This window comes from Macaca mulatta, chromosome 5 (genome assembly GCF_049350105.2).
Source record: "Macaca mulatta isolate MMU2019108-1 chromosome 5, T2T-MMU8v2.0, whole genome shotgun sequence".
Classification (NCBI taxonomy): Eukaryota; Metazoa; Chordata; class Mammalia; order Primates; family Cercopithecidae; genus Macaca; species Macaca mulatta.
In genome coordinates, this window is record NC_133410.1 from 21,676,763 (window position 1) to 21,965,120 (window position 288,358).

At 38.7% G+C, this 288,358-nt stretch overlaps 1 protein-coding gene, 1 long non-coding RNA gene and 1 other non-coding gene across 4 annotated transcripts; all 3 read left to right on the forward strand.

The window, feature by feature from the left end:
- Nucleotides 1–28,027: 28,027 nt before the first annotated feature.
- LOC106998278 (uncharacterized) lies at nt 28,028–34,208 on the forward strand. Its single transcript, XR_013417504.1, has 2 exons — nt 28,028–29,181; nt 29,485–34,208. It is a non-coding gene; the product is annotated as an uncharacterized LOC106998278 (long non-coding RNA).
- Nucleotides 34,209–36,447: 2,239 nt separating this feature from the next.
- Nucleotides 36,448–161,121, forward strand: GBA3 (glucosylceramidase beta 3). 2 transcript variants are annotated; one of them, XM_001105060.5, is made up of 5 exons: nt 36,448–36,760; nt 79,684–79,911; nt 91,170–91,966; nt 92,701–92,824; nt 160,268–161,121. In XM_001105060.5, exons 1-5 carry the CDS (start codon nt 36,703–36,705, stop codon nt 160,468–160,470), a joined length of 1,410 nt encoding a protein of 469 aa, XP_001105060.3. In that variant the 5' UTR covers nt 36,448–36,702; the 3' UTR covers nt 160,471–161,121. The 2 variants fall into 2 exon arrangements, with proteins under 2 accessions (XP_001105060.3, XP_077858727.1); XM_078002601.1 differs by lacking the exons at nt 91,170–91,966; nt 92,701–92,824.
- A 76,558-nt stretch (nt 161,122–237,679) lies between these two features.
- LOC114678572 (small nucleolar RNA SNORA5) lies at nt 237,680–237,787 on the forward strand. Its single transcript, XR_003730007.1, has one exon. It is a non-coding gene; the product is annotated as a small nucleolar RNA SNORA5 (small nucleolar RNA).
- The last annotated feature ends 50,571 nt before the right edge of the window (nt 237,788–288,358 follow it).

Here is a 288,358-nt window from a genome sequence, read left to right on the forward strand (position 1 = left end):
GGGGCCTCTTGTATAAGGTCGCTAATCTCAACCATGAGGGCTGCAGCCTCATGACCTCATCATTTCCCCAAAGTTCCTACCTTTTAGCACCATTACTTTGGGGGTTACAATTTCAACATATGAATTTGGGGGACAAAAGCATTAAGACCATGGCAATTATAGTATGTACTTCATAGGATTGTTGGGTGATAAGTGATTTAAAAGAGTAAAGAACCCCAAGTGTAGTGCCTAATGCATAATAAATGTTCAATAAGCATTAGCTATTATTATTGTTGATATCAAGGGTAAGACCTCTGGGGCATGAAAGCTCTCGAATTTAGGTGAGAGAAATGCTGGAAAGTGGGAGAGTTGGCAAGGAAAAAGTCTCTTGAATAATTTTGCATTGCCAAACACTATCAGTATGTGTGTTTTGAAGGGAGTTGTAAAGGGCAGAAAATAATTAGGATGACCTGAAATTTGGCAAAGGGAGGGGTAGAGTAAAGCAAGGGTCCCCAACTCCTGGGCCAGAGACTGGTACCAGTCTGTGGTCTGTTAGGAACCCAGCTGCACAGCAGAAGGTGAGCGGGAAGCTCACGAGCAAATCTTCAGCTATATTTACAGCCGCTTCCAATCAATTGCATTACTGCCTTAGCTCTGCTTCCTGTCAGATCAGTGGCAGCATTAGATTCTCATAGGAGCACGAACCCTATTGTGAACTGTGCATGCGAGGGATCTAGGTTGTGTGCTCCTTATGAGAATCTAATGCCTGATGATCTGTTGCTGTTTCCCATCACCCCCAGATGAGACTGTCTAGTTCTAGGAAAACAAGCTCAGGGTTCCCACTGATTCTACATAATGCTGAGTTGTATAATTACTTCATTATATATTACAATGTAATAATAACAGAAATAAAGTGCACAATAAATGTAATGCACTTGAATCATCGAGAAACTATCCCCCACTCCCTGGTCCATGGATAAACAGTCTTCCATGAAACCGGTCTCTGGTGCTAAAAAAATTATAAAACGCTGGAGTAAAGGAAGTAATTTATCTCACTTCTTTCGTGTCTGGTTCTTTGATCCCTAATCCCTTTTTGGAAGGTTTATTAGGCAAAGAGTCATAAATTAATAAGCAACAAGGATTGCTGACATTCCTTCCACTCCACCTTCCTGAGAACTCCCAACAGTCCGCTGTCCTTCCAGTGCGTATCCACCCTACCCCACTCCATTCTTACATGGGTACTATTGTGTGCAGGGTTCAGGTGTGTTAGATTGGGGCCAAGTAAACCCAGCTGAAACTCCTACTTACGCTGTCAGGAGACTGGCCTCACCCCGAAGGACAAAAAGCAGTCTTCATGCTTTTTTGCTTCTCTTTCTGCATCTTCTGTCAGTTCACACATGTGCATGTGGGGTATCTCACTCCTCTGTATCCCCAGCTTGCAGTTGTCAGAGCACGAGTGGCAGTGTGGGCCTTCTGCAACACGGAGCAGAATTTATAGAGAACTTCATCAGGAGGCTACGGGGAGAAAAGGTCTCCCATCACAGAAACCAGAAAAGCCAGAAGGAAACTTGCCTGGCAATGCGAACGGCATGTTGTTGCTCATCTAAACATCTTAGATATTTGGGAAAAATGAACACATGTGTGCAAGCTCCCACATGCATAAAAGGAATTCCATTCTTCATTAGCTATGTTTTCCAGCTTTTATCTCTCATTTCATTCCAGATGCTTTTATTCTCATAGCTGTGCTTTCCAGCAACCAATTAATGTTTTCTCTGATAGATGTTTCTTTTAAAGGGTAATCTGTCTTTGACGTTAAGCTCAACATTCTTCTAACTTCTAAGAGAATAGAAGATACATAAAAGTAAAGAGCTGGGGAGAAGAATATAATATGTTACCTTCCTGAGTTCTGAAATGTCAGCTCCAACCAGTTGGATTTAAATACTGTAATTTTTTCTGTCTTATTCATGACAGTACTCTCAGCTAGGATTTTATTGTATGTCCATATAGGGTAAAAAAAGAGAAGGGACAAAATTCCAAATCCACATTCATATGTGGTTTTACCTAGCGAATAATGAACTTTTAGTTATGCTCAGTGTTTGCCACGGAAATTTATATAACAAATATAAAAAGAGACCTGAGAGGACACAGCTCAAACTCTTGTGTTGTATTGATTAAAATTAGAGCAAGTTGCAGGAGAAAGAGTGACATATAATACATCTAGAATTCAAAATAACTTACTGTTTTGTTAATTTTTGGAGATTGGGCTTGGTATTATCATGTTTCCACTTCTAATTCTTAAAAGAATGATTAAAACAATTTCCTAAATAATTGTGAGATTTTCTCTTCTTTTCTTTATAAAAGTGCATTTATTGTTTTGCCTGGTTTCCTTTGCAAAGCATATACTGGTGGCTATCAGGCTGTATTTTTAAGGTGCATAATTTGGTTCTGTGTGACCAATTACGAGAACCTTATTGGGGTTTTGCCATTGGAAATGACAATGATTCTACCTAGTCCACCAGTTTGTACATTACAAAACAGAATGGCATTCCCGATGTCCCTTGATGATATGCTACAGAAATTATATAACTACTTCGTAAAAACCTATGTTCTTTCTTGCTTTTCATGAATATACTTCTGAAATCAAATTTTCAGTTTTCACGTACAAGTCTGACCTTAGAAATCCACAGAGTTAGACACATTTGCCAGCCTGTGGGACAATTTGAATATGTCAGATTTGGGCACAGAAGTGTTCAGTTCTTCAAGGACATATTTGATCATTCACATTCTGACTTCCAATACTTAATTACAGGTGTCATCGAAGAATTCCAGGATCAAATTCCTACAATATTGACTTGAATAAGGTGAGTCTTATGCATGATCTGGCAGCTGAGAGGCTATTCATACCCTTTTAAAATATTATCCAGGTGTTTACGTATTTACATATTTCCAAGCTAACAAGGAAAAAAAAAAAAAAAAAACCCTAGGTCTTCTTATCTTCCCTTTCATACTTTTGACTTTCAATTTTGTAGGCCCAAATTAAATTCTGCTTTTACATATTCAATGATATAAGCATCCAGGGCACCATGAAAAATAAAGGCCTTATTACTTCATAATATGTTTGAAATTGTGCATAATTACGTTTAGTTGATTAGTTGACTGTAGTAATTGCAAGACCATGGAGTGACTGAAATTAGAAATGGAAAAGACCCATTGGGTATCATTATCTTTCTTTCAGTCAAGACAAGATTGTTCTCTGAAGTGCAGTGTGTGTGTGTGTGTGTGTGTGTGTGTGTGTGTGTGTGTGTATGTCTTAGCATTCTCCCTCAGCTACATAAATAAGCAATTTGATACTCCTTTTTAGATAGAAATAATAGAATTCTGAGGAAAAGTGATCTAGTTTGGATGTTGCCCCACCAAAATCTCATGTTGAAATGTAAAATGTAATCCCCAGTGTTGGAGGTGGGACCTCATAGGAGGTGAGGCCTGGTAGGAGGTGACTGGCTCACAGGGATGGATTTCTCATGAATGGTTTAGCACTATCCACTTGGTGCTGTTCTCATGATAGTAAGTAAGTTCTCGAGAGATCTGGTTGCCTAAAAGTGTGCAGTATTTGGCCCCTCACTCTCCTTCTTGCTCCTGCTTTTGCCATATGATCTGCCTGCTCCTACTTTACCTTCTGCCATGAATAAAAGCTCCCTGGGGCCTCTCCAGAAGCAGACAGCCTACAGAACCGTGAGCCAGTTAAACCTCTTTTCTTGGAAATCACACAGTCAGCTCTTTGTAGCAATGCAAGAATGGCCTGTTACAAAAAGAGTGGACAGAAAACTCTAATCGCAATCATAAGAGTGGCAGTATTAGTATTAGTAGTAACAGTAATAGCAGTAGTAGTATTTACGGAACACTAACTATATGCCAAACACTATACTTACATATCTCCAATATAAGCCTTGTTCCAACGATATTCAATCAGGTATTACTATCCCCATTTTTATACACAAGGAAATGAATATTTATGAAACAAGGGTAAATGATTTGCACAAGATCCTACAGCTATAAGTAGTGGATCCCAGACTTAAACCCTGATCTTCCTACCACCAAGCCCCAAACATTTTCCTCACCATGAAGGTGAGAGGAATAGATTGCCCTTGGCTGCAATAGCTGTGGGGCAGTTTCACAACCTAATGCACAACAGAGCGGAAAAAGAGTGATGTCTACCTGAGAAAGACTTGTTCCTTGACCAAACTTGAGTCAAACTCCTCTGAGTCCTCTTTCTGACTAGGTTCAGAACCTGGGGGCTCTGCTTTTGGCCTGCTTACTCCAATTTCAGCAATAATCCTTTTTTTGGGTCAGACTATCAAGAATCCCCCTAGCCTTGATGTTTTCTCTTAGTCATTTTTCATCCACTGACTCCCCATCCTACTCCTTGGCTATAAGTCTCCATCTTTGTCTTTGACTACTTGTAGTCAAAGTTGAGCTCTATCCCTGTGTCAACTGCAAAATCCCCACTGCAATTGTCCCTCTTAACTAAAGTCTGTCTGCCTTTCCATCTTTAGCAAGTGTCTGATTAATTTTTTTTAACATACTTACAGTCCCACAGGGCTTGAGAACTGAAATCAAAATTGCACCCATCGGGCTAATGCTGTGGTTCTGGGAAGGAGGCATTGGCAAATCCAGTCTTGAGGGAGGGTCCATAAAGTTGTCCAGAAGGGCTAGGGCAGAGATTGGAAGACACTAACAACTCAGTTCTCCCCTCTCCCTACAGAGTCAAACGCGGGGCCTGAGGTAGAAAGGTAGTCCCTTTGTGCCGAGCAACAGCCCCAGGACTTGGTATGAATCACCCTTATTCTGCTCACAAATTGAGGCTGGGCCCAGCTCGCCCAGGCAGCAAAGGGGATTGTCGGTGAAGGAGTGCTGCTTAAGCTCAGAAACAATCATTGCTGGAAGGTTTTTCTAGGTCACAAGAAGAGACGATCCTGAGAACGACGACAAAAATGCAGGTGGATTCCAAAGCACTCTCAGGAGTTGTCTATAAAAAAAATTTTGTTTTGTAAAGCAGTCATTATACTAAAAAGATACTTGCAAACACACGTTTACAACAGCACAATTTGCAATTGCAAAAATGTGGAACCAATCAAAATGTGGAACCAACCAATCAACATGTGGATAAAGAAATGTGATATATATGATGGAGTACTACTGAGCCATAAAAAGGAATGAATTAATGGCATTCGCAGCAACCTGGATGAGATTGGAGACTATTACTCTAAATGAAGTAACTCAGAAACGGAAAACCAAACATCATATGTTCTCACTCATGAGTGGGAGCTAAGCTATGAGGATGCAAAGGCAAATAAATGACACAATGGACTTTGGAGATTCAGGGGAAAAGGGTGGAGGGGGGTAAGGGATAAAAGACTACAAACTGGGTGCAGTGTATACTGCTCAGACGATGGGTGCACCAAGATCTCACAAATCACCACTGAAGAACTTACTCATGTAACCAAACACCACCTGTTCCCCCAATAACCTGTGGAAATAAAAATTAAAAACAAATTGTTTATTTGTTTAAGTTAATCTAATATTACATCAATTTCCTATCCATCTGGTCTTAAAAGAAATTCAATCTCTTATCTCTCATATACTTAGGGAAAAGGAGCTCCTGCTCTGGGCCTTGAGCTGTAGAAAGCCTCACTCTGATCTCCTTCCGCTGTGTCTGAATATCTTATTGGCATGGGGAAGATAGAGGTGGCTACCAAGTGTCATGGGCTGAGATTCCCCCATCTGGATCCCAAGTTCTCCCTTTGTAGACAGGCTGCATACACAGAGGACCTCAGAGCTGCCAACTCTGGTTTGCTGGCTTGGCAGGTCTCTCCTCTGGATCAGTCTGCCTGATGGTAGGCTGTATACCCAGTGTACATTGTGGAATTAAACAAACACCAATCAAATGAGAAAAGCAAAAGCTCTTCTTCCAGAGCTTGCTATCACAAGGGAGTCAGCCACCATTACTTGCCTTTTGGCAGAGACTTAAAGGCAGGCACAGGTGTGGGAAAGCTTCATAGTGGCTAAAAGGGAAGGTTTCAGGTGTTCCCTAATGAAAGGCTATCGACCTGGGGAAGCTGAAGGCAGCTAAATAGAAGTGTGATCTTTTGTGATTGGTTAGGGGTGTGTATTTGGCTTTTTGTTTGTTGACCTTAAGTTGGAAGCAGGGACAAAAATGAAGGAAGCTGTCAGTTATTAACCAAATCCTGGACATTTTGGACTGAGTGTTAAAGCAATTATTATTTGGCTTCCTGGATTTTCACTAGAGATAGTGATTGGCTTCCTGCAAGTCTGACTTAGAGGACTCTGACTTCTTGGGTTGCTTTTTGTTGATAAGGAGGTCGATTTTCTGAAACGGCTGCTGTAAGTTGTGTGTCAAAGTTCTACTGTTATACATGACCTAGCCATTGTCTGTTTTATATCCAGTCTTCGTGTTTAGGTCTATGGGAAGGCAAAGGATGGCTGTTTGATGGTGTAGATATGATATGGTTTGGCTGTGTCACCACCCGAATCTCATCTTGAGTTGTAGCTTCCATAATTCCTACATTGTGGGAGGGAATTGGTGGAAGATAATTGAGTCATGGAAGCGGTTTCCTCCACACTGTTCTAGTGGTAGTGAACAAGTCTCATGAGATCTGATGGTTTTATAAGGGGAAACCCCTTTCACTTGGCTCTCGTTCTCTTTCTGCCCACCGCCATGTAAGATGTGCTTTTTGCCTCCTGCCATGATTGTGAGGCTCCCCAGCCACGTGGAACTGTGAGTCCATTAAACTTCTTTTTCTTTATAAATTACCCAGTCTCAGGTATGCCTTTATCAGCATTGCGAAAACAGACTAATACCAAATAGAGCTTGAATGTGTGGGCTCTGCTCTCTGCACATAGCATGAGGCCCATTTGGTATGGGATGAAGCAAGAGGTGGAGAGAAAATGGGTGTATAGCACAGCTGAGGCTTGGGGGTCAGGGGTGCCAATCCCCACAATTTCACATACTGAAACAGAATTCTAAGAAGTCTTAGACTTCTAAATTTGTGTCTGGCCTTCCAGTGGTAACATAGGAATAATTTTTTCAAGGTGAAAGAGCAGAACATATTTTATTTTATTTAAGAGTTTGTTAACATGACTTATACCTTCTGATATTCAGCCATATTGCATATGACTCTCCATTTTTGCTATTGTCCTGTACTCTACCAGTTTAGGAAGAAGGTCTGTGTATAAGTCCTAGGTCTTAGGTAAAAACCAAAATATTTGGACACCCTCTCTAATTATCAGTGTCTGACCTAACTTGTCATACCGAAGCGTCATTGTCTGAATCAAAATGCTCCCTTTGGGTTAAAGCCAACTACAGGTTTCTGGGATCTGGTGTAAAATGAAAATGTAAGATCCCTTTTGAAAAAGATGAAGAAAAGTATTCAAGATGCTTAAATTTAAAGTTATTTTCTTTCTTCTACAGACTCTTTCAAACTTCCGTGGTTCTTTATTTGCCATGTCATGTCATCATAACTTCAAAAAGTTAATTATTAGCATAGGCTTTATCATTTGTCTTTATATTGTGCAATGCCAATTTTAAATGCAACTATAAGAGCATTTAACTCACATGTGAAATCACCAAAATTATGTAATTTATATTTTTATATCTTATACATGTATATCAACAAAAGGAGTTGGACAATGAGAGGAAGAACATAGTTGATCCCATGAGATAATTTGGGCTGAGACCTCAGTTTATGAACCCAGTGAGACACTCACATGGACTTCTAGAATCAGCTATTGAAGAGTTTACAGGAAGCAGGAAATCCCACAGAAACAGATAGCTCTAAAATTAGGAAATTTGGACCATCTGTTAGTATATCGATTTTACCCATGGGATGATGAACATTAAGGTAATCTGGGATAAATATAAAACAAAAGATGAGGTGATAATCACTTCCTTTTACTTCTGTGTAGATTCACCACCAAAGTGTGCATGAGAGACACCAAAGTTCAATCTTGCTCACTTTTTAAATAAGCTTTGTATATCTCTCTATTTTTAAAATGACTTTATTGAGGTATAATTTACATATCATAAAATTCACCCATGATCACTGCACAGTCCAGTAACTTTTAGTAAATTTACAAAGTTGCGCAGCCAGCACCACAATCCAGTCTTGGAACCTTTCTGTCAACCTAAAGGGTTCCCTCGAAGGCAATTACCACCCCCAATCCCAGCCCCAGGCAAGCATTGATCTGCTTTCTGTCTGTATGATTTGTTTTTCTGAAAATTCCACATAAATAATCTAATATTTGCAATCATTTGTGTTGGGCTTCTTTCACTGAGCATAATATTTTTGAGGCCCACCCAAGTTGTAGTGTGTAAAAAGTAATTCATTTCTTTTGGTTACTACTATCTCACTACGTGGATAGATCACATTTTGTTTATCTTTTCACCAGTTGTTGGCTGTTTGAGTGACTTCCAGTTTTTTGGCTATTATAAATAATGCTGCCATGATCATTCACATCTTCGGTGGTCATTAGTTTTTATTCCTCTCAAGTAAATGCCTAGGACGGAATTGCTACGTTGTATGGTAAGTTTATGTTTACATTTTTAAGAAGTAGCCATATTGATTTCCAAAATTTCAAGGTGTTCTCCCACTAGCAAATCCCGGCCAATATTTGGTATTGTCATTCTTTTTGTTATAGCTTTTCTAGTCGCTGTTTAGTGGTATTTCATTGTGATTTTAGTTTGATTTTTCCTGATGATTACTCATGTTGAACATCTTTTCATGAACTTCTCAATCATGTTTGCATTTTTCTTAATGTCTATTCAAATCTTTTGCTGTTTGTTAAAAAAATGGTTTGCTTGGCTTCTTACTGAGTTATAAAAAGTCTTTTTTTTTAACCATGAGTACAAGTCTTTTCTTAGTTATATATGTTGCAAATATTTTATCCCAGTCAGTGTCTTGCCTTTTCATTATTAAACTATATATTTTGGAGATAAAAAGATTCTAATTTTGATAAAATTTATTAAAGATATCCAATTTATCATTTTTTCATTTAATGCATTTTGCTTTTGGTGTCATATCTGAGAAATATTTGCTTAATCCAAGGTCATGAGGATTATCTCCTATGTTTTTATCTAAATGTTTAATAGTTTTAGCTCCAATATCTAAGTCTATAATCCATTTTTGAGTTAATTTTTATAGATGGTGTGAGGTCTGAATTAAAGTTTATATTTTCAATGTATAAAAATCCAATTGTCTTGGCATTTGCCTTTCCTCAAAGATGACAAGCCATTGACATCTTTGACAAAAATCAATTGACTATAAATGTGAGGGTTAAGGTCTTTCCATGTTACATTTACCCTCCTTTTTCTGGTCTTAAGGATGCAGGGGATAATAGAATATCTCAAAATTACATGTATGCTCATCCCACATTATACACAGTAGTGTCAGAATTACAAGACTAATATTACCAGCACTGGCATAGTGGCTCATACCTTTAATCCTGGCACTTTGGGAGGCCGAAGTGGGAGGATCACCTGAGCCCAGGAGTTCTGCACCCACATGGGCAACATGTGAAACCCCATATCTACAAAAAATACAAAAATTAGATGGGCGTGGTGGCTAATTTTATGGTGTTCTTTTATGGTTCTCCCAGCTACTTGGGAGGCTAAGGTGGGAGGATCACTTGAGCCCAGGAAGCAGAGGCTGCAGTGATTTTAGATCACACCACTGCACTACAGCTTAGTGACAGAGTGAGATCCTATCTCAATAATAATAATAATAATAGTAATAATAATACCAGCACCAACATAACTTTCCATTGTAAAGAAGAAAAGGAATTCTCCTTTTCTCAACCATCACAAGATTCAAGACTGACATTCCTCTAACAAAAGACATATTAGCAAGAGAAAAGCATAACAAATTCATTTCATCAACATTTTACATGGCACAAGAGCCTTCAGAAAGGATCTAAAGATCCAGGGTAAACTGAGTATTGTTATGGATCTGTGCAGAAGTGTGATTGGAGGACAAAAGGGGGTATGATCTAATGGATATAAACTGGTGGGAACTTAGCAAGGCCTATTTGTTCAGATTCTTCTTTGCCTCCAGGTATAAGGCAGAACCCCTCTGGAATGAGGGTCATATCAGGTCATACCACATACTTTCAGGGGAAGTAAGTCAGAGAATTCTTTTTATGACCTCAGGAGAGAAAGGTAGGAGAAATCAGAGAAAGAGAAGATCACAAAGACCTTTCTGCTTCTGCAATATTCTCAATTTCCTTCAGCTTGAAATACTCAGTATTCCAAGGTGTCATATTTTGGGGGTAGCATTTCCTTCACCCCATCACCATTTATTTTTAAAAGTGATCCACTTTAATGCCGACTAGAAGCTCTGGGTAAGAGCCTCTCAGGTTGGGGCTCCACTCTGGTGTGATGTAGCTGGGCGGTCATTGAGGAACCCTCAAATGCCATTATCCCTTGAATTTTCTTCTGTTTTCAGTTCCCCCATAAAGAGAGTCTCTAATCTTCAGTCAGTAGACAGTTTTGGAAAGCAGGAAAAGAAAGAGGCTGCACCATAAATACATTTCCATGTAGTCACCCTTTTCATGCTGTAACTTCTTCTTAATTAAACCTTATGTCTCTGAGTCCTGTGTCTCTGACATTTCTTCAGAGAACAAGCAGCCATTCTTTGGTTGCAGAAAAAAAAGGATAATTCCTCTACTGTTTAATAGGGTCAAACAAGAGGTGTGGTGGAGCTGACTTGAGCCAGCTCTCTGGAAGACATGTGCTCATGTCTTCCCAGTTCTGTGTTGAGTAATATTATATTGGTAGCTTGAAATTGGCCATGATGGGAATATTTACATCATCAAAATTGGCAAACAGGGCTTTTTATTGGGAGTGGGGTGGAGTAGGGAGCTGGTTACCAGCACAGCATTGGATCTTATCTTGCTGCTTATAAGACACATTTTTGATAAACCCTTCATTGCCCAACCTTACCTACAATATCATTTTTAGATTTTGGAATTCCAAGGGCTAAGTCAGCTTGCCAACTTGCTTCTGCGCTGTCTCCTACTGGTAGCTTTGGTTTTGTTGTTCTCTGTTTTGCTAAATCTGTTAATACTTGTCCAATTGCTTTCCAATTTCTCACACTTTGTTATCTCTTCTAATTCTGTTTGACAATTTATCCTTACATTGTTATTTTAAGATTATTAGAAAGAAGGATTAAACACAAAGTAAAGGAGTATTCATTTAACCATATTTAATTTTAAGTAGGCTTTAACTTTAAAAGTTTTCTTGGATTTTATACACATGAAAATACATAAAGATGCTATGCTCCATCTTTCTGCTCCCTCAGCTCTACTCTGTAGATATTAAAAATGGGTTTAAAATAGTCATTTGCTGTCTTACAGAAGAACATTGTGAAGAATTATGTAATAAAAAGGGGTTCTCATGTTTAAAAGAACAACACATAACACTGTGACTGATAGGATGTACTTCACGATGTTAAATGTTAATTACCTCTGGGATTGTGATTCCTATTTTCTTATTTTTATTTCTCTAATCTTTTTAACACATCTACAATAATTCTTCATTATTTTAGAAACAAAAAAGTAAAAGTTATTTTAAATGGAATACAATTTACATACAAACAAACCCCAAAGTATTATGATAGAATTATTTCGCAATTCTTAGGAGTTTACTGAGTTGAGAAAAGGAGATGTAACATTAGAACATAACCTAATTCTAATGTCTAATTCCAAGGCATGTTGTGTTTTTTGGCATATCTCTGCATTCCTCAAACACATATACACTTTGGGGTTTCCAAAAGTAGAATATTATTACATAGATCTTGGTGGGAAGTGGAAAGTTGCAAACTGTTGTCACTTTCAGTTTCACATTTCTTCCTGTAAATTGAGAAAGACATCGTTCTGCCTCACCAACTGAGATATTCTATAAATGTTCAGCACACACATGTGTACAATAACACGAAAGCTTTCATTCGTCTTATAAAATCCTTGCGTGGCAATACCACTTTTTTTTTTTTAATCTATTGAGGTGTGGGCTTTTGGAATTTGAGACCTTCCTTCTTACCCTGAAGGAAAATTAGGAAGAGAAAAAAATTAAAAGGACCCTCTACTTTCCTGATAATTTCAATTTCTTATGCCTTGTCTTTCCCAAGGATTTCAAATATTTCAATTGTAGTAGACTTGTTGAGTCATTCCTTACCGGCTGCTGTTCTGCCAGTGGTCACCTTGACAGCTTTCTCCTTACTTAGCTAGTTTTAGGAGCACCAAGTGAGAGAATATTTGAACTGGCTAGAGAATGAGTGGCCAGAGCCCATTTTGAGTAAATCTGACAGCTCTCAAATTCTGCTGAAGATACAAAACCCAGACATAGAGACAGGTAGCATTTGTAAAGGTCAAGGAATACAGATGTCACCTGTTACCAGAGGACACATCTCTGAGATCTCCCTAGAAGACCAGTCTCTGACATCCTTTCTTGGCTACTCCTGAGGCCAAATGCCAGACCGTCAACTATAGGGTAGCACTGGCAGGAAGAGAAGTGTGTTTTGAATGATTTGACGGTCTGCTGAGGACTCCACAGGCAAGGAGCTTGATATATAGTGCTTCTTGGTTAAAAGTAATGATCTTTTAAGTAAGAGGTGGTTGAGGTAGTTATTTTGGCCTCAGGAAATCTCTAAGGCGAGAAAAAAAATCAATTCACTGGATCTCGAGGGGCGGGACTAGGCTAATTTCATGTGCTAAGATTAGGACCTAAGCCCTTAGTGGCCCAGCAGGAGAAGACAGGGAAGCTTGTATAATTAAACAGAGAAACTCTAGGTTTTGAAGTGAAACATGAAGCTTATTAGAATTGCAGCTAACATGGGTATGCTTGGCCTTGGACATGCTGAAAATTCATGCTTGTGATTGCTATTATAAAAGATGTCAATATAAAGGCTTTGTGCTGTGTCAATGAGCAGTTGTCTTCTGCCATTTTGATATCTGAGGGGGTCCTTTAATGGCTCCCAATCTCAATCTTTTTTTTTTTTTCTCTGAGCTTTTAATATTTTCTCAAAAGTAAATCTTAATCGAATTTCTTAATCAAGTTAGCTTCTCTTCTTTGAAATTACTTCCCTTTGACAATATCTTAATAGTAACTAAGGCATCCATGCAGAAAATTAGAAACGCATTGCCTATCCATCGCCCATTATTATCTCCTACACAGGAAGCTGGGAATGGTGAGTGGGTGCGGTGGGCTGGAGCTCAAAGTTTCGTGAAGCGGGTAGATATCTTTAAGAAAGAGAAAGCCTTCTTACAGTCATTATACCATTCTTGGAATACATCCTCTTTCTCCTTCCTTCCGTCCTCCTTCTTCCTTCCTCCTTCTTCCTTCTTCCTATTTCCTCCTTCTCCCTTCCTCCTTCCTTCCTTCTTCTTTTCTTCCTTCCTGCTTCCCTCCTTTCCTTCTTTCTTTCCTTCCTTCCTTCCTCCCTCCCTCCCCCAACTTTCACTTCCTTCCTTTCTTCCTCCCTCCCTCCCTCCCTCCCTCCCTCCCTCTCTTCCTTCCTTGCTCCTTCTTTCATTTCTTCTCCTCTTTTTCCTCCTCCTCCTTCTTCTCAAATATTTAGTAAGAAGTTACTATGCAAGAGGCTCTGTGCTGAGTGTTAGGAAGAGATATGCAAATTAGAGCAATACACTGCTTCTGTTCTAAAGGAATACTCAAACTGCCAGAGAAGCTGCTAAGACACATAAATGAAAGATTCAGGACTTGGGAGTCAGAAAAACTGAGTTCCAATCCTGTTCTTCTGTTTCCCGACTATAAGTCTTTGGGCAAATTATATGCCTTTACTTAACCTCTGTTTTCTTATCTGTAATATGGAGTTAATAATAATACCTTTCTCAGGTAGTTATTTTTGGAGGACTAAATGACATAGAACAGTGTATAATATATATTAAGCACTTAAAACTGTTGGTTGTTTTTAGGGGAGATAGGATAGACTTACAAATCATGTAAAATAGTTTATATTAAATTAGCATTGCGTCAGTAAAAATATTAAAAATGAAAGGGATACAAAGAATCACTTATTTAAGAAAATTTTAAGGAAGATACATAGCGGCATAAATTCTATGATATGGGTAATTCTTACAGCTCATAAACTTTAAAACTAAATGATCTTAAAAGCTCTTTCAATGAGAGTAAAAAGTATGCTTCATTTCTCTATTTTTGACACCAAAACCCACTGTCACCTTTACTGCTGACATATTTGAAGTGAGTGAACAGGCACATGTCAAAGATAAAGTGGATGCTGGGAAAGACATGAGAACTTGAAGAGAGTGAAACATCTCAGAAAGGTGATGCTGTTAGGCTGTCAGAAGCGTACACGAGATAAACAAGAAGCAGTCAAGAGATGACTCATGGAAATGCCTTTGCTGTAAAACTGGGTGTTTAAATTGTGTACAAGATATATTGCAGTGTATAGAATGATGGAGAATCAGAAGATTCAGGCCACACCAAAAATAGCCCAGAGTAAGAATATATTGTGTTTTCAGTTTTAAGCCAAGATAAATAGGCTTTTATTCTACTCAGTAGTTCTTCTTTCTTTCTTTAATTTAAAAATATTTGCTCTGCATGCTACATGTTTGTTGTAGGAAAGGAACATGCCTCGTACTTCATCATCTTTTCATGGAATGCAGCAAGATGCTGAGCACCTTAGACCTTAAAGGAATCTTAGAACTTTAGTGAACCCCAAAGTTCTTGTTTTACAAATGCCAAATATTAGACTCTTAACTAATGTCTGTATGTTGGTTGTACGGATTGAGAAGGGTATTTAGGAAAAATAATCTCTAGAAGATAAAAATTCAACATTCTTTATTTTGACCCACAGAAACCTGCTGAAGAATGCTTTGGTCTCCTAGGTAGATTATCTCATTGCACAAAAATAAACTTTAATCATTCTTGTAGAGATATTTTCCATCACATTTCAAAAAGAGATGAAATCTCTTTTATATGGATCCTGGAGTTAAATTTACAAAGACTTGGAGTATTAATGAAATCATATTGAACCATTATATAAATGATGAATATTTACATATGAAATAACATGTATATAATCACTCATGATGATTATATATCAGAAATAGTTCTAAATGTTTCCTGTAAATGAAATAAGTTAATCGTAATAACTCTCAAAAATATGTACTATCTCTGTTTTGTAGTTGAAGAAATTGAAACATAGTTTGACTTTAAGTACTTACAGCTAGTGAGTATCAGAGCCTGAATTTCAACTCATGGAATAGAGTACATGCTTGTAACCAGTACACCTTCCTGATTTTTGTTGTTATTGTTCAAGACAAGGGTGTTTGGGGGACTTCGTTATGTTAAAAGAAAAACTTCACAAAATAAATTTAACAGAGTTTATTTTCACATACAAAATTCATGAATTGGGCAGCACTCAAAACTGGAAGAGGTTCAGAGAGCTTCACTTTAGCAGCATGAGGAGCAGGCTTTTACAGGCTAACCATAGAAATAAACAAATTACCTTATTAGCTGGGAACTGGATCTTAGAGTTGAAATAATCACATCAAGTCAACAGTCAAAATAATTCTTAATATTTGCATAGTGCTTTACAGTCTTCTCATTACTGTATTCATTAGTCTATTCATTCATGAAATGTTTATTTAGCATCTTCTATGTCCTACAATTAGCTACTGTAATTACTAATATAATAAGTTATATTTTGAGAAGTTTCATTTTGCTAGATTTTTTTTTCCTGAGCTTATTTATACCTACCTGATTCTTACAACAACCCACCCAATTTTAGTATATGCATATTACAGGTAGTAAAATTGAGGCATAAAGAGAGGAAGTACCTTGCTTACTGTTCTCACAGTTGGTAAGCCACAGAGCTGATTCAAACCCAGGTATTTATCAAGCTCCAAAGTTCTATGCTTCTTAGGAGAGCTACCTTCCAGAGACCCATGGTCCAGAGAGAGCATCAATATAAAAGTAATTGTGATGTATTATGATAGGAAGGAACACAGAGTCATGTGGATATATTTGTGGCTTATTTATTTTCTCAATTTTTCATGTGTTTTATTGATGCATTCTCATGATTTTGTAAGCTATTGTAGTTTCTCTACTATGTCAAATTTTTTCTCTCTCTCCTACCTTAGTTTTTAATGGAGAGAATATGAGTTTAGAGTAGATTTAATCAAAATAATCAGATTGGTGAGTGATTGAGCTAGGATTGAAATACAGCATTGTCATGTGTTAAAAAAAATACAACTTCTTAGTTGAGTGTGGTGGTACGCACCTGTAGTCCTAGCTACAAGAAGCTGTGGCAAGAGGATCTCATGAAGTGAGGAGTTTGAGGCTGTGGTGTTCTCTAATTGCACCTGTGAATAGCTACTGCACTCCTACCTGGGCAACATAGCAAGACCCTATCTCTAAAAATAAAACACACACACGCACACACTCACACATACACAAAATAACTATACCTTCTTCTACTACTTCTTGAAGTCATTTCAGTGCTATGATATGGTGGGGAGAATTTACTTCACCTGCCTATAGGAGTCCTGGATGACAAGGTGGCACTTGGACTGAGGCTTGCAGGATAAGACGCCCACCAAGTGAATGAATAGATAGAGGGCATCATAGATTGTAGAGACAGAATATGCAAACACACCTGGGAGAGAAAAGCAGAGTCGATTTGGGGAAGAGAGAGTCATTTGCTATGGTTGCTGACATGAAGTGACATGTCAGATGAGCTTTGATTTCACATAATATAAATAAAACACTAGTTCAGAGAGTGAAAAAAATAATGTTGACTCTAGGGAAATTAGATAGAATCTCATAGGAATGATGTTTGAAACTTGAAGGATGAGTAAGAATTGGACAAATGGAGATGGAGAAGAAAAAGTATTCCACACGGCAGAAACAACATTACAAAAGGAATAAATAAATATTCAGTCTGTGAATATAAATCATGAATAGTCATTCACTTTGACCAGACTTAGGTATATAAGTCTGAGAAAAGATGCTCTGCCAAATCTAGGAAAACTTTGACTTCCAGGCTGAGGAGTTTTGTTTTACTTGGAGGATTCATTGACAGAACCATAATCAAAAGTGTGTTTTAAGAAGTTGGAAGTTGATATAGAATTAATTTATAACAGACTTTAATAAAAAGTATTGTTAGATTAATTTTTGTGAAAATCAACATTAAAACCAATAACCCAATTTTACCTTTGTATCATGTTTTTTTATTTTATAACAGGTTGTAGGATTCATATGATCCTTAAACAATAAAGGTGGCAGGCAGATGAGGAACCTTGAGAAATAAATCTTAGGAAATGTTCCCGGGCCTGCTTTGTTCCTAATGGTTATTCAGGTCTGACTCTGGGCTGGGAATTTTCTGAGTATCCTCATGGTTGGCCCTGGCATGTTTTGGGTTTTGGTCTGTTTTGTAGGAACAAAAGGCACTGAAGTAGTCTCGGCCTAATGGCCTCCCAATTAATTATTTTAACAGTTAATATAAAGGCAAAATAAGTGACATTTTTAAGATAACAGAATTATTTCTGGGCTTGACTGGATATCTATAACAATGCTTTGTAATAACAATCACAACGCAAATCTATACAGTGATTTATGTGAAAGTAATAATTCAAATTTACAGGCTTCCCAGTGGCTGTTAAGATGATCTTTGTAGCATTCTAATTCCTTTAGGAGCACACTCCAGCCAACCTAGCATTGCTCATGTCTTAAGCAAGTAGAAAGCAATTAATTCTGGGACTGATTCCCATGGATCTTATAATTGTCAACAGATGTCTTAAATTTCTCGTTTATAAACTAAGGCAAGTGGAAATACTCTCTAAGAAACTTTCTGATCTTAAATAAAAACAACCAACTTTTTACCTTTCTTTGCTTTGTCTTCATATAGTTGCAGCAAAAGGTACCTCCCCTTGCTGCTGTGATGCTTGCCATGGGTATCAGATGCAGCTGGTAGAACTGCTTTTTTTTTTTTTGGAGTGAGTTACAAATCATGAACAGGTTACAAATTGTGAACTCTTAGGAACTGTGCTTGTTCACCAACAGAAAATTAACTATTGCTGATGGAGTACATTTGAGCCACAAGTAAGTAATTGTCTATTTAATTTATGGGTTTTAAAGAGATTAAGGGAGGTTCTCAAGATGAGAAAGAACGATCAAGATGATTCATGGGAGATGGACATGTAAAGATGTGGCACAGCTGTAGAAACCTGGGTTTGAGTCCATTTCCCTTCCTCCCTCCCTTCCCTCCCTCCCTCCCCCCTTCCTTCCTTCCTCCCTCTCTTCTCTTTCTTTCTTTCTTTCTTTCTTTCTTTCTTTCTTTCTTTCTTTCTTTCTTTCTTTCTTTCTTTCTTTTCTTTCTTTCTTTCTTCTTTCTTTCCTTTCTTTCTTTTCTTTTCTTTCTTTCTTTCTTTCTTTCTTTCTTTCTTTCTTTCTTTCTTTCTTTCTTTCTTTCTCTCTCTCTCTTTCTTTCTTTCCTTCCTTCTCTCTCTCTCTTTCTTTCTTTCCTTCTTCTTTCTTTCCTTCCTCCTCCTGCTCCTCCTCCTCCTCCTCCTCCTCCTTCTTCTTCTTCTTCTTCTTCTTCTTCTTCTTCTTCTTCTTCTTCTGCTTCTGCTTCTGCTTCTGCTTCTCCTCCTCCTCCTCCTCCCCTTCCTTCCTTCCTTCCTTCCTTCCTTCCCTTTCTCTTTCTCTTTCTCTTTCTCTCTCTTTCTTTTTTTCAGCAAACCTTAAATCCTTCCTTCCCTCCCTGCTTCCCTTATTCAATGAGAATCCTGGGAGGGCAAGGACAGGTTATTTATAGATATCACAATAGTTAACATGGAGCCCAAGTACTCAAGGATCTTAAAGTATGCCTATGAAAAGAAACTGCAAGCCTCTTTTAGACAAAGGAAACAATCTGTTAGTATAACCTTTTAAATAAAGGTGGTAACAGTCTAGAAAGTCAGAAGTCAGAGCCCCAAACAAAGATGATTTATGCTTCCATGAGCATCCAAAAGAAAAGGATGGTACTTGGGTTTTAATCTCCAGTGATTCACACACAATAAAACCACAGTTCCCACAGGCCAAATAACTTTCCTTTCACCTATTGATATAAATACACAATCTTACTTCCATGGAAAGCCTCTTCCTTCTCAGCCACATTTTGTTAGGAAAAGTCTGGATTTTGCCTAAATGGAAAACGATGATTTTTTAAAAAATTTAGCCTCACGAAAAGGCAGAATGGTTGGGGCTGCAATGGTTGTCCTCTTGCAGAGTAAAGAGCCAACATCTTCACACCCTCTTCACACATTGGAGATTAGTTTTGAGTGTTTAGTGGTTTAAGGAAGAGTCATGATCTGTGCCAAAGCCAATAGATTTTACTGTCAAATAAATCCCTATTCCACTCCTTTCTAGTTTGAATTCATCAGATTGTTTAGTCTTGATAAACTCCCATTTCTAAATCTGTGAAAAGAAAATAAGACTTCAAGCCTTTAGGACTGTTGTGAAGAGGAACTAAGTCAGCTTTGCAAAGTGGGTAGAATAATGCCTGGTTACATTTGATTCCCTTCCGCCTCCCTCATGAACACCTGGTTTCACTATGAAGCATGAGAAAAACCTTAAGATAAACTGAAGTGGTCAAACCTGTCCCAGGTCTGGGCATTGTGAACCCAAGTCCCGTACATATTGTCAACAGATATTGAAAGAATGACATAGCTGCCTGCCAGTTTTTAGACCTCTCCTTCCTCCTCAAATCATCTGTAGTGTATCTATGAATTAGGTGTTAAAGAAGAAGAGATGTAAATGTTCAAGCCTTGGCTTGGAAAATCTACCCTACCTTTTATCCAAATCTGACCCTGTAGTGCAGGTCTCTAGACTCAAGCTGTGTTCTGGAATGTGACATTTAAGCTGAGGTGGAAAACTCAAATGCTGGAGCTGACTTGAGCTGGTGTAGAGGAGCATGACTTTTTTTCTGCCTGTTGTTGCATGACTGTTGTTGGGGCTCAGGAAGTGATACCCCAGAGTACAGCAGTTTGGTACACTGAGTACTTTGAACTAAAGTAGATGGGAAGGGTCTCAGAAGCAAAGTCTTTCTGTCTTTTTCCCATCCTCCCATCTCCTGTTTTCTTCTCCCTTAGAATTGATTCATAGAAAAGCAATATTCTCTTCCCCTAAGGTGGGTCATACAAACTCATCTTCCCCAAAGCAAGCCATAAAACCTAAATGAGTCACACTCCCTCTTTTCCTTTGAAGCAAATCATTTCAGATGGATCTTGTCCCATACCCAGGAGGAAGAAATGCTACATAGGGAGGCCAAGAAGTATCTGAATAGTCTGGCTTTGCTGGGTTTCCCACTATTACCATTAGATCATACCCTTTTGTCCAATCATATTTCTACATGGCTGTCCATTCTTCATTTAATCTAAGCATGAAAAAAAGTCAGTTTTTCCTGGGACACAGGAAACTGTGTCACATAAAAGTTTGATTAAATAAATTTGTTATACTGTTGTTAACCTCTCTTTTAAAATAAGCTTTTAAAATTGACACATAATATTTGTATGTATTTGAGGTACATAGTGATATTTTGATAGGTTTAATGTATAGCGATCAGATCAGGGTAATTAACATATATATTTATCTTTTTTTTTTGTTTTGGGAACATTCAATATCCTCCTTTTAGCTATCTGAGACTATATATTATTATTGTTAAGTATAGTCATCCTACAGTTCTATAGAATACTAGAACTAATTTATCCTATCTAGCTAGAAATTTTTATTCTTTTTCTTTCTTTTTTTTTTTTTTTTTTTGAGATAGAGTCTCACTCTGTCACCCAGGCTGGAGTGCAGTGGTGCCATCTCAGCTCACTGCAACCTATGCCTCCTGGGTTTAAGTGATTCTCCTGCCTCAGCCTCCCGAGTAGCTGAGACTACAGGTGTGTGCCACCATGCCTGGCTAATTTTTGTATTTTTCAGTAGGAGTGGGGGTCTCGCCATATTGGACAAGCTAGTCTTGAACTCCTGACCTTGTGATCCACCCGCCTCGGCCTCCCAAAATGCTGGGATTACAGGCGTAAGACACCGTGCCCGGATGAAATTTTTATTTTTTGACAGATCTATCTCAATCCCCCACCTCTTCTCCCTACTCTTCTAAACCTCTAGTATCCTCTGTTCCTTTTTTTTTTTTTTTAATTTATTTGTTATTATTATACTTTAAGTTCTAGGGTACATGTGCATAACGTGCAGGTTTGTTACATATGTATGCTTGTGCCATGTTGGTGTGCTGCACCCATCAACTCGTCAGCACCCATCAACTCGTCATTTACATCAGGTATAACTCCCAATGCAATCCCTCCCCCCTCCCCACTCCCCATGATAGGCCCTGGTGTGTGATGTTCCCCTTCCTGAGTCCAAGTATCCTCTGTTCTTACTTCTGTGAGGTCAACTTTTTTTAGCTTCCACATGTGAGTAAGAACACACAGTGTTTAACTTTCTGTTTCTGGTTTAATTCACTTAACATAATGCCTCTCCAGTTCCATCCATTTAATCTGTCTTTTCTTATAGGATTGTCAGTCATGACCCTTTGATGGGGTAGAAAAGGTGTCATACCATTCCACGCCTTGTCAAAGGCAAGCTATCTTCAAAAAGTATTATTCTAAGCTATGTAAATTAACCCAAGTAGATTATTTGTCTTCTTTTTATAAAATCATTTAAATAATGGGAAATTTTTTAAAAAGCATTTTGGTAGTGTTCTCTTCTTTAAGTATAGTGCTGATCCAACAAAATGGAGTGCCAGAATTCTGTTAGTATGTTGACCCTGGCAAGACATATTTGCCCAAAATATGCTGTTCACTTGAAATATCCCTCTTGATTTGGAAACCTGGTTTACTGTTTTCTAGTCAACGTGCTACCAATTATTTTTGAGTGAACTACAATATCATGGGTTTTCTTCACTGTGGTTATTAAATCCAGTGCCAAGCATATATCAACACATATTTCCAGAGTTGTTTCTCTCTTTGCTACTTTTACTTTTATACCAGAGAAAGAGAAAGAGTAGGGGCAGTAATTTCTCCTTTTCTTCTTCTTCTCCTTCTTCTTCTCCTCCTCCTCCTCTTCCTCCTCCTCCTCCTCCTCCTTCTTCTTCTTCTTCTTCTTCTTCTTCTTCTTCTTCTTCTTCTTCTTCTTCTTTCTTCTTCTTCTTCTTCCTCCTCTTCTTCTTCCTCCTCCTCCTCCTCTTCCTCCTCCTCCTCCTCCTCCTCCTCTTCTTCTTCTTCTTCTTCTTCTTCTTCTTCTTCTTCTTCTTCTTCTTCTTCTTCTTCTTCCTTCTTCCTTCTTCCTTCTTCCTTCTTCTTTTTCTTCCTTCTTCTTCTTCCTTCTTCTCCTCTTTCTTCTTGGAATGGAGTGGGCTGGCACAGTGACTCATGTCTGTAATCCCAGAACTTTGGGAGGCAACTGTGGGCAGAGGACCTGAGGTCAGGAGTTGGAGACCAGCCTGGGCAATATGGTGAAACCCCATCTCTATTAAAAGTACAAAAAAAATTAGCTGGGCGTGGTGGTACATGCCTATAGGTCAAGCTACTTGGGAGGCTGAGGCAGGAGAATCTCTTGAACCTGGGACGTGGATGTTGCAGTGAGCTGAGATCACGCCACTGCACTCTAGCCTGGGTGACAGAGTGAGACTCAGTCTCAAAAAAAAAAAAAAAAAAAAAAAAAAAAGGAATGGAGTGAATAGACTTTGGCCAGGAGTGGAATTTTTGTGCTCCTTTGGTTATTGTTGGAAATAGGCCTACTGGAAAGTGGAACTACCAAGTGAATGTGTCTATAAAAAGAAATATAGAATTCTCTGATGTCCCAGCATGCTAAAACATCAAAGTAAATTTGGACAAAGCTCTTCTGGTATATGAACTCTAAGGTAGAAATATGCTCTGCCTTCTAGAATAATAATAGACTCTGTCTTCGAATGGGGAATTAAAATGCTGGAAAGAAAGATAGGACTTGGAATGAAAAAAGTTGGAATTGAGTGCTGGCTTTGCTGACTTACTACAGAGCTCCTTCAGGCAGTTCTCTCGTTCTCTTCTTCCTTTATAAATGTTGTACCTTACTAAATTACCCTTAATATCATTTCCATCTCAAAAGACTCCATGACTCTAACTGAGGACTCGTCTCCAAATTCTATGAACAGAGCCTTTTTAGTGCTATGTTTTATGATTCTGAATGAAGGTCTTCCTTTCCTTTGACACTGCAGAAAAGGGGGAGAGAGTCCTGACAAGAGACTGTGGATAGTTAACCGCGATGTCATATGGCACAAAGAACAGCTGCACTGCAAACATTTCCTCTTCCAAAATATATATATATATATATATATATATACACACATACAAATAAATAAAACGATGTGCCAAAGTGCACAAAAAAAGAGTAACTAGTAGAAGGGCAAGAGCTTCTGGAATGTTAGCTTTATTTAGCCCAAAATGATTGGCAACCAGTTGTGACTTTGTTACTCAATGCATCTATGTTGCCATTCCAAACAGTTGTTGCAATTGCTCCAGAGAGAACAGTAAGCCTGTGTCGCTGTTTTTCTTCTCTCTTCTAGTTGGGTGAAGAGAAATGCACATATAACCTGCTTTGAAAAATATTAGTGGTTAGAATCAGGGTCTGTTGATGGTTCTGTAGAATTTATCTACTCTCATGTGGTCTTATTTCAAGAAAAATGTTTTCCCCTTACTGATATATAATGCCTACTTATTGTACAACATTTGTAAAAACACAAATGTAAACGAAAATAAATACTGTCATAACCTCAACACCAAGACATAACCACATTTTGGAAATATATCTTGTAAAAAGCCAAAAGGGAAAGGGTGGTAGGAAATGAATACACATGAAAATTGAGACCTGGAGAAGTAACCTTTGCTGCATCTACGGATTCTTTATACTACAGCGCACTTCCTCAGGGGCTCAGCTAAGCATTTCAGAAGACTGAAAGTGTTGTTGACATTTAAAAGCTACAGCATGGGCTTGGGATAAGGCAATTTTGTTCTCTATTTCTTAGAGAAGAAAAGAATCACAGTGCACACCAGGAAAATAATTTTGGAAACTCAGTTAATTGTGAAGGTAAGGCTGAACCAGCTTGTGGTTAAAGCTACAAAAGAAATATTGTTCACTTCCCATAAATGATTTCCCATATGTAAAGTGGGGCCGATCCTAGCAGGTGACTTCAGAGACATAGAAACATTTAACCACAGATGAATAAATCTTGCAAACACATTTTTTAAAAATGCAAAGAGTAACCTTTAAAATAAAATCTGTGGCTGTCACATTTGGAGACTGAAAGTTCAAAAAGCGGGGTTTGTTTATACCAACCACAGAGGCTAGGGATCTGTGGTTTTATTGGATTTCTCATCCCAAGAAAATATTTACACTTGGAGGAGAAGATGCATTTTTAACTATAAAAGCCATACATAGCATATTTGTGGACAATATTGCAAATAAAAATATCTTTTTTTCCCTCGCCTGACAAAACAGACAGTTCTGTTTAAGGCATCAAAAAATTAGGTAAAATAATCACAGTTCTTTTAAATATGTGAGGCTTTTTATTTTTAGTGGAGATGTATATGGGTGGTTGCCATGAAGGAGAAAGATCTTTGGTGAGTGTCCTGCTTTCTGCTACTACAAAATTCCAGTCGCTAGAGTTTTTGGAAGTCTAGATCTGTGTGCACGAGAAGAGAAAAGAATACCACAGAGAGAGCCAGAAAGATAAAATAGCATGGACGTAGCTCAATAGACCAGAGGCAAAATGAAATAACATTATTGTGGAAAAAAAGACAATTTGGGGAAGTGTAATAATGTTTGTCATTTATTTTATATATATACATATTTTTAATATTTATTTATTTATTTATTTTTGAGATGAAGTGTCCTACTGTCATCCAGGCTGGAGTGCAGTGGTGTGATTTCAGCTCACTGCAACCTCTGCCTCCTGAGTTCAAATGATTCTCCTGTCTCAGCCTCCCAAGTAGTTGGGATTAGAGCTGCGCATCACCATGCTCGGCTAATTTTTGTATTTTTAGTAGAGTCGAGTTTTCACCATGTTGGCCAGGCTGGTCTTGGTCTCCTGACCTCAAGGGACACACCAGCCTCAGCCTCCCAAAGTGCTGGGATTACAGGCATGAGCCACTGCGCTTGGCCAACAATGTTTGTCATTTAATGATTGACAATCAAATTATTTTAAAAAACATTGATTTAGGGGTCAATTGGTTTGAGGGGGAAAAAAGCCCTTCAAACTAAATATTAGCTTTATGCATGAGCATTTATGCCATAAAACAAAGTTTTCATTTTTAGTTGAAGCTTGGATATTTCTGAGCAACAGAGGTAGAAATTAAAAAAAACCTGGCTGGGCGCAGTAGCTCATGCCTGTAATCCCAGCATTTTGGGAGGCTGAGGTGGGCGGATCACAAGGTCAGGAGTTCGAGATCAGCCTGACCTATATGTTGAAATGCCATCTCTACTAAAAATACAACAATTGTCCGGACTCGGTGGCATGCGCCTGTCACCCCAGCTACTCAGGCGCTGAGGCAGGAGAATCGCTTGAACCCGGGAGGCAGAGGTTGCAGTGAGCCGAGATCACGCGACAGCACTCCAGCCTGGGCGACAGAGTGAGACTCTGTCTCAAAATAAATAAATAAATAAATAAATAAAATAAAACAAAAGCTGCCTTCAAGCTGGGGAAAGTGATCCAGAAGTAGTGTGGCAACACAGAATGGTCTTTTGTCTTTCCAAAAATAATACCTGAACGCATTAGAATAGAAAGGGTCAGACCTCCTCCTGAATATCCCCTATCTCCTCCCTCATTTTTGTAGCTCAGATCGCCTCACTGAAGGATATTAGGAAAACTCCATGACAAAGCCACATAAAGAACTTCTCAAACTGTACTGTAGGGCTGAAATTTCATTGCAGCAAGTGAAGTACGGGGAGACAGAAGTTTGCCTCTACTCCCTTAGGGTTCTGGCTGGGCCTGAGAATGAAATTGACATAAGATAGATTCACAGGAAGAAAACGTGCAGATATTTACATGTCCACAGGAGCCCCCATAAGGAAACGAAGACACAGAGATGTGGCAAAACCTGAGTGCTGATATACTAGGTTGAACAAAGAATAGCAATTGTGGAACAGTAGCTAAAATGTATAGGGAGGCTGAAGGAAGGTATGAGTTATAGCGAGATCTGTTTGTACACATTTTTCTCAGCCTTGACTGCCTGTCTCTTGTGACAAAAGTGTTTCTTCTCTCCCGGTATAAGGTAGGCAGCTTTCACATGGACGTTCTCTGCTGTCTCCGGTGAAAAGAATATTTCCTTTTTCTCAGTACAGAGAGGGCGGATTGTCCTTTTCGTTTCTGCTATTTGTTAAGTGCCTTTAGATCAAAATAATCCATATGCAAAAGTGGCATACTATGGGGTGGCACATTCTGTCACCCTTCAGGGCAAATATTGTTTGGAATACGAAAATGAGTGATGACAAGGGTTGGGTGTCTTTTGTTTGCTAGTTTGTTTTAGGTTATGATGGAATTTCAGGACAATATTATTTCAAAATATAACACCTTGACATTTGAGAAAGCAGGAGATACAGGAAAGTCACTCTCACCTTCCCCTCACCCTTCTCCCCTAAAGCAGGTCATAAAATCTAGGGAGGTCGCTCTCTGACCTTTTCCTGTACTTCTTCCCTGAAGTAGGTCATCAGGCCCTCATGTGAGGGGCACCCTTCCAACACCAAGAGAAAAAAAAAAAATCCTTGTCTCAGAAGACTCAGGAACACAATGAAAAATAGGAACAAACAGAATTTGCTAATCTTCCCCTAGTTTATTACCATCCTATCACACCCTGTTGTCAGCTGGCTTATTTTAGCTGTTGTATTCCTAGGAAAAGAATCCCTGTTTAAACCAGGTTATACTCTCTTAAGAATCATCTGAAAGCCAAGCTACTACTTTGGGTAAATAGCAAGATCCTACTTATGACTATTTTTGATAAGGTACCAACTGTGGGCCTGACATTATGCTCAGGGATTCGCATGTATCATCTCATTGAATCCCCACAACGATCTTGTGAATTAGGAGTGATGATCACTGTTTTACAGACATAAACACCTTGGTTTAGGATGGTCGAGGAATGCGCCCAAGCTTAAGTCATACCTAGAAACCAAGCAAACTGTGCCTTATGTCTGGCTTGTTAGTTGATACCCAAGTCTATGCCCCTACCCCTCATTATTCTAGAAAAGAAGTGTCACCTGTAATTTGAAAATACTAACTCAATATTCAAATCACTTTCCCAACTAAAAAGTGATCAATCTTTGTTTCATGGTTTGAAACTTATGCAGTTTCTACCCACTTTTGCACAATCTTCAGGTCCTTCGAAAAGTTGTTCTTGGTGTTACATTTTGAGTTTGTAATTGAAGCTGGCAACAGGGTAAATCTGCCATCATCAAGCTACTTTGCCATGATAAGAAACTAGAACTTTTTTTTTTATCCCGGTTACAATGTCTTTGTGTTTTCTCTTTTCGTTGGTGTGTGCAATGTCTGTCTTTTCAATGAACTGTTAATCACATGAGAGGCGTGCCATAAAACAAAGCTTTCAAGGTAATCCGTGCTTGTCACAAGCTCTCTCCCACTGACTTTGACTACCACTGCATATTTTATGACCCTCACCTTGATTTCGAGAAGAATACAAATATATGGCTTGTGCTGTGTGAATTTTGATTATTGTATGTGGGCATTACAATGCACAAAATCATTAGTGAGAATGCAAACACATACAACACACATGAGATGAGAATGTAATAATCTTTTATAATCACTCAAAATAAGCAGATTATATGGTAGCTCCAAATGTTATGGAAATGAAACATTAAGTTCAGGGCTGTTGTTGTGCCATGTACCACTGGGCAATTCAGAGTGAGTGTGAGTGAATGTGAGTTCAGTACAATGTTGTCTTACAGAAGATGGAGAGGAGAGACTTTCTGTTGGGTGCAGAGCCAGGGAGATGCCCCTCACCATCAGAATACCACACTGGATGGATGGAGCTTCACATCAGCTACACTAAGATTGCTTTCTTGTGATGAAGTCCTCTGAGGAGCATCCTTGTCTGCTCCCTGAGCCTAAATCCCGATTTCACTTCAGTCAGTGCTCTCGGAAGCTTCCTTTCCCCGTTAATGACCTCACGGACACAACAGAGCAAGGCAACATCCCATAGTTTTTGGTATATTCGTCCCTCTGCCTCTCCATTTCGTTTCTCTACTCTGAATCTATAAGGTATTGGGAGGAGGCATTACCTCTAGGAAAACGAGAGGTAACTGTCTACTTACTCTTAGATTCTTCCCCAAGTAACAAGGAGTAAAAATGGGATGCTATTAAAACAAAGCTGGGGAACTTCAATCAGTAGATTGCAAGAAGACTTAAATGTGGACCATATGTTCAGGGACTAACCGGGTTGGCTTGGTTCACCGTCATCTTCCTAGAGTTTAGTATGGTGCCTGGCTCATAGTACATTCTCCATACATTTTTGGTGAATTAATTGATGAGAAAAAAGACCCAATGAGCCTTTAACTCTTAGCTTGCCTAATTAAGGCAATCCCTACTCTCAGAGAAGTTATGAATTAATGAGGAAGACAAGCAACTAAACAAAGGTTTAAAACAAAAACATGAGTGTTATGCAAAGAGGCATAAAAGGGACAATGGAAACACAGTGCTAGGGGACCTGGCTTGTCCTGGGGAATGTGTTCTTAAAAAAGTAACTTTGAACCCGTCAATAGCCAAGAAAAGGGAGGGAAAAGTTCCAGACAAGGAAATGTGAAGAATCAGCCCCAAGAAAGAGCATGGATCATAGTAGATTTGAAAAGCTGAAAAATATTAAATACGTTTATGAGAGGAACATTGATGTTCATGTAAATAGAAAGAGACAGGAAACTGCTCATGCAGCTCTTGCTGATACCAAGAAGTTTGAACTTCAGGGCCAGAGGCAATCACTGAACAATTTGTGTTTTGGAAAGGACTCAGGCTGCAGGAGAGTATATTGGATGTGAACGAAACTGGAAGTTGGGAGCCTATTTAAACCTTTCCAGCCCTGAAGGGATTTCTTTTGACTCTGATAAGAGAAGAGGCCACAGAAATGAAGGTAAATTGACATACACAAGACATGTCAAGGAATCAGAGTCCACAGTGTTTGTAAGGGGGCGGCAGGTGGCAGGAAGCAGGAGGAGGATAAATGAAGGGTTCAGATGGCATCCAGGCGTGGCAGCAGTCTTTAATTATGGACCCAAGAGAGAAAGGTCTGGGCAGGTTCTCCCAGTTCTAAAGCTGTGCTGGCTTTCCAATCTAGTTGATCTAAAATAATTTTACTATCACCAAAATTGCTCTGTTTCACCCTGTTTTTATACTTTATTTGGCTTGATTTCATTCTTTTATGCTTCCTTTCCAGATCATGGGCTTCCAGTGCATTGCTTCATTTACCATGGGAGGAAAGTGCTTTTGAAGCTCCAAATCCAATCCCTGAAGCAAGATTAATAAACAAAGATCTTCTCCAGTGTGCAAATCCTCATGGGACTTAGGTGGATTAGCTACAGCCTAGACCCGAGGCATGTGGCACACCTGTGCATTGCCACATATAGTTCAGAAATAACACCAGTTCATGTCTACAACAAGGCCTTTGAACCTGAGTATTCTCTTTCTGGTGTTCAATGCTGGAGCTGCAGTGAGAGCCTGCCGTTCCCCAAATTTTGCCCCTGAGGCGCCTTACTTGTCTCACCATAATCTAGTTCATTTGAACACTTCTCCAAATACACTGTAGGAGTACAACGGAGTTAGCTTGTTTCAAGGGAGAGTTTTTTATTGGGAAGATGACCTAATTGGCTAAGTTCAAGTTTGTGGAAACAACATATCTGAGGAATCCGAATCAGATCGATGAAATAGACAGAGTTTCTAGCAACTGTACTGTGAATAACGTCCTGAAAGATGCTGCTGCTGGAACTCGATTCCACAGCTATGGGCGTTTGTTGGAAGGCACCCAAAAGGGATTCCAAGGGCCCTGCCTCTACTGACTGCCATTTATTCTTAAAGCACTAGGCTCAACAGTTGAGCTTTGTGTGGTATTGAGTGGGTTTTGTGATTACTTGTTTGCCATTGTTAGTGTCAGCCTGTCAACACCTTGAAGGGCAGAGCATTTTTTGTTTGTTTTGAAAATTACTCAATAGCAAATCCTTAATTATACAGCAGTATGGCTTTTTGAAAGGTTGAGTGATGCACTGCTGTTGTTTTAGATTTCTTTCAGGCTAAATCTTATGGGGTGTATAGCCTTCAATAACTAAATGCATATAATGCAGTTGAATCACCCTTGAGCCTGCCATTAATTATCTCACATATATCTTCATTTTCAGCCTAGTGATGTGGGCCAGCATTCAAGACAGCTAGAAAAGATATCCAGTAAAGGTTTTGAAGTTCCTTTGTATGGATGGATTTATGATAATAGACACATGTGAACCATACACACATACATGCATGTATGCACACATCTACTTTGACATCTACATCTGCTTAATACCACATTCACGGATAAACGTAACACATGCACACATAAATGTGTCACACACATCTTTACACATATATGCACACTCGCATGTTTATTGTATTTGAATTTTTTGGTTGCAAGTAACAAGAAACCAAACTCAAATACACCTAAACCATAAAAGGAATCCATAAGTTCGCAAAGGTTATTTCATTCCCTCTTTCCCCTATATCCCAAGGTTGATCCTCTTTATGTTTGTGAAATGGCTGCTAAAAACCTCCATATTGAAGTGTAGCAGGAAGAGTATGTCTTTTTGGATAGCTTCTTTGGAAAAGTGAGGAAGCTTTTTTCTCAGAAATCTTAACAGACCTTCTCTCATTTTTTATTGTTGGAATTGAGTTTCAAGCCCATCACTAATTTAATCCCTGTAACCAGTGAGATGAAATATGAAGATGGCCTTAAATGAATCCCTGGAGCTGATGGGTTATTACGTGGGACCCAGGGTCAGATTTTCCAGAAACATTTAGGCTGCATAGGGTAAAAGGCAGATACCCAATGGAAAATCAAACTCTGTTACCAAGAGGTAGGTTGCCCAAATCCTGGGTGGCTCATGTTCATAAATGTGCCTACCCCGGCTCCTGCACATGTGCACACACACAACATGGCTGTTAGAATTTCCACAACCAAAGATTCCCTTTGTTACTGAATTGCTTTCTGCACCTCGTGTTTTGACAGATTCTGTCTACTAAGAAACTGAGAGCAATATGATCACTAATTCATTTTCGCATTTTCATGCCTGAGAAGCTGGTATTACCACAATGAGTTTATGTAATTCCAGCCAATATTAAAGCAATACAATTGATGTTTTAGGTAGCCTGGGAGACCTTATAGGAAGTAAATGTACAGTTGTAATTAGAATTATTGAAATCTTAAAAATAGAAGATTATTTGCAGGAGTTGGGGGCCTTTTTGAGAAGCAATTTTGTAAAATGTGCCTTCTTAGGTCAAAATTTGGCTAGACCTTTCTTGGTAGATGCAGGAAACCATGATGACTAATCCATTGCACAAATCACTGCAAGTAGATGTGCCCTTTGCACCTGCCCCTCTTTCACGTTCCCTTCCACTTCCTTTCTTCTCCAATGACACGATATCACTGAAGAGGCTCTCCTCTGGAAGAAAATACTTTGAAGTCATTTAACTATGTTAAAAAAAAAAAAGCTTGAGGAAGCAGTTTGTTTTCAGAGAGTGTATTTATCAACAACTTTCCACTCTCAGTAGTTTAGAAAAATAAAAGTTTATTTCTTATTTACACCATAGTTTAAAGTGGGTTGTTCACAGGCTGTTATGGGGCTCTGCTCCATGCTGTGATACAGAGAACCAGGCTCCTTCCATCTAAGAGTTCCTAGGGCCTTGGAGTCTTCCAGTGGAGCCTGTTTATCCAGCTAGTGGATGAAAGAAGGCTGATGATACATGGCTGAAACATGAATGATTATGTAAGCAGATTGCAGTGTCCCTGCCTGGCAGTGGTACACATTACTTCTGCCTACATTCCACTGGCTAGGACACATAGTGATGTGACCACAACGATTTGCAAGGTTGCTGAAAAATGTAGTCAAAATGTGTGCCCAGATGGAAAGGGAAACAAGGGTGGCTAGAACACACAGGCATCTTTGCTACCGATAGACAAACGTTCATTTAGAATCTTACTTTTTCTCCTACACAGGTATGAAGGAACATTTTGAATGCCAGAGTTTTTGAATCTCAGCAATTCAAATTGGGTCAAGATCATGACTAATAGGGCTGAATTCTTATTAAAGAACAGCTTGTTTTACAGTTAACAAATAAAGTTTTCTGCAAGATTTTTTTTTTCCTTTTTACCTAGAGGTCACTGAATTTACAGTCTCTTCGTGATATGGTTTGGCTCTGTGTTCCTACCCAGATCTCATGTTGAATTATGATCTTCAGTGTTGGAGGAGGGATCTGGTGGAAGTTGATTAAATCATGGGGGTGGATTTCCGCCTTGCTGTTCTCATGATAGTGAGTGAGTTCTCATGAGATCTGGTTGTTTAAAAGTGTGTAGTCTCACACCTGTAATCCCAGCACTTTGAGAGGCTGAGGTGGGTGGATCACAAGGTCAAGAGTTCCAGACTAGCCTGACCAACATGGTGAAACCCCATCTCTACTAAAAATAAAAAAAAGTTAGTTGGGTGTGGTGGTGCATGCCTGTAATCCCAGCTACTCAGGAGGTTGAGGCGGGAGAATCACTTGAACCTGGGAGGCGGAGGTTGCAGTGAACTGGGATTGTGCCACTGCACTCCAGCCTGGGCAACAGAGCGAGACTCCATCTCAAAAAAAAAAAAAAAAAAGTGTGTAGTCCCCCTTCACTTGCTCTCTCCTGCTGTCACATGAAGACATACTTACTTCCCCTTCATCCTTCCGCCATGACTGAGGCCTCCCAGCCCTGTTTCCTGTATAGCCTGTGGAACTGTGAGTCAATTTAACCTCTTTCCTTCATACATTACCTAGTCTCAGGTAGTTCTTTAGAGCAGTGTGAGGATGGATTAATATACTTAGCAGTCCCAGGACTTCTAGAAAGAGCACACCTGTAGACAAAACTATAATGCAAGTAACTTATGTTTGCTTTTAGCTTGGGGAGTGGACAGAGGTTGGTAGCTCTCGTGAATAAAAAGGTTTGTTGTGCTGTTCTGAGGCAGTACCTTCAGAAGGTGGCAGGAAGTCAGAGGAACTACTGTGTGACTGTAATGAGCCGCAGTTGAACACAGAACCTCAGAGCTTCACCCCTGGAGAAGGTTTGAGCCCCGAGAATCAGTGGACTTGAAGAGACCATAGTAGACCTGGAGAGTAGGCATCTTGGCATTAACTGGTACAGACCAACACTGGGAGGTAGGGGAATAGAAACACCAGGCATTACAAAGAATTTTGGTCATTATAAGACCCAAATTTTCTTGTGTGGCCCTAAAATGAAGTGGAGGGAACTCAAATACAGTAATGACAAATTAAATTACCAGCCAATCTTCCTGGATGGGACCATGAAGTCAGACTACTTTTTGTATACAGAAAAATCTAAAATACAATAATTCTTTCTTACCTGAGATGATGGCTGCAAATTCATGCCTTAGAGCCATTTGGGCCCTAGTACAGGGCAGATGAGTGAAATGAGCTCTCAGAAACATGAGAAAGAGGGGTGCTGGGTTGCAATGGAGGGTCTTAGGAGAGGGGTGGAAAGTGAGTTCAAGGAGGGCTACGGTTATGAAAATGTGTTCTGTGGACTCCTTGAGGTCCTCAAGACCCATTTGGGTGTCCACCAGGTCAAAACTCTTTTTATAATGATGCTAAGATATGATCTGCCTTTTCCACTCTTCTCTGTTATTCTTCTATGAGTGTACAGTGGAGTTTTCTAGAGACAACAAATTGAATAAGAAGCAGATAGGAGCATTAGCTGTCTTCTATTAAACCAGGCATGCAAGAGATTTGTAAAAATGTAAAACAATGACACTCCTCTCACTAAATATTTTTTTTTGTTTGGGGTTATATGGTTATTTTTCAAAAAATATGTAACTTCTGTTAACATGCTCTTCACTGCTGTTTAAAATGAAGTCAACAATAAATGTTTTTTAAAAATCTCGGTTTTAATTTCTAATACAGTAAATGTTAATAAATATAACCCACATGAAAGAAAAAAGTTCTTTAGGAACCACAATTATTTTTAAGAGTGTAAAGAGATCCTGACACCAAAAAGCTTGAGAATGTTGGATTAGAACAACAACTCAATCAGTGTTGAGAGAAATTAATTCTGCCACTTGTGGACTAATAACTTCAGAGTATGTGAAGCACTGAGAAGATAGATTGTTTCTTCTGGAGAAGTATCTTTAGAAGAGCAGTAGTAATTAGCCAGGGGCAACTGGTGTAGACAGCCATTAGTGAAACAACTGAATTTTAATAGCACTGAATACTGCAACTTGCAAACCTAAAAAAATTGCAATACTGCCATCTAGCGTTCTACCGTGAAAACATTTTAATATTTATTTTTTTCCTCAATTTACAATTGCGTCAGAACTGAATGACAACATAAGCCAAATGTAGTAGTTTGCCATGCATTGTTCAGGCTATTTCACCAAACATGTACCTTTAAATATCTTCGATGTCTTTTCCCATTTCTTTCTGTATGTAATCTCTTCTTTCTTCTTAGAGTTAGGATAACTGGAGAAGGTAGGATTTCAACCTACTTATACCTTGTTTCAAACTTTATATTCCTGTCATTACACAATGTAGAATGATTTAGTGGGAATGCAGGGAAACCAAATAAGTAACCTTCCTCACTTTGGTTATACCTACCTCCTCTTTCCATGGTATTTTTTTTTTTCTGAGATGGAGTCTTATTCTGTTGCCCAGGCTGGAATGAACGGTGCAATCTCGACTCACTGAAACCTCCGCCTCCTGGATTCAAGCTATTCTCCTGCCTCAGCATCCCGAGTAGCTCGGATTATAGGTGCCCACCACCACGCCCGGCTAATTTTTGTATTTTTAGTAGATACAGGGTTTAACCACGTTGGCCAGGCTGGTCTCGAACTCCTGGCTTCAAGTGATCTGCCTACCTTGGTCTCCCAATCCATAGTCATTTTTTTTTTAAATAAACTGTTTATTTTGGATCAATTTTAGATTTACACAGAAGCTTCAAAGATAGTATGGAGAGTTCCCATGGCCTCTCATCCAGGTTTCCCTATGGTCAACATCTACATTTCTGTAGAAACCCATACCCACTGGGTGCCTGGCACAATGCACGGAAGTTCCACACCAATGAACATGACTGAAATTTCAGAAATAGAAACTTGGGGGTTAGCGAGGATGGGCTGGGGAAACAAAAAAGTTTACATATAAAAGAACAGGACTTGACTTGTCATCAAACTTCTCAGTAGCCACACCGGAAGCTAGAAAACCAGGAACCAGTGCCTTCAAAATTCTGAGTGAAAATTATTTTCATCATAAAATCCTGTACAAAACTGCATATTAAGAGCAATGTTAGACTACAGATAATTCTAGAACAACTACAGAGTTTTGAAATATTTATGTCCCATGCCCCCTTTATCAGACAGCTATTTGAGGATGTGCTTCTCTAAAGCGGGAAAAGAAACAAAGAGAGAAAGACCAGGGGAGAGGGGAAGGAGCCTGTCTGAACGATGTGAAGGAGATTGTGGGTCAAAGCTCCATGGTGTCCTAAAAAATAAACAGTGTAGAATGGAGCGGGAAGACAGAGTTGTTTGAACAACTCAGAGATGTATTCTTCTGTCAGAGTGTTTGGGGATGAATTAGTAATAGGTATAAAGAAAATGAAATAAACATAAAGATCAGGCAGTGGATTAACCCCAGAGAAAATTAAAAGTTGCATGGAAGCATGGTATGTATACTACATGGCTCAGCTTTGAGCCATACAGACTCATAGTAGTATAAATATTGAATTCATCTAAATGAAAAGGTAATTTTATCATGTTGGCTAGATGGGAGAAGGTGGAAGAGAAAGAGGGAGGGAGGATGAACAGAGAGGGAGAGAGAGAAAGAGTGAGAGAGAAAGCTAGATCCTCTGCCCTGTACCCAGAAGTCAATAATTATCTAAAATTGAAAAAAATAAGAAGCACCACCTATCATTTAAACAATACGGGATTAAATACCAGAAGAAATGGTTAAAAGTGGTTACCTCTACAGAGTACAGATCAGGAATTGGGATGATCCATGAACTAAGGGAAAATTCTAGTAGGATTATATGACTTGTTAAAACAATGTTAATGTTACTTTAAAAGGCAAAACATCAGGTAAATGGGTGCCCTGCCACATCAGGGACTTAGCACCCAGGGTTATCAACTCTGTTAAGAATCAGGGAGTGCAGGGGGAAGAAAGTATAATTGATGGCCTTGTACAAAGTGTCTTGGATTCTTATCAAGGCTGTGGCAGTCAAGTGTCCTTTGCCCCTGCTTCCTTCTTGTTTGCATAAATATTTGCATTCTGAGGCTCCAATCTGGGGTGAGAGCTCATTTTCTGTTTGCACAATTGCCTGGCTCCTCTGGCCAAAGGGTGCTCTGCTTCTGGCAGCTGAGGATCCCAGTAGACAGTTTCTTAAACCATGGCCTTCCCTGTGGGATTTGGATGGGCGGCAGCCACTGCGGCTTATCAAGTAGAAGGTAGGGGACACTCTCGCCTTCACTGGGGTGGGAATGCTTTATTCCTGGTGTGTTCTGTGTACCTGAGGAAGATGGTGGGGGTAAGGAGGTAAAAAGAAAAGAAGCAAAGAATTGAACAGTCCACAGTGTTGTCAATGAATTTGCTTCCCTTTTCAAACACGTCAGGGGTGGGGGCTCACATTCTCTTGTCTCTTTCTTTAGGCAAAAGGAAGGGTGGAGGGATGAAGACGTGAAAACTAAGCTGTGGCTGGATTTTCAGTCAGTCCAAACTCAGCTGAGACATCAGTTTACATTAGACCAGCTGCTTTTATAATTGATTTCTAGAACCCATTTGCCCCAACTCCTCTACAAAGGAGAATCATTTTTTCTACTAGCTGGAAAAATATTGGGTCGATTTTTTCGAAGAGCCCTTCATTAATTGGGAAAAGTTCCCTGTTCTATTCTTAGTGAGCGCCAAGCCAAGCCTAATCTTGTATGCCGCCCTATTTCCTGGGGCAGCTGAGAAGTGAATCGAAGCAAATGGCAAAGAGCACCCAGAGTGGCTGTGGAGCCCCAGTTCTAGTCCTCATCCTACCACACACAAGTGTGTGAATTATTTGTCCTCCTTGAGTCTCAGTTTCCTCATCTGTGAAACAGGAAGATTAGCTTTACTTTTCTAAAACACGTATGTCCGCCTTCCCCCCCCGCCCCCTGCAGGGAATTAGAGATTGTTAATAGCTACCATGGAGAAAATATTTATTTGGTCAAATAAGTATGTGAAACCCTACATTAAACAAAGCAAAGTGAGTTATTGTAGTAGCTTCCTAGGATTGCTGTAATAAAATATCATAAACTCTGGGGCTTAAACAACATAAATGTATCCTCTTACAGTTCTAGAAGCCAGAACTGGCCCCTGGAGGATGCAATTAGCCAAGTTAAGATGAGATCATATTGGAGTAGGGCAGATATGCAATCCAGTATGACTGGTGTCCTAAGAAGAAGGAAATTTGGACACTGAGAAATTTGGAAATTTGAAAGAAGAAAATTTGAACAAAGAGACAAGGAGAACACTATGTGTGTGAGAGATTGGAATGTTACAGTAAGCTAAGGAGCAATAGTCACCACCGAACTTAGAGGCAAGAGGGATTTTACCTAGAGTCTCGGCGGGGCATGAGCCTGCTGACACCTTGATTTTGGAACTCCAGCCTCTAGAACCGTGAGAGAATACATTTTTGTTGTTTAAGCCTTTCATTTTGTGACACTTAGTTACAGCACCCCTAGAAAACTTACACACCAAGAAAAACAAGTCAATCTATCAATGAAATAATGACTGCTATGGTCAGTGCTATGGTGATAATAGGATGTTGTGGGAAAGGGTCATGTGAAAACCAGTTCCTCAGGATGGGTCATCAAGGAGGATCTTTGTGAACTAGCATCATCCCGTCTAAACTTAAGATATGAGGAGGAGAGTGCCATTTGAATATGGGGAGATCTTTCTAGACAAAGAAACAGAACAAGTTGATCCTGGTACAACCCATGCTGCTTGGGATTCCCAGCTTCAGTTGCTATTTCTTCATCCTCTAGAATGGGAAGGAGGAATCTCTACTACACAGTTGTGATAACTGCCATGTAGAAGACATCTCCCACTGGGGGATTATGTATATTATTGCACATATATGATCTGTGATACCAGGCTCTTTTAAAAGAACGTCTGACAATGTCCTGGCTGGCTGAGATTCCATGCCACCTTTCCCGCTACATGGGATCTTTCATCTTCTTCCAGATAATTTCCACTTTGTCGTAGAGGGTGACTGAATAGGCTGACCCTCTAGGAATAAAAACAAAAACAATGACCTTGGTTAGTTTGCTTCTCAAAAGAGAGGTCAGAAAAACAGAGAAAGCATGATAGAGCACCAGCATGGTGTAAACAGAATCAGATGCTGGAAGCAACAAAGCATTGGTGATTATTAAGATGAGTTTTGGGGGAAGACTCTTTAGACTTGGATTCGATCTCTCTGTTTACTAGATTTGTGACTTTGGCCAAATGACTTATCTTCTCTGTGCCTCCTTACCTGTCAGACGGAGATTATTATGGTGTCTCCTGCGTAGCACAGCTACGAGGTTGAAATAAGGTAATGTGTGTTAAGTGCTTGGCATTTAGTAATTGCTCGATGCATGTTATTTGTATCTGGGAGGATCACAAAAGAATTACAAAGAATGATTCACTGTGGCACTCTACAGTTAACTTGACATAAACATGCAATTAGTTATACAAGACAATAGAGTGGGTTTCAACAACCAACTTTCAGTTCCTGCCCGCTTAGGACCTGGAAGTAACTTTAACGGGCCCATTCGGAGCTCCTGTCTTCACATGATCTCATGTGAAGAGATCATGATACTGTTGCATCTCTTCTGTCTACTTGGAGCCAGTTTATCCTATGTTCTTTTGACTTGGGCTTGCTTCTGCCATATTTTGAGGTCTTTATGTGTGGCCTCTAACCTGCTATTAACTTTCTACCTATAGTTTACAAGGTAGGGTACTTGATCCAGCATGCTCTGCCAAGAGCCATCAGTCTGCTCTCTTTGTCAACTCACAGAATAACTTTTGCATGTTTGCTTGTTTTCCACCCTAGGATCTCTTCCTGATCCTTTCATGCTGTGTCTGAATTTTAGCTCAAGCACTTACCAGCAGAGTGACTTTGGGCAAATAATGTGTTTAAGCCTCTGTTTCCTTATTTGTGAAATTTGAAACATAGTCATACTCACTCTGTAGATTTGTTCTAGGGACTAAAGAGGTGAGCATATGTAACTGTGGTAGAGGAGTGCCAGCATGTAGTGCTCACCAAATACTAATATTAATGCCAGTACTATTACTATTTTTCTTTCTCCTGGCTGTATTCTCTTGCACTCTGAGAGAAGGAGAGTTACACTGTTGACTCCATTTAGTGGGAATGGTCATTTCTTGTTTTGACTGCTAGTTAGAATATGTTCCTTCCTTGCTCATGCTTGACTAGTTCACCATCAGTTGCCAGGAGAGTTACTGTTTAACCATGTCTCCCACCATCGACTGAATTACAGTGCAGGAAGTTCACTGGTGGCTTTATCAAATCAGCAAGGCTTGGATTGAAAAGCCAAGAACAGCCTGTCTCTTTTTGATTCTGATAATCTTTGCAGTTTTGTGCTGCCCTGGCCTCTGAAGGTGTGCAGATCCTTTGGAAGTCAGGAGACACTCAGCAGAACTGAGGACTGAGCCTGAATTGTATTTGTAAAAAAAAATCTAACACTTTGAATACTTGTTATAAAACATTACCGTGTATCTCTTTCTACTGTCTCTCTTTCCACTGTATTCAAAATACAGTTATCTGTATTCGTATATTTGTTTTCAGATAGACTCTTGAAATCCCTGAAGAATAACTAGCATACCCTCCCTCACTCTCACTGCAAGAATGGAGATATTTTGTCTCCATATAGAAAATACTGTCAGGGTCTTTGCAGGTGGGGCCCACTGAGAGGGGCAGGGACTGGGCCTTATCACCAGGTCTCCTAACATATTGGCTACTTGGTTGCATATGTTGCTGGAATCACGCCTTTCCTTTGTCCTGCCCTTGTTCAGATCCTTTCTTCCTCTCCTCTGGCTATTTCACTGTTTATGGTCCTAAGGAAGAGTTTAATGTTTATTATATTAGAGTTGACTGCATGGTGCCTTGAGCCTTTTGGAGGAAAGCACAATATAAATCCAATAAATAAATAATAAATAAATGGTATAAGCAGGAGGAAAATTATGTGTTTTAGGTGAGTTGTAAAGAACCGTGTAAAACCTATAAAATGTATTTGTTAGACTAAGAGGCAGGGGAAAAAGTGCAAAAAATCATCGTACGTACAGAAGTGAGTCTCCCGCAATATTTTTAAGTAGAGAAAAATTCCCGTGATTTTTAACTCCTCATGAAGCTGACTCCGTCCTCTGTGTTTGGCTGGAGGGAATGTGAGGCGCAAAAACATCAGGTAGCTCCGTGGCATTTTGTTTACTTCAATAGTAGGCCACGGAGGAGCTATGCAAATGACACTGAGGACCCAGTTCTACAGTTCTTAAGAGTTTCTAACTCCTGGTGATTTCAGGGAAGGCTCTTAAGAAGTGAACATGCTTTGCAAAATCCCACAAATCCTAAGCATATTCTCAACTACTGTGTTAATGCTTCCTAGTGGGATCTGAGTTTGTGGTTTTTAAGGAGTCATAGGCCTCAGTTTTATGAATGCCATTGTGAATCCTTGATGTTAATCTAATACAACAGTTGATTTTAAGTTTGACTTTGGTTTTATGTCGTTAGAAATTAGGGGTTGCCTCAGACTTTGGCCATCTCTGTTTGCCGTGATACATTAAAGGTGGATTCTTGTAGTTAAGACATTTGTGTGTGTGTGTGTGTGTGTGTGCACTTAAAAATTGGAAAAAGAACATGACAGCTGTAATTTTTGGTTTTGAGTTTATGGTGTTTCTATATAGGCTGTTTTTTCTTTGATCCTTAAAAAAAAAAAAAAAACTCAACTGATTCATACAAACCTGAGCTGGAGACACACTTCATCTACTCGTTGTAAATGTCAGCACAAGCCCCATATTTCTCTAAGACTACTTCCTGATTGTTTTCTTCACTCAACAGATTTTTAACTGTGTGTCTTCGTCTCTATTTTCTCCTAAATCCCATGGATTAAGCATCTCAGTCTGAGACTTGATCTCTTGGCTGCCCTTGGTACTCTTCTAGAAGAGGAATATCCAGACAGATATGCTGCTTGTCTGGACCACCTAAGAAAGAGGGAAGGGAAGGAGACTTAAAGCATGGTCATTTATTTCTTGGTATATAAGGAAATAGGGAGCAGAGATGTGGGCATTTACTCACAAAATTTATCATAGCTTAAAAGTTGACATGACAGAAACCATTCTTATTTCTTTCCCTCAGTTTCAAATTTGAAATTCACAAAAATATCAAATATTGCCCTCCTTTTTCATTGTACTATGAAATTAATTATGTAGGCATCATTGGAAGAGTATATAGGCTTAGAGAGGGATGATATTCAAATATTAATCAACAAATATACTCCCATGCTCACCAATCAGATGCCAACTGTAAACAGTAGGCATAGACTAGACTGACGTTTGGATTGACTGGTCAGAGTGGACGTCAGCCATACACAACTACTGAGGCCACATTTAGATGTATTGATTGAATTTCAGCCTTAGGCTTAGGAGGGGGGACACATCTAAAATATATTGGACTCCGTTTATAGACTGCTAGAGAGTTTAATTATTTAACTTCTCTAAGTCTCCAATTTCTCACTTGCAAATTACTAATGCTGATCTCTCTCTCTCTTTTTAAAAAATTTCATTGGATGAATGTTGGAGACCTTTTTCTTACATTTTGTGCTTCTTTGGATCTAGGTTTATTTCTTCAACTTTTTCTTCCAAATGACAATACTTTAACTGTGTTTGGACTTTAGCTGAATTCATTCTATTTTTCAACTCCCCTATTGAATATTCATTTTTGGCAACCATATATCTAATTTTAGGAATGAATTATTTAATTGCTTCTGTTTCAGGAAGTCATGTTTTATTTTCTGTATGTTGTCACCTCTCAAATCTCTTTAATAATGCTCATTTAAAAAATTAAGTTCCTGATCCAGCAATCTCACATCTGGGTATTTACCCCAAAGATTTGAAATCAGTTTGTAAAAGAGATGTCTGTATTTCCATATTCATTTCAGCAACACAATATCTATATTGGAATCCATCTAAGCGTCTATAAACAGATGAATGGATAAAGAATATGTGGAATATATACACAATGAAAAACTATTCAGCCTTAAAATAAAAGAAATTCTGTCCTTTGAGACAATGTGGATGAGCCTGGAGGACATTATGCTAAGTGAAATAACACAGGCACAGAAAGACAAATACTGCATGTGCCCACTTACATGTAGAATCTAAAACAATCAAACTCATAGAAGCACAGAACAGAATAGTGGTTACATAGCTAGCGGGTGGGGGCAATCTTGGGGGATAATGATCAGAGGGTAAAACACCTCAGTCAGAGAGCAGAAAAAAAATTTTTTTGAGATCTATTGCATGGGGTAGTGAATATAGTTAATGATATAGTACATTTCAAGATTGTAAAGAAAGTAGATTTCAAATGATCCCACCATAAAAATGTTAAGTATTTGCGGTGATGAATATGTTAGCTAGCTTGATTTAATTTTTAAAATTGGTATTCATAAATAATAACACCACTTTGTACTGCGTAAATATACACAATTATAAATGACCAATTTACAATAAAAACTTTAAAAATTAATTTCTCTTTCTTTTTTGTGTGTATCAAATAAAGAATTTTGGTCCTTATCTTTTGGGTTACTTGTTTTTTGTCAAATGCCTTATGATGTTTATGAATGAATGATTATGTTGATTAATATCAGTAACTGATTTAGGCTTCCTTTGAAGTTAGATAGTTCTATGAACTGAGTCAGGGATGGCTCTTTAAGAAACAAAGTTCTGTATAAGTCAGTGGGATCGATTGACAGTCAGTCGTCTCACAAAAGATTATGGGCCTGAGTGGAGACAGCCAAAATTTAGACCTTGATAGCTGCCATGTAGCAAGGACTTTCAGGAAGAGTGTGCTTGATTTTAACTTTCGTGTTTCCTTTCTGCACAACCTTTCAAGTTCATATTTTAGCTCTAGAGTTTGTTCTACTTTTTTTCTATGGCCTCAGTACCCATGATGGGAGTTCTCCCCAGTCACACCTTTCACTTTTATGAAGCATTTCTTAGGACTTCAACATGGGGTAAAGGCAGAACAAATGACCCTGTTTATGGAGAAGAAAAACCCATCAAGCCAGCTGTAAGATAGATAATCCTTTAATTACCATAATGATTGCTCTGAGGCCTGGTCTTCTCTCCGAATTGGTTGGCCCAGAAAAGTACTTTAGTAAATGTTTGTTCTGTTGGGACTTTTTTGGTTGTTTATTTTCAACTCAGTTGTGGATTCCTTCTCTTATTTACTGTTATTTCAATGGGGTTATGAGAAGAAAAGGAATTACATATGTTCACTGTATTCCCCACCTTGAACTGGAAATCTTTATTAACACAAGTGGAGACTTTAATATAATATTAACTTATGTGGAAATCTTTATTAACATGCATTAATATTTGGAATTGCCACCGCTGGGTGCAGTGGTTCACGCCTGTAATCCTAGCACTTTGGGAGGCTGAGGCGGGTGGATCACGAGGTCAGGAGATGGAGACCATCCCGGCTAACATGGTGAAACTCCGTCTCTACTAAAAATACAAAAAGTTAGCTGGGTGTGGTGGCAGCCACCTGTAGTCCCAGCTACTTGGGAGGCTGAGGCAGGAGAATGGCGTGAATCCACGAGGCACAGCTTGCAGTGAGCCGAGATCACGCCACTGCACTCCAGCCTGGGTGACAGAGTGAGACTTCGTCTCAGGAAAAAAAAAAAAAAAAAGAAAATGCATCATAAATCATGAGGTGCTATTCAAAGTTAATGAATTTCCCCCCTTTTACCATTATCATCCTCCTTGTCATCACTAATATATCCAACTTCTAGAAATTTTCTAGTCCTGTGTTTTTTAATAAAGAAGATGAGTGCTATAGGCTAAATGTGTGTGTTCCCCTCAAATTCATAAGTTGAAACCATAATCCCCATATGTGATGGTATTTGGAGGTGGGGCCTTTGGAGGGTGATTAATCAGTGATATGGTTTGGTTGTGTCCCCACCCAAATCTTATCTTGAATTGGAGATCCCATAATTCCCACATGTTGTGTGAGGGACCTGATAGGAGATAACTGAATCATGGGGGAGTTTCCCCCATACTGTTCTTGTGGTAATGAATAAGTCTCACAAGATTGGTGGTTTGATAAGGAGTTTCCCTTTTCGCTTGGTTCTCATTCTCTCTTGCCACCATGTAAGACATGCCTTTCACCTTTTGTCATGATTGTTAGGCCTCCCCAGCCATGTAAAACTGTGAGTCCATTAAACTTCTTTTTCTTTATAAATTACCCAGTCTCGGATATGTCTTTATCAGCAACATGAAAGCAGACTAATACAGTCAGGAAGTCAGAGCCCTCACGAATGGGAATTCTGCCTCATATTAAATAAAAGAGATCCCAGCCATGTGGGAATGCAGAAAGAAGTCAGCCATCTACCAACCAGGAAGGCAGCTTCACCAGAACTTGACTGTAGTGGCACCTCGATCTTAGACTTCCAGCCTCCAGAACTGTGAGGAATAAATTTCTTTTCTTTTTTAAAAAATTTTACTTTAAGTTCTGGGATACATGTGCAGAACGTGCAGGTTTGTGACATAGGTATACATGTGCCATGGTGGTTTGCTGCAACTATCAACCTGTCATCTAGGTTTTAAGCCCTGCATGCATTAGGTATTTGTCCTAATGCTCTCCCTCCCCTTCCCTCACACCCCCCGACAGACCCTGGTGTGTGATATTCCCCTTTCTGAAGACAGCATGGTGATTCCTGAAAGGATCTAGAACCAGAAATACCATTTAACCCAGCAATCCCATTACTGGGTATGTACCCAAAGGATTATAAATCCTTCTACTGTAAAGACACATGCACATGTATGTTTCTTGCAGCACTATTTACAAAAGCAAAGTCTTGGAACCAACCCAAATGCCCACCAATGATAGACTGGATAAAGAAAATGTGGCACATACACACCATGGAATACTATGCAGCCACAACAAGGATGAGTTCATGTCCTTTTCAGGGACCTGGATGAAACTGGAAACCATCATCCTCAGCAAACTAACACAGGAGCAGAAAACCAAACACCGCATGTTCTCACTCATAAGTTGGAGTTGTAACATTTCTGTTCTTTATAAGCCAGTCAGCCTACAGCATTCTGTTACACCAGCCAGAATGGACTAAGAAAATGAGCTAATGTGGAATTGATGGAATTTCAGACAGTATACCAAGAGAAAGCAAAATATTCAGATACTGTGAGAAAAGTCATAGTAGGGGGAGGTGACTATGACCGAGAAAGAACACATGTCTCGGCATGTGCTTTTGAGGTCCGCTGATCCAATCCATTTGCATTTTTCATAATTTATTACCTCCCTCAATTTCCGAACACACATTCTGCATCTACCAAGTTTTCCAGGACCTCAGCTGGCTTCATGGGCAGTGCTGAAAGGTATCTGCTGCCCTCTCTATGTGTATATGTAAGTTGTTTATAAGAGTCGGTCTGCCTATTTGTAGATTCTTCTTGTTTTGAAAAGTTTATTTATTTATTTTGAGATGGAGTCTCACTCTGTCGCCGAGGCTGGAGTGAAGTGGCACAATCTGGGCTCACCACAACCTCTGCCTCCCGGGTTAAAGCGATTCTCCTGCCTCAGTCTCCTGCGTAGCTGAGATTAAGGCACCCGCCACGAGGTCTGGCTAATTTTTGTATTTTTAGTAGAGATGAAGTTTCCCCATGTTGGCCAGGCTGGTCTTGAACTCCTGACCCCAAGTGATCCACCTGCATTGGCCTCCTAAAGTGCTGGGATTACAGGCGTGAGCCACTGCGTCTGGCTGTATATTCTTTTGTATCAGCAAGGTTCTGAGTAGAGTGGATGTTAATCACATATGTTTAGAAATGTTTTTTGTATTATGAAAGGAATACAAGATAATTTTAGAACATTTAAAAGATACAAACAAGCCAAAAATAAAATAATCGGCCAATAGATATTTAAAATTTTAGAATATGTATTTTCAGTATTTTCCTATGTATTCACAGACTTACATGTACATATACACTTATTTCTCTGATAAGAGCATTCTGTAAATGGTTGTGGTTTTCTTAACACACTTAGAAATATCTTGATAAGCTATAACATTTCTCTGCCTCCTTTCTCCTCTTCCTGTTCCCTCTCTCCCTTATCTACCTTTCTACAGCGCACAAGGATGTTACACAGAAAGCTAAATGTGAGTCAATATATTTAACCTTGAGAAACCAGATAAAAATAACTGTATCTTAATTATTTGTTTGGTGTATGGGTTCTATCTATTGGACCACATAGTCATACATGAATTTTTTTGTTACTACGAAATTAGTCAGTTAAGAGAGGACGTTTGTTTACTTTAACAAATACATGCCAGCCTTGTACTGGAGGAAAAAAGGTGTTAGTTGTGCTGTTCCTTCCTCGGCTTGCCCATCTGGTAGGGATTGCTTGCTTCCTAGCTAAGTTCACTGGTGCACAAGGTTAAATGAATCTTTAAAAATTATTAGACCATCACACAAGTGCCCAACCAGGAATATGCTAGACTGTTCCTCTTACTCATTCCTTTATTTTACCAATTACTTTTTATTCTATCTCCTCTAAACCTCTTGATTATACCCATCTTCTTCATTACCACTACCTTTCCTTTACTTCTGGAACTTAGCATTTCTTAACTTCTTAAAGTCTGCTTCTCTCCTCTCCACTCTCCTCCAATTTCTCCTATGTATTACTTCTAGCATGGTCTTTTACAATTCTGACCACATTATTCCATTTTCTGAGAGAGAGGATGAGCTCTAAAATCAAACAGACTAGATTTATACCCTGACTCTACCACTTAACAATTAAATGATCTTGGAAGATACCTAAGCTTTGCAGGTCTCAGTTTCCTCATTTGTAAAATGAGAGTGGTGATAGTGCTTATCTTGGGATCATTGTAAATATAAATGTGTTCATAAGTATCAAATGCATAGAACAAAGGGGCGCAAATTTTAACTGTTCAATAAATCACAACAGTTATTTAAAAACTTGGAATGTCTTCTGACCTTCTACAGTGTAATTTCTGAACTTCTTGCATAGCAGAAAAAACCCTGCAATTTTCTCTCTGACTACAACTCCAGTTTCACTCTTGCTTCTTCTCTATTTGTATCCTACTTTTTGACCAAAATGAAGCATATGTTATTTGCTAAATGTGCCATGACCTTGGTGCCTCTGTACCTTTGCACATGCTGTTCCCTTTGCTTGAATATACATGACTATTGGCATCAACAGAGATCAAAAGGTGACAAAAATCCAGCCTTTCTCACTTCCAGGCTGGAGCTTGAGCTACTCCAGCACACTGTCTCTTTCATCTTTTATGCTGCTCTCCCAAGTGTGTTACTGTGAACTCGGCAGTGGTAGTAAAGGACTCGGTGACTGATGGGGCAAAGGGAACCCCTAAAAGAGGTTTTCAGTATATATGAACAAACATTCTATTAACAATTTGGAACAGCATGGATAATATGCCTTTTTACCTGGGGGCATTTGAGCATAACTGCATGTATCTAAAGAGGACTAACATCATGAGAAGTGCTGATATGACTATTGGAGCGGTGTGTTTGTATTTTGCATGTCCTGGGTGGTGCCGTCAGCAGTAGCTGGGGCCCTGTTGTTTACCTTCTGCTCCGCTATGTGGCCCTTTTCCTTGGGGCACCCTAAACCAGATGAACAGATCTGTATTGGCTTTGGATCTTTCTCAAGGTGCCTGCTCTTCCTTTCATTAGTGTGGCTAATCAGAATTTGATTGTAAAGTATGCCCAGGCCAAATACAAGGGCTTTTAAAATCGTCTGCTGTTTTAGATTATCCAGGCCACTGATCCCCCTTCCTTAGCGTGGATAATTGAGAGTGGACTGGGCTGAAGAATGTTAAGCAGAACCAATTCACAAAATAAATGAGATTTAAAAAATCCTTTACATTTTAATAATAGAAAAAAGTTGTTTTTTTTTTAAAAGAAATCTGAAAGAGCTTATTTTATATTTCAAAACTGTAAATTTATTTGGCTTTAAATTACTTCAAAATAGGAAAATATTTCCTATGATGCACCCATTTAAAACCCATTTAAAATGTATATTAATCACAATAGGCACTTAATGGAGTTAAAGGAAAAATGGAACATACAGACAAGAGGTTGGAAGTTTGGGATTCAATGTCAAATCTTCTCATAATCATGTTTGTATTTCATCAAGGTAACAAAGAGACGGTAGGAGCCACTTCCAAATTCTGAAAATCTCTCTCTTCATAGTGAAGGCTGCAGTTCTTTGCTCCTGGCGAACAACAATGATTTAGAGACAGGCATTTAAAAATGTATGCATAAGATGAACAGAATTCTGATTGCTGGGAATGTATGATCAAATTCAGCTCTCATTATTTCATATTTCTTCATGCCCCATGCCCCTCCAAATGCAGGTAGAATTGCGTTTGCATGCCACTTGACTGGGAACTGAGGGGACATTTTCCCAATGGAACAATGCTGTAAATGGGGGTAGGTGTCACTAAATACTCTTCAGGTGTGTAATGAGGATAAATAGATTTGGGGGTCGGTCTGGGAATTTGAAACATAATGTAAGACGCAATGGTGAGTTTCTGGGCAGGTGACTCATAAGCAAGGTTTTTGAAACATTACTCATTTTTACGTTGGGAATTGCCAAGCTCAGCCTTAACGTCTCCCACAACACCTATGAATAATCATTTAAATACAGGCTTTGAGACTTGAGGAAAAAAGCATATTATTTACTCTAAAGACAATAATCTTCCTTGGAGTCATTGTAGTCCATCATGCAGATGCATACTTGGGGATCTTTGGAAAAGCAACATTTTCTCTTGATGGTCCATTACTTCATTTATCTTCTAAGTTATTATCCAGGACTAGATTGCAGACCCAGGTTAGGGCTGCACGTCAGCCACTCTGTAACGGTGTGGGAGAGTAAGGCTCTTTCACAGGGTGAAATATTACAAAGGGGCTTTGCTCATTCCCTATTGTGTTTGTGTGAAGAGCAGGATACAGTGATGGAGGTAATGGGGACTCTAGTGCATCTTTTGGTTCCTTATAGTGCTGAGAACTTGGCAAATGTAGGCACACATAAATTCTTGTTCCCAAGTGGTTTGATGAAGGGAGAACTGAGAGGTTCTCAGCATAGACATTATACAGCTGAGGCCAAATATCCCCCTAGGGTCATCCTAGTACTCTTTCCATGACTGAAATAAAGACCAGATACAACCATACTAAAGCTATGATGTGGTTGGCTCGTTGCTGATAATGACTTTTGTCATGCTTGGAGAAAATTATGTAAGAAGATTCAGAAAAGTTCTACCCCGAAGATCTGCATCTGTAAAGACGATCAAGATTGCAATGTCTGGATTAAGTTCTCTGGAATTTAAAGTGCTGTCTCATGTTGTATTTGGAGACCCGGCTTCCCTAGCATAAAATGAATAATTAAATTACATCTTATTTTTTATATAGCTAATAGTTAATCCCAATTAGAAATTTATCTACTGCGGGTACTAGAGCCTGGGAGTATAAAGGTGAACAAAATGATCGCTTGAATTCAACATTCTGGGTGGGGAGAGAGGCAGGTACATGACTACAGCAGGATGTGACAGCCCCAACAGTAGAACAGACAAAACGGTGTTTTGCAGCAAAGGTGAGCAGGATGGGGAAATAAGAATAAAGTGTGTGAGGCCAGAGGAGGTGACTGACGCCTATAATCCCAGCACTTTGGGAGGCTGAGGCAGGCAAATCACGAGGTCAGGAGTTCGAGACCAGTCTGTTTAACATAGCGAAACCCCATCTCTATTAAAAATGCAGAAAAAAATTAGCCAGGTATGATGGTGTGCCCCTGTAATCCCAGCTACTTGGGGGGCTGAGGCAGGAGAATCAAGTGAACCTGGGAGGTGGAGGTTGCGGCGAGCCAAGATCATGCCATTGCACTCCAGCCTCCAGCCTGGTCAACAGAGAGAGACTCTATCTCAAAAAAAAAAAAAAAAAAAAAAAAAAAAAAAAAAGAATAAAGTATGCGAGATTACTTGTGGTATCTAAGTTGGGTTTTATGAAGACATGTTTTCTGTTTTATTTTGTTTTGTTTTCAGGAAAAGACACAAAAAAGGGCATATCAGCGGAAAAAATATTTTGACATGAGACATACAAGTATGAATATTTCTATTGTATTTTTGGAGTGATGTAGTCATGTACAGTTAAGTAGGTACATGGGTTAGAATTCTAATACTTTAGGATGTATTAGAACCACTTGGAGTTCTAGTTCTAGTTAAAATGTAGATTTGCGGGCCTCATATGAGACTACAGTAATAGTATTCACAGATGAGGGCCAGGAATTTATATTTTTTGTAAGTGCCTATATGATTGCTTTGTAGATTGCTCATGCTTTGATAAAGCCTACCATAGGCTGTGTTTTCTGATGACAGGGTTAATGGCAGAACCTGAAGCTTTATGTTGTGATGCACACAAAGTACTAGGCTAAGGAATTAGTGTTAGTATCATGTGCATTAGCTATCTGACAACCATAAAATATACTTAGTCAAAGGGTATCATACAGTCAGGTCTGCATATTTGAAAGAGTTTTGGTGGCAGCGTGGAGAATAAACCGAAAGAAGGAGATATGGAGCTTGCGAAAAGTTGTCAGGTTATTGCCATAGATGAGGCAGATGATGATGAAGACCTGAATTTGGGTGGCAGGAACAGAATGGAGAAAAAAGAGTAAAGAAACATTGAGGGAAAATCAAAAGGATATGTTCATGAATGCAATTTAGGGCATAAAAGAAATAGGAGGAAGACTTAGGTGACTTTTGTGATTATGGTTTAGGTAACTGGCTGACTGAGGATGCCATGAAGAGAAGTAAAACACACTAGAGAAGGAGCAGACTTGGAGGTTGTGTGGTAGAAATTGAACTACTTCAGTTTGGATTTCAGATTCCTTAAGGTATTTATAGACAATTGTCTGGGAGGCAACTGAAAATTTCTGTCTCCATTTCAGGTTGGATTTTCTGGTAGACAACCACAGCTGACGGTGAAAGTCATAATGAAAGATAATGCTTGAAAGAGGGTGTTAGAGGGAAACAAGAAGAGAAGCAAAGATGAGCAAGGTTGCAATGCCTGGATTAAGTTCTGTAGAAGGATTGAAAAGTCTCATGGGAAACCCATATAGAACTGACATTCTTACAGAACCTTCGAATGACTAGAAATAACTTTAGAATGTTTCTAGTCTGGTGGTTTTTAAATGTGTTTTGACATAGTAAGACCAGGTTTTCAAGCAAATCTAATTAGGTCTTCTTGATCATTGCTGATGGAACCCTTCTTTACGCCGCCAATAGACACATAGCAGCAAACATATGTAGCTACCTTTATCAGTGTTTAGCATGAAAATTTCAGAAAACTGCATTCAGGGAGCCATGTTGATACAGCAGAAGAAATCTGCCAGGACTAAAGACCGACCCAATAATTCCCGAGGTACCTTCAGGAAAGTCAATTTATTTTTGAGTCAAAGGAACCTCAAATTATCCTAAATGGCATTGCTGCCACCAGAGAGTTCTATTCTAATTTAATAAGCTGCTACAAGTTCCAAGCCAATGTTCCTTCTTAGAAATATGCTATGGGATGTAAATCTTTTTAAGTGCATTTCATTGTACCAATTGTTTCATTTTGAAAAAGCCCATTGGTTTATTATTAAGTGGTCTATTTAATAGTGTCAATAAATTCTAAAACTGGAGGCTAGGCATTGTTATTTTAGATGTTTTAATGATGTCAATTGTCTAAGTTGCTTGGCCTTGGCTTATTTGCTTGACCTTTGTCTGTTTTAATGGTCTGGAAAAATTCCTCCAAACTATACAGAGTTGATATAGTGGCTCTTGATATATGTGATACAAATCTGAAAATACTTTATTAGAATAAGTTTACTAATAGTATTTGAATGATTGCATTAGGTCTATATAATCAAAGTGAAGTTGATAACTGCAAATTTTAGAAGAACCAAAAGCTTCAAGTAAAAATTCAATTTCTGGGAGGTGGGGTGGGATAAGGGTTAAAAAATCACCTACTGGGTACAATCTTCAATATTTGGGTGATGGGTACACTAGAAGCTCAACTCCCACCATCATATATGTAATATCCATGTAACCAAGAAGCAAAGATTTGCCCCCAATCTAAGGAAAAAAACATTGACAAAACCCAAAATAAGATCACAGTTCAATTTCTTGCAAAATAGGCTTTACTTATTACTTCTGTCATTTTGAGTTAACTATAATTATAGAATAACTGTTGAGAAAAATGACCGGATGATTATACTGCAAAATACTAATACAGAGAGGTAATATAAAGTGGTGGTTTTTAGTACCAGTGATTCTACACTCTATTGAAAACCAAAATTTCAAACAAGAAAACCCAAATTTCAAATTTGACTGCTTATATTCAAAAGTAATGTGGTCTTGTTCTTGTTTAGGGCTTTTCTCAGGTGAATAACACCTATTGGAAGTTTATTGCAGTTAATTGGCAGTGCAGCATAAAATAATTTAGGCAATCTCTTAACACAGGGCTTGGCTTAAAAACAGGACTTCAACAAATCATTATAATTTTTATCACCACTATTACCACCACCGTTATTACCATCATCATCATCCTTCTCATCATCTTCATCATTATTGCCATCAGGTGGTATGTTAGTTTGGATCCTCTGAGAAATAGATACCAAGATGATATTGAACGTGCAAGACATTTATTCAGGAAAATGGCCATGAGAGAAAATGGGGAGGGAGCCAGGAAAGGCTATCATGCATGTCTGACAAGTGAAGGAGAGAGTAAAGGAAGAAAGGGAGTTGGGGTGAACCATTTAGACTACAGTGCAATTCAACGGGAAGTTCATCAAGATCTTTGGAGAGTCCTTGATCCAAAGTCACCTGTCAGAAGAGTCGCACCTCCTCCAGGAACAGGCCTACTTTCTTAGCTTTGCCACGCTCAGCATTGACTGAGATCAGCCTGGGGAACTGTGGTGTCAGTAGAAATGCTGTGACAAGTTTCAACGCTCAGTGGCTGGGGGCTCAGTCAGTTATGCTCCCTGAGCTTGGAGGTAGGTTTGTGTAGTGTGTTTCTATAGGTGTTACAGACAAAATTGTGGGTGATTTAAAAATATCCAATTTTTTGATATTTTATTAATTATCTATATTTAACCTGCATTATTTAATATTTGAGGGAAGAAGTAAAATAAATAATTAAAAATATTTCCTTTTGCTCGGGTAGCATTAACTCGTTGAGATTTGCCCAAATCTCACAGTAACTGTTCAGCTTTCTCATTTGCATGAACATTCTGGTACAGCTCTGCTCTTACGTCAACAGCACCTTTCCACGAAAAGTTTTATTTTCTTGTTCCAACTTTAATTTCTATTTAGAAACCCAATTTGATTAGAGTGTGAAAGTTTAAGTGTTTGAAACAGGATTCAATTAAACTAGGTCATTCTTGGGGCTCTGAAAATGGTAACTGGCCTTAGGCAAATGAGAACAAAAGTTATAAAATTCAGTTGGATGCATCACAACATTTAACATCTTTAAGGAAGACGTCTTGCCTAATAGAGTCAATTTAGAAATATTTAGTGTAGGTCATCAGCTTAAGCACCTAAAAAATGTGTTTATTTGTTTGTTTCTCTCTTTAGTTATAACTGGAATCGGGACACCTGGACTCTAATCTACTAAATAAACAATTTGTGCTAGGACCTTGAAGAAAGTCAATTAGTTTCCATGACTTTACCAGGAGGTTAAAAAGGAGATTGTAATATTAGTGAATAATGTGCTTAGAGATGTTTGCATAAAAGATGCTTTGTCATTGTAAAGTATTATTGAATATTTATCGTCTACCAGACTGAGCCAAATGGCCCAGAGGAAAAAACAGTCAGATTTATGTAAACCTTGTTCAGTGTCCCAGATACTTCAGGATAGGTGCTCTATATATGAATAAATAAATAAATGGTATAAATATTATTTTAAAATTTGAAGGTACATCAATATTATCTGGGGTGTTAGCCAATGCGCCTGACCTATGACATTGAAATGAAATGTCTGCCTCCAGGTAACTATTTCAACCTCATAAATATTTTTAAAGCCAGAGGCATTGATGGCAAGTAATGTTTTCTCAGAATTTTGTGTCTGCAAATAAAGGTAAATTATATCTTTACCTAAAATCTACAAGTAATGATTGTCTCTCATCCACAAAGTTGCTCTGAGAATTCCCAGTTCGAAATTGCATATGTTATACTTCTTCTTTCCCTTTCTTCTAAAAAAGTGTTTTACTTACTCTTGCACAGTAGTTTTCTATCACATTATTGTGAGAGATCAGAGCCTCAAAGGAGAAAAAAATTAGCCGTAAACACTGCCCAAGGACTTAATGAATCTTACTGAGCCACACCATGCAGATGTATTGGAACATAAATAGGTATAAGAGATAAGAGGCACAAAAGCAATTTGTTTGCATTGGGTCACTGCTTAATCCAAATGGGTTCAGCAAAAGAATTCATGAAACGTGACAGTGGGCCAAGAGGAACTTGCTGTGACATTTCAGATTCCCCTACCTCTTCTAATTAACCATTTCAAGTATAACAAAACTTATAGCACATACAAATCTGGTGCAACCCGTCTGTATCAAGCGCAGACCTGTCGGTGGAGAATGAATGGCTCTGTTCTCAAGCAATGGACTATGACACAATAATGCCTCAAGTTGGGCTTTTAATTTCTATGATACATTGATTCTGAACAGCATTCTTCTAAAAGACAAAAACTATACCAGAATTGCCTTGTGACATAGCCTGTCATTAAATGCATTTGGATCTATCACATGGATCGAAATATACTGCAAGTTTAATGAGATATTTGAAAACATAAAAATCGCATGTAGAAAAAGCCCGCCATCATGGTAATGATGAGAATAATAATAACAACAATAGCTGCCCTTAATAAAAAGCAACTCTTACTTGCCAGTCACTATGCTGGACATTGCACACACGTCCTTACAAAAACCTTGCAAGGTGGAGATAATTATTCTCTTTTTATAGAGGAGGACACAGACTCAAAGAAGTAAAGTTGTCCAGGGTGAATTAGTAAGTGGAAGATGTAAAAATGTTTTTAGAATTACAGAAAAAACTCCACAAACCCACATTCCTGCTTAGGCAAGTCAGGAATTCTTGCCTCATTAGTTGATGGGTTTAGAATAATTTTTTCAGGTGCTAATATCAGGGTATAACCCATATCTCTTCATGTACAGTTTTTCCAATCTACCTGCTCCCAGCCCTTCTTTCTTCTCTTGAGAAATAGAAACTAGGATTTAAACCTCAGAATTATGCCTCAGTATCTGCAGCACTGTAGTGCTTCATAAAAATTAGTTGAAATGATAAAAGATACAATTGCTCCTAATGCCTGTGATATTCATTAGTCAAAAGAGGACAGAATTAGCCCATTTCCATGATTGTAAAATTTACATGTGTATTCTAGAAAACATATGTCAAAATGGAATTATTTTAAATAAGATGTTCATATCTAACTGACAAACAGAATCAATCTACCATGCCTAATTCGTAGAATAGATTCGGGGAGTCAATTTTTATGCTTAATTGTTTGTACAAAGAAAATCTTTGACTTGTGAATGATCAGAAAATAGTGAAAATTGAGTTAATGCTTATAAAATTCTGGAATTCTTGTGCTTTTGGAATCAAGCCAGGTGGATTCCTAGGAGTTGCGATTTCTTGGGGTATTTTATGTTTCAGATGACGTCACCAAGAAGTTACAGATCAATAGAACTTTGTAATGGTCATATAGCAGAGGGATGAAAGAGTTAAAGGATTTAAGTGTTGCAAAGGGTGCTTCTTCTGGGCAACAGAGGTTTGAATGTAGGGCACCTTTTGCATTTTAAACATTAATGTTTGAACTCTTGTCCTACAGTTATGTAATAAGACAATTTAATTTTTTTTTAAAAAAAGAGAAACAGAAAAAGACGTCTACTGAGAAAAATACTTGCTGCCCTTGGGGACAGATTTTGCAGTACATTTTTATACAGGAGCCATTCTCTCCTGTCCAAAAGCTCTGGAACAGGATGAATGTCCTTCTCAAGGTTCTTAGAGCTCAGAGCCATGACAGACTACACGCATCAGAAGAAACACAGAAACATATGGGCAAGATTCAGTGGGCACACCCACGGGTCTGAGAGATCACTGGGCTGGCGAGGCATTGCACCCAGGCCACCAGCTAGTCTAGCAAAAGAAAACAGGACTGCAGTCTTCAGTAGGCTAGAGAGATAAGGGTGGGTTCCCTCAAGGGCTAGTTACTCTGAGATCTATTCACAGGGGAGGAAGCCCATGAGCAAATATGGCCTAGTGTAGTACATATAAAAACTGTTAATTAACAATAACATTTCTATACTGCCTCCCAGTAAGTCAGTTTTAAATTCAATAAATTTTCTCAATAACTTTGCCAAACAGGAAGACCAGGTGTTATTCTCATTCTCGTTTTCCATATGAGGAGGCTGAGGCACAGAGAGGTTGAGTGAATTTCCTAAGGTCACAGAGATAGTAAGCTACAGAGGTAAATTAACGTATAGAAAATATTGATTGAAAGGCTGGAGAGCACAGACTTTGTTCAGTCACATCTGACTTACAATTTTAGTTCTGCCAACTGCTAGATCTATGACCTTCTCTAAATCCTTGAACTCAAGGAAACTTCAGATTCCTTATATTTAAATGGAAGGGAGGGAACATGAGTAGTTATGAAGCATGTAAAGTGCTTAGCAAAGTGCTTACCCCATTATAAGGGCTCAATAAATGATAGCTACTATTACTATCATGATGGTTTTTTCCCACTATACCATTCCATCCTTCCAAATGGAGCTCAGATTACCAGAGTGACAATCAGAAGCTGAAACCAACATAGAGCGAAGCAATGCTCTGATGGATGGAAAGAAGAGTCGAGGTTTTGTTGCAAAGACAGAGCACAGTGTCTTTCACTAGATAGCATGATTCAATGCATAAAAGACTGAATGCAAAGAGGCTTAATTGAAAGATAAAAGAATAATTGCTGTAGAATAGCAGAGGCAAAGGCAGCTGTGACAAAAGCCGCCTGTCTCAAACAGAACGAAAATAAATGAAGAGGGAGTTTGAGAAGTCTTTGTAGCAAAAGATCATAAAAAAATAAACACCAGTGCAAGGCTGGAGCCCAGAGAACAAGTCCCAGAACCAAGACAGATATATTCCTGTAAGAATTTATCACTTCTCTAAATTACCAGGTCAGTAGTCAAATTATAATCACATTCTGTTATGTATTATACTGGTTCAGTCAACAAATGAGACTTTTAGGAAACACTTATAAAAGGAACTATGTTTCTGTTTCCCAATATCCCTTTACACTTGCTTAGTGGGGATAACTCTTCCCTTCTGTTTAGAAGAAAATGGAGGTAGGTTCTATTTCTCTGGTCATGTTAAATTGTATTTTGTACTGGATATTTTCTATTTGCCTATCCATATCCATTCTCTACTTTTCCTTGCTCTGGGCTGACTCATGTGGGTTAGCATCAATGGATTCCATTGCCCTTTGTCTTCCATTTGGACTTCATCAATGGGAAACATTAGCAAGAGATAGGAAGGTAAATGGGAGGAGAAAGAAACCAAAGTCTTACCCTGCTGGTTTCCTTCCTGCTGGACTGCAGTGGGTTGACTGTGTCCCTCCAACTAAGGCCTCCTCTCCTGGTAGGCAGCCTTTGGCAAACTGCTACTCTCTGCAGGTTTTGGAAATCAATTCTACCCCAGCCCCTTCATGGGCAGCAATGACTTCCGCTGTTGCAAGCCCTGAGGTACTACACCATCCCTTGTTGTTTTCCTTGAACCCTGCTCACACCATTGTGAACAGTGTTTTTTTAAGCTTTCCTCAATGACCCAGTCTGAGTGCTGTCTGTTTCCTGCTGGGACCTTGGCTGATGCATATGGACACTTTAAGTTGCAAAATACCGTCTCATTTTGATGCTTATAATAGTCTGACTATGAAGTAGTTAAAATCCCAAATTGAATTTAGAATTAAGTCTTTCTTAGCTCTATTGGAAGAGGGAGCGAGGCCGTGGTTCTTTCTCTGCCCCCTCTTATTTCTGCCTGTTTACCATGGTTTCTGACCTAGTTGCCAGAGAGGTAACAAAATGGAAAGTTCTTAAGGTGGCATTACACGCTCTGATTTTGGTAGATATTTAGAGTTGATTCTTTTTCTTTTCTTTCTTTCTTTCTTTTTTTTTTTTGAGATGGAGTTTTGCTCTTTTTGCCCGGGCTGGAGTGCAATGGCGTGATCTTGGCTCACTGTAACCTCTGCCTCCTGGGTTCAAGCGATTCTACTGCCTCAGCCTCCCGAGTAACTGGGACTACAGGCATGTACCACCAGCCTGGCTAATTTTATATTTTTAGTAGAGACGGGGTTTCTCCATGTTGGCCAGGCTGGTCTTGAACTCCTGATCTCAAGTGATCTGTCCACCTCGGGCACCCAAAGTGCTGGGATTACAGGTGTGAGCCACCACGCGTGACTAGAGTTGGTTCTTTTTCTTACAGACATTTGTGTGGCCCACTGCTGAGAAGTACTCTAGTATCTTAGATGCAGGTAATGCTGTGTTCTTTAGTTCACTCACTTTCTCTGTCCTGTGGGCATCTAGCCATTTACCCTAGCTTCCATTTGTTGAGGTCTGTAGTGGTTTGAACAGCGACCCCCACAAGATATGTCTGTCTTAACCCTTGGTCTCCATGAACGTGTCCTTCTTTGGAAATAGGATTTTTGCAGATATAATTAAGATAAAGATCTCGAGATGAAATTACCCTAGATTTAGAAGGATCCCTAAATTCAATAAGCATCCCTTATGAGACAAAGAAAAAAAGAAGACACAGAGACACAAGGGGGAAGGACATCAGAAGACAACAGCAGAGAATGGAGTGACACATCAAGCAGCCAAGAAATGCCAAGAATTGCAGCAGCAGATGGAATAGAGGCATGGGATAAATTCTTACTTCAGTGACTGCAGAAGGATCCAACCCCGCCAACATCCTGATTTCAGACTTCTGGGCTCTACAACTGTGAAAGAATGCATTTGAATTGTCTGTAGTCACCAAGTGTGTAGTGATTTTTTACAGCAGCGTTAAGACATGAATATGAACTCTGTTTGCCTTTGCAGGCCTCCTTGGAGAGGTGCTAAGGCATCACTGTGCTTGCTCCCTCACCTGTGCTGTCTTGTCCGGGGAAACAAGCGCATACTTTTCTCAGTGTCTAGGACTGCAGGAGGATCCTCACCCAGCTTCAGTTTTCCTTTGCTTCTTCTTCCTTTCCTCTTTTTTGTTTCTTTCCTCTTGTTCTCTTCTTGGGTTCTTGATTCATTTAGTAGAAGTTAAGACTCCATTTCATCATATTCCTTTAACTGAAGGGAACACATACCATGACCTTTGAGTAGTTCATTTGAGTGCTGAATTAGTCTTCTAGGGCTGCTCTAGCAAAATACGACGGACTGGGAAGCTTAAGCAACCGAAATTTATTTTCTTACAGTTCTGGAGGCTGGAAGTCCAAGACCACGGTGCTAGCAGGCTTGTTTTCTCAGAAGGCCTGTCTCTGTGGCTGGCAGACGTCCACCTTCTCGCTGTTCTCACATGGCCTTTGTCCAATGCCTACATCTCTGCTGTCTCTTCCTCTTCTTATAAGTACACCACTCATATTTGATTAGGGCCCCATCCTAGTGGTCTCCTTTAAACTTAGTTCCCTCTCTAAAAGCCTTATCTCCAAATATAGTCATATTCTAAGGTATTGTAGGTTAGAAATTCAACATATGAATTTTGGGGGAACACTATTCGGTCCATAGCAAATGTCCTCTTTTAGGTTGAAGCGAAAGGAAAGTAATCATCCTCCCATTTTCTTTGAGGCATGAAACTCACATTACATGGACAGTTCTGTTCAAGGAAAATACCTCTGGAAAATCCTTATTAATCTCCACCCCTGATATGAGTGAGAGAGTCAGGTGTAGTGACCCCTGTTTGGGGAAAATGCATTTGTGTTTGCAGCTTAGACCAGCACCCCAAACACTAATTTTTATCTTGGTGCTGTAGTTGACATTCTATTTTGTCATCAGTTACATGTATGTTGTACTAGTTATATCTATGCCTCTAGTTTATGTATTTAGTATTCCTTAGTATTATTCATCTTAGAGTTGTTTTGATTTATCTCAACTCAGGTTTCAAAATCTCATTTCAGAGTCTCGCTTAAATGCTGTTAAGTATTTAAGTGAATAAAATGGAGGAAAGAAAGAGAGAGGAAGAGAGAGAGAGGAAAAGAGAGAGAAAGAGAGTAAAGTCATTCAATCATCTAGTCTATACTTCTTTTAATGTCAGGAAACCAGTTATTTAGATAATGCTTTAAATTAATAAATATTTATTTCAGTTTGGTCAGTTTTGGTGATCCTTTTTAAAAACAAACAGGTTGTAGCTATGTCTACAGAGGGAATATGATGTGTGTGTGTGTGTGTGTGTGTGTGTGTGTGTTAGTGAGGGTGGTGCGAGGGAATGTCCTGGTAGGCAGGACAGGCAAAGGCCAATCTTAAACGAATAGTTAGTCCATCAAGTCAATACTCAAAATATTTAAGATGAGTTTGGACACTTATATCTCATGAAGTAACTATGTAAGTTGTCTAATTTCACAGACAGTCACCCAGTCACCCATACTTTGAAGAAATAATTAAACTTAGTGACAAAACTGAATTCCAGCTCCTTCCATATGTTAAGTTCCACAGTGAGGTAAAAGCAAGTATGACTAAGCTTGAGTCTTTTATCCTGGGAATGTAATTTACTTCTCAAATCCTAGAGTTACTGGTCTTAGGAGGACGGGGGAGCTTTATTTCTTAGCAGAGAAATCTTGAGTCATTTCATTTGTCTAGGACCATTCCTGGTGTAAAGATTCTTGAAATGCTGAGTTGATTTTAGGGTTCACTGTGTCTTTGTGAATGAGATGACTGCTAAGGCACAATATGCCTAATCAAACTCTTATCTGTTTTCTAAGGTAGAAATTTCTGAAAATCTGGACAGTAAACTCTCCAATTTGGGAAAGTCCATTTTAAAGCATTTGGCTGCATTAAAGATGTTTCTTTTCTTAAAGTAACGTTAGTAACACATTTTTTTTCCTTAAAATTACTCTGCTTTTATTTCCTGCTTAATCTAAGATTTAGTTAGAATTTAAAAAAATTCCAAGCACATAGATTGGAGAAGGTGGTATGTTTATTTAGTTTTTATTTTTTTATTTTTTGGGACAGAATCTCGCTCTGTCGCCCACGCTGGAGTGCAGTGGTGTGATCTCGGCTCACTGCAAGCTCCACCTCCCGGGTTCACACCATTCTCCTGCCTCAGCCTCCTGAGTGGCTGGGACTACAGGCGCCCGCCACCACGCCCGGCTAATTTTTTTGCGTGTGTTTTTAGGAGAGACGGGTTTCACCGCGTTAGCCAGAATGGTCTCCATCTCCTGACCTCGTGATCTGCCCGCCTCGGCCTCCCAAAGTGCCGGGATTACGTAGACTTATTTCTTTGTTAATCTTTCTTCCTCTTTTCTCCTTTCCTCCCTCTCTCCCTTCTCTCCTTCTTCCTACTTTTCTTTTGTTTCTCCTTCCTTCGCTTCTTTTGTTCCCTCTTTTCTGATTGGTTGTCAGACAATGTGGTCTGTATGAATTATATATGGGTGCTTGAAAGTAATTTTATTGTTATTGTTGAGTATGAATTTCTGCCTGTCTCATTCTTTCATATGTATATATCATTTGTATGTGTGTATACACATACATACACATATAAACATACATAGACATATATACACATATGTGTGTACCATACAATTTTACAATTAATTTTGTTGTTGTTGAGTATGGATTTCTGTCTCTCTCATTCTTTCATATGTGTATGTGTCATTTGTATATGTGTGTATGCATATATACACATGTAAATATACATAGACATATATACACGTGTGTGTAGCCTGTATGAATTATATATAGGTGTTTGAAAATAATTTTATTGTTGTTGAGTATGAATTCCTCTCTCATTCTTTCATATGTGTGGGTATATATCATTTGTAAGTGTAAGTATACACATACATACACATATAAATATACATAGACACATATACATGTATGTGTATACCATAGAGAATAACTTTACAAACTATTTTAATCAAATTCTCTTTCTCCTTGTCAATTTCTGAGTCTCTCATTTTGTTAGTGGAGTTTTCAACATATTCCTGCATCTAGGGAGGTTTTGACCTGTAGATTTCAAAACTCAATTGTTAGATGCATAAAAGTTATTACTATACAGTTTTAGTACATTGTAACTTTTAATATGAAAATACTACTATTCATTCAATTCAATGCTTTCTAATTGTGTTAATTTAAAATATTATCAATATTGCTAAATGTACTTTAAAAAAATTTGCATGGTAAATATTTTTTTCTCTTAACCCTTACCTATGTTCAAAAAGGAATATTTAATGAATTGGTAATTTTTGTGCTTACCAATATATTTCAACTTCTTTTGGCCATATTATTATGGTATATTTTCTAATGCTATAGTTTCCTTTTGTATTTTCTTTCTCCTCTTCTGCCTTTCCCCCCATCATTATGTTTTGCTTTACTCTTTTTCCCATCTAGTGCAGTGTTTCCTAGGAGAGGTGCTATTGACATTCAACATGGCCATTTCTTGTTTGTGTTGGCTGCTCTCCACTTTATTATTGGCTGTGCCCCTAAATAACAGTAGCATCCCAGTCACTGGGACAACCAAACAACACTTGTTCCTTTCCACATGGCTCCAAGGGATGTCATACCACTCTGATCTGCAAATAGGTGCCCACTACTTTGGGATCTAAAAGTCTATGAGTCCTCTTCTCTTGTGGTTCTCTTTATTTTTCTAACTGAATGTTTAGTTTTGTCTCTGTAATATATGTGCATGGTTTAAAAACTGGAATAGAACATTGAGAGTCATACCATCCAATAGCAAAGAATAATCTTTTTTATCACTCTACTTCTTATGCTCTTGAATGCCAACACTTTTAATTGTATTTACGTCTATGTAAATACATGCATAGTTATTTGATTTTTCTAGTTGAAAACATGACATACTGACTTCCTATTATATACGATGATTTTTTTCTTTCTCTAGTCTGAATACAACATTATACAAAGTAAACTTTCCCTTCTCCAGTTTTCTAATTTGGTTACTTAACAAATTTTGTTTAAATGGTGACTCAGTTCTTACATCATTTTTAATGTAAATATTGTGCACAACTGAGCCACTAATGTCCTAAGACTAATTTTTTTCAGTAGAGTTTTTGTTTGGTCTGAGTTAATAATTGCCTTTGATTTTGTTGTTGTTTTTCTTTTATTTGATCCTTTTCTTAATTTTTTTGCCCACTGTCTGCCAGAAATGTAAATTGTGTGTTGATTTACTCAAACACCTCAGATACTTTCTCAGTTGCTTTTTCTTTCCTTGGAGGAATCCTTCTGGAAACTTCCATCCTCCTGTGATATAACAATAATAATAATAAAATGTGTTTCCGTGTGGTGTGGTGGTTTCCCTTGTGACTTCGGGGGCTCTTGTCCTGTCAGGATTAGTTTAGGGCACAGAGTACTGCTTCTAGATAAAGGCATCTTTGCTTACCACAGCCTCAAAGCTTTCCATACCGTACTTACGCATAATACACTTAATGAATGTTAATTGTAAAAATAAACAAAGGTTTCTTCTGAAAGAACACCAGCTCACAACTATACGCGCATTTACTTGAAATTGTAGTCACATTTTACCTTTCAAATAAAGAATTTTCAATTACTTACAAGCACGGTGAAGTTAACTTCTGCACATGTCTGTGAAGCAATGAGACAGTAAACACCAATATTCCTATTTTATGTGAAGCACACCATACAAAAAACATTTTACTGAGCATATTTTAATACATGATTCTTACTATTGGAGGGACACAGACAGGTCAGTAAAACTTGGACCCTACCTTGACAGAGCTCAAAGTAATGGAGGCCAAAGAAAAATGCTTTTAAAATGACTCGGCCAGGCGTGTTGGCTCACGCCTGTAATCCCAGAACTTTGGGAGGCCAAGGCAGGTGGATCACGAGGTCAGGAATTTGAGACCAGCCTGACCAACATGGTGAAACCCCATCTCTACCAAAAATACAAAAATTACCCGAGTGTGGTGGCGTGTGCCTGTAATCCCAGCTACTCAGGAGACTGAGGCAGGAGAATCGCTTGAACCTGGGAGGCAGAGGTTGCAGTGAACCGAGATCGTGCCACTGCGTTCCAGCCTGGGTGAAAGAGTGAGATTCCATCTTAAAAAAAAAAAAAAAAGACTCTAGCACTATGTGCTATTTGCAGAGTGGGTGTTCAGAGGAGGATGTGATGATGGTGGGGAGTCAGAAATGCTGCCAAAAGGAGGCCATGTGGTGATGATGTCATTTTGGGGTTTGGAAGGAAGAATAAACAGACAGATACACATACACATGTACCCCGTTCCCCTTAGTTATTTATTTCTTACTTGACATGATTTCCTTTGTGCAGGGGTCTGTTAGGTCTGTGACCTCCCAAAGGCATTGTCATGGCAATTGTTAAAGTGATACGATACCATTTGTAATGATGTTTTCTAAATCAGGAAGCTGAGGGCCCTACAAGTCAAGTTATGCAAGCTAAGACATTGACTCTTAACCACAGGCAAGTATGCAAATATTAACAGAGTGGTTTCTACGTGTGCATTCTGGCATCAGTAGGGATACCACAAAGAGAAGAAAAAAGCAAACAACAACTGGTCATTTGCATTGAGCCTAAGGGAGGAGAAAAGAACTAATACTTGTTGAGCACACATATTAAATATCAGTCATGTACACTACTAAGCATTTTTGCTTTGGCTACTAGAACTCTATGAAGTAGATTGTATCTTCCTATTTTACACACATAGAAGTCATGTAAATAGTAAGGGGTAGAGACAAGACATAAACTTACTTACACCTGCCTCCAGAGCCTATGCTCCTTTCATAATCCTTTGCAGCCTGGGAACTCTTTGATATTTGATAAAATATCAGTATTTTACATTTTTGTGGAAATCCCTTCTATGTTCTAATAGGATGAGAATTTCAAACACAATTTTATTTTCTTCCAAATTACTAAAAATAAAACACAGGATCTTATCATTTCTTGCCGAACATTTTGCAATATAGCTAACTGGTCTGGTTTGGGTCTCTGTGACTTCTTTCTCCAATCTCCCCAGCACAGCCACTGAATTATGCACTTGCTTTCCCCCTGATGAGAACTCTTACTCATCTTTGAACACCCTGGCTTAAAATGTTTTCTCTTTGGAAGGATACCCGACTCCCAACAACAGAATTAATTATTGAGTGCCTGTTCATTAATTTTCCCACGGTGTTTTTTTAAAACAGGTTTTAATACAACTCTCAATATAGTGTAAGAATGTCTTTGTAGAATATCAACTAGATTGTGAAACCCTTAATGAGACCTCACCTAAGTTGTAAGTATTAGTAATAGTCTTCAAGGAGGTTAAGCTGTTGGTGTTGATAAGGGGAAGACTCTAAGGGTATCACGTTTTGCTGTTCGGTTATCAGCTATGTGATCATGGGAAATCAAGTCAATATTTACATGCCTTGCTTTCCCTTTATACTTATTTGGAACAACCATAGTGCATTTTTGAAGGGTTAGAGTGAGGGAAACAATGGGATGGTTGAAGTAAGCTGTTGGTGTAGTGTTGACAGAAAACTAGTGCTCAATAAGTGGCCTTTACTTGAACAATGAAATTATAAAATTGATTTTGTTAGATACGCAATAGATAATATTTATGTCTGTATATAGTATTAAAAATGATATTCACATGCTCACCACATTTCCAGTACCTCCTCCAATATTGTCTCTCTAGCCCTCTGCCCAGTGGTATTCATGAAAGTGAATTTTGCATTTATCAATTTTTTGCTTATATGGTCTTGCTACATGAGAATGTATAGCTTGAGAATTTATTATTTAATTTTACATGCTTTGGGAGACTATGTAAATGGCAATGCATTATGTGTATTTTTTGCAACTCACTTTTTCCTTCTCAATATCATATTTGGGAGATGTATGCACATTGATCTGTATGAGAAGTAGTTCAGTCTTACTCCTGTACAGTATTTCGTTATAGAAATATGCTATAGTTTATTGATTTATCATCCCAACAAAGGAAATTTGGGTTGTTTTTGATGATTTTCTTTTTTTCTTCTTCTTCTTTTTTTCCCCTGACTGTTGCATTCATGGATATACATGTCTCCTGGTCCATTGTAGAAACAGGGTATACAATGGTATGTGAATTACTGGTTTTGGTATACGTGCTTCTTCAATTTTAGTAGATGTTTCCATACTGGTCTCCCACCAGCACCGTATACACATTCCTGCTGAGCAACAACCTCTCCTACGCTGAATACTGCCCAACTTTTAAATGTGTGCCAACTGTGTGGGTGTAGAATGGTATCTCATTGTGGCTTTCATTTGCATTTTCCAAATTTTTAACACTCTCTTACCTTTTTAAAGAAATGTTTACTAGCCATGTGTTTTCCCTTCTGTGAAGAAACTCTTCACGCCTTTTATCCATTTTTCTGTAGTCTCGTTGGCCTTTTTAACGGAAATGTTCAAATATAATTGCGGATTTCTTGCAGTTCTGTAAGTTTTTGATGCGTGTATGTTGAAACTCTGTTTTTTTGTGGATAAACATTTAGGATTGTTAGGGCACTACTCTTATGTGAGTTCTGAGTACTGCCACCTCTAATCCTTTTGGTGATTTTTCCATCAAACCCAGATGGTTTCTTCACACATGTGCCTGGATCAGTATTCTGCATGCTCAGGTGTGATCTTCTACGGTTTTTGTTCTCTCTCTTTGGAACTCTTTCCTCTTTGGTGCTCTGCCCTGAGAATTCTAGACATCTAGGTCTGCCTGGGTCCTCAGCTCTGCCTCCTCAGCTTAAGAAGTCTGTCAGACTCTGAGTTTCTCCTCTCTGCGCTGTGTCCTGGAAACTTCACAAGGTAACACGATGGAACCGTTGTAGGGCTCAATTGTTCCCTGGCTGTGGATAATCACCGTTCTTTGTTGTCTGAGGCCAAATGTCTTAAATTTCACTGTGTCCTATATTTTGTTTGGTTTTCAGTTGTTTTAGGTGAGAGAGTAAATCTAGACCCTGTTACTACATCTCGGCAGGGAGAAGACATTCACGTCTTTTATATTGATTTTTAGGAGTTCTTTATGTGTTCTAGATAAAAATTTATTATTAGTCATAAATGTAGCAAATATATCCTCTTACTTTGTGCCTTGCATTTTAATTTCCTTAATGATTTCTTTTTGTAAATACTATTTCTTAATGTAGTTGAATTTCTGAGTTCTCCCCCTTTAGGTCTAAGCTCTTTGAGTCTTTTAAAGATCTTATTCTCTAACCTGAGGTTACAAAAACATTCTATGTTGTCTTCTAAACATTTCAGAGTTTTCCTATTTAATCCACCGGTTTATTGTGCATACGTGTAGTGAGGTGGGCATCCATTTTCACTAAAAAATATATAAATCAATTTTCCCAGCACTATTTACTGAAAAGTGCCTCTTTACTGACTATGATGCCACCTCTTTTGTATATTGAGTTTGCATATATGCATGGTATTATTCTGGGGTCTCTATTAAGTCCATTGATCTATTTATGTAGGCCTATGCCAGTGCCACACTAAGCTACTTATTATACATTTTTGCTAAATCTTAGTATATTTTAAGATAAGTTTCATACAATAGTTTTTTCAGATATTTTAAATACTCTTGGCCCATTTATATTTCATACAAATTTTAAAATCAACTTACTAAGTTCCTTAGGAAAACTGTTAGGATGGGTTGGAATTGCATAGAATTTATAGATCACTCTTAGGAGATTCAGGATCTGGATGACATTGAATCTTTGTATTCATAAACATGGTATTCCTTCATGTATTTAGATATTCTTGAAAGAAAATTTTACTTCATTTCTTATCTTTCAATAAAATTTTATAATTTTCTAGACAACATGCTTATACTTTATTTATTATATATACATTTAGATATTTTTGCTGCTATTTATATAAATGTTGTATTTTAGAACTGTTACTGTGTATAGAGTGCATTGTCCTTTATTAATTTTTTATCAGGCAAGTTTACTGAGCTAAACTTTATAAATTTTATTCTATTTTAATTTATTTTATTTTAAGTTATGGGGTACATGGGCAGGATGTGCAGGTTTGCTACCTAGGTAAACATGTGCCATGGTGGTTTGCTGCACCTATCAATCCGTCATCTAGGTATTAAGCCCCACATGCATTAGCTACTTTTCCTGATGACTCTTCCTCCCCTGCCCCAGACAGGTCCCTGTGTGTGTTGCTTCCCTCCCTGTGTCTATATGTTCACATTGTTCTGCTCCCACTTATAAGTAAGAACATGTGGCATTGGTTTTCTGTTCCTGTGTTAGTTTGCTGAGGATAATGGCTTCCAGTTCCATCCATGTTTCTGTAAAGGAAAAAATCTCTTTTCTTTTTATGGCTGCATAGTATTCCATGGTGTGCATGTACCATATTTTCTTCATCCAGTCGGTCATTGATGTAAACCCTTATTCTTATAATTCATCCTTACATTTTTTTGGAGATTTTACATAGGTAATCTTTCAGTTAACAAGTGATTGTTTGTCTGTTTGTTTGTTTTTTCCCTCTCTAGGGCTTATATTATTTAGTTAGTTTTATTTCAGTGTACCTCTAATTAACAAACCTTATGCAATGTTGAAGAGAATTAATTAGAGCAGACATCTTTGACTTTTTCTTGATCTTAAAAAGAATTTTTTTAGCATGTAGGTTTTTTTTGGTAACTATTAGTTCCTACAATAGGGAGTTTGCTTTTTATTTCCAATTTACTAACACTTTGATTCATGTATACATGTATGATTTTAACATTTGTATGTCTTGAGATGACCACATGGGTTTCTATCCATTTATCAGTGTTTAATTACATTAATGAATTTTCTAATGATAAACTAGTCTTGCATACCTGGGCTATAACTCAGATTTGTAAAACATTCTTTTTTATACCTGCTCAATTTGGCAACCCATTATTTTGTTTAGCACGTTTGCAACTGTGTTCATGAGATTGGCTTATAACTTTTCCGTTATTGTAGTACCATTTTCTGGTTTGGTATCAAGATTATACTAGTCACATAAAATGAAGAAAATAATTTTTTCTTTTTCATTTTCTGTGAGAATTTGCACAAGAGTAGAATTGTTTGGTTACTTCATTTTTTAAATGATTGTTGGAACTCAGTTGTAAAACCAACTGGTTTTACAGTTAAAACCAACATTTTCTTTGTGGAAGATTTTACTACCAATAATTAGTAACTACTGATTTAATTTCTTAAATTGTCCAAAATTTCAAGTTTTTCATTTCTATTTGAGCCAATTTTGATGTTATAATTTTCTAGAATTTGTCATTTCTGTCTAAGTTTTCAAATGTATTTTATAAAGTTTTTTTTTTTTTTTCTTTTTTTGAGATGGAGTCTTGCTCAGTCACCCACGCTGGAGTGCAGTGGGGCAATCCTGGCTCACTGCAAGCTCCGCCTCCCAGGTTCACGCCATTCTCCTGCCTCAGCCTCCCGAGTTGCTGGGACTACAGGCACCCACCACCATGCCCAGCCAATTTTTTTTTTTTGTATTTTTAGTAGAGACGGGGTTTCACCATGTTAGCCAGGATGGTCTTGATCTCCTGACCTCGTGATCCACCTGCCTCCATCTCCCAAAGTGCTGGGATTACAGGTGTGAGCCACACGTGCCTGGCCTGAAGTTTTTAAAATAACATATAGATGCTGTAAGATTAATCTCTGCAGCTTTAGCTACGTTCCCCTTTGCATTTCTAACATTTATTTTTACTTCCTCATTTAAAAAAATATACACCTCAGAGGACTTTCTATTTTCTTAGACTTTTTAAAAAAATCGTCTTTTGCTTCTGTTAATCTCTATCCTGGGTTTTTTTTTTTTTCTATCTTATTATTTCTAATCTTACCTTAGTTTTTTTCTTTCTGTTTCTTAGTTTCTCCTTCTGTTTTCTGTACCATCTTTCTCTTCCTTCTTTTATTTTTCCTCTTCTTCCTCCTCTTTTATGTGATCAGCTCAATAACTTTGAGGTTTGCTTCTTTTCTAATACATACATTAATGCTTTCTGGTTTTTAAGGGTTTCTATTTAAGTACCACTTAAACCAGATGACACAATGTTTTAATATTTTGTGTTATTTAGTTTTTATTTTTATTCTTTGGTAACTACTATTATTTACTCCTTTTTTCCTTAAGTTCTTCATAAGTGCATTTTCATATTTCTGAACTTTTGGGGTTTCCTCATTATCTTTATTTATTGAATTCTAACTTAATTGGTCAGAAATCATTATCTGTATTTCCCCAAACTTGAAATTTACAAAGAGTTTATTTATGAAACAACTTGTGCAAAACTTTTATACTGTTTTTTGTCTGCTTGAAGAGTATGTATTCTTCATAATTATAGCATTTGTTATTTTGCAATGTTATGTATATCAATTAGATCAAATCTGTTAATGTCTGACTCTCGCTTTTCGGTGGCTGAGAAAGGGGTTAGTTAAATCCTCCCATTTTGGAGGTGGCTTTGACAACATTTTTTAGTTGTGTCAATTTTTGCTTCACATATTTTGAAGCCATATTCTTAGGTGCATGTACATTTAAAATAGTTTTATAATTATGTAGTGACCTGTGTTCTCTCTAGTAATGCTTTTTAAGTCTTTTTTTAATGCTGTTTTATTTGGGGGAGGGGCAGAGTATCATATTTTGACTTTCAATTTTCCTATATCTCCATGTTTTAAAAGTGTGAGTATAGTAAATAGCATATCACTGGATTTTAAAAATTTAGCTAACACCCCATGTTCTCACTCATAAGTGGGAGCTGAACAATGAGAACACATGGACACAGAGAGGGGAACAGCACACACCAGGGCCTGTTGGGGGTTGGGGGATGAGGGGAGGGAACTTAGAGGACAGGTCAGTAGGTGTAGCAAACCACCACGGCACACGTATACCCATTTAACAAACCTGCATGTTCTGCACATGTATCACATTTTTTCTTTTTTTTAGAAGAAATAAAGAAAAACAAAAATTAAAAAATTATATATGGTACTAAAGCAAATAAAGCACTAATAGCTGAAAAAATAATTTAGTCTGACAATGTTTGTTTTTTCACCGAGTTTACTTCATTGACTTATATTGTTAGAATGGATCATTTTTATTGTGTCCTGCCATCTGACTTTATGCTTTTTCTTTTGCTAACTATGTATTTTTTTATTTTTTCATTTTCTTGCTCTTTTTTGATTTATTTGGTTTTCCCCAACTATCATGATGGTTAGGAGTATGAGCTCTGAGATCCAGCTGTCTCAGTTAGAGTCTCAGCTTTAGCATTTACTAATCTGGGCAAGTTACTTAACCTATTTCTGTTTCTTTTTCTAAAAGTGGAGATAAGGATGACAGTTACTTTATAATGTTGTTGTGAGGAGTTAATATATATAACATGCTAGGATGGGGCCTGGCACAGAACTTGCTATAGATGTGTTTGACTCTTCTTTAAAAACCACAAGTTTCATTTCTAAGAGTGCTTTATTATAAATTTTGACCTAAATACAAAATGTAACAAAGTAAAATGTTAATCAATATCTTTTTTCCTCTTCTTAACAATATAAATGCCTGAGAACACTTTAACTCTGATATTTTACCATTTGATTTCTAGGGTTTTTCTTTTTTGCTATAGCATTTTAGTTTTATCTACTTGTTACTCTTTTTAATTCTCACAAAATAGAAATTTTATTATTGCTTTATATATTAATAGTTTGTTTAGATTATCTACAAATTTACTATGTTTTTACTATTCTGTCTTTTCTAATGTTTAAATAATACATTTTCTTAATTTATTTTCGTGCTAAATTTAATATAATAAAATGACTTAAAGAATCAAAACAAGATTGTTTCTGAAACCATCAATGTCTTGCCACTTTCATGTCCCCTTCTCTAGAGGGAAATTCTTTTAACTCTTCCAATCATCTTTTTACCATTGACTTCTGTATTTTAAATTAACATGCTTGTATTACTAGTTCTTGATGTTTTCTACTGTAGACATAATCAGGTAACTTCTCATTGTGAAAGACGAGCATTATCTCTTTGTTAGTCTTCTTTCCTTCTATCTTCCTACCTTCACTACTCTGTGAAAGATTCCAACACCATAATCCTCCCCCAAATAATCAGATTTTAATTGTATTTAGATCAGTGGTCAGGGTTTACCTCATTGTAACCACTGAAACTTATTTACACCTGAACCACATAGTATACTGTTATTATTTTGATTTTCCAGAACAACATTTTCGCACAAAGTTAATACTTGTCTTCTATTTGTTCATTTTGTTTTCTGTGTGTTTACTGCTAATTAAATCTAATATTTTTTATTTCTGTACATTTTCTCTCATTCTAGCATACTAGATAGCCCTAGTGATTAGTGATGTAAGGAATCTTTCATGTACTTATCACTACTAATCATTAGGGAAATGCAAATCAAAACCACAATGAGACATTGCTTCATACATAATATGATGACCACTATTAAGAAAAAAACAGAAAATTTCAAGTGTCAGCTAGAGTGTGGAAAAATAGGACACCTTGTGCCCTGTTGGTCGGAATGTAAAATGGTAGAGGTGCTATGGAAAACAGTATGGTGGGTCTTCAAAAAATTAAAAAGAGAATTACCAAATGATTTAGCCATTCCACTTCTGGGTATATACCTAATAGGTCTGAAAGCAGAGTCTTGAAGAGATATTTGCATGTTATGTACATAGTAGCATTATTCAGAATAAACTGGAAATAACCCAGTGTCTATTGACAAATGGTGGATCAATGAAATGTGGTATACACGTATGATGAAGTTTCACTAAGCCTTAAAAAGGAAGAAAATTCTGACTCATGCTACAGCATGAATGAAACTTGAGGACATTATGCTGTGCAAAATAAATCAGTTACAAAAAGACAAATACTGCATAATTTCACTTATTTGAGGTAGCTAGAGTAGTCAAAACCAGAAAGTAGAATGGTGGTTACTAGGGGCTTGGAGGAGGAAGGAATGTTTAGTAATTGTTTAATTTTTGCAGTGTTTTAGTTTTGAATATTTAAAAAACTCTGGAGAAACGATAGTGTTGATGGTTGCTAAAAAATACGAATATATTTCATGTCACAGAACTATATGGCTCAAGCCTGTAATCCCAGCACTTTGGGAGGCCAAGACGGGCGGATCACGAGGTCAGGAGATCGAGACCATCCTGGCTAACATGGTGAAACCCCGTCTCCACTAAAAAATACAAAAAACTAGCCGAGCGAGGTGGCGGGCGCCTGTAGTCCCAGCTACTCGGGAGGCTGAGGCAGGAGAATGGCATAAACCCGGGAGGTGGAGCTTGCAGTGAGCTGTGATCCGGCCACTGCACTCCAGCCTGGGCAACAGAGCGAGACTCCGTCTCAAAAAAAAAAAAAAATGGTTAAGACGGTAAATTTGATGTTGTGTATTTTACCACAATTAGAACAATATTTTTGTTAGTTCAAGATGCACATTAAAATGATTACAGATTGAATGAGGAAGCTTGGGTGGATTCAGACAAAAAAGATTGGCAAAGTGTTGAAAACTGCTGCAGATGAGTGACAAGTACATGGGTTTCATGTTATTCTACTTTTATGACTGTTGAAAGTCCCAAGATAATTCATTTTTTAAAATAAAACTTACATAATGGTTAATTTTATGTGTCAACTTTACTGAGCTATGAGATACCCACATATCAGGTAAAATACTATTTCTAAGTGTGTCTGTGAGGGTGTTTCTGAAATAGATTAGCACTGGAATTTGTAGACTGAGTAGAGAAGATCACTCTCATCAATGTGGGTGGGCATCACCTAATCAGTTGGTTTGAATAGAACAAAAGGCAAGGAAGGGAAAAGTTGCTCTGAGTTGGACACTTATTTCTTGCCCTTATACATTGGCACTCCTGATTCTTGGACTTTCAGACTTAGATTCAGTTATACCACCAGCTTAACAGCTTTTCTGGTTCTCCAGAATGCAGATAGAAGACTGTGGCACTTCTTGGTTTCCAAAATTGAGTGAGCCAATTACTATAATAAAAATATATCTATACCTTATTGGTTTTGCTTTTCTGGAGAACCCAGACTAATACAACATACTAGATACTCTATTTGTATCATCTTCTTGAGGAAGTAGCTCTCACAGCCTGTCACCTGCTCAAACAGACTGGGTAGTCCCTGTGTCTGTTGCATAGCTATCATCCTGGAAGTTTCCCTTTGCCTTTATACTCCTGCATGAGTTTGCAAAACAAAATACCTTTTGTCTGTGTTCACACATTCCTGATCTCTCTCTCTCTTTTTATAAGGACACTAGACATTTGGATTAGACCCTCACCCTTATAACCTCATTTAACCATCATTACCTCCTTCAAGACCCTATCTCCAAATCCAGTCACACTGGGGGTTAAAGCTTTAATACATAAATTTTGAGGTGCCACAATTTAGTCCATATCGAATATGGTTTCACTGTGTCCCCACCCAAATCTCATCTTGAACTCTAGTTCCCATAATCCCTACGTGTCATGGGAGGGACCTGGTGGGAGGTAATTGAAACACAGGGGCAGTTACCTCCATGCTGTTCTCATGATAATGAGTGAACTCATCTGCCTGAATTCACTCTGCACTTCTCCTTGATGCTGTCATGTGAAGAAGGGCATGTTTGCTTCCCCTTCTGCCATGATTGTGAATTTACTGAAGCCTCCCCAGCCTTGAGGCATTGTGAGTCAATTTGACCTCTTTCCTTTGTACATCACCCAGTCTCAGGTTATACCTTTATTAGCAGCATGAGAACAGAGTAATAAAATATCACTCAGTGATTTTCTTTGTCAATTTCTTCTCCTAAATTTCTTTTTTTCCTGGACCCTAGATCTTTATTTTCCTTGATTATATCATTGTTTTAGTAATATTTATCCTCCAGTACTATCCAAAGAGAGGAAAATTTTTGAGACCTCATATATCCGAAAAACATCTTTTTCCCATTCTCACACTTAATGGTTTGATGGCTGAATTGTGCTTACAAATATTGAGGAGTAATTTCCCCTCTCCACCCAAGTTTGAATTAAGCTAATTTTTTTGTTCTCTCTTTCTGCAGGTCGAGTTTGTCTCTAGTTCTTGCGCAGGGTATGAAGTCCTTGCATACTAGCTTTTTGTGACCATCCCTATTTATACTTTTCATCTTTGGTGCATCTTAGACTTTGTCTCCTTTCTCCCTTGTTCCACAAGCCATTAAAATAAAAGCTAAGAAGGTCTGAACTTGGCAGACACTCCCAGTACAAAAGCCTGCATCACTACTCACTTATGCCTCTGAATTACCCCTCCCTCTTTGTTTTTGGAACACCTAACCTCTGCTAGATTAACAATGCATTTAAAAATGTATTTCCCACATGTAATCCAACAATCATAATTGCTTGGAGGATGACTGAGTATGTAGTCCACCTGGAAACAGTAGTCATCATAAAGGACACCATGCTTTTAGAATGTGGGCATAATTGCAATGGGAGATAATTTCTAATGGACAAATGAGTTATTAATATCATTCATATAGTAATATTTACGTTAAAAGTAATAACAAATACTGGTCTTTATATGATTTTTATCCAATTTCGGTTATAATTGTTAGTTATCAATTTGAAGTTTAGTTTTTTGTAGAAACAATGTTGTTTAGTTCTGCTTTGTCTAGCTAGTACATGTGGAGAATGAGTGACTCCACCTCAGTACATGTTCCTGCTAAGTGACATTGACCTGTTAAAATTGTCAAACCTTGTTTCAGTTATGTTAGTTGTACTACTTTCCAAAGTGTATAAATTATGTTTTGCACTTCTTAGTCTTGACAAATGAAGTAGTTTGGTCATCAGTTGACTTTTTCTTCATCACTCTGTGTAATTATTACTAAGAGCAGCATGGGCCAATGGCAGAATCTTAGACTTCTAAGATCTGAATACAAATTTTAGCACTGTTACTTACTAACGGTGTGATCTTATTCAAGTTACTTGTAAGTGATGTGGTGAAGCCGGCTTGTGCTGGCTCACGAGAGCCTATTGAGTTTGTGTGAGCTGATTCTTTAACACGGACTTTATTAAAAATTATTCATATAAGCTTATAGGTAAATAATGTATATCAAAAACAAAGTTAGTAAATACTTAAAATCATTAGTTAACTAATTACCAAATTTCACTGTTTCTATGGTCTTGAGGTAATTTAGATCTCTTGTATCTGAACAGGAGAAACACTGTAATATGGCATGCTGCTACTGCTCATCTTTTCCCAGCTCTGCCTTTAGTGATATCATGGTTGCAGAAATTGGCTGGTACTAGAAGTCATTATTTGATTTATTGTTTTGTTAGTTGTCTAGACCTTAAAAAGTGATAGGAAACATGTTAATTAGTGATAGGAAACATGTTAATAATACAGATTCAACTTAAAAGTAAGTTATGTTTCTGGCTGTGGCGTTGTGAGTAGCACCAAAAATTGAGGAGAGCTTCCAGTGTTTGAAAACTATTACCTGATTCGGCAGAGAAGTAGCTCATGTCACTGGTTAAAAGTGAAGTTTTGGTACATCTTTTGTGTTCTTTTCCTTCTGCCTGTGAATATAAGAAAAAATATTAACCAAAAGTCATGTGATAACTACACACATTTGTCAAATTACAACTGTAGGTTGGCTACTGATATGGTTTGGCTCTGTGTGCCCCCAAATCTCATCTTGAATTGTAATCCCCATTTGTTGAGGGAGGGACCTGTAATCCCCACACATCAAGGAAGGGAGGTGATTGGATCATGGGAGTGGTTTCCCCCATTGTTCTCATGATAGTGAATGAGTTCTCACGAAATCTGATTGATTTATAAGTGTTTGAAAGGAAGCACTCCTCCTTCACTATTTCTCTTTATTTTGCCACCTTGTGAAGAAAGTACCTGCTTCTTCTTCCCCCATGATTGCAAATTTCCTGAGGCCTCCCCTGCCATGCAGAACTGTGAGTGAATTAAACCTCCTTTGTTTATAAATTACCCAGTCTCGGGTAGTATCTTTATAGCAGTGTGAGAACGGGCTAACACAACTACCAATATGACTTTGCCAAAAACCTAAAAGGGCATTCTATGAGAATCAGTTGGTTATATGGAGCTCATAGAAAAGAGAATTGCATAGTTTATTATCTGTAAATTGTGTATTATGCATGCTTTATATCAGCAAAATTGATAATAAACATATATACATTTAGGTCTATGCTTATTTTTTAACAGATAGTGAGTTAAATATATACCAATACACCACTGCTTAAGCTGACATTAAGCTTTTTCATTTGTTAAATGAATCATCCAAAACTATGAGCCTCATACTTCAAAAATTTTAGTTTTGCGTTTGTTCCTATTTCATTCTATGAATACCACTCTTCTTTTATCTCCATTCCTTCTAAACCCCCTGTGTAGACATAACTTGAGAGTCACTGGAATGTGTAAAACTATTTGCTTCTATAATTACATGGCTCCAAAGTAAAATACTTTCGAATATTCGTAGCTTTTTTTTGTATAGGTATTTAGTATTCAACTTTGATATCAATGATCACTTTTGCTTTTGTCAGAGCTCCTTCTTTTAGCAGCCTCTTCTGTATCCTCATGGGGCCGTCCATGATTTCTTATCACTCCTGCTGTCCTGAGGTTGGAACTGGAGACTATACCGTATCCTTTTAGATCTGTGCACAAAATATGAGTATGTAGATGCTCAGTGAGGACCTGGAGGACCTTCCTGTAATTGTTTTCATCTACTTTACTCTAGCTGTGACCTCTTTTCTTACATAATAATTATAAGATATTATACATTAGGCTTATAAAAAGGGATTGCGATATTATACATTAGGCTTATAAAAAGGGATTGAGAAAAATGTAGTAAACAGCCCAGCATATACCTTCTACCTTTTTTAATGAATGAAACATAAGAGATACATTTGGGGGCCCTGTAGACCCCTCTCTGGTTCCACTTCCTTCTCTTTTCCTCAAAGGTGATCACTCACCTGAATGGATCATTCCCAGGCATGTGATACTTCTACCTCACGTGTATATGCTCAGAACATACACGGATTGTTATACATAGTTTTAAATACATAAAACATGATAAACACACTGGATATGTTCTTTTTATTAAATTAATGGACTTTATATTTTAGATCAGTTTTGGTTACAGGAAAGTTGAGCAGAAAGAGACCTCCTCTGACTCCAGCCCACACTTGGATCCATGCCCTTCCCTGGTTTCTGAAAAAGAAAGGGCCTTTACATTGGCTGTTATGTAAGTTCCCCAAACAGGAGACACGACATAGTTCACTCTGGTATTCCCTGGACTTGGTGTCCTGCCTGACACATAGCATTTGCTGAATCAAGGGCGGTATGAATGAATGAATTTCAGATAGCAATATCATATCAACAATGGTGGAAACCAGGGCTCCCTCCCCTCCAGAGATGGACTGGACCATCACAGCCTCCATTGTCAGAGAATAGGAGAATAGGGTTTAAATATCAAGGGCCATACATATAGTCTCGAGATCCTGTCATGTATAAGGACAAGGCGTGTCAGTCATGGCCGGGGGGAATGTTTGCAAGGAGGAGATGTTTCAACTCAGATATTTATAAGCCGGGGCCTGCCTCTGTTTACCAGCTGGGAGATCTTCAGATAATGAACCATGAAAGCCTGCTATGCAGCGGTGCTATGCAATAATTTTTCATTTGCCACCAGTCAGCTTCAGGGATCAAGGACAGCTAAACACATAACCCGCTCATGCATGTTATTTTAAAGGCGTATTTTAAAGTTGTAAATATGGTACATTGAGTTAATGAGGTATGTTCTTTTGGTGACAAATATTTACATTCCACATATGCCTCTTGATGTCAAGAGTGTAACTGTTTCATTTTCTTCTTTTTCTCAGGAGGCTGGGATGCAGATGGAAAAGGCCCTTGTGTCTGGGACACATTTACTCATCAGGGAGGAGAGAGAGTTTTCAAGAACCAGACTGGCGATGTAGCTTGTGGCAGCTACACTCTGTGGGAGGAAGATTTGAAATGTATCAAACAGCTTGGATTGACTCATTACCGCTTCTCTCTTTCCTGGTCACGTCTGTTACCTGATGGGACGACAGGTTTCATCAACCAGAAAGGCAAGTGTTTCTTAAAAATAGAAGGTTGCAGCTTTAATTCAAGGTTATTGCTGCAGTCTGGCATAATTAATCCAGTATGCTATTCTGCAATGTAGCTTTGAAATTGCAAGTTTTTAGAGTGATTATGGGATGAATTTTTTGAAATGGGTTTGCATTAGTTTTCACAGTAATATTTTGGTTTCCTTTGACTGTTGAGATCTTTTCTGGGGGTGGTGAGTGGGAGGGAGGTTAGACTAAGTGTTTTATTATATAACATGAGTGTTAATCTGAAGATAAATTTAAAAAATTTGTATTAAACTATTTTCAGTTGTGTAACCCTGTGATGAGTTATGAAAAGTCCTTAAGAACTTGAGATGATTCTAAGCACCTCAATTAGGGCTGAATTAGTGGAGCTAATTAACTAGCATAGGGATTAGCATCAAGGCCCCTGCAGTTCACTTACTTAAGGTTAAGTCCAGCTACATCACTTGCTATCTGGGCAAACATCTCTTGGGTTCCGTTCAGTGCCTCAGTTTCTCCATGAATAGAAAAGAATGCTGTAATAGTGACTAATTCAGAGAGTTATTGGAAGGTTAAATGAAATAATCTTAGTAAAGTGCTTAACGCAGTTGCTAACATTTAGTAAGTGTTAGCTATTCTTCTTCTTATGGCTTGTGAATAAAAGTACCACTCATTGCTCTATTGAATGCCTGTTATTTAGGAGGCATTTTTCAACCATTTTCTTTAATTCTCACCACCAGTAGGGAAGGCATAGTGATCATATTTTACAGAGGTGTATGTCCAAACCCACATATTTGGCAAATGGTAGATCTGTTATTTAAACCTAAGGTCTAGCAAGCTCTTTCTACAAAGCATGGTTGGAAAACAATGACCTGAAGGCCAAATGTGGCCTGTCACCTATTTTTGTTAATAAAATTTGATTGAAACATAGTCATGCCTGTTCATTATGCATCATCTATGGTTACTTTTCCACTTTAATGGCAGAACTGAGTAGTTGGGGCAGAGACCATATGGCCTGCAAAGCCTCAAATATTTGCTATCTGGTCCTTTACAGGAAAAGTTTGCCAACCCTTGCACTACAACATATGGTTTCTTAATGAAGATGCTTTATTACTACTTTGTCTTAGAAAAGATTTTACACTGTCCATAGGACTGGGACTAAGTGAAGCAATGAGGTGCCTAGGGCATAAAATTTAAGGAGAGCCTCTTAAATTTAAGGAGAGGCCTCACTTGTATGACTTAAGAGAACACCTGCCCGCCTCACCATACCTCCCACCCCAAGAACCTTCATTGATACAAAGGCATTATTCATGAGTAACTTATGTGATCCCCTATATAGAACAACCCTTGATGACAATTCCTAGATGGATTTGTGCACTTGAAAAGCTCATTTTATTTAAGGCGGGGTAATCTTTGCATCATGAAATAGAATTGCAACTCATGCACTCAGGTAGAATCAACCTCAGAGTAGCTTCCCTCATGTAGGGACAGTGCAGGATTAGCAGGTCCTTTCATTCCCTGATTCTGCAGACATTGGCCCATGACCAGTTGCTCCTGTTGAGATGTCTACTTTCTTGCCATCACTGACTAGTTTTATTTATGTTGAATGGGAGGTAATTTGTTGTTCAGTTTAAAAGTGAACTCATTATCTTCAATCTTCCTAATCCAACATCTGTATTCTCCCTTCTTTCTGGCACCACCATACTCCAAAGTCTAAAAAACAAAAGTAACCTTTGAATCCTTTCTTGTGTTTTCTTCTTCCATCTAATGGGTTGCTGAATATGGTCCATTCTAATAATGACTTTTTAACTTATCTTCTAATCCCTCTTTTTGCCCCTGCCCTAGTTTAGGTGTTTATCATTCTTACAAGGACTTTTTGATATATTCTTGATGAATCTATGTGTTTTCCCCTTCTCTCTGTCCTTTACTTTCTATAAGATGCCATCATAGCAATTTTCCTAAAGCTCGACCCAAATCACATTGTTTTGATCATCTCCTGCTAAAAGTGAAGCAAGATGCACAGTGGCTCATGCCTGTAACCCCAGCACTTTGGGAGGCTGCGGCAGGTGGATCACCTGAGGTTGGGAGTTTGAGAACAGCCTGACCAACATGGAGAAACCCCATCTCTACTAAGAATACAAAATTAGCTGGGTGTGGTGGTACGTGCCTGTAATCCCAGCTATTTGGGAGGCTGAACCCGGAAGGCGGAGGTTGCCATGAGCCAAGATCACACCATTGCACTCCAGCCTGGGTAATAAGAGTGAAACTTGGTCTCAAATAATAATAATAATTTAGTTACCTAAAGCCTCAATATGCAGTCCATACTCCTTCATATATCATTCTAGGCTCAATTTGACTTAGACTTAACACCTCCAAAACTTTGCAGGCTGAAATTATCTCATGCGTATGATCATGTAATATCCCAAACACACCTTGGTACAGGTCTATAATCTTTTATCTGTAAGTATAAGTAACCCACTACTTATTAAACATACCATGCAGTTTTCCACCTTGTAGGAAGTTGCTTAAGCTTTTTCTTCTGCCTAGAATGGGCTTTCTTTAGCCCCAAGTATACCTACTGAAGGCCTGTCCTGCTGTTCAGGTCTAGCACAATTGCCCTCTTCTTTAAAGTAGTTCTCTATTCTAAGCCAGAAAAAAAATATCTCTCTCCTCTCTCTCTTTTTTTATTCTCATAGCACTTTGCAAAGCTCTTAAGATGTTTCTCACATTCTTCATTGTTAACTGTTACTATATCCCATGTTAGACTATCGGTGCCTTAAGTTTAATTCAATTCAATGAAAGTGTGCTGAATGTCTATTGTGTCAGGGACTGTGCTAAGTACTCATGACATTCATATTAGAGAATCCCTGGAATTGTTAACAGTGTAATGGGTAGATAATTCTGCCTTGTTACCCTTGTAATCTAGTCCAGCACCATCCATGGAAGGGATTCAGTAAAAATTACTGAATTGGATTGAATTAGGTCAATAACAATCATAAAAATGACTCGAAGGGTAGTAATGCTTGCCTTTCATTGAGCATATAATATACAGAGCTCACCATGCAAACATTGCACATATTTTTGTTGATTTTAACGTTCATAACAGTCCTATGAATAAGGGGCATCTCTAAACAGAAGGAATAATGCTAACATCGGAAATAAAGTTAGGCATAAATTTGCCAAAATGACAAATTTAGTTAGGTTCAACCTAGGCTTGTCTAACATAAAAAAATCTTCTATCTAGTCTAGGGCTCAGTCAGTCTGGCCAAACCACTTGAATTCTCTGTGCTACAGTTTCTCTGTTGGTGAAATGAAGTGGAAGCCTCATGGTACTAAAACTCCTTGCACTCATTCTAGGAGTTTGGAGTTTTTACTGAGCTTCCAGTTGGATGGTAAACAACCACAACAAAAACCAAAAACCCACCAACTTGTAGTATTGGTCCACAATGCCATATCTGAAGTTCTAAAATCCAAAAGGCTCTTATTACTAATCTTTCTAAAATTAAATTGGCAGCAAAAGCTAACTTGAATTGTTGTGAATATTTATTCTGTTTTTGAGAATATTGATTTATTTGACTGCAGACATATTAAGAGACACTGACTCAGATTCACTGACAGTGTTAATATACGGTATATGCTCCTTGTTTCCTTTCTAAAACTCATTCTGTACTCATATGCCCCTAAGATTTTCAGATACCTGTCCCAATATGTCAACATATTAAGCTTTATATACCTGTCCCAATATGTCAACATATTAAGCTTTGAAAACCAACTTGAGATACTTAGAAGTTCGTAGAGGTACACTGTAGATCAGCAATCCAAGAGCAAGGAAACCGAAACCACCAGAGAGTGGAGGTGGTGCTACCGGAGCCATGGAAACCACCCGAATATTGTGGAAAAATTGCTCATGCAGATCTCATGTGGGGATCACATGCCCGTAGCACTGAGCTTTTTGTGTTTGGCCCTAGCTTTGGTAAAACCATAGCTGATTAATATTACAGGCTTTGCTTTGAACAAGAGGGCACTGGAGGTGCATCCAGGAGGTGGCATTTCAATAAGCAGTTGCTCATTCTTGTGCAGTGATCTGTTGAAGCAGTTGGAATGGTTTTAACTTGGAAAGGCTATCTCTTTTTTCTCATTTAAATATTTTCTCAAAAAGCATGTGAAGAATTAGAAAGTCCCTGTCACTGTTCTTCCCAAGGAACCCCCTTTCTGTGTTTGACTATACATTTCAAATCTTGATTATAGGACATTTGGAAACGTAAAATTCTATGTCCCCAAACTAGAAGAATATTTTTATGAAGTGGAATTGTTACACAGACTGTCTCTTTCAAATGTCAGTTTTTCAAGGTTTAACAAGAAAAGATTGAGTTGGCAACTGAAATAATATATTCCTGCATTTCTCAAATGTTCAAGTACATGTTCATATCTGCCACAAATGTAAATTTCAGGCGATTAGTGGGAAGACCAAGTATTGGAAATAAAAAAAGGGGGAATATTTGTGCAGAATTTAGTGCTCACTTTAAGATTTAAACTATGAGTGCTCTTAGCAGGAATGGTTTAAATAAATTAACTAAACAAGCATTAATCTTGTATTCTATGTTGAGCACTATAATAGACTGAAAATGGCCCTCCAAAGGTGTTCATGCTCTGATTCTTAGGAATTTTGAGTATATTAGCTTGCATGGTAAAACAAACTTTACAGATGTGATTAAGGGAAGGATTTTGAGAGGCGGAGATTGTCCTGGACTATCTGTGTGGTCCCAGTATAATTACATGGGTCCTTAAAAGAGAGAGGCAGAAAGATCAGAGTCAGAGAGAAGAGGAACAAGAGATAATGATTACAGCAGAGGTCAAAGAGAAGAGATGAGGATGAAGATGGGAGAAGAAGCCATGAGAGAAGGAATGCAGGTGTCCTCTAACTCCCGGAAAAGGTAGAAAGATGGATTCCACCTGAGAGCCTCCAAAAATAATGTAACCTTGCTGACATCTTGACTTTAGCCCAATAAGCACTGTTTTGGACCTCTGGTCCCCAGAACTGTAACATAACGCATTTGTCTTGGTCCTGCCATTAAGTTTGTGGTACTTTGTTTTAACAGCAATAGAAAACTAATGCAGACAGTGTGGCAAGAGAACACAGGAGCAGTTAAAAAAATTGATGGGAGGTGGGGGATCACAAGGTCAGGAGATCAAGACCCTCCTGGCCAACATGGTGAAACCCTGTCTCTACTAAAAATACAAAAATTAGCTGGGTGTGGTGGCACATGCCTGTAATCCCAGCTACTCGGGAGGCTGAGGCAGGGGAATTGCTTGAACCAGGAAGTCATAAGTTTTAGTGAGTTGAGATTGCTCTCCAGCCTGGGTGACAGAGCGAGATTCTGTCTAAAACAACAACAACAACAACAACAACAACAACAACAACAAACCCCCAAAAAACAAAAAACAAAAAAAAAAAAAAGAAAGAAAGAAAAGAAAAGAAAAGAAACTGATGGTGTGAATGGTGTGAATCTAGAAAGGTGTGAACCAAAGAAAGGTGTAAACTTGATGCACGATGGTAAGCATGAGATCAAAGTGAATTTTATGTTACTTTTTTGTTGAAGGAGGATTCTAGATCAATTTTTTTTTTAAAAATTTGAGACATCATCTTTGCAAGTTCCAGCCATGCCCTCTTCTAAGGGAACTCCCCTATATCTTCGTTTTATATAATCCTGCTTGACTCCAGGTCACAACTGACAGGACAAAGGAAAGACATTTTCACTGGGTTGTGTACGAGCTGTGACCTCATGGAAAATATGGCCAAACCAGTTGAATTCTCAGTGCTACAGTTTGCTCCATTATTTTCTTCCCTCAAGGATGTTCTGAATTGAGGTACTGAGAGGATGAGCTGGTTGGTGGTTGGCACTGGGGCACAGAAGTAGCTTTGGCAGGTGGGATGGCCATTTTGAGACCATGACAGATTGAGTGTGTAAAGAAAACTGGTTCTTTCTTAGGTATATATTTTTTGGTTTTGTCTCTGCTGCTCGAATCAGAAGGAAAAGCTGCTTCTGAAAGAAGAAAAGAAATGGAGCAGATGTGTTGAGAGAAGCTGGGATGGAAGAGATCAGTTTTCCCTGAGAAGCAAATATTTTCTCAGCTCCCAACTTCAATTCTTTTGGCTTCCACTTGCCGTTATTTTCTGTCATTGAGTCCCCGATCTATTTCTGTCATTTAAAATAATGTCTGCTGCATCTATATCTACTACCCAATTGCCCCCAATGCCACCTTTGTATTTGAGTTCATCTGGGTTGGTTGGTTTTTCTTATATCCAAGAGACCTCTACCTCAAATATGTTTCATAGTTTCTAAGATCAAATATGCAGAAATGAGCTTAATTAAAACAGAGAAGATAATACTGACTATGAAAGAAAGCTATAGAAGTTTTAATCCTTAAAATAATCAATTCTGTCCTAAATACCCAGAAGCAGAACGGGATCCAAATGACCTCTCAAAGTTTCAGAATCCCTAGATTGATAACAGGTGATCATTTAAAAAATACACATTTATTCAGATAATTTGTTTATCAGTGACTTACGCCATTCTGAAAAACAAAGTTAAGTAACTCTTTGACAAATTTATTCTCATTCAATACTCACATGCTCCTAAGGTGGCAGTATGAACATTCCCATTTTACAGATAGGATACTGAAGTGTAGAGAGACCAAGTGATTTGTCCAAGATCCTTTGACTGAGTTTTCTGGGTCTGGGGCTCTCCTCTTGAAAATCCCACTTTGGTCGGGCACAGTGGCTCAAGCCTGTAATCCTAGCACTTTGGGAGGCCGAGGCGGGTGGATCACGAGGTCAGGAGATGGAGACCATCCTGGCTAACACAGTGAAACCCTATCTCTACTAAAAATACAAAAAATTAGCTGGGCGTGGTGGCGGGCACCTATAGTCCCAGCTACTCGGGAGGCTAAGGCAGGAGAATGGCGTGAACTTGGGAGGCAGAGTTCGCAGTGAGCTGAGATCGCGCCACTGCACTCCATTCTGAGAGACAGAGTGAGATTCTGTCTCAAAAAAAACAAAAACCAAAAAAAACAAAAAAAAACAAAAACCAAAAAACAATCCCACTCCATTTCATGGAAAAGTTTCATTACGACATTGAATAAACTGTGTGATCGAGAAGTAAAGTGCTTAATTCTGGGATGGTGAATATTAATTATGCAATGCTCTGTTTCTCTGCTGTGCTGATGTGTGAGAAGAAAAATTTCTTAAACTTTACTTATCTTCATTTCAACGGACGGTTATCATGTGGTTTGAATTACATCGATTGTCCATCATTAATGACTTCTCCACAAAGGGGGGAAAAAGGAATTTGATATTGTGATCAGGTCTGAAGTAGGTGACCATGAAGGCTGGTAAAATAGAGTCACATGTTTCTGGTACAGGAACATTAGTAAACATGAGAAGTGGGATGTCATAGTGAGAACAGCTTAGTCTTTATAGTGAGACAGACTGGGATTAAATGTGGGCCACGCCATTTGTCAACATTGAGACTTTCTGAATCTCAGTTTTCTCATTTTTAAACAGGAATAAAAACACGCATCTCTAGAGCTTAGTGCTTGGATTTGGCAAAATGCATGACATCTGGTACATATAGTACGAGTTCAATAGACGAAAGCTAGTATTATTTTCATGTTCAAAGTCAATGGAAAGGGTTGGCTATGAAAACCCTCTCATACCAACACCCAGATTATTTTATCATATTATCTTTAGATATCTCATTTACAAATGTAGAAATGTGGGTTTACAGGGGCCCAGGGGTGGGATGGTGAAATACTCTTTCATTGAGAGAAAAAAGGAAAGTTTATAAAATTTCATGAATATATTCATTTTTACTGCTACTGTAACAAACGATCACACATTAGCTTCTTAAAACAACACAAATTCGTTACCTTAGAGTTCTGTAGGTCAGAAGTCTGTCATGGGTGTCTGTGAGGTATCAAGATACCTGTAGGGCTGTTTCTTTCTGAGGCATCTTTGGAACAGTCTGTCTCTTGGTGCATTCAGGTTGGCAGAACTCAGTTCCTTGTGACTGTAGAACTGAAGTCTTTATTACCTTTCTGGCTATCAGCTAAGGACTGTTCTCAGCTTCCAAAGGCCATCTGCATTCCTTGGCTCGTGGTCCCCTACCTCTATTTTCTTTTCTTTTCTTTTTTTTTTTTTAAATGAGACAGAGTCTCACTCTCTTGCCCAGGCTGGAGTGCAGTGGCCCAATCTCAGCTCATTGCAAGCTCCGCTTCCCAGGTTCAAGTGATTTTCTTGCCTCAACCTCCCGAGTAGCTGGGACTACAGGCACGCACCACTACACCCAGCTAATTCTTGTATTTTTTTTAGAGACAGGGTTTCACCATGTTGATCAGGCTTGTCTCAAACCTCTGACCTCATGATCCACACGCCTCTGCCTCCCAAAGTGCTGGGATTATAGGCATGAGCCACCGCGTTTGGCCCCCTTCTTCCATTTTTAAAGCCAGCAATAGTGGGTTGAGTTTCTCTCAAGCTGCCACTTCTCCTCTTCTTCCATTGTTGCGTCTCTCTGACCTACTCTTCTGTCTTACTCTTCCACTTCTAAAAACTCATGTCTTTATATTGTTTCCTCCTGGACACTCTAGAAAACTCTTCCCAACTCAAGGTCCATACCTTAATTGCATCTGCCAAGTCCCTTTTGCCATGGAAGGTAGCATGTTCACCGGTTTCATGGATTAGAGAATGGACATCTTTGCGGGGAGGATGAGTTTTTCTGCTACAAGTGAGAAATAGCACAGAACTGTGTCTTCCAAATATGGAGTTGTTATGCATGATTCACAGTACATTCCAGTTTGCAAAATAAATGAGCTGGTGTCAAAAATACCCGCTTACCCAGACAGAGAGAAAACACATGATTGTGCATAATTTGGCTTCTGCTTACCTTGCTCATCTCTCACCATTCTTATTCCTCTTTTGATACACTATCCTTATACTGAACTTTTTATTCCCAGAAAGAGAGTGAATAGACAAATACTGGCCAGGTCATATCTGATAATAAAACTCTGACTGACAAAGGAAACCCAGAAAGTCAAACCACAGCCTCTGCAGCAAGCAGCCCAGAATAGTCACAGTGTGGTCAACTGATACCTTCTCTATTTTCTACCCCCTGCTCCCTGCTTCCAACTCAGGATCAACCAGAGAAAACCAAATATGCTCCCCAAACTAATCACAAAGGATGCCCTGCTTCTAGTTAGCGCTCCAATGCTTTCCAAGGCCAACAACCTTTAATCAGGGCACACCCAAGGGTTCTCTTTTTTCCACTCTAAAGCTTTTCCTCTGTCCTGACTGTATTTGAATACCTGCCAAATGCAAGTATTGGTGGCCGACTCTCTTGATACAGCAAACTCTGAGTAAATAGTCTGTTTTTCTCGTTTGAATGGTCTTTATTTTAACATTTCCTTTGTGTTTTTTTGTTTCCTCTTTTTCTCTTCCTTGATCACATTTTTCTCCTCACCTTAAGTGATTAACTTGTATTCCTATTTTAAATATCAGCTTAGATGTCACTAATAACAATAATAATTACTATTTTGATGATCGCTAACCTGTACTGAGCCCTGACCATATGCCAAGAACTGTTCTAAACATGTTTAATTTATCTACTCATTAAACTCTCACAACAATTAATTGAAGAAGGTTTCTATTATAATCCATATTTCTCATACAGGAAAAGATAATTCAGAGAGATTAAGGATCTTGCCCAAGGTCGCAGAGCTAGTAGGTGAAAGGGTTAGTACTGAATTTAGGTGGTCTGGCACCGTAATTCACTCTTGAAACAATTACGCTACATTGCTTTCAGAATATTTTCAAATACCCTGAGTTTAGGATGGATATCCCTTTTCATAAATTAAACAGGACTCTGTACTTATCCCTTAAATTGGACTCTGTACTTTATCTGTACTACCTTTTGTAGATAAAAAACAGGACTCTGTACTTTATCTACTACTCTATTGTAATTGTTTATGAATTTCTCTGTAGTCTCTGCTAATAAGCTCCCTGAGCACAAGGGTAGTATTTGTTTTGCTTATGTTTGTATGTCAAGCATGTAGCAGTTTCTCTATCAATGTGTATTAAAGGAATTAACAAACAAATGATCGAATGAATGAAATGCATATAAAAGTATGTTGTTATTTTTAAAAATTGAAGGCTCCTAGGTTAAGAAAAAAGAAAGGGACGTTTTCCTTAGGCAAACTTTCAATGCAACACACTTCTACATATGACTTCATAATCTTTATCCAGGAAACAACTTCTTAAAACAGGGCAGCTTCTCTTGTCTAAGCTTAGGTTGCTTCCATGTTTTTAAATATAAAACCACATGAAGTACTAACATCAGCCTCTCCAGAAAGCCTATTCCCAGCTAAGCATCATCATTAAGCTAGATTCAGTGAATTCTTGACATAAATTCTGAGCCAGGGCATGTTCAATTTAGAAATTTTCTTCTGAACTCGGCAGCAAGCCTAAAAACTCTGTCTTACACACTTGCAGTCCTGGAAAAATCAGATGAGAGCCAGAGGTGGCTGTGTATCCCCATGAGCAAACCTTCAGCCAGGTACTCTTAATGTCCTAAGCCTCTGGCTGTCTGCCCTTGTAACCCAGATTCTGGGGCAGATGTTGAGCTCTAGTTCATTCTCAGTAGGTCTCTTTTCCTAGACTTGTGAGACTAATAGACCTGGAAAAGCATTAAGGCAGTCATCTGGATCAATTCCTTTACTTTATACTTAATACCATTGGATCCAGGCATTTATTAAACAAATATTTATTAACCTCTAAATTTCTGGTACTGTCCCAGGATTTGGAGATCCAGAGGTGAATTAAACAAGCCCCCTGCTATCATGGGGCTTGTATTCTAGTGGGGCTAAGGGACAAAAATGAGCATACATAGAAATGCATGAAATCATTTGAATAAGTATGAAAGTAACACAAAGTTAGATAACAGCGATCTGCCTAAATGTATCCATTTCAATACATTTATCTTTCAATCATGTCACCCCATTAAACTCCTACTTCTTGATCAACTGCTCTTCTTTGGAATTCTCAGTATTTCCTCTCAGTCTTTCATTGATTGTATTGAGGAAGTAATAAAACTTGTTTTGAATAAAAGTCATTCAGAAAATTATTTGATCTTCTCCCTTTTTAAAATTTATTGTCAATATACTACAAATAACTTTTCTTCTTTGAACACTTTCTTTTTTCCTCCTAGGAATTGATTATTACAACAAGATCATTGATGATTTGTTAAAAAATGGGGTTACTCCCATCGTGACACTCTACCACTTTGATTTGCCTCAGGCTTTAGAAGACCGAGGAGGTTGGTTGTCAGAGTCTATCATTGAATCCTTTGACAAATATGCTCAGTTTTGCTTCAGTACCTTTGGGGATCGTGTCAAGCAGTGGATCACCATAAATGAAGCTAATGTTCTTTCCGTGATGGCATATGACTTAGGTATGTTTCCTCCGGGTATCCCTCACTTTGGAACTGGAGGTTATCAGGCAGCTCATAATTTGATTAAGGCTCATGCCAGATCCTGGCACAGCTATGATTCCCTGTTTCGAAAAGAGCAGAAAGGTATGGTGTCCCTATCACTTTTTGCGGTCTGGTTGGAACCTGCAGATCCCAACTCAGTGTCTGACCAGGAAGCTGCTAAAAGAGCCATCAAATTCCATCTGGATTTCTTTGCTAAACCCATATTCATCGATGGTGATTATCCTGAAGTTGTCAAGTCTCAGATTGCCTCCATGAGTCAAAAGCAAGGCTATCCATCATCGAGGCTTCCAGAATTCACTGAAGAAGAGAAGAAAATGATCAAAGGCACTGCTGATTTTTTTGCTGTGCAATATTATACAACTCGCTTAATCAAATACCAGGAGAACAAGAAAGGAGATTTAGGTATTCTCCAGGATGCGGAAATTGAATTTTTTCCAGATCCATCTTGGAAAAATGTGGATTGGATTTATGTGGTACCATGGGGAGTACGTAAACTACTGAAGTATATTAAGGTAAATGCATGATTTTTTGTGTGTCCATTACACCCAAATATGTGAAGGTGGGCAAGACAGGCATATGTATATGTATATATGGACCTGAAAAAGAATTACTTTAGGTAATAGCATATACATTTGCTGGCCTGGGAAGAGCAGATTAAGATTTGAGCTGATGAGAAGTAACTAGCTAGTAAAGGTTTCAAAAGCAGTGGTCAAAGTCTAGGATTTGTTGTTAAAGTTAGTTGTGGCTATAGAAGTAGTTTGGATATATTTTTCAATCTGGTGTCACAACTATGATTATAAAAGACATTTTAAGGATTGAGATAGCTGGATCTTTTTTTTTGATTCTCAACTATATTGGATGACATCCAGTTAGCTAAAATTAAAATTTCAAGTACAGGTTTTCAGAACCCCTCCTGTGGGGGATGTCGAATGTAGCTGCTGGCAGGACTGAGAGGTTAAGGAGCAGTGACAGTCAACAGATGCTGATGGAAGAAAGATATTTCTGTCTTCTCATTATAATGAGAGTCATTTGACTGTCTTCATGGACATTTGCACAGTTTTGCGTTTCCATTGTTAGTTATAAAAGGTCAATGCATGGAAAATTAAGTTAATAGGGTCAGTGCAATTTGATGAAAACTAGTTTTGGGATTGTAGCTTACAGAAGATAGAGGGTAATGTACCTGATTTTATGAGCTTTTTTTTAAAAAACATCTGTTTGGAATAACATTTCTGTTCTCTTTTTCTAGGACACATATAATAACCCTGTAATTTATATCACTGAGAATGGGTTTCCCCAGAGTGACCCAGCGCCTCTTGATGACACTCAACGCTGGGAGCATTTCAGACAGACATTTCAGGAACTGTTCAAAGGTACCATTTGAAATGATGAGAGATCAATTGTGCAAACTTAATATAATTTTCCCATTTGCTTATTTGCATTCAGCAAAGACCAATAATTTTTGAAAGGTGAAATCCATGTAAATCAATGTAAAGCCATAAAATTAGGAGGTGGGGGGAAAGTAGGAAAGAAGAAGTGGAGGATTTTGGCCTAGCTACAACCTCCTGAAATTGAATCAAGTAAAAAGTGACTGTCTTCAGCATTTTGTGACTCCCGGGTGAAGGTGACAAGAACAGAAGGAGTGATGGCTGTTGGGAGAGAACATCAGTTATTACAAAAAAGATTAGCACTGATCAACTATGACATGCTTATTTGCATATTTTAATATCCCAACTACCAAAAAAAATGAAATGACAGGATTTTTAAAGAACCCAAATTAAGCATCTGTGCAATAAACTTAAAAATGGCACAAGTCCTCCATCAATGTGTGTTGCATTTAAGCTGTAACCAAGCAGCCCAGTTAGACACCTTTTTATTGTCGTATGGAAAATGTGAGTTGTGTTTTAAGATAATGTTGTTATTTTAGTACCTCTTTTCCCTCCATGGAATTCCTTACATATGAATTCTTATCATATTTGAAAACAGTCATGAAGGAATAATCTTTAATTGGTAACACAGATTTCTAGGCCAGTTAGCACCTCCTCTCCCATTATTTGTTGCTTCCTCCTTTTTTTTTGAGATGGAGTTTCGCTCTGTCGCCCAGGCTGGAGTGCAGTGGTGCTATCTCCGCTCACTGCAAGCTCTGCCTCCTGGGTTCAAGCCATTCTTCTGCCTCAGCCTCCTGAGTAGCTAGGACTACAGGCTTCCACCACCATGCCAGGCTAATTTTTTGTATTTTAACTAGAGATGGGATTTCACCATGTTAGCCAGGATGGTCTTGATCTCCTGACCTCGTGATCCACCAGCCTCGGCCTCCCAAAGTGCTGGGATTATGGACATGAGCCACCGTGTCCAGCCAATTCCTCCTTCTTAAAAAGGAATCATGTCCTAGCAACAAAATCCAATGTAAAATGAGACTTTAAATTTCCTTTTTTTAAAAAAACCATGATAGCCACACTTAATTTTTATCATTCTGTTTGAGAGGTTCCAACATTATTCTTTCTAAAATTATTCAGTATTACACTGGTAATAACCAGAAGGAATTCTGGAAAGTGACACAAAGTGGTCTTTTTCCAAAACTTGAAATTTATTGACGGATCCTTCACTCAGACCTGGAGTTTATTGGCAGAGAGCAATTGGATTCTTGCAATTTGACCCAAGTGAAGAAATTATTTTGTATTACACACAGAATAGATTCTTCTGGGTAGGAGTTCATCTTCTGATAAGAGAGGGAAATCTCCAGTTTTCTGAGATTCCTCTCCACTTCTCCCTGTAGATGGGTCCTATTCATAGTTTGTCTATTGATATTCCCAGGCTTTATCCTGAAGAACAAATAGGCTAGTTACTATGATTTATGGATGGCTACAGGGAACACAAATGACTTGCCTAAATTGCTCTGTGTATTTTTGGGAAAAGAGAGATAAAGAGAAATTGCTTTTTTTTTTTTTTTTTTTTCCTCCATTCCCAGCCTGGTACTCTGTTCAGCACTAATCATATAGACGCATTTCATTGTTTTTTCAAATAGTTTCAAGTGCTTTACACCATCCTTTAGATCTTTAATGCTAAACACTTAATGATTGACCCCAAACTAAGGTGACTTAAGGATAGAAAAGTAACAGAAGGTAAGAGTGCAAAATGAGAAAAGATTTGGGTTTCTAAGAGACAGGAGAGAATAGGGTTAGGACAAAAAAATAAGTGTTTCAATTTGTTGAACTTCTAATTTGTCTTCAGATTACTTGATGAGAAGTTTATTAGGCATATAAAACATTTACTGTCTACAGCATCTGTGTTCTCTTTTGAATCTTAACAGTAGGTTAGCTATATTCACTGTAATAGACACATACTATTTTTGTTTTGTCTTTTTAAAAACCTGTAGACGGTTTAAATGTGTAGAAATGTATATATTGAGAAGAAAAACATATGCATAAATGTATTTATTCTGGTCTGGGTATAGTGGTGTGGTAACTTTTTTTGAAACGGAATCTCACTCTGTCACCCAGGCTGGAGTGCAGTGGCGTAATCTTGGCTCACTGAAAGCTCCGCCTCCCAGGTTCACGCCATTCTCCTGCCTCAGTCTCCTGAGTAGCTGGGACTACAGGTGCCCACTACCATGCCTGGCTAATTTTTTTTGTATTTTTAGTAGAGACGGGGTTTCATCATAGCCAGGCTGGTCTCGATCTCCTGACCTCATGATCTACCCGCCTCGGCCTCCCAAAGTGCTGGGATGACAGGTGTGAGCCACCACGCCAGGCTGTGGTGTGGTAACTTTTTTATGAATTCTCATAGTGGACACCAATTATTTCTGCTGTGGTGCAAGTCTCTTTCCCCTTTCTTCTGTAAAATATTCACCTCCCCATCTACTTGCTTACCACAGGGACATCCGTGCAAGTGGAATACAATCCTCCTCCTTGAGCAGATAATTGACTGGTCCAAAGTAGGCACAGGACATGAGCTGGGACAATTTCAGTTCTTCCCTGGGACTTAGAACGTGGACCAATTAGTTTCTTAATCTCTTGGACTGGGTTGGGTGGGTGTAGCTTTGTGAGCCACCAGTGGCTCGATTCTACCCTGTAAGCTTAGGCACAGTGAGAAGGGAAGATGTCCATTCATTAAAGGAAGGAAAAGGAAGAACTTCCAGACAGCGTTGGAGCCTCTGCTTTTCGTTTTTCCTGAGATCTGTCTGCGTGCAAGTTCTCGAGAGAACATTGCTTTCATCATAATAAAGTGCTCTTTGTGCTTAATCTTATTCTAATTGGGCTTTTATCTCTTGAATACAAAGAGTTTTAATTGAAACCATCATCTCGTTTCCTTCTCAAAACCTCAAATGACCTCAAAAAGTAATGAGGTCATTACTCCTACTTTATAGATGAGGAAACTGAGTTTCAAAGAGGCTACATTATTTGCTAAAGATCATAAAGTCACTAAGTAGTATTTTTTGGAACAAGGCTGAATGCATGTATATTATTACTATTGTTAACTATTTGGTGTGAGATATAATCTGTCAGTTCAGAGCTCTCTGAGTTAAAGTGTTTATTTGTTCCCCAACACAGAAACTTTTCCTTCTATTTGGTTACTTTGGCCTTGCGTGTATTCTTTCAAAGTGCTTCAAGTTGTCTGTGAATGAGCTGACAGGTTCTGTGACCTTGAGCAAAGCTCAGACGCCTCATATCCTAGTTCTCATCAAAAGAGCTGAGCTGAACTTGCTAATCAATTTTCGGAGACTCCTCCGAGGTAATGCTGATGATCTTGGTTGGCAAGAACTTTACTAGTAAGAAGCACCCTGTGAGCAATTAAAAATAATAACAGGCCAAGGACGATATTCCTGGGAAGCGCTGCAGGTGAGAACTCACCAAAACCCAGGAAGTCAGATGGATGATGGTTCTGTGATTCCCGCGAACAAAGCCTTTCCTCCGACATCACACATATGGACAGGCACATAATGACACTATAGATGGATCAATGGGTCCGCTTGGAGGTCTTCAGGTAGATTCCCACAGCAATTAATCGAGCGTTAAAAGGTATGCTAATGTTTCTGTTTCCTTTCGGGATATGAGAAAAGAAAAAGGAAAAAAAAAATGTCATTTTAGAATAAAAAGAGAGAAATCAGCTAGTGCCTTTTAAATCTTTGCATTGTTTAATTGTATGAAACGCTTTTAAATAGGTTATATTTTAATTAATGTAGATGCAGATAAGAGTAAAGGATGCCCGAAACTTGAAATAACATATAACTAGATTTGCATTCTAGATCTGCAAATTATTCAATAAGGGCCTTTACCAAATCACTCAAATCCTCAGTTTGTTTATATATAAAAATGGGGATAATGTTTTTATTTTTTTTTCTGGCAGGGTTGTTATATCCAGATTCCATTTCATGAGCTAATGTGTAAAATTCTCTTAGCAACTGCCTGACCCATAGTAGCCCCTTAGCCAACAGTAACAATTATTATTATTACAAAATGTGCACTCTTAAAAACATATCTATTGCCTCAAAGTTATTCTCCTTGTTATTTAAAAAATGCCATTCCAAGACTCGTTATCTTTCTATTGCCCCACAAATTACAGCAGACTATTTCCCTACATTTGCGTGTTTCTCTTCCTTTTTGAGGAACTTCTGGATTGGTCCTCTGGCTTTTTCTAGTGTGAATTGCATGGAGGAGAAAGCAGCACCCCCATTCATTATTTCCCTCTGGGAGGTGACCAGATTAGGTGAAAAGTCAAATCGTTGACAGTGGAAACTGCTGTCAAGCAACTGGGAATTGTTCTGCCACATGGATCTCTGTGTAAGTTTAGGATTCAATGATGTTCAAATAGTTAAAATGTTCTCGTATCATAGGAATTTTTATTATATTCATAACATTTACGCCACGCCTTGATACTCTAGAGCCAATGGGCAATTTTGGCTTCATATGTAGATGCACACAAATGGATCCCTCTCTAGTCTAAATGCTTTCATGGAGATGAGGAAGGATAGGGAGACAGGTGCCATTGCTCCAATGGCCGATACTGCCCCCATCACCTAATTCTCTTGAAAGGGGATCTGAGCGGTGCTCAACCTGTTTTTCATACCTACCCAGCACATGTGTGCTTTTAGCCTGGCTTGTGATCCTTCTTCCACCTGGAATGCCATGCTGTTTGCTTTCTTCCTGGCCCAGTTTTGTTTGAAGCAGATGAGCATGCTTGAAGTCGGAGAAAACATGGGTTTGAGACCCTGGTTCTGCCCATTATGAGCCCAAAACCTTTGGGAAAATTCTTAAGCAGGCAACCACTTCAGTCATCTAGTCTCTAAAATGGGGATAATAAGAACATTGATCTTCTAAAGAGTGGTGAAAAATGAGCAAGATAATGCCTATGATGCCTAATAAAAGTCTGGCACATTTCCTAAGGATTCTGTAAATGATGACTGATTTTTTTTGGGGGGATGGAGGGTGCTGTGAATTCTCTGAGGGTTGGAACTGTGTCTTTTTTTAATAATTATATCTTCAGCTCTAAGCACCGTGACTGTTATATAGCAGTGTTATACACATATTTGTTGAATTTGGTTCTCTCATGGAAAGGCTAGATAATGAATAATGAGAAATAAATGACTAAATGGTTGGGAGGCATATTTTCTTTCCCTGAAGAAATATACCCCACACATTAAAAAAAAAAAATGCAGCCTTCTCAAAAGTTTCTGAGCCAGTCCAACTTTCCAGGCAGATCCATGCCTGAGTTAGCACAGCGGTAGATGATTGCAGAGAAGGTTTGTTAATGACCAGCTTTCAGCTTTTAATGACAAAACCCCTCAGCAAGATGTCATCGAAGTTATTGAAGACTTCACTGAAAGTGTTGAAGCTGATACATTGTAACAAGAAGGTTATAAATCTTGCAGCTTGGATATACCACCAAGACAAGATGCTGAGCACAGAATCACCCCGCTGTTGTCTGTCAGCATTCTCCCTCCCCCTACGTCTTTCCCTTCCCACGGAGAGCAGGTAAAGGAGAAATACATCTATTTCCCAAAGTAGTGCAGACCTGGCAGCCACCTGCCTATGCCAATTTCAGATCACAGAGGCCCATTTAACTGGACAAAATGTGTTAAGCACCTGTGTTTTTCTAAATGTACATTAGACAAAAATCCGAAGCATTAGGGAAAGAACTCAAAGGTTAATACGGTGACCTTTTAGAAACACCAGCCAATTAAAAATCCATTGCAAGCTCAGAATAGAGACCCAAATTCCTGAATATAGATTCTCGCTCTGTATCTATTGTTTTATTGCTTCTCAGAGGATATCTTTGTCACCTTGGCCCCTAGGAAGCAGTTCATCTCATAACTCCTGTTAAATAAAACTGTATGGCTTTGGGGCCATGTGGGGTGGGATTGGATTGACTCAGCACTGCTAGTGAGGCTGCCCCTGGCTGCACTGGATGGCTGCTAGCCTCAAGGGGCCAGGTCAGAACACAGAGGAAGAACAAGGTTTGAAGGCTGGGCATGAGAATGGCTAGTGGGTACTAGTATAGAGTGTGCAATTTTTGTTTTTTAATTTTTTAAATTGACAAAAATTGTATCTATTTATTGTGTACAGCATGTTGTTTTGAAACATGTATACAATCTAAAATGCCTAAACACATGCATTACCTCACATACTATCATTTTTTGTGTGTGTGGTGGGAACACTTACCATCTACTCTTTTAATAATTTAAAAGAATATAACACATCGTTATTAATTACAATCACCATGTTGTACAATAAATCTCTTGAATTTGTGCCTCCTATCCAACTGAAATGTTGTATCATTTGAAACAGCATCTCGTGAATCCCCCAGACTCATAAATGAGATCATTTATGTCTACGTATGCTCTGAGTGCCTTAAAATGTTAGATGTTATTCTCACCATCTTTGCTTCTATGAGATCCACTTTTTTAGATTCCATGTACAAGTGAGATCGTGTGGTATTTGTCTTTCCGTGCCTGGTTTCTTTCACTTAACATAATGTCCTATAAGTTCATTGGTGTTGTTGCAAATGACAGGATTTTATTCTTTTTAAGGTCAAATAGTAGGACCATGCTATTTTGGTTACTGTAGCCTTGTAGCATAGTTTAAAGTTGGGTAATGTGATATTTCCAGCCTCGCTCTTTTTGCTTAAGATTGCTTTGGCTACTCGGGCTCTTTTTTGGTTCCATATGAATTTTAGAATAATATTTTTCTAAATCTGTGAAAATGACACTGTATTCCCCATTTTCTTTATCCATTCATCCATTGTGGACCCTTAGGTTGATCCCGCATCCCGGCTATTGTGAATAATGGTGCAGTGAACGTGTGAATGCAGATATCTCTTTGACATACTAGTTTCATTTCCTTTGGATACATGGTAGTTTTATTTGTGGAATTTGAAAAGTCATGAAGAAAATAATTTCTTATGTTTGTGTCCCACTAGTCTACATATGTAGACCACACTTAGACTCAGATAGCCAGGGTTTACAGAGTTAACCTTAAAAAGGAATATGCCATATGCCCTTCTCATTTATTTCCACCTACTACTTCCACCCATGGCATGCTTGTCATTTGCCCTTCCTTCTCACTTGGAAGTACGGAAGAGTAGAATGCACTGAAGTAGAAAGTCTGCAGGCTTTGGAGAGGAAAGATGAACAGAGTTCTGTGTTCTAGTGGTGTACCTTTGGGCAAGTCATCATTAGTACTCTCTAAATGTCAATTTCCTCATCTGTAAAATGGAACTAATGCTAACTGCTGTTCTGCCTAACCCAAGGTCAGTTGTGAAAATAAAATGATATCATTTATATCTGCATATGCTCTGAACACCTTAGACTGTTAGATGTTATTCTCATATTTGATATATGTACTTTATGCGTCTGCTTAAGGATATTCATCACTCTGGTCAAAATACATTATCTGGACCTCAACATTCTCCACTGCCAAGGAAAGGGGTTGGTGCTCATTATTTGGGTCTTTTCAAAATCTAGATTCTCAGATTTTATGAATTTATTTCCCTGCACATTTCTGAGCTGCTGTAACAGTGCAATCAATTTAAGCATTTTTAGAGAACATGTACTATGACCTAGTGATAAATATAGTGCATAATAAAGTCCAGAATAACACACACACACAGAAATATCTATCTATCTATCTATCTATCTATCTATCTATCTATCTATCTATCCATCTATCTATCTATCTATCTTTGTAAGTTTATGTAAGTTTTTTGATGAGCTATTTCACCACACTTGTCTGGTGAGGCACATATTGATGTGATAAGAAACCTAAACCATTTATCAGGTACATTCTCTTAGAAACATAGAACCTGGTATACCTGCTTCACAAGAACAGGTTTCATGGAGTTGCCCATGTGAGAAGCAGCTCGATCACACATCAGAGACTCTTCCCTTGTGCTTTTTAACTGGAAACCATTATCTTCTCTGTCTGTACTATTCCAATATCTATGCTGTGCCCCAACTGATGGACATCGCTTTGGGCTTTTTAACTCAGTTTCAACTACTCTGAAGTGATAATTACTTAAAGTCTCCCACCATCTCAGGTCCAGTGAATTTTAAGAATACTATAAAGCCTTTTAAAAAAAAATCAGATGATTTCAAACTAACTTTTCTTTTTTTTTTTCAGAAAAATGTATAGTGTAACAGTAAGCAGAAGCTCAGTTTTTGTTTTCATAACTGTGAAAAAGACCAATAAGGAAAACAATTGAAGTGTAATTTATCTGAAAAAAATTAGCCTTTCCAATATGAAGAGTTGACTGAATGGAAACTAGAAAAAGGGGAAGGGGGAGAAGAGAAAGAATTCAATAATGATTTATATTATTTATTGATTTATCTATTCTTTTTTATTCCCTAGATAGCTTCAGGGAGGATTCAATAATGATTTTTAAAAACTGTCCCAGGAGAGAGCCATGTTCGAATATTCAAGTGATCAGAGGGATACTGGAATTGAAGCAAGGTGAATTTCTCAGGTTTCCTCCAGAGTGTAGATGAAGTGGTCCTCAAGCATCTGTCTACATTAGCTCTTATTCCCTGATCTCCAGAATAACCTGATTACTATATGCTTCTTAGTCATCTTGGGAGTGAAAAAGCACTGCCTTTGAATAAAGCCAGTAGAGTTCAATTTTAGTGTGATTCACAGGCATTGCCTGGATAACTGTGTTAAGGATTCTATTGGATAGCTATGGGCTCATGGAAAGAATCCAAAGAAGTAGATGGTCAAGTGCTATCTATTTCTGCTCAGGAAACCTAACATGAGTTTTCCCATGCTTGGAAAGAGATATTCCTCATTATAAATTAATACATTGACATTAGGTTTTGTAAATAAAAATCTTCTTCATTAGTAGGGATTAGCTCTGGGTGCAGTGGAAAAAAAAAAAACGAAATTGTGCTTTGCAGTGCTGATTATCAGACCTTAGGCAATGCTGATCTCACCAGTTCTATAACCTTCCTCTCTGTAGTCTTCTCCTCTTACCTTTTTAGAGCTTCAATGTTGCTTATATTTGTCAGTTGCTCTACAGTGATATAAATATTGTTTCTGCCAACTTTCACAGACTCCTGTTTGTGTGAATTACTTGTTCACTACCTCCTATCTTATTTTTTTCAATAGTAAGCCTGATGCTATGTAGACAAAAGTCAGCAATATTGTGATTAAAAACATTAAAAATTGATGCCATGACCACTGCATGGGCTTCTAACAGCGGCGTTGTAACAAATACTTGTTGAGTAAGACAATTGAATATATGAAACTTGAGAGATACTTTGATTCTTGAAGACAATATCCATGATAATCTTTGAAAAAAAGAAGAAGAGCATTTTCAGGAGAAAATGAAAGTTATTAAAAGGTATAAGAACTCATAGGCGGAAGAAGTGTACCTAAAGATTTTATTCACCATTTTTAAAGACAAAATTCTCACCAGAAAAAAATTTTGGAGTTTTGAGCAATATACTCAGCATTCACTAAGTGCTCAGTAAATGTTTAATAACTTGCAAGGAGATTCAGCTTAGATTAGCGGAAAAACTGAATTACTTCTGGGAATTTCAATGAAATATTAGACTTATACCACCATTGTGCTTTTTTGACTTCTAAAGAAGTGGCAGATTATTCTCTTATAAACAATTTGTATGCATTGGAATATGCATGAATGCTAATTATATCCTTTTGATATTAAAATTCCATTTGGGACAACAATAATTTAAATATATGATAGAGTTTTAAAGCTCTCGTGTACAAATTCTCTTAAGTGCTCCATGCCTCAGTTTCTTTAATTGAAAAATAAAAGGGTTGAACTAGCTGATCTTTTGGGATACTGCCAGCCTAAGAATTTCGTGACCTTCTAGATAGTCCTTCTGCAGAAGTATGTCATGGATCACATTTTATTAGAACTCTTGATAATTTCTTAGGCTATAAAATTTAGTCTAAGGAATTATAATTAATGGTCTTTTTTATACAGAAAAAAACCTCTCTTCATTCTTCTTATCCCGCTACCTAATTTGAAATTTAACACCTTTCTTATATGGACATAAAATTAGACCTTGCTCTTCAGTGTGCTGTTTCTATTGATATTGATTCAGGTTCCAGGTAACATTTTCTTGACCTTCAATCTGAGTATTTCCTCTTCTATTCATTCACATTGAAAATGAACCTCACCTTTCTTTGCTTGAGGAAGTTTTCCCTCGGAGTTCATGGAGTCAGAAGGGCACTTCAGACTCAAGTTTAACAAAGTTACTGTAGACAGCATAAAATCTCAGAGAGGAAACTGGATGAACCAACTCATTTCAAAGCATTAGTATAAAATCCCCAGCTGAACAACTTCACAGCAGTTACAATCACCAGCAGTAAAATCACCTTTCAAAACACGATTATGGCAAGAGGCACCGAATCTATTAAATTTTAAGATAGTTAAGTATGAGCTTTTGAACTTTGCCATAAATGCATAATTTAATTCAATTAGATAGCGTAGTAATTTTAACTTTACTTATATTTAACTTGAACGCTAAACTTTTGTTTCTGGGCAAGATCCTGAATTAGAAGGAGGGATCATGTTGCAGCATTTTCAGAATTACAGTCTCATCATAAGTCTGTGCAGAGACTTCACATAGGCAAGTCTGTTTTTCTATTCTGACTTTTGAGCATAGAGCTTATTCCAATCAGTACTGCTTTTACCGCAAGTTACTGTTTAGGTAGCATTTTCTTCAATACAATGAAAATATCACCCTGGTGCTAGAGATGAAAATAGTTTCTTTTGGAAAGTAATTCTTAAGGCTTATCTGAAAAGGCTATGTGCAGAGTTTGGGGAGAGAGGCCCGTCTCACTAAATAGGGTCATCTCATCAACAGCAAAGTATTCTGTGTGTTGAGATTAGCTAATGCAACAGTATCATGGCCTGAGATTAGTTTGTGCTATCCTAAAACTTGGCCACATTTCCCCCCTTGTTTGTGAAAGTCCATTATGGGAATCACTGCCTGCTTTAAAAATAAGCGACACTATTGTGGGTGGAGGAAGAAAAGGCATTTGAACCCTGAAGAATTTTAATTGGTGCTAGTGAGTGAAGGTGAACTAGAAGCCATTGATGTTTCAGGTGAAAACATTAATGAGTGGGGTCTAAACAATAGATAATAGGAATAGGGTAGGAGGAGGAATGTTTAACATTTGCTGATGAAATAACCTTTTTTACTCTCCTGGCAACAAGTAGAATTCATTTCTTTAATGTTTAGACACAACCCAAAGTCTTAAATAATTTTAAATGACCATATTCTTTTATGAGTAATAGTCAAGTCAAATATGTTTCATAGTTGAAAATGAGCAGAATAATAAAAAATTAGATCAGCACATAAAATATGAGTAAATGAGTCTATTTTAAGTGTATACATTTATTAGTAGATCATTTTTATGTGGTTGAGGCTCTGTGGGTGTAGTCCCTTAAAACTTTTTTTTTCACAGAGATGTTCAGGATATGTTCTTGATACTCCGAATGAGCAGCTGGCCTTAAAAAAAAAAAAAAAAAAGGAAGCTTCAAAAATATTTCATGCCCAAAGTTTGCTGCCCTCATGAATAGATGGTAACAATGTCAAGAATGGTTCAGAAAAAAATCCCTTAGCACTCCTACAAAAACAAATAGCTTGACCCATTGATTGTGTACAAGTTTTGTATAGTCAGGCAGAGAACTTTATGAATACTCTTACGCCACAACGGTTTGCTTGTTTGACATAGTGAAAGAGCATATTCTTTGACTGATTGATTGATTGATTGATTTAGATAGATTCAGCAGGGTACATGTGCAGGATGTACATGGATATATTGTATAATGGCGAGGTTTGGGCTTCTTGTGTGCCCGTCACCCAAACAGTGAACATTATACCCAATAGGTAATTTTCAACCTTCATCCATCCTCCAACTCTCCCCACTTTTGGACTGTCTAATGTCTATTCAATTTCCTTCTGTACGTCCATGTGTACCATTGTTTAGTTTCCACTTATAAGTAAGGACATACAACATTTAATTTTCTGTTTCAGAGTGATTTCTCTTAGGATAATGGCCTTCAGCTTCATCTCTGTTGCTGCAAAAGACATGACTTCACAAAGAGTATATTCTTTAAAGACAGATCCATGTTCAAAATCTGGCTCTGATACTCTTTCACGTTGTGAACCTTTGGCAAGTTATTCTATCTCTATGAATATCAGTTCATCATCTCTGAAAATGTATTTTTGGTGCAGATTAATGGCGTACTTCATATCCTAGAGAAATGCCTACCACATAAATCCTCCAAATGATAACTATTGCAGTGAATTCTTTGTTACCAGCATCCAGTAAGCAGGATTTTGGAAAAACTGTGACTTTCTGCACAGTCATCAAGCACTGATAATTTATGCTTCTCTTGATGACCCCAGAATGCATTCTGAATAATTAGAGAAAGATTAAATTATAATCAGTTTAGTTTCAGTGTTAAGTGTATTTTAATTTATTCTCATTCTTTAAAAATTTGTAATCCTTCTGCATGTGGCAACAATTAACAAAAAACATTTGATTAGCTGGGGCACCACATTCCCTGACTATCAAGCTAATAAAGAGTTTTTGCAGGTTGTTAGAACTCAAACTTTTCCCTGTGCATAAACTGGGCATTTGCTGGGTAGAGTCTGTTCACACCGGTCTTCTATCCTTTCTCAGAGCCAGTGTGTCGACTGTTGGATATCTTAGATTTAATCTGTATGTATCCTTGAACAACAGTCTTAGAACTTATACCAGGCCCTTTTTGTGTATTACTTTGACACAGCGTCCTAGTCCTGGCCATCACTTCTGATTTGGTGCAGATGAGGACCTAAGTCTTCTACCTTTGAGGTTGTCTGTTCTTTTCCTATGGATTTCTAGAGATGAACACCTCAGCGGACTTTAGTAATCCATCTATCTTGGTGTTTCATCAACCTCTACTCTTACCCAGTCATGTTTTGGACTTGTTCTCACTAGGCTTTTTAGGCTATATAACCTTCCTGATGAAAACTTCACTATGCATTTGATCATTTTTGTGGTTCTTTGAACTTTCCACTTTTTTTCCCCTTTGTCTTTTCCCCCCAACACACCAATGTTATATGTTGCTGTAAAAAGTGCCTTAACACTTGATTTGTGTTAAAGGACATCTCTTCAAAAATTCATTCGTATTATTGTTCCTTTGTGATCTTGATTATGGTACATTTTCAGGCAAGCAGATTGATTTTTGTCATTTGATGGATCAACATAGGACATAGGATTCATCAGTTCCTTTTCGTCTCCCTTATTCTGCCTTCCTTTAAATATCTGCCCTACTCCAAAGTCCCTCTTTGCAACCTGACACACTTCTTTTTCATAGTGTCCTTCACATCGCAGCTGACATCCCCAATACTTACTCAGTGAACGAAGTAAGGCAGAGACTGCTTGTTTCCCTTAAAGGGAGAGTGAGGCCAAGGGGAAAAACAGCTGATAAAGAAATAATTTTGCACACCAAGCCCGGGCCTGGTGTGAAAGGAAGATTGATTAGGATTCTCCTGTCAAAATGTAGAAGCCTTCTTTGGTCATGTGTGGGTGGGTGTCCGGTGAGAACTGGAAGCCTGGGTGCCTAGCCAGGAAGCAACAATTGGCATTCTACTCTAATTCTGTGATTTCTCTGATATGGAGCTCACTGGGTAGCTGCAGTTCGGTTGGTCAGGCAGGTTGCCTGCTACTGCTACTGTGTATAATTTCTCCCCAAAGTGATATTTCTCATTATATAGACATATATTAAAAGTCAGCAACTCAATGGTAAAGCAGTCCCTGTTCCTCAAGCTGTGGTACACCTCTATTTGGCTACTGCAAATACGTTTAATATTTGGCAAACCACATGTATATTATTGGGCTATTTTGAATTTTCTGGGAACTATGATTTTGAGCTTTGCTATGTTTGAATGGTCAATTGCAATGCTTTGTTGAATAGACTTCTTTAAAAAATGTGACATTTTCATAAATACAGCATAAGATAACCTAATAGAACAAATGAATTTATGTTAATAGAAAGGGTGAAAATTTCAGAACACTCACAAAATTGAGGTTAAAGTATTTACACTATCTTTCTGTATGGATACATTGTTGGTCACAAGGATGCCATATTAGGCTGGGCGTGGTGTCTCATGCCTGTAATCCCAGCACTCTGGGAGGCTGAGGGGGCTGCCGGGAGCGGCTGGGAGTTGGATCGCTTTAGGGCGGGAGTTTGAGACCAGCCTAGCCAACATGTTGAAACCCTGTCTCTACTAAAAATACAAAAAATTTCCCAGGCATGGTGGTACGCACCAGTAATCCCAGCTGATTGGGAGGTTGAGGCATGAGAATTGCTTAAATCTGGGAGGCAGAGGTTGCAGTGAGCTGAGATCACACCACTCCCCTCCAGTCCGGGCAACAGAGTGAGACTCTGCCTCAAAAAAAAAAAAAAAAAAAAGGAAGGAAAAAATGCCATATTAATAACTTGTGCTGCAAAGAAGGAAACAACAGACAATGGGGTCTACTTGAGAAGAGAGTGGAGAAGGAGGGAGAGGAGCAGAAAAGATAACTATTAGGTACTGTGGTTAACACCTGGGTGATGTAATAATATGTACAGCAAACCTCCGTGACTTGTGTTGTTGATGTAACAAACCTTCACACGTACCACAAACCTAAAATAAAAATTGAAAAAAGAGAAAACCATTTCCATGGGATTCCAAATAAACTAGCTCATGGAGTATGGACAAAAAATATGTGTTGGATGGTAGCTGAAGGCCATTTATATACCATATTCTTTAAATTTTGACATTTCATGTGCTGGATTCTCATGAATTTTTGTAACAACATTCACTCTAAATAATTTAGTGCTTTCTTTTATTTAAGGGGTATTTTATTTTGTTAAGAAAGTGGTCTTTTTGTATTTCTATTTAAAAAAATTTTTTTGGTTAACACAAACACAGTAGTTTCCCCTTAACCATAGTTTCACTTTCTGTGGTTTCAGTTACCTGAGGTCAACCGCTATGCAAAAATAATCAGTGGAAGATTCCAGAAGTAAGCAATTCATAAGTTTTAAACTGTTCACCATTTTGAGTAGCTTGATGAAATCTCACACATTCCCCCCTCCCTCCTCCCGGGACATGAATCCTCCTTCTATCCAGCATATCCACGTTGTCAACGCTACCTACCCATGAGTCACTTAGGAGTCACCTGGGTTATCAGATCCGCTGTTGCAGTATCACAGTGCTTGTGTTGAAGTAACCCTTATTTTACTTAATAATGGCCCCAAATTGCAAGTGTAGTGATGCTGGCAATTTGGATATTCCAAAGAAAAGCATAAAGTCCTTCCTTAAAGGGAAAAAGTGAAAGTTCTCAAATTAGTAAGGAAAGAAAAAAAATTGTATGCTGACATTGCTCAGATCTACGATAAGAATGAATCTTCTATCTGTGAAATTGTGAAGAAGGGAAAAGGAATTCATTCATAGTGTATATACATTTCGGTACTATCCGTGGTTTTAGGCATTCACTGGGGGTCTTGGAACGTATCCCCTGTGGCTAAGGGGAACTACTGTACTGGAAAATCTTTGTGGTTCACAATAATTGTAGGGATGACAATTAGGAAATGTCAGTTTAAATTGTTGAGAGGTATTAATTTTTGTGAATTATTGAAGATGGACCATTTTATTAATTCAGGTTCTTGATAAAAAGAAATACCAGCTCATAAATCAGTGGTAGGGAGGGAGGTGGGAGGATGTAAATATCCTAACCGTAGTTGTTGACATAAAGCTTGAACACTGGCTTGTAGCTTCCTGGCATTCAGGTCAGAAGGAATTCACCATTGGTTTTCAACCTGTGCTCTCTGGAGCTTTCTGATCTATGGAGACATCTTTGGGGACTCAGTTAGATACACAGAGGGAGGGAGGAAAAGCAGAGCTCCGGGTACTTCTGCTTTTATTGCTTGTGTATATTAGGGATCCATAAAAATTTTTATTTGAAAGGAAGACTCTGGTGCTAAAAAAAAAAAAAAAATTGGAAAACCACTGAATAATAGGGATCTCATTATCAGAGGGGAAGAAACATAGTAGCTCCTTTGGGGAAATAAAGCACAACTTTCTTTCTCTTTCACTTAAAAAATGAGTTATTTCAAACATACAGAAGAATACAGGTACCCATATAACTATGGCCCAGATTTAACAAATGCTAGTATCTTGTCATACACATTATACATAAAAAGGGAAATTAAATATTATTGGCCCAGGAGAAGTCCCTTTATATCTTTCCTGTATCTCCTTTCTGTCTTCCTTCACTTGAGCTAACTCTGATCTTGAAGTGTGTGCACTACACATTTTGCTACAAATTTATACATCCATGGCTTATCTGTATAATGCTTTCTGCATTTTACTATTTACATAAATGGTGTCACACTATCCATATATATATATTTTCAACATTATGTTCTTTGAGATTTAGTCATGTTGATCCTTTTAGCTCTGATTCATTCTTTTTAGTGGATCTATAGCATTCTGATGTGTGAGGAGACCACATTTATGTATCCCCGCTTCTGTTGATGGATGTATGGGGGTCTTTCCTTTATTTTTCATTTTTATAAACAGTGCTGCCTTGAATATCCTTGAGTGGCTCATAGGCTGAAAATGCATTTCTTACATGGGAGTTTATAGGGAGCCCTACTGCTAGCCCACATGATATCTCTGTACCATTAGAATGAAGGTTTCCTTCCTCAGAAATGTTACTTTTTAAGAAAATGGTTGCAAAGACTATACAAATCACAATGACTTTATATTAACAGGATTCTTTAAAGTTTTGATATTAAAAAAGAGCAATAGTTCTTTATGTAGGGGATGCTACTATAGAAACCTGTAAGAGTTTGGGCAAACTAGTACGTTTAACAGGTTAGAGGCTAATCTAAATAAAAGACTGTGGTTAGCCTATATAAGAGGTTTTTCTAGCTAAATGCAGGGGCTGGGGAAATTGTTTTCTTCAGAAACGGTATGTTGCAAGTAAAGAACGCAAGGAAAGTGTGTAAGGCTTTTGATTTTTCCCAGGTTACAAGGCCAATGGCAGGCCCAAAGCGATGTTGTAAGAGAGACCTTATCCGTCAGTTTTCCCTTTTCCAGAATACAGCCCTCAAGACTGTCCATGTAGACATGTATACAGTGCAGGCTTCTACCAGGCTCCATCTGCTAACACAACGAAGGCAAGTTTCCTAGGGAAGACAAATAAGCCCTTGCTCTGGGAAGGAAAGTTTGAATTGTGTCCAGAGGAGGTAGTGAGCCTCCCAGGAAGACTGATGCTCTAAGTCCCAATACACTGCAATAAGTTCATGTTCATCCAAGTTCCATTGGTCCTCACTAGATGGCTTTGCCTGGGGAGGGAAACAGCCCCACAGCAGGCAATGCAAAGTCTTCTCCACTCTTTATGAATGTTAGTAGAGGAAAAATTCTTTCCTGCTTTGGAAACTTACTTTAGAAATTAAATTTGGAAGTACTCAAGAGTAGAAGCCTGGTGGAAATTGTTGGATATTCTCCCTAGAAGCAATTATATACATTGTGGTCATTAAAAATTTGCCTAAATTAAGATGTGGTAACATCAGTCTCTGTTTATATGTGTAATACTGTCTTCCATCCTGGGAATCATTGGGCATTAATATTAATATTCACAATCTAAATTATACCCAGAAGACAGGATCTAGGAAGATTGTGTGTATGGAGAAGCCTATTAACTTCTGTTAATTCTTTTAAGAACTATCAGGTAGAAGACTAAAAAATCCATTTTATGTTGTTGTCGAGGGCGGAACTCATGCCAGTGGGGGACCATTACACGAAGACAGGTTTTAGTTCAGCATTAAGACAGAACTTTCCCACAATTAGAGTGGCCGAGTAAGAGAATGAGTGTCCTCAGGAGATCATTAGAGGCCTGTCAATAGATGGCAGGAAAGCAGATGCCAGATTCCCATCTGCCGAAGATGCTGTTGGGAGGATGTCTGCTCCTCCATGTGGGAGGGTCACTCCACAAGTGCGTGCAATCACCTGCTATTTATTAAGTACCTACCGTGCACTTGCATTCACTGGGGATAGGGAAGGTTGCAGGCACAGCTGCTGTCTGGATGTGATCATCTTCCAATCCTAAATTCTGTGAATCCCAGGGAGTTTTAGCCAGGGCCCTGATGACATTTTCACAAATTCCACATTAGAGCGGTCTGAAGTAATGAGGTCTCACAATGCGGCTAGCCGAGTGGTAATGCTTAACCTTACTCCCAGTAGGAAGGATATGGCTCAGAACACCACTTCTTAGCTAAAACCTGCTTTTGTCCCTGGATTTTGGCTTTGGCCTGGCTTTTGTGACATGAAAGATCTCAGCATATTAAAGTTAGTTTCTTTTCTCTGGTTCACTTCTCTTCTGGTCTTGAAAGTTAATATAACTTCTGAGCTCCAGATGATGTGTGTCAGCTTTATTTAGTCAAATTCTGTTAAGATAAACATTTTTGCATTGGAACTGAATCTCTGTAATTTCCATTCATGACAAAAGCATGAATTACAAAGTGGAGACTTTATGGAATTATAACTAAATACACTTAATTCTTTAAAGTCAAATCTGCCTCAATCACAAAGTGTTTGACTTGGAAAACTCCTTTAGTCCAGTAGAGAATATAAATAAATAAATAAATGTATGGAACAGTTTTGAGATTAGATCTGGATATTATATTATGAACCTAACATTTTGGTCTGAATTCTCCGGCCTATGCTGAAGACACGACCTTGGCTGCCTCATGGATATGGCCTCTCTGTCTTTGACACACTTTAGAAACAAGTGTGTTAGAGTCTCATTAATGCACATAATAGCTCCCGCAGTTCGCTGATGCACATGCTACCACAGTGACCTGAAGAGTTAAGGTGTCCACTCCTTAGGCTACTTAACATAACATTGAAGCCACTTTGACCCAGAGTGGACTAAAATCCCAGATATTCAATATTTGCTTTCGTTAATATATTCATAAATGTACAAAATCTTTGAGTGGTCTTTTAAACTATTCCTTTGTTATATAGTCTGGGTCCCTAGCTATTTCTTCTATTGGCTGAAGTTTCTTTGTGTGTGTCAACTTTTCGTTTATGGACCCTGAGATTAATCCAGTTTAAAATTACGCTCTTTGGCCGGGCGCGGTGGCTCAAGCCTGTAATCCTAGCACTTTGGGAGGCCAAGACGGGCGGATCGCGAGGTCAGGAGATCGAGACCATCCTGGCTAACACGGTGAAACCCCGTCTCTACTAAAAAATACGAAAAACTAGCCGGGCGAGGTGGCGGGCGCCTGTAGTCCCAGCTACTCCGGAGGCTGAGGCAGGAGAATGGCGTAAACCCGGGAGGCGGAGCTTGCAGTGAGCTGAGATCCGGCCACTGCACTCCAGCCTGGGCGACAGAGCCAGACTCCGTCTCAAAAAAAATAAAAATAAAAATAAAATAAAATAAAATTACGCTCTTCAAAAGTAGTTCAGATAATTCTGTTTTGAGGAAGAAACAGTACAGAGGGAGTCTTTCATGAAAACAACTTTCCCAAGCCATTGCTCTGGAGTTGCTAAGGCTGATCAGCCAGCAAAGCCCAAAGTGTTCATTTAGTATGACGCGCAAGTATTTTAAAAGGATCTTAGCTGGAAAAGCAATATAGTTGGCAAATTAAAAATATTAGAATGAAAGTTTGCACCTTCTGACTAGGGAGAAAACAGTGCCCTTACATTGTTCCTTTTTCTGTTGTGTTTTCTGCTCTGTGCACAGTAAAGATCTGTGGCACTGCTTCTTTTTTAAAAAATTTATTTTACTTTAAGTTCTGGGATACATGTGCAGAATGTGCAGGTTTCTTACATAGGGTATACATGTGCCATGGTGGTTTGCTGCACCCATCAACCTGTCATCTAGGTTACAAGCCCTATATGCATTAGGTGTTTGTCCTAATGCTCTCCATCCATTTGTCCCCACCCTGTGACAGGCCCTGGTGTCTGATGTTCCCCTCCCTGTGTCCATGTGTTCTCATTGTTCACCTCCCACTTATGAGTGAGAATATGTGGTGTTGGTTTGCTGTTCCCGTGTTAGTTAGTTTGTTGAGGATGATGGTTTCCAGCTTCATCCATGTCCCCACAAAGGATGTGAACTCGTTCTTTGTTATGGCTGTATTGTATTCCATGATGTATATGTTTCTTTATCCAGTCTATCATTAATGGGCATTTGGGTTGACTCCAAGTCTTTGTTCTTGTAAATAGTGATGCAATAAATGTATGTGTGCATGTGTCTTTGTAGTAGAATGATTTATAATCCTTTGGGTATATACCCAGTAATGGAATCACCGGGTCAAATGGTATTTTTGTTCTAGATCCTTGAGGAATCGCCACACTGTTTCCACAATGGTTGAACAAATTTACATTCCCATGAACAGTGTAAAAGCATTCCTATTTCTCGACATCCTCTCCAGCGTCTGTTGTTTCCTGACTTTTTAATGATCACCGTTCTAACCAGCGTGAGATGGTATCTCATTGTGGAGCACTGCTTCTTAATCTTGGCTGCACATTGTCATCACCCAGAAAGATTTAAAATACGCTGTCATTTGGGTTTCCTCCCCAGCTGTACATGTAAATATCTTAATGTCTGGGGTGCTGCCTGAGCATTAGGGATTTTACAAGTTCTATGGGAGATTCTAATATACAGATAATGCAAATAATCATTGAGTTGAGGGCTTTGATCTTCTAATATTAAAAAGAAATCTAAAAACTTGTGTGTTATTATTTGTAGAGCATCATTTGCATGGAACCTAGACTGCCTGTGAATGTAAGAGCTGAAAAAGGCTCAGTTTTTAAGAGATACTTCACTTGGTGTTTTCACTTATGTTGGGCCATTGTGAGATGGTAGATAACTTTTCTGAAAAAGACTTCAGGAAGAGTTTGTTACAGGTGCAATGTTTTCAGAGCATATCTGAAATGAATTGTTTGAGAATGCAATTCTGCTGTCTTTGCATATAAATAGCAATTTATATGTGTCTGAAATTCTTTTTCTTCTTCACCTCCTCCTCTTTTTTCTCTTCCTCACAGGAGGTCACAAAGATTTAAAAACAAGAGAAAAAATAAAAGTCATGGAGAACAGATTCAGAAAATCCAAAACTCTGTGTAAAAATATACTTCTCCTCTTCCTCCTCCTCCTTTTGTTTGGCTACATTTTCTTCTGAACATATTGTTGTGGAAGAGAAGTCTGTAGGTAGACTGATCTTTATTTCTTTGTAAGTGATCAAGTGCCTTCATGAATGCTTATAAGAATATTTGTTTATCCTTGAAATAATAATTAGGTTGGCCTCATCTGTACCATGATCTCCAACTGAGAACTAATTTTTACATATAGATTATTGGATTTTTCTTTTCTAGTCTCCATGTCTATTTTTTCTCTTATATTTAAATCTTTTAACTTTTCTCTGAGATTTGAACAGATTTCCAACCCTGTCTTCAAATTTACTGATTTGATTTTCAGCTATGGCCAATTTTCTGATCTCTACCACCACCACAGTGATTTTTTAATCCAGCAATTTATTTTCTCCACGTGTTCTTTCCTAATCTTATGACTGTTTACTTGTTTCATAAATACAGTAAGAGTTCACATACTGTTAAGATAAAGGGGCAAAATTTTTCTAAACATGCGTACTTTTCTAGCAGTAAGTCCCTTTCAGAGTTGATATGGTTTGGCTGTGACCCCACCCAAATCTCATCTTGAACTGTAACTCCCACAATTCCCACATATCGTGGGGAGATGATTGAATTATGAGGGCAGGTCTTTCCTGCGATGTTCTCATGATGGTGAATAAGTCTCATGAGATCTGACGGTTTTAACAATGGGAGTTTCCATGCACCAGCTCTCTTCTCTTGTCTGCTGCCATGTGAGACATGCCTTTCATCTTCTGCCATGATTGTGAGGCCTACCCAGCCATGTGGAACTGTGAGTCCAATAAACCTCTTTCTTTTGTAAATCTCCCAGTCTTGGTTTTGTCTTTTATCAGCAACATGAAAACAAACTAATACAAGAGTTAATTATTTTCTGTAAGTTTTTGGAGTAGTTTTTTTTCTTATGACGAGCAGTAGCTTTTCAAGGGTCTGATTGTTTTTCTTTTCATTTGGGAGGGATCCAGGCTGTGATTTTCCTGCTGATGATGTCTACCTTTCATGTGCGTTTTCTCTACTTCCTGTCCATGCTCCATTCTTCCTTCACCCTGGTGCCATCTACCCTCTCTCAAGCAGAACAAACCAGAAACTACATTTTTTTTTGCAAATGGAACACATCTTTTATGGGTTTCAGAGGTATTACAGGTTTTACTTACTATGTATTTTGAAATGTTCCATAGGAATATGGAAATTGGGAAAATTAGCTACTTGGGCTCACACTAACAGAATATCTAAAATCATGATAAATCTTTGGAGAATATTTTTTCGACCCAGCTTACGTCTACATCCTCAGGATATAGTTCTATATGGAAAATTACTAAGTCAAATAATATGCACTTTTATTTTTTATATTTTAATTTTATTTTTTAATTTTTAAAAATTTCAATAGCTTTTGAGGTACAGGTGGTTTTTGGTTACATGCATGGGTTATATACTGGTGAAGTCTGAGATTTTGGTGCACCCATCGCCTGAGTAGTATACATTGTACCTAACATATAGTTTTTTTTTTCTAGCCTCCCTCCCTCCCTCTCCCTTCTGAGTCTCTAATGTCCATTATATCACTCTGTATGCCTTCGCATAATCATAGCTTAGCTCCCACTTATAAGTGAGAACATATGGCATTTAATTTTCCATTCCTGAGTTACTTTACTTAGAATAATGGTTTACAACTCCATCAAAGTTGCTACAAAATACATTATTTCATTATTTTTACTTCTGAGTAGTACTCCACAGTGTATATATACCACATTTAATTTATCCACTTATTGGTTGATGGGCACTTAAGTTGGTTCCATATCTTTGCAATTTGTGAATTGTGCTGCAATAAATATACGCATGCATGTGTCTTTTTCATATAAAGACTTCTTTTCCTTTGGGTTGATACCCAGTAGTAGAATTGCCGAATCAAATGGTAGATCTATTTTTCGTTCTTTAAGGAATCTCCATACTGTTTTTTACAGGGGTTATACTAATTTACATTCCCACCAGTGGTATGCAGGCATTCCCTTTCATCAGATCCACACCAACATATATTGTTTTTTGACTTCTTAATAATGACCATTCTTGCAGGAGTAAGGTGGTGTCTCATAGAGGTCTTAATTTGCATTTTTCTGATGATTAGTGATGTTGAGCAATTTTTCATATGTTTGTTGACTATTTGTATATTTTCTTTTGAGAAATGTCTGTTCATCTAATTTGTCCACTTTTGATGGGATTATTTCTTTTATTTCCTGCTGATTTATTTCAGTTCCTTGTAGATTTTAGATACTAGTTCTTTGTCAGATGCACAGTTTACAAATATTTGGTGCCATTCTGTGGATTGTCTGTTTCAAAGTGTATGCACTTTTAAAAGCACTTAGATATATATTATCAAGTTGATTTCTAGAAATTTTTCTCTTAACACTTGTTAGAATATTCATTTTGCCACATTGTATTAGTCTGTTCTCACACTGCTAATAAAGACATACCCAAGACTGCATAATTTATGAAGTAAAGATGTTTAATTGACTCAAAGTTTCACACAGCTGGGGAGGCCTCACGATCATGGTAGAAGGTGAATGAGGAGCCAAGGCACATCTTAGTCTTACATGGTGGTAGACAAAGAGAGCATATGCAGGGGAGCTCCCCTTTATAAAACCATGAGATCTCACGAGACTTATTCACTATCATGAGAACAGCACGGGAAAGACCTACCCCCATGATTCAGTTACCTCCCTTTAGGTTCCTCCAATGACACATGGGAATTATAGAAGCTACAATTCAAGATGAGATTTGGGTGGGGACACAGTCAAACCATATCACACATTATCACCAATACTGAATGTTCTTTTTAAAACACACTTTGCTAATTTGACATGATACATACATTAAAAGTATATTTTTATTTTCATTTACATTAAATTACAGAGAAGGCAAAATATTTTATTTATTAATTTATTTGAATTTCTTATGCTGAGTTTCTGTCCATGTTATTTGACCATTCTATCCTGGTTTTTGTGTTTAGCATGTATTTTTTAAAAAACAATAGCCATTATAATAAATGAATGCCATTTCACCTAGCAATCCCCAGAAGTTATTCAGAGACAATGATGATTCCAATATATGAAACAAAGTCTTCAATTTTTAAATATTTTAAAATATTGAATCTATTCATTATAATCTTGGCTGCAGTTTTACATACTTTTTTAAAGCTTAAAATAATATTTTAAGATGCCATTATATGAAAGACATAATATGAAGACAGCTAAATGAGAAAGAAGTGAAGGAGAGGGGCTCGGAGTTCTGCCCTCTTGACTGTAATACTCTTATAGTTTCATGAGGCACAATTTAAAAGCCAGAGTTTAGAGCTTTCTTTTCTGTTCATGTTAATCAAACACTTTGGTATTATTTTCCTGTAACTTCATTTATCTTCGGCTTCAGCAAATCAAATGGAATATTCCCATAGCTGCTTACTGCCTACATACATACTTACATGTTTATATATATATATATTCTGGATATGTGTTATGAATTTAGCAATCATAATGAAAAGAAACAGGCTGCTTGTTGAATCCTAATTAAAACCAAAGTTATTTTTTATGATTCTTTAAATCTAGGTCACACTTTAATTTCACCAACATATCCCAAAGAGAAGGCAAACATAAATACATTGTATTATATTTTTCTAGAGGTGCATGATTTATGTTCCCTCTGGGTACAAACACGTTCATATGCTATTGCAATTGTGATAAATCGAAGGTGTGATATTATACATTGGAATCTGGAGTACAACAGACTGAAAATTAAAGTTTCTGTTAATGGAAAAGATATGTTTTCAGATGTCGCTGAACTTTGTAGTCAGCCTCAATATATCTCAGTATAAAAGATAGATATAAAAATTCTTCATTTCTTGGGAAAATGAATTTTGAGCCTCATTTTAATTTTTCTTGCTGACTTTGTGATGGTGCCTTCCTTTCTTTGATATGACCTTTCCTTTTCTTCATTGACCCTTCTTTGTTCACTGTTATTCTTTTATCTGTAATGCACCATTCAGCCTGACTTGGAATAGTTTTGTGTAAATAAGAGAATTGTGTTATATGCTATTCAATCTTAAGGGATAAAAATGATTTTTACTTTAGTGAAAAGAAGCAGCACCACGTTTTAAAATTATAGGCTTTTAGAGCTGGAAGGAGCCATGGAAATCATAGAGTCCATCCTTCTTGTTTTATGGATTAAAAGTGAGCGTGCAATCATTCTGTCATAGGTAAACTGCTCCGTGTACTGTGGAAGCGGCTTGCTTCATATATCCTGACTACCTTATTTCAGATTAAGTTTAGCCAGAGTTAGACTAAAGTATAATAGTTAAGAGCACAAGTTTGAGGTTAAACAGGTGTGGATACAGACTGGTCTTCTATCTTTCAGTTCTTAAAGCTTGAATAAGCCACTTCACTCTGTCAAGCTTCAGTTTCTTATCTGTAAAACAGGGCTATGTATATCTACCAAACTAAGACTTTTTGAGAATTGAATCATATTATGTTTGCAAAATATTTAGTTCAGTGCTTGATACTAAATAAGTGTTATGAAATAAGTGTCCAAGAAATGGCAATTTCTTTTACTGAGTTTGTTTGTTTTTTTTTTTTTTTTTTGAGACAGAGCCTCACTCTGTTGCCGGGTTGGTGTGTGGTGGCGTGATCTCGACTCACTGCAACCTCTGCTTCCTGGGTTCAGGTGATTCTCCTGTTTCAGCCTCCTGAGTAGCTGGGACTACAGGCGTGTGCCACCACATCCAGCTAATTTTTTTTTTTTTTAATATTTTTAGTAGAGACAGGGTTTCACCATGTTGGTCAGGAAGGTCTTGATTTCTTGACCTCGTGATTCGCCCACCTTGGCCTCCCAAAGTGCTGGGATTACAGGCGTGAGCCACCTCGCCTGGCCTACTTAGATTCTTTTACTTGTCCACCTCTCTTCCTAGACTGTGATTTCTCAGAGCCACCATGTCTTGGTAATCTCTAAATGGCCTTGTGCCTTCGCATAGCATCTCATTCAATGACAGCTCCAAGCTTCCAATTACTTGAGTCCAAAATCTTGGAGTCATTTTTGTCTCTCTCTCTCTCTCTCTTTTTTGTATACTCTCAGAAAATTAATCTGCAAACTCATAGGTTTAAGCCACCATCATCTTTTTCTGGATTCATGAAATTTGCTCTTAACTGGTTTCTCATGTATCCATTTTGCAGCAGCCAGAGTTATCCTCTTAAAGTATAAGTCATATCTTATAAATGTTCTGCTTAGAACTCTTCAGAGGCTATCCATCTTATATAGAGTGATCTCAAACTCTTAACTGAACAGCCTTGCACTGTCCCCTTCTTATTCAAACTCTTTGACCTCATCTTCAGTTGCTCTGTCTCACACTCCACACCAGTCACACTTGCCTTCTGCTGTTCTTCCTGCAGTTCCTTCTCAACACTCCACCTGTACAACTGCCCCGAGTGAGGAGTAGAGTCAGATTTTTAAAGAAAGGTAGTTTGTGGCAGGAACAGAAAAAAAAAAAAAACAAAAAAACCAAATCCTGCATGTGCTCAGTTATAAGTGGGAGCTAAACACTGAGCACACATGGACACAAACACGTTGTATTAGTCAGTGTTCTCTAGAGGGACAGAACTAACGGTATATATTTGTGTGTGTTTGTGTGTGTGTGCGCATGCATATATATATATATGCACACACACATATATATAATATATACTATAAATTTATATATTATATATATATGTGTATATATATATAAATGAGAGTTTATTAAGCATTAACTCACAGAATCACAAGGTCCCACAATAGGCCATCTGCAGGCTGAGAAGCAAGGAGAGCCAGTCTGAGTTCCAAAACTGAAGAACTTGGAGTCCTAAGTTGGAGGGCAAGGAGCATCCAGCATGGGAGAAAGATGTTGGCTGAGAGGCTAGGCCACTCTCTCTTTTCCATTTTTCTGCCTGCTTATACTCTAGCCGTACTGGTCGCTGATTATATGGTGCCCACCCAGATTCAGGGTGGGTCTGCCTCTCCTACCTAGTCCACTGACTCAAATGTTAATCACCTTTAGCAACACCCTCACACACAGACACACCCAGGAACAATACTTTGTATCCTTCAATCCAGTCAAGTTGACAGTATAAACCATCGTACATGGGAACAATAGACACTACAGACTATGAGAAGGGGAAGGGAGGGTGGGGGCATCGGATGAAAATTACCTTTCTGGTACTATGCTCACTATTTGGGTGGTGGCATCTTTACCCCAAACCTCAGCATCGTTCCATATATCCCTGTAACAAACCTGCACATGTACACCCTCTATCTAAAATCTAAGTTGAAATTAAAAAAAAGAAATGTGGGATAGGTGCCATGGCTCTCGTCTGTAATCCCAGCACTTTAGGGAGGCTGAGGCGGGTGGATCACGTGAGGTCAGGAGTTTGAGACCAGCCTGGTCAACATGGCAAAACTCCTGTCTCTACTAAAAATACAAAAACTAGCAGGGAATTGTGGTACATGCCTGAACTCCCAGCTACTTGGGAGGTTGAGGCAGGAGAATGGCTTGAACTCGGGAGGTGGAGGTTGCATTGAGCTGAGATCACATCACTACACTCCAACTTGGCAACAGAGCAAGACTCCGTCTCAAAGAAAAAAAAAAAAGAAAAGAAAAGAAAAGAAAAAAGGTGGTTTATGCACTGTAAGTACACCACAAGCTACCTCCTGCAATTTAAGTGGGTGTTTTATAGTCTGTCTACTTGCTTTCATATGGGAGTAGAGAACGCTTAAAAGAAAACTAACGTGAAATTCAACAGTTTAGAAACAAAAGTGCAAAACTAAAGGAAGGTGACTTTTTAGTAATTGAAGGTGGTCTGGGAAATCTCACCATGCAAAGTAGGAATTGGACTTCTAGTTCCATTACCCAAATAGTGAACATTATATCTGATCGGTAAGTTTTCCACCCTCTCTCCCCTCTCCCCTTCCCCACTTTTGGAGTGCCAAGTGTCTATTGTTTCTATGTTTATGTACACGTGTGCCCATTGTTTAGCTCCCACTTCTAAGTGAGAACAAGGGCATATTTATCTTTGAAAATGCACTAAAATTTTTACACTATTTGGTGGAGGGAGAATATAGACTGAGATTGACTATGTTTTGAAATTTAATTCACTTAAGAATAACTGTGTGTTCAAAAACTGTGAGAAACATTGCTTTTTGTGGAGTGGTGATAATTTTTATGGTCTTAGGGGACCATTGTGATGCAACGAAAAGAAACTTAGATTTAACCCAAGAATCCTAGGCCAAAATGATGTGACGATAAACAAGTTGTTTGAGACCATTTTGTCATGACTTGTGAAACAATGGCTTATTACAGCTCTTAAATTCTATACAGTGGTTTGACTTTTGGCTACTTTGAATGAAGAAATCACAGTATTTCAACCCATAAAGGAATCTTTTATGCTTCTGATTAGAGTGGAAGTTGATCCTTTGCAGTGAAATTAACCTGATAACCTGCATGGCTTTCATAGTTTGAAGGACATGAGCAAAAGGGATGATACCTGGAGGGTCCACTCAGACAGTTGGACAATGCCCTTTGGAGGACATTATTGTGACCGGCCACAGCCATGATCCTCAGCTTTGTTTGCTCAGAAACTAAAGTTTTGTCAACATTCTTAGAGAATATCTGTTTCTCCTGAAATAGACTCATATCTAGCAACTCTCAAGGCAATGATACAGAAACCAAAATGTCCATTTATAAATTTACGATTTAAAATACAACAGTCAAGGACATTTTTGTCAGTTAGGTGGCATATCTTTTTGGAAGACATCTATATGTGAGCAGAAGTCAAACTTAAAAAATGGCCAGATGATCACGGCAGGGCAAAGACTAAGAGCATTGTAATCTTGTAGCCAGATGCACCCATCTCTGTTTTATGGTTATTTCTACTTGGGGCACAGAATATTGTACTAGTTGCCCAGGGCATGTAGTCCCTGGATGTGCTGGATACATATTGACAAATGACCCAATTTCCTGTTTGGATGGCAGAATGTCCCCTTTCTCTCGCTACATCCTGCCTTTAGGAGTAGTTATACCTTCATTTTGGCTCTGGTCAGCTCTGTCCTGTGTTGGAAGCAAGTGCTGTTCAAGAGGATTTTTGCAGTTGTCTGCTCGCGCTCATTTTTATATGGGTGATGCTTTTCTAACTGACTGAGCTCTGAACATGCCTTTTGTTCCCCTTGCGTGTGTTCCATCCACATCGTACTGCACGATTCTCTCTACTGTATGTATGTATATTTTGGCAGTAACAAAAGGAATTCTTCAGGATCTGCATTCCAAAGCATGAGTTCCAGCCTAAATGCTGAGGGAGGAAATGGGAAATTAGATGGAAGGGGATGTAGGGAAGTCTGAGGGGAGTGGCTACTCCCAAAGACAGATAATTTGTCTTTGCTTTGTCCTTGCTGGGCTCAAACCTTGAAGGATGGATGTTTGGTGTTTAGTTAACACTTGCTGTAGTCTTGGACTCTCTTTTTGCAGACCTTGAATATTTACCCCCTCAGGGAAAACTTGATTCTCAAGAGTAAAATGAATTATCTATTTAGCTAATTAGCTAGAACATAGCAAAATTCTCAGGAGGATCATCCCATCTGAGGATTGCTATAATGTATGCTTATTTTTGCAGAGTCTATCTCTTTTCATTTTCTAGCCTGCCCATCCTATTGCTCAGGCTTCACAGAGAAGGGAAAATTGTCCAGTAAGCAAAAATCTCTTTTTCTTTCCTACACTTCTCTGCCTTGCTCCTCTTGCTGTGCCTTGTAACTTCTGATGCTGATGGGTGACCTAAGACACTTGATCTTTGCATTTTCCTGCTCTATAGATTACTCACTTCAGGAGGCGCAATATGCTCACCCCACAACACTCACCCAGACTAACATTCTCTGTACACTCTTCTTCTCAGATGCCACGATCTGCAATCAGTGAACATACCAGTATCTTGAAGAGCAGAAGAGTAGCTACCGGGGGCAGAGAGGTGGAGTGGAGGTTGGAGATGTTGGTGAAAGGATACAAAATTAATTGGGAGAAATAAGTTAAAGAAATCAGTTGTATAACATGATGACTTAGTTAATGCATTGTGTTCTTGGAAATTGCCGAGAGTAGATTTTAAGTGTTTTCATCATGAAAAATGAAAAGTGTGATGGAATGCATAGGTTAATCAGCTTGATTCAGCCATTCCACAATGTATACATATATCAAAATGTGTTGTATACCATAAATAGATGAAGTTTTTATTCATCAATTAAAAAAAGAGAAATAGTGTGCAGAACTGCACTACGTGGGTCCTGCCTGATGAATTGTTTACTCAGAAAGTGGCATTTCTTTCTCTCCCCGAAAACAGCCAGAGACATAGCCTAGTGGAGTAGTTAAGAACATAAACTTAGAGTAATACTGCTTGGGTTCAACTCCTGGTCTCCCCACTTTGGGGCTAGTAAGCAAGGGCAAGGTGATTATTAATAATCCTTCTGTTCCCTCAGTTTCTTCATCTGTAAAATAGAGACAATAATAGCATTTACTCCCAGGGATTAATGAGGAAGAACAAGGACAAGAGGCAGGAGATGCTAAGAGCAGAGAGTGGAGGACTGGATGTGAGGGGTTGGTTATACACATATCTGTATATAACCAAAAGGCCCACCTAGTAGGGGCCTTTTGAAGATAGACTTCAAGGAGCTGAGGGTACAGACATCTGAGGAAAAGCTTCCAGAAAGAGGGAAGCACCAGAAAAAGGTCTCTGAGTTGGGATGTGGCTTGACATGGTCCAGGGACAGCAAGGGAGCCCCTGTCGCTCCAGGGGCATGGGCAAGGGGAAGAGTATGAGTGAGCAGTTAGAGGGCACCAGTGGGAGAGAGGGAACCTGGATGATGAGATTCCAGAGGACCAGGCAGACCTTTAACAACAATGGCCTCTACTTTGAAACAGGAGCTTTTGGAGGGTTTGGGGCAGAGGAGGGACAGAATCTTCTGTGCGTTTTAAGTGGATGTCTGGCTGCTCCCTGGGAGGTGATTTGGGGAGTGTGTTGTTTGCTAGGGCTGCCATTGCAAAGTACGAGAGACCAGGTGGCTTAAACAAGAGAAATTAATTTTCTCACAGTGCTGGAGGTTGGAAGTTCAAGATCAAGGTGCTGGCAGGACTGGTGTCTGGTGAAGGCTCTCCCCTTGGCTTGCACAGAGGAAAGACTGTGTGTGGTTGCCTTCTCGCTGTGTCTTCCCACGGCGTTTCCGCTGTTTATGTGCATCCTGGTATTCCTTCTTCATTTTTAAGGACAGCAGTTTTAATAGGTTAGAGCCTCACTCTTTTTTTTTTTTTTTTTTTTTCCTGAGACGGAGTCTGGCTCTGTCGCCCAGGCTGGAGTGCAGTGGCGCGATCTCTGCTCACTGCAAGCTCCGCCTCCTGGGTTCACGCCATTCTCCTGCCTCAGCCTCCCGAGTAGCTGGGACTACAGGCGCCCGCCACCACGCCCGGCTAATTTTTTGTATTTGTAGTAGAGACGGGGTTTCACCGTGTTAGCCAGGATGGTCTCGATCTCCTGACCTCGTGATCCGCCTGCCTCAGCCTCCCAGAATGCTGGGATTACAGGCGTGAGTCACCGCGCCCGGCCCAGAGCCTCACTCTTAAGACCTTATTTCACCTTAATTAACTCCTTAAAGGGCCTATCTCACAATATAATTACATTGGGGGTTAGGATTTCAACCATATATATTTCTAGGAGATTCAGTTTAATCTACAACAGGTACTATGACGGTTCATTTTATGTATTGGCTTGGCTTGGCTATGGTGCCTGGATGTTTGGTCAAACACTGGTGTAGATGTGGCTGTGAAGGTGTACTTTAAATGTGACTAACATTTAAATCAGTAGACTTTGAGTAAAGTAGGTGACCCTCCATAATGCAGATGGGAATTGCCCAGTCAGTTGAAAGCCTTAAGAGAAAAAGACTAAGGCATTCTGCCTCCAGGCTGGCTTTGGATTTGGGCTGCAACATCAACACTTCCCTGCAAATTTTGGACATAATCATGTGAACTGATTTCTTAAAAAAAAACTAATATTATGTCTAGATTTTTATTAAATGACCATAACATGTAGTTCTATATTAATTATAATATCACAATGTGCATATTATATTATAGATTGGGTTATTTACATCTGTCATAGAAGGTATTTTATATTCTAAAAAGAACTGGGATCCCACATGAGAGAAACAAAATGGGCAATTTTTGTAATCATGGCATATATAGGCTTATGTTTTGTTTTGTACTTGGTCCTTTCTGCAAGGTTTTAAAGGCACATAATATTCAGCAGACTGTGATTACAGCTGACCAAGAACCACACACTAGGCTCATAGTAGCTTCTCAGTACATGTTTCGTAAATACATAAGTGTGAGGGCCACGGCTGGTTAGAAAGAAAGCTTTAGGGGCCCTCAGTATAATGAAAGCTACTAATGAAGCATCTTTAGCCCATTGCATGCTCTCTCCTTGGGGCAGTGGAGGATTTGCCTCTTTTATGGACACGTAGCCTAACTTCTTACACTGAATTTCTTCATTTGTAAAATGGGGATGACATAGAGACAGAATGCAAATTTGTTGTTGCCATAGGCTGGATGAAGGGATGAGTGAGCAGTTAAGAATTAGCTGCTTAATGGGTATGAGATTTCCTTTTGGGGCAATGAAAACATTTGGGAACTAGATAGAGGTAGTGGTTGTACAGCATTGTAAATACACAATTCACTTTAAAATGGTGAATTTTATGTCAGGTGAATTTCACCTCAATAGAAAAAAAAATGTAGATGATAATAGTACTCAGTTTATAGGGTTATGAGACTTATGGATGTTAAATACTTAGCATATGCCTAATACTCAGAGCATAGTAAACAATCGAAGAATGTTAAGCCTCCTCTTTCTCCTCCTCTTTTTCATTGCCACTGTTGTCATTGTCATAGCCATTATACAACCAACTTCTTTTTAAATAAAAGTGCTAACCTGCATCTATTGTCACTCAAAGGGCAATACTGGGATATAAGGCTGGAAATAAGGCTGGGACTAAGTTATGCCTACCTGAGAGAGGGAGAGAATGTACATAGTACAGAAAGGGACCACTAAAGATGCATGCATAGAAGATCAAAGGGAATCAAGCTGTGCTTTCAGTCAATTAGCCTGGCAGCCATGGGTCTAGTGGTTTGAAGTGGAAGAGGCTGAAAGAGGGAGACATAGTTAGCAGGTTACTCTCAATAGGGTCCTTAGATTTCCCTTGTTTCCTCCTCAATCACCTTGGATTTGGCTGGCTACATAGCAAACGCTTAATAAATACTTGTAGATTAGTTATTTTACACTTGTTTAATGCCTTTCTTTGAAGTACTTCCAGTTGAGATTACTTCTACAAATCACATAATATAAGATAAAATACCCTATATATCTGTGAGTTTTCTCTGAGACTATTTTCTAAGTATTATATGTGCTTGGTTCATGGACTGGGTATTCAGTTGCTGAAAAAATAGAAATCACTCCATTAGCCATGCCTCTGCAAATTTCACATTTTATATTCCAAGTTTGTGGTAGGTGATATTTAAAGCTTTCTTTTTTTTTTTTTGCTTGCTATTGTATCACTACAACTGTATATTGCTTGTGGACATTTTGATCTCAGATCTCAAGAAAATGATGATGTTCCATTTGTTATCACTTTAAGGGAAGCACAAAAAGACCTTAAAGTGAAAAACACAGCTTAATTAGCACGTTGGTGATTTATATTACCCAGTGTGAAATCTCCATTAGTACCAAAAAAAGGATTTTAAAAAAGGCATCTTTTGGATTTTTAAATTATTTTTGGTCTTATTCAGAATTCACAATCTTATTTCCACGTCTCTGATCTGCAAATCCCAAAATATAACATCATTGTCTCAAAGTTATTGCATTTCACAATATCATGCAAAGGAACAGAGTTGCTTACTGATTAATCACTGAGGACAAATGTCTTTTGTACCATTTTATATGCAGGTTTATACCTTGATTTATGAAATGCAAAAGCTCTTAAACATCATAGAGTTTTAGAATTTGAAGGGACTGCCAAAATTTTCTAGTTATTCCTGTACTATATATTGTTGAGGAAATCCTAATGGAAACATTTAAAAATTTATGTAAATTTATATTTTATTTAACACATTATCTACATATATTATAAATATTTGAGCATCTTTGTACTAGACTGAAGAGTCAACCTATAGACTGTACATATCAGATATAGCTCTTTCAGTTACAAAAACTTAGAATATGGTTTAAGAAACGGGAATTTATTTGCTCAAGTGACTGAAAAGTTCAAGAACAATTCTTCAAATTAGCAGGACTCAAAGACTCCAAGGGATGTTTCATTTCCATCTCATGGCTCAGCTTTTCTGTGGATTTTCGACTCCTAGGCTCTGTCTGTGTGACTGTTACCAGATCCTGGCTTATATCCTTCAGGTTCAAGACCAGAGAAAAGGGAACAACTTCTTATCACTTCTCCAGGCAATCCTTGGCTTAGCTCTGATTAGACAATTTGAGTCAGGAGTCCATCTTTAGAGCAACCACTATACCTTTAGTTTTAGAAGAGAGCGATTGACCCAAAAAAGGGTTTGTGTCCATACTTGAACTCAGAACCCATTGAAATCATGTCTACTGAGTGTGAACAGAATGGTCTTTCCAGAGAATGTGGAGTGGCTGGTGGAAGATACATGTAAGGTAGGCAAAACCAGTGTATGCCTGTGAGACAGTTACAGTTGGATTCCAGGATATCTTGTGGTAATAACAGAATGAGAAGGAGAAGATGTAAGGAAGAATCTTCCCCCAAAAGACTGTCAGTCTATGGATTAGCATCCCTGTTTATATTTCAACTTTTTCATGAAGACGTAACCTCAGAAAAACTAAGTGGCATGCCCATGGAATCACAGTTAACAAAGAAGAGGCAGGTTAACACCATTCTAATTATCCTCCAACAGACAAGGACGTTTCTTAGGTTATTCATATATATGATTAAAGATAAATTGTAAATTTTTGAAAGTGATAGTTTTGCCTAATTTCAAGAATTTGGATAATTAAAAAAACAGAAAAATAAAGTAAGCAAATACTCTTATTCTCTATATATGTGTGTGTGTGTGTTGGGAGGTGTGTGTGTGTGTACAATGAGAACTGTAATAAAAATTGTGTTGAATTTTTTTGATTTAATTCTGTAAAAGGAAAACACATGCTATTCCTGTTTAATCAGAATCTCTGATAATGTCATATTTTTTTCTTTTTAAAAATAGTTTCAACTTTTAATTTCAATTCAGAGAGTACACGTCCAGATTTGTTGCATGGGTGTATTGTGTGACGCTAAGGTTTGAGGTACAAATGATTCTATCACCCAGGTACTGATAACTTAGTACCTGAAAGGTAGTTTTTAAGCCCTTGCCCCTCTCTCCCTTCCCTCTTCTAGTAGTCACCAACGTCTATTGTTCCCATCTTTATGTCCATAGGTACTCAGTGTTTAGCTTGCAGTTATAAGTGAGAACATGTGGTATTTGGTTTTCTGCTTCTGTGTTAATTTGCTTAGGATGATGGCCTCCAGCTATTCATCCAACTTTCAGCAAAGGACATAATTTCATTATTTGTTATGGCTATGTAGCATTCATGGTGCATATATACCACATTTTCTTTATTCAATACACTGTTGATGAGTACCTGGGTTGATTCTATGCTTTTACTATTGTGAGTAGTGCTGTGATGAACATATGAGTGCATGTGTCTTTTTGGTAGAATGATTTATTTTCTTTAGGGTACATGCTCAGTAATGGGATTGCTGAGTTGAATGGTAGTTCTGTTTTCAGTTCTTTGTGAAACCTCTAAACTGCTTTCCACAGTTGTTGGAATAATTTACATTTCCACCAAGAGTGTATGAGCATTCCTTTTCCCCACAGCCTCACCAACCTCTGTTATTTATTTTATTATTATTATTATCATTGAGATGGAGTCTCACTGTATCACCCAGGCTGGAGTGCAGTGGTGCAATCTCTGCTCACTATAAGCTCCGCCTCTCAGGTTCACGCCATTCTCCTGCCTCAGCCTCCTGAGTAGCTGGGACTACAGGCATCCACTACCATGCTCGGCTAATTTTTTGTATTTTTACTAGAGACGGGGTTTCACCGTATTAGCCAGGATGGTCTTGATCTCCTGACCTCGTGATCCGCCCGCCTTGGCCTCCCAGAGTGCTGGGATTACAGACGTGAGCCACTGCACCCGGCTCCCAACTTCTGTTATTTTATGACTTTTTACTAATAGCCATTATGACTGTTGTGAGATGGTATCTTATTGTGGTTTTGATTTGCATTTCTCTGATGATTAGTGACTTGGTTTGGCTGTGTCCCCACCCAAATCTCAGCTATAATTGTAGCTCCCATAACCCCATTGTGTTGTGGGTGGGACTCAGTGGCAGATAAATGAATCATGGGAGTGGTTACCTCCATGCTATTCTTGTGATAGTGAGTGAGTTCTCACGAGATCTGATGGTTTTATAAAAGGTTTTTCTCCCCCACTTCCCTCTGTACTTCTCCTTGCTGCATTCATGTGGAGAAAAATGTGTTTGCTTCCCCTTCTGCCATGATTGTAAATTTTCTGAGATCTCCCCACCTATGCTGAACTGTGAGTCAATTAAACCTCTTTCCTTTAGAAATTATCCAGTCTTGGGTATGTCTTTATTAGTAGTGTGAGAACAGTCTAATACAATTAGTGATATTGAGCATTTTTTGTATGTTTGTTGGCCTCTTTTATGTATTCTTTTGTAGAGTGTCTGCTTATGTCCTTTGCCAGTTTTTTTTTTTTTTTTTTTTTTTTTTTTGAGAGGGCGTCTTGCTCTGTCACTCAGGCTGGAGTGCAGTGACACGACCTTAGCTCATTGCAACCTCCGCCTCCTGGGTTCAAGTGATTCTCCTGCCTCAGCCTCCTGAGTAGCTGGGATTACAAGCATGTGCCACCATGCCTGGCTAATTTTTTGTACTTTTAGTAGAGATGGGGTTTCACCGTGTTAGCCAGGATGGTCTTAATCTACTGACCTCGAGATCTACCTGCGTTGGCATCCCAAAGTGCTGGGATTACAGGCATGAGCCACTGCAACCAGCTGTTTGCCCACTTTTTGTAGGGTCATTTGCTTTTTGCTTGTTGAGTTGTTTAAGTTTCTTCTAGATTCTGGATATTTGAACTTTGATGCCTAGTTTGTGAATATTTCTCTCATTCTGTAAGTTGTCTGATTACTCTATTGAGTAAGCAGAGTTTTGCACATTGTTGTACAAAAGCCCTTTAGCTTAATTAGATCCAATTTGTCAATTTTTGTTTTAGTCGCAATTGGTCATGAGGATTTAGTCATAAATTCTTCACCAAAGCTCATGTCCAGAATAGTATTTCCCAGAATGGTATTTCTTCTAGGATATTTAGAGTTCAAAGTCTTACATTTAAATCTCTAATTCATCTTGAGTTAATTTTTGTGTATTTTGAAAGGGTAAGGGTTCAGTTTCATTTTTCTGCATATGACTAGCCAGTTATCCCAGCACCATTTACTGACTAGAAAGCCCTTTCCCCTTTCTTATTTTTGTTTACTTTGTCAAAGATCAGCTGATTGTAGGTGCGCAGCTTTATTTCGGAGTTCTCTAATCTGTTCCATTGGTCTACGTATCTGTTTTTGTACTAGTGCCATGCAGTTTCGGTTACTTTAGACTACAGTTTGAAGTTGGATAATGTGATGCCTCTAGCTTTGTTCCTTTTTTTTTTAGGATTCCTTTGGCTGTTTGGGTTCTTTTTTGGTTCCATAGGAATTTTGGAATAGTTTTTTCTAATTCTGTGGAAAATGATGTTGGTAGTTTGAGAGGAATAGCATTGAATCTGTAGATTGCTTTGGAAAGTATGGTCTTTTTTATGATATTAATTCTCTAAATTCATGAGCATGGAATGTTTTTCCATTTTTATCATAAAATCTCCAACTTCTTTCAGCCGTGTTTTGTAGTTCTCCTTGTAGAGATCTTCCCCTTCTTTGGTTAGATGTATTCCTACGTATTTTATCCTTTTTGTGGCTTTTTTTTTTTTTTGAGATCATTTCCTCGATTTGGCTCTGAGCTTGAACATTATTGGTGTATAAAAATGCTACTGATTTTTTGTACGCTGATTTTTTTATCCTGGAACGTCATTGAAGTTGTTTATCAGTTCCAGGAGCCTTTTGGCAGAGTCTTTAGGGTTTTCAAGGTATAGAATCTTATTATCAGCAAAGAGAGATAATTTGACTTCTTTTTCTCATCTTATTTGGATGTCTTTTATTTCTTCTTCTTGCCTGATTGCTCTGGCTAAGACTTACAGAATTATGTTGCATAGATGTGTTGAGAGTTGGCATCCTTGTCTTGTTCCAGTCCTTAAGCGGAACAGTTTCAACTTATGTCCATTCAGTATGATGTTGACTGTGGGGGCTGTCATAGACAGTTTTTATGATTTTGAGGTCTGTTCCTTCAATGCCTAGTCTGTTGCGGGTTTTTATCATGAAGGGATGTTGGATTTTATCAAATGCTTTCTCCTTTCTCTGTGTCTACTGAGATGATCATATAGCTTTTTAAAATTTTGTTTATGTGGTGAATCACATTTATTGATTTGCATATATTGAAGCAGCCTTGCATCCCAGAAATAAAGCCAACTTGATCATGGTGAAGTAACTTTTTGATGTGCTGCTGGATTTGGTTTGCTAGTATTTTACTGAGGAGTTTTGCTTCTATGTTCATCTGGGATATTGACCTGTAGTTGTCTTTTTTTGTTGTGCCTTTGCCAGGTTTTGGTATCAAAGTGATGCTGGCTTCATAGAATGAGTTAGGGAGGACGTGAAGAGGCCTCCACCCCGTGATGACATTTTTAATGCAGAAAATTTTCACTGGGTTGTTTTGACAATTTAGGTTGCATGTGTGGAAAGCTACATTTGCAAATTCTTTGATGATCTACAACCTGAATTACATTATTACGTAAAAGGCATTCGTTTTAGGGTAAGGGGCTTCTTGCAGGCTTTTCCAGAGCCCTGTAATTTGCTTCCCTTCACTGACTGGCTGTCACTCTTCTGTGTGGCAGGTTCCCAGTGGGCTGTCTCTTTTGGGTGCTCGTAGTACAGCCCTCTTCACACTTGCCCTACACAGTCTGCTGGCCCAGAATCATAGCTCAGTTTTGACCTCGGCCTGCCAGCTTCAACCCACAGGTGGCAAGCCACCCACCCTGTCTCCCCTTGCTACAGGGTCCCCTCACTCATTGAGTGGCCCTTTTGGGAGTGCTTAAATCCATCTGTACACTGACATTTGATTGACATATAGGAAAATCTCCATATGCTTGCCATGGTCAATTGTGGGGGTGCAGTCTGCCGCCTACCACTGCCTGCCTTACATCTACTGTCCAACTAATGCATTTTGTCCTACATATTTGCAGCATTAAGCACTCTGAAGATCCCATTGCTCAGCCCTTCAGGCAAGAAATGATCACCAGTCCCTGCCTTAGTGGAGGTGGGGAGAACATTTGGGTCCCCTCAATATTATAGAAGGGAGTGGTGGAAAAGTCCAGGAAGAAAGAATGTCAACTGCTCCAAAAAACAGTTATAAAGTGACCTCTCTATGTGTCTTATTCTAATCAGATCTACCTAGTTGGATGGAGGTTGAGGTGACAAGCTCTCAAATGAAGCAAGCTCTGTGGGGAAGTGACTGCCTTTGACTCCTGACAGTTCTCTAAATTTAGGAAGTGGAGAAGTCAGTGCCTTTTTGGTCTTCACCATGATTGCTACAAAAAATAAGATTCCACCTTGCCCCTAACTCCAGCCTACCATACAAGTCCTGTGTAGATGAAGCGAGCAGGTCTAAAACCTCTTAAAGTGATGACAATTTTGTCAAATAAACTTTTGTCAAATAAACTGAAAGATTTTACTCTCTGCCTGCCAAGTTTTCCCTTCAGAATTGTACCCATTTGTCAATCTGTCCACAAATGTGGTATTTTAAGTGATGTTTCTCCTTCTGATTTAAAGCAGTAAGTATCAATTTTTGTCTATAACCTATGAGCCAAGTGCTGGGCTAGGTTCTAGGGATTCAAATAACACAAAACAACATTAGGGCCCATCTGTTGGGCTTCCTCTCAGGCCTTGTATTCATGTTATATGAATATTATTGCTAATTCTTAGATCTGAACTGCAACATGAGTATTTTTCATGTTTTTATGATGTGGCAATGGAAGCATAGAGAGGTTTCATAACTTTCTGAAGGTTTTATATCCAACAAGTTTGGAAGTCAGAGCCTATCTCCAGTATATTTACTATAATATTTCTTAAGAAATAGGAGTAAAGACATAGCTCTTGCCTTCAAGGGGTTCACCATCTAGTGAATTTATTGGTGAGTAACCAACGAACAATAACAGAAGCCTGATTGTGATACTGTAGTCCTCAAAGTGCTTTAAAAAGGAAATGAAAGGCTAAGAGATTTCAGCTCAGTTGTGAAGGGTAGTTTCCCAGAGGGTGTCTCAAAGAGGAGTGTTTATTCTATCTTTGGTTTCCTAGATGATGAATCTGAGAACGGAATTGAGTGTATGTGATAGATAGGCTGGATGTGTAGATGCAAGCTGAAATGGGTGGTTGCTTTGCTACAGCCCCACTTAGGAGTGGCCCTAGAAGAAGTCATGTGGAGGCAGGGAAATCCATCCAACTGGCAGAACTTTGGGTGGTCTACCTGGTCATCAGAGGCTCATGAGCAGTGATAAAGGGGTTGGTTGGTTAGTCAGGCATCTAGAAGGAGAAGGCTTTGCCTCTGCTGGAAGTCAAAGGGTCCTTTCGTTCCTGAAATATCACAGCCTCTTTTCCAGAGAATTTTGTCTCAAGATGCAGTCTCAGACTCATCTTCCTTTTCTTGTTACTATATCAAGGGTTATCATGAAACTTTAGTATTTCAGTCTCAGGCTAATCCCAGTGGTAGGTCAGCTTGGCTTGCTACTTTTTAAAATTCTTCCTGCTGCTCTAATTCTGAGTCTATTTGTATGGCCTTACTGTTGGCATCTTGGACTAAGTTCTGGGCATTCCAACCTGTGTCCTGAGAACTCCCATAATGGCCATCACAGTTCCTACAGCCACTTCTTTCTGCTCAGTTCTCCTTTGTGTATATGAGAGAGTGTGGGTGTGTTCTTCAGATCTCCTTTGAAGCTAGCAATGCAATGTGTGTCCAAGAATTTATCAGTTCCAGGTTAATCATGATGTGGGAACCTTCTTCAAAACACTTAGATATTCATAATTACGCCCCACTCTGTTTTTGAACCCATTCTATAGGACCTTTGTACCCGCTACTTCAATAAAGCATCTCTTACAAGAAAACCAATGACCTCTAATTGCCCAATAAAATGGTGATTGCTGAGTCCTCATCTTACTTTATCTGCAGGCAGCAACTGACATAGTTGTTCCCCTTTTCCTTGAAATACTTTCTTCCTTTGGCCTCCAAGGCACAATATATTCTCTCTTAGTTCTCTTCCTACTTCACAGGCAGCTCCTTCTCAGCTTCTTCAGTGTATCTTTCTCTTCTTGACCTTCAAACACTGAACTACATCAGGATTCAGTCTCCAGAAATTTTCTTTATCCATGTTCACTCCCAAGAGAATCTCAGCCAGTCTCATGGCTTTAGGTAACTCTGTAAGCTGATGATGCTCATTTCTATAACTCCATCAAAAACTCTCCCCTGAACTCCAGACTTGTATATTCAACTTCATACCCAACGTTTATACTTGGAATCCTAATAAACATCTCAAATTGTAACATGTTCTCAAGGAATTTGAAGAATTGTCTCATAGTCTTCTCTGCCCAAATAAGTGATACTTTTAGTTGCTCAGGCTAAGAATCTTAGAGCTATTATTGACTCTTCACTTTATATTATACTTCACATCAGTTTCTCCTAAATCTGTCCGGAATCTTGACTATCTACATTAGTACTACACTTCCACTTCACCATCATCTTTTGTTTGGACTACTGAAGTAGCATCCTAACTAATCTACCTGCTCTATATTTGCTTCCTAGTCGTCCAGTCTTTGTATGGCAGCCAAGTTAGATCATGTTATTTCTCTTCTCACAACACTTCTAATGGCTTTTCATTGCACTCTCAGAATCAGATCCAAAATCATTGCTGTGACCTCAGGACGCTTAACTGATCTAGTCCTCACTACTTCTCTCCCACCTGCTCTTTCATTCTTCCTCTGCTCATTTAAATCTAACCTGGGATTCTTGTTGTTCTTGTACATGTCAAAACTGCTTCTTACCTGAGGGTCTTTGCATTTGGTTTCCTCTGCCTGGAATGCTCTTACCACATATTCTCAGGATTTGTTCCTTTTATTTTTATTTTTTATAACTTTTATCTCAAATGTCACTTTATCAGCAAGGTCTTTCTTGAACATTTCATATAAAGTAACATCTTCTGACAATCTTAGTTCTTACCCCGATTTCTTTTTCTTTATATCATCTGTCGCCACCTGATATATACATATCTATACTTGTTTATTGACAGTTTTCTCCCAGGGACTTTTACTGTTTGGTTAATTGCTATACTCCTGCAGTCAGGGCGACACTTGGTAGCTCTTAGTAAATACTTGTGGACTTAATAAGTGAATGACAGATGAATAAATTAAGGGTGGATATAGTAACATTGAGACAAAACAAAGAAACTTATTTGCAAGTTCCAGTTGACTGGTTTTAACCAAATGCAAATTTCAAATCCCCGACAGAAAAGCCAGTTCCTCTCTTAATTTTGACACAATAGTTTTGACTGTTCCCATTTTCGTAAGGAATAACTAGAGAGCTGCACAAATGGTGAGAAGCCCTGTGGGCATTTGGCACCATACATTCATTTCTTCTTTGCCGGTGGGGCTGTTAGTGCATTCCACATTTTTACTCCCACATGCTCATGTGATGGAAGCTACAAGACCTGACTGGGTAACTGGTAAGATCTCCTTTTTCTCTAAAATGTATACCCTGTGCATTCCTTTTCCTTCCATTCCACTCTGTGTGCATTTAGTGCAGACATTGTTCCTTTTCGCCTCATCTGTATTGTTCCCCTGCTCATAACTTGCAGATAAAGCTATTGTGGGACATGATTTGGAAGACTGATCTTGACTATGTCTTTCAAATGTGAGTTAATGGTGGCTGTAGAGGCTGCTCATTTAGGAATATGATTCAGGTAGTGTGGATGATGTACCTATTGTTCAGACTAAGGCTCTACTTGAGGCTATCAGTTTTCATCTGTAGAGCCGTGTGGAGTTTAGGGCTCCGAAGGCCATTAAAAATGGCTTCTTTCCCTTTGGTCAAGGAGATCTGCAGAGGTGATTTTTCAGTTAGTCTCTGAGGTTGTTGACAGGAAACAAGGGGACATGGCTGTTTCTGTAAATATTTCTCACCAGAATTTTTAGACTCTCATTCCTGGCATAAGATTTTTGTTACACTTTTGCCTAAAATCAATACACTTAGATTTGTCTGGGTCTAAGAGAATTATGTGTGTGTTGGTGTTTGCGTGTGTGTGTGTATGTGTTGTTTTTCCTCTTTTAATTTATGTAGCGTGGGAGAAAGAAGATTTTTATGGCTGAGATGACAGAATGTTTGGGTTGAGCACATTTCCAGCAAAGAAAAGGAAAGAAAACAAAATAAAAGCCCTAACTTGGAAGGAGAAAGTTTATTTAGAACTAGAATTAACCTGTCGTGAACATGATAAATGCCATACTTTTCGAAGGTTTGTTATAGAATTGATTTCTTTCCATATGTTTCTAGTGGTTTAATTTGATTGGCAGAAGAAAACGTTGCCATTTGATGTGGGAGAAGTTATTTTTAATGCACAGGGCTGTAGGTGTAAATTTTATTTGTGTTAATAATGTTGAATAAACAGCATTTATGTATTGGGTTTATTTCTGGATACTGTGCTACTACGTAATTTGATTGTTCAGTTTTCAGACATAGTTTTAAATCTTTATGCAGCTGGGAATTAGCTAGTCACATTGTATTTGCTTCTGCTTGTGGAATCAGGAAAATGACCAAACTAAACAAGAGGAGCTATTTCAAGGTTTTCTTATCTTTTTTTAAAGTACAAAAATATTTTCTGTAGGAACTTCTTAATGAGAAGCAACTTAACTCTTTCCAGAAATGTGTTTGAATAACAAATCAGAAGTTATCCACTTCCGACTTTTCTGTTTAATTGCTACATATTGCTAAACAGAAGATGTAATATGTTTTCTATATTTTCTTTAAACAAACTTATTTTTATTCTTTTAAAAGAGATTAAATATACATTAAAAGTTGGCTTTTATTACATTATAAAACTGTTATCTTCAATATTTACCCTGATAATTATAATTTTCAATCAATGATCTTCAAGTACTCAAACTTGTGAAATGGTTACAGGGGTAATGCTGTTTCAATAATACTAAATGTGTAGTATTCTTATATACTAAAATAGACTTAAATTTTTGTAGACCCTAAAATTATTTCATCAAGTTGCACAGCTTCAGTGACAATTCCAGTTAATTCTGGCAGGATTTTAATTTATTTTCCAGAGTCTGTTCTACTTCTTAGGCTAACTGTTGCCCAACTCCAGTGGAGTTAAGACCATGAGGCTTTAGTATACATATATTTTGATTTTGATTTGAAGTCCTCATAAAATAAGCCACCTTTGAATCAGGAGTAAGGCAGGCTTTTTTCCTGGCTTATTTTATTACTAATTTGTTCTATGGATCTGTTGGGGTTTAAATGTATGTGTCTCCCCAACATTCATATGTTGGAATCTAAGACCCAATGTGTTGGTATTAAGAAGTGGGCCTTTACGAGGTGATTAAGGTAGGAGGGCTCCACCCTCATGAATGGGCTTAACAACCTTTCAAAAGGGCTGAAGGGAACTACCTAGACCTTTTTTTTTTTTTTTTTTTGCCAATCCTTTCTTCTACTGTGTGAGGACACAGCAAGAAAGCCTTCGCTAGACAACAACTACTGGCACCTAGATATCAGACTTCCCAGATCCAGAACTATAGGAAAAAAAGTTCTGTTTTCTTTAACTTACCTAGTTTTAGGTGTTTTGCTATAGCTGCATGAATGGACTAAGATAGGATATGACTGCATGTTTGTCTAATTGGATGCCAAAACATGACTAGAGCTTAAATGGTTGGAATCATTCAATCTCAAAGAGTTAGCACTCATGGATAGTAGAGCTAACTCATCAATATTCAGTCCAGCTGATTCTCATCAGGTATGACAAAAATTTAATCAAGAATGTCAATCAACAAACAAATATCTATTGAGTGGATGATCCTGGTGGGTATGAAAGTAAACATGAAATCTATCTTCAAGAAGCATAAAATTAAATTGATGAGAAAATTATATCTAATACTTACCTAATGCTCAAGCATATGAAAAGTTACTTAGCTACATAGTAATACAAATTAATAAAATATAACTTAATTGCCAATTGATGGATATAGGGGATACAACAAATGTCCTGAGTAAATTTGATTTTCAAACCTGAGTAAATTTATTCTCTCCCCTGACTTTTTTATTGGGTTAAGGTGGGTTGTTGCATATAAATAAGCAAGAACAGTAAATAGTATCAGTTCACATTTACTGAATGATTCCTATATGTGGGGCGCAGGTTTATTACCTCATTTGAGACCACTGAATCTCATGAAATTATCCCCATTTCACAGATGAGGAAACTGAGAACAGAATATCTTGTTGAAGGCTGCACCTCCGGCAAGCCCAGGACTGAGATTTGAATCTAGGCAGTCCAGGCTTAGCACCAGTGGTCTTCGTCACCACTCCATCCTGCCCATCCAGCATGCCAGATCCCGTGGTGTATCAGAGATGGAAATCTGACCACAGAGAGCCAGCTTCTTTCTTGCTGCAGGTTTATTTTCACAGGGCTCCAATTAGTACACTGAAAGAGCTCATTTACTAAACGGGCTCTGAGTAATTGGCTAATGGGCTTGGGGTGAGTGGTGTCCTCCAGAGGGCTATTTCCTCGGGCTGACATATTGGGCAGTCAAGCCTGCAGTTGTTTATCCCATTCCAGGATCACACAGCCAAACCACATTAATGCTGCTGGAAAATGATTCTCTATTTAAAACTCGAACTGGATGAACAGAGCATGGCTCTAGCTTTCTTTCTTTCTTTTTTTTTTCCAACTTTTATTTTAGGTTCAAGGGGTTCATGTGCACGTTTGTCACATTGGTAGATTGTGTGTCATGAGGTCTGGGGTAGGAATGATCCCGTCATCCAGGTAGCGAGCATGGTGGCTAATAGGTAGTTTATCAACTCAGCACACGGAGCCCAGCAAGGTGGTCCTGGGTGTACTAGGGTGTAAGCTTTTAAGCTGGGAGTGGGGTGGAGGAAATAGTTCTCACCTTTCATTTACGGGTTAAAACAATGGGGGCTTGTGTCTGGGTTTTCCCTCACTTCACACGCTCTGAAAGAAGCATGACTGTCTGTGAAAGGGGCCAACTCACTCAGCTTTACCACTCTGTTTTTCTACTCCCCATTATCCTAGATCCTGCCCAAAGGGGAAACTGTAACATGAGGATCATTTGTCCCAAGTGACACAGTTTATTGCTGTCACCTCTTTGTACCCCACGTGTGTCTTCTATAAAATGGGGCTAACAATAATACCCAATAATACCTGCCCTATGGGGTTGTTGCGAGTGTTAAGAGTTGATAAAAATAAGGTACTTAGAAGAATGACCAGGCCACAGTAGGCATTCAACACATGTTAGCTATCTCATTGTTATTTTGCTACTATTATTCTTTGTATCAGATTGTGCAGTGGAAAAAAATGGGCTTTGAAAAGAGTTCAGGTTCTGATCATTCCATTTACTATGATTGGGAGCTTGGGCAAGTCACTTACCACTTCAGCTTAGTGTTCTCATCCAAAGTGAGAAAAACACCAACTTCGTAGGGCTGTTTAAAGGAATAGTCACAAAATCATTAACATCTATCAGTTTCATTTGCAAACTGTACCACTTCATGTTCATTATCATTATTAATTCCCCAAACCTGGTTCTTCCATCAAATTCTCTTTTGTATTAACCTAATGACACAGCTATTAAACTAGGAGTCATCTTAAGCTCTTTTTTCCAATTAGTTGGCCCTTAAGATTTGTTGATATCTCTAGCATCTGACCACTTCTTCCTATTCCATTGCAACTTCCTTAAGATAGGGCTTTAGCAGCCTCCTAATTGGCCTCCTGCCTCCAGTCTCTAGTCTGCAGGCAGGACGATTTTTCAAAAGCACAAATTCCGTCTTGCCATTCTCTTTCTTAAAACTCCCTAGTGGTTCCTCATTGCCTTCAGAATAATGTTCTGATTTCTTAGCATGGCAAGCAAGGCCTTCCATGCCATGGCTTCCATTAACTTCCTTAGGGTCACTGTTACCTTTTTGCCTTTGTCACACCAAATTAAACGTGGCTCCCAGAATGTATCTCTGATGGTTCACTTCATATGTCCACTTGACTAGGCTATGAGATGTCCAGATATTTTGCTAAATGTTATTCTGGGTGTGTCTGTGAGTGTGTTTCTAGACAAGATTCACATTTGAATTGTGGACTGAGTCTAGCAGATTGCCTCCCCAATGTGGGTGGACCTCATCTAATTTGTCCAAGGCATCAATAGAATAAAAAGGCTGAGTAAGGGAGAAATTGCTCTTTCCGCCTTACTGTCTCTGAGTTGGCAACATCCATCTTCTCCTGCCTTTGCATTCAGGCTAGACCTTTCCCATCGGCTCCCTCCGGTCTGCAGCTTGCTGACTGCAGATCTTGTGATTTCTCAGCCTCTACAATCACATGAGCGAATTCCTTATTCAACATCTCTCTCTCCCTCATATATATTTCCTATTGGTTTCATTTCTCTGGAGAACCCTGCTAATACAGTGTCCTTGTCTCTTTCTTGTGCTTTCTGGCCTTTTCCTTTCTATCCTCTTCTACTTACCCTTCAAGATTACTCTAGCATCTTACATCTAGCACCTACTACAAAGCAACCTTTTTGGCAGTCCCTTTCAACACCCTGGCTGAGTTAAATGTCCCTCCTCTTTGCTCCCATTGCACCCAGTATTTACTCTGATCTGATCACACGGTACCACAGCTGCTCCTCTATGCTTCTTCCCTTTTATGGAGGAAACCTTCAGGATTCTACTTATTTCTGGATTCCTAGTGGGTTGGGAAAAAAACAATAAACATTGATTGAATGAAAAAATAAACATTATAATTAATAAAAAATAAGATGATGTAGCTGCCTTTCAAGAACTATGTCCAAATTGCCAATTTGCTCTACTCAACAAGAAGAGACCCTACATGAGATTTATTACTAAATAAATGACTGAGCAAATGACACAGCCTTTCTCTGCATACATTTTCTCAACCCGTAAAATGGGTCTATTAACAGTATTTGCCTTATAGGACAGAATCTGCCTTCCTTATTTTTGGAATGCCTAAAAGAAATATGCGTATTAAACTTTTAAAGCAGTGCTTTGGTGCTTGGTATCCTGTAGACACCCAGTGAATGCGAATTTCTACTGTCTTATTAGCTCTAAAATCGGAGTAAACTTACTCTTTCATTCAAGATAGTTGCTATTAGAGGTGGTCAATGAAATTGGTGGGAGAGCTGGTCTATGGATTCCCCTGACCCCACTGAAGTAGCTCATAAAAGAAGACATTTACTAAAATCCAACAAAGTAAATATAAGGTAAAACAATGGAATTCACAGACTTAAAGAGTCCTGGCATGACCCAGAGGGAAAAAAAATGTTGATCTCCTCTCCCTTTGTCTGATGGTTTTCTCTGCCCTGCAGTTCACAGGGAAATACAAGGTTTTTAATTCCCATGCACATTCTCTAATCTTTCTCTCTTTCTGCTGATGCCTTTTAGGAATATTTTTGTCTTTTTAATATTCAAAACCAGAAAAGAGTAACTGATATATAAAAGACAGGGAGGTCAAATAAGGAGAGATGCTAGTTGGCATGTCACTGTCAGTCACATGCTCAGTGCAAGGCACCTGTCTAGAGCTCCTGTGTCACCTCATTTGCCATGGCCACCTGCAGTGCTGTGATCAACAGTCTTTCAAAGCATAAGTACAATAAATAAAATACCAGTGATCCTTTACATCTAAAACTGGGGCATGAACGCTGATGAAGATTAATCAGCAAAAGGGCAAGATACGGTTTTAGAAAGAGCATGGATTTTGGAGGCAGACTGGATTTCAATCCTTTCTCTACCGTTTTTGTTTTTTTGATTTTTGTTTTTTCTTTTGAGAGGGAGTCTCAGTCCATTGCCCAGGCTGGAGTGCAGTGGTGCAACCTTGGCTCACTGCAACCTCTGCCTCCCCGGTTCAAGCGATTCTTCTGCCTCAGCCTCCCCAGCAGCTGAGACTACAGGCATGCGCCACCACACCTGGCTAATTTTTGTATTTTTAGTAGAGGCAGGGTTTCATCATATTAGCCAGGCTGGTCTTGAACTCCTGACCTTGTGATCCGTCCGGCTCGGCCTTCCAAAGTGCTGGGATTACAGGCGTGAGCCACTGCACCCAGCCTCATTTTTCTTAATTACTTGGAATATATTTATTTACTTTCTTTGAACTTCATTTTCTATGTCCATATAATGGACTTAACAGCATCACTCTTCAAGGGTTGTTGTGAATAGCATGGGTTTTAGCAATAAATAAGAGTTGTTCTTTCTTCTGTGTGCAAGGGAAGTATCAGGTACCATCTTTGGCAATCTTCTGATGTTCTCCTTGAATCTGAAAAGCATTGAAAGATAATATCACGGCTACATATTTGTTGCGAGCTTAGAGATAAAAAGAGTTTAGAAATACTGTTGACTGTGTAAGTAAATGTTTCTCCCTGCCTCCAAACTTTCCCTCCTTGCTCCCTTCTTCCCTGCCTCCCTGCCTCCCTCCTTCCCTTCCTTCCTTCCTTCCCCTCAATATGTTTCCCAAATAACAACCCTTAGTCGAAGCTCATCGTTTTGCATGTTATTGATGCCATCATCAATACCTCTAGGAAGCAACAGTTACTTCTTTTATGTGTCTCCAGGTCTACCATGTAATTTTGTAGTTAAAATCTTCATTTCATCTATCGCTATTGGTTCTACATTCTTCATTTTATAGTACAAGTATGATATCCTTCTATGACACAAGTCAAAGACTCTTTTGATGTTGAACAAGGGGTTTGGGGAAAAAAGATGGAATCTTAGTAGGCAAGACTCAGCCACTTTATCATTGTGCGTAATGATTAGGCTAAGCCATCTTATGTAAAATCCATTCTTAAAACCCTACCAGGTACCACTGTACACTGTTTTGGGGTAGATAAATAAAAGGGTTGCCATTTTTATGTAGACTCTTAGTTCAGGAAGAGATTTGAGTGCAGTGGATCTATAATAATCATCCATTCCAAACCAGTCATTTAATCATGTGAACACTCACAGACACACACATCTTGTTCATGGATAGGCTAATTAAAGACAGAAGTGGAAACAGCACTTGGGGCTTCAAAGTGGATCACGCTGCCCAGGGCCTTGGGAGAGGTCAGTGAAAATGACACATGAACATAGTTTCAACCCCAGTGTAACTCATACCTGCTCTTTAATGACTAGCTGGCAGACCCTCATTTACTTTTCAAGTTTCTATTAAAATCCCCTTTCCTTTGGAAAGTTGTCCATGAACTTCCCAGAAAGGCAAGTGATTCCCTCCTTTGTATCTGGAGTTATTTATTTATTTATTTATTTATTTATTTAAGATGAAGTCTCGCTCTGTTGCCCAGGCTGGAGTCAGTGGCACACTCTCGGCTCACTGCAACATCTGCTTCTTAAGTTCAAGAGATTCTCCTGCCTCCGCCTCCTGAGTTGTTGGGACTACAGGTGCGCAACACCACCCCCAACTAATTTTTGTATTTTTAGTAGAGACGAGGATTCACCATATTGGCCAGGCTGGTCTTGAACTCCTGACCTCGTGATCTGCCTGCCTTAGCCTCCCAAAGTGCTGGGATTACAAGTGTGAACCACTGTGCCCGGCCTGTACCTCAAGTTCTTTTATAACTCTTGTTTCTCTGTGTTTCCATACCAGTTCTTTTGGATCTGCTTTTCCAATGAGCCCATTTATAGCTGAAGGCAGAAACTACGTGCTATTTATCTCTAAATCATCACCCTTGGCCTGTAGTCTGGTACGTAATAACTGCTCAATGGATATTTGTGGAGTGATAATGAACAAACTGTGCTTCTCATATATTTGGACCAGATGTGGAGTCACAGGGCTCACTTGTGAAGAAAGCTGCTCATATCCCCTCTGCCCCTGACATTCCTGATGAATGATGTCCAGCCTAAATTTATGTCAAATGCTCTCCTGTCTTTGCAGGGTTGCACAGTTGCATTGCTTCTTTTTCTTTCTCAGGAAGACTGGAGGGTTTTGTACACAATGTTGGAGTCTCCAAAGTTTAGGAGGAGAGATATATATCATGGCTCTCATTCTGAGGCCTATAAGGAGTTGTATTTTCTGAATAAGTATTGATCGTAGCTTACAAAATACTGCAAACCCATATAATTAAAAATAATGAGGCCAGTCATTGGTGGGCAGTGCATGGCTAAGCATAAGAGAAGACAAATTCTTCAGGTGCCTGCGATTTTATAATTGTACTTGGCTGGGAAGCTTATTAAAGCCTTGCAGGTGCAATGTTTCATCACAGAGTGGTGAACCTTTGAAAGATATGCATAATAAACAGAGTTTGAAATATGTTTTTATTCCAGGCCATATGGTCCTGTCTGGAGCTTTCCTGGATCTTTGGGTCAGTTCATTGTTGAAAGATGGGCTTGCAAGGACCCACCTCTCGGAGCAGCTGTCAGAGCCCTATCAGAACGAATCTCCTTTTGCATGATTATTTATTTTATGTGGCTCTCTGAAATGAGCCCAGCCCTGCTCAGTAGCTGAAATGTGCTGAGCAAAGTCTCTTCCCTGAACAGCTTGTGGCCATATCACCAAGCAGTGTCCTTCCTTGTCCTTAAAAAGGAGACTAGTGAGACTTGTACCTTAGGTCAGGATGGACAGTGTGGGTGAGGTGTGCCCACCTGGGCTTGAACTTGGTGCCAGCAATATGAAAACTTACACGGTAGCATTTTAAAGAGGTGTCATTGCTCTTTCTTCTCAACTGTACTCGTTTTCCTATCTCTCTCAACTCTAGGCAATTACTGCGACTGCTGTCCATAAGCATTTGAGGTGTTTTTGTGGTGTAGTGGTGAGAACAATGCTAACACGGGCTCTCCTTTTGTAACAGAGGGTGGCATTGACTCCTCTGAGAATGTCTTTTTAGGGGTATTTAATGTAATTTATTTAGCATTTATTGCATATATATATATATAAATAGCAGTTATTGACAAGAGACGTGGTTTTGAAGTCCAGTGATCACAAGAGGATGATCTGTTTCCTAACATAGAAAATGGGCAGTGAGTTGATCAGAATGGAAGAAGATTAAACCTCATATCTCTCTATGGTTATTTGAAAAAGTTGAAGTTGAATTTTGTTATCTTGGTCAAGGGAAAAATCTTGCCATTTTAGGAACTGTCTTTTCTCTAAGCTTATATTGCTGACATTATATTCAATGTCATATATATTTATTTTTTGTTCATTTGGACTATATTCATTAAGCACCTGTCCTTCATTAGCCTCTGTGCTAAGACTTGAGAATGCAAGATCCCCAGGATTCTTGCCCTCCTGGAACTTAGAATCTGAAGTAGAAGACAGACATTGAACATAATTAAGACATTAATTATATGTCTTACATATGTTACAAAAAGAAAGTGAAAGATACGGAATGAATGTACATAGCAAGAAAATCTATGTGTGGTGTTTGTATTCTACTTTCGTTAAAGGAAAAGTCTATGTCAGATTTCTTTCCTCCTATATAGGAATCACTCTACCTGAAACAATAACTTGTATATAGTACTAGATGCTTGTTTCAGTCCATTTTCTGCTGTTATAACAGAATATCTCAAACTGGTTAATGTATAAAGAATAGAGACTTATTTCTTACAATTCTGGTAGATGGGAAGTCCAAGATAGAGGACTTTCTTGCTATGTCATAACATGGCAGAAGTCATCATGTGAGATAGAGAGTGGGAGAGTGGGGGTGGGGGGAAGAGAGAGAGAGAGAGAGAGAGAGAGGGAGGGAGAGAGAGAGAGAGAGAGAATGATATAAATACCTTCCATTAGGCCTCATCTCCTAATACTGAGGCATTGGGGGTCAAGTTTCCAACAAATGCTTTTTGGAGAACATATGAAAACCATAGCATTACTTAATAAAAATTTGTGGATGTAATGGAGGAATGAAAGTAAGAAGAAGAAAGTGTTAAGATTATTTCATTAATTCAGGCTACAGTTTAATAAATTATAATTTGAAAGCCCTAAATTAGTTTTACAGTAAAACTACATGTTTTTCTTTTGCCCCCCCCACATTCAGTGTTGCCATTTTAAAATTTATCCATGGTAACTATTTTCCATTTCTGGAGTCATAGAACCTAGAACTTAACCTTTTACTTGAGTACAGAAATATGAGACTCTGATCTTTCTCTCCAGGGTGTCAACTACTTTCTTTGGAGGATATTCTTAGGTGTCTTTGGTTGGTAGAAATGAGCTCTTTCTTTCTTTCTTTCTTTCTTTCTTTCTTTCTTTCTTTCTTTCTTTCTTTCTTTCTTTCTTTCTTTCTTTCTTTCTTTCTTTTCTTTCTTTCTTTTTCTTTCTTTCTTCTTTCTTTCTTTCTTTCTTTCTTTCTTTTTCTTTCTTTCTTTCTTTCCTTCTTTCCTTCTTTCTCCCTCTTTCTTTCTTTCTTTCTCTCTTTCTTTCTTTCTTTCTTCTTCTTCTTTTTTTTTTTTTTTTGATGGAGTCTCACTCTTTTGCCCAGGCTGGAATGCAGTGACTTGATCTTGACTTACTGCAACCTCTGCCTCCCAGGTACAAGCAATTCTCCTGCTCACCCTCACGAGTAGCTGAGACTACAGGTGCACGCCACCACACCTGGCTAATTTTTTTATTTTTAGTAGAGATGGGGTTTCACCATGTTAGCCAGGCTGGTCTCAAACTCCCGACCTCAGGTGATCCACCTGCTTTGGCCTCCCGAAGTGCTGAGATTACAGGCATGAGCCACTGTGCCTGGCCAAAATGAACTATTTCTATATACAAGTAGATCAATATTCTTATGGACTAAAAAGTGGTAGCTATTTCAAAGTGTATATCTGAGGCCTAGGGATAAAATCATACAATGGAAAATGTTTTCTTCCATCTGTACTATGTTAACATAAGGGACTCCCAGGACCAGGGAGACACCATTCAAGTTTCATGCTGTGCCCCAGGAGAGTGTGGTGCTATTATCCCAGAATATCTGAAGCTTTCAGAGTTAACAGATCATCAAGAGGAAAACACTCAAGAGGACTGCCCAGAAATGAGAGTTATTGAGAAGCATTGGGAATCAGAGTTGGAAGTGTGGTAGCAGCCACCGAGACAGTGGAGGAGCTTTTAGGCAGTGTCACAAAGTAGGACAGTGGGAAGTGATGGGGAATAATTGGTCTGAATGGATGGAGAGTTGAAATCATCAGGTTGGGACTGGAAGCAGTGGCTGGTTGTGATGGGAGACAAGGACTACCAGCAGTGGTAGTCCATCTTAATCCAGAGATTAAGATGCTGGATAAGGACTTGAAATCCATGACCACTGAAGCCTTTGTTGTTCAGCCTGGAGATGCTGTGATTCCACCACCCAGATGGGAATAGTGAGACCAGAGTCCTATTAAAGTTATGTTAAAATGATCCCTCTTTGCTCCTTCCCTTTTTTCCTCCCTCCCTCCCTCCTTCTTTCATTCCTTCTCCTCTCATATTTCTTTCCCTCCCTCTCCCACTTGTTCCTTCAGCAAGTGTTTGCTTAGCCTCTACTATGTGCTACTTATTGTTCTCAGGGTGAGGCATATTAAAAAGAATAGATGAACATGGTCTCTTTTTCTCATGAGTCTTTCAGTCTTCTGAGGGTAAATAATACAAAATGAGTAAATACATGAAGAAAACACTTTATTTTAATGGTAAGGGCCACAAAGAAAATAATACATGATGATATGAGAGAGAATGGGTTGGTCGGGAATAGAATTTTAAACTGGAGAGTTAGAAAAGATTAACTAAGGTTGAATTGGAACTAAGACCCTAGTGGCAATGAAGAATCATAAAGTGATTGATCCAGAATGATCCAATCAGATGGAAAAGCTAGTGTAAAGGCCATGAGATGGTCAAGAGCTAGCACATTCCAAGAAGATAAAGAATCTCAGTGTGCCTGGCAAACGTCAAGTAAAGAGCAGGGCCTCATCATGTAGGACCTTGAAGGTCATAGAAGGATTTTTGTTATTAGGGATCTGGTGTTCCAGGTGTGTCTCCCACTTCCACCCACTTCATGCTCTCCACATGGTCTAGCATTGCTCTCCCCATAGTGGCTTTGACTCTTGCTTGTCACTTCTTTTCCTTGTGTTCTAGATTTGCAATCTTCCAGTGCTAACCATATGCAAAGACCATGGGTTTTGGAATCAGACAGCCTTTGGTTCTATCAGCACGTTCTCCTTGTATTGGCTGTGTGACTTCTGTAAAATCACATCCACGGAAAGCATCTCTTGTGATTTTATCAGCTTAAGGGTCTGGGGGTATTTCTGGCCTTCTTTCTCTGTCTCCCTTTTCCAGCCTGCCTTTAAAACCTGGAATGCGGTAAGGCTTGTATCAAAGTCTTGTTTTCTTATTCTCTAAATTCTATTCAACATCCATGATTTCAATTACCATCTTCCCGTCGTTATCCAAAGTTTCCATCTCCATCTCGGACTCTTCTTTGAGCTCTTTATCTGTCTATGTAATTAACGTTTCAACTCTTTCTTTGGAGGTCAAAAAAGGCAACCTAAAGTCATCATAACCAAAGTTTCATTCATTATCTTCCCTGCCACGCCCCTAAAACTTATCTATGTCCAATATTTTCTATTCAGACATTGACAACATTCATTAAATTGTGCTAACTTTGCTTTCTTATCTCCTTCTGCACTGATAGCCAGTGAATTGCTAAATCTTGTTGATTTTTATCTGAATATCTCCTCTGTTGAATCCATCTGGTTTTCTTCATCTTCACTTAGGCCATCCAAGACCAACCTCTCATCAACTCCCTTGTGATTTACTGCAATTACTCCTAAATGCTCTCTTTGATTCCGTTCTTGCTACACTCAAATCTATTTTCCACAGAGGTCACAGTAATCTTTTAAAAATACAAATTAGCTAAAGTGACTCCCCTGCTTAAAACCCTTCGATTTTTTTGTTGTCGTTGCTGTTGTGATAAAGATCAAAATTTTAAAAATCTTTAAAGGGAGCTGAATGTCTTAGGCACTAGTTTGTGACTTTCTCCCCATACATTTTTTATAATTTATCCTGCTGAACTGTCTTTTTTAAGTTCCTTAAATGCGTTGTGAGCCATTCCCATAGCTGAGCTTTCAGATGGATTTCAGATGAGCTTTCTGTTTTCTTGGATTGCTCTTGTCGTTCTTCATCTAGTGCAGTAGACATCTGTCATGTTTTCTGCTGTCTAGCATTTGTTGAACACATTGGTTACATTTGAAAGATATCCAGCATTATGAGTTTTGTCTAGCCAAGGTAGAGAGTGAATTCCCCAGGTTTCTCTGGAGCAAGGGCACAGACATGTGTCCCACCAATCAGACTCATCCGTGTGTGAATTCAATTCGAAAGTGAACAGCTTGACGAAGGCAGAACCTATTGTGCTGGTAAGGACGGCAGAATAGACATCCAGCTTTTGAGAATGACAGTCCTTGGAAGGTCTAGTTTCTGCTACAGAAGTTGCCAAGATGTTGGTGTCTGCTAGGATTGTAAGAAAGTTGGATTTGGGCAGCCACATGAACTGCAGAAGCTCATGCTCATTGGATCGTTAGCAGTTTCTTTCCTGTTTTTTTTTTTTTTCTTTGAGACGGAGTCTTGCTCTGTCACTCAGCCTGGAGTGCAGTGACGTGATCTCGGCTCACTGCAAGCTCCACCTCCTGGGTTCAAGCGATTCTCCTGCCTTAACCTCCCAAGTAACTGGGACTACAGCTGCCCGCCAGCATTCCTGGCTAATTTTTTGTGTTTTTAGTAGAGACAGGGTTTCACTAGGATGGTCTTTTTGTGTTTTTAGTAGAGACAGGGTTAAGCTAGGATGGTCTTAATCTCCTGACCTCATGATCCGCCTGCCTTGGCCTCCCAAAGTGCTAGGATTACAGGAGTGAGCCACCACGTCCGGCCCGAGACTGTTTCTTTAACCAACTCGCTCTGTGGTGTGCTTCTGAGCACTGATCCTGAGAGCATTATTTGAACCTGTTTGATCAGCCCAACCACTTCTATGCTTCAACAGCCAACCTCAGCTTCTGTTGCTTACAACCGAGAAATAGCTCTGTTGGTTAGTGCCAGGTAACTCCGACTCATGCGTGGGCATTCGGCTCTAGTTTACTCCAGGAAACGGCTCCACTAGCCTTCTTCTCCCACTTTTGCTGATTAGGGCAGATCTTCCATTCTTGTGTGCTGTCAAGACTCAGTATGGCATGGTGGCTTCGCCTGCTGCTGCTGTTGTTACCCTGCCTGGGTTCCTATCTCAACTCTCCTACTTACTTGATGTATGAATTTTGCAAGGCTTACCTAACCGCTCTGTGTATCAATTCCCTTACCTATAAAATAGGGGCACTGATAATAACTATCTAACTCATAGGTTGATTGTAAAGACTAAATGGATGAATGCATACATGAAATCCTTAAAGTGGTAACTAAACATTCAATAAATGTTAACTAAAATGTTCTCACATTACCCACTTCTTTCATTTCATACTACTTTTCAGACAATAATTCGATACTCACAGAGTGATAATTTGATTTAGATATGTCTTCCACATAAACTGTAAATGAAAGGCTGCTTATTTTGTTCATCATGGTATTCCCAGTTCCTAGCACAACATATATTTACTTAATGGATGTAGGATGGATGTTGCAGGATCCTAAAAATCTTGAGTGATGTCATCCCCATCTCCCAGCGCACTAAAGCAGGGGAGCTTCAACAGTATCCAGTGTTCCTGGTAGAATCACCCCAAGCTCTTTGTTTTTGCTGATTATTTCTCGTGACCCACAACTGACCTGTTCTCACAGAATGCAAACCCTGTCCCAGATGCTGAACTTTCCCTCTGTGCCCTGATTTCTCTGCTTCTCAGCACCGATCACTTTGTGCTGACTCTATACCCTCTGAAAGCTGTTTGAAGCCAGATGGGAGAAAGAGATGAAACAGATTTCATTCATTGCCCTCCCAGACTCTGAGAGAAATGAAAACAATAGCAACAGCAAGGTAGTTTATAGTGGGTGTTTACTAGGCATTGTTCATTATTTAATCCTACCACAATCCTATGAAAGAGATACTATTACCCCATTTTGCAGAAGAGGAAAGTAAGTCCCAGAGGGGAAAAACAAAAGAAAGAAAGGAAAGGAAAGAGAAAGGGAGGGAACGGGGTAAAGAAGGCAGCTTTTCCAATAGAAGAGAAATTCCCTTGTTGAGAAGAAATTTCATTCCCATAAAAGAATCTTCTGTACTGGAGGATAAGATACTGTAAAAATAATATTGATAGAGAAGTTATAGAAGATGACCCAGAACATGAACCTAGCCTCAGATCAGCTTTAATATTTAGATTTTTAAAATATAATTCCTTTCAACTACTTGCTATTTGCAGTCTTTTCCCTCCAAAGTCTAATGTAAGTAGTAGGAATAATACTGATAATTAAGAAATCTGTGCAGTTTTTTCTGGTTAATTGGCATTTTCCTATAAAATATTTAAAAATTAGCTTTTGGTTTTCAAAGACTCTCTTTTCAGAAAGTCATAGTCTTTGCTATTAAGAGTTCCCATCTGCAGGTGGGCTTCCTGCACTGGGATTATTTGGGCATTTTCACAGATGTTGTCCAGCCACTGATATTCAGCTGGAGTTGGAGCGGGGGGCTTATGATGCATTTTCTATGTTTAGATCTTCCTGATGTTGTTTTATTTTATTTTTTTTTCCAATGAAAGGGAAAACAGCCAACATGCCAGTTTTCTTGCAAAAACTGTTATCCAGCTAGAGATGCCCTCCAATTGTAATGCTCTTGTGCATTTCAACCGAACTCAAAGAAACACACTTTCAAAGTGAGTGTGGGTGCAATTGCCAGAAAATTGGCTTCAAGCTGGGTCCCTGGAAGGCTTTCTTTCTCCAGCTTTGACAGGCCTTGAGAGAGGTTCTCATAAGCCCCCAGGAAGATCAGGTGGGTGGTTTGGGACTCAGAGCCCTGTTGGCAACCACTCTAAAAGAGCATGGTGCATTAGCTTCCCGTGGCTGCTGTAAGAAATTACCACCAACCTGGTGGCTTAAAACAACAGAAATTTATTCTCTCACAGTTGTGGAGGCCAGAAGTCTAAAATTAAGGTGTCAGCAGGACTGGTTCCTTCTGGAGGCTCTAAGGGATAATTGATTCCATGCTTCTATGCTGGCTGCTGGTGGTTTCTGGCAACCCTTGGTGTTCCTTGGCTTGCAGATATTTCACTCCAATCTCTGCCTCTGTCTCCACATTGTCTTCTTTCCTACATGTCTTTGCCCTTTCTCTTATCATCTAAGGACACTTGTCGTTGGATTTAGGGCACACTGTCTTCCAGGATGATCTCGTCTTGAGAGCCTTAATTGAATTACATTCTCAAAGACCCTTTTTCCAAATAAGGCCACATTCACAAGTTTTGGGTAGACAGACTTATCCTTTGCAGGGGCCACCATTAACCCACACATATGGTGAATTGAGAGAACTTTTCCTGATCCACTGGGGATGAAGCTGGATTTCAACTAAGCAGTGGGCTAAAAAGGCATTTGGCCCTGCTGAGCCGAAGCATCTTCTTCGTTTCTCAGTTATCGCCACAGATTTCTGAAAGGAGATACGGCATTTGTCAGCAGAGGCTAACTTCTCGCTGTGTCTTCACATGGACTTTCGTCTGCCCATGTGCCTTCCTGGTGTTTATTTTACCTTAGGTTCTGCCTTCCTTGTTATTTCATTTACTCTTTTTAACATCACTAGGAGTAGATAATAGAGTCTCCACTGTATTCATGAAAAATGAGAGGCTTCTTCCAGCCAGCAGCTGGTGCAGCTGGAATTAAAATGTAAGCCTGTAGAGGTTCCCTTTCCAAACATGTCACCTCAGCTTTTATGGGTTCCTAACCTTGAAGATATTTCAAGTTTGTCTCTTTTCCTTAAGCATGGTAAATGTGGTTGTTGTACAGTCTGTATGACAGTTCTAATAACTCAGTGCTTTGTGGGTTTGTTTCTGTTGTCTGTTGACTGTGGTTATTTATTTTTCTTTATGTCATGATTTTCCATGTCTTTCTCATTATATTTGATTATGTGCTGATGATTATACTTAAAATATTATAATAACAATTGGAGTTTTAGAATATACAGGTCCCTCTTTTCAAAAATAATTTGAATATCCATCTGCCAGGTACTTGGGGGATCTACCAGTATGCCATCACCTTAAACCAAGATCCAGACTTTACACTTGTTGAACCACCAGAGGTTAAACTCAAGACTTTCCAATGACTAGTTTGTGTCTGGCACTCTCTCACCATTACACTGAATGTTTTGTCTTTTGAGTTTGTAGTCTTCTCTGGGTGGGGTCTCATACTAGACTTCCCACCTGCTATGACTCTGAGTTTTGACATCTAGCTTTCCCCCAGGAAATAGAAAAAGATTTAGATTTTCTAAGATTGGAAAATTCCATCAGGCAAAAGTAGCTCCTGTATCTACCAACCTCAAATTCCACTTTCTTTTGTTAATTCTCTACTAACTTTTCAGCTTTCCATTGTTTTGAAGAAGATTTATTTTTAAAAACTCTATTCAGCATTCTTTACTTATTTTCCTTAGGAAGGTTTCCTTGAGTATTATATCTCGCCATTAGTTGAACACAAAAATCTAGAGTCCTATATATTTTTTTTCTCCCTGCTCATTCCTGGCACTTTATTCCTCTCTTTTTTTTTTTCCTTTGTGAGGCGGCTGCTTTTTGCACTGCCCTGAATTTTTCCATTGATTCTTGACATGGCAGTTTGGGTCTATGGATGAGTGTTCTTTTTTTTTTTTTTTTTTTTTGATAGCTTGATAGTTTTGTCACATCCACGGGTATCTTATATAAGCCCTAGACCATCCTGAAAACAAAGACTGCCTCTGTTTATAAATTGCAGAAAAATAAATTCCATTGATGCTGGGCTTCCAATTTCTAGAGTTTTGTAATGTGACAAACACAGGCATAATTAGGATGTTTCATAAACCAGTAACTTACAAAGATTCTGTCCCTTATCATAAAGTAATGAGTTTCTAAAATAATGTCTCTATGTATGTGAGTATACACACACGTAGTGAAGAATTAAATTTTGTCCAAAGAGTGGTTTGGTTTTTTCACTCAGCTTCTGAGAGGCCATCTATGTCATAATTGATAAAAATCTCTTTGTTTAGGTTGGGAGCTCATCACATCAGGAAGACCAATCACATTTAATGTGGGGGCTTTAGGTTCCTGGCATCAGGTAACCAGGAAACTGAGTTAATCCACTTGGGTCATCAATTGATCAATCCTGCCTTTGTAATAAAGCCCTTGTTATGGTTAATACTGAGTGTCAACTTGATTGAATTGAAAAATGCAATATTGATCCTGAGTGTGTCTGTGAGGGTGTTGCCAAAGGAGATTAACTTTTGAGTCAGTGGGCTGGGGAAGGCAGACCCACCCTTAATTGGGTGGGCACCATCTAATCAGCTGCCAGCAAATATAAAACAAGCAGAAAAACCTGAAGACAGGCCTGGCCTCCCAGCCTATGTCTTTCTCCCATGTCGGATGCTTCCTGCGCTCAAACATTGGACTCCAAGTTCTTCAGTTTTGGGACTCAGACAGCCACTCCTTGCTCCTCAGCTTGCAGACAGCCTATTGTGGGATCTTGTGATTGTGTAAGTTAATACTTTATATAGAAAGCATAGTTTATATACATATATATCCTATTAGTTCTGTCCCTCTAAGAAAACCCTGACTAATACAGCCCCCCCATAAAAACTCTGGACACTGAAGCTCAGGTGTGCTTTCCTCATTGGCGATTCTCTATGTGTATCGTGCACGTTAATACCAGGAAGACAATGCATCTGACTCCCAGGGGAGAGGATATGTAAACTTCATGTTTGGAATCCCTCAGATCCTGTGCTATGCATTTCCTTCTTTAGCCAGTCTCTATCTCTTCCTGTAATAAATCAGAACTGTGAATATAACAGTTTTTTGTGAATTTCGTGAGTCTTTTTAGCAAATTACCAAAACTGAGGGAGATTTTGGCAAACCATTGATCTTGTGGTTGGTATCACAGTGAGGACAGTCTTATGGTTGATGTTATGCCCTCAACCTTTTCAGTCTGGCTAACTGGGCAGTGTGCTTGTGTGTGTGTGTGTGTGTGTGTGTGTGTGTGCATGTGTAGAGTACAACAGTAGCATAGGGTTTGTTTGTTTGTTTGTTTTTTTGACAGAGTCTCACTCAGTCACCCAGGCTACCTCCTGGGTTCAAGCAAGTCTCCTGCCTTAGCCTCCCATGTAGATGGGACTACAGGTACATGACACCATGCCCGGCTAATTTTTGTGTTTTTAGTAGAGACGAGGTTTCACCATGTTGGCCAGGCTGGTCTCGAACTCCTGACCTCAGGTGATCCGCCCATTTTGGCCTCCCAAAGTGCTAGGATTACAGGCATGAGCCACCGCACCTAGCCCGCATAGGGTATTTATAATTAGAACAGCCTGAGAGAAGCTATAACATATTAGCAAGGTTTAGATATTTCTCTTACATTTTTATTTCCAACCTGCTTACTGTGAGACGTTTTCCACTGGTCTCGTAGTCTAAACCCACACCCTGACTTTGTGGTGCATGTCGTTTTTATCCTAGTGTACTCCATACTCACCCAAAGCTCCTGTGTTTATTTTGACTCCAACTCTGGAAACAGAAAGTGAACTCATAGAACTGTTTTTTTTTTTTTTTTTTTTTCTTGGCAAGATTTGGGACCTCATAAATCATGGTGGCAAGAAATGTAATGATGGTCTCTTTCGGTTCTTGAGGAGATTGGAAGAGGAGAGGCATGCAGGTTCCAATGTGGTTTTATAATTTTTCCCAGTGGTGGCACAGTGAGGAAGATTCCAGCAGACTAGTTCCTCAGTCCTAACTAGGTAGTAATTCTCTACTTGAATGTTCTTGCAATGAAAATGCACAGACATTCACCAGTGTCACCCGGGCAGGGCAGTTTAGTGCCTGCTGCGGAACTCCTGGCAGTTAACAATGAAATTGTCAAGATTTCCTTTTTGTTCCCTTCCAAGCAGGCAAGGCATCGTTTTTGTCCAGTGGTTTAGCACATGAATCAATCTTTTTATGTGTGTTCAGTGGGACCATGTGTGTTTTCAGAAACTGTCTGGCTTTATACCTGGCAGGATTTCTTGTTGGGCAGTAGTTCTGCAAATGAGAAAGAAAATATGCAGATTCTCACATGTCCCCAGATTGAATTACAAGGCAAAAGAGACTATTGTTTTCTGGCCTGGCATTTGGCTTTGAGATATATATATATATATATATATATATATATATATTATATATATATATATAAAATATATATATATATATATATATATATATATTTTTTTTTTCTTTTTGAGTTGGAGTCTCACTCTGTTGCCCACGCTGGAGTGCAATGGCATGATGTCGGCTCACTGCAACCTTTGCCTCCCAGGTAAAAGTGATTCTCCTGCCTCAGCCTCTCAAGTAGCTGGGACCACAGGTGCCCACTACCACACCCAGCTAATTTTTGGAATTTTGGTAGAGACAGGGTTTCACCATGTTGGCCAGGCTGGTCTCAAACTCCTGACCTCAGGTGATCCAGCCACCTCAGCCTCCCAAAGTGCTGGGATTAAAGGCATGAATCACTGCACCTGGCCAGATCATTTTGATTCTTAGAGATATGCCATCCAGTACTAAACCTGGGTTCTTAAAAAATAAATTATATAAAACATTGATATTTTCCAGATTATAACTGACAGAGGGAGGAGGAGACACACATAGCAAATGTGGACAGGTAGGAGTAAAAGGAATATCTAGTAATGCTTTTATTCCTGCACAGCTTATGTACTTATTGCTATATTTCTTATTTCTCAACAATGTTTATTTAAGAAGAGCTAATATGTAAATTCGTACAACCAGTGTGGAGTACAGTGTAGAGGTTCCTCAGAAAACTAAGAATAGAGCCACCATCCAGCCATCCCACTGCTGGGTATGTACCCCAAAGAAAGGAAATCAGTGTACATCCATGTTTGTTACAGCACTATTCACAATAGCCAAGATTTGGAAGCAACCTATGTGTTCAACAATCAATGAATGGATAAAGAAAATGTAATACATATACACAATGGAGTACTATTCGGCCATAAAAGGAGTGAGATACTGTTATTTGCAACAACATGGATGGAACTGGAGGACATTATGTTAAGTGAAATAAGCCAGGCACTGAAAGACAAACTTCACATGTTCTCACTTATTTGTGGGAGCTAAAATTTAAAACTATTGAACTCATGGAGATAGAGAGTAGAATGATAGTTACCAGAGACTGGGAAGGGTAGTGGAGGGTTTGTAGGAGGGGGCAAAGTGGGAATGGTTAATGGGTATAAAAAATAGAAAGAAAGAATAAAACCTAGTTGTTGATAGCACAACAGGGTGACTACAGTCAATAATAATATAATTGTACATTTAAAAATAATTAAAAGTATAATTGGATTGTTTGTAACATGAAGGATAATGCTTAAGCGGATGGATACATGAGACGCTTTGATATAGACATGCAATGTGTAATAACAACATCACAGTAAATCACATCAGTTACCGTGTGGTCGTGGTTGGTGTCACAGTGAGGACAGTCTTATGGTTGACATTGTGTCCTGTGCCATTTGCCATGATGTGGTTATTATACATTGCATGGCTATATCAAAATATCTCAGGTACCCCATAAATATATACACCTACTATGCACTCACAAAAATTGAAAATTAAAAAAAAATTTAAAGGAGTCAATCCAGCTTGGCTTAATTCCTGCCTCAAGGCTATTTATAAAAAACTCTCTAAGCAAAGCAGATCTTACACCTCCATGCACAAATGTTGAGGGGGTTATATGTCAAACTGTTGGGGGTCTTTTGTCTACAGAATATCCATAGAAAAAAATTCCAAGAATGTTTGGAGACCAACACATGTGTAGTGGAATATAGATATAGTGCTTTTAAGAGATCTGAAAGACAAAATGGACACCAATGAAAAAATTAAAGGTTAGGTATTGCCCTGCTGAATATTTAACTAGAGGGGTCATTTTGGTTGAAAGCAATCTCTGAAACAATTAAAATATGATTTAGTATATGAATGTTTATTCTCACCCAGCTTATTTAGAAATATATCCATCTTATAAGGCAGCTGGCCTTTTCATTTAATTTCTCTACTGAAAAATGGATATTTCGTGTTTTAGGAAGCATATTCCATAGGTTGGGTTTATTTATTCTGGTTTTAAAAAAGAAAATGCGCAATGCAAGGACTCACAAGACCTCAGAGTTTTGCGAAGCTTGAAATGCTAAGAAAATGTAATCTAAATTCCCTGAATAAAGTGATGGAAACCAGTGTGAAACTATGTGGAGAAGAGTTGCATACGTTAAATCTACATTTTGAAGTCTTAACATGGAGTCTGTCGATGGGCTTCTGGGCATCCACAAATAAAATTACACCAAATATTTATGTGTGTATACACTTAGTGGAGAGATGCTCCATTGCTTTGGCTCTTAAAGGGCTTAAGCACCATTTTGAGTTTAGGTGTGGGGCAAAGGGGATGTGCTGTAGATGGAAAGTTTTGTCCCCCGCAACCCCCCAACAAATTCAGATTGACATCTTAGCTCCCAGTATCCCAAAGGTGGGGCCTTTGGGTGGTGATTAAGTCATGTGGATGGAGCCCTCATAAATGGGATAAGTGCTCTTATAAGAAGGGATATGAGATAGCTCCCCGGCTCCTTCTGCCTTATGAGGACACAGCAAGAAGACACTCGTCTATGAACAGGATACAGTCCCACACAAGACACCAAATCTGTTGCCACCTTGATCTTGGATTTCCCAGCCTTCAGAACTGTGAGAAATACATTTTTTCTCTTTATAAGTCACCCAGTATATGGTGTGCTGTTATGGCCACCCTATCAGACTAAGAAAGGATGCCAGAGCATTTCTGTACTCCCTCAGTCTAGGAGATAGTCATGGCTAAAGCTGCATGCTGACCCTTGACTCTTTTCATTTTGGAGGCTCTCTCTCTTCAGAATTGTAAGACAAGTCTCGGTTTGACCATTGGGACAGCAGGTAACCTCTGAGGCTTCCTCAGGCATGCTACTGTTATCTCTTCCAATTTTCTAGTGGACTTTCTGGAATATCTGGAGGCTGTACTTAGAAATGGAAAAGTGTCTTTATTGAGTACCTTTCTAGGTACCAGAGGGGACCTTGTGCGTGTGTCCTTGTGCCTGAAAAGTGGTAGGTACTGAAAAACTGTTCATTGAGTAAAGGAATGAATAAAGCAAATTTGAAATGAATGAATAGCCGAATAATTAGAATAATATTTAACAATTTATTGAATTAAGTCCCTGCTTGATTTAAGCAGAAAACTGAAAAAGGGGATTTTTAAAATAGACAAATAAAAATTGGATGTATTTAAGGTGTACAACATGATGCTTTGGTATATGTACGGCATTGTAGAATGGCTAAATCAAGCTAATTAGCATGCATTACCTTACATACTTATCTCTTTGTTTGGAAAAGGGGTATAGAGAACAGGTTTTGTCTTCTCCCACTGTGATCTCCTGCAAAGACGGAGAAAGAGATGCAGACTGTTCATGAGTGATTTTGTCTATGTTCTCATAAGGCCTTCCCAGAAATGATGATTTTTTTTTTTTTAAATTTCAGCTATCCAACTTGATAAAGTCAATCTTCAAGTATATTGTGCGTGGTCTCTTCTGGATAACTTTGAGTGGAACCAGGGGTACAGCAGCCGGTTTGGTCTCTTCCATGTTGATTTCGAAGACCCAGCTAGACCCCGAGTCCCTTACACATCGGCCAAGGAATACGCCAAGATCATCCGAAACAATGGCCTTGAAGCACATCTGTAGGCAAGATGGCTGAGAAATACAGGAGAGGCCTCTGCTTTTGAAAAGGAGATCTGCTTTGGTGATGATCTTTCAGGCAATCTCAACTTACTTCTGTAATCAACATCTAATATCAGTGGATCTGTGATGATAAAGTCTGAATATGTAATGCCTCATGAAGTGTTTAATAATGGCCTTTACTTTATTTGCATTCGGATCAATTAGGTTTTTAAAAAAAGTAGAAGAGAAAACCACTAACCTTGATTTTTATATTGCAAAATCAGATAGACCTGGAAACGTAAATTTAAATCCTTAGACATTTTTCTAGAAAAAAAATGCAAAGTTTATAAAGATAATATACCCATGATTTGCAACTGTAACAGGTGATCATTTATTATAAGAGTACTTAATCATTCCGGTTCCATAAGCTATTTTTGCTTAGGAGATCCACTGTCATGTGATCCATAATTTTTCTACATAAAAAATCAAAGTTAAAAGTTAGTCACATTATACAGTTATGCATTCATTTCAACAAAATAGTGAATTGATAATCTATTTGTTAATATATTCGGCACATATTTTGTGTGTTTGGACAAGTACATCTCCCTTTTGCCTAATGAACTTTTGAAAAGTAATAAAATAATAGAATAAATTAGACTTTCAATGGCAGAAAAAGTATTTGAGTGTTGATGTTCAGTAAAAAACAGATTCCTACTGCAGAGTGGTGCCAAATTAAAAGCCAAGTGATAAGCAGGGCATAATTTCCACTTTTGAATATTTCTTTAAAGTTTAGAACCTTAAGAACCTCGTGAAAAATAACATGAAGTGAATGACCGACCTCAGTGTAGGCAAAGGTGGGGTGGGGATTTATTACCCTGGTAATTGAAATGTCTGAGGTTGGTATGGGATTGACTGGAGATGGACATTTTGCTGAACTTCCTAAGGTAGGGGTCAGGAGTAGAGTCAGGGCTCCTTCTGGACTCCATGTCTCCCCTCCAGCAAACCCTTCACATATGTGGAGCTTGACCTTTCACATCCATATTTCAGTAGAGTTTACTAAGCACCTAGTTACCTATTAGACTTGAAGCTAAGAGGTGTAACTATGATCATCCCCATTTTGCAGACTGAGAAACTGAGGCCATACTGTTGTGCATCTTTCTCAAGGCATTTGGGTTCTGATTAACTGGACTTGACACTTCCTTGGCATCAGCCCTATTCTCACATTGCGGCAAACTGTAGTTTGAGGTACCATGGAAGTCTTCCCTGCATTTTCTGAAGACAGGAACAAAGAAATAGAGGTGTGGAGTTGCCTTATGCAGGAGGAAGGGAAAATGGTTTTTTGCATTCAACCCCTGCTTCCCTGAGGAAACGGCACATGCTTTTGGCATTCTCATAAGGCTTTTGGCCCTGAGCAGATGCTCTGTCATTTTTTTTTCTTTTATAAACTGTGGTCAATTTCTGGATCGTTCTCATGTTCATAATCAGGGAATTATTTACAGCAAAGAAACACACTCTCAGTAACTTTGGACAGAGTGAGAAAGAAATGGTTGTAGTAGTTCAATAAACATGGATGCACTGGGGAAAATTATATTAAGATTAAAATGGTATACAGAGGAAATTCTATTACATCTTTGCCACTGGTTTGTTATTTTTATTGTTCAACAAGACATTATCTCACAATTTGTGTTCATTTAAGAAGCACATTTCCAAATCTTATTTCATTCCTCTCCTATCCAGCCTGTCTTTTTCATTTTTACCATGTATCTTATTTACAATTTATGTGCCCTTTTATTTTATCTTGCAAGACAACTGAGTTTTCCTTTTAATTAGGATGTTGCTTTGAATATTACTTATCCTACAGGGCATATTTACAAGTTTTAAAACAATACAAATGAGCACTGTAGTTTTGTTACCAAAACCAAAAAATTAATATTCACACTATAAATAAGACGATCTGTCATGTTTGGTCTACCAGGTGAAATAAAGATTCTAGTTGCTGGTGCCCAAGCTAACTCACAGTGCTGTGGCCTTCTGTAGTTCTTTTCTGGGTTTTAAAGGCCAGCTCTTTATCCTAGAGGTGGATCATACAAAGGGTGCTTCCTTAATTGGTCCTGTAAATTAGTATAGCCACAAGGTTAAGATGAAGGAAAAAAAAAATAACTCACCATCTAAAAACCTAACAGCCCCTGCAGTATTTCAATTAATGTTATTTTTAATTACTTGTATTAGCATTTGAGAACAAGATTGATTGGCTTTTGCCTGTTAAGGAAACAGAATGAAAATTCTTTAAATAGAAAAACGAGAGTTGTTAATTATACTTAAATCCATAGATACTGTACTTAGATGTCTTGAAGGTCATCTGAGACTTGTAAAGCACATGTTTTATGTCTGTTTTATCTAAGGAGAAACCTAGATATCACAATGATGAATTGGATCTATTTGTATTTCCTTCTCTATTATTTCCCTCTTTTCTTTTTTAGAAGAGCATGAACACATGTTATTTACATTCTAGGAATCACTTTTAAGAACTTTTTTTGACAGTTTTTATTTTAGGGCAAGTCATTTCTGAATTTCTAAAAACATATGTAAAATAATAGTAGCCCAGTTTCATTTTAGATGTGTAGGGTTTTAGCTTTGTAACTCCTGGTTATATCAGGAATTATACTAGGAACACCAGGAGGAATTGTCCACCTAAGCCCTTTATCGAATGAGAAGGTAGAAGTTCTCATTAAGAAACCCATAAACTCAGAAGCTGGCAACCTTGGTATTTGGCAGTGGGACGCCAGTCAGGTTTTCGTGTTCTAGGAATTTGTGTTTGGCCTGTAGCTTTTAATTATTTTTATGAACTAGGGAATAATGAATACATTTGTAATATATTGAAAAAAACCTCCAACACTCGCTGACCGAAAAGTAGATTTATATGATAATTCTTAAACACCAATTCTATTACTCAATGCTAAGCAGAATGAAAATGGAATACTGAGCCTTATTACTGAGAGAGCAGAGTATAATCAAAGCTGGTAGAATTAATACTGTTTAATTATTAGCAATACGCCTCACCCAGAGAACACATATTCATCACTAATCAGAATATTTTAGGCTCTTGTCCTAGGAGGGACATGGTAGAGAGTACAAAGCATGCTGAGCCCTAAAGAATGAAATTAGGAAAAGTGTGACATAGAGACATTTGACGATGGTCTTTCATAATATGGGTGATGGTGATGTGAAGGGAGAATAAACCTTATTAACTGTGGCAGTAGGTAAGATGGGGAGGTGGGGGTTGAAGTGCCAAGGTAGGGCCGGCCACAGGAAAGAACAACCCCCAACTGTGTGAGTTGCTGAGTGTGTCTTGAAGAGAGTAGTAGACAAGGCCTGTGATCCCAGGCTTTCCCAGTGTCTGAATGTGATACCTGAGCAACGACCGACCTAGATGACCTTGCCGGAGTGGTTGTTTGTATCTGGTATCAGGCAAATGTAATGTCATCATTAAGAGTGCGGGCTCCTGAGTCAACTCACCTGGATTCAAATCCGGGCTATGATGTTTATAATTCAAGTGACATTAAGTAACTTACTCAAGTTTCCCATGCTTCAGTTTCGCTATCTGTAAAATGGAGATAAACTTCCTTATAAGACTGTTGTGAGAGTTAGTGAAGCTGATAGATATAACATGTTTATATTCTGAAGCATGGTAAAGGCACAGTGAGTGTCGAGCTATTATTTTAAACTCTCAAACTTGTCCACACTGAGCCCCCAGCAATTCATCAATTATAGTTTGGCTTTTCCTGTTCTGGGACTGTCTTCCCACAGAAGTATCTGTTCATGAGTTTCTGTCCTGTTAAGGTGGGATTCATGTTTTGCCTGTCTGTGTCTCTAATTTTGGTGTCAGTGGTTTTTCCTATGACCTTAATTCTCTGATGACTCTAAAAAGAGATGTTAATTTTCTGTTTGGCTTTTTTGCTTGTATTAGGATGGGAGTGACAAGTTCTGAGCTCCTTAAATGATGAGAGTGACAACTTCCAAGCTCCTTAAGTGCTGGACTGGACACCCGGAGATGACACTACATATATCATTAGAGTTGACGGTGTCCAGCTGCTTAATCAGTACATATTGATTAAACTAAACTGTGCAATACTTTATAGAGATGCAATACTGCAGACAAGACAGTTCTCCAAAGAAGTTCATGAACTGGTTGGGGAACTAGGATAGAGACTAAAATGACAGCAAACAATGCTGGGTGAATTTTCAGAGAATCAGAGTTGTACAGCTATGTTTCACATAACAACGTTCAGGTCAATGACAAACCACATACACGATGATGGTGCCAAAAAATTATAATAGAGCTGAAAAATCCCTATCACCTTGTGACATCATAGCCCTCATGAAATCTTAGCACAATGCATTGTGCTAAGATGTTTTTGTGGTGATGCTGGTGTAAACAAACCTACTGTGGTACCAGTTGCATAAAAGTCTAGGATATATGAGTGTGTGTGATACATAGTATTTGATAACGATCATAACAGATTGATACTGTTTTATGCGTTTACTATACTTGTAACCATTCTTTTAAAGTGTTCTCATTCTACTAATGAAAAAAAGTTAACTGTAAAATAACCTCAGGCAGATTCTTCAGGAAGTCTTCCAGAAGAAGGCATTGTTATCATAGGAGAAGACAGCTCCATGCCTGTTATGGTCCCTGAAAACCTTCCAGTGGGACAAGGTGTGGAGGTGGAGGACTGACATTGATGATCCTGACCCCGTGTAGACCTAGGACAAGGAGTGTGTTTATATCATAGTTTTCAACAAAAAAATTGAAAAGTAAAATAAAATAAATAAAAATAGGAAAAAGCTTATAGAAAAAGGATATAAAAATATTTTTGCACACCTGTAAAATGTGTGTTTTAAGCTATGGTGTTACCAAGGAGTCAAAAATTAAGGAAATTAAAAGTTTATAAAGTAAAAAGGTTACTTTAAGCTAAGATTAATTTATCATCGAAGAAAGAAAATTTCTTTTTATAAATTTAGTATAACCAAAGTATACAGCGTTTGTAAAGTCTTCGTGTACAGTAATGTCCTATCACATTCACTCACTACTCACTCACTGGCTCACCCAGAGCAACTTCCAGTCTCAAAAGCTCTATTTGTGGTAAGTGCCGTATCATTTTTAACCTTTTAAAAAACCTTTTATACTGTATTTTCCCCTTATCTTTTCAGTGCTTAGATATGTTTAGCTACACAAAACCTGGTCTTGTGCTACAATTGCCTGCAGTGTTCAGTACAGTCACATGCTATACAGGTTTGTAGTCTAGGAGCAATTGGCTCTCCCATATAGCCTAGGTATGTAGTAGGCTACACCACCTAGATCTGCGTAAGTGCACTCTACGATGTTTGCACAATGATGACATTGCCTAACAATGCATTTCTCCGACTATATCCCTGTCATTAAGGGATGCATGTCTGTGTATAAGCAGAGGAGCATGAGGTGGGTGGGGATAGCTTTCATGGACGAGGGAAAATAATACAATTAAAAAGTAACCTGAGTGATAATACAAATAATATAAGTAAAAATATGGAAGTAGAAAGCTAAAGCCTGTGGGCTGTTGGGGGCAGTGCTCAGGCCAGTTCACCTCAGGAAAGAGAGCAGGCAGGCTGGGACTTGAAAGTGGAGAGTCTCTAATGTTCTCCAAAGACCCTTCCGTTTTCTCTCAGAGTAAGGGTGAAGGTTTCTGAGCAGGAGGGTGATGATTTACAGGTAACACTTTGAGGAATAGTAAAGGAAATGGGATATAGAAACCAGATTGAAAGCTTCTTATGGTAGAGTATAGTTGATGTGTTAAGAGCCCTATGTGGGGTGGGAAGTACATATACATGGAAAGTTAATTTATAATTGTAATTAATGTATCTAAAGTACATGGGAACTGAAATGCAAGATGGGTTTTTGGATTAGATCCTGGAACAGAAGAAAGAACATTAGTGGAAAAACTGGGAAATCCAAATAAAGCCTGCAGTTTGATTAATACTGCTTTATCAGCGTTAACTCATTAGTTTTGATAAATATATGACAATTACCATTAGGAAATGCTTGGTGCAGAATATATAGAAGTCTGTGTACTCTCTTGAAACTCTTCTGTAAATACAAAATTATTTCAAAATGAAAAATTAAAAATGTATATGAAAGAGTTAATAATATATTTATGCAATACATTAGATATAGGGCACATAATTGCAACCTCTCTCTCTCTCTCTATATATATATACACACACACACATATATGTGTATATGTATATACACACACATATATGTGTGTATATATATACGCACACAAAAAAAAGAGAACAGATGGAAAGAAATAACCACTATGAATATCTAAATTTTTTTCCAGGTTGTGGTGTTATAGCTAATTTTTCTCTCTTCTTTATAATTTATTCCCATGTTTTTCATACTTAGCTTCTTTTCCTTTTATTATTGCAAAAATACATTTAAAGATAAAGACAAAATTCAGCAGTCAAGATAATTTATTGAATATTTGGACAATGGAAAAGGGTAGGTCAGCAATGGCTCCGAATACGAACAATGGTCCAATTGATAGACTTTGGCCAGTATATGCAATACTCCATCTAGGTGCACAGTAAGACAACAGATATTTTTTAAATGGTAATAATTTTTAAATGGATATGTAATAATTGTAATTTTTTAGTACATGTGATATTTTGATACCCATATACAATGTGCAATGACCAAATTCAGGCCACTGGGGTATCCTTTACCTCAAACATTAATCTTTTCTTTGTAACATATTTTTAAAGTAAAACTTGTTAAAGTTTTGAGATACTTAAAAATTAACTGCTTCCTCTAGTCTAGTCTATAATCACTAATTTATATCTCTGTCACCCATAATTTTTTTTTCACCAACATCTCCCCAACCCCTTTCTACTCCCACCCCTAGTCCCTGGTAACCACCATTTTACTCTCTACTTCTATGAGACCCACTTGTCTAGATTTAACATATAAGTGAGGTAACTCAGTATTTGTGTTTCTGTGCCTGACATATTTCACTTAACATAATACTTTCCAGGCTCATTTGTGTTGCTCCAAATACAGAATTTTGTTCTTGTTAAAGGCTGAATAGTATTCTATTGTGTGGATTTGTATGTATATACATATATTAGTTTATATGTATTCCATCCACATATATGTATCCATATGTATGTATGTGTCTGTGTCTCCCACATTTTCTTTATCTGTTCATCTGTTGATAGACAGTTAGGTTGATTCCATGTCTTGACTATTGTGGATAATGCTGTAAGGAACATGGGAATGCATGTTTTCTTTTGAGCTTCTGATTTCATTTCCTTTGGATATATGTCCAGTAGTGAGATTGCTGGATCATATAGCAGTTATATTTTAAATTTTTTTGTTGTATTTTGAGTTCTGGGGTACATGTGCAGAACGTGCAGGTTTGTTACATAGGTATACATATGCCATGGTGGTTTGCTGCACCAATCAATCCATCATCTACATTAGGTATTTCTCCTAATGCTGTTCGTCCCCTAGCCCCCCACCCACTGACAGGCCCAGGTGTGTGATGTTCCCCTCCCTGTGTCCATGTGTTCTCATTGTTCAACTCCCACTTATGAGTGAGAATATGTGGTGTTTGGTTTTCTGTTCTTGTGTAGTTTGCTTAGAATGATGGTTTCTAGCATCATCCATGTTCCTGCAAAGGGCATGAACTCATTCCTTTTTATGGTTGTGTAGTATTCCATGGTGTATATGTGCCATATTTTCTTCATCCAGTCTGTCATTGATGGGCATTTATTTGGATTGATTCCAAGTCTTTGTTATTGTGAACAGTGCTGCAATAAACATACATGTGCATGTGTCTTTATAGAGAATGATTTATAATTCGTTGAGTATATACCCAGTAATGAGATTGCTGGGTCAAATGGTATTTCTAGTTCCAGATCCTTGAGGAATCGCCACACTGTCTTCCACAATGGCTGAACTAATTTACACTTTCACCAATAGTGTAAAAGCATTCCTATTTCTCCACATCTTCTCTAGCCTCTGCTGTTTCCTGACTTTTTAATGATCGCCATTCCAACTGGCATGAGATGGTATCTCACTGTGGTTTTGATTTGCATTTCTCTGATGACCAGTGATGATGAGCTTTTTTTCATATGTTTGTTATTTTTCAGAAATCCCCATGCCATTTTCCAGAATAGCTATACTAACTTACCTTCCCAACAACGGTGTGCAAGGATTTCCTTCCCTTCATATCCTCGCCAGCACTTATGTTTTGTCTTTTTGATAATAACCACTCTCACAGGTGTAGTATGATACACACATAACGTTTTCAATGTTTTGGTGGTTGTGAGCTACTTTGTCCTTTCAAATGGTGAACAACTTGAAGTCGTATTTGCATTAAATTTCCAGTATCTATCACAATATTTGGCATATCTAAGTAATTTATAAATGCATATTAAGTCACTGATGGAATAGATATTAAGTAGTCAAGTTCTTATTTGCAATGAAAACTTAAGATGTGGATTGACTCACTTAATCCTCACAAAAACTTTGTAACATACATTCTATGATTATTTTCCCGATTTTATAGATGAGTAAGTTGAGGCAAAGCAGAGATCAGTAACTTGTGTAAACGATGGAGCTGGGAAGTGGTGAAGCCAATATTGAGATCCATACACTCTGACTGTAGACCTTAATATGCTGCCTTCTATTCTTTCCCCACAAGGTTGTAGCAGAACCAGGCCTGGCACCAGGGTTTGACTCCTGGTTATTTTCAATGGGCTGCCCTGACACAGCCACACCACAACCTTTCATCGTAAGATGGTCTATGTCTCTAAAACTTCAGCCAATTTTCCATACCTCACAGCAAGTCATTTCACAGAGTAGTGGAGGTATAGTTTCTTTTTTTTTTAAGATTATGATTGTCCATGTCAAAGATTATTTTCTTTGTTTCTACATTCACCCAGGCCATTTTGGTTTTGAATACTGGCTTCTAATAGGCTTGTTACTCTTCCCAGCAATGACATTGACCAAATTAAAATTATTCCCACGATTAAAGTTTTGCACATCCAGTCACCAGTTGAACAGATGTGATGGTTAAGCATGAGAATAGTGTCACATAACCCAATGCATGATTGTAGCTCCACATTTTAAGGAACGTGTGACATCAAGCAACTTACTCATATCTTTGCTTTTTATTTTAACCATTTGTAAAGTGAAAATTAAGGAAAAATACTTTATAAAACTTCAGTGAGAATTAAATGAGATGATATACATAATCTAACTTAGAATGTTGTCCACTAAGTTCTCATTATAATGCCTATTGAGTAGTAGCTATTATTATTTCCCATTAATTTTATTGTAAAGACTCTAATATTATGGAAATAATTACAAACAACCAGCTCTTGCTACATGCACACCTTACTTTCTTAATCGTTGCATCTATACAAGAGCAATTGATTCCAGTGAAGGGCATTCACTGGTGGTTCCTTGAAAGTATCTTATTCTTCTTGCAGTGTGAGCTTATTCTTCCCTGGACTAGAGTTTCTCAGTTTCGCTGCTACTTTTCCAGATCCATTATGCCCAGAAGATGGAAGGTTGCCTTCCAGAAGAGTGGCCACCTCCCAAAGCTACTGCCTATAGAGTGGTGATTTAAGAGCTGTCCTGAGTGAAGTATAATTCTGTAGTGGGCTCCATGTACCTTTTATGGGTTCGAGTTCCACGTTGTGCAAAAGTGAAAACAGTTTATTTAGCATTTGTATAGCAGTGAAGATGACTGGAGAAATCACACTGTGTTCTTCCTTTTCCTGCAAATGTCGTTCTCTCTTTTTACCTCCCTATAACTGCAATACACAGTTCTTGTTACTTAAATAAACTGAGATATGGTCTGGCTCTATGTCCCTACCCAAATCTAATCTTTAATTGTAATCCCCATGTGTTGGGGGAGGGACCTTGTAGGAGGTGATTAGATAATCGGGGCAGGACCCCATATTATTCTCTTGATAGTGAGTGAGTTTTTCACGAGATCTGATGGTTTTACAAGGGTTTTTTTTCCCCTTTTCTTTGCACTTCTCTCTCCTGCTGCCATGTGAAGAAGGACGTGTTTGCTTCCCCTTCCACTATGATTGTAAGTTTCCTGAGGCCTCCAAGCCGTGTTTAACTGTGAGTCAATTAAACCTCTTTCTTTATAAATGACCCAGTCTTTGGTATTTCTTCATAGCAGCGTGGATAATGGACTAATACAGACCACGAATGGATTTGTGTGCAAAAGGGAACTGGCGAAAAATTTGGCTGAGAATGAACATTTTTTCCCCTCTGTGTTTCAATTTTTTTAACAATAGAATGCATCCCTGAAAACCTTCCAAATTCTCTACCTTCTGATCATACTGTCTATTATAATTCTGCCTGATGGCAAACTTCTCCTCATTGACTCTGAATTACATTTAATCCTGTTAGGATCACTTCTTATTGAAAGGCATGTGTTGTGATGGCATTGACGGGAATCCAGAAGCTGTGATGCCCAGGCAGAGGAAAATAAACTCTTGGAGCTTTCTAATGCTTGTCATTTTCATGCTGGGTCCAGCTGTGTAGCCTCTTGAAGGATGTAGAGGATTGGGGTGCTCAGTGCAGATAATAGTGGGCTCCCAGGTAGTGTGGAGAGCTCTCCACCACAAGAAAATAATCTTTTGAGCCCAGTGGACTAAGAACCAAAGGCCATTTTCAGCTTAGACAGTATAATTCTATTAGTGAAAAGCCCTTGCAGAAGGAAATTGCCTGTGTTAAAATCTGTGCACAAATTAAAATAACAGGGCTAAGGGGGAAAATATCTCTATAAAAGGCCTTATGACTCCACTGGATAATAATATCCTTGTCACATTAGGATCTGGGGACCTAAAGATATAAGATTTTTGTCATTGTCATTGTTGTTGTTTTCACAGCATATGAGCCTTCTTTTCTCCACTTCAGCCTGTGGAATAAATTTATTCTTGGCTGCTTATTTTATGAATTTGGATGCTATGTCAAAGCATTGTATTGTTTCTTATCAACAAAGTAGAAAATAAGGTCTGCATCATTGTCATTTATTGGCACCTTATTAGATTGATATCATCTAAAAGCTCCATTTTGGCTCAATGTATCAAATGTGTAAGCTCCCTGTAATTTGCGTGGGATTTGGTAGGCACAAGTTAATATAACTGTTTTGATATAGCATGTAAAAAGTATTTAAATACATATCTCAGTTTAGAATAGATTCATTAGAAAGGGCTGAATAGGGAAAAGAAGCTGTCAGCACAACTGATGTTCATTTTCTAGGGTGACAGAATACAGAAGTTCCAAGGACTGTAACTGTTGGATAGCTAATGCCACATATCACAGCCCTATCCACAAAGCAGGCCCTACTCATTCATTGGATGGCCGTTGCAAGTTTGAGACTTAGGCTACATTTTCCTAACTCCATGAAAAAGGCAACATGAGCAATGGGATGTCATGTATTTGAAAATTATGCCATGTAAGTAAATAAAGACACAGTTTATAATTCCACAAAAGGATAATGGCAACATTTATTCCAGAATTAAGCAATAATGAAACAGATGATTCTTTGAGGCCTAGCAATGAACTAGGGAGTTTAAGACCAACACATCTCTCCCCAACCTATAGCAAAATTAAGATAGTAACCAAGTGGCTTATTTTCTTCTGCCTTTCCTCGCTCCCTCCTTCTTTCCCTTTATCTCTCCTCTCTTTTTCTTCTCTCCCCCTTTCTGCTCCATTACTTTATCTTTTTTCCTCATTCTATTTCTCTCCATCCACTCACTCACCCACTCATTTATTCTTTAATCAGACATTTATTTAAGAATCCATCTTGATTCAGGCATTGTGCTGGCACTGAGAATACATTGTGACTAAGACTGAAATAGTTTTGGTCCTCATGAAACTTCCAATTTATGTGAAAACATTGCTGGATGGTCCATTAGGAAGACCAAGCCTGTGCTTACGGTAATAGCAAAAAAGGAGCCATCCTTCTCTCATCTGTTAAAAATTAAGTTTGAAGATGTGAGTAAGAGGGTCCACTAGAAGCTCCTAGTAGTGCTCTCCCTGCTCCCCTTCCCTCACTGCCAGAAAAACAAACAACAAACAAAAAACTACATTTTGACCAAAATAACTGAAGGAGAGCATCGGAGAACAGCAAGGAGGCAACAGAAATCCTGTAGACCACAGAAACCCAGGATGGCTGCACGGAGAAGAGGAGGACGCACCATGCCTCTCCCACTTCATTCCCCTAATTAAGGTGAGCTCAGAACCAGGAGGAACTTCTCCCTGTGGAGGGAATGTAAAAAAGAGGACCCCAGCAGCCCCTATTGCCACTGTGGACACCTGCAGTCTTTGCTACTGGAGAATCCTACAGTCCTCAGAGACTTGGAGCCCACCTGAGAGAGCCATCTTGAGTCAACATGCTGAGCTACCCCCAGAGAAGGAGCTGAGCCTGTGCCTCACATGCTTGTGGCCCATGTTGTTGCTGCTCTGTACCATCTCGCAACAGAAGCCACTGATACAGTGTGTCCTGCCTGAGGATGAGTACCCATTGCATCCCTCCATCCACGCCTGAGATGCAGTCACTGTCTCACTACACCCAACCAAATACATCATTTCCAAGGAGAGCTACTGCTATACCCTATACCCTGGAGCTGCTTCATTTTCCCATCACAGTCACTAGTGCATCCTCCTACTAGGGTCGAGCTGAAGTGGTGCCCTGCTCACAGGGATCCAGAGCCTCAAACTTCTGGAACAGTGAGGCCCCTGGTGCCACAGCCAAAGTAACACCCTGTTCCCCCACCCTTTCAGGGCTCTGATATTCTGGCACCCTGAAGCAGTTGTACCTCTTTAACACTACAGCTTACATGATGCTCCACACCCAGGGATCCAGAGGCTCTGCTGACCCGTGTAGCTGCACATTGTGTGGTCAAACAGATGCAGTGTCTCATATCCCAGGAAATCAGAGACTTGGGTAAGTTGTGCTACCCTGGCCTCCAGGCCAAACAACCATGTTCCTTGTCTTTCTGGAACTAAACTAGTCCCCTGCAGCCCAAGCTACTGAAGCACCTGCTTTTCAGGATTTGAGTCATTGTTGCACCGCTTTCTGCTCCTTGGGGTCCAAGCAAGAGTGGGATCATGCTATTTCTGGTTCTTTGCTGCTGTTGCACCTAGTCTCACAGAACCCAGACAACTTCTGCATCCCATTATCCCAGAGTCCAGAGTCACCACTACATGGTACATCATTCCCTGGAGCCTGAGCTGCTATTGTGCCCTGTTGGTTTTGGGTACTGAATTGCAGTTGTGCTCTACTCCCTGCAGCTTGAACCTCTGGAACACTCTTATACCCAGGAGTCATGCTGTGATGTGTCCTGACCCCAGAGTTATATCCACAGCTGCATTCTAGCCTCCCTGGGTCTGAGCTGCTTCAATGTGCCTTAGAGCAACATACCCTATCTTAGTGGCTCAATTATACCCATTTATGCCTTGGAAAGTTCAACTAGGCTTCAAGTCCCAGGTACAACAATAGTTTTACAAGACCCTGAGCCCAGGAACCTGGCCCTGCAGCTTCTCTGAGCACCTGTGTCCTGGATCCTGGTACTGGTGTAACTTCCTATGAGCTGTGTCAGACTCAATACAAAGAGAGATATCTTCAGTTAATATGCCTCACTGTGAGAAAACAAAAACAAAAGGATCCCTAAAGCTCTTACCCTAATAACCTATGTAGCTACTGTCACTGCCACAAGTTCCTACAGTCTGGATCACTGACACTCCCACAGTCATGACTAATGTTGATTCCAATGGAAGAAGCTGTATAGAGACCACACCACTATGCCCACATAGAACCAGAGCCACTGCACCCTGCCTGATCAGCACCCTCAGGCTAATCTTCAGGGGAGTGTTCCTCTGTGAAGGTCTCTCTGTAAAGTTTGAAAGAGGCGACCACACCACCAGATGTACAGACATTAATACAAGGACACAAGAAAAATAAAAATGGAAGGAAACATAATGACACCAAAAGAATAAAATAATTCTCTAGTAACTGACCTCAAAAAAAGGAACTTTATGAATTGCCTGAAGAGAAATTCAAAATAATAATCTTGAGGAAACTCAGTGAGACACAAGAGTATGAATGGACAATTCAGTAAAGTTAGAAAAACAATTCATGATCTGACTGGAATTCAACAGAGAAATGAGTATCATAAAAAAGAAACAAAAAAATCTTAGAACTGAATAATTCAATTAGCTAAATAAAAAGAGAACTTCAACAGACTAGATCAAACAGAAGAAATGATCTGTGAACTTGAAGACAGGTCTTTTAAAATGATTCAGTTAGAAGATAAAAAAGAAAAAAGGAATGAAAAAGAATGAAGACACCCTACAGTACTTATGAAACACCATTAATCAAACAAATTTTGCATTATAATTATTTTATGAGGAGAAGAGACAGAGAAATTCACAGATAGCTTATTTAGTAAAATAATTACTGAAAACTTCTTTGGTTTAAGGACAGATATGAAGCCCTAGACACATGAAGCTTGTAAGTCTCCAAATAGATTCAAACCAAAGAGATCCTCTCTGAGGTACATTTTAATCAAGCTGTCCAAAGGCAAAGTCAAAGAGAATTTTTAAAGGAGTAAAAGTATTAAATTACATATAAGGGAATCTCCGTTGCACTGTCAGTGGATTTTTCAGTAAAAACCTTGTAGGCCACTAAAGAATGTGATAATATATTCAAAATGCTGAAAGAAGAAAACTGCCAACCAAGAATACTATATCCAGTAAAGCTGTACCTCAGAAATTAAAGTGAAATAAAGTAAAAAAACAACTTAATAACAAACAACAAAATGGCATAGTAAGTCCTTATCTATCAATAATAACCTTGAATGTAAATGCATTAAATTATTTAATCAAAAGACATAGAGTGGCTAAATGAACAAAAACACAGAGTCTAATTGTATGCTGCCTAAAAGAGATTCAGTTAAGCTGTAAGTGCACACACAGAATTAAAGTGAAGGGATGGAAGAAGATACTCTGCAAATGGTAACCAAAAAAAGAGTAGGAATGACTATAATTATATCTGATAAGATAGACTTTAAGTCAAAAACTTTCACAAGAGACAAAGAAGGTCATTATTTGATGATAAAAGGGTCAAGGCATCAAGGGAGAATAATCATTGTAAATATGTATGCACCCAACATTAGTGTACCAAAATACATCAAGAAATACTAATGGAATGAAGAGAGAAATAGCAATTCAGTAATAACAGGAGACTTCAATACTCCACTGTCAACAATGCACAGATCAACTAGAGAGAACATTAATAAGAAAACACAGAACTTTAAATTTCACTTTTGACCAAATGGACCTAATAGATATGTAAAAAATATTTTCATTCAATAGCAGTAGAAGGAACATTTTTCTCCAGTCCACATGGAATATTCTTCAGAATAGACCACATGCTAGTCCACAAAACAAGTCTTAACAAATTTAAGAAAATTGAAACCATACCTAGTATTGCTTCAAACAACAGTATTATGGAAATAAATAGTAGGAGGAATCTTGAAAAGTTTACAAATATGTGAAAATTATACAACATGCATCTAAACAATGAATGGGTTAAAAAATCAGAGGGAAATTAAAAAATAACTTGAGACAAATAGCAATGAATAAAAACTTACAGAATGCAGCAATAGGAGTTCCAAGAGGACAGTTTTTTGCAATTAATGCCTACATTGGAAAATAATGAAAATTTCTAATAAATAGTCTAACATTATGTCTCAAGAAAATATAAAAGAAAATTAAACCAAAAATTAGCAGAAGGAAGGAAAAAATAAACATTAGAACAGAAACAAATCAAATAATGGAAAAACCATAGACAGAATTAATAAAACTTAGCTGTTTCTTTAAAATAAGTAAACAAAATTGACAAACCTTCAGCTATCCTAAGAAAAAAAGAGTGAAGACCCAAATAAATAAAGCAAAAATGAAAATGAAGATGTTACAATAGACACCTGAGAAATAAGGAGATTAAAAGGGACTATTATAAATAAGTATATGCCAACAAATTGGCTAAACAAAAGAGAATGGATAAATTCGTAGAAAAATACAATCTACCAAGATTAAGTCAGAAATAAATAGAAAGCCTGAAGAGACCAATAACAAGTAAAAAAGAGTAAAGAAGTAGTAAAATATCTCCCCAAAATGAAAAGCTCAGGATCAGATGGCTTCTTAGCTGAATTCTATCAAATATTCAAATAATTAACACCAATACTCAAACTCTTCCGAAAAATAGAACTAGAGAAAAGACTTCTAAACACAATTTACAAAGCCAGTATCACCTTGATGTCTGTATTAGTCCATTCTTGGATGGCGATAAAGAAATACCTGAGACTGGGTAATTTATAAATAAGAGAGGTGAAATTGGTTCATGGTTTAGTAGGCTGTACAGGAAGCATGGTGCTGGCATCTGCTCAACTTCTGGTTAAGTCTTAGGGAACTTTCAATCCTGGCAGAAGGCAGAGAGGAAACAGGCATGTCACATGGCAAAAGCATGAACAAGACAGAGAGAGAGGAGAGGAGGTGCCATACACTTCTAAATGACCAGATCTTGTGAGAACTCGCTATCTTGAAGACAACACCAAGCCCTAAGAGATCCACTCCCATGATCCAAACATCTCCCAATAGGGCCCACCTCCAGCACTGGGGATTACAATTCAACATGAGATTTGGGTGGGCACAAATATCCAAACTATATCAATGCTTAAGACAGACAAAGATATCGTAAGAAAAGAAAACTATAGTGCAATTTCTTTAATGAACATTGATGCGAAAATTCTCAATAAAGTATTACAAACTGAATCCAACAACACATTAAAAAGATTATACATCATGACCAAATGAGATTCATCCCTGGCATTCAAAGCTGTTTAATATACATGAATAAATCAGTATGATGCATCACATGAATAGAATTTTAAAAATCACTTATCATTCCAATCGATGCAGAAAAAGCATTAGACAAAGCCCATCACCCATTCTTGATACAAATTCTCAACAGTTTAGGTATAGAAGAAAAGTTCTTCAACATAAAAAAGTTCATTTATGAAAAAATCCATGGCAAATATTAAAATAAATGGGGAGAAATTGAAAACTTTTCCACCAAGATCTGGTACAAGGGAAGTATACACACTCTCACTATTTCTATTCAATGTAGTACTGGAAGTAGATGGTTGACTTTTGAACAATGTGGAGGTTATGGGCACTGATTCCCATACAGTTGAAAATCCATGTATAACTTTTGACTTCCTCCATACTTAACTAATAATAGCTCACTGTTGACTGGAAGCTTTACAGATAATATAAATAGTTGATTGACATATATTTTGTATGTTATATGTATTATATCCATAAGCTAGAGAAAAGAATATGTTATTGAGAAAATCGTAAGGAAGAGAAAGTATATTTACTACATATTAATTGAAATATATCACCATAAAAGTATTCTTGTCATCTTCCATAGCGTAAGCTGAGGAGGAGGAGAAAGAGGAGAGGTTGATCTTGTTGTCTCAGGGGTGACAGAAGCAGGAAACCCACATGTAAATGGACCTGTGCAGTTCAAACCTGTGTTGTTCAGGTGTCAACTATACTCACTAAAGCAATCACAAAAGAAAAAAAAAATAAAAGGCATCCCAATTGGAAAGGAAGAAGTGAAATTACCTCTATTTGCAGATGACATGATTCCACATGCAAAAACCCTAAATGTTCCACAAAAAATTTTAGAACTAATAAATAAATTCTGTAAATAGTAGCAAATACGATCATCAGTAGCATTTTAATACAAAAATACCTAACTGAAAAAAAATCAAAAAAACAATCTCATTTATAATAGTATCAAAAAAAAAAAAAAAAAAAACAACACCTGGGAATAAATCTAACCAAAGAGGTGAAAGATCTGTGCATTGAGCACAATAAATGGATGGAAAAAATTAAAGAAGAAACAGATAAATGGAAAAATATTCATGCCTTATGGATCAGAATTGTTATTTTTAAAATGTTTATACGTCCAAAGCAGTATACAGATTCAATACAATCTCTATCAAAATACAAATAGCATTCTTCACAAAAATATAAAAAACAATGCTAAATTTGTATGGCAGCATAAAACACCATAAATAGCCAAAATAATTTTGAGAAAGAAAAACAAAGTAGGAGTCATCACAGTTCTTGATTTAAAATTACATTGCAAAGCTATAGTAATTAAACAATTAAACAGAATGGTTGTGGCATGAAAACAGACACATAGACTGGTGGAACAGAATGGAGAACTCAAAAATAAATGTGTTAATCAATTTTTGACAAAGGTACAAAATGGACACAATGGGGAAAGATAGTCTCTTCAATGGATGGTGCTGGGAAAACTGGATTTTCACAAGGAAAAGAATGAAATTGGACCTTTACCTTATACCATACACAAAAAATAACTGAAAAATGAAAAAAAGACCTAAATTTCATAACAAAGACTATAAAACTCCTGCTCCTGGACATTGACCTTGGCAATGATATTTTGGATGTCATTACAAAAAGCTCAGGCCACAAAAGCAAAAATAAATAAATGGGACTATATTAAACCAAAAAGCTTCTGCACAGCAAAAGAAACAATTAACAAAATAAAACAATAGCCTATGATTTGAAAAAATATATTTGCAAATCATGTATCTGATACAGGGTTAACATTCAAAATTTATCAAGAACTCATGCAACCCAACCCAATAGTCAAGAAACAAATAATGTGGATACAAAATGGGTAAAAGACCTGAATAGACTTTTCTACCAAGAAGACATGCAAATGACCAACATATATAAAAAGATGTTGTGCATCATATCATCAGGGAAATGCAAATCAAAAAACACTATGAAATACAACCTCACACTCTTTAGAATGGCTACTAGCAAAAAGTCAAAAGATAATAAATGTTGGTGACAGTGTAGAGAAAGGGGAACTCTTACATACTATCTGTGGGAATGTAGATTGTTACAGATATTATGGAAAATAGTATGGACTAAATAAATTAAAAATAGAATGACCTTATGATCCAGTAATCCTTCTTCTGGGAATATACCCAAGGGAAATGAAATCACCCCTTCACAAAAATATCTACACTCTCATAGTTATTGTAGCATCATTCATAATAGCCAAGATACAGAAAAAACCTAAGTGTCTGCCAATAGATAAATGAATAAAGAAACTGTAGTACAAATATGCATAATGGAATATTATTCAAGCCTTAAAAATAAAATCTTACTATTTTCCACAACATGGATAAGCCTGGAGGGCATTTTGCTGCGTGAAATAACCCAGATCCAGAAATAAAAAGATTGCATGATATCAAATTTATATGTGAAGTCTAAAAAAAAGAAAAATTAGTTACTAGAAGTGAAGAGGTGAGGGGAAGGGAAGAAATGGAGAGATGTAGATCAGAGGATATAAAGTAGCACTCACATAGTATGAACGAGTCTAGAAATCTAATATGCAGCATGGGGACCACAGATAATAAAATCGTATCACATATGGGATTCACACTAAATGAGTAGGCTTTAGCTGCTCTTTGCCATAAAATTTTAAAAATGGGTAACTGTGTGAGATGATGGACATGTTAATTTGCTTCACTATAGTAACCTTTTTACTATCTATATGTAGCCCATAACACAATGTTACATATCTTAATTATACACACTAAATTTTACTTAAAACATTGAAATAGAGTTTAGTATACCATATTTGGAATAAAGCAGAGAAGCACTCACAATGGGTAAAATTGAAACCTTATTGGATTTCTTAAACTTATTTTAAAGTCTTGATTTAAAGAAAATTTCAAAATCCATCTGGTGTTGGAAGAGACACACCATTATCTTGTCAGAGCTTGGGGCCTCTGAAGTCTTAATAGAGAACATGCAGGGAACAAGTAAGTAGACAGTGAGTGACATTGAACGACTCATTAGAAGGGTGATGAGTACTGTAAAGAAGAAATACAGAGTGCTAAGGAACAAATGACACGGGGACCCTAACATTCCTTTTCTTTTCTGTATGAAGTCCAAGACATATACATTTTCAATAATGCAATAAATCTCTTGAAAGGGTTGGTGTTCAGAAGCCTGATATGCATGAGGGGTTGGGGGTGGGAATCACCCCATCTGGCTGCCCACGAACTGAACAAAAAATTGAAAGCCTTGAAACAGGACTTGGATAGGGTAAAGATATGTTACTCTAACAAAATTGAATAGTTGGACAATCTTGATTTTTAGAAGGGAAATTATTTCCTTTACCTTCCATTGGTAGGAATATAGGGAAGAGAAGCTGTAAGCAATGGCCACTTCACATTGTATGAATAAGCTTGAAACATTTTACTCCTTGTGACTTCCAGGTCTTTGGAGCCATGATTATCGGAACTATTTCTATGATAGCTTCATGGTACCAAAGCAGGAAGCTATTAGATGGTCCCTAGAAAGTCTGATATAAAACTATGTGTCAATCACAGTGTGATCTAAGCTACTACATTTAGCATATGCCATGGTCTCCAGTTTCAGTGGGCATCAGTGTCACCTGGAGGGCTTGTTAAAATATGGGTCACTGGCCCCACCCTGGAGTTTTTGATTCACAGGGTCTGGTGTGGGGCCAGAGGATCTGCATTTCTAATAAATTCCCAGGTGCTGCTGCTGCTTCTGCCCATTCGAGTATGCCAATGAGTCGACTAACCCTAGTGATGGGAGGTGAAAGAGGATTGCCCTAAAAATCAGAAGACCTGAGTAGAGCTTTAAGCTCCACCGTATAAATGTCTTGATAATCTTAATCTTAATCTTGTCATTAAATTTCTCCAAATGTCTTCCTTCAACTGTGGGATGCATGTTTTATAATAACATTGTCATAGAGCTAAATTATACAATATATCTGAAGGTGTTTTGTTAACTGAAAAAAAAAAATCTGAGATTTAATACATTTTCTTAGCTCTCATCGTAATCATATATGTTTGGATAGTGTCTCTGATGAAAAATTTTCAAAAATTGGAGGTGTCCTAGAGGGCTGTGAGAGCAAATCTCTGACCTCCAACAGGCATGGTGGGAGGAAGAATGCAGTGACTGTTGATAACGCTACAAATTAGACATTCCTGAAAAATTTACTAGTGACCAATTTTGCGGTGCTTCTGGAAGCTCCTGTCATTGTTGCCTTTGGAAATATGTCAGTTATTTTAGAAATCAGAGCTGTCTTCTCCAATTTTGGGTGAATGGATGAAGCCTTCTGGCCAAGTATGATTGAACATCCTTAAAGAGTAATAGGGTATCAAGAAAGAATAGTATTAAGTATTAAATGAGTAAAAACAAAAACAAGAACAAAAACAAATAAGCTATTTTGGCTTTGTGAAGCAACTCACTTTTACTGATGAGCTTTAAAAATCATTGTCATTCTTAATCTCTGGCATATTTACGTACTGTATAGTTACTTTTATCCAAGTGTATTAGGGTTTTGAAAAAAAATTAAACTGTAAACCAAAAACCTTTCTATTATTATCAGCTGAAATCAAGGTCCCATATTTCATTGACTGTCAACTATCTAATGTGCTTTATCTCTAGTCTCAGCGGGGCCCTCCCTGACCTGAGCTGTTACAGGAGAAATGGGCAACTCTGAATGCTGGTGAAAATTGGAACATCAATGTGTCCTTGAAACAAATCTGTGAAACGTCCTGAGAGAATTGCAAAATTGAGAATCCCTTCCGTGGGGTATCCTGAGATCTTTTATTCGGCCGTTAAACTGTTCATAAAACTTATCATTTCAAGTGGTGACAGAAAATCATTGAGAAAGGTTCCTTCTGTCCAGGAATGACAAAGAAAACATTCCTGCCTATTGGTTGTCCTGGTCATGGTTGTTCGGAACCCTGGGTTCATGCCAAATGACTGGCCACGTAGCCCTCAAGGCTTGACTTGAAATATGGTTTTTCCATAAGCTTTGGGGGTACCTGCTTTCTTGTGTTTTCATAATTATAGCTGGAAGATTTCCCATAGGAGTTTGAATTGTTGTTCAATAGCATTTCTAGGGGTGAATAACAGATAAGGGGAGAAAACATATTTAAGAGTAAAGTAACGAAGGATTAACAGGAGATCCTTGAGAACAGTCTCTAGATCTTAGAAGACTGGCCTATCAGCAGCTGTAAGTTGCAAGTCTAAATCAGTAGCTGGGACTCTAGAGTCAGACAGGCGGTGCTGAATTATTTGTTCCGTTACTCTCTAGTTCTCTGACCTTGAGTAAATAACCTTCCAGAGCCTCCGTTTCCTCCTTCACGAAATTAGCCTAAAATATTTCCTTCCTCACACATGTATGATAAAGAGTAATGGGATAGTATCTGTTAGTTTCAACTAGATTATTTGTTCCTTTAAAGAAGAGAACAGGCCAGGCACAGTGACTCACGTCTGTAATCCCAGCACTTTGGGAAAGTGGGTGGATCACCTGAGGTCGGGAATTCGAGACCAGCCTGACCAACATGGAGAAACCCTGTCTCTACTAAAAATACAAAATTAGCCAGGTGTGGTGGTGCATGCCTGTAATCCCAGCTACTTGGGAGGCTGAGGCAGGAGAATCGCTTGAACCCAGGAGGCGGAGGTTGCGGTGAGCAGAGATGGCACCATTGCACTCCAACTTGGGCAACAAGAGTGAAACTCCGTCTCAAAAAAAAAAAAAAAAAAAAAAAAAGAGAGAGAGAGAGAGAGAACAAGGTCTCTGTCCATTTTTTAATACATATTGTTTGGAGAAGCTACAATGTACTGGAGACTGGGGCTATGTGCCTCCAGCTGCCTACTCCATCCCAGTATGAATAACTCAATGGTCAGCATGCAGTCGGTGCTTACATATACTTGATTAATTAATTAAATAAACACTTCTCATTTAGCTTCTTTAAAATAAAATGATACAGTGTGTGTCAACTCCTTTATTCACGTCTCATCCTTCCCTAAAATACATGCAACCTTTAATCTGGACATCCTATTATTTAAAAAATAAAATGGCGAAATTTCTTCACAGGTCTTCCAATGTCTTAGTATTTCCTGGGGACATATTTGATTAAAACTTGACATGAGCAAAGTTTTTATTTTACACAGGATGAAATCTATGCAAAGGACCATGGCTATGTCACAATCATAGTTTACATTCTTGAAGTTCGGATCTAATTTTTGATTTAAGCACTTTGCCCCCAATGAAATATTATGTATTATAATGTAGTAGTTAATAAGATCTGATACAGTAACTTTAAATTGAATTTCATTAAAAAATAAGAGCATAAAATGTCTTCCTAATAGTCTTCATTAGGGACAATGGAAAACCATACTATTTCTATATTAATGCACTAACTAAGATAATTGGGATAATATAAAATACATAGAAAAATAGCAAGTCTGGAAGCCAAAGAAAAATAACCCACTGTTTTCCAGTTCTTAGTATTTTTGTTTCTAGACTGAGGAGGCTCACCAGATGTCAGGCATAACGTCTTCAAGCAATTATTCTCTTTCATGTGTATAAGTCAGTATTGTCCTGTTTTGTGGTGACGGTAGCCCTTGTTTTGTAGTGACTGCTTCCCTGGGAAAGGCATTGTTCTGAGTCTTACTGCTTCATATAAACTGCCACTTGTCCTCCTGATTAGGGCATTGTATGAAAACAGTACATTCATTGCCAGGCTCTCACTAATCTCTCTCCTTTCATCCAGTGCCTCCCCGTTTCTCAGAGAGCTCTGCCTTTGCATTTTTAATTGAATACTCCTAAAAGTTTATATTCATGTATTCTGCTTGCCAGAAATCTCTGTTCATACCGCACTATGAAGGTCTTATCTTTCTCTTTTATATTTCAGTCTGGTCGGGGAGTGAAATTAAGCTTGATTCCCTAATTGGGAGCCACATGGGGCATCCGCGTGATGATAACTGTACCAGAACTCAATAGCTACCCAGCACTCTGAAACAGAAGGTCGCCATTTTGTAAAACCAGAGAAAATGCTACTGGGCATTTTGCAGAATTGTCAATCAGGACAGAATGGACACTAATTGCTTCTCCCACAGCTGTTAACATTTCTCTTCAGTAGCCAAGCAACCCTGAAGACAGACAGAAACTCTCTAAGACATCTGAAAATTTTCTGCAGACCTAAGTATAGGCTTCCAAGGTGACATCTGTGATGAGTCGTCCATTGATTAATATAAATGAAGAGCTAACACTTCTGAACAAATAAAATATTTCAGACAAAGAGATCTGACTCTATTGGAAGGATATAGTAATCAGATAAATAATATTATCCTATATTTACAATTTTTGGGAGTGTTGATATTGTTATAATTTTATGTGTCTCTCTCTCTCACAGTGTTCTCCAAAGTAAATGTGGCCACATCTGGAGATGGGCAATGCAATTTAGTGGGTATGAGAACAAGTTATTAAAACTTCTCTCTATATTCATTTTTATTTAATAATTAAGAAAATCTGTAAGTAACTTATATAACTCAATAGCAGAAAAAAATCTAATTAAAATATGGGGAAATGACTTAAACAGACTTTTTTAAATGAAGATACACCAATGCCCAACAGGTGTATGAAAAAGTGCTCAACACCACTAATCATTAGTGAAATGCAAATTAAAACCGCAATGAGATAACACCTTATACCTGTTAGAATGGCTATTATCAAAAAGACAAGAGACAATAAGTGTTGGTAAGGATGTGGTGAAAAGGGAACCCTTTGCATTGCTGGCAAAAATGCAAATTGGTAAAGCATTATGCAAAAATGTATGGCAGTTCCTCAAAATGTTAAAAATACGACTGCCATGTGATTCATTAATCCCACTTCTGGGTATATATCCAAAGGAAACAAGACATTGAGATGTGGATGAATCTTGAGGACATTATGCTAAGTGAATTGACATAGAGAAAGTCAAATACTTCACAGTAAGCGATTATATATGTGGAATATAAGAAAGTGAAACTCACAGAAATAGAGCAGAATTGTGGTTTTCATGGGACGGGGTTGGGGGAAATGGGTGCAAATTTAGTTACAAGACTGAAAAAGTCCTGGCGATCTACTGTACAGCATCAATGACTATAGTCACAATATCGTGTGCTTGAAATTTGCTAAAAGAGTACATCTGAAATGTTCTTAATGTGCACACACACACACACACACACAATGGTAATTAAATTAAGTAATAGATGTGATAATTTTATGGTGGTAATCATTTCACAATATATACATATATCGAATCATCACGTTGTACACTTTAGATTTATGCAATTTTGTTTTCCAATTGTACATTTATAGAGTTGAACAAAATAAGATTAAGAAAAGATGCAATCTTTACTAATATTTAGTTTGAATATTTAGCACATATTTAATTCATAAACATATATATATAAACAGTATATAAAGAGAGACAGAAAGAAGGAGGGAGAATGCATGCTCCAAAAATGTTTACTATTGGGAATATGTATTAGTTATCTACTGCTGTACAACAATTACTGCCCCACCACCCCCAGACTCCAAATAGCAGCTTACAACAGCAGTTATTATCTCACAGTTTCTATGGGTCAAGACTCTGAGTGCAGTTTAGTTGGCTACCTCCAGCTCAAGGTTTCTCATATGATCCTGGCCAGGCCTGTGGTCATACTGAAGGCTCAACTGGGGAGAATCTGTTTCAAGCTCATCCACCTGGTTGTTGATGATAGACTGAGAACCTCAGTTCTTCACTGGCTATTGACTGGAGGCCTTCCTCCTTTCCTTGTGTTTTTATAGGGCCACTCATAGTATGGCAGCCGCTGGCTTCCTTCAGAGTGGGTAAGAGAGGAACGAGAGAGAGAGAGAGAGAGAGAGAGAGAGAGAGAGAGAGAGAGAGAGAGAGAATGAAAGAAAGTATCCAACTCAGAAGCCAAAATCTTTTAATAACTAATCTTAGAAGAGGCATACATCAGTTTTGCCGTATTCTATTCAGCAGAATAAAATAGAAGCATTTCGAATAGAAATGATAGGATAGGATAGGATAGGATAGGATAGGATAGGATAGGATAGAATAGGATAGAATAGGTGTGCCACTAAGTCCAGTCCATGCTCAAGGGGAGTGGATTATACAAGGATGTGAATAAAAGGATGCATTCATCTTTGATTTTTGTTTTTGTTTTTGTTTTGAGACAGGATCTCACTCTGTCACCCAGGCTGGTGTTCTATGGCACGATCTTAGCTAACCGCAACTTCCAAGTCTAGAATTCAAGTGATTCTCATGCCTCAGCCTCCTGAGTATCTGGGACCACAGGCACACACCACCACACCTGGCTAATTTTTGTATTTTTAGTAAAGACAGGGTTTTGCCATGTTGGCCAGGCTGGTCTCAAACTCCTGACCTCAAGTGATCCTCCTGCCTCAGCTTCCCAAAGTGCTGGCATTATAGGCATGAGCCGCTGCACCCAGCCTCATCTTTGTATTGATGAGTATCTTTGAGGCTGCTCACCACACAGCACATAATCAAAAATCTGGAGACCCCTTCCTTAGAGCAGAAATTAGCCATCTCTTTTCTGTAAAGGTCCACATTATAAATATTTTAAGCTTGATGGGACACATGTGGTCTCTGTTGAATATTTTCTTTAAAAACCTGTAAAAAAAAATATAAAAGTCATTCTTAGCTTGAAAGCCATACAAAAATAAGCAACAGACCAGATTTTATACAGAGACCATAGTTTGACAATACTAGTTCTAGTGGACTGTGAGGCAGATTTTAGCTCAGAATTCAAAAGAGCTCTAGCAATTAAGGCTATCCAATGATAGAACAAGTTTACCCCCCAAAATAAGGTGATTAAATTATCCACAGGATGATTTAAGCAGAATTATCTAGTTCTCTCATACTGGATGAGGATAGTTGGAATTGAGAGATAAAGCAAGAAGAAATGGACCAGTTGAACTCCTCCCAGAAAATGAGTTTCAAAAGATATGATTCAATAAAAGTACCTTCTGGATAAATAAAGTTGGAAAATGTATTTACTATATTTCATTATGAGAGAAACACAAACTATTAGCGTATCAAAGTCTCTAAGAAGTAAGAAAACTTGTTTGATTTTGTTTTCTCCAAAATTATTTGAGCAAGGAATCTCCCATTCCCTTTGGTTGTAGTAACACCCCTTACTTTTGTTCCATTGCACAAAGTTAGGAAACAACAGATTAACTGATATGTAAGATCTGTTCTGACTTGAGTCTAGGCATGTAAGATGGTATTTGGTTCCATTAACAGTTAATATTTTCCTGTATATCTATCTCCCTACAATGTTTAGTTCATTTTAACAAACATTTACCAAGTACATGCATTAGGCTAGGCCCTCTTGCTAGGCATGGAAAGGTAAAGATGATATAGCTCATCTCCTCAAAAAGCATATTAATTTCTTCTAGGCTCTGAACTTTAGCACAGTGCTTCTCACACAGGAGGCATTCAGGATAGGTTTATTGAATGAATGAAGAACAAATAAAATGGAGCTGTTTGAATCCTTTGAACCATTTGGGATTATGGACACAGAGGAGAATTCTCTGTCTGTGTCTGTCTCTGTCTCTGTCTCTGTCTCTCTCGCTCTCTCTCTCTCATGGGGAGAGAAAATTTCCCTGTGTTTATAATCCCAAATATATATGAAGAGAGAGACAGAGTGAATCAATGAATTCTGGATGAAAAGTAACAATGCAATCAGTTTTCCCAATGTGGCCATAAATCTAGATATATGTTCCTGAGCAATCAAACTAAGTTTATCACCATTATAAATTAAGAAGATTAAACTAGAATTGTGCTTCTGAAATTCAGATTTATATTAGTGTCTGCCGCTTTAAAAATAACCCTTGCAGATTCAAGTTGACGTCTTTCCACTAGATGGTTTGATATGACTGTAGCTTTCATCTTTGTATAATAGAGTATTATCTGGTTACAACACATAATTCAATTAACATTATCCTTTAAATTTCTCCATCCTTTGTTGAAATGCTTAAATTTATTCCTCTTTTATCCTCGCCTCTCCTTTTTCAATCTTGGAGACTACTGTCATTAATCTATATCTTTTGAGGTTATCATTTCACTTTAGCTTGGAAGCATTTCATTCTTATCAGCATCCACAGTGCATCATCTGGGCTGTTCTTCTCTATATTGTGTATTGCCATCAATATTCCATCCTTATATATTTTTAATCTCCACCAAGAATGTTGTATCATCTTCATTTCTGGTTAGATAAAATAAATGTTTCATTGGATATGTAAATGATCCTGTAAGCTAGATGAATTTAGGAGGTTTTGCTTTCAGTGTTGAAATAAGATCTTTGTCCTTAAATCAGACAGTATGGAAACAAATGCAATGTTACATGCTGACATATTTTTAAATGCTATTATTTTAACCTCCCCACGAAGAAAAAAATGACATCTGCGACTTAGGATTTGCTTTGGAAAATGAAGTCTTTTTATTTATTTACAAAAAAAGGAGGATCGAGAGCACTTAGGGAAGCTTTAATTCTTTGTCTATTGCTCCAGCTGTCAAATCATAATAGCATTGGCCTCTGCTTGCCTGGGCTGGAAGCAAATGATGCCCCGCAAAGCAACCTGGGAAATAAAATCCAGAATATTTTAACTGGAAGGAACCTAAAATGATGTCTGGCCCGGCTCTCTGTTTCTAGAGTTGAACATACTAGGACTTAAAGAGATTAAATAAAATTAAAAGCTACATGGCTCTCAATAGTTGCTAGAGGCCAGATTTCCTGACTCCCAGCTTCATGCTCTTTCCAACTCATCACGTTGTGGTGCCTCTTCTTGTTTACATTTTCCTGAATAGGCAAGTGAGAACTTTGTGAACAGATCACAGTTCTCAGTAACGGATGCCCATTAGGAACCCCGGTAGGAATATTCAAGCAAAGAAGACCTTAAGATAATGAGATAAATATTTTTGACCCACAACTTGTAGGTAGGTCTGCTATAGTAAAGTCAGAGATATGAGCGTGTGGGATAGTGGTGAAGTAGTCCTCCATGGCGTTGACACGACTGGTGGCATTAAGACAATAAAGGTCCACAGAAAGGAAAAGCATGAATAAGAGGTGGGATGTTTGAAGGTTTTCAGTCCTTGGACGCTCCTGTTCAGAAGTCTAACCTATATTTATTTTAATTGCATTTTACAAAGATATTTAAGATGTTTTGGAATGTTTAAAGAAACAAAAAACAAGTTATTTGTATTTAGATACATCTAAAGGGTACTACTGTCTTTCTGTTATTTTAAAATTCATTTTTAAGGATCTGAGAAAAAAAAGCAGATCATGGAATGCAAAACAAAAGCCATGAAAATCAGTAATTAAAGGAATCAATAGAAATCATTCTGATATTGAGAAGCAAATGTCACAAAAATTTCAGATTGTAACAAATGCAATAACTTCCATTATGATTAGGCGTCCATGAAAACTAAATCTGCTGTTTATGATTTTGTATGTTTGATGATTGGAAGAATTCTTTACAGACTAGCTTCTGGTGTCTAACATTTCAAACCCTGTTTATTTTCTCATACCTACACACTTTCAGTTATGGGAGTCTCAGCTCATGTTGCCATGTGACCCTTGGACCTGTACCTTTTATGTCTTAAAGTCAGATTAGTCAGTGCTTTAGGTGGCGGGAGTTCCCTAAAGCCATTTCTATATCCAGACAGCTACCCGTAACTTAACTATCAATAGAAGTGACTGTGAATAGAGATACTAAATCTATCCCCATAACCGCAGACTAATTGTGTCCCCCAAAGACTTTTCAATTTATAAAGAAAAGCAGAGACCCAGAGCAGGTAAGTTATGTGGCTTTCTTCATCAGCTGGTTAGCAATAGGGCTAAGACTAGAATCCAAATCTGCAGCTTCTATTTAGGTGGCTTTTTACCTTCTTTCGTTCTTGGATTTTTCCTGGATATCTTTACTATACTTTCCTTTGGGCACTGAGAAGAGGACTTAGAACTTTTCCCAGTTTTCCAAATGGGTGATTGGCATGACACCAACGTTTCCTTAATTTTTTTTTTTTGAGACGGAGTTTTGCTCTTATTGGCCAGGCTGGAGGACAATGGCGCCATCTCGGCTCAACCTTCGCCTCCTTCCACCTCCCGGGTTCAAGTGATTCTCCTGCCTCAGCCTTCTGAGTAGCTGAGATTACAGGCATGTGCCACCACGCCCGGCTAATTTTTTGTATGTTTAGTAGAGATGGGTTTCACCATGCTGGCCAGGCTGGTCTCAAACTCCTGACCTCAGGTGATCCGCCCGTCTCGGCCTCCCAAAGTGCTGGGATTACAAGCATGAGCCACCGCGCCCAGTCCCAAATTTTTTTCTTAATCATGCTTTCTAGATGTAAGATTTTTCAATGGATTCCCGTAACTTTGATGGCACAATTGCAGAAAGGTCCTTAAGTATGGAAGTTTCACTTTTTCACAGTCTGATTCCTGCCAGGTTCACCTGTCTTCTCTCTTGCCCTTCTCCTAGGTGTACATACTGTTTCCTTAGGAATTTGTACAGTTCTTTGACTTTTTTTTCTCTGTTCTTTTAAAATCGTTTCTTCTCTATGTTGAATCCCCTCCTGCTTCATTTCTGCTTGGCTAATTATTTCTAGTTTCAGCTTGGGAAATAGATGAAGAAGTTGTACATCTCTTACCAATTTTTCAGTTTCCAACAGTCCCCAAATAAATTGTATGCAGCACCATGAGCCTACAAAATTACCTTAAAGTACAGCAAATGATTGCATTAAAATATCACCTTTTATTCCTAGGAGGAGACTGTGCAAATATTCAAAAGCGATGGTTTGTAGTTAGCAGGCAATACAGTGCAAGCCAGCTCTTGTTTTTAAATGTTATGCCCAGAAGAGATCTTTGAAATTTTATAAACAGATGGATTCTTTTTGCTTGATTCACTAATGTTTTACAATTAACTAATTAACAGGTTTATTGCCAAAATTAGCAATAAAAAGTGTTCAGGAGCTTCGACCAAAGCAGTCTTTTGCAATTACATAGTTACCAAAACAATCTGCATGATAGTTTGAGGCTAAACGTTGCTCAAATCAGAATTTCACCTGCTGTTTTCAAATAAAAGTTGACAAATACAAAAATGAACCCTGTAGATTTTCAGACTCCTTTCATATACACAAGCCTCTGCCTTAATTAATAATAATTACAGGTAACGCAAACTATAGTCGGAAGGCTTAAATGTACCCAAATTGCTTTCAAGTGTGCAAAATTGCTTAGCAAACACAGTTCTGAAGGACTATCAGGAATTATTTTTATGTAAAGTCCATCTGCTGTCCTCTAGCTACAGGACCTTAAATGACCTATTCAACCTGACTTCCTACTGTTCCCTACTACAAGCCAGGACACTCTCCTGTCTTAAGAGTTATCATTAGACTGCCCCTCTGACGTTATGCCTCATCCCTCTCCAACACACTCCAAGTTTCTGCTATAGGCAAACCCTTGGAGTTCCTTGAAAACACCACACTCCGCATCCTGCTTTGGCATGAGCTATTTTTCTGTCTGGAACACTTTCTAAGCTCCTTCAGGATTTAGCTTGGGCATTGACTCTTTTGGGATATATTCCCTAATCGACCCCTATTCCTGTCTCCAGAAGGCAGAATGAAGCTTAGGGAGGGTTTTCCATTTGGTGTTCTTTCACTCAGCTGCAAGCACTTCCAGAGAAGAATTGTGATTTCGATTTTTTAAAAAAATTCTAAGCTCAGTGAAAATCAGTTGGAAGGAAGGAAGGAATAAAAGGAGAGAGAAAAAGAGAAACCATGCTTTTGTTTGTTTCAATATCTTTAGTACAGACCTTTCTCTCTGCCCAAAACCCTTTGGCTTATATTTCTAGGTTCGTTTCTCAGAACTCTCATGGAAGTTTCAGTTTGTACCAACCCAGCTATTCCTGCTGTTTTTGAGCCTTGCTATAGCCCTTTATTTTTTCTGGCATGAAAAATCTGGTTCACCAATTGGGCTGTAAGCTTCCTGAGTTGGAAGGTATGAGCACTCAAAGGGGCTTAGAGATATATATCACCCATTCTAACGATTTTCCCGGTGTGGGAATTCCACCGGCCACAGTTCAGGCACTTCTGCTAATTCTCTTGAAGTTTCTTTGGTGTCCGGACCTTGATAAGCACTTTCTGTGCATGACTAACAATTAAATATTCCTGTGTTTAACAAGATTAAATACTGTTCTTGTGACTTTAATGATGTATTAAATTAATTATCCTTGTACTCTGCTTTGTTCCCAAAGAAACACATGCAATTGAATACAATTCAGTTATGATCTCTTAACCTCGTGGTATGGCCGGAGTAGTAAATTAAAGTTCAGTACATATGCCTTTATTTAAGTTCCAAGAGACAGTTTAGTCGATATTTCCTCCTGGAAGCCCTCCACAACTTCTCCATTAGAAGGTAGGTGTTTCTCATCTATAGTTCCAAAGCACCCCTGTGCTTACCTTTATCATAACACTTATTAGACTTTGTATAACAAAATTTTGTCCTCTGCTGCTTCCACTAGGCTGTAAGTACCTAGAAGGCAGTGACAGTGTCTTCTTCTTCTTGGTGTGGCTACAAACACAGGGACTAGGATGTGGTACCCTTCTCCCAATCCATCCTCCATGCTGCTCCATGAGCTCTCCTCATGATAGAAACAAACCTGCATCCAACACTTCCCTGCAAAAAAATCCCCTGAAGGCTCAGGATCTTCTGTAGGAGAAAGTGCAAGCTCTTCATTTTGGAATAGATACCTTTCATACTATGTCTCAATCTACCCCCAAGTCTCATCTCCACCCTCAATGAAGGCACTCAAAACTTCTCAGGATTTACATATCCATAACTCATGTGTTACCTTAAACTTCGGGTGAAGAAAACAATCTTTCTCTTCATTCATCCCAGCTAGATAAATATTTCTCCACTTGGAAATGCCCTCATTTTTCCTTCAAGATTTAGCTCAAATATTACGTACTCTTTGGTATTTCAAAAAATACTTTGACCCAACCAACCTCATAGTCATCATTCAACTAAAATTTCATTATGCAAGTAATATGAGACAGAACTGAGAGACAGGGACTCACTACGCAAACATGGAACCTCTTTACTTGTTTGCTTCACTCATCCAGCTGGGCAGGAATCCTGATCATGTTGTTCTTGTATTTCTCTTTGGCAAAGTAAAGTGTCTGGCAAGTTATGATAGTTTTCATGAATATGTTCTTGGGCATCTCTTAGTTGTTGATTTGTCATCAACCTAAAGTCAAAATTCCATTTTAACAAGTAGTCTTTGTACGCATCATTTATGAAAATGCAAATGACTATTGATAGAATTTCCATGAATGAAATTTTTCAGATCTCTATAGTAGAGAACTCTCTGCATTAATTCTAGAAGCTGACAATATATTCTTGCTACCATCTTTCAAATCTGTCCTTGTAAAATTCCATTCTTTCCCTTTAACAATTTCCCGTAGTTAATTTTTGTATTACCATTGTCTTTGGCATTGTATTATACATAATGCTTTTTTTTTTTTTTTTACATAATGTATGGAGAATTACCTATACAACTTCCTTACTGATAATGGTAATACTGTTAATGCTCAAACTCCTGGAATATTTTATTAAACTGTATACCATTATTTTATCATACTTTCTTCAGGGGCTGAGCAGACACTATTCAGGCAACTTTAAAATAAATACAAGCCTTATTAACTGTCATCTTTTTGTTAAACAGTAACCTGTTGCTTTGCTTTTCATGGTGGAAAAGTGCTGTATGGGAAGAGATATAGCTCATAAAGAATGAAATTGTATATGCTCACAAGTACTAAGGCAGTTAACATACTGTCTTAACAATGCAGACACTGCTGTCAGACAAACACATATCCAAGATCCAGAACAGCCTACAATAAATCAAACCAGGAGCATTCAATTCTACTAGGTCTTCTCTCCTCTCCTCTCCCCCTCAGAGAGAACACATCCAAATAGATGTATATACTGTGAAAGGAAAATAAATCTTGGGGCTCCCAAATCACAAAGCTAAAGGGAAAAGTCGAGCTAGGAACTGTTTATGGCCAACCTGCCTCGCATGCTATTCAAAGTCACCCCTCTGCTCACTGAGATAAATGCATATCTGATTGTCTCCTTTGGAGAAGTTTTTATTTCCAATTTATTCCACTGTGGTCTGAGAGAGTACTTGATATAATTTCGATTTTCTTAAATTTACTGGGACTTGTTTTGTGGCCTCTCATACAGTCTGTCTTGGAGAAAGTTCCATGTGCTGATGAAAAGATTGTATATTCTGCGGTTGTTGGGTGGAATGTTCTGTGAATATTTCTTAAGTCCATTTGTTGTAGGCTATAGTTTAGGTCCATTGTTTCTTGGTTGACTTTGTCTTGATGACCTATCTAGTGCTGTCAGTGGAGCATTAAAGTCTCCGACTATTAATGTGTTGCCATCTCTCTCATTTTTAGATCTAGTAGTAATTGTTTTATAAATTTGGGAGCTCCAGTGTTAGGTGCATATATATTTAGAATTGTGACATTTTCCCATTGGACTAGTTCTTTTATCATTATATAAGGTCCCTCTTTGTCCTTTTTAACTGCTGTTGCTTTAAAGTCTGTTTTGTCTGATATAAGAATAGCTATTCTTATTCGCTTTGGGTGTCCATTTGCATGGAATATCTTTTTCTACCCCTCTACCTTAAGTTTATGTGAGTCCTTATGTGTTAAGTGAGTCTCCCGAAGACAGCAGAAAGTTGGTTGGTGAATTCTTATTCATTCTGTCATTCTGTATCTTTAAGTGTAGCATTTAGGCCACTTACATTCGATGTTAGTATTGAGATGTGAGGTACTGTTCTATTCATCATGCTATTTGTTGCCTGAATACCTTAGTTTTTTTTTTTTTTAATTGTGTTATTGTTATATAAGTCCTATGAGATTTATGATTTAAGGAGATTCTGTTTTGATGTGTTTCCAGGATTTGTTTCAAGATTTAGAGCTCCTTTTAGCAGTTTTTGTAGTGCTGGCTTGGTAGTGGTAGATTCTCTCAGTATTTGTCTGGAAAAGACTGTATCTTCCCTTCATTTGTGAATCTTAGTTTCACTGGATACAAAATTATTGGCTAATAATTGTATTGTTTAAGGAGACTAAAAATAGGACCCCAGTCCCTTCTAACTGTAGGGTTTCTGCTGAGAAATCTGCTGTTAATCTGGTAGGTTTTCCTTTACAGGTTACCTGATCCTTTTGCCTCACAGCTCTTAAAGATTCTTTCCTTCATTTTGACTTTAGATAACCTAAATGATGAGTATGTGCTTAGGTGATGATATTTTTGTGACACATTTGCCAGGTGTTCTTTGAGCTTCTTGTATGAGGATGTCTAGATCTCTAGTGAGGCTGGGGAAGTTTTCCTCATTTACTCCCTCAAATATGTTTTCTAAACGTTCAGATTTTTCTTCTTCCTTAGGAATACCAATTATTCTTAGGTTTGGATGTTTAATATAGTCCAAAACTTCTTGGAGGCTTTGTTCATTAAAAATTGTTTTTTTCTTTGTCTTTGATAGATTGGGTCAATTGAAAAGCCTTGTCTTCAAGCTCTGAAATTTTTTCTTCTGCTTATTTGAATTTATTGCTGAGGCTTTCTAGTACATTGTGCATTTCTATAAATGTGTCCTTGATTTTCAGAAGTTGTGATTGTTTTTTGTTTATGCTATCTATTTCACTGAAGAATTTTCCTTTCATATCTGGTATCATGTTTTTTTTATTTCTTTAAGTTGTACTTCACCTTTCGGTGATGCCTCCTTGATTAGCTTAATAATCGACCATCTGAATTCTTCTTCTAGCAATTCAGTGATTTCATCTTGGTTTGGATCCGTTGCTGGTGTGCTGGTATAATAATCTTTTGGGGGTACTAAAGAAATTTGTTTTGTCATATTACCAGAATTATTTTTCTGGTTCCTTCTTATTTGATAGAGGGAAGATCTGAGATTCAAGGGCTGCTGTTCAGATTCTTTTGTCCTATGGGGTGCTCCCTTGATGTGGTGTTCTCCCCTTTCCCTAGGAATAGGGCTTCCTAAGAGCCAAACTGTAGTGATTGTTTTTGCTCTTCTGGGTCTAGCAACCCAGAGGAGCTACCAGGCTCTGGGCTGGTACTGGGGAGTGTCTTCAAAGAGTCCTGTAATGTGATCCATCTTCAGGTCTTGGAGCCATGGATACCAGCACCTGCTCCAGTGGAGGTAATAGGGAAGTGAAGTGGACTCTGTAAGGGTCCTTGGTTGTGTTTTTGTTTAGTGCACCTGTTTTGTGTGGGTTGGCCTCCAGCCAGGAGGTGGTGCTTTCAAGAGTGCATCAGCTGTGATCCTATAGGGAGGATGCAAACTTACCCTAGGGACATCCGGTTAAGTATTCAGGTTTCTTAGGTGGTGGGCAGGGCCATAGAGCTCCCAAGAGATTGTGACCTTTGTCTTCTGCTATCAGGGCAGGTAGAGAAAGACCACCAGATGGGGGAAGGGATAGGTGTGTCTGAGCTCAGTCTCTCCTTGAGCAGGGCTTGCTGTGGCTGCTGTGGAGGATAGGGGTGTGGTTCCCAGTCCAATGACATTATATTCCCAGGGGTACTATGTCTGCTTCTGCCGAGCCATACAGGTTACCAGGGAAGTTGAGGAAAGCTTGCAGTCTCAGACCTCACCCCACTCCCATGCAGCCCACAGTCCTAAAGGCCGGTCTCACTCCCACTGTGACCTGCCAACAGCACTAAGTCTGTTTCCAGGCAACTGGTGACTGGGGTTGAGAACTTGCTCCAGACCATGAGCCTCCCCATTGAGAAAGCAAGCCAACTTAGTTTTTCAACATCTCAGCAAGCCTGCAGCAGTAATTTGGTTCCTTCAAAGGGTTTGTGGATTCTCTTAGCTTTCCTGGTATTTCCTGAGGTAGTTCTTAAAGCAAAAGTTCACTCTGTCTGTCAGAGCAGGAGCTGCAAGTCCTGCCTCCTATCCACCATTTTAATCTATCTGCCGTCTTAATCTCCTATCCCTCTTTCTTGAAACTTAATGTTTTTCCAATGCCCTACAAAAAGCACTTATTATTATACTTTAATAAGGTGGTGTCAGGGAGGAGGGTATGTTGAGAGTTTTAAAGAAAATAAGAAGGGCTGGAGTGGGGCAGTTAACTGCCAGAGCTCATTCTTCTTCCTTCTAGGGCCCAGGTCTCCTCTAGGTGGGCATAGGCCTATGACCATATTTTAAAAGATGCGATTTGTTCAAGAGGGATAGGATTACTTTCAAAGCACAATAAAAGGGAATACAGAGGTTCTAGAAACTCATAACCTTGCAGAATTGGGAAAGCAAAAAGATCTGAAAGCAGCAACTAGCAAAGCCTGTCAATAGATAAAATGACTCAGGATAAAATCACATTAATGGTGTGGCCACCACATTCATTGTTCCAGATAATATTAAAATATCTACAATTAAACTGAGAAAGAGAGAGGGGGGAGAGGGAGAGAGAGAGAGAGAGAGACAGAGAGAGAGGAGGCAGAGAGAGAGAGAGAGAGGTGGGGGACAAGAAAACAAAGAAGTAAATTATATCTAAAAACAAAGTTTCTAAGAACACTTATGATATCATTATTGGCACATGTAAATGACTGGAAGCAAATAAATCAGAAGTTTATTAAATTTATAGGAAAGCTTTATTGGCAAATAAAATATGAACCTAGATTTTAAAGAAATATGCTTCTAAGATTTAAAACAATGCTTGGGTTTTAACTTTCTTTTTTTCTTTTTTTTTTTTTTTTGAGACAGAGTCTCGCTCTGTCGCCCGGGCTGGAGTGCAGTGGCCGTATCTCAGCTCACTGCAAGCTCCGCCTCCCGGGTTCACGCCATTCTCCTGGCTCAGCCTCCCGAGTAGCTGGGACTACAGGCGCCCGCCACCTCGCCCGGCTAGTTTTTTGTATTTTTTTAGTAGAGACGAGATTTCACCACGTTAGCCAGTAAGGTCTCGATCTCCTGACCTCGTGATCAGCCCGTCTCGGCCTCCCAAAGTGCTGTGATTACAGGCTTGAGCCACTGCGCCCAGCCTGGTTTTAACTTTCTATAAGCACTTTAAGGAAACCAAAATGGAAATTAATGCTGCATTAATGGTATCGTTTATGTAAGAAAGATGACAAGGAAGTCAACTCGATCAACTTAATTTGAAGAGAAGACACTGGATTCACATCCAAAGATTTGCAGCTACTAATATCTTAGGTATGTATGCATCACTTTTGTAATTACAAGAGAAGAGATCTTCTAATAACCTTGAATCTATGTGTACATTTTAGTTAACTTGTAGTAGACTATGTGTATAGAATGTTTTTTGGAGGTGTTAATTTTGTTGCAGTTTGGGATAAGAAGGCAGGGTTATAGCTCAGCATTGCATCATCATCAAACAACTTTTAAGGGGCCGTTTTACACCCTTCATTCTGGAAAATGTTGTTGGCTGATTTCTCTTTGGTCAATCCTTTTTAGTTGTTTGTTCCTGCTTCTTACTTTCTTCATTGTTTCTGTCTTCTGCAGTCTTTCCCCGTTTTTTTAGACTCTGGATTTAGGTCTATTTTTTTATACCCAAATAAATATTGATATATTTTGTATAACATTAATACTGTGATACTGATCTATTTTGTATACCAAGGCAGTTCTTATCCTTAGGAGGAATTTTTTGTCTTTGATTTTAAAAATTAACTGTTTTTCTTAACGACTTTTATTGGTTGTTTTGTGCCATGATAATTGGCCAGTCTCTTCCACATACTATCTTATTTAAAACCTCATAATAACCTTAACAGGAAGGTATTATAAGTTTCATTTTACAGATAAGAAAATGGAAGACTAGAGACGTTAACTTGCCCAAGGCCATAAGCTAGAAGTGGTTAAATTTAGTCTTGAAACCAGAATTGCCTGATGCCTATGCTCCTATGCTCAGGCTTTCTTATCACAGTATCACACTGCCTTCGACCCTTTTTGGTATCACTTGAGCCTCAGCTATATCCAGTTCTAAACCAGCAGCATTATCTAATTTCTTTCAATGCTAAACTAAATGGGAACCAAACAATCCACTTTTTCTAATCTACTATGGTGGGGGGAGGAGGCGGATTTGGGACTAGTTTTTCCCCTATCCAGTCAAACCAAACATAATGAAAGTTCCTCTATAATTTTCCTCTAAAATGATTTCAGTTCAGACGTTTAGTTCTCTCTTCAGCATGATCATTAGACTATTAGCTTCAAAATGACAGTTTTGTGCATTTTTCATCTGTGGATCTCTAATATCTCCCAATATGCCCAGCATGTAGTAGGCATCCATATTTATTAAATTGAAGAGTTCTTTTCTCCTTTTTGTTGCAACTTACAACTTCCCTTAGATTTCCTCTGCAACCCTCATTTACGCTGATGGTCATCTCCAGGTGACTTGGGTCAAGTCATTGAGTATGTGTAACTCGGAGTCTCACAAAATTCCAAAAGTATTGTTCTTTGAGAAGAGAACAGAATTACTAAGAGAGAAAATAATATACATAAAAGCAATAAAAATGAAAATAAAAATTATTTCTCCTCCCAAATTATCAAAAATAAAACTAAGGTGATACTTAGTGCTGGCAAGGGTGCAATAAAAGGAACAGGCTCATTTTTGCTACTGAGACCATAAAGTGGTACGACCTTTGTTCAAAAGTAATTTGTCAATGTGATCAAAAGCTGAACAAGCATTCTTACTGTCGACTTCATTTCCTAAATGAGGAAGAGGCTTCACATGTGAAAATTCTCATCACAGCTTTATTTTTAAGACGCCATCTACCACCTAAATATCCAGAAATATTAAAATATGATTATATAGGCTATAGCAATTCATATTAGTATAATACTATACATCCATTTAAATTATGTTTGAAATAACTTATAATAATGTATAAAATTCTATTTTTCTTAGTCTGGTCCTTTAGGAAGGAGAATCTGAGATGAAGGCTTGTGCAGGTCTTTTTCTTGGGGGGATGAGATTCCATGGTGCAGGTATGCAGAACACAAGAGAGTGGCATAGAAAGAGCCAAAATAAGGATGTGTTTTTGTGTTGTTCATGGCTGACTGCAGTTCAAACCCACCAGGAACTTCAGAGGTGTCTTATCAAACAGAGGTCAGACTATCTTCCTCAGTAACAAAATGGGGAGATCCTGCCTCTCTTTGGTCAAGAGTGGCCTCATGCGCAAAACTCCAGGTTGTACGTAGGGTCCCCACGAGTGCTCCTGTTGGTAGAATCAGAGAATTCTTCAGGCTGGAAGCAAAAGTTTGCATGAGACCCTCTCCAACTGTGCCTGCTTGAAGCCCATCAAAGCCTGCCTGGAAATGGCCACTCTTGCAGTGCTTGGAGCTAGTGGTGAGAATGAGGGAATAGTGGACTGATACAGATTCTCCATTAACTCCAAGATGCACTCATTGGATTGTGATAATGTTGTGAGAGAAAGCTAGGAGCTAAAGTTACATGCTCAAGAGTATCTCAATTGATTCATACATTCAGTAGTCTATTGAGTGCCAGATATATCCCTGGTCCTGTGAAATCAATGAATAGGACAAAACTCTTTTCCTCTTGGGAGCACACATTCTAGTGCAGGAAGAGGGTTTTGGGACAGGCCTGGGTAACAGACAACAAACAAGTAAATAAGCAAAGTAATTAAAGGTTATGATTAGAGCTGGGCTAGAAATGAACAGGTACAAAACAAATTAACAATGCAGCAACACTTAGAAAAACGACTCGTTAAAGATACAACAGAATGTTATCAGTGGTAGTTTCTGAGTAGTAGAGCTTATGTCATAATATTTCTGTGTTTTCTAAATGTCCTATACAACAGAATGTTATCAGTGGTAGTTTCTGAGTAGTAGAGCTTATGTCATAATATTTCTGTGTTTTCTAAATTTCCTATAGTCAGCGTAAACTTTTCTTAATAATCGGAAAAATCACAATATAATTATTATTAAAAATTATTGCCGGGCGCGGTGGCTCACGCCTGTAATCCCAGCACTTTGGGAGGCCGAGGCGGGCGGATCACAAGGTCAGGAGATCGAGACCATGGTGAAACCCCGTCTCTACTAAAAATAGAAAAAAATTAGCCGGGCGCAGTGGCGGGCGCCTGTAGTCCCAGCTACTCGGGAGGCTGAGACAGGAGAAGGGCGTGAACCCGGGAGGCGGAGCTTGCAGTGAGCCGAGATTGCGCCACTGCACTCCAGCCTGGGCGACAGAGCAAGACTCCGTCTCCAAAAAAAAAAAAAAAAGAAAAAGAAAAGTCATTCCTCATTACCTGGGTAGTCCCTGGAAATGTATCTATACTCCACTCTGTACTTGGTCTTCTTTCTGTGTGACTTTGAGCTTTTCACAGCCTTTCAGAAATTTCGCACAGAGAAAACAGATGTGGGTTGTGTGTGTGTGCGCGTGTGTGTGAATAAAAAGAAAATCCCAGAAAACAGGGACATTTCCAATGTTGCTGTGCCCTTAACACAGAACTTGGTGAGCCAGTGCTTCTGAAATATAACTTATCCCATTTTCTACTTGCTAACAAGGCCAGCGATCCATGAAGTTGATTCTTTTTTTGGGTTTTGGTGCCTGAGCATTTAAATTAATGGTTTGAGAGTAAAGTGTATTACTGTATGCAGCATAGCCAGCAATTGTTTAAATTCAGAATAAACTATGGAGACACTTACATTTTCAGTTTTCAAGGTGCCTACCTAGTACTGTGATTGGCAACTCAACATTGCTTTCCTGTTCCCTATTACAAGGTGTCGCCAGAAACACAAATCTTTAAGGGACTCTGCCGCTTACCATCTGCTTGATACTCAGAGTCTCCAAATGGCCCCAAAAGGTGGTGGCTGTTTGCAGCACTCGGACTTCTGAATTACATTAAGTACCAGTCTGAATTTTCTATCTGGCTGACCTCTAAAGAATGACAGAGGAGACCAGTGCAGACATCAAATGCCCAGCAAAGCAACCTTTCGGGACAATAGTTGCTCCCGTCCCGGATGCTAGTGTGGCCAATTCAGCAATTGTGTCTTTCCCAGGGATAAAATGAATATTATGTCAGTGAAGCTAGAATCATAGAGTGATGATCTGAGAATCAGTGAGAAGAAAGACGCTGACCTTGGAGAGGTTTAAGAATGCCTTACGAACAGCTATCCAGAACATAATTAAAGGCATTTTAACATCATAAGCCTTGAAGAATGCAAACCATCGCTACTGCACACTGGGGAGTACAAGCTATTGCTTTTATAGCTGCAGAGCTTATGGTCAGAAGTGATATGAAATATTAGAAATGTGACAGTTTTATAATAATTTTATTCTTGCTCATTGTGATAATTTTCATTTGCAGCTTTTTACCTTTGAATATCTTGAATTGCATTAAGCCTTTCTCACTCCATCTTTGTCCTGTAACATTAGGGGCTGTGGTTTTAATCTAAGGAATTACAGTAAATGCTACAGGCACAAGCAAACAGATAATGGTGTTTATGATGCTCTTGTTATTTGAAGAATTAAAAGTTCTGAGTGAATTTCCCTCCCAGTTAATAAAAGTAATAGAGCCCTAAGTGAAATACGGCATCTTATTTCTTTTTATATTGTCACTAACTCTTCCTATATCCTATTTCCTCTCTTAGTTGCTGTGTATTTTGGTTACGGAAAGGGGGACAGAATCATTTCTGTCAAGTAATTTATTCTGTTCTGTTTTTTTTCTTATCTGTATTCTTCTCCCAAATACCATACGCCTTCTCTTTTTTGAATAACCCAAGTTAGAATTAGCACTCGAGTTCATCTAGTTTAAATATTTTCATTTATCAGGTGAGGTAAAATACAGTCACAAGGCAACAGAGAAGCAGATCCAGGGCTAAAGTCTAGACCCAACACCATGAAAACCGTAGCTGACACTCAGTGAGCATTTGCTAGGTGACAGGTAGAAGCTCTAAACACTTTGCACGCATGAACAGTTTTAAGCCTCAGAGTGTCTGTCTGAGATAGGTCTTGCTATTCTTGCCACCCCCATTTTGTAGTAGAGTAAACTGAGGCACAGAAAGTCTAGGGTACGTACCCAAGGTGATGCACTTCCTGGGTGCCTCTAGCTGAATAAACCGGGTTGTTGGACATGAACTTGCACATTCTGCTGCATTCGAGTGCCTGAGGATCTTCACAAGGTTCTTTCCTTCCTTTCTTGCCTCAGAACGCTTTCTAGGAAGTATTGGCCACTCAACATTCCTTTCCTGTTTCTTATTACAAAGTGTTGCCAGAAATGCAGATCTATAAGAGGCTCTGCTGCTTACCGTCTGCTTGATACTCAGGGTCTCCAAATGGCCCCAAAAGGTGGTGGCTGTTTGCAGCACTCGGACTTTTGAATTGCATTAAGTACCACTCTGAATTTTCTGGCCTATTGAAATGCATTAAGTACCAATCTGAATGTCTGCATTCACATGTAGAGTCACACACAGGTGTGTACTGTGGACTTGTTTTGATGCTGATTTGTTAACAGGTTCTCTGTCCATGGCTGACAATGCTGTTTAGCACAGCGGTTGGTCTTTTGAGGGGTTTGTAAAAGAAACAGGGAATGTGGTGCTTGGCTTTGAAAGTATTAAAATGTAATTGTAGAGTCAAAGCAGTTAAAATAAAATCACATGAAATGTACTGAGTAATTATTATATGGAGTACCGGGTACCAAATATTCATTAACTTATGATCAAATCAGGATCCAAAAGGCTGGTTATTAGTTTATTTATTTAAAAGTCCTGGAATACTGAGGTTGGGGGTTGTGGCTCATGGCTGTGATCCCAACACTTTGGGATGCTGGGGTGGGTGGATCTCTTGAGGCCAGGAGTTCAAGATCAGCCTGGCCAACACGGCGAAACCCTGTCTCTACTAAAAATACAAAAATTACCCGAGCATGGTGGTGCCCAGCTACTTGGAAGGATGAAGCATGAGAATCGCTTGAACCTGAGAGGCTCAGTGAACATAGATTGTGCCACTGCACTCCAGCCTGGGCAACAGAGAGAGACTCTGTTTCAAAAAATAGATAAATAAAAATTTTAAAAAATAAAATAAAAATAAGTTGAAAAGTTTTGGAATACTTTAAAAGCAATCTTTATGAGCCAATTTATACAAAGGTAAGTTTTGTAGAACTGTGACTATTTGAAATTTCTGATTTTTTAACCCTCTGACACATTCTGTAAATATTCTTTTTGATTTTTAAAAATCACTAGTAAGTTGCAATGTGATCATACTTTAGATATGCTATTATTTAATAAGGGACTTGATGGTCACATCTCAGGAGACCACACCCAAAGAGCTGTGGTTGGTTGGCAAATTGCTTCACTTTTCGTGAGAACCTTTCTGACTATGAAAGTTTGTAAATTGAATGTTCACAACAAAGGAAACATCTGAATTATACATTATGGGAGATACAAAGATGACAAAAGTATTCAAAACATAGTTGCTGTGTTTAAGAAATAGAGAATTCAGTTAAGAGACAAGACATAATAACATTTCGAAGATCCCCTTCTGATTATTCTGTGAATTTATACAAGGGTTAGATTACTTTCACTGAAGTATAATACTCAAAATCAGTCCAATGGTGAGTTGGCAAATGAGTGGCATAGATCAGACTGGAAAAAAGTATCTGAACAGATGTCAGGAAGGAGAGGGGGTTTGAGCTGAACCCTTAATGATGGATAAGTTTTAGAAAGGTGGATAGAGGTGAAGAAAGAGATGGGACATTCCATCTCAATGTCAAAACCAATGATCGTGGAAACCATAACAGGAACCAACTTGCACTTCCCTTCCACTTTCCATCTCTTCTGTACTTGCTGCCAATAGGCAGGTGCTAGTAAGACTGCTCAGATTCTAAAGTGCTCCTTGGGCCATACTGTTGTTACGGCATAGCTGAAGTCCTTAAAGGTGGAAATGGCATCTGCCCCTCTCCCCTGTGATTTCTCTTTATATAATAAGTAGATTTATTGGCCGGGCGAGGTGGCTCATGCCTGTAATCCCAGCACTTTGGGAGGCTGAGGCGGGAGGATCACGAGGTCAGGAGATCAAGACCATCCTGGCTAACACAGTGAAACCCCGTCTCTATTAAAAATACAAAAAAATTAGCCGGGCGTGGTGGTGGGCGCTTGTTGTCCCAGCTACTCGGGAGGCTGAGGCAGGAGAATGGCGTGAACCCGGGAGGGAGAGCTTGCAGTAAGCCAAGATCGTGCCGCTGCACTCCAGCCTGGGCAACAGAGTGAGACTCTGATTTAAAAAAAAAAAAAAAAATATGTAGATTTATTATAGGAAGAGCCTGCTATCCTAAAAAATTAGGTTCCTTAATTTTTCAATTTCCCTTAGAATATGGCAAGTATTTCAGGTCAAGGTCTGCTCTCCATTTTTACCACTCATTCATTTTCTCTCTCTTTTTCCCTCTTCTCTGTGCCCTCCTCTCTGTCTTGCATCTCTTCCTCCCTCTGTCCTCCTATGTATTTAACAAGTATAATTGTCTCAACATTTCAATTTGTGGGAAGAAAGTTTAAGGTCCAGTTTAGCTCTCCAGACAAAAGCTTACTTGTTCCAATTCTGTCATGTAACAGATCGAAATGGAATGAGGATCTCATGCTGCCATTAGTGGTTCTTTTATTCTAAGCACTCTGCTCCTATGTTTTGCACATATCTTTATTGGAAACTGTATGGGGAGATAGGGATATTTTTCAGGGCAATGTGTAAGCATTCTTAAGTCCTTGGCTATTCAACATTTACCCTAATATTAATGTAAAATGTTCTGGAAGAGGGTACCTTCAGTTTATCTTTGCTATACCAGTAGGTAAAGAACGATTAGGTAACTTGATTACAGAAATTTGGGATGGTATTAAGATAGTTATAATTTTCTTTAAATTATGTTTCTGTTACACTGGATAATTCATTTGCTAAGTGATGAAGATGAGATTTTTCTTAAAGCCTGATATGGTTTGGCTGTGTCCCCACCCAAATCTCAACTTGAACTGTATCTCCCAGAATCCCCACATGTTATGGGAGGGATCCAGGAAGAGGTAATTGAATCATGGGGGTGGGTCTTTCCCGTGCTAGTCTCGTGATATTGAGTAAGTCTCACGAGATCCGATGGGTTTATCTGTGGTTTCTGCTTTTGCTTCTTCATTTTCTCTTACTACTAACATGTAAGAAGTGGCTTTTGCCTCCCACCACGATTCTGAGGCCTCTCCAGTCATGTGGAACTGTAAGTCCAATTAAACCTCTTTTCTTCCCAGTCTCGAGTATGTCTTTATTAGCAGCGTGAATATGGATAAATACAAAGCCTCTACTTGTGTTAAGTCACTTGGCTGGTGTGTGCGTATGTGTGTATTTGCTTGCATGTACAAACCTCATGCCAGTCAACATGGTAATGTCACCTTCGTTTATCTGATATTTAACTATTGTAAAACTTAGCCTCTGTACTCTCAGTTTTAAAGGAGTCCTCCTTTAGGCCAAATTCATAGTTACTTGCAAAGACATTTTATAACTTAAAGTTGCAAAACAAATGTCAAGCAAGCAGTATCTAGACTAGTGTTCCTCAGATTGTGGTTTGTGGTCTATCTACATCAAAACTACATGGAGCATGTGTTAAAAATGCAGATTCACTTACTTTAACACAGATCTACTGAATAGACATTTTGAAAAAAAATTGCAGGAATCTATGTTTTTCACACGTTCCTTATGTTATTCATTAGGACACCCAAGTTTGATAACAAAGGATGCTAAAATCTATTGAGCCTACACATCTAGAAGTATAGATGTAGCCAAATATTGCAAAATCTTGCACAATTGGTTAAAGAACAGACCTGACTCCATCTTTGGCCATTTGTGATGTGGCATCTGTCTAGTTTCATTGGACAATCCTTTCAATAACTTTCTTTACTACATCCATAGTAGCTTCTATTATATCTGATGTCTGGCCATTTGCTTGAGAGTGATGGGATGTGATTGTGACAGTTTTAATATAGTTTCCAAACATTAATCCTTTAAGCTCAGCAGATTTGCAGGCAAGCCCATGTTCCAAAGTAGAATGTACAGCAATTTATGCATTACAAATAACTGGCAGACTGCGCTACTTCTGCAGCAAATATTTAAGTAAATTAGAAGGAGTTGGAGAGATTTTGATAAGTCCTGGAATAGTCCTGGTGAGTTTATCTAAATTCTTGACCAATGTTTCCTTTCCCAAGGAGTGTTTGCTTCATTTGACAGGAAAATGCCAGATATGTTTTAGTTTTCCGTTGTGTTTTCTGTCGCCATTATCGGAATCGATTTGAAGCCGTAGCTAAAAGCTAAGCCAACACTTTATGTAGTTTGGCCAAGATAATAAGATGCCGGCTTTCTGTAATGTTGATTCTTGAGCATATTGAAAATTGATTCACAGTACTTTCTATCATCCAGCTTTATTTTTATTCATACTGAAATGCAGTGCTTTGGAAGGTAACAAGAAGATGACCAGCAATTTTCAGAAACTATGCTTTATTAAATAGTATAATGTATATCAAGTACTCAACACAGAACCTGACACTTAGTAGAATTGAATTAAATAGTTACAAATACATTTTCTGAAAATTAATTAACCTTACCCTACTTCCTCTGTTATACAAAGTGACAATTCAACAGGAAGTCAGGAGTTAAATATGTATACTTCAAGTCAGGAGTTAAATATGTATACTTAGAGAAAAACTTCAGCACTAACCTGACCACATAAAAATTACAGAAAATGAATGTTTCCTGGAGGGACTGATGCCCACCCAACAGCATCACCAACCTCCTTCCTATCTTGTAGAGCCACCCTTCCAAAGCCTACAGAGGCTGAAATGCCAGTTCCTTGCTTGCCTGGCCTCCCTTGCTGCCAGGGCATTGGCTTGGGTTCCAAACCTGACCAATAGGACCTAAGACCAAACCAGTTGAGGATGTTGTCAAAGACTTTCCACCCTAATATAAGAGAAAGACAAACAGGGAACACACCTTTCCCCATTTTCCCTGCTTTTTATATTTTTGTATGTGTGTGACGGTGTATTAGGCTGTTCTCACATTGCGATAAAAAAAGTACCCAAGACTGGGTAATTTATGAAGAAGTTTAATTGGCTCATGGTCTGCAGGCTGTACAAGAAGCATGGCTGGGGAGGCCTCAGGAAACCTACAATCATGGCAGAAGGCAAGGCACGGCATGGTGGTAAACAAAGCACGACTTTCATGGTATCAGGAGAGAGAGTGAAGGGGCACTGTCACACACTCTTAAACCATCATATCTTGTGAGAACTCGCTCACTATCACAAGAACAACATAAGGGAAATCCACCCTGTGATAGTTAATGTTGAGTGTCAACTTGATTAGATTGAAGGATGGAAAGTATTTTTCCTGGATGTGTGTGTGAGGGTGTTGCCAGAGGGGATTCACATTTGGGTCAGTGGACTGGGAGATGTAGACCCACCCTCAGTATGGGTGGGCACCATCTAATCAGCTGCCAGCATGGCTAGAATAAAGCAGGCAGGAGAACATGGAAAGACTAGACTTGCTGAGTCCTCTGGCCTCCATCTTTCTCCTGTGTTGGATGCTTCCTGCCCTCGAACATCAGACTCCAAGTTCTTTGGCTTTTGGACTCTTGGACTTATGTCAGTGGTTTGTCGGAGGCTCTCAGGCCTTTGGCCACAGACTGAAGGCTTCACTGTTGGCTTCCTGACTTTTGAGGTTTTGGGACTCAGACTGACCCACCAGTGATTTTCTTGCTCCTCAACCTGCAGATGACCTACTGTAGGACTTCACCTTGTGATCATGTGAGTCAGTTCTCCTTAATACACTCTCTTTCATATATACATATACCCTATTAGTTCTGTCCCTCTAGAGAATCCTGACTAATTAACATGCCCCCATGATCTAATCACCTCCCACCAGATCCTTCCCCCAGTATTGGGGTTTACAACTCAACATGAGACTGGGGTGGGGACACTGGGCCAAACCATATCAGAGAATGCGATGCTTAGAGTTATGGCAGCCATCATTAGACCATGAGGATGAGGATCCAAGAGTATCACAGAGAAGCTGACATAGAGCCTTGGTATTACTGAACTGTTGAATGAATCCTGCATCCATCCAGACTCCTTTTTATGTGAGTAAGCAAACCTTTATCTCAAAGCCTCTTTGTTTTTTGTTAAGCTGTTTCTTGAAACCAAAAACATTCTATTGGATACACCTTTCTAAAAGTTACACTTTTTTTCTTTTTTTTAGAATATAATCTCCATGAGGGAAGAAATCAAGTCTATGTCACTCCGAATTACAGTGACTTCGGCATGATGAAAATTTTTTTTTCGTTCTTACATACAGTCTGGGCTGCTATAATGGCTCTGTGCTCTTGTGATGCGAGCAGATTCCTTTTATCACGTTGCTCTGCCATCCATGGGGTGCTGTCCTCATCTATAAAGTCCACGATGGCTCCCCACAGTGTCTACATCCCAGACAGCAGAAAAGAGGAGGGGGAAGCAGAGGAGGCAACTTCCTTTTAAAGGCACCACCCAGAAGTTGAACTCATCACTTGGCTTAATATCTTATTCATCACAAGTTAGTCACCTGGCTACAAGGACAAGGATAGCTGGGAAATAAAGTCTTTACTCTGAAGCCATATGCCCAGCTGAAAGTTCCACTATTGTACTTGAGAGAAAAAGCAGATATTGGGGAGCAAATAAGTTTCTGCCATAGCATCATTAATAAGAATGAATAATACCTAAAAATAGACTTGAAAGATTTTTAAAAATTAGTACTTGTTTTATGCAGGTGTTTCACTATGCTCTTTTACAAAATTTTCTCAGTCATCACAATAACCTTATGACAGAGAGAGCATTATAATTCCCACTTTGCAGATGTGGAGTGAAGTCTAAAGAGTTCAGGCAAGTTGACTGGGCGCGGTGGCTCACGCCTGTAATCCCAGCACTTTCGGAGGCCAAGGCGGGTGGATCACCTGAGGTCAGGAGTTCGAGACCAGCCTGGCCAACATGGTGAAACCCCATCTCTAATGAAAATACAAAAAAATGATCTGGGCGTGGTGACGCATGCCTGTTATCCCAGCTACTCAGGAGGCTGAGGCAGGAGAATTGCTTACACCCGGAAGGTGGAGGTTGCAGTGAGCTGAGATTGTGCCATTGCACTCCAGCCTGGGCAACAAGAGTGAAACTCCATCTCAAAAAAAAAAAAAAAAAAAAAAAAAAAAAAGAGAGAGTTTCAGCTAGTTGCCCAAGGTCATACATTGACTAATTAGTGAAACTTGCATTTAAGTCAAAGTCAAAGTCTACCTTCCTTTTTTTTTTTTTTTGTTTAGACGGAGTCTTGATCTGTTGCCACGATGCTGGATGCTGGATGGCTGGCTCACTAGCACCTGCCCCCAGCACCCCAACTGCCTCACCCTGATTTTCTGGTCTGTGTTATGTTTAATCACATTGCAAATTTTTCTTGTAAATTCTAAGGGCTTACATTTCTTTTTTAACTACTTACCTCTTATTCCAGTTTTCTGCTTCCCTTGAGTTTTATTCTCTACTCTGTATCTTTATAGCACTAGCTCCAACATGGTACACACCTTTATCTCTCCTTGATTATCCTCCCCGCCCCCAGTGTCAGTTATTAAGTAATTGTCTCTCCACTCCAAATTGACCCTTCTGTATTCCTTTCTGGGATGCAGGGCTAAAGCTGGACTCAGCCACCCCCTTTGGCTTTGCTCGCTTCTCCCTAAGTTCTGCCAAGAGGAGGTGCTAGAAAGAAATAATGAGCCACACCGGAGGGGAGAAAGGATTTGCTTCTTCCTGTTTCTTTCCTCTTTGCTTATTCAACTTCCAGTTCATGTCAGTATCACTCAGGAGATGCTCCCTCACCCTAGCAGCTGAATGCATGTTGAAGTTTTTCCAAAACTTGCAAGAACACCCTCATTACATACTCTCAGGGACACCAGTTCCAGCCAAGTAGAGCCCACTCCTCAAAAGTCTGAGTTTCAGCTTCCCTGGATCTCTCACTGTTTTGATTTAATGATGTCAACTTTCCCCCTTAGTTTTCCCAGTCCCAGAGGCAGTAGCCCCTTGATGCAATTGCTACTTCCGTAATACTTTACAGTTATACTAAATTATATTATTAAGTTATACTAAACTTCTCCGCACTCCAACTCCTTTAGAAGGCAGAAGTGGCTATGGTCAGTTTTACACTTTTTTAAAAACTCAATTATATGTTGGCTTGTTTTTGTTTTCCTGAATAGTTCTGTGTTTTCATTCCTAGAGAAATCAGGAAACTGCATAGGTAACGCTGGGCGAGGGCAGGATCCCATTCTGCTTCTCTGTGTGCTTCACACAGAGGTGGGCACAGTCTGGAGGGCACGGTGGAAACTTTGTGAGCTCTTGCATATTCACTGTTACCCAGAAGTTGCTTTGGTTCTCAGATGATTGAGTTGATTGAATCATGCTGGGGCTCTGGTAAGCTCAGAAGCATGATAGACCTGCAAACACCTTTACTCTCAAATCTCTGTCTGAGGAAGAAAAAGGACACTCATGATGGTGCCCACTCAACAGAAGGGAAGACCAAGGCAGAGCAAAGAAGTTGACTAAGCTTTCAAATTAGACTGCAGCAGAGACAAGAAGCAATCAGGTTCTTAGACTGCTTTCTCCTGAACCCCCTAGACATGGGAGGACAAAATTGACCTTTAAGGGTGAGATTCATTTTTGCTCTCTGACCTCTCTCATTGGCAAGTAAAATCTTTCATTTTCCTGGCCCGCTATTCTGGCACGTTCCACGGGCATAAAATTCACTTCAGAGACGGAAAATAAAAGTGAGATCAAAGGCTCATATAATTTGACTTCTCATGGGAAGAGAAAGCCTCTGCTAGCAGCCTGCTTTCCAGGAGTCATTCAAACCACCCAGCCTCTATTGTCCACAGTGAGTTAGAAGCAAGGAAGGGGACTTGGCGTTTATTTCTGCAGTCACTAGTGATACCAGCCGTGGCTTAGGTAGCCAAGGTAAAAATACTACTTGGAGACACTGAGAGATGAGAGTGAACCATAGGGCTTCCACCAGAGGGATGGGGTGGCACACTGAAGTCCTTCAAGACTGCGGAAGATTGGAGCCCTACATTCACTTGGTTTAGAGAACTTGCTTGGCTGTTGCCAGTCAAACAGCCGTGTCTGAGCTTTTCGCCAAGTGATGTTTCCTTGGTAGTGTCTGGCACTGTGGATACTGTGGCTCAGTCATTGACTGATTGCATCTCCAAGCCTAGCATTTAAGTCAGGCTATTTTTATTTTATTTTATGTTGTGACAATGGCAAATCCTGACACAGGAGGGGCGAGCTGATATGATAAGTTGCTTTGAAGATTGAGTGATATTTAATATTTTGAGTGACTGCATCTTGTCAAAGCAATTGGGCTCTTCAAGGACATGCTATCCATGTTTAAAATGGTATGTCTGGGGCTGCCACTGCATAATCGACTGTGAAATAAGCCCCTTGGAAAGGACAATTACTCCTGGGTCCTCAAATGCAAGTCAAGTCTCCCGTGGCAGTGAGAGGGAGGGTCCTGTTCGGTTTTAGTCAGGAATGGTAATGACTGTTGCTTTTACTGCCTAGCATCGGCTAGTGTGTGCAGTGTAACCTCACCACGGCATTACAAAGATGTAAGCACAGCCCAGGTGATCATCCAGCAATAGATCATAGTAAGAGTGGCTGTTATGAACAATCCATGCATCCATCAATTCATCAACCCATCCTGGCATTAATTAATTATCCAAAAAAACAGTTACTGAGAACCTACTATGTGCCAGGTAAACACATAGGTACAAGGAATGAGGAGACACAAGGTATGCTCCTTAAACATACCGTTGAGTAGAAAATGTGAAAGAGAGAGAGCAGAGAGAGAGAGAGAGAGAGAGAAGTTACATCTATTAGAACTGTACCATATGCCAGAAATTATATCTTTTTTTAAATTATTAGTTTTTCTTTAGAGACAGAGCCTTGCTATGTTGCACAGGCTGGTCTTGAACCCCTGGGTTCAAGCAGTCCACCTGCCTCAGCCTTCCAAAGTGCTGGGATTACAGGCATGAGCTACTGTGCCTGGACCCAGAAATTATATATCTTATGAAGTTCTTCAACCACTTTATCAAGTGTCCATTTCACAGATGAGGAAACTGAGATTTAGGGCTGTTAAATAACTAGCCCAAGGTCACACAGCTCATAAAGAACAGAACTGGAATCCGGCTCAATTTGAATATGTACATCCTTGCTGCCTTAATGGTGCATTAGAGAGAAGCTTCGTTAGTAGCCATAAAGTGATTGACACTTTGTTTTCTCACAGCCACAAATCTTGAAAGCTTTACTGCTAATGTGGCCATTTTTATTTCTTTATTTTTAAACAGAGAATTTTTTTCCCCTAAACTAATAAAGGATTCTGAAAGCTGCTTGGGTGGCTTTAGTGTAAGGTACATACTGAAGTCACATCAAATTAGATGCACAATTACAATGACAGTTCACAAATACCCAAACCAAAAAGCACCACATTGAACAAACCCCATAGAAATGTAAACCATTGCTTGACCTAAAACTGCAGCTAATATTTAAAATGCCAAACTGATTCAAGAAATCCCATGGACGGCTCCAGGATTCAGCAAGGCACAGTGTAAGATGACAACTGTGGGCAGCCTTTCTGAGCTGACAGATGCTTTTTCCTTATCTGTATTTCATTGTTCCCTACAGATAAATGCCCTTATCAGTCATAAAGCAGTTTTCTTAAAACACATACACACACACACACACACTCCAAAGCAGGAAAAATATTAAAACAACATTTTTGGTAACTAATAAAATATCTGATTAATATTTAATATTTATTGGCAATATAAATTAAAAACTTTTTTATTTGTTTACATTGGTTTCTTTGTTTCAGACTCTGATTAGTTCCTCGTGCATACGGCAGCCAGGCAAAAATTCCCAAACCATCACATTTATCATCTTCACTTTAATACTGTAATACAGTTTTGTGGATATTTTGGCTTGAATGATTTCTAGTTCGAGACATTAAAAAGGTGAAAACTATCTTAAACTGCGTGTCTTAGAATTCTTTCTAGACAGGGCTCTGGATTTGAATTAGCTTCCACCAATGAGTGGTCCTCTGCAATATCTGGGAGGTGCCAATGAGTGGAGGGCATCTTTCTGCCCTTCCTCTTGGACCAAGGGCATGGGTAGGTAGATGTTTCTGCAGCTGCATTCACTGTCCGCTGTCAGCTTCCTGGGCATCTGGAGGCCGTTATTTTGGGACAGCAGATACAAGTGGCTTCTTGATCCTGGCACAGCCCTAGTGATCTCCAATGCAGTAGCTTTCCTAGTGGCTCAATTCTATGCTGATCCAGCTGTTCCTGGAGGATCAGCCTGGAACTATCTCTTCTAGAAGCTCTTGAAATTCTCTAAGCTCCCAATTACCTATATTAAATATCTTCCCGACTGAAATACCTGGTGTTACTTCTCTTCCTAGATTAAACCCTAACTGACACTGAATTCTGGAAAGGAGGGTTGGGATCACTCTCTTGGGGCCACCATATGGCACCAGCTAACTTCTTGAACTTAACATCAAAATTGTCATTTTCTAATTTTTTTCTGAATGACTCCCTACTTTCACGCTTTCATTTTCCCTGCTTAGAATGTCCTTCTATTCTTCTGTCAAGCCTCGGTTCAAATGTCACTCTCCCAGAGAGTTTTTTCGCATAGATTTAAGGAAAAGTGAGCTATTTGTATCTTAGATACGTATATTTTTGGGGGCCTTGATTACACGATGGTCCACAGATACGGAGATGAAAGACAGCCCCTGATTGGGGGGCTTTCAGTCTAGTGTGAGTGCTAGATGAATAAATATATAAACTCAGAGACACACAACTACTTGAACATATTCCTATATCTCTAAGAGTGTAGCACAGTGTTGGTGCTAATACATGTGTGCTAATGTGGTTTTATATGACACACGTGAGTGAAATAGTGTACACACGGCAATACTTGATGCCATGAAAGAAGTACTGTCAGTTCCGCTTCATGGATTCAAAGTCCACATTTCATTTCACCAACTCCAGGATAATGATGTGCCCACTGCTTTGATCCCTGGAAGCCACTATGATTTCTTGTGGAAAGAGAATATTCTGATGATTTCCTGTCTACATAAAATTCAACATTCTTTGAATTAATTTCTTTCAGATGACATCCCAGAAAGCTCCATTTGAGTATTATTTTTTTAATGTACCTGATTAATCCCAGGATTAGAGTCCCTCCCCTAGCTAAGGAAGAAAAGTGTGAAGAAGTTGGAATTGTTACTTACTATCTCTGTTTTGTAAAATTAAATCTATATTAATGAAAAGTTTAAATTGAAGTTTTATTAAAACAAACAAAAAAGGAACCCAACAAAAGAAGGTATTTTTTATTCTTCAATTTGTCTGCCTAGGAACATGGCTACCTGCCAGCCTAAGCCACCGTCAAACACACATACGATTCAGAGTCACTTACAGCCTAATTTCTTTAGGGCTTCCACCTGTGCTCAATTAAGGACCTGCAGAACATGAAACCTGCTTTCTTCGAATCGTTTTCTTTGTTTCTTGTTGGGCAACCTACCCTTTGCCGGGCAAATGAAATGCCCAGGCAGTATCCATTGTGTGTGCCAACAACTCTACAGCTGCCCTCACTGCTCCCAGTTGTACCAGTTTAATTTCCAGTTGTACCAGTTTAATGCTTTCTTTCCCAATAACAATGCTGACTTGTCCTCTGTTCTCTCTTTTCCATATTTCTTCCACCTTGAACCTCCCTGCCTGGGGCCACCAGATGGCTCCAGCTTAATTTTGGTTTTAACATAATGCTTAGCCCATCTCATCCCATCTCCTTATGATTCTATCCTTTGGATTCTTGATTTTACCCTCTTGCCAAGACACCTCCTGAAACTTAAAACTGGTTATTGCTCTTCTGTTTAGCAAGACACTAGGGCAGTCTAGATCTGAATATTTCTTTTTGTGGGTGTGCTGCCCAAAGAGAAATGTTAAAGTCCAAATTTTTTTTTTTTTGGATACAGGGTCTCACTCTGTCGCCCCGGTTGGAGTGTAGTGGCACGCTGTGGGCTCACTGCAACCTCAGCTTCCCAAGTAGCTAGGACTATAGCTGCGTGCCACCCTGCCTGGTTAAATTTTGTATTTTTTGTGGAGATGGATTTTGCCATGTTGCCCAGTCTGGTCTCGAACTCCTGGACTCAAGTGATCTGCCTGCCTCGGCCTCCCAAAGAGCTGAGATTACAGGCATGAGCCAATGTGCCCGGCCCAAGTCCTTACTTTTGGTATTTGGTACCCTTATTTAGAAATAGGATCACAGATGTAATCAAGTGAAGATGAGATCATCCTCAATTAGGGTGGGCCCTAATCCAATATAACTGATGTCCTTTTAAAAAGAGAAACCAGAGAAACAGAAAGAGGAATTTCAGGTGAGGCTACAGAGACACACAGACGCAGAGGAAGGTGGCCACGGGAAGATGGAGGCAATGCCAGAGTCATGCTACTGAAAGCCAGGGAACACCTGGGACTAATGGAAACTCCAAGAGGCAAGGAAGGATTCTTCCCTAGAGGCTTTGGAAGGAGACTGGTTCTGTACACATCTCAATATTGGGATTATAGCTTCCAGAACTGTCAGAGAATTGTGAAATTTGTTACCATGGCTATAGGAAACTCATATAGAAGCTGAGGATGCAGCCCGGTTGGCCCTTATGGGTGGGCTGGGGACATCAAGAACAGCAGAAGCATCTGTTCCAGCTCTCTGTTTAGAAATGCTTCCTTACGTTCCAATACAATGTTGAAGTTCACAGAACAGTTTTCACATACATTATCTTGACGATTCCATGAGTTTGGTAAGAACCCCTGTATTTTACAGATGAGGTAACTGAGTCTGCATGTTGAGTGACCTGATCAAAGTGACACAGCTGGTGGAGGGCAGAGCCCAGCTCATTGTCAGTTCCTCTTACTAAAAGTTCAGGGAACTTTCCACTACCCCACCCTACCAGCCTGGCAGAGTGAAAAGAAGTCCTTGGAACAGAATGCATTTTAACCCTGTATGTTGCTGTACAGGTGGACTCTGGGTTTGACACGAAAACTTAATGTTAATCAGATCAGTGAAAGTACACATGTGCTGAGCTGACTTACATAGCCAAAATGGTGTGTGGTTTGAATGTTGCCCACCTCTCTGCATCTCCACTGCTACCATTCTAGTCAAAGTCACCATCATCTTTCATTGAACCCACTGCGCCAGCTCCTGTGGGAGCTTCTGCTCTTGCCCTTGCCTGTCGGTTTGCAAAGCAGCCTAACTGAGCATTTAAACATATAAATCACATGACAACAGTTCTTTTCAGAGCCTTCAATTGCACTCAAAAGAATGCGTATCTTGAACCACAAAGTCCTGCAATCCCTCTGACTTCATCTCATGTCTCGTTTGCCCTTTGTCCATTATGTGACAACCTCCCTGGTTTTCATTTTTTTCCTTGAATATGGCAAGACCACGTCCATTACTGGGCCTTTGTACTAGTTTTTTCTATGCTTAAGCATTCAGGTGGCAGCTCAGAAATTCCTTCCTTAGAAAGGCCTTCCCTGAATAATCTGTCTCAAGTAGTAGCATCACCATAGCCCCTCTCTACTCAATCTACTTGTTTTTATTTTCATCATAGAAATTGTTACTATTTCAAATTATGTTGTTTACAATATTTTTTTGTTTATTGTCTGTCTCCTTTATAAATCTCTAAGATTGTGAGGGCAAAAACCTTGTCCGTATTTTTCTTTGTGATATTTCCAATAGATAATTCAGAGTCTTCTAGATAGTAAATGCTCAGTAAAGGTTGGTTGAATAAACACCAACTTCATAAGTGATAATAGCCGAGTTTTCCAGAGCTGACTATGCATCAGGTATTGATCTGTTCCTTACGTAAATAATCTTATTAGCAGCAACCCTATGAGTTAGAAATGATTCTTCATCCCCATGTTGGAGATGAGACACTAAAGCTGAGACCGATTGAAGGATATGCTCAAGGTTACATAATTAATAAGTATCAGAGGCAGGACTCGAACCCAGGTATGCAAATGACAAGTTTGTTCTCTTGCTTCAGTGCTCTCTGCTCACAGATTGTGCACAAACGCTAGTGGCTTCTTTCATGGCAGGCAATGACCATTTTAGAAGGCAAATGTTAGGTATCGAAGCAATGCTTTCTTCCTTTGTTTGGGGGTTGACTGGCTCAGTTCTCAGATCCAGAACCATAGCTTAGTACACAGAGTCAGGGAAATGCCCCTACTCTTGGCAGTCCCATTGGTTTTAGGGGTGCATCATTTACTTTGGTGTTTTATGAGTTTTGGGGACATGATCCAGACAAATCAATGGATCCCCTGATAATAGAGGTTCCTTAGAAACAAAGGGGTCATGGCAGAGCATTGTTCAATGCTTCCCCTCCTTCTCATATGCCTCCTATTAATTTCCACTTTTGCATTAGCAGAGCTGGCTGGGACGCAGGCTCCATTTAGCTAAATGATGAAACACAAACGTTTATTGAGACTGTGCTTCGAATCAACAGGGTTTTCCTCAGATTGAGTTGCCGCCAATTATCCTCCATGCAATTATGGTGATCCCAGAAGCAAGCAGATGGGGAAGAGTTTTGTTTTCAAATGGAGGAGAAACCAATATGTAGGAAGAAAAGGCAGCTTGTTCATTTGAACAGGCTCCAGGTGGCTGGTTGCCAAAAGGCAAAGAGCTGGGGAGCCAGGTCTGGCCCTGGATCAGTCCGACTGCCCACAGACCAGAGAAACCACCGAGACAACAGGCCTCTGCCTCCACTCATCTCTTCTGCCATCGGCCAGGTTGGCCGTGGGAGTGGAGGCCACGGGAGAGACAGAGCCCAGAGGCCCTCGCAGGTCAGGCTCTTGACCTTGATGCCATTGGAACACTGAGTCCTGCTATTTTGTTGTTGTTCAACAGCGACACGTCGGCGTACTTTATTAGAGAAGAAAATTCAAGAAAAGGCATGCAAAAGCCCAAACCATATGGCAAATCTCCTTGGACAGACTTATTTGGAGTCTCACCAAACCTAAAAGCTATTTCTTTTTTCTTGAGGTTCACATTGTCCCGAACTTCTTGTTGGACCCTGAATGTTGAGGTTACCATTCACAAGAGAACAGAGGATGCTGTTGAATGAGTCCCATAATTATTTCTGTCTGAATTTATATTTATAATTACACAATGCACCTAACACTCCATAAAAAAATAGTCAGTAATGTCAGTTCTAGAGGCATCAAAGCTTACAGGGTTTTTTTCCCCCTTTTGACAAGAAGGGAAAATTATCAGATTGAAATAAATCCAAGGCACATGGAGTGTGGAAATGATATTTACATTACTTAGTAAATTAATTGAGGTAAGAAAGGTATAATTAAATGAAGAAAATTGTCATTCAAAGATCAGCCCAACTCATAAGATCAATAAAGGTGTTTCAGTTTTGGTTCATCACCCACATAGCAAATAATGATATGCATTCTTGTTTCAAAAAGAGTAGCCATTTCCCCTAGATAAACAGGTGAAAATATGTTTATGTTCCTCAGTTTTAGTCTTTGTCCAGTCACATATATTCACATACTCTTGGTTAGATCACTCACCCTCTCTGAGAGTTGGTCTCTTTCTCCAGATTAAGGGAGCACTCTCAAGTTCTGTGATAAATTTCACTAATGGATCCTGATGCATGCATTTTTGGGCAGAGGGAAAAAATAGCCTGATAAATTTTGGGCTTCTTAAGGGACTGATTGACTCTGTACGTATCTAAATGAGATTGCTAGAGAGCATGTTGATGATTTCATAATGATTTCATTTTACAACTGTTGCACGCCTCTTACCTGAGTGAGTATTGCGGGAATAAACTGGGAAATGCAAAACAGAATTTGGCCATATAACAGCATACAGGAGATGGATGGTATCTATTTTGATGGTAAGGGAAAAAAGCCCAGGAAACCTCTTAGAGGCAGGAAACAATTTTGGAAGTGCTGCAAAAGACAATGATATTGTTCTTAGTTTAATAGGTGATCTGCCCCATGAAATAAAGCTACAGGGCCACGTTTGTCTTGGTTAATAATGTCAGCAGAATGAGGATGTTTAGCTGTAATAACAGTAATAACTGTGTCAATGTAACTGCTGGGGCAGAATTTCCATCTGCAGCCTCATAATATATGACCTTTGTTATGCCTCTACCTGTTGACTTTTTTTCAAGGCAAAAATTGGCTTGTCTGTTCTGTTCAGGGGATAGAGGCTCAAACAGTCCATTTTTCCCTGGATAAATCAAGGTCTTGTGGGTGGTAATTTAATCTTCTAAGTATCATTCTGGACTTGATTAAAATCGCAGACAAAGAAAGTGGGGCACATTAACAAATACATTGTTCGTTTGATACTGAGTTAGGTAGGTGTAAAGTAGGACATTTTATTTGCTTCTTATCTTTCCCTTCATTACCTTCCTTTTATTTATTTTTTCCCATAAAACAAATACTGACGTCTGCATTTTCTTCCTATGACACTTTCCTTGAGCGTTCCCTGACCTCCCCTGATAGAGTTAACCATTCTGTACTCCTGGAATGTGTTTTTCTTATTACACTCTTCTTACTGTTTCTGCAGTACATTTGTTAACACATCTTGTCTCCATCAGTGGTCTGTGAGGTCTTTGAAGGTAGAGGTTAGGTATTGTGTATCTCTAATCTTTAAAACCTAGTATGGATCTTGGTTGGTGTCCAGTGCTTTCTGGAAGTACAATGAAACATTCTGCTTGATGCATTTTGAATTCCAAATGTTTTCACATAATACATGCTCATTTTCCTCTCCCAATTATTTAATGCAGTGCTTAGGAGAGGTGACATTCCAGAATAAGAAACAAAGTGAGGAGGTCAATTGCAGGTTCATCAGATTGCTCAGGGTTTCTTGACTAATTAGTAGTGAACCCAGGGTCAGAGCTCTTGTTTTCTAATAATTAACCTTGAGCTTGGACCAGCCCAAGTGGGAATGGTAACCTCATGGGTAGCCTTTGGCATGATGCCTTTGGCGTTATTGTTCCACTTTACCATGCCCAGGCTCATACATCACTTCACCTCCTTTCTATCCCATCTTCCATCTACCCATTTTGCTTTTACTATTCCATCCATTTGCTAATTTTATTTTTTACTTTCTTCCATTTTGTCTCTTTCACCATCATTATCTTTCACCTTCTTTTTTACTCTTTTCTCCCATTCGAGGCCTTAAGCCTGTCAGTGACACATGCTGAAACCTATTGCTTAGCTTCAAAAACCATGTTGAGAGTTTCTCTGGCAGGCCTCATCTACATGATTTATACCTATGCCTCAGAAAGTTCTTGGGAAGACTAAAATTTACACATAAAGGGCTACCAGACAATCATATCTGGATGCATTGTAAACACTTGATAAATTTGCCAATTATATTGGGCTCTTATCTTCTATTGACTTCTCTCTTTTTTAGTATCTAGTTAAACCCACTCTGTCCTTCAAGACCCAGCAGTAGTTTCCCTTTCACAACATTACTCCAGAGTCCCTCTGGAGGTCTCAGTGTCCTCTGAAATTATAGCGCTGTCTATACATACCTCTGGCTAGTCATATATGCTGCCTTATGGAATCTGTTACATTGTCAATTTCCATTTTAGTTTATTTTTTCCCTGTTTTCTCTGCTACACATACATAAAACACATTTGAATGTCCATGATGAGCCTCACTTTATGCTATACTCTGTGGGACTGCTGACCTCAAAGATCTCATGACCTTGGAATCATTTCTGATTATGTTCATATTTGCTTGGTGCTTTCTAATGGCTTTCCTGTGCATCTTTGCCTCATTTCTTTTCCCATATTTGTGTCTCCTAACTCTACTAGGTGGGCAGAGAAATATTTAATCTCCCCATTTTATAGAGGAGCAGGCTGATCTTCAGAGAAGCGAAAGAAGTTGTTCTAGATTCCATGACAACTCAAATGTAGTGATGACAACGATGATGATGATGATGACAATATTGAGACATTACTTGCAGGGATACACTTATTCATGCCCTGATGTTTTTGTGGATTCTTTTAACCAATGAATTTCCTGGGGGAAGACTTTGAAAAGTTCTTCTCTCTTTCCAGTTAGCCACCAGCCAGTGTGTTGGTTCAAGTTTCTCATTACCACCCTGATATGACAGTGAAAACTCCAGCAGGGAGATCTGCCAAATATTCCAGCCAAAATCGAACAGTAGCTATTTGAAAATCCAATTCCAGTGCTGATTTTAACCATAAAACAACTACAACATCATGGACCATTGCACAGATAGAAACAAGAAGGCTGAAAAAAGAGAGTGGACAACAGGAAACAGCAGGAAGTAGTTAGGAAGCAAAATACTTGTATCAGGTGCCTTTGGCCATCCCTTTTAAAACTCATATTGACAGAGTTTCCTCTATCTTAGCATTCAGAGCTTTGTACTCTTCTAATGTAAGACTTTTAAACCTTTGTTCCAATTTAGGTCAAAATCACTCAAGTAGAACCCTGTGTTAATATGTAAATTTTTCCCTAGGGTGTCCTTCATTTTGGAATGAAAAGCTTAGTCGTTTCTTAAGAGAATTTGAGGCATTAGTGAGTAGGCTTGAGAATCTTGGGAGGTGGGGGTTAGCAAGAAGAAGTTTCCAAGTATTATTCCAAGAAAACATCAGGCATATGAGTAGAATATACTCTCTTTTGTCGTTTTTGAGTTTTAATGTTTCTATTATTCAACTATCTGTCTCTTAGTCTGTTATTTGTAAAGGGAGAGAATAGAACGTCATTCTTGTAGGTCTCTTTCGGCCCTTATGTTGTAAGACTCTAGGATTCCCCATTTGCTCTTATGTCCTCACCGTTCTTTCTAAACTCCCAACACCTTTGTTTATGTTATTATTGTTTTTAAATTATTACTGATGGTTTGATTGTGTCCCCACCCAAATCTCATCTTAAATTGCAGCGCCCATAATTCCACATGTTGTGGGAGGGACCTGGTGGGAGGTAATTGAATCATGGGGTGGTTTCCCCTATACTGTTCTCATGATAGTGAATAAGTCTCATGAGATCTGATGATTTTATAAGAGGTTTCCTCTCTTGCTAGATTCTCATTCTCTCTGGTCTGCCACCATGTAAGATGTGCCTTTTGCCTTCTACCATGATTATGAGGCCTCCCCAGTCATGTGGAACAGTGAGTCCATTAAATCATTTTTTCTTTATAAATTACCCAGTCTTGGGTATGTTTTCATCAGCAGCATGAAAATGGACTAATACAATTACATAGTGGAGTTAAAAGAAAAAAAAAAAAAACTAAAAATCTCCTTTTCTCCCTCCTTCCTTCTCACTTCCACTCCTTGCATCCATTGTTGACCGTGTTCTGAATCATCAGTCTGAATCAATCAATATCTATTGATGTCCCCCCATACACACACTTCTGGAAAGGTATGGAAATAGTTTACTATCCACCCCTTCTATATTCCTCTTCCCAGTTTGTAAATCAATAAAGGGGTCATCTTTCATTTGTCTATTAGTTGCCCTTGTAACTTTAAATTGTATGCTTAAGCTTCCATTCCTTGGTCCTTCAACTCTAATAAGATGAGAACTCTTGCTTTTGTTTTCAATTCCATTGGTAGAAAATTTTCTCTGCTGGAGTCATCTTGGTCACAGGCCAGGCCTAGTTTTTGTACCATAGATCAGCACATCCAGGAAAACAATCTGTCACCAAATGGCCAATTAAAACTTTAGGGATAAAGACACACTGGAAGCCAATATTATAGAAGGTTTAGTAAAGTTAAAACTGATAAACTCAGGGCAAAAAAAAAATCAACATGATAAACAGTAATTGGGAAAATCGCTCACTTAAAAAAGAAACATTATCCAACAATTAGTCGAATTAGCACCTCTATTGATTCTTGGAAGTATTTCCTCCCATTTAACCTACTCAGATCAATTAGCTTGGCATCTGCCTCCAACTTCATATATCAATATAACTGTTTTCTCCCCAGCTAACTGCTACTTAGGAGATAATGGGAGGGGTGGACCATTTTACAGGACAATAACATGGTTCCTGGAGAAATAACTCGGGAGACTGAAGAAATCAGATTTATTTCCAAAGAAAATGGTACATCCCTCCCATGGTGCTTAATACACCACTGGTTAAACAATTAAGTTTATTTTTGGGTACAAAGTTAATTACTTTGAAAAGTCAGTGATGCTGCCATTGACAAATACTACCCTTAAAACCCTCAGAAATAACAAGGCAGTCACTCAGAACAGCTAAAATGGCAACATTTGACATTTGGTATTGCAGGAATTACGGTCTTCCTGCAAAGTTACCTGATCTGTCTCATCTTAATTGAACCTTATCAGGGCAGGCTTTAGAAGTTATCTGGAGGTGGAGACTGAGAACCCCACGATTTTCCTTGTTAGGCCCAGTGAATATTCCCCAAATGACTGTTCACCTCGATTAGCTGTCAAGCACCTTTCTCTCAATTGTTAAATCCCTTGATTTTAAATTCTATTTAGGAACTAGGCTGGCCCCAAATGTCAAAGAACACCATCATAATGGCCAAAGAGTGAACTGAATCTTGGTTTTCTTTCCACAAAATTTAGATCCCTGTTAGAAGCAGTAAATTACAAACAATAGGAAAGTAATCGAGCACATGTGTTAGACAATGTAAGATTTATATGGTCATTAAAAATAATGCTCTGAAATAATATTTAATGATAATGAAAATGCTGGCAATATATATTTAGTTGGAAAAGGGCAGGATACAAAACCACCCTGGGAATCTAATTTTATTTAAAATAGGTGCATATGGATCATCATTAGATAAAAATAGACTTGAAAGAAATATTCTATGTTTATCACAGGATGGTGAGTTTATGGATGAGTTTTATTTTTCCTTTATACTTTTCTGCATTTTCCAAATATCAAAAATATTCATTTAACACACATATCTTTTATAGTCTGAAGAAATAAGCTATTTTTAAATAATTAAAGGAACACTAAAGGATTAGATATTTAAGATTTTAGACCGTTTTACCTCCAACGATCATAGGCAAAGAACAGGATATTTTCACATTTCTCTTCTTTTTGTGGTTAAAAAAAGGCTGATACTTACTTCTTTGCCACAGTGGGACATAACAAAAGATGGATGATGGATAGCAGGATCATGCCTGCTGTGGTTTCAATGTGTTGTCTCCAAAAGTCAGGTGTTGCCATTGTGATGCTCTTAAGAGGTGGGGCCTTTAAGAGGTGATTAGTCCATGAGGGCTCTTATCTTATTAATGGGATTAAGGTCCTTATAAAAAAGCCTTCCTGTAGCAATCAGCTGTCTCTTGCCCTTCTGCATTCCGTCACGTGAGGACACAGCAAGAAGGTCCTCACAAAATGCCAGTACCTTGATTTTGGACTTCCCAGCCTCCTGAACGATGAGGAAACATTTTTGCTCTCTACAAATTCCCCAGTCTGTGTTATTCCATTACAGCAGCACCAAATAGACTAAGACAATGCCTATAAAAGCTTTTATTTCCTTAGAGAATAAAAAGTTTATATACTCTTGTAATATTGTATTTCCTAAGCGATTTTGGTTCAGTTAAAGACCCAGCAGAAGACAGACAGAACATATCATAGAGAAGAGTTCAGTGTAGGGGATATTTACAAAGGTGGTGTCAGACAGAAGGGCAATCAACAAGGTTGGTGGACCTGGGGAGAATGCTAGTTGTAGGAGAGGACCTAATGAGAGTAGTCACAGTCTTTGATGTGATAGGCCAAATGGAATACTGCAAAGCGATAAAATGTAATGAACTATTGATAGACTCAACAACATAGATACATCTCAAAATAATTATGTTGAACCAAAGAGTTCATACTCTATGATTCCATTTATATTAAATTCTAATGAAGGTAAAACTAATCCATAATGACAGAAATCGGATCAGTTGTTGCCTGGGGCTGGGGAGGTAGGGACTTCTGGTAAGAAAGAAGTAGAAAACATTTTATGGCAATAGAAACCTTTCTTTCTTGATTGTGGCAATGGTTACACAGGCATACACTTTTGTCAAAAGTCATCAAATGGTACAAGTAAAAGGGATTTTACTGCATGCAAATAGATTAGTTAATAACAATTAAGAAGCCACCTCCAACAAGTAGTTCAGCAGAATAAAAACCACAGGTACAAGATGCCAGTGTCCTTCCCTCCCGCTCTCTATTCTCTTGCTTCTGTCTCTCATGGCTATCCCACCCGGAAGCCATGAGAGATGTGTTTAAAGCAGACGTTTAAGGTTGGCCTTTCAGAGCACAGAGCAGAGTAGAGAGCAGATCTCTAAGAGCAAGTGGAGAACATCCTTCAGAGTGTTCCCATGCAGCGTGAGTCTCTTAACAAAACACTGGGAGAAAATGATTAGATAGGAAAATGCCTCTTGGTTAACAGACTTACAAATAGGACAATTGACAACATAGGGCAAATTGATTGAGGACCCCGTCTACACTAGGAAAGTACAGTGTGATATTGTAGAAAAATAATCCATGATGAATCCCTCTCTTTCCTCTCAACACACCTATAAAGAAAAATCTGGATGCTGGCAGCTTGAAACTACTTTCTCAAGTGGTTATGTGTCCAACTGCAGAACCTTCTGCCTGAGAGTCCCAAAGGACCTGCTGAGCACAGCCATGCTCATCTTTCTGGATGTCAGCATCAAAGGTTAAGGTCTACTTTACACAGCTTTGTGTCCCACGGTGACTCATTGGTGTCTGTAATCCCTTTATATGCATTTATTTAATATTTTCTTTGTCTACTGCCACCAAGTTAGAAGAATTGATACTTGAATTCAATAGATGACTGAAATGACATCATATATATTTCTTAAGGCCAAATAAGAACTTTTTTTAAAGTTATGGAACATTTCCAAGTTTAGGGAAATACAATGCAAAACATAATTTTAGCATTTTTGGAAACATTTAGTTTAATAAGAATACTTACACATGTCATAAAATAGTGATGCATACATTTATACATTGATGCTATTGGGAAATACAGGTCTTCCTTTCTCTTTATCAAATGGCCTCAGATTGCTACTTTTTAAGGGTTTTGTCAGTTATGTTCTTTCGGTTAGACTATTGTTTCTTCGTACTTTCAGCTTGTCTGACTATGCAGCTTTTTGAGCCTAAGCAAGAGAGGACTGGAAAATCAGATTCCCGTCTTTGTTAGAATTGTGTGTAAACTGAAGGTAAATGGGCACCAAAAGACTGAAACATACAAGTTTTGATGAATAAACTTTGTAACACTGATTTTGCCTTTTACTAAAGATTTTTAAAAAAGGTTTTCAGATAAACTTTGGATTTTTAAAGCCCCCTTTAGTTATATCTCTCTTTATTTTCATTTCATTCCATGCCGTTTCTCAGGTTTACAAGTTTCTTATGTTTATTATCTGTTTTATGAATTAAATTAGTGTTTTAAGTTTACACTTCTCAAACTATAAATGATTCTTGTTTCCATATATGTTTGGGGGATATGGAGAAGAAGTCTGTGACCTACGCATATTGGAATCCATTTTATAGGTTTGGTTATAGTCATGCTCAGTCATTCCTGCCTGTAGACTTCTATTCTTCTACCCCAAGTCACTTGCTTTTCTGTGGGATCCTCATAGTTGACCTTAACCTGCGTTTTCCTATTTGATGATTCCGTTTTTGGAGGCATGGCAAATGAGACCATAAATATTACTTAGTTTCTTTGGATTGGTAATTTGCAAACTGGTATAGAAATTCTTAACAAAGTCAGTATCAGGATGCCTATTTTCCTGTTGAAGAAATTAAAGACTTGAAGAGATTTACCTACTCCCTCGAGTCTCTTTGTCAGTGGAGAGCCAGGACTTATATACAGGTTTTTCTGGCTTGATCCTCTTTTAAAAATAATTATCAGGTTTATATTTTCTTTTACCCTGAACTTGATACAGGCAACATGAGTCTTATGGAGACAATCATGAAAATAAGAAAATTGAGTGTGTGTCCCCTCGATTGGAAGCTCCGTTTTGGAGTTGAACACTATCACATTCATTTCCCGACACATAGTGTCGTCACAAAAAGTTATTTGACTAAAATATCACTGATTTCTATACTTATGTTTCTATAGTTTTAGATTGCAAAATAAAATCAAAGAAGGTACTTTGCTAAGTTTCTAAATGTATATGTCTTAATTATCTGTAAGGAGCTGGAAGATATTTATTTGGTCATGCTAAGAATATTTATTGAGCAACTACTCAATGCTCTACATCAGTTAAATGTTGCCATGTAAGAAATTATCTCCAAACTTAGGGGCTGAAGAAAGAAGTTCATTATCTCAGAATCAAGAATGTATTAGCTAGGCACACATGGCTCAGTGCCTCTCACATGACTGCCATCAAGGTGTCCTTCAGAGCTTCAGTCTTCTCAAGGTTCAAGTCAGGGAGGATCATGTTCTCTTGACATAAGGCCTGAGGCCTAGCTGGATGTTGATTGGAGACCTCAGTCCTAAGTCATGTGGGCCTCTCCTGAGGGCTGCCCAACATAGCAGCTTGTCTTCCCTAGAGGAAGGGTGGAGAGGGAGAATGCAGAAGTTAGGAGTCATATTGGAAGTGACATAACATCACTTCTTCCCCATTCCACTTTTAGAAGTAAGTTACTAGGTCCAGCCCACATTCAATAGGAGAAGATAACAAAAGTTGGGAATATCAGGCAGTGGGGAGTATTGAGAGCTATCTGACAAGCTGCCTACCACAGACAGTCCCACTCAGTTGACAAGAATTTGATGACTGAGGGCCAACTATGTACCTGGAATTGATATGGAGATTTTTGTGTGGCAGTGATGAGTTGCCTGTATGGCAGCTGAAAGATGGCTGAGAGTTATTTTCTCTGCAAAGAGATTGCAGTGGGGTTGAGGAGATAGTCAATAACCAAGAGAAACAGTTAATATAAGGCTGTATGTAATTCTTTATTTAAAAAAAAAGTGAATCTTACCCTCAAGGGGTTTCTTATTACAGATGGGGCATGTTTTGGAATACCTATGATTTAAACTAGAAAAATCACAAGCCCTGCAACAAAGAGATTGTGTAGCAGTGCAGAGAAAGGAAAGATCTCTGGGAAATTAAGACACTAGGTAAAACTAAACATTCACCTAAGAAACCAGTCATAATTTGTAGGTTTCAAAGAAAAGTCTCCTTATTACTTTCATAAATTGTAACTCATTAATTAGGGCTGTGAGAGAGAATATGCTTCATGCCTGCTATGGTTTGAATGGATCCTTTCCAAAATTGAGGGGCTGCCAATGTGACAGTATTTTTTTATTTACTTTTTTTTTTTTTTTTTTTTGGAGACAGAGTCTTGCTCTGTTGCCCAGGCTGGAGTGCAGTGGCGCTATCTGGGCTCACTGCAAGCTCCGCCTCCCGGATTCACGTTCCCATTCTCTCGCCTCAGCCTTATTTTTTGTATTTTTAGTAGAGACAGGGTTTTACCGTGTTAGCCAGGATGGTCTTGATCTCCAGAACTCGTGATCCACCTGCTTTGGACTCCCAAAGTGCTGAGATTACATGTGTGAGCCACAGCGCCTCACCACCAATGTGACAGTATTAAGAGGTGAGGCTTTTAAGAGCTGATGAGGCCATGAGGGCTCCTCCCTTGTGAATGCAATTAAGTCCCTCATGATAGAAGCTTCACACAGCGTTCAGTCCCATGCAACTTCTGCCAGGTGAGCGCACAGCACTCCTCCCCCCCAGAGGAGCTGCCCTCACCAGATGATTGAACCTGCTGGTTCCTTGATCTTGGACTTCCCAGCCTCCAGAATGGTGAGAAATAGATTTCTGTTCTTCATAAATTACTGAGGCTCGTATTCTGTTACAGCAGCGCAAGTGGACTAGGACATTGCCTCTCTCCTAGGTTCTGATGGTTTCTGGAAATCCATGGCCCCCCTTGGCTTGTAGATGCATCGCCCCATTTCTGCCCTCATCTCTACCTGGTGCTCTTCCTATTTGAGCAAGTTGAGTGGGGAGGGGAACTCACGTTTCTCTTTTGGTCATTTTAAATAAGATTTGACTGTTAGACTCAAAGCAGTGATATCAGTTACTGGAGGAGAGCAGAGAAAAAAGAGGCAGATCACAGCTGGGAAGGTTTCGTGGAGAAGGGGCTAAGGAGGGATAGAGCTTTGGCACCATCAAATGTCAGGCTCCTCTGAGGCTCCCAAGCCATTTGGATAAGTAAACGGATAAGCAAATGTGTTGTAACTACAGAGAAGCATTTATTGTTTTTTCCCTTCACAGAAGGGAAGATTACCAAGAAATTATTACTTGATATTCTGATCAGTAACTTTCACCATTTCCAGACGGAGCTGACAGCTACCCAGTAGGGAATGCTGAGTTAGAAATATCCCTTGCTTCCCAGTAAAAGAATTTCTCTTTCTGTCTCTGCTAAGACAGCAGGGTCTCTACTGCTGTTGATTTAGTCTTGCCTGTGCCCTGAAATGTAAAATAAAGATAATGGGGAAAACAAAATCGCTGGATTGGAAATGACTCTTGCCTCTACCTCGGCATGATTAGATATGATTTTAGGAATATGCAAAAAATTCTAGTCTCATTGTGTAGCTTCCTTGATTAAAGACCTTTACTTGCTTCCCACTGCTTTTAGGCATGAGACTCCAATCCTAAACTTTGCCAAGAAGAGCTTGCATGTGCTGGCTTGGCCAAATTCTCTCTTCTCTGCATTCCAGTCTCAGTGGCCTTCCTTTATTTCTCATCTGACTTCCTAACACAACTTGCTTCCTTTTGACTTAAGAACTTTGTATGTAGGACAAGCACCTCCCTTGTAAACTTGAGCTTTTTTCCCCCCTTCTTCTTCAATCTTGTTTTTTATTCATCCTCCAGGTGACTGAAGTGCCTCAGTTTTTAGGGGACATCAAAACCTATTTCATCCTTGTCACTTGGTATTCCCTACCCTTCTGCTTCTTCTTTCTGTAATAACTTTCAAAGGAATAGGTAGGTTTTAATGGTGACTCATTTGTAAACTACGAAATTTTAGGATATTCTCTGCATCATCACTAGGGGGAGGGCTGCCCAAGTTTTATGGTTCAGAGCTTTGGTTACAGCCTACCTGATGGAATGAAGCGCAAAAGAAGAAAGTTAACAACAGCTGCCCAGCCACAGTGGGGAAGCCGGAGGGGAAGGCAGTGTCAGTGCTGGAGCATTAAATAAATAAAATAACACAGGACAAAAAATTAGAGGAATGGTCACTGGTGATTACAGGTGTTAGAAACGTAGCATTAGTTGTTTAAGAACGGATAATAAATGCACTTGAGAGAAGACACCTTTGCCAAGGGTACTGCTAGAAGTTTTGGTGAGTAGGGACTCTTTATTTACTATTTCTTTTTTGTTGTTTGTTTGTTTATTTTATTTTATATTTTTGAGATGGAGTCTCGGTCTGTCGCCAGGCTGGAGTGCAGTGGCGAGATCTCGGCTCACTACAATCTCCACCTCCCGGGTTCAAGCGATTCTCCTGCCTCAGCCTCCCCAGTAGCTGGGACTACAGCCACCCACCACCACGCCTGGCTAATGTTTGTATTTTTAGTAGAGACGGGGTTTCACTATGTTGGCCAGGATGGTCAAGATCTCCTGACCTCGTGATCCACCCGCCTCAACCTCCCAAAGTGCTGGGATTACAGGCGTGAGCCACCGTGCCCGGCTTATTTACTATTTCTTGTTTCCTCTCTGCCCCACTAGAGGAAACTGAAGAGAATCAAGTAGAAAATTCAACTGGGAATAATATAAGACTTTTAATAGAATCGATTTTTGGCGAAGGTGGGGGGCAGGAGAACATAACACAGCAAGAGGGTGGTAGATAAGAGTTTGGACTCTAGTGCTGGAATCTTTGCATTTGACTCCAAGCTCTATTATCAATTCGTTGGGTTACCTTGGACAAGTTACATTACCTCTCTATACCTTAGTTTTTTCATTTCTAAATTGAAAACAATATTAGTCCTTGGAGGGTTATTGAGAGAAGTAATAACAGCTGAAAACATCAAGCTTATTACATATCAGACATTATTTTAAGCTGTTTATATCAGAATCCTTTAGTCCTCACAGCAACCCTGTGAAACAGGGATCATTGTTGTTATTATTATCTCTATCTTACAGCTGAAGAAAAGGGGGCATAGAGGAGTTAGAAATTTGCTAAGATCACACAACTAGATGTGACAGAACCAGGATTCAAGTCCATCAGGTACTTATGCCCAGTTTAACTTAGGTACTTAACACACATTAGACATTATTCTGCAATTTCCTGGGTAATCGCTGCCTAGCTGTAGTTGGTGGTTCAACGGTCAGGCATTTATTTTTCGTCATCTCACTTTGAGTAAGAGGATGTAGGGAGGGGGTGAAGCCTGGCAGAGGAGAAACCACCCAATGCTTAGTAGGTGCAGTTTCATGACTGGTTTGTCTTGCTTTGTGAGAGGATTCCGGAATGTTTGGGATATGAGCAGTACTATTTCAGAGTCCACTTGTATGACCAGCCCAAGGAAAATGAGGCTTCCTATATTTGTGTAAAACATACCATTGTTGCTCCACTTCCATGAGGCCTGAGAGGATGACAGTGCTGTATTGGCACCCCCAGCCCCTCAGCTGACAGTTCGGGGAGGATGGAACTAGGTTCCACCTTGAGCCCCCGGCTGGATATCTTTGTTCTCACTGAGAACTCTGGAGGCAACAATGTGCAGAAGCTGTTTAGAGGAATAGGATTTCAACCAGCGTGCTGAAGGAAACAAGAAAACCCCTTATGAGAACGTGTCACCCACCCTGGGGACCTCTAGAAATAAGAGAATTTAGAGTTGGGAAACCAGGAGACTGTTAACATGTGGGTGAGATCAACAGGCATCCAAGAGTGATTGCCCTCAAAGGGAACACATTCAAACAGGCTATTAGGCCTTGGGTAATAGGAGAAATATGGATCTGTTTCCTTCCATTTAAGCTATTCTCTCTATTTTATGAAAGGAATATGCCTGATGTATTGTATAGTATTTATTCCCTGGGACGTCCACCTCATATCCCTCAGGAATGTGTCTTCTTGTACCGAAGTTTGATTGATTTGAGAGGTAGAAGCTATAGACAGATACCAAGTTGTAATTCAAGTTGAATCTGTGGCTCAATCTTTACACAAAATAGTAGTCAACACAGGTTTTGCAAACATATTCTCTTAGGAGAGTTCCTGATGCTGTTCTATGGGATTTACTATATAAATAAAGAACAAAAATTAATGTTATTAAAAATCAATATTTTAGTTATTTAACTGACTGCTGTGTCCATCACTTACAGACAGAAGCATATGCTTGGAACCTGTATATATCCTCATTATGGGCACCTGTGTTACCTCCTAGAGTAAGGACAGGTCAGCATCTGCCTATGTGGTTTTATACAATGCCCAGAATCCTGCAGGTTGTAGATGGATGCTCTGTTGATATTCTTTGAAGATAACAAGGCCAGTGATTTCTTTCCAATCACTCACTAGAGAGTACATTTGGAAAATATATCTAACTCTCCAAAGAACAAATGACCCTATGAGATGGGAAAGACTGAGATTCCTCTGCTAGAGACATGGATCAGAAGGACACATAATCAGCTTCAGAGGTTAGAGGGATGTCAATACGTACTGTGGCTGCCAAAAACTAATGTTATTTCTATCACATTTACTCTAGTCTGTTCAAGATTAATACATTTATAGTCATTGTTTCATTGGCATGCTAAAGGTGTAGAGCAGTAAACAATAATTTTTGTCCCCTTCTTTCTGTCCCCTTTCCAGAACAACAATTGGTTCTGGAACGGGACAAAGATGCAGCAGGATTGTATAAAACATTGTAGGAGTTAGCTGCTGCTGGGAGGGTTTGTGACTGTTCTATCAGATTGAGAAAACTTTACCTGTGAAGTTGCTTCCAAATAGTCACCAGTCCCTGGTGTTATACAATGGCTCACTGTTATTGAGGGTAGATAAACTGGAAATGATGCTCCCACGTTTGGAAAGCTTTATTACAGGTGTATGCAGAATTATTGGTAAGGTTGGACGAGAAATGCTGGTAGTCTCATTGAGCCTTCCCAGAGCAAAAATTTCCCATAACAATTTTTAAAACAACAAAACTCGAGGCTTTAAGTATAAATAACACCTAACATGTACCGAGGGTTTACATCTGTGAAAGTAGACAAGTACATCTGAGAAATCAGCCAAACAACTCAGCATCTGCAATAGACTAAATATTTGTGTCCCCTTCAAACTCACGTGTTAACTCTTCATACACAAGGTAATGGTGTTAGGGGATAGGGCCTTAGGAATTAAATGGGATTAGTGTCCTTCTTATATAAGGGACTTATATAAGGGACTGCTTCCTCCTCCCTTCTGCTGTGTGAAGACCAGTGAGAAGACAGCTGTCTGTGAACCAGCCAGCAGGCCCTCACCAGACATTGACTCTGCTGGCACCTTGATCTTGGACTTCCAGCCCCCAGAACTATGAGAAATAAACCTTTGTTGTTTATAAGTCACCCAGTCTATGGTGTTCTGTTATATAGCAGCCTGAACAGACTAAGATAGTAACTTTGTTGTTTTGAGTTGCACAACATTAGGCAGGCTGGGTTTGCAACTCTGATACTAAGCATTTATTCTCGCATTGGCTGCTGAATATTCAAGCCTGAGGAAGAAGGCAAGTTGCTTTTTTCTATACTGAAGTTCTGTTCCAATTAAGCTTGACTATGGGAACATAAATACAGTTAATACACAGCCAAGAGACTTAAATAAACGGATTGTAAAATAGTAATAATAGAATTTTACCATACAAATTTTAATATTGTTTTGCTTTTTCTGATTTTCTCCTTTTTTAAAATGGGGCTTTGTGTTTAACATAGTTTGAGTAATTTATTAAAAATAAGTAAGTCTGGGGTCGAGAATAGTACGGTAAAAATTACCTTTCATTGGATCTAGACTTCAATGGACAGATAGCAGTGTGAAAAACAAAATCAAGTCAAAATCTCTCTGGGATAAAATATCCTTCTTTGTAAAATGTAGAGAGCTAGACTAGACCATCTCCAAGGTGCTGTTTAGTACTGAATTCTATGATTTATAATGTGGGATATATATATATATTTGTCAGTTAGGAATTCACCAGAAGTGCTATTATGACTGTTTTGCCTGGACATCTGACATTCCTCAAATGTAACTCACAAGAAGTATCTACATGGCAGTGCTGATTCACTGATTAATATACTGGAGGAGCAGTACTAGAAATGGAACACACTAGACTTTAATTCACAGCTGAAAGTACAAATACAACATCACAGGCAGAGACAATTATGGTTGAGATCCTTAGAAAAACAAACAACAGTTAAAAAACAGTCTGTTAATGCATCAAAGTAGACATTGCTGGGAGAAAAAAATCATATTAGCGTATATACACTGGCATCTTAAAAGTGGCTGGAGAGGAGAGAGAATAAAAGAAAAGGAAACATAAAGGGAGACAGAATAGGGTGGGAAGAAAATGGGAAGGAACAAAGCCATGAAGGGAAGGAAGGTACAGGTGGACTTTTTTTGTGACTAAGGGAATGAATGGCTTTTGAATCCATGAATATGATGCTCAACTCTGTCGTGATATATTCCTAATTGTGTGACTTTGGGCAGTTTCTTTTTTTCTCTGAGCCTGAGTTTTCTCATTCATAAAGTGTGTCTAATAATACCTTGTGTCTATTTTCTTACCTCATTGCAATGTTATAAGATGACACAGATAAGCACTTCACTAAGCGCCTGGTCACATTTCTACAGGCTTTAGCTGTTATTAGTATTGTTGTTATTGTTGTTGTGAGGATTAAAATGTAAAATCTATCTGAAGTTCTTAAGCAATTTCTGGCACCTGGTAGGCAGAAAATGGTAGCAAAAAACATTGATTGATAATGTATTAATAATGACCTCTCTTTATTAAGGACTACAACCTGGCAAGGTTGGATTATGACATTCACTTTATGGGTGAAAAAAACTGAGGCATAAAAGTTAACTGACCCACAACCATACTGCTGGGAAAGTATGTGTTCAAAGATACTATTCTGCGTAGCTAGACATGTGAATGTTCTTTTTCCTGCAACATTGCCAGCTAGCACATTTAGCCCGTCGATATTTAATACTTTATTTATTTATAGTCTATAATAACCTTGTGAGGTAAGTATTCTGCTTTTCATCTATAGAACATCCCAGAAGGATGAATGTATTAGTCTGTTCTCACATTGCTATAAAGAAATACCTGAGACTAGGTAATGTACAAAGAAAAGAGGTTTTATGGGCTCATGGTTGCATATACTGTACAGGAAGGAAGATGCTGGCATCTACTTGGCTTCTGGGGAGGCCCTAGGAAACTTACAATCGTTGTGGAAGATGAATGGGAAACAGGCATGTCTTACACAGCCAGAGCAAGAGCAAGAGATATGGTGGGAGGAGGTGCTACACATTTTTAAACAACCAACTCTCACAGTACCAAGGGGGAAACTCACCCTCATGATCCAGTCACCTCCCACCGGGTCCCAACTCCTACATTGGGTATTATAATGCCACGTGAGATTTGGGCAGGGACACAGATCCAAACGATATCAATGATCTATCCATAATTCTGAGATTTCAATGCCTCCTCTCCACATAGGCATGAGTATTACATAAACTATTAAGTATATAATCCTCTGCAGACCAGTATTATTTAATGGAAAAATGATGTGAGCCTAAAAGGAGCTGTGTGTGTGATTTAAAATTTTCTAGTAGCCATATTAAAACAAAGTAAAAAGAAACTAGCGAAATTACTTTTAATAATGCATTTTACTTAACCCAATATAGCCAAAGTATTTTCACTTAATTATATGTTCAGTATAAAAATGACTCACAAGCTACTTTACATTCCTTCTTTTCTTGTGCTTAGTCCTTGCAATTCAGTATGTGTTTTACACTTACAGCATGTGTCAGTCTAGACTAGCCACATTTCAAGTGCTGACAATTCACACGTGGACAGTAGCACCATATTGGATTGTGTAGTTTTAGACCATTGCTTTGTCAATTTCAATGCTTCTCCAGCCTGTGGAAGGCATTGAAGTTGGAAGCCACAGCAAGATTGTCATAGTAAAACAAAAGGAAAAATGTGATCAAAGATTTCACAAATTAATTCTGTCAGTAAAATTTTGAACTGCACTTGCTAACTTATTTTGCCGTTAGAGAAAAAAAAAGTGTTTTATTCACTCAGGACAGGACTTTTGTTCTTTTCTTATTTTTGTAAGTAATTTTTTTAAAGTAGTTAGGATTTCATATGGAACAGAAGTAAATCTTTAGAATTCATTTACCAGATATTTAGGGAATACAAAATAGGGAGATGGGAGAACGAGAATTGTGAGGATGTCATCAAAGCCTTTTATCAGCAAAGCTGTCGCTTTATAGAGACGTAATCTGACAGGCACTACGTTGAGTTTGCTTTGGTTGAGAGCTTCCACTTGTAAGGTGATTTTTATGACCTCTACTCAGAAATTCATGAGAAAAGGCAAGAGACTATATCACATGCTTCCTCCTCTTTTATTTACTGGTCACTGGAACCAGATGTCAGAACTCTTAAATTTGGAGATTTTTAGGTCCCATGATGAACTAGATAATAGTTAAATTTGACAGTAAGGACTAAAGAGTTTCAAGAAAATGCTAACCATCTGTCATTCAGAATCCACAGTTATGTAATACTTTACTGGAATGTTTAATAGTTCCAGAGAGCAGCAGTGGTTACCTAACGGCATCTTCCAAAAAACCTGAACAATAACCACTTCCATTTCTATGTTCATAGCTTAAGCAACCAAAATACATGTTTGTGCCTGAATTGTATGTAATAATCTTAGGTGTATACACCCAAATATGTTGGTTCCTTATTTTATATCCCTTGCTTGACTTTTTTTCATCTACACTGTTGCTTTATCAAACTCTCCTTATTTTTATTATAATTCTAGAACAATTAGAAATAGTAGTAATTAAATTGCTGAAATCTGCCTGTGTAAAGTCAAGTAAGAACATTTCAATTCTATCAGTATGGGTGTTAATTATTTTAGGCAAGCTGTCATTTAGGCTTTCTAAAGTGGATTTTGTTCTTGCAGTCAAGAACATTGCTTAGTGCAGAATTAATTAATCATTATAAATATAAAACCTGCAGTATCAGCTCCTATGTTCAGAAAGGTTTCAAGAGGCAAGGTTGAAAGAGTCAACAGGCTGCTAAAGGGAATCTTATCATACGCCCTCACCCCCAATCTGATAAAAGGACAATTAAACTATGTACTTCATCTTTTCATAGGCCCTTACTTCAAGTGTCAGTTCAAAAATTGGAAGTGAATACTTTTTACAACACAAAGGATTTTTTTCCTTTTTTGGAATATCTTCTTTTAAAGAGGTTTTTAAAAGTAATTTTACAAGGAAATGGCTGAAAATTGAAATTTACTTTGGCTAAAGGAAGATTGCAAAGTAAAACAAAACAACAAAACAATTTTATTCTCATAGCGCTATGATGACTAGAACATATGTTTTCTGTGGACTCTGAATTTTCTCAAATACCCAGTAGCTACTTAAGAAATATTCTATAAAATGGCCATAATAATTGTATTCCTCACAATAAAGCTCACAGTCATTTTGCTACAGGAGGAAAAGCTCACTTTCTGCATCATGTTCTTACTGTTTTTTAAAATAATGGCTCTATGATATTGTTTCATTTCTCTGCCCTATAATGAAAGCGAAATTCTACCAGATTAAACTGGAATGCTTTGACCAAAACACAGAGATCATAACTATACAGGTAAAGAAACACATTGGCATAGTGATCTAGATAACAATATTAATGAACATTAATTAACTGACTATATGATAGCCACTCCAAATGCCTAAATATTATTGCTTAGGATAAATGCTTTGTATGTACTTATCTCATTTGTCTTTACCACTCAGAGGCAAAGGGTGTTCCTCAATATAGAAACATGTGCGTAATTTTTAAATATTACATTGCTAATGTTTCAAAATTTTATAACTGTCTGTTTAGGCCTGACCCAGTGACTGACACCTGTAATCCCAGCACTTTTGGAAGCTGAGTTGAGGACATTGCTTGAGTGCAAGAACTCTAGACAAGCCTGCGCAACATAACAAGATGCTGTCTCTACAAAAATAAAATATTAGCTGGGGATGGTGGGGCACACCTGCAATCCTAGCTACTTGGGAAGCTGACGCTGGAGGGTTGCTTGAGCTCAGGAGTTGGAGGCTACAGTGAGCTACATTTACATCACTGTAATCCATCCAGGGAGACAGAGTGAGACCCTTTCTCAAAAACAACAACAACCCAACTGAACCAAAGCAAAACAATTTTTTAAAAGTATGCTTATTTACAAATACGTGAGCATTTGTTTTTCACAAGGTACTCTCCTAAGAACAAGACAATATGAATCTCAAACTTGAATGTATGCATTATAGCTCAATCATCTTGTCACACTGCAGATTCTAACTCAGTAGGTCTGTGTGGGGCCTGAGATTCTGCATTTCTAACAGCCTCACTGGCGATATCCACGTGACTGGCTTGAGTACCACACTTTGAGAACAAGGACAGAGTCTACAGCTAGAGCAATTTTGATAATAAACGTCAAAGGACCATGCCATGATTGTTCTGGAAAGCTAATTAGTCACTGCAGCTTTGGGAAACAAGCCAAAGAGTAACTGTTGAGTCAAGCCTTGAGTAATGAGTAAAAGTAAGTGTGTGTTGGGGAGTTGCTTAGTATGTTCTTGCTGGTTAATGAGTTGGTAGAAAAGATGTAGAATGTGTTCATGTTGTAAACCACATTGGGATATCTACAGGGTGTTTGGCTCTCTCAGAAGAGGATCACCAGGTATCTGTTTGTTTTATTAGCATCCACACCTGTGTCTGATGTGGCCTTTCAGGTGTTCCTTCTTAGATATTTCATCATTAAGTATTTCTCCTAATGTTATCCCTCCCTTAGTACCCCAACCCCCGACAGGCCCCAGTGTGTGATGTTCCCCTCCCTATGTCCATGTGTTCTCATTGTTCAACTCCCACCTATGAGTGAGAACATGCGGTGTTTGGTGTTCTGTTCTTGTGTTAGTCTGTTCTGTTCTTGTGTTAGTTTGCTGAGAATGATGGTTTCCAGCTTCATCCAAGTCCCTTATCCTTTTTTATGGCATAGAATTCCATGGTGTATATGTGTCACATCTTCTTTATCCAGTCTATCATTGATGGGCATTTGGGTTGGTTCCAAGTCTTTGCTGTTGTGAACAGTGCTGCAATAAACATACGTGTGCATGTATCTTTATAGTAGAATGATTTATAATTCTTTGGGTATATACCCGGTAGTGGGATGGCTGGGTCAAATGGTATTTCTGGTTCTAGACCCTGGAGGAATCACCCCACTGTCTTCCACAATGGTTGGACTAATTTACACTCCCACCAACAGTGTAAAAGCATTCCTATTTCTCCACATCCTCTCCAGCGCCTGTTGTAAAAACCTATCTTTAAAGCACATCTCAGTTGTGACCATTCAGAAGTCAAGCTAGGCTGGCACACCGTAACTCATGTGAGCCTAACTTGAATATATTTTGATGTAATCAGCTAGGAGAAATTTGTGAGTGACTTGTATCTAATGGTCTTTTAAAAATTTGTTTGATGTATTTTGTACTTCCCAAGACTATGTCTGTGGTCTAATGATATAAATAACCATTTTTACTAGAGAGAATTCTATGGTCTTTGGGTAAAAGTTACTGGTTCTGGTTTTGCAAAAGAGGCACTTTTCTAGGATGAAGTGCCCCTTTGTTTACATCTGTAATCATAATTTACAGATGTAAATTATGTAAATTATTTATAGATGATTGCATCTGTAAATTATGATTTATTTTTATTTTTTTCGCCCAAAGTCACATCTATTCTGAACTCCTACAAAGGATAGTTTCAGGTCGTTGCTTTTTTTTCCTAGACTTGGTTCACTAACATTTACTCACAAATGTAAATGCCTTAATGGTTCCTCCTTGTCCATTGAAAAGATTCTACAATCAAGGCTCTTCATAGTATGGTCTAAGCTTAAACTTAAATCTAACTCTAGAATTTGCTATCCTTTCTCTTCCACCCCATATACTGTGTACCCAGTGATGTTGCTCTTGTTCTTTTTGCCTCGAATAAATTATTTAATGGTATGGTCTGACTTGAAGACATTTTGAAAGACCAGTCCAGAGCCAACTTGAAGCATGTGGTGATTGGGAACAGGAGCAGAGGGGACTGGTGACTTTCAGAACCTGTATAGAAGCTGCATGGAAGGAGCAAGTAGCCCCTTCATGGTCATCTCATTGACTCTATGTACAGGTAGCTCAAAAGAGATGAATAGGTCTAGAGATTTAGGCAGCAAATGCAACATCAATTTCTTTGTTGTTTTTGTTGCTGTAGTTGAGATAGAGTTTCTTTCTTGTTGCTCAGGCTGGAGTGCAGTGGCGTGATCTCGGCTCACTGCAACCTCCGCCTCCCAGGTACAAGCAATTCTCCTGCCTCAGCATCCAGAGTAGCTGAGATTACAGGCATGCATCATCATGCCTAGCTAATTTTGCATTTTTTGTAGAGACAGGGTTTCAAGATGTTGGTCACACTGGTCTTGAACTCCTGACCTCAGGTGATCTGCCCATCTCAGCCTCCCAAAGTGCTGGAATTGCAGGTGTGAGTGACTGCACCTGGCTGCAACATAAATTTCTTATGACTATAACTAACAGTTAAAGACTTAAACCTCAAATACCAGTGGTCCATAGTCTGGTGGAACTTTTGTTTTAACACTTACTTTAAGTTCAGGGGTACAAGTGCAAATTTTTCACACAGGTAAATTTGTGTCATGGGGGTTTGTTGTACCGATTATTTCATCACCGAGGTATTAATCCTAGTACCCATTAGTTGTTCTTCCCAATCCTCTCTCCTCCCACCCTCCATCCTCTGAAAGATCCCAGTGTATATTGTTTTCCTCTATGTCTCCATGTGTTCTCATCATCTAGCTCCCACTTATAAGGAAGAACATGTGGTATTTGGTTTTCTGTTCCTGTGTTAGTTTGCTAAGGATATTAGCTTCAAGCTCCACCCATGTCCCTGCAAAGGACATGATCTCGTTCTTTTTTTATGGCTGTATAGTATTCCATGCCATGTATGTACTACGTTTTCTTTATCCAGTCTATCATTGATGAGCATTTAGGTTGATTCCATGTCTTTACTATTGTGAATAGTGCTGCAATGAATATATGCATGCATGTGTCTTTATAATAGAATGATTTATATTCCTTTGGGTATATACCCAGTAATGGGATTGCTGGGTTGAATGGGATTTCTATCCTTTACATTGTAAAGTCCTGGCCATAAGTAGTGTCTAAGAAGCACAATAAAGGTGACTATCCATTTACCAGTGTTCCAAAAGTCAACATACTGAAGCTCTTCCCACTTTGAGATGAGCCTTAACTGGAATGAAAATACATTTTTTGTACAACTAATTATTATCCCAGCTGAGCCTGTTAGTTCAGTCATCCATGGAAGCCCACATAATTCCAAGCTCCCTAAACTCTGCACATCCCCAAATAGCCATACAACTATAAAAACTTTATTTGTTCTCCTGGTCCTTCCTGCCACCAATGAGGGTCAATATTTCCAGAAGCCTGGCTATACTGAGAGAGAAAATGACTTTTTGCTTCTGTTTCCAAAAATGGGTTTTACTGTATAATGAGGTTAGCCCATCTGTCAAATGTCAGGGAAGCTGTAGATTGTACAGAAGGCAGGCTGTAACAGATGACCTAGGGGAAGCTTTTGTTAGCCAGGAAGAACAGTAAAGCCCTCTAAGCTTCAAGGTTGTTCAGACCAGAGTGAGAAAGAGGAAGAACAAGAGAGGAAGAAGGGCTGGGGAAAGACAGGAGAGACAAAGATGGTGGGGAGAGGAGGAGAGAGAAGGAAGGGGAGGAAGGGGAGAGAGGAGAAGAGGAAGGGCAGAGAGGAGGGGAGGAAGTGGAGAGAGGAGAAAAGGAAGGGCAGAGAGGAGGGGAGGAAGTGGAGAGAGGAGAAAAGGAAGGGCAGAGAGGAGGGGAGGAAGTGGAGAGAGGAGAAAAGGAAGGGCAGAGAGGAGGGGAGGAAGTGGAGAGAGGAGAAAAGGGAGAGAAAGAAATAAGGTTGGGGGGAGACAAAGAAAGAGGACTGCAGGCATGAGTTCACAATGTGTGTTTTGGCTCCCTGCTTAGGGCTAGTACCATGGTTGTGGCTTAGGAAAAGGTATACGGGGTAGGAATTAAGGCAGCCTCATATAGCCCCTCAAATTTCAGTGAGGTCTGGAGACAGCAACATACAATTCCCAGGCCCCCTTAGGTTGTTGGGAAATGCTGAGAAGACCTATTGATTAGGAAGGGCTTGGGCTGGAGATGAAGACACCGCAGAGTGGGCATTCTGACTATCAGCTACAGAAGGGGCCAGAGGCCGCAGTAGTGCATGTTAGTGCCATACCCAGTGAATCCAGTTATATCCAGCCACAGCCAAGGGAATTCTGGGGCAAGACATCCTGTGACCTGGTGAAATAGACCATAATGGAGTCCAGTGAGGCCTGAGGGGAAAACAGACCTGACAACTGCTCCCCCTGCTAATACCAGGAGGCAGGCAGGATCCCCCTGGGACTTCAGATCAGGTTTAAGGGGAGAAAGAAAAAAAAAAGAGTGGGCAGAGGTGCTGAAAACAAATCAACAAACAACAAAACAAAACACGGTGGAAATCTGTTCAGACAAAAAAATAGAAAAACTATAAGAGATTAAGTTTAAATAAAAAATGATGGAACAAGATTGAAATGGCGTAATTGAGTCTGTTGACCCCTGAAAGGTAGGAATTAAAACTCATGAACAATTTGAGTTGAACTACTCAACTCAACTATTTTTATACAAAAATAGTTACGTGTGTCAAAGTGTGTAAACTTCAACCTATCCCTGCCATAATGCAAATGTCACTTCCTCCCTGAAATCTTTTCCATTGTTTTACTTGAATGTCTTCTCTTACTCTAAGTAACTTTCCTGTGTAACCTACTTTTAATTGTCTTGGTTCATAGAAATTGCTAACGTATAGACTCATAGATGCACAGAATAAAGAAGGACCAAATGGACCATCATTTAGAACTGTTCTCCCTCCCAAAAGATAATAATGTAATCTTTGAGGGCAGAAATAATCCCTTTTTTATAGCCCAAGGTACCATGGTAGGTCTTTGCTCATCCTGGGTACAATCCATGTGTGCTCAGCATAGGAGGTAAAGTCCTGTGGTTTTCTCACTTGTAAAATAAAGATAATAATGCTATCTTGTAGGTGGACAACATTAACCCTTCCTTCAACTTATCTTAAATCTTTTGAAAGGATTTCACCCTTTTCAGTGACAGTAGGAACCAGAGAGAACAATAAGCAATGGTTTTTTCATTGTGTAGCTTTATAATTGTTGTTTTGTTGTTTAAACTCACACAGGCTTTTCAGAGCCTCATCAACATGGAATTGAATGAATGGGCTTCTAAAGCTGACTTTGACTTCATAGGCTTAATTGAGACAGCAGTTAGATTATAAGAAAAGCAGTATTTTAATTTCAAGTTAAGCCTTGTTTCAAAGTAAGCAGAGCTGCAAGATGCTGAGTTTCTAACCTGTCAATATGTGTAATAATATATTTATTGTTGTTTGCTTTTATTGTATTTTCACCTACGACTTCAGAATAGAACTTGAAAATGTAGAGGGTGAGTAAGTTCCATTGGAACACAGAAAAACTAGTATTTTAGATGTGAAACTTTAAGTTGTCTTCCAATTTTAAAGAACAATAGATTGGCTGCCCCTGAATTATTATTATTACTATCATTATTCCTCTCCTTTCTCTTCCTCTCCTTGTACTTTCTCTCTGTCCTTTCCTTCCTTCCTCCCCTCTTTCTTGCCTTCTCCCTCTCACCTTTCCATTTTTGAGGAACCACATATAGACTGATCTTATAGACCTGGCCTCAAGTGATCCTTTAAATATTTGGACAATGGTGTGAGGGGTTCCATTTATACAGTTATCCCAGGCCCTACAACGTTAGGGTGGACTTGCTGGTAAACATCAAAACTAGAAGTAACCAGTTTACCATGTCACGAGCATTGCTCATTCCCTTGGATATCACTGAGTCTGGATTGCACTCAGTGCTGGATTAGGGGAGTATAATTTTGCTCTTGGGACAGGGGGCTGGCCTGTTCTCTATGTTTTGTGGCTGTGGAAGTATTGCTATAATAATCTATATATCCTATTGACTGGACATCTGAGAAAAAGGGGTACAAAGGAGAATTTGTACTGAACTAATTCCTGAAGGAATCACCTCCATTCCAGAGTATTCAACTCCTGGAGGAAAGCATTAGAGATAAATGCATCTGGCTGAGATGCAGAGGAATGAAACATTGGAAAGAATAAATTTAGAACCTTAATTTCAGAATTAGTTTAGACTGTAATGTCTTTGAACACTAACTTAAAAAGAAATGAGGATTTAATCTTTGGACTTTAATTTTTCTCCAGGAATGTAAAGGTTTAATTGTTTAAGTTTATAAATCTGGAGCATAAATTTAGCTACTAATGTATTGTTTTAGTAGCTTTATGTAGTTATGGGTTGTGTTACAGGTTAAACACACAGACATTGTGTTATGGGTTGAATTGTGTCCTCCCCTCCCCACAAATATGTGTTGAATATTTTCTCTTAGTTCTTATCTGAAATTGTGACCTAATTTGGAAATAGTTATTGCAGAGGTAATTAGTTAAGCTAAGAGGAAGTCGTTATGTAGTAGGGTTGGCCCTTACTCTAATATGACTGGTGTCCTTAAAAGAACAAGAAAATAAGAAAGACTGACTATAGACAAGACATCACCATTTGAAGACACAGATGCAGATGCAGACACAGACACAGGCACATAAAGGGAGAAGACAGCCATGTGACTATGGAGCAGATTGGAGTGATACCTTAATAAGCAAGAAACCTCAAGAATTTCCAGCAAATATCAGAAGTTAGAAGCTAGAAAGAGTTCTTCTCTATAGTTTTCATAGGGCACATGGCCCTGCCAACACCTTAATTGCAGATTCCTATCCTCCAGACAATAAATTTATGTTGTGTTAAGCCAGAAGTTTGGGATAATTTGTTACAGTATCCCTCAGAAAAGCATACATTTGTACGCGTCTGGTAAGTCATGTAGAATACTTCAGTGGAGAAAATTTTGGATAGGAAATAGACTAGGAGATGAATTTGCAACCTGAGATAGAATGTGGCTTTGGCTCTATCTTGATCCATTTCAGTGACTTCTGTAGGAAAAAGCTCAGGTGCCCTCCAGCTCTTCCAAAGAGGCAGTGGGATGGGAGAACCACTGCATGCAAGTGGGAGTAAGATTGCCCCAAATAAAATGCTAATCTTTCACTCCTCCCCTAACTCTATCCAGGAAGGTACGTACATTCTGATTGTCCTAGTCGAAAAATATTTTAAAAGGCCCCAATTTTCACTCTACAAATTTCTGTAATTAGCTGGGTTCATGAGGGTGTGCTACTGGGTGGGGTTCCACGACACGTTCCAGGGTAGAAATTTCAGAAGATATACCTTTGATAATTCTCCAACACTCTCTCACTTCTCTTCCTTTGGAAAAATGTACTTTTCTAATTGATGCGATTGGAAAGAAAATACTGAACATGCATGGCTAAATCCATTTCAGTTTCTCCTTTGGATCTAGCTGTCTGCAGCGTAGATTTTTTGCTTTGGTCTTCCGTATAGTTAGGCACATGTGGGTCAGTATCTAATCTCAATTTCCAAAAATAGGCAGAAATTACGGTTTTTTATGCTAATAAAGAAAAACAATAACATGTGGCTCAAAAGTTTTGAATAATGGTGCCTGATCTCCTTCAAGTAGGTTTTCCCAGGGTGTGCTGTTCAGGGTAGTATTAGAAAGCTGTAATACGCCTGCACGTTGAAGCCAGCTTTTCTCTTTTGTTTTTACGTATAATAAGGGGGATACTTTGCGTTCTATCTAATTTTTCTGCCCATTTCTCAAGAGATATGTGTAGAAGACAGGTGTGGTTGTTCACCATCCTAAACCCAAACATATGTTAAAAAGCTTATCCAGTGTAAAGCATGAAAAAAATGCAATGGAACCATTTATATAGTGAGAAACAGCATCAAGCCTGAAGTTGGCTCTGGATTCAAATTCTAGTTTCTTGATTAACTAGTTATTGACCCAATTACTTAGCCTACCTGAGCCTCCTCTGTAAAATATCCAGAACAAAACCTATCTCACAGGGTTGTAAAGATTAAATGAGATAAGATATGTATAACTTACTTCATTATCTCTCTATATCACCTAGGCTGGCATATAGTAGAACTCGACTGTGAGTTATTTTCCTCATTTATCTTCTCTTGAACAAGAGACATTTATTTATCTCCCCCTTCCACTCCCATGCATACACATTCTCTGCACATTCATAGTGCTTATTTCACTTCATCATAATCACTTGACCTATTTTGAGAGAGGAACATGTTTTGTTGGGAATGCAAACGATTCAGTGCAACATCTATCATATATACACTCAATGAAAATTATGCTTATTTTTTTCCTTACCAATACAACCCCCTTGGAACTCTCAGTTTTGCCTTATGATATACCTGCATTTTAGAGTGTGATAAAATTACCCTAAGAAAACATCAGTCTCCTCATTTGCAAACTTATGAGTCTGTATCATAAGACTGGGAAGAAACCGTTTTGTTATAAAATTCTATGATTATATAAAATACCATAGTGTTATTACCCTTGAAATGATTTTGTTTGCAGTGTTTGCTTCACGTAATTTCCCTAATAATTAGCCGAGTCTTATGTTTATCGTACTTTTTTTACTTTTATTCTGTAGAATGATAGAGAAAAAATAAAATTCTTCTCCTTTGTCAATGAAACCACAAAAAATATAACCTCAGTGGGTGCCCCTGTTACACCGAAGCACAAAAGAGCTAATTTAAATGTGTCATTGCCATAGGTTCAGCCTGTATTGATCAATTATTTCATTCAGTTCACATTTACTGAGCTCAACTCTGCCAAGCCCTATGGGTACTGGGGCCATCGAGATGAATGAGATTTGTTTTCTGCCCTTAAGAGGCTCCTGATCAAAAGGGGTCAGGGGAGAAGTGCAGGGTGCTAGTCACAGTTAACATATCATCATTGCATCAGTCAGGTGAGCAAGAAGCAGAACCCACAGAAGCAGAACCACTGGGAGACACATATAAAGAGATTTATCAAGGAATTGGCTTACACAACTGTGAGGACTATAGAGGCAAGTCTCATGTCTATAGGGCAGGTTGTCAGGAAGGGCTGGCTGAAGTTCATGGACCCAAGTGGAAGCTGCTGTTCACAGAGGAGATTTCTTCTTCATCAGGGGAGCCTCAGCTGCTCTGAAGACCTTTAAGTGGCTTCAATCATGCTTACCTAGATTATCTAGGATCAATTCTCTTACTCAAAGTCAACTTATCATGAAGTTTCATCCCATCTACAAAATACTTTCATAGCAACACCCAGATTACTGTTTGATTGAATAACTAGGGGCTACAGCCTAGCCAAATTGACCCAAAAACTGCCCATCACAATCATTATTTTCAAAATCCTCATGAATCAGAGATTGAAGATAGAGCTCTCTCAAAATTGCAGACAATATCTGGTGAGCAAATATTGTGAGAATCTGTTACCTAAACTGCTAACAATTTCACCTCGAAAATACAATTACTAGTTTTACCATATCTTCAAAGATTCAATACTCTTGCTGCTGTTATGTCTTTAGGGAGGAAATAGGGGGAGAAATGAGTTTTATATTACTCCCTCTAATCCATGTGTGTGGGGAGTGGGAAAAATACAAGTATATAGTGGTACAAAAGAAATATAAATGGTTACTTCTAATAAAACATACTCCTTTTATTAGATTCACTGAATGCAGTGGTCAGCCTTTCCTAAAGTGGGTTCCACAGAACACTAGTTTCTTGAGATGAAATGCCCATTTGCAATATTCATCTATTTATCTGCATTTAAATACAACACATGTGTTTTATGATATATGTAAATATATGTGTGTACATTTATATGCAAATGTATTTTATAAGTTTATACTTCAAGTATGTGTGCATATATATTTATATATAGAAAGTTTCTGTAATAAAATGGGAGAAAGGTTAAAACACATTTTAAAAGGCTTCTTTGCTACTAGATATTTCAGAGCTGTTAATATGTTGACATCATTGTCATCTTCCAGGGAATAATTTGGAATTTAGCTTAAATCAAACTCGTTTGACCATTGGACAACCTTTATTCATGGACTAACTCTTTGGATCATTATTCATTGCAATGGACTTTTAAGAATTGTGTAATGAAGTATTGTTTATAGGGTGAGGGATGAAAGCGATCAACAATTAAGCAGCTATACAAATTCAACCAAAAATTGTGTCATGATGTGTCGGGGAGGAAGGGAGCGTAAAGGTTGTCAAGTCCAAGCACTTGTCCAATGGATAATACTTTATTTTTCTACAATCACACAGCTAGTCAATACTTCACATATAAAAGAAACTACAGAGTTTGACAACCTGATCCATCACATTGTCTTCATCATGATTTTGATAATGCCATTTGTCTTTGTCGAAGATTTCCAACAAAAATATTTCTAAAAAGAAAACCGATCAACTACAAGAGAAAGCAATGCCATGCGGTGTGGTCTGCAAGCATTTAATGAGTGTCTGTTACATGCAGAGCATGTGGTAGCTCACCACCCTTTTATGGAGGAGATAAACATGCCCCCAACTAATTAATGCACCACAAGTCATGTTTAGTTGTAATCACATTTGTACAAAAACACGAGTGGGTCAGGCCATTTTTTCCAGTTGTAGAATTAACATATCCATCACCTCACATAGATACCTGTGGGGTATGTGTGTGTGTGTGTGTGTGTGTGTGTTTGTTGAGAATCCATAATATTTACTCTCTTAGCAAATCTTAAGTATATAGTACATTATTACTAACTATAGTCACCATGCTGTACATGAGGTCTCCAGAACTTCCTCATCTTATAACTGCAAGTCTGTATATTTTGACCAACATCTCCACATTACCCCCAAGTCACAGTCTCTGGCAACCACCATTTTACTCTATCTCTGTGAGTTCAATTTTTTTTTAACTTTTATTTTTATTTCAGGGGTACATGTGCAGGTTTGTTACATAGGTAAACTGTGTCATGGAGGTTGATTGTACAGATTATTTCATCACCTAGCTCTTAAGTCTAGTGCCCATTAGTTATTTTTCCTGATCCTCCTCCTCCTCCCACCCTCCAATCTCCATTATGCCCCTGTGTTTGTTGCTCCCCGTTATGTGTCTGTGTGTTCTCATCATTTAGCTCCCACTTATAAGTAAGAACATGCGGTATTTGGTTTTCTGTTCCTGTGTTACTTTGCTAAGGGTAATGGCTTCCAGCTTCTTTCATGTCCCTGCAAAGGACATGATCTCAGTTCTTTTTAAGGCTACATAGTATTCCATGATGTATAGGTACCACATTTTCTTTATCCAGTCTATCATTGGTGGCGTTTGAGATCATACCATATCTTTGCTATTGTGAATAGTGCTGCAATGAACATACACAGGCATGGGTCTTTTTTTTCTTTGTCTTTTTTTGAGATGGAATCTCTCTGTGTCACCGAGGCTGGAGTGCAGTGGTGCAATCTCATCTCACTGCAATCTCTGCCTCCCGGGTTCAAGCGATTCTCCTGCCTCAGCCTCCTGAGTAGCTGGGATTATAGGTATGCACCACCATGTCTGGCTGATTTTTGTATTTTAGTAGAGATGGGGTTTCACCATGTTGGCCAGGCTGGTCTTGAACTGATGACCTTAGTTGATTCGCCCACTCTGGCCTCCCAAAGTGCTGGGATTACAGGTGTAAGCCACCACGACTGGCCACATGGGTTTTTAGAATATACTGATTTATATTCCTTTAGGTATACACCCAGTAATGAGATTGTTGGGTCAAATGGTAGTTTTGTCTTCAGGTCTTTGAAGAATCACCACACTGCCTTTCACAATGGTTGAACTAAGTTACACTCCCACCAACACGGTATAAGCATTTGTTTTTCTCCCCAACCTCACCAACATCTGTTATTTCCTGACTTTTGAATAACAGCAATTTTGACTGGGGCGAGATGGTATCTCACTGTGCTTTTGATTTGCATTTTTCTAATGATTAGTGATGTTGAACTTTTTTTATATGATTGTCGCCTGCATGTATGTCTTCTTTTGAGAAATGTCTGTTTGTGAGATCACACAGCATTTGTCTTTCTCTGCCTAACTTCACTTAGTATAATAACCTTAAAATTCATCCATGTTGTCACAAATGGCAGGATTTCCCTTCTTTTTAAAGGCTGAATGCTATTCCACTGTGTGTGTGCGTGCCACATTTTCTTTATCCATTCATCTGTTGACAGACACTGAGCATGTTTCTCTATTTTGGCTATTGTGAGTAATGCTGCAGTGAACATAGGGGTGCAGATACCTCTTTGAGATAGTGACTGGCTTCCTTTGTGATTTGTAAACATGGCAGGCTTTTGCCAGCCAGCCCTTTTGCATTTGTAAACGCTACTCCCTGGAAGATGCTTCCTTCCAGATCATCCCTTGAAGGCTTATTTCCATCCTTCTGGCATTAGTGCCCATATCACTTTTTCAGAGGGGTCACTGCATTTCCCCAAGACTCTGCCACCTAGGTCCTTTCAATCTCTACCCTGTTGATTTTCCTTCAAAGCACATCTCATGCTCTGTAACTGTGTTATTTTATTTTATTTTTTTGTTTGCTGTCAGCCTTTCTCCTTCAACTCTGAGCCCCCATCTATAATGCAAACTCCAAGAGTGTACGGACTGTGTCTACCTCCTTAAACTGCTTCTTGCTGGAATCTAGCAGTCTCTAGCACTTAATAGATGCTCATCAAATAGTGGCTAAATAAATGAATGGAGTAGTACATTTGAAACAAGTATAATTTTTGCAATTTTTTAAAAGTCGAAATGGCTTTAATGTTTTATATCATTTCACTTTCACACTAAAGAAATTATATTTTTGGTTAATATATTTGCAATTAAAGATATTATTTCTATCAATAAGTTTTAGAAAAACTATTTAAATTTTGGAGGCTATAACAACACATAGCAGTGAATTACAAAAAATGTGAGTTTTTGACTTCACATTTTCTAATAGAAAATAATTTAAACCATGTACAACTTTTAAAAATGCATAAAAATCTGCATGAGACAGTATGTGTTATTTACACTATATTCTTTGGCTCTGTGAGTCTGTGATGTGCGTTAGGTTGTATAACAGTGGATGAGGCAGCCTCGACCTTTGGGTAGCTTAAGCATTTAGACACCTGATGGCAATCTTTCATTAAATTTGGTGTAGTAGCAGCCTCTCTGGCAGGTAGGAGAGAACACAAGTTGTTTTTCTTCAGCAATCTTCATACCAAATATCTGAAAATGTTTCCCAGTGACAGACAGAACTGAGAGCTTAATGTCTTTCTAGATGAGCATGGTGGCTTTCATCGAGGGAAAATGCTGTGGGTGGATGAACTCAATGAAAAGCAAAGAAAAGAGGAAGGAAAATGAAATTTATGCATGGTCCAGATACAGTTAGGGACTCGGGGAGACTACTTAGAGAAAGAGCAGGATGTGATGCTAATGGGCAGGAAACGAGTTCAGTGAGATTTATGTTGTGTTAAAATGCAGTATCATCTGGTGAGCCAGCATTCCCTCCCTTCTTCCTCCTTCCTTGATCTCTCGCCACTGCCCTCACCTTGGCTGAGGCTGGGAATAAAAGACAGTTTTGGGCAGAAGGGTGGATATTTCTCTTCAGGATGAATGAAGAGGGCAGGATTGAATGAAGGTGTGAAATAGCAAACCTTTCTTATGTCTCCATGCTCATTCGCTGGGCCATTTTCTGAGACCTTGATGATATAATACTGTGGGCTAAAAGCTACCTTTTATCAATCACCCACTATGTGCTAAAATCATGCAATGCACCTTACTTGGATTGTCTTCATATAATGAAGGACTTAAGTGAGAGAGGATTTGGTAACTTTCCCAAGTCATTTTGGCAGGTAGAGGGCAGAGTAAGGATTTGACTCTGAGACCTAAGCACTCTCCCGCTAGTCATACTTGATATAGTTTGGCTGTGTCCCCACCCAAATCTCATCTTGAATTGTAGCTGCCATCATTCCCACATGTCATAGGAGGGACCCAGTGGGAGGTAAGTGTATCATGGAGTTGGGTCTTTCCCATGCTCGTCTTGTGTAATGAGTAAGTCTCATGAGATCTGATGGTTTAATAAACAGAAGTTCCCCTGCACATGCTCTCTCTTGTCTGCTGCCATGTAAGACATCCCTTTGCTCTTCCTTCATCTTCTGCCATGATTGTGAGGCCTCCCCAGCCATGTGGAACTGTGAGTTCATTAAAACTCTTTCCTTTATAAATTACCCAGTCTTGGTATTGTCTTTATTAGTAGCATGAGAATGGACTAATACAGTACTGCCTTCCTCTGTGCTCAGTGCCAGCTTATCTCACTCCCATGGCATAGAATACCATTTTCATGCTGACAATTCCCTACTGAATTCTCCAGCCTAAGTCTTTCTTCTGAATGAGATCCATCACTCAGCTACCTAAAGCCATCTCCTCTGAGATATGTCCTGGGCACCAAAACTTTACTCAAGATTGAACTCTCTCATCTCACCTCACCTTACCCAAATCCTTCTATCACGAAAGAATGCTGTGTCTACCCAGTACTGACGCCAAATACATGGGAGTCATCCTTGATGCCTCCTCCACCTCCACACAAAACCCACATGCAAATAATCACTAAGACCTGCCACTTCTGTCCTCAAAATAAATTACAAATAGACCCCATGTCTTAGTTTCCATTAGCTTAGACCAAGCCACCATCACCTGGACCAGGTGATGAACAAAAAACAAAATTATTGTGAAATAAAATAAAAATTACGCACACATACATAATCTATTACATATAATAGAAGAATCTAGCTAGAGAACTTAGATGTATTGTTTAAAGAAGAAGAAGAAAATTACACCCCTTTATCCATCAATAAGTTTAAGGTTTAGAACATTACCGTTATATTTGAAGAGTCTGTGATTTCATCTGCCCCCTGCCGCTCCCCCTGAAAAATCCCCACACTATACCGCATTTTGCTAATTATCCCCTTGCTTTCTCTGCAGTTCTACCATGCATGTTTGTATGTCTATATCATATGATAACATTTTATAGTTTTGCATGGTTTTGAAATGTAAATATTTCAAAGTGCAATCATAATTATGTTTAGTGTTAATGTAATGCATAATGACATAGTTGCTCTTTTCCTCTGTACAGTCCCATGTCATTTAATAATGGGGATACATTCTGAGAAATGTCCCATTAGGCTATTTTCTCATCGTGTGAACATCATAGGGTATACAGAACTTACACAAACTTGGATGGTATAGCTCACTACACCCCTAGGCCAGGTGGTATAGCCTATTGCTTCCAGGCTACAAACCCGTAAAACGTGTGCCTGTATCGAGTACCGTAGGCAATTAGAACACAAATCACTAGATGATAGGAATTTTTCAGCTCCTTTATAATCTTATAGAACCACTGTTTTATACGTAGTCTGTCATTGTCCGAAATGTTGCTGTGCAGTGCGTGACTGTATAAATATTTTTTATAATTCCTATCTATAACAGGGGTTGAACACAGCCCATGAGCCAAATCGAATCCACTATCTGTTTATATAAATAAAGTTTTATTGTAATATATTGTCTATAGGTGCTTTCATGCTATAATGGAGGAGTTGAATAATTGTAACAAACACCATCTTGCCTGCAAAGCCAAAAGTAGTCAAATCTTTCTTTACAGAAAATGTTTGCCAACCCCTGCTGTAAAGAAATCTTGCCCGTAAACACTTGGAGGCATGTACAAAAATGTTCACAATGACACTGGTTTTAAGAGCATAAACCTTGAAGCCACTCAAATGGTGATCAACAGGAGAAATATAACTACATTGTAGTATATTTATTCAATGAAATACAATACAACTGTGAAAATGATGAAGCTACCTAAATCAACATGAATCCAGCCGGACCATAATACTATGATTTTAATAGCCCCTAAGAGCATATTAGGACTCCATTTGTTCACATTTCAAACCAAGCAAAACTATAATACGTTATGTAAAGATGCAAAAATATGTGATTCAACTATAAGGAAAAGCAAGGGCATAATTAACAGATTACAAAATAGTCGTTTTTGGAGGGCTGGTAGATCAAGAGTGTGTATGTGTGTCTTATCCAAGTTTGTGATTTGTCTTTCTCTCTGAGGATTCTTTTGATGAACTAACGTTTATATTTTGAATAGTCAAATTTAGAATTTCTTTTTTCCAGAGATGCTCACATTGTTAATCATTTAAAAAGCCTTTCTGAAAAATGAGAATTCTTTTCTATATAACTTTTGAAGTTTTAAATATTGCTTTTCAGGTCAATTTTTATATATGGTATGAGGTTCACACTTATTTTTTGCCCATAGAAATAACTAATTGTTCCAGCACCATTTATTGAATAGTTCCTCCTTTTCTCACTGATACACAACATCCACTCAGTCATTTATCAGATTTTCATATATGCAATGGATCTGAGTCTAGGCTGTCTACTCTGCTCCACTGGTTTTAGCAGCCTTTTAACTGGTCTCCTTAGTTCTACTCGTTTCCCGTTCAAACCATTTTCCACCAAGCAGCTGGAGTGACCTTTAAAATGTGTCTCTGTGTGTGTTCATGTATGTATGTATATGTGTGTGCAAACCTTTCCGTTACTCAAATGTTCTTTTGAATAATTTGGTTCTCCACTTGTTATTTCTTAGAGTTTGTACAACCTTATCATATACATATTGTCATTTTCTCTTCCCATCATCCCTAACTACAGATAAAGAAATTGAATCTTAAAAAAGATAAAAGGGCTTCTCTTCACACAGTGAAAAAGAAGCAGAATCTGGATTCATAGCTGCCTTTGCACTCCAGAATCCAGTGACACTTCTCTGCTTTCAGGTCCTCAGACTCTTTCTTTTCCCATGATCTCGAGTCTTTGATTATTTTTCTCTGAGTGTATCATTTCTTCTGTATTTAGGGTTTTTTTTTAACTAAATATTATTAACCCTTTCTCAAAACGACCCTCCTAATTAATTCTTCCTTTCCTTAGCCATTATCTTCAGCAAACTAACGCAAGAACAGAAAACCAAACACCGCATGGCCTCATTTGTAAGAGGGAGCTGAACAATGAGAACACATGGACACAGGGAGAGAAACAACACACACTAGGGCCTGTCAGGGTGGGTGGAGCAGGTGTGTGGGGTGAGGGAGAGCATCAGGATGAATAGTTAATGCATACCTGTCTTAATATCTAGGTGATGGGTTGATAGGTTCAGAAAACCACTATGGGACACATTTATCTATGTTACAAACCTGCACGTCCTGCACATTTATCCTGAAACTTAATAAAATAAAGTAAAACAAAATATTCTTTTCCTTTTCTGGACATTTTGTACAACATTGGCTTTCCAAGGTCTGTGTCTTCTGTCTCCTTCATTGTTAAAAAGCTGACATATTCCTCTTTTGTGCATCTTTCACCTCTTTCTTCCAAGCATCCTCCCTGTGTGCTCCATTGCCCAGCAAAGCCTATAATGCATCTTTTTCTTTCTTTCTTCATCTCCCACGAAGTCTTGCCATATTCACTCTTTGGAGATAAATTAAGACTTTCAGAGTCTTTACAGTATATCCGGTCTTCAAAGAAAGTCATTTTGTTCAATGTCCTTGCATTATAACGTTGATAAGAGAAAGGAAAAAAAAAATCAGTTCCCTGCTGAGGTCACGCTGTGTGGAGCTTGCACTTTCTCTCATGTTTGCATGAGTGTCTTCCCACATCTCAGAGATGTGCACATTGGGTGACTTGGCATGTCCACATTGTCCCAGTCAGGGTGAATGTGGGGGTGTGTGTGAGTGTGTCCTGTGGTGGGATGGTGCCCTGTCCAGGGCTGGTTCCTGCCTTGTGCCTTAATCACTCTGGACAGACCTCAGCCATCTGAGACACTAAACTGGAATAATGGGGTAAATAATTACCCCACCTGTTTCTATTAATCTTTCTTAAATGTATGTGTAGGTCACATTTGTTTCATGTTTAGAATTAGAAGTGTTTTGTTCTTTATTTAGAATTTGGTGATATTTTTGTGACCAGAAACATTCTATGTTTTTTTTTGTCAATTAACCTATAGCAAAATTGTTTTCACTGTATGTCATTTTGCTTAAAGCCACAGTTGCCAAGAACTGGTTGACAATGTTAAGATCTTGGTGTTCCAACACCTAGCCCTGGGTACATATAATTTAAAATAAAAGGCTTATTAATAAGACTTATTAACAAATCAGGCCGGGTGCGGTGGCTCAAGCCTGTAATCCCAGCACTTTGGGAGGCCGAAACGGGTGGATCACGAGGTCAGGAGATCGAGACCATCCTGGCTAACACAGTGAAACCCCATCTCTACTAAAAAATACAAAAAACTAGCCGGGCGAGGTGGTGGGCGCCTGTAGTACCAGCTACTCAGGAGGCTGAGGCAGGAGAATGGCGTAAACCCAGGAGGCGGAGCTTGCAGTGAGCTGAGATCCGGCCACTGCACTCCAGCCTGGGAGACAGAGTGAGACTCCATCTCAAAAAAAAAAAACAAAAACAAAAACAAAAACAAATCAAAATATATTTCAAAATGACACCAAATATAAATATATCTTTCCCTTAAAACATACTCTTTGTAGATTTTCTCTCTTTTTCTTTCATCCTGTGATTGCTGTTTCTCTGTTACTGCCTTCTGCTTAGTGGAGAACCTAGCCCTCTCTCCATTTATCCCCCAGGGGCCCTCCTTCAATTCCTATAGATATCCTTTCGCTGTGGAACATCATCTCTCCCACCCCTGCACCGTGTGTTCTTTCTTTTCTTGTAACTTTCTGCTGGAAGAAACCCTTTATTTGCTATATCAAGGGTTATATATTCTAGCCCTTTGCAGAAAAAAAAAAAAGAATGCAGATTTTTGATGATGAATCCCCAAACATTTCTCACTTGAAATGCTATGGAACAGCAGGAGGTGAGTCTAGGTCCCATTGCTCACCTGAGAGAAAGCCAATCCCTGAAACAACAAGCATTGTCAGGGAGGAAGTCTTTATTATTTCACAGGTGACATCAGCCAGAGAGGCAAGAGCCAAACCTCAAATCCATCCCCCACTCCAGATTAAGGCCAGGGGTTTACATAGCTGGGAGGAAAAACAGGAGGGGCAAAGAAGAGGAGTTGGTCAACAGATGGCAGGTGGTTGAATGAGTGGCGGGGGTGTCTCATTGTAACCACGTGCAGGAAAATGGGAATTAAGAATTGGTAAAGAGGAGGAGTTGGTCAACATGCAGCAGGTGCATCTCATGTAAGTTTCTCAAGCATTAGTTTTATGGGCATCTAACTTGCTGGAAAATTGGACTGGTTTTAAAACCGCGTTTTCTTCGTGGCACTTTAAAATCCATTATCCCTAGCAACCAAGGTACTTTTAAACATGCAAACAGGGGTAAGCCCTTCTATAGCCTCCCTTCACACTTAACAAGAAAATTCAGCTCCAGGCCCCAGTTTACAAGCCATGTATGAACCAGCTCTGTCTACCTCTCCTGCTTTTCCTTGCCCCACTCTTTTTGTCAATTGCTTTGGTTGGCTAAATAAGATAAGCTTGTTCCTGCCACAGGGCCTATGAACTGGCTGTTTCCTCTACCTAGAATGTTCTCTCTCTTGTCCAGTAAAGGTCACCAGCTCCTGTTTTTATTTAGGTCTCAGCTCACATTTCTATCAGAGAGGCCTTCTCTTTCTACTGCCCCTACAGGACTCACCCTTTTCCTTTCTGACATATCAATTTATCAGAATGCTGCAAAGAGTTCTCATCATTATCTAAATTTTTCTTGTTTATTTATGTCTTATGTTTGTTTATTGTATTTTTTCCCTGAGAATATTGGCTTCCTAAGGACAAGGACCTTTTTTTCTTCTTACTGTTGTAGCACAGAGGCCTGCAATAGTACCTCTTACATGAATGACCACAAGGACTTGATAAATTCTTCCTTTGCCATTTATTTCATTGATTATAGTTTTACACATTGATTTTCTAGATTAGATCCCATAATGATTTCTATGAAGTCATATGTCTGCCTTATAATAAAATCTGTGAATCCACATGATAATATATAAACATCTTAGAGTCTTCTCTATGTAGTTTCAATTTCTGAAAAGAATAATTATTTTTAACTTCAATTTTCTTCTAGTTTTTCCGCCTTTAATGTGGTACTGCCTTCACCCAGTTGGATAAATCAGAATAACACAATTATCCTCAATTCCTCTTTATCCATCAATCCCCACATTAAGTCAGACACCAAGTTCTATTGATTTTAGCTCCCAAGTATGCTTCATATTTATGTGTTCTTTCCCAAGGCTAAAACCCCAGTCCAATCTCTTGTTATTTCTTGCCTAGATTTCTGCAATGAACCACTCACTGGTTTTACTATTAATACTTTTGCTTTTCCACAAACTTTATCCACACTACAATCAAAGAAATATTTCTAATATGCAAACAGAGTGCCATTGTCTCATATTTGGCCCTGGAGTGCTTTCCTATCACATTAGGATAAAGTCCCAGGTCCTCGAAATGAAATAAAAGGCCTGACTGCTTGGTCACTGCAACATCTGTTGCTGCTTCTTCAATTTAAATGGTGATGTTGTGTCCTTCCCAGCAGGTGCTATTCTTGAAATGATGTTAAGAACAACCCAGAGAAAAATGACAATGCTATTCTGTTTTATAGATGGGCAAAGCAAGGACTATTGCATGAACAGGTTTGGCCAAGGTCACGTAACTGGGAATGATCCTTAATTTCTCTTTCTTTCTCAATCCCCGCATTCAGACAGTCATCAAATTCTATTGATTTTACATCAATGCCTCACACAGTTAAAAAGTAGCAGCTCTAGAAACCAAATCTCCTGATTCTTAGACCATGTTTAATTTTCATTTTACTATAACATGATTTTTTTTTTCCTCCCCCATCATGTCCGATACAGGACACCCAAAGGTCACTGGTGCTAATCAGGTTTTAGTTTATTTGCAGATTAAAAAAAAATTGGAAATACTTGTAAAATATTTCTGTAGTGTTAAAAGTTGATGGGAAAAATTTGAGGAAATGCCAAGTTATCTGCAGGCTGAGGATCTTACTCATGACTCTGATCATATATATCGACTTTTTGCATTGTATCAGGCACTATCCTAAGAGGATAAAATATAATAAATAATACCTTTTAGGTAATATTTATTGAAGTTTTTCAATGTGACAAGCATAGTTCTTTGGATTTTCTGGATCTTGCTCAATTCTCTCATCAACTCCATGATGTAAGTACTATCATTATCCCTGTATTACGGATGAGGAAACTGAGGCACAGAGAGGTTAAGAAATTTGCTAAAAATCTCACAAGAAATGAAAGAACTCTGGTATTAGCCAGTTTGTCTCTAGAGCCCATGATTTTACTCATAAGACTGTGGGGTTCTCTACTGGAATCCCTTTCTATAAGGGTTTTACAGTTGGCGTAGAAGAGAGACCCGTAAATATAAGACAGTGTGATAAGTGCTATGATCTATTCAACATCTCTTGCTGGTGACTGTTATATGGTAGACATTTGGAGATGTGCTTTCACTTACATAGTGTAGAGCAAGGGATGTGAATTCAGAAGTTACAGTTTTAGTCATTGTGTTACTTTGGAAGAGCTATTTGATCTTTCCAAGCCACAGTTTTCTCATAAATAAAACACAGATACCAATATCTATTTCAAAGTTTTACTATTAGTATTAAATATTTAACGTATATGAAATAGGCTGCACATAGTAGGCCAATCTGAAAACTTGTATGAGTTATAGGAATGCTAATGAAATAGCTATGTATAACATGTCAGGTGAGAATAAAGGAAGAAATTATTAACCTTACCTAAGGAGTGGGGAATGTTCCCCAGGCTTAATGGAACACTTGAGTTGAAACATGTCTAAGGATTATTTAGACTGAAAGATTTCTATCAGGATCCAGATTTTTCTCTGGGGAAACACCTTTTCCTCCAGGTGTGTATACTCCATCTCAGGTAGACCTGGTTGCTACTGACATTAATCTTGTTACCTCCAAATGAGCTCCCCCAGATACTGAAATTACATAAGGCAAAGGAGAGAGATGGCAGGAAAGCGGGCCCTTGATAATGCCAAGAAGCCAGTGGTTCAACAAGACATGAATCCTGTGAACCTCAACTTTCCAATCCATGAGCTAATACATACGCTTCACAGTGGAAGTCCATTTGAGCTGAGTTTTTGTTACTCGCAACTGACTGCCTTCAAATGGCAGAGAATTCTATAGGAGGGCTGCATGTACAAAGGCTTGCAGAGAGATAGGAGGAAGCGTGATGAGTTTGGAAATATTACATTGAGAAATAAGGCCAGAAGGTGGGTCAGTGCCAGCTTTTCAAGGGCATTGACTTCCATTTTAATGAGCTTGGACTCAAGCCTGCAGGCAGTGGGGAGCAACAGTTTTTGAGCAGAGAAGTGACATGATGAGATTTGCATTTTAGAAATATGACTCTGGCTGTGAAGTTGAGTTTGGATGGGATTACAGAAGGCTGAAAGCAGAGAAAGGAGTTCAGAGATAACCACAGTAGCATGGAGTAAGGGGTTACTGAACTTGGACAATGGCAGTGGGGAGAGGGAGGTAAGGATCTGGTCTCATTTTCTTTGGACACACCTTGTTATTAGGTACTCACTGTTATGGATTCTCCTCAGCTCTTAATTCTGGGTTCACAGATGCCTCGCCAGTCACAGCTGCAGACTGGCAGAAGGGAGACTCTTGCTCTGCAGGTGCACTCACTACAGAGCCTTCAAAATCCAGAATGCAAGGCACAGGAACCTTCCAACTTTTCATATTCCCTGGCTGTTCTTATTCCTGCATCATGGCGATGTTCTTCTGCTAGACATTAACAAGTGGTACGAAACTTTGTGGTCATCACAGAGCACAGCTCAGAAAGCTGCTTAAACTATCTTTCTGAATTCATAGATGATTCCCTCAGCTCCTTCCCTTGCAGGCAGGAGATGCCCCAGCATGGAACATCAAAACGTTCTTATGAAATTCATGTGTATTGCCTCTTGTTCTTGTAACAGAAAACCTCCAACAGGTTACTGTGGAGTTAATTTTGCCTCCTACTCCTCTGAGATCTTTTCAATAAGAGGGATGTTGGAATTGTATGGGGACAGAGATATACAAACAGATATATAAACAGCTGGGTGTTTTTTGTTTTTGTTTTTGTTTTTGAGATGAAGTCGCACTCTGTTGTCCAGGCTGGAGTGCAGTGGCATGATCTTGGCTCACTGCAACTTCTGCCTCCCGGGTTCAAGCAATTCTCCTGCTTCAGCCTCCCCAGTATCTGGGATTACAGGTGCCTGCCACTGCGCCTGTGTTTTTAGTAGAGATGGGGTTTCACCATCTTGGCCAGGCTGGTCTTGAACTCCTGACCTCATGATCCACCCACCTCAGCCTTGCAGGTGTTTAGTTTTTAGGTATATACTTAAAGAGAAAAAAAGGAGGCCCTCATGTCCACTCTCTCTGGCACTATGCTCTCATTTGCTGTATGCAGTTTGGTGCAAATTGGAATGAACAATTAAACATCTGTTAATAGGACCAGGGAAGAGTTATAACTCCACAGTTCCATGTGTACATACCATCCATGTTGTGCTAGTCTTCTGCTCAGCTACAAAGTCATAGCTAGAATCACTTGGGGGGTTATGAATCTAGGCCAGACAAACTCAATTCCATTTCTTGGCCACCACTGCCACCACCACCTCAACCACAAATTAAACTCTTTCCTTTTCCTTACCATGAATGGATGGGGCAATGATATTATTTAAAATTTTTGAATTATAATGTGGGAAAGAACCTTAGAAAGCATCTACTCTAAAATTACTAGTTTGTGATAATAGAAACTGTCCCAAAGTGTGGAACTAACACCTACCATGAAGGAGACACGTCAGTTCCCTATTTGTAAGATGGAAGTGGTTATAGTATCTACCTCTAATGGCTGTTTGAGGATTGAATAAATTAATATATGTAAAGCACTTCAAATGCCGCTGGCACATATTAAATATCAAATTGCTTGTTACTATGATATGATTGTTTGGAGATTCAGGTTTGCTGTCAACATGCAGCATGGGTGGGCTGGCTGGCTGCCTAGATGCTCAACTGGTAGAACTAAGCCAAGTTTCCTACTTTGGAAAATAGGCACTTATGAGTTTGTCAGGGCAAGGGAGTGGTGAATATGTTATATGAATCCATGTGGCTACACAGAAGACAGATTTTCATGGAGGGATCTCAAGTCTTGTGCAAAAGAGGCGAGCAGATCCTAGTAGAGAAAAGCTGGAGGTACTACTGGATTCCTAGAAACTGAGGAAAGGAGTAAGAAAGCTGAAATAGAGACACATTCACTCTGTCAAAGGAACTGCAGGTGAGATTCCTAGTGATAGAAGGACGAAAGCATCACACTTGCTTATTTCAGCTGAGTTTCTTACTCCTTTCCATCATAATGGATACATAATTAGCAAATATTCACAGGACGTTACTACATGCCAGACACTGTTCTGATGCTGAGAGTGTAGTAGAGGACAAAGACAAATCTCTGCTCTCTTGGGAATTTGATTCTACAGGGGAAAATAGATGGCAAATTAATAAAGAAATGATTACATAAATAACAGGTGTAACGTGGGATTACTAAATGCTAGTAAAAAACAGGAGCATAAGAAGAAGAGAGAAAGGAGGGAGTAAATGTGGTGGAGGGAGCAGAAGGAACTTCTGATTGTTTCATTGCTTCTATTTTCTCAGAGCACTTGGAAGTGACAGCATGGAAGTGGGTAAGGAGGAGGCAGGGGCTGTTGGAGTTTTAAAGGGAAGGTATAAAATTGTCACCTAGAATTATGGGAGAGAAAACAGAATTGGGACTTGTAGTGGGATTGCCAGCCCAGCTTTGGGGACCCTCTTGAGAGCTGTGGCAATGATTACAGAATGACATGAATGAGGATGTGTGTATATGTGTCTGTGGGTCAGTTGAATTATCTCGCTGCAGGTACACAGAAAGCGGAGAATTAAATTTATTTAGGGTGGGGGTTTGCCCAGGGGATCAGGAAGGAGGAAGAGAGGGGAAGGGACTTCAACCTGTTTGCAAAGAACCATGGAATCTAATTTGGATATAAAAGGGAATAAGGATGAGAGAAGAATGAATGCTAGGATCAATGGTTGACTGGCCCCTGTGGGGTTTATTATTTGCTTGAGTCACACAAGAGTGAGTTACATAAAGGGGAATGGGGGATGAGGAGAGGATACTTAAAATGAAGATTAAAGACAAAGTCTAGGAAATATCTTGAGAACTGACTGCCTAAAGTTGGGTGGACAACATCATGACAAAAAGAGGTCAAGAAATCTCTGTCCTATAAGCTAGAGCAATAAAAGCAATAAATGAACTATTTGGATATTGAAAGTCACCAAAAATTGTTGGATGCTGAAAGAGAGTCGTGATCAACTCAGTATATCACCGGAGGCTATATGAGTAAGCAGCAAACTGTTTCTCATAAGTGCAGAATGTTGGCAGACCAACAAACTGCATCTGCCACCCAGAAGGGATACTGAGGGCAGTCACACAAGCACAATGTTTCTTGTAATTAGGCAAATCTGAAGCCTGTTAGCAATCACGTGAACCTGTGCTCAATCAAGCAGCTGACCAATCATTACCTCCTCCTCCCTGCTCATTCCACCCAATAAATACAAAGGGCTGTGGAAGTTCGGGGGCTGCCTTTGCTCACTAGAAGAAGGAAGCTCTCTTCTTCCCCTGGACCCTTCCTTTAAAACAGTTTGTTTTGTCTTAAGTTTTCATTTCTGTATTTGTCCCCCGTCGTTCAGTCCTGTAATGATGATCTCAAATAGTAACAGTAGTAACTCCCCTAATGACAGTCTCAAGTAGTAACAGTAGTAACTGCTGTAATGAAGGTCTCAAGTAGTAACAGTAGTAACTGTTGTTAACAGTCTCACGTAGTAACAGCAGTAAGTAATGATGGTCTGTTGTAACAGTAGTAACTGTTGTTAACGGTCTCAAGTAGAAACAGCAGTAAGTAAGGATGGTCTCAAGTAACAGTAGTAACTGTCGTAGTGAGGGTCTCAGGTAGTAAGCGTGGAAGTCTGTCACAAAAAATCATGACTGGAGTAATATCAGAGACTAATAAGGACCATGGTATTAAAATTGTCAAAAAGCGAGAAAGAGTGACCAGAGGTCAGATTATAATGGAAGGTAGTAGTAGTAGTATAGACTAATAGAATTAAATTTGAAACTGGGAGTTTCAGTGAGAGGAAAGACTAATAGAATTAAATTTGAAACTGGGAGTTTCAGTGAGAGGAAAGAGTAATGGTCTAGAAGTGGCTAGCAGGGGCAAGGATGACACCCTACTTCTTGGTTCATTGGTATAAGAGAAATGGAAGAGAAAGGGGCCACTGCTTAAGAAAGCTATGAGAAAAACAATGTCTTCAGCATAGAGTAAGGTTTCAGTTAGTGAAAGTCAGAGAAACAGAGGAGAATGAAGATAACAGGTAGGGGAAGCTGCTGAAGATAGATTGTGAGTTCTATAAGACTTGTGAGGAGGAGTGGGAGATGGGGTCGGATTAGAAGTTGTAAAGAATTTTATAGTGATAAAAGATGACCTAGGAGATGGGGCTTCTGGTATTGGCGGACATAAATATGATAGTAGAATAAGATCAGGCTAGTCTTGATAACCTGGTTCAGGCTGACTATGGCAGTGAGGTTGCTGGGCAGGAAGCAATGGAGGTCTTGCTGGAAGAATTTACAGTCTGCTAAGTGCCATGGTCAAAAGAATGTGATAATTTAATCATACGAGGCAGGGCTGGACTGCACTGGACCCTTGCACATCTGAAGCAAATAAGTTCCATCATCCATACTCCCAATTCAATCAGTTAGAATAGCTGCTTGGTGTCTGTATTAGTCCATTTTCATGCCGCTGATAAAAACATATGTTTGGGAAGAAAAAGAGGTATAATTGGATTTACAGTTACACATAGCTGGGGTGGCCTCAGAATCATGTTGGGAGGTAAAAGCCACTTCTCACATGGTGGTAGGCAAGAGAAAATGAAGCAGCAGCAAAAGCAGAACCCTCTGATAAACCCATCAGATCTTGTGAGACTTACTCACTATCATGAGAATAGCATGGGAAAGACCAGCCTCCATGATTCAATTACCTCCCCCTGGGTCCCTCCCACAACACGTGGAAATTCTGGGAGATACAATTCAAGTTGGGATTTGGGTGGGGACACAGGATCTTTGAGTGAGAAAGGGCTGAAATGGATTCGTGAGATCAACATGGACACAGGAAGAAGAGTAGTTAGTAAGCTTCAAGAGGGCCACCTCTTATTTTCACATTTTAAAAATAGAGATACAGAAAGGTAAGTGGTTTACTCAAAATCATGCTATTTAGTGAGAGGGTCAGAACCACTCCACCAGGGAATACATAAAAACCCTATTTAGATAGTTTTCATTATCAGATAAATGCAATTTTGTATCCATGTTCAGTTGGTGATGGTTAGTAGTATAGATACTGAATTTTGGCTTTGCCACCTATTGACTGTGTTTTTCTGGGCAATTTATTTGACTGCATATCAGTTAGGCTCCCCAAGATGAGATTAGATGTATGCTAGAGATGTATTTGATTAATAAAGTGGTAAGGAGCAGGAGGAGGCAGGGGAGCAAAATGAAAGCCTGACATTTATGAAAGAAGAGAGGGAAGGAAGTAGAATTGAGTGGAAGGAACCTCAGATTGTGGTGCAGCTCTAAGTGAAGATGACCTTCAGATGAATCCTGCACTGGGCAGGAGTGGGCTCTAGGGCCCCTGCTGTGCTCAGTCACTGACTGGGAGCAACCATGGAAACCATGGGTTTGAGGCACAAATATCCCCAAGAATTTGAGGAACCTGAGAGCTTAGCAGGTGGAAGCTGTCAGTCAACTACTCGTAGCAGATCCTCGTAGAGGAAAATAAAAGCAGTGCACTCCATGGTCAGCATGGTTCTAAGCCATTTAAAATGTATAATTTAAAATTATCTTTAAAATTGAGGTAAAATTTACATATCAAAATTAACGATTAATCATTTTAAAATACATACTTCAAGGAATTTCACACATTTACAATGTTGTGCAACCATCACCTCTATCTAGTTCCAAGACATTTTCATTAACCTGAAGGGAGACCTTGTACCCCAAAATGTGAATCCATAAAAACAGAATGTGACAACCCTAATCTACATTCTATCTTTATGGATTCACATATTTTGAAAGTTCATATAAATGTAACCATACAATATGCAATGCTTTGTATCTAGCTTCTTCAGCTTAGCATAATATTTTTGAAGTTCATCCATATTATAGCATATGTCAGTACTTAGTCTTTTTTTATTGTGAATAATATCCCATTATAAGGATATACCACATTTTGTTTATCCATTCAGATGGAATTTTGGAGTGTTTACCTTTTTGTTTTGTTTTGTTTTTTGTTTTGAGACGGAATCTCACTCTGACACCCAGGCAGGAGGGCAATGGTGTGATCGCGGCTCACTGCAACCTCCACCTCCCAGGTTCAAGCAATTTTTCTGCCTCAGTCTCCCAAGTAGTTGGGACTACAGATGCACACTACCACGCCATGCTAATTTTTGTATTTTTAGTAGAGACAAGGTTTCACCATGTTGGCCAGGCTGGTCTCGAACTCCTGACCTCAGGTGATCCACCTGATTCGGTTTCCCAAAGTGCTGGGATTACGGGTGTGAGTCACGACGCCTGGCCAAGACTGTTTACTCTTACAGAGAAATGAACCACACTTCACTTTGGCTCACTGTGGTCTGAGAAAGCAAAGAGCCCTTGGGAGAGGATTAAAAGCATAAAAACCCATTGTGATAATGGGTTTCTAACGGGGATGACTTTGTGGCCCTTCTCTCACTAGTGACCACACTTTCTACAGACAACTTCTTCCTAGCAGAGCTGTCCTTGAAATATTATTTCCAATTTGTAGTGCTGGTCACCACCTTTCACATCTTACCAAATTTGATCAGGCTCTTACAGACTCTCACTTTGATACCTTTATTATTTTTTTTTCTTTCTTTTTTTTTTTCTTTTTTCTTTTTTTTTAGAGGAAAGGAGGAAGGGAAAAGGGAAAAGAAAATATTAGATTAAAAATAACAGTCATCCCTTGGGTCCTCACTGAGGGAAGAAAAGAGAACAAAGGCTTAATTAGTCCACAAGCAATTTTGGAGAGAGTAAGGATAGAGTCACTGACAGTGAGCTGTCTCAGGGACTGGTGTGGATTACTGAGGAACATGTTGTAATTTCCTTGTCTGCAGATATTTAAAATACTAAAAAACATCTATCTCCCTTTGTCCCCACCATAAAACCTTTGCTTCAGCCAAAGTGATGACTTCTACCATGACAATATACTTTCTGGCCATTCTGGTGGGCAGTTTTCCTTGCTACTTTTCTATTTTTGCTTATTTGTTTGTTCACTTAAATAGATATTTGCATCCCAAACAATGCCTGGCATACTGAAGGGGGCGCTCCATGAAGAGGTTTTCAACAAACTTCTCATTGCTGGCTGCCATTGTCTCTCCTTGGCATCCTTGGATAATCTGGAGTTTGTTTAGAGTAGTAATGGAGTACACAGGTTCTGGTGTTGGACTGAGTTTGGATGCTGGCAGTACCACTTAGGGTCTGTATGATTTTAGGCAATTTGCTTAGGGTACAAATAAAGATAATATTATTCAGTCTCTCAAAAGACTGATGTGAGGAATAAATCAGATACATCCTGTGACATGCTTGGAAAATGCAAGACACATAATATGCCGGGTTGGTAGATGTTAGCTACTAACATTATTGACTGTCTGGTCTTGTTTGTTATCTATTCTAGTCTTATCTCTCCTAGTAGAAATTTATGATTCTTGAGAGCAAAGACTGTTTTAGATATATTTAATACTTACAAAGCAAACACACACACACAAACAAGCAAATGCTATTAACCAATAGATAGATGTATGGATTTAGTGCTTCCAACGTATCATATAAAGTAGTAATATGTAAATTCAGTTTTTGAATAACCCAATATGTTTTGCAAGACATATATAGAGATGAAAATTTAGAAAAACCTCTGAGCAAAGAGTGGTAGTGTTTATTAAAATGAATCTCCATGAGGGCAAGACTGTGTTCTCTAGAATAGAGAATGGGTGCAGAGTAGGCATTTCATAAAAACTAATGGAATGGGTGATTTAAAAAAATTAGCACTAGGATATGCCAGAAATTCTGACTATGTTTATTAACTTAACTTTCACAATACTATAAGACATAATTATCTCTACCTTAGTTAAGAACTGAGGTTGGCTATAAGTTGAGACTTAACTATAACAATGTAAACAAAAAAAAGCTTATTTTTATAACCTAATGTAATGAGGAATCTAAGTTTCACTGGCTATAGTTTAGCGGTTCATTGTTCAGAACCAAGGTCTCTGAAATTCTTTCTGTTCTTCATTATGGTCCTAAGGTGGTTGCTGCAGCTCCCATTAGCACACTCTTGTTATAAATTAGGAAGAACAAAGAACAGAAGAGCACTTTTCCCACCTGGGGCAGTCCCCTTTAAGGAGGTTTCCTTGAAAACCATGTTTTTAAGAACTTTTACTCATATCCAATTGGCTACACTCATTTGCAAATGGAAAAGATAGAGGGCTTCCCTTTTTCCTCCTCCTCCCTTTTCTCCTCCTCTTCCTCCTCGTTTTGCCTGCCTGGTCACGTTGTTACTCCTAACAAAAACATGGTTCAATCATTAAGGAGGAAGAAACTGGTTATCGAGTAGGTACCAGTAGTCTCTGTCATCGTCTCCATTTTATAGATGTAGGAAACTGAGGCTCAGCCCCATAGAGGTTTTACACATTGGTTTTACTGTGGCTTTTGAGGATTTGATTTACCTCATCACAGTGTCTTCTTTGGAGGACCTGCAGAACAAAACCCTCTTGGTAGTGATTCTTGAGTAGTCAGCAGCTTGTTGAAGTTGTAGATGGTGCAAATAGTTTTGTGTCTGTCTTTACTTATACCCACTCCTAAGAAGTCCCAGAAAGTGAGGAGGTCTGTGTATGACAACCATTGGAGAATATTCTACTATGATTTTATTTTTCTTTTCCAGAATTTCCTTGCTATCCTACATACTTTTTTTTTTTTTTTTTTGGACAGTCTTGTTCTGTTGCCCGGGCTGGAGTGCAGTCGTGCGATCTTGGTTCACCACAACCTCTGCCTCATGTGTTCAAGCCATTCTCATGCTTCAGCCTCCTGGGTAGCTGATATTACAGGTATGTGCCACCATGCCCTGCTAATTTTTGTATTTTTTAGTAGAGACAGGTTTTGCCATGTTGGTCAGGCTGTTCTCGAGCTCCTAACCTTAGGTGATACGCCCACCTCGGCCTCCGAAAGTGCTGGAATTACAGACATGAGCCACCACGCCTGGCCCTACATGCATTTCTTCAAGACATTTCTTCAAGGTACCTGAAACTATTAGGAAAAGAAAAAGGTGATAAGTGGATAATAACATGCATACACATGCATACACACAAATCCATTCACACATGTAAGTGCATAAAATGTAAGCTCTGAGAGTTTATGTAATTAGCTTACATTATAGGCAGTTAGAGATGAGTCAGGAGTCTACCCCATCTCCTTGACTCTAAAATCTGTCCTCTACCCTCTCCAGCAGAGGTTCTCAACCCTGGCTGCACATCAGAATCAGCCAAGAGTTTTAAAAACCCTCCATGCTTAGGTCAAGTCCCAGACACATTGTAAATCGGAATCTGTGGGAGTTGAGCTCTGGCATCAGTATTTTAAAAAATCTCCCCCAGATGATTCTAATGCAAATCCAAGGTTGAGGACCACTACTTTTCAGATACTCTTAAGCAAAAGAAATGAAGTGTGATGTTCTGTAAAGAGAGTACTTATTAAAAATTATTGGAACCTATCCCAATGGTTTTCTCACCTGCTTTGTTTTCTCCTAGTGGAACCAGCAATATGCAAAACAGATTAAAGCAGAGTTTTCATGGTTGGGGGAGCATCTGGCTCCACTTCTTTATCACCCCTTGACTCACCCCATCTCTTGCAGATGGACCTTGTGGCCACCCACAGGACAGTGACCCACCTACTTCAATGCATCCCTTGGAATTGATGTTTTAACAAGTCAGCAGACATTCTGACTATTAAACTAACATGCATGACTTGGGAAAAGTCTCAGTCTTGTGGGTGACTGTGGTGTTGTCTTTCCTTCTGCAGACGAGCCTCCAATTTCCATCTCTCTACCTGTGGTTATTCAGAGGACAAGATGCTAAAAAGAGCCCCAGGATCAATAACAGAAACACACAGATGTTGTCAAGGTTATGCTTTCTCTCAGCTCACGTGGCCTTGTGTGTGTGTTTTATCCCCACACCCCCAGGAGTGCAGTTAATCATGTGGACCTGTAATGCCGAATGCTCAAACTCAAATGTCTAGAGAGGCCAGGCAGAGAGAGAATGTGTGAAGTTCCCATGTTTTGGTAGATGCTATGGGGAATTGGAGTGTCTGTGTCCTTCCTAAAAGCATTTATATTTTTAAAAATATTTGAAACTATGTCTTGGCAAACAGACACATACACACATATTTTCTGGGCATAAGGTATTTTAGTGAGGTGCCTAGTGAGGTGAAATTTATTTTATTTTACATTTTAGCTGTAGAGGCTGTCAGTTGCTTTGTTAGGTGGACCCAGCTGGTAAGTTTAGAGCATCATTCTATTTTCAGGGAAGAGTTATTCAATATCATGATGGCACAATGAGTGTATGTGTGTGAGTGTGGAACAGAACATTTTGAACCTTGATCAAACCTTCTCCCTCCAAAGTCACTTGGCTTATAGTTGATCAGATAACTGTAGGTACAGGAAATTTTGCATAGAGGGCAAAGTGTCACCTAGAAGAATAGGATGCAACTAGAATCTCTTTGATGGACTGAGATGGTCCCAACTGACTGGTAGGAAAAACCCAGATGTCCCTAAAGAGAGTAGCTTTCTGATAAGGAAAAATACATGAGTGACAGAAATCATCGCAGTCTAGATGTCTTGGTGTGATCACTGGCCAGACCCTCCATTTCTATCTTTTGCTGACATTTGGAAGCAGAACTGGACCCATTTACTTTATTTTATTATTTTTATTTCCATAGGTTTTTAGGGAACAGGTGGTGTTTGGCTACATGAGTAAGTTCTTTAGTGGTGATTTGTGAGATTTTGGTGCATGCATCACCCGAGCAGTATACACTGGACCTAATTCATAGTCTTTTATCCCTTACCACCTTCCCATCCTTTTCCCCAAGTCCCCAGAGAGAACTGGACCCATTTAGATAAATACATCCTTCTAAACTGAACCAAGTGGTAAAGGAGACAACAGATTTACTGCTAATATAAGAGTAGAGATATTTTAATAGTTGTTTGGAATTGTGATGGTATCTGTACCTTGAAGTAAAGCAGGAGAAGCTGGTGACTTCCTTTTGTTAGGTTGTGTACCTGACACTCCACCAGACATTGCAGGATCTGCAAACAAGATTAAGTCCTGTTACTGCAGAGCTGCAAGTTCAGTCATGTGGAAGAGGGGAAGAAGTTGGAGCAGGTGGCTCAGTGATGTGAGGGTGGAGTTTAGCATGGCAAATCAAACAAATACTTAAGTAACTGTAATTTAAGGAGAAATAAGTCTGATACAGAGCCACATTTATGAGATGTCATGGACACACGGTGAAGGAAGAAAGCCCATGTGGTTGGACACCATTTCCCAGCATTTAGAACAGCCTAAAGTAATTTCATAATGGAAACTTGGCAGGGAGAGTTTCAGAGTTAAGCAAATATAAAGCAATGTGAAACAATCTTGATGAATGCTGCAGAAAGGAATCTGCAAAAAAGGGACTGTGTGGCTAATGAATAACACCTGATGTTTACCTTCCTAAGCTTGGAGCCAACTGAGAAGTAGATGTTATGAGTTAGGTAAACGGGGAACAAGGATCAGCTTTGTTAGTAATAAAGCTGATTGAAAGTGCAGCATGGGGCTGGGCGCAGTGGCTCATACCTGTAATCTCAGCATTTTGGGAGGCCGATGTGGGTGGATTGCCTAAGGTCAGGAGTTCGAGACCAGCCTGGCCAACATGGTGAAACACTGTCTCTACTAAAAATACAAAATTTAGCCAGGCATGGTGGCAGGCACCTTTAATCCTAGCTACTATGGAGGCTGAGGCGGGAGAATCGCTTGAACCCAGGAGGAGGAGGAGGAGGAGGTTGTAGTGAGCCAAGATGGTGCCGTTATACTCCAGCCTGGGTGACAAGAGCAAAACTTCATCTCAAAAAAAAAAAAAAAAAAAACAACTGCAGTGTTTCTGTTCCTCAACTGAATTCCAGAAGACTTGCTTTTAAAGAATTAAACATATCCTCTAGGTTGAAGGCAAAGGCAGCTGTTGCTGTCTCTGTTTCTGTCCTGCTCTTCTGTTTTGTCCTTATGGGGATTAGGTTTCTTATGGAGAAGGAGAGATGCATTCTGAACAGAGATGGTTCTGAAAAACAGGACCGAAAGGGCTAAGTCACACTTGCTTAGTTTCTTTAGAAAGGTTTTAGAATCTCCTGTTTTTCCTCTTCTTCCTAAGGAGGAACTATAAAAATGGGGAGCAGAGGCCAATTATTTCCATGGAAATACAAAAATGGGAAGAAGGGGGTCCTTCCGATCCTTTTACAAACTTTTCACTCCAAAACAAAGGAACAATTAGTCCTTCAGTACCTTCTTGTGTGCAAAGAGCGCTCTCTCTTTTCTCTGTTTCTCTTCATCTAATTTTTACTAATGTAGGCCTTTGCCATTTATCTGTGACCCATGATGGCATCTTCTAAAATATGCATAGTTTCTACAGTGTCAATATTTGAAAAGAAGACTTGTTTTCTCTTAAATTCCATGCCTGTTGGTATTTTCTTGTGTCTAGCAGCACAAGGCAAGTTATCTGCCTTTTTCATCTCACATTAAAGTTTTATCTCTCACTTGAGGATCGTTTCTCTCAAAGAAACAAAGGTTTTATCACTCACTAGAGTAACTGTGTACACAAGATGAATAGAGAACAACAAACCCACGTTGAGATGCTGATGTTGGGCAGTTAGCTAGACAATTGAACTGAGCAATACAGATCTGTGTAAGAAAGGCATTCAGCTCATTTCTGAATATGTGAAACTTCAGTTAAGTCTGACTTCCTGGGGATCCATGCCATAGCGTTTATCTCTCTGTATCTTCAGTAAATGTTCATGTCTTTTTCTCTTTCACCATCTTGAGTCCCATGTCTTTTTTAAAGGAATAAAGTCCCAAATATAGTAGCGCATTACAGAAACTCATTATTTGTTGAATGAATGAATGAAGGGTCATTTATCAAAGCAGCATAGTACTCATTTTGAGCACATCTCATGTAACCACTTTTGGACCAGGTCATTTTAAAGAAATGTCCATGAGGCAGAGCATATCCTAACTCTAGGTGTATATTTATTCTTTGTCTGCAGAATGTAGAGTAAGCACAACTAAGAGTTTGTGGATAGGGACAATCCTACCCTCTGTGTTTTCAAGTATAAAAGAAGTTTGCTGTGTTGTACATACTGGATCAACATGACTGGGTTATTGAGTTTCTGTAGGGGTCCTATCACTCAGAAGCCCTAACCTCTGGAGTCCTGTGCTATTATGTAGAGAAATACAAAGGGTTGTAATGGGAAAACAATGCCTTATTGTTTTCCTTCTCAGGGTCTTAGGAAAAACACTAAGTGTGTTCTATAAAGATCTCCACCAAATTCTTCTACTTCCTGTTGTAGGTCTGGCTAGAATTGGGTTCTGAGGCCTGGAGCAGAGGAAGATTATCTCATTGAGATCAGGGGATGTCAGAACCTGAGTTAGAAAAGTAAGGGTCTGTATTAGCTTCCTACAACTGCTGCAATAGATTACCACAAACTGGGGAGGCTAAAAGCAACCAGAATTTCTCTTTTTGTAGTTCTGAACATCAGAAATCTGAAATTAAGGCATCTGCAGGCTTGGTTCCTTTTGGAGGCTTGGAGGGACAATCTGTTCCACGACTCTCTACTAACCTCTGGTGCCTCCTGGAAATCTTGACTTTTTTGGCTTGTAGACACATCACTCCAGTGTTAGCGTGCACCATCACATGGAGGTTCTCCTGGAATGTGCGTGTCCAAGTTTCCCTCTGTTTGTAAGGATACTATTCATTGGATAAGGACCTACCCTAATCTAGTATTATCATTTTTTATTTGATTACATCTGCAAAAACACATTTCAAAAAAAGTTCATATTCTGATGTTCTGGGTAGATGTGAATTTTTGGAAGACACTATTCAACCCAGTACAGGGTCCAAGAAGCTAGAAGAGAATTCCATTAAAGCAACTGGAGTCTAGGTTCAGGATACTGTACCTGCCCCAAAAAACCAGGAAACCAAAGCCAAGGAGAAGAGAGCAAGTGTAAACATTTCCACATTAAGGGGTGGATAGGGATTAGGCATAGATCCTGTGATGAATATATTGGACCCCCTACAAGATTTTCTTGTTGTCCCTGGCCTGCATTGCATGGACACAGATGTAAAGTTAGGCATGATTTTGTTTCCCAGACATGTCCACTTACATAGAATTATCAGTGAGCAATGTAGACTTTACTGAAGATGTTATGGAGGAGGGCTTTGTACATTGTACTCCGCAGCAAACAATTTAAAATTCATAGCACATGTTTTATTATTTTTCCTTCTAAAATGTCACTGACAGTTTATCTTTCTTGCTTTCCTCTCTTCTAATTCCAGAGTCTATCTGAAGTTCTTCTTCCTAGGTTACAAAAAACAATTGAATTCTCCCTCTGGCTCTTACTGCAAATGTGTACATCCTTATTTACCAATGCTCTCTAGAACAAAAGCTCTGCTATTACCATTATTTAGCCTTATCAGAAGACAGTCAGGATTAGTGAGTGCAAATACTTGTTTCTCATTGTATCCCTAAACTGGATTGTTAGCTATTTTGACAGCAAGGGCAATTATTTTCATCTCACGGGCACTGTAGCACCAAGCATGTTACTTCCCACATGTTAGGAACTTAATAAATGCTGGTTAGTAATAACCATTATTATTAATACTGTTGATGTGTAATAATACTAATACCATTGATGTATAAGTCTGTATTTTTTGGTTTCCATTAAAAGTTTGTGGTGCTATAGAGATATCAAAACTTGAGCTTTTGAAGTGCCAGGTTTCTAAAGAAGTTGTTGAAAGGGTGGGAAATAATTTTCAAAAAGTTACTTATTTCTCCTCATGAGCAAGTTTCTAAATATATTTACATGCGTTCGAAGAGGGAGTCATTCAATCCAAAAATACTTATTAAATGACAACTTTGTGAACATTAGGAGATTCAAAGTTGTATAAGATAGTTTCTTCAACAGGCTTACATTCTAATTGCCATTATTTTTGTGTATGTAGGAGGAATATAAATCTTGTGGTTTGCTTTGATAGACTGGTTATTCAAATTCTCACTCTACCCCTAAATAGTGAATTGACTGTGAGCATATTTTAAGCTTTCCGAGACTCAGTTTCCTCATTTACAAAATAGGGAAAATAAGAGTATACAAAAGGATTTGGGGGAGGATAAAATAAGATGTTTCTTATTTACCAACATGGTGGATATTTAATGAATGCTAGTTATTCTTGTGATGACAAGTGATGATTAATATTAATGATAATGACAAGTGGTATAAGATTTTTTTGGAGGTGGGTTATTTTTTATCTAAAAAGCTAAGGAAAGGTTGTAGGGAAGATAACATCTTTGAGATAGTCTTGTAAGAATGGGTAGGGTTAACCAAAGACTGAAGTAAGATATTCTTGCAGGGAAAATGGAATTAACACAAAGGTACTTTAGAAAAGACTTGAAGTGGGTTCAGACCAAACTGGAGATACTAGAGTATTAAAGAAAAAATAACCATCGTAAAATGTTGAGAGCAAAGTTTTGTGATCACACAATTGTATCTCACTTTTACTCTGTTATCTTTCAGGCCAGACTACAGCTCTTGGTGATATATTATACTTCACCTTCTACCCTCTATAGGTGTAATCACCTGGTACAAGATTGTAGGAAGCATAAAGCTCAAAACTAGTTGAACTCATCTAATTAAATAATCCTAGAGCTTCACATGTTTCCTGTGAGCTGTTGTAAGCACACATTTGACTCCTTTCTGAAAGTTCAGATTAAAAGGAAACAAACTTCTAAAATTAGAATTGTAATTAAAATTTGACTTTGATCAGTAGCAGCTGAGAGGGTCATTAAGAGCCTTGGATGTGCTGACACAGGGTGTTGTTGGGTGGATAAGGTGAGGAGGGAAGCGGGGAGATTGGAAACAAGTAAAAAATTGAGAAAAAGCATTATCGAATTGCAAATATCAATGATTATGGGTCTATGGATGAGCGATTATAATATTAAAAACATTCTTGGCGGGCAGCCCGTATGGGTGTAGATAGCTGTAACTTCATCAGAGCTTGGCTTTAATTTGATTTTTGTAAACATGTTTTGGTTTCTTTTATTTTGATTGATTTCAGAGAACACTGGACAACAGCTGGGTGGAAACTGCGTCTAACCCTCTGTGAAACTTTTCAAAAGATGTTTTCTGCCTCCTGCAAATCTTGGAACACACCATCTCAGAAGGAGATGTGTGAGGGACAGAGAAGAGAAAGTTGTGGGGAATGGATGGGTTCCCACACTGGGTATAGAAAGTGATAAGACTGAGCGCTGCCTTATCCAGAACCAAGGAGCAGTGTTCAAAGAGGGAGAGATGAAGGAGTTGAGAGCTTGCTTTTGTTTCCCTGATAAAGAATAATTTATTGCTGGCATGAACAGTGAGGGTCAATGTGGCAAAACAATGCAAGAAAGATAGTAGTTTTAGCTCTCTGTGAGACAGCTGTGTGTTGTGACTGCCAAAAAGACTAATGTGATCATAGGTTCCAATTATTGAGAATAGAACAAAATGATCATTACCCTTTCTCTGCACCCTGGGAGTTACGTGTTCACTTTTGAGTGCCTGGAATGCCCCATTGTCTTCCTGGTGTATCTCTAGTCATTTTTCCAAAGCTAGCTAGCTCAAGCTCACCTCTTAACACCTTTCCTGACCCTACATTCATCAGGCAGATTTAATCATTGCCATCTCTTGTGGGCTCAATTATACTAGTATGTTCATTACTTTGCATTGCTATATTCCTTATATAACCATCTGCCCTGGAGGGCAGGGTCCACGTCCAATCAGATTTTGTACCCATAGGACTTGGCACCTAGTAGGTGCTCGGTAGATATTTATGGGATTAAGTAGAACAGGCTAGCTGGAGCTTGTTTTGAGATCAAGTAGAAAGGTGGGAGAACCTAAAATCATGTTGAAACCCATCTGGAATCAGGTCATGCTTCAGTTAGCGAGTTGACTAGTAGCAGATGTCTTCCCAACTGATGGGGAAGGGCTCATCCTCCCATAGGAAGAACCACAGGAAAGGTCTACAGAGTGACTGAAAAGAGACACTCCAAGGGAAGGCAGAAGTGACTCTACCATGTCCCAGAAACAAGAATGAGAGAGTTATATGCAAAGGGAGAAAACGATTGTGTCATGCAAAGAAAGGACTCATGAATTTTCTTTCTTCTTCCCCTTTATTTAGCAATATGTGTCCATATATTTTCAAAGGAATTCAGACAGCCAAACACATGACTGGATTTATGCCAGAAATGGAAGCATTTTCTGTGGCTCTCAGAAAGTAATGCCAACAACTGAGGTCCCAAGGATGATGGACGCCAGAAACACCATATCGTAAGTAACATAAGTTCAGGTGTAAGCCAAGTCAAGAAGACTTGAGATATCTCAGTCACCAGGAGTGAAAGGATGTGCAGAAGAGTTAAATTTTGTGGCATGGGGAATTCCAGCTTCTACTTGCCATGTGTCAATGTATTGTTGGTTATTGTATATATATTTTTACAGTTCTTTCTGTACAACCTTTACAAACCATTATATAAAAGTGCTAGAATAAAAACTGAACAAGCATTTCCTATTCTGTATTTCAGATATAGTCATGCCTTGCTTAACAACAGGGATACATTCTGAAAAAAGCCTTATTAGACAGTTTTGTCATTGTGCAAACATCATAGAGTGTACATAAACCCAGATGATATGGCCTACTGCAAATGTAGGCTATATGGCACAACCTATTGCTTCTAGGCTAAAAACCTGTACAGCATGTTACTGTACTGAATACCGTAGGCAGTTGTCACACAGTGGGAAGTATTTGTGTCTCTAAGCATATCTAAACATAGACAAGGAACAGTACAAGTATGATATTATAATTTTATGGGACCACTGTAGTGTGCAATCTGTAGTTGACTGAAGCATTGTTATGTGATACATGACTGTATTATTAGGAATAGCTGAATGTGAGGGAGGAAAAAGGCAATAAGGAGAGAAAAGAAAACATTTGACACATAGCAGAAATTGTGAAAGATGTGTTGGCTTCTTAAAAAGTCGTATCAGGAAATGACGAATGATTTTGAAGAAGGATGTGCTACATTTTTACACATATGAAGGACTATAATATTAAGCAGGAATTGTGCCTGTCTAAATTTCCCCAGAGGTATAAATATAAGATATGTGGGATGTTAGAACTTTTTGATTGCAATTAATATTAATTGACTTAACTTAATTTTAGGCAACACCCAAATTTATAAAAGTGTCAGGTGCTCACAGATCTGAAATTTAAGTTGAAGAATCTGGTTTTTCAGGTAACCAGAATCTTCAAGGTACTGCCATTGGGATACATTTGTTCCAGCATTTTTCCTTCTTACCTCCTTATACTCAGAATTTAAAGCTCTGAGAGTTACATTTGGATTGTCATAGCTTGGATCACGTGAGCACTTTTTGGCTAACAGAGAAGGGGACACCTCGACTGATGGTCCCATTAAGACAGCGTATAATGGGAAAGAGCAATTCCCCTGAGAAAATCAAAGCTTCTCCTTCAGAAGAAGAGGGAATGCAATATGCAGAGCTATTTGTCATCTGCTGCAAATGCATAGACTGTTCCAGAAATTCCCTTTGACTGAAGGCACTCAGATGGGGGTTGAGTGACTATTTGTCAAACACATTGTAGGCAAGATTCAATAATTGAGTGAGTAATTGGACTACATAACCTTCTCTGTAACCCTGAAATTTTATGTCTCTGTGATTTTAGAATAAGAATCAAATCACAAGACTCCCTCCAGGAGGAATAATGAAACTGTCTTGATTATTCCTATTCATATGTTTATTTGAAAATATCTAGGATCAACCTGTATATACACAAACAAAAATACATTGATACGCAACCCACAGTGCCAACAGCTTGTAATTAAAGAACCAGACTAATGCAACATTTTCCCACTTACAACTCTTCCCCACTGCTAGCATTCGTCAAGCCTTCTGTTATCAGGCAATTTAGTTATACACAATAAAAACATACACGTGTGAGGAGATTTAAATATATTTTTCTAAATGTAAATTAAGGATCTTTATACAACTGCTCTGGTTTTTGAGCCTAGTTTATATTGGCTACAAACTGAAGCTGAAATAATTCTCCAGATAAGGTTATTTATTCTCATTTGAGAAGTACTAGAAAAGCTATGATAGGATTCTTTTAAATTTTAAAATATTTGGAATCTGTTACCTGGCAGATATTAATGACAGTTTCTTCTCCTGATTATATTATGGGAATATAGAATTCTAAAGGTGGAAGACATGTTGAGATGTCCTCTAGTACATGTTCCTGGGACACCAAAGAAATTACTTTAGATGGACTAGAGAGACACATGAAATTTGGAGGCTTGGGCTCTATTGAGGGAAAGGTGGAGAGTATATCAAAAGAATTTTCTGAAAGCTTTCTCTACCATGTCTGAATGTGAGGAGGAGTCTTAGATATGTAGCCAGGACTCCGAAGTATTAAATCTTCAGGGTCAGTTCACTGATTCAGGTGTTGAAGTAGTTCTCAACATACCTGCGAAACTTACCTGAGGGATATATTCAACAACTCTAAATAACAGCAGTCTACTAGACAATGATTCTCAAAAGTGGGGAAGGGAAACACTAGGCGACATCAGAAACTTGAGAGTGTGTTTTAGCCCCATGTGAACTCCCTCACTGTACCTCCCTCACCTCCAAGTTTAGAGTGAATGATTTAGGGAGAAACTGATAGATGTTTCAAACTGAGATGGTCCCCCAAACCTACAGAGCATGGTAGGAAATGATAGAGGCTTGAAATTAGGATGTTCCCTGAAACCTGTAGAATATGGTGACCCTGAGTGTGCCATTGGCTTATAACTAGGGAATAAACATCAAATAAGACATACTCATCATCTTCTACAAGTTTTCAGAGGTAGGATAAATAAATGAGCTAACTTTTATAATGTACATAGCACAATGACTAGAACAGAATAGGTACACAGTAAATGGTATCGTTCCTTTACCCCTGCCATTAACTCTATTTCCATAGGTATCTCTGAATGATTCTCATTGTTAAATGCATATTTAAATTTGTGTTTCACTATGATAATCAGATATTTAGGTTAAACCTGGATCTCTAATACTAAGAAATTTCCCGTGTAATCTATGCATTTGGAGTCCTTGACCATAGAGTACCATTGCTATGCTTCTATGGAGATTGACGTCTTTCTTCTCTGTTGCCATGATGACTTTCACCATAGTTGGATGCCACTTAAAGGGTCTGAGTGGCTGGCACAACTATTTTAATGCATCATGACTGTGTGCTTCTGAAAGGAAAATGTTTTCTTGGAATGCAGTATAAGTTTAGGAATATCAAAGGCAGTCAGATACTCAGCATAATTAAAGGTTAAGTTTGTAGACCAGATATTCAAATCTTCCTTTCCTTGGAGGAGTGTCTGGTTGATTAAAACATTGGAGGGCAGTATCTGATACAAACATTCCAGAGAGCATGTCAAAGAGACGTGGTACCAAAAAACAGCTCTCTGAAGCCAGGAGGTCAACTCCAGCCAAATAAACAGCACCAGAGAGGGAAAGATGGTTCAGATGTAATGCCCATGTGTATGGATGACTAATTTTTTAGGACACTTTTTTTCCAGTTCATGACTCTGAGGCAATTGCTAGATTTAGGACAGCATTTCCTTGCCCTCTACCACCTGGAAACACAGGAGTGATGATGTTCAAAGACAATGGCATTGACAGGATTATTAGAACTTCTTTAGTGTTAACTGCAACCTAACCCCTTTCTCTCTCACTCAAAAAAGCATATCCATGTACAAATGAGCTAGGGCTGGCATTTTTTATAGGACCATAAGGCATAGGATATTTTCCATAGGTCACTTTCTTTAGGGTTCTATAAAGAGTGGTTTTAGGTAGTTCATATACAGGAATCAAATCACGTTGATACAAACAGTCACTTTGTCCTATTTAAATTCTCTTTTAATTCTTTAGATTACATCGAGAAGAAAGACTCAGTTTGCTGCTAGTATTTCCTTAAAACATCTCAACTCTCTCTCTCCCTCTTGAACAGAGCAAAAGCCAGCTCTGACTCAGAATTCTCAGCTAACAACAGTATCTAGCTACAACTTAACAATATTGTCTGGTAATTTTATGCATTTTTAAACTTATCTTCTATTTTGGCAAGTGATACTGGATTTCCATTTATAGTAATGATATAAAGTTTCCTTAATAAATGCATTTATTTAAGTCAAGAATTGAGTTCATTTAAATAAAAATATTTAAGGAAATAATAGTAAAGTTATATCCCATAGTACATAATAATGCAGATATGCTATAATAATTATACAGATAGGAAAATATTCTGACAGTGCTACTTAAGGTAGAAGTTTAGGAAACCCTGTTGTAGGAATAATCTTGAGTATGCTATAATAATATGCTATAATAATAATACAGATAACAAAATATTCTCATAGTACTACTTGAATGTTGGAAGTTTAAGAAATACTGTTGTAGGAATAATCTTGAATTGACCCTAAGTTTTCAAAAAAAATTATTTTCAACTTTGATTATTACTAGCAAATATTTTATGATATATTTCACAAATGTTTAGGATGTTTCAGCACGTTATTCTGCTCTGGTTTAGAACTGCTGACCTACGTAAACACATTACGCAGAAAACATATAGAATGCAGAACTATTTCTATTTTAATTTTTTGGAACATGTTTCATGTTTATAATCTGTGTTCGTGCTCTTTTTTAAAAAGTGGTAATAGCAAATGGTTCTAAAAGGGTTTTGTTGGGGAGATGGCTAGTTTTCTACACAATACTTTGTCTTTTTTGTTGTAACACCCTTTTAGCTGGGTATGGATATGATCAGTAAACTATATTGTTTCATTTTTTTCTTTTTCTTTTTTTTTGAGACTGAGTCTCGCTCTTTCACTCAGGCTGGAATGCAGTGCTGCCATCTCAGTTCACTGCAACCTCTGCCTCCCAGGTTCAAGCAATTCTCCTGCCTCAGCCTCCTGAGTAGCTGGGACTACAGGCACCCGCTGCCACGCCCAGCTAACTTTTGTATTTTTTGTAGAGATGGGGTTTCACCATGTTGGCCAGGCTGGTCTCCAACTCCTAACCTCAGGTGATCCACCGCACCCACCCCCCCCACCAGCCCACCGCCACCACCACCACCGGACTCCCAAAGTGCTAGGATAACACAATTACATTTTTTCATGTGGCAAAGTTCTTGCCCTTGGAATGTGAGCACACCTCCTCTCTGTTCTCCATCTGCTTCCTGTTAGCTGGCAACTGGATATGGCAGGAACTCAACTTCAGCCATACAGATGACATTGTGTCTAAGTAAAGGTAGAGCAGCAAGATGGAAGGAGCCTGAGTGTTGGAATGGCCAAGTGGAGCAGAGCAGCTCAGGGCCCCACATGGCACACATTGGAACTGTTACGTGACAGAAAAAGTCCATTTTCTTTTAAGCCTCCATATTGCTCTAAGTTCCTTTGTTACAGAAGCTTAGCTTTTACCTTAATATGGTAAATAGGATACTTTTCCGCCTCCCCAAACACTCTGTTAACATTAAATATAATTAGTTGGCATAATGAGAAAAGTTGGGAAAGAAGGTGTGTCACCTTGTGCCTTTGTAAATAAATTACATTTGACTCCTTCTACTGCAGTCTCTGTAGCTCTATAAGACTCAAAATGAGTTTGGGAAAGAGTATTGTGGACCAACTATTTAAATACACATAGTCACAAACTAAATAATAGCAAATCTGTTGCTTTACTCCTTAAGTCAGAGACTAATTCGAGGAATGTTAAAGGAAGAAAGTAATTCATTAGAAGGATTTAAGAAAGTTTATATAACCAAGGGAAAAAAATAGAAGATGCAGATTTCATTAAGGAGGTAGATTACAGCTCAGGGATGGGGTGGGGGTTAAGTCTGGATAGCAAGAACTGTTAGGGGTTTTCTCCTCCAATCATTTGTTTTTTATTCATGCCCTACTCCAGATTCAGATTCTTGGGAGAAAGAATCTATTTGACCAGTCTCCGTTTCTTATGATTACTCCTTTTCAGACAAAAGTGGGAGAACTTCATTTTTAGGTTCACCATGCAATGGAAGATGGACAGTTCTTCAAAGGAAGTTTGAAGCTCTACTACTCTGCCCTCAGTGGTGTACTGGAACCAGACTGCAGTGGCTCATGAGAGCCTATGGTGAACACTTCTTTCCAACTCTGCCTTCAGTAACACCTCCCTAGGGGCTTGAAAGTGGCCATGCTGGATGTATCAACACCACGGAAGTAGGCAAATGGTACAAATCAGAACCTTTTCTTCAAAGAAGTAGTTGTTAAACAATTACTAGCATACCACTGCCTATAATCTATTTCCTTCTTTTCACCTGGTATTTTCTTTTTTCATTATTTTTATTTTTTATTATTATACTTTAAGTTCTAGGGTACATGTACACAACGTGCAGATTTGTTACATATGTATACATGTGCCATGTTGGTGTGCTGCACCCATTAACTCGTCATTTACATTAGGTATATCTCCTAGTGCTATCCCTCCCCGCTCCTCCCACCCCATAACAGGCCCCAGTGTGTGATGTTCCCCTTCCTGTGTCCGAGTGATCTCATTGTTCAATTCCCACCTATGAGTGAGAACATGCGGTATTTGGTTTTCTGTTCTTGCGATAGTTTGATGAGAATGATGGTTTCCAGTTGCATTCATGTCCCTACAAAGGACACAAACTCATCCTTTTTTATGGCTGCATGGTATTCCATGGTGTATATGTGCCGCATTTTCTTAATCCAGCCTGTCACTGGATTAAGTGACAAATGGATGGACATTTGGGTTGATTCCAAGTCTTTGCTACTGTGAATAGTGCCCCAATAAACATACGTGTGCATGTGTCTTTATAGCAGCATGACTTATAATCCTTTGGGTATATGCCCAGTAATGGGATGGCTGGGTCAAATGGTATTTCTAGTTCTAGATCCTTAAGGAATTGCTACACTGTTTTCCACAATGGTTGAACTAGTTTACAGTCCCACCAACAGTGTAAAAGTGTTCCTATTTTTCTACATCCTCTCCAGCACCTGTTGTTTCCTGATTTTTTTAATGATTGCCATTCTAACTGGTGTGAGATGGTATCTTGTTGTGGTTTTGATTTGCATTTCTCTGATGGCCAGTGATGATGAGCATTTTTTCATGTGTCTGTTGGCTGTATGAATGTCTTCTTTTGAGAAGTGTCTGTTCATATCCTTTGCCCACTTTTTGATGGGGTTGTTTGTTTTTTTCTTGTAAATTTGTTTGAGTTCTTTGTATCATCTGGTATTTTCTATAGAATCTCATTAAATAGGCTGACTTTGCCTCAGACTTAAGAGTAATGGGACTTTTTCATTGACTTAGGGAAGATATCTAAAGAAAATGAAAAGTTTTATTTTATAAACATGCCCCCAAATCAATCTATAGTATTACTTGATTTAAACATTGAACATGTATGACATGTATCTAATTAAAATGAGGTTCTAGGGTAGCATTTCAGCTTGTCCAGTTCTGAGAGAGAGGTTCCAAAAAGGTATTCCGTTTTTGCTGGGGAACAAAAACAAGCCCAGCTTTAGTATCTGAGTAGCGCTCATCATACAGTCTTTGACAATTTCATATGTAGAAGTATGACCTTAGTGATGAATTGATTTTAATTTTGATACCACAATAATGAAAATTTATGATTCTTTCTTACATGATATTTATTTAATTTATTCATTTATTTAATACATTTGTATTGAGCACCTAAAAGGTATGTGGTTTTAAAATTTTATATTGAAGATAGAGTAAATAAAAATATATCTCTAATCAAAAACTTGAGGCTATGGTAATTTTTTGAAAGTTTAATTCTGATTTCAAATTTCTAAGAAGTTGGATTTTTAAAAATATCCCCAAAATAGAAAAAAATAATCAACTGGCCGGGAACAGTGGCTCCCGCCTGTAATCCCAGCACTTTGGGAGGCCGAGGCACGAGGGTCATCTGAGGTCAGGAGTTCAAAACCAGCCTGGCCAAACTGGCAAAACCCTGTCTTTACTAACAATATGAAAATTAGCCTGATGCAGTGGTGGGCACCCGTAATCCCAGCTACTCAGGAGGCTGAGGCAGGAGAATCACTTGAACCCGGGAGGTGGAGGTTGCGGTGAGCCGATATCGCGCCATTGCACTCCAGCCTGGGCAACAGAGCGAGACTCTATCTGAAAAAAAAAAAAAAAAAAGAGAGAGAGAAAATAATCAACTTATGTCATATGAACAGTTCAAGCTGAAGGTGTCTTTCTAAATGCAGAACAATTGTTTCAATATAGTTAATTATTGAGAAAACACATATATGCCACTTACACCAAATATTGCTCTAAGAGGTTTATAAAAATTAACAAATTCTATTATACTAGTTTTACAGATGTGAAGCAAAAAACAAAGAAAGAATAAGTAATTTGTTAAAGATTACTTAGACAGTAATGAGGGAATCCAGGACTTAAACACAGGGGGTCTAGTTTCAGTCTATGCTCTTAGCCTCTCTCTGTGCTGCTCCCTGAGATGGCCATAGGATCTGTAAGTATAGAGATGGGGCTGATGGGAGGGAGGGAAGGTGGTCAGGTAGTGATAATATGGCATCTCAACTGAGTGTGGAAAGTGTTCAGCGATGTCTTCAAAATGCATTTGTAAGAATGTTCTAAGCAGCATTATTCAAAATAACCTCAGATTTTTTAAAATGCCATGCCTATCAGCAGTAAAGTTAATTTAAAGAATGACAGTGAAGTGCTGTATAACGATGAAAATTAACAGGCTACTGATGTCGACAACCATGTGAAAAAGCATCACAAACCTAATATTGAGCAAACAATTGAG

Bases quoted from the DNA above. Each gene is read 5' to 3' on its own strand.
- GBA3 (XM_001105060.5), top strand. From the start codon at position 36,703: ATGGCCTTCCCTGTGGGATTTGGATGGGCGGCAGCCACTGCGGCTTAT. The intron at 36,761-79,683 runs GTAGGGGACACT...TCTTTTTCTCAG, and splicing joins TGCGGCTTATCAAGTAGAAG to GAGGCTGGGATGCAGATGGA. The intron at 79,912-91,169 runs GCAAGTGTTTCT...TTTTCCTCCTAG, and splicing joins AGGTTTCATCAACCAGAAAG to GAATTGATTATTACAACAAG.